This window comes from Lytechinus variegatus, chromosome 1 (genome assembly GCF_018143015.1).
Source record: "Lytechinus variegatus isolate NC3 chromosome 1, Lvar_3.0, whole genome shotgun sequence".
NCBI lineage: Eukaryota > Metazoa > Echinodermata > Echinoidea > Temnopleuroida > Toxopneustidae > Lytechinus > Lytechinus variegatus.
This window is the reverse complement of record NC_054740.1, coordinates 42,513,323-42,801,680: the sequence shown is the minus strand read 5'-3', so window position 1 is coordinate 42,801,680 and position 288,358 is coordinate 42,513,323. Positions and strand designations below refer to the sequence as shown.

Here is a 288,358-nt window from a genome sequence, read left to right as displayed (position 1 = left end):
ATGACCATATGATTGTGATTTTTAGCATGGTCATCCCCCCCCCGCTTTGAAAACCACTCCTCGGTCCCTGGCATATCATTACATAACGAAATAAATAAATGATCTTTTATATATATTTTTATTAAGTAGAAATACATGATATACCCTCCGAAATGCAAGATGTAAATAATCATTCGAAAGCAACAATGGTTTCGCCTATGCGAGGTTTCAAAGGTCATTGTCACAATAGGCAAGGGCATTTTGTTATATGCTATTTTTCCGTCGACATCTATATTTCGCATCACACCATTAAAGCATTTAATTGATGATGATAACTTTGTGAGGATGACCAGGGGTTGCATCACAGTCGGCAAACGCCCCCACCCCCCTCCCTTGATTGGTCAATGATTGAAAATATAAAATAAATGGATAAAAAGAAATGGGAAAATGGAAAAAGACAAGAGTTGAAAAAAAAAGAGTTCGCGGGGCCGTGTAACCTCATAATTCGGTTGAGAAAAAAAATAATGACGTCATATGTAGTTCGTCTTACCCATCCCCCTACCCGCCCTCCCATCAAAATATCCTTACACCTGTCCTGACCGTGACTTCAAAAACATTAGCCCGCTCCCCTTATATTTTGTGAAGCCTTGTAAACAATGTCACGGTGTATTACATGTGCGTTATAGATACGTAGGACATGTGTGTTACATGTGTGTCATGTGTATAACATATGTTACAAGTATGTGTGGTGCATTAGTTATTTCATCATCTATGTCTCTCCCCGCATTGGCGGCGGAAGCAAAATATTTTAGGAGGGGACAACAAAAAAAAAAGGTTCTCAACCCAAAAAATTTAGGGGGGACGTACGAAAATAAATTGACAAGCAAAAAAAAAAAAAAAAAAAAAAAAAAAAAAAAAAAAAAAAGGTCATCAACAAAAAAATTAGGGGGGGAACGTCCCCCCCCTCCTCAAATTTAGGGGGGACACGTCCCCCCCGCTTCCGCCGCCTATGTCTCCCCGTAGTACTCTTTTGTGTATGGACCGTGTACATACTTACACTATATGGTCTGCAAACACAGACCCTGATTGAAACTTTGATCACCAAGTGGGTCTTCACACAAAGACTATTTTAATTCAGCGAGGGGGCCTTCAGTTGTAGGTTTTTCATTCATACCCCTTAACTCGAGTAAAGGGTTTACAGGGCAGACTACACCCTCTCGCAGTTTTGGGCAAAAGCAGATTGCAGACCGATCACGGCTGTTTCAAGGCTGACTTTTTGGTCACAATTTTTGTCGCGGCAAGTCGTGCCATTCTGTGGCACGAACTGGGAGCCTCTCAGTTTGTGCTAAAACATGACACAGGATCGTGCAAGTGTCTGATCAGCATAGCTTATTTCGTTAATTTCATTGGCCAATAGTATACGGTCGATTTGTTGGCACGGTGAATTTTGCAAGGAAGTTGAGATCCTTGTACCAGCCTGCGCGCTGCGTATATTTATTCTCATAAATTTACGAGCCCCAGATGGCGTTATAAACCAGTCAACGACCACATCTCATGAATATTCATTGACACGACGAACATATCAAACAAAACAGACCTGTCATTGGTGACTGATTTGCGTTTATGCATGAATTTATTAATTATTTTAGGTTTATATTTACATCTTTGTGGGGGCGTCGTGATCTAGTGGTTCTGACTCTCGCCTTCCAAACAGAGGGTCGTGAGTTCGAGTCCCAGCCGTGTTGTGTTTTCCTTCAGCAAGAATTTTATCCACACTGTGTTGCACTCAACCCAGGTGAGGTGAATAGGTACCGGCAGGAAGTAATGCCTCAAATTGTTGTGCACACCAGAATCGGTAGACTAGCTTACCCGGGGTAATATAGGAGCGCCTTGAGCACCTAGCAAGGTGGATACGTGCGCTATTATATACTAAATGAAAATAAAGAAGTAAACTAAAACCATAAGTATAGGCATCAGATAAATTAATTGGAAGAGCGCCATCTTTTTTCCAGCCGTAGCTGCACATTTGAGTAAAAATTTATTGCATTTCAATATTTTAAAAGTTGACAAACATAAGAATAATGAATCATTTAATAAATGGTTATTGTTTGTCCCGACATGACTGTTTTTATTTTATCACATCAAGGATTACTCACACCTGTTTATATAACCCTATCCTAGATCATATAGACCGAGTATAAGAACGGCAATAACAAATTACGGAAGACTATGCAAACACTTGTGAGTGGAATATCATGTTTATTAAACATTCGCAGAACAAACTGGTGTTTACTGAATTTGGACTTTCTTTATTTATTGTATATTTTATTCATAGAGATTTATTACTAGTTATATCTCTATGATTTTATTTGAACTCTTCGGAATTGAGTGAGTGAAACTTTGTGTCGTAGGTGGCGCTATTGCAGACCTGTGCCAATGTTTAGAGAGTTTGTCCAACTGTCTGGTCCTATGTCTGTTCCAGTTGGTATCCAATACGAACAGAACACCCATAATATGTGCAGAGGCTTAGTGGTCTAGGGTACCCGACTACACCATAGCAGCCACGGGTTCGATTCCCGGCACGGATACATTGCTCTTTTATCATGCATCAAAATGATTGAAAATGCTTTATGCATTAGGGTGCACACGTGGTCCAGTGTCGGTTCGTCGACTGTGTCTGCTACATCATACAGCCTCGCAGACACCAGGGATAATATTATTTTCCTCATGTTTGAAATGAACTTGGATTTTACATTAATAGTAATTATGATAATAATAACAATGATAATGATAATAATAATGATAATAATAGCATAATGATCATGTTAATAGTAATAATAATAGTGATATTGCGTTCTTTTAATACATATTCCAATGCATGTGCTCATGCACTTATAGAAAATCAAGAAATGACATAGGAAACTGAAGTATAGTGTTGGCCAGTGAATTTATCCAAACAAATACTTTATTAGATAAGTCTTCAATTTATCTGAATCATGGAAATTTCTCATATTGTTGAGTGCATCCCACTGGATGGACGAGCGTGTGCTTCAAAATACGTGAGCGACATTTATCACCTCGCCACGTTCACAGATTGAAGATATGGGCCCCGTCTTCCAAAAGAGTTACGTTGATCCGATCAGCCTCAGCTCCCACTAGTATATGGAAATCCATCAATGTCATAATTTCTACTACAAGAAATGTGTGCAATGTCCTATGTGAATAAAGAGAAGCACACTGAATTTTCAAGATAATTATATACATCATATTATCTGAAAAATATTTTGAATAAACATGCGCTTTAGAAGCTGACGGTACTGGCTTTCCATAGTTGAAGTTGATCGGATCAAAAGCAATTCTCTGGATGACGGGGCCATATGATATTATTTCATTTGAATAATGTCATTTGGAAGGTGGAGTGCGGTAGCATCCTCGCGCGCGCAGATCAGGAATGGCGAAATAACTCATTTGCCGTTAATCTCCGAACACGAATTCCAGGCTTCCATCAATCATGATTTATAGCGTACACAATAAGCTCGAAGTGGAACCAATAATAAAATGTCGGCCGATTTTTTTTTCGACATGGATAATTTGTAAAGATTACGTGAGGGAAAGTGGACATTACGATTGATCAATGTATTTTGTTGTAGCCCTTTAAAGATAAAATTGACCAGATATTTGATGGAATTTCGACAAAAATTATGGTGTTGGATTATTATAAAAATTTGCACAATTTTTTTTTTACAAATGCCATTATCGTTTTATTTCTTTGCCTTTTTTGTGTGTGCATAACAAATTCTTCTAAGGATTGCTACGAATTATGGGCAATATGGATCACGAACCATACACAAATTAAAATAAAGAAAAGCACACCTAACAGAAAAGGTGTTGTTGTTGATATATCCGTAAAGCAAGCATTTTTAATCCAAATTGCAGTTTTGACCGAAATGTGCAAAGAAAAATGGAAAGAGTTAGCAAGGTCATTCCTACCAAAACAAAATGCTACTTATAGTGCGGCGATTTGAGTAACTTGATATATAGGAATTCAGAATTAAAGGATAAATGGAACATAAAATTGATTTGAATAAAACGAGAAACATCCAAAACTAAATGTTCATAAAATCGGATGTGAAATAAGAAAGTTATGACATTTTAAAGTTTCGATTAATTTTGCAAACCAGGTACATGCACATCATGGTCGGTATGCAAATGAGGAGACTGATGTCATCACTCACTCATTCTTAGATTTTTTTCCTCATTGCAATGTGAAACAAAGTTTTATTCCTCCCTGAACATGTGGAACTACAATTGTTTAAAAAATGTTGGTTCGGTTAAGATGGTCATTCAAACAGTAAAATACAAAAGAAATAATGAGTGATGGACATCATCGACTCTCTCATTTACATGTCACTGACTTATGCATATAACTGATTTGTGAAAAATAAGCGAAACTTTAAAATGTCATAACTTTCTTATTTTACCTCTGATTTTGATGAAATTATCAGCATTATGCTAGTTTGATTTTTTTCTTTTGATTCAAATCGTCATTTCTGGGATGCGGACTTGACCTTTCAGATATTAAACGGAATGTATATGGATCCTAGATGGAGGTTGCGGCTTTTCACGAATTAAGCATAAAAATTAGAAAAAAAACAAATCAATGAAGGTTTTACCACAATCTAGAAAAAAAGTTTTTTTGTGACGTCCCATACAGGTGGTTGCCCAAAGAGGCTATGCCTTATAATTAAAATTACCGATACTTTAATTATTATACCATGGTCTACGATAACGTGCACGAAATTACGTGTCTGAATTTGATTACGTGTATCCATTTCTTGGCAAAAGTAATTTCAAGAAATTAGTATCACATGGAAAAGGGGTTGCTCACATGTGACATCATAAAATCAAAGCTTTAAAATTCGTTTTTCTATTTCATTTTTGGTAGTTCATTTCTTCAAACCTTCCTCGAATATTTCTCATCTTTTTTTTTTCTTCTTACATCAAATCCAATCTGACGTCATGGTTAATTTTCCTTCAAGGGATAAGGTTTAAAGTACTCTTGACTGTGAAATATTCTCTAGCAGGTGTGATCCCGGGGATAAAGGGGCCACCACCGAACATTTTGTATTATAATTATTGTTTGCATGTCACTTTTTAAGCGGGTCACAATCATTCTTTAGAAGGAACCAGAATAGATGAAGGGTCAGCTTGGTCCAAATGATATTTTAGTCATATTTCACTAAATAATTATAGTCATTTATTACTAGATCACCGTCATCTCTGACGACTGGAAGCAGAAGTTGCTCCCAACTGTCCATAGATCTAGTAAATAGTTTGAATCTTCTGGTTTTAGAGTATTTGTAAATACCGAGTCTGTTCCTAACAAGCAACAGGGATTTTCCGCTCCGCGACGTACGGAGGATTCAATAACGCAGTAAATGTATTGAAAATGCCCTTCAATGACATATAACAGCTGGGAGGTCTTTGTCGAAAATTGGTGAACCGCAACAGTGATTTTTTTTTCGGGGCTGACGAATAATTGCAAATATGCCGTTTGACCACAAAAAAGGACTAAACTGCTTTTGGGATTCACCAATTATCGACACAAAGTCTCCTAAGTTGTTCTATATCTTGAAAGACATTTTGACGATACGTTTTCTCCTATTCTTGAATCCTCCATAAGTCAATGTGTGAAAACTCCCTAATATTTCTTCAGAAAAAATGATTTTTTTTTAAACTGAAAATACCGTAATCAGACGAAAGATTTCGAGAAGAAAAATGTTAAGTCGACGTGAATATGAGCATCACGAAACTGGTTTCTCAATCCTCACTAGAAAAAGATCCAATTATATTTTTTTCTAGGTGAATCATGTCCCAGATGAGTGAAACAGATTTCCACTGCCTTAGTCACTATAATTCGAAAAATGAATTTTCTCACTAGCAGATTTCCAATTATGAGTACTTCTTACCAAGAAATGTGTCCGGCTTTATTTTGTTTTCATGCATGCAGCAGAAAATTTTGTTTTAAAGCCTAATTATTGAAATGAGAGTTGCATTGATCATGCTAATTCCTTTTGATAATTAGCATAATGGATCTCAGAAAAATGAGGAAGTCAGGCATGATAATGTCATGCCTGACCTCCTTATCATATACACGTATGTCATGTGTGACAAACTTTTGAAAAAGCTGCGAGCAAATTTTTGACCTTTTCAACACAAAAATCTGATTCTGTGATGGATTTTGACACGATATTCAGAAAAGACATGTAAAAGCATACTTTATCCCTTTTGCTTTTGCTTTTCTTTTATTTTCCTTTTCTATGTCATTTTTTGGGGTGGGGGGGGGGTCGTGAAGATTTGTTGGGGGCCCATGGCTCCCAATTAACCCCTCCCCCTTTTTACGCTAGTGGCAGATAGTATTTTTCTGAAGCGCATCGACGTGGGAGTTCCATTGAACATGTCCATTCCCTGATATTAGCCTTGTTCAGACGTGGGATTATCGTCAGAGTATAATTATATTATATGCATGGATTAAATCAAATTCTAAATACATTAACGCTATCACGACCCACACGTAAGCTGTTTTATTCGGAGGAAGCCCAGTCGGAGGAAAGGTCAGAGTAGTGCCGTGCGGACAAAGTTACTCCGACCTTACCCCGACCAAGATACTGCTACTTGTTTCCAGGAGTGCATGTAGTTGGAGGAAGATCGTAGTAAATATCTTTGGAATTTTAATCTATTCATGATAGAATTTTACTACGACTAGGATCTGACGTCTGAACGAGGCTATTGAGGAGAGAGCAGTTGGATCGAACCTTACTCCAGACGTTAATCCCATTCAGCAAGATATTTATCCATAAAGTGCTGCTCTCAACCCAGGTCAGGTAAATGGGTATACCATGGCAGGGGCTTAGCGCGTAATGGCAGCTCCACTAAAGCCAGGACAATTGTAGACCAACGATATAGATTCATTAAAGGTGTAATTCACCCGACGATATTTTTTTTTCAATTAACAAACAAGTTTGAGAAATAAATATTTGTGAAGGTTTGGTGAAAATCAATAAAAAAATAAAAGGTCTTTAGAGTTTAGAAATTTCAAATTTGTGACGTCATATTGGAACAGCTCCCCATATTTGTAAATACATGAAATATTAAAGAATTTCACTTCGTATTATTTATAATGCCTTATAAGATATCTTGTACGTACATGTTATTACCCCCCCCTCCCCCACCCTTGCATAAAACAGCTTTTGCTCTTCGAGGGCCAATTGGGGCAAATGAAGACACTTATTGTTTTCCGCCCCCATGACAAACGCTGGTTCCTCCCCTGAAATCGAATCCCCCTTATTGAAAAGGTGGAAGGTAAGTTGCGATAGAATCTTTGTTTTTATTACTCAAACCTCTCGATGATATTATGCTGACTACAGACATGACACAAATGGAAATCGTCCTCATTCATGAGAGCATTATGGGGGCATGATTCATGATGAGTTAGGAGATTGTTAAAGCGAAGAAATATTACATATTTTTTGTCTTCTTCCAAACAGGAATGACGAATATTTCAAATGAAACAGGAGGCCCATGAGATCATGAGAAAGATTATTTGAAAGTTCGATCACAAGACAGCCATTTGAAATAATTTAATTTATTGCCCGGTTTATTGCCTGCCACTTGTCCCAAATATGTTTTAGTGAATTTTAATGGAACTACCCTGAAAAATGAAATAACTCTCTCTACGGCGAAGGATTATTGTATAAATTATCCTTCTCTCTTCACGCTCACCGAATTAACATCCACTGTGAAACCATGGTGGTTCCGGACAGGAACGCCGCCAAGGGAGGGGGATGAGGCAACCTCCCCCCCCATATGATGTTCCAATTAGTGAAAAAAGGGGGGAAAGAGGAAGATAGGAAAAGAGAGAAGAAAGAAGCGTATATACAAAGTAGGTGGTGTTACTCTTTATAACCCCTGTATTAATTCCATTTAGAAAAAAAAGTCTTGCTCCCACCCCACCGCCCCTTAATAAAAAGATGCTCTGGCCCCGCCCCTGTTATCAGAATATTTTCTAGAGGAGTTTTAAAATCTTTCTCTTCTTCATGATCAATCTATGATTATTTTGGTTGTTTACCAAACATAGTATACCTACTTCCCCCCTCCCCCTCCCTTGCCATGTCTGTTGTGCATTGAAACTTATTATATAGCATTCCGTTTTAAAGCCCCAAATCCATCGCAATTCTCGCAACGGGGCCCGATTCACAAAGGACTTGCAGTTGTTATGACTTTGCCATTATGACAACTACCATGGAAACCTTGAATGTGATTGGCTGCTGACCCCTATCACCATGGTAGTTGCCAATATGGCAAAGTTGCAATAGTTTCATGTCTATTATGAAACGGGCCCCAGATCTTGAATTTGCAACTGACTTTTGCAGGAATAATAATGTGCATTGATTTGCTATAGCTTAAATTAATTCATTTTATGCAGATACAGGATTGTCAAGCAGTCAAGTTACGCTTACAGTGCCAACCCTGAAACTTTAATCGATTTGTCACAGAAAAAAATAACTTTGTTCATAGTTTCATTATATACCACGTTCATTGCATTTTCTTTGTTAATTTGTTTACGAAAAGGTTACAGAAATCAGTAAATGAAATATGTGATTGACATATTCATTCGTTAATATTTTTTGTGTAAATAAGTTTTTATTTAATTATGGACATCATTATCGTAGACGGCTGCTCGATTTCAATAGTTATAGATATTGTATTCCCAAAATAACGAAATATTATCAGCATTAGAAATCGTTTATTGAGGCCAGAATGGCAAATAAGGCGTATTATGCTTTACTTACGCACTTTCAAATCTCAACGCCGTGCTTTTGAAACACAGCAATATTAGAAAACAGCCATTATGCCCATATTTTTTTAAATGTATTAATGTCCAGTAAATAAGCGGGTTTCACTTTATCTGCCTTCAAAAGACGCTGTTATGCTTGCACTATAAGCTGCGGTTATAAATATTTGTTTCGTTTAAATTGTTCCTTTCATAGCAGGGGCTGCGGAACGGTTTTTAAAGTGGAGGAGGGGGCGCTGACCATTCCAAAAAATCACACTATATGGTCATCTTTTACGTTTTTGTTCACAGTTTTGGAAAAAAAAAAGTGGGGGACTGAACCGACCCCCCCCCCCCCGCTTCCGCGGCCCCTGCATAGTATACCTCCAACAAATACCTCTGTCAACTAGCCTCTTTTGAGGGGAGTCCCCTCCGCTTTGCTGGGCCGCCCGTCTCGCCACATTTCTCTTCCAGATTTCGACATATTTGCACGATTTCAACCTTATTGGTTGCAGACATTGATTTTTTTAATGATCTCATCTTTTCCTTCTTAAAATGTGCGTTTGCAACAACCCGATGCCAGACACAAATATTTTGAAAGGAAATACGGGGAAAAGAAACTGAAAATAATTGTGTTTTAAAGGTATGATACATTTTTCGACAAAAAGATTTGTATAATCAAATTTCAAAAGACAGTAATGATGTTATATTCCGCAGGATACAAGTGAGTGTATTTTGTTGAGCAGGTTTTTATTTGGGAATTTTAAAGCACAAGAATAAAAAACAATATTTTCGCTGAAATCAAACAAATTGAAGGTAATTAGTGTATTACAGACTTTCGCATTCTCTACACTGTTAGAAAATTTATCCTTAAAGGACAAGTCCACCACAACAAAAACTTGATTTGAATAAAAAGAGGAAAATTTCAATACTGAAAATTTCATCAAAATCGGATGTAAAATAAAAAGTTATGGCATTTTAAAGTTCGCTTCATTTCACAAAACAGTTATATGCACATTTCGGTTGGTATGCAAGTGAGGAACTGACGACATCACTCACTATTTCTTTTGTATTTTATTATATGAAATACGAAATATTTTCATTTTCTCGTCATTGTCATGTGAAATGAAGTTTCATTCCTCCCTGAACACGTAGAATTCCATTATTTTAACATTTTGTGCTTCAGGCAAGGAGGTCCTAATCGTCAACTTCGTAAAAATTGAAATATTGTATAATTCAAACAAATTAAAAAACAAATGTAATAGAAGAAATAGTGAGTGAGTGACACTATCGACTCTCTCATTTGGATGTAACTGGCTCGTTCATATTACTATTTTGTTAAAAATAAGCAAAACTTTGAAATGTCATAACTTTCTTATTTTACATCCGATTTTGATGAAATTTTCAGCATTGTGCTTGTCTGATTTTTCTCTATAGATTCAAATCAATATTTTTCTGAGGTGGAAAAATCGATAAATTCGTTAATTGTTATCCGATTTTGATAAAATTTTCAGTATTTTGCTCTGTGAATTTTGCTCTATTTATTTATATATAATTATTTTCAGCGCGGACCATCCCTTTAAATCTTTGTAAAACACCCGCCAGACCTAGATCTACCATCATGTCTGTGGTTAGGTGGCAATTAGCCTTGATTTTAAAGACTTTATCATGACATCATTCATTGCTAAAACACCTTTCCCTTAGCTTTTAAAGTACGCAGTTAAAAATGTTGGGGATTCCCCTGTATCTTCTTTTTTTTATTCGGCAAAGTGTTCCAATATGGTCCCGAGAAAGCCTAATGAGAATTTTCTGCATGGCTCTTAAGATCTTCAACATGCATGACAATACTTTCTTTGTATCCTGTGTGTGAGGGTGTGGGTGTGTGAGGGTAGGTTTGTGTGGGTGAGGGTAGGTTTGTGTGGATGACTGTGGGTTTGTGTGTGTGGGAGAGAGGGGGGGGGGAGGGGGAGTGTTAGTGGGTGTGAGGGTGTATTCTCGTGTGCATGTTTGAGTAGATCCAAAAAAGAGAGAATATTTTGCTTGGGGGTGTGGAAAAGGTTTTGTTTTGTTGATGTTGTGTTCTGTTTTGTTTTCGTGTGTGTTTTATATATAAAATCTTTATTCAGATTATTGTATACTTTCTAAGAATAAACAGAGAGACTTTTTTTTACATTGTCTTACAAAAGTTGGAGGCTGGGATATACATGTATAAGTACCTTTTTTCCTTATTATTATGGGATAACCTCTTCACTTATAAAGTCTTTACTTTTGATTTTTCATCATACAATACGGTATTATTATATAGTAAATACATGTGAAATTATGTGGGTTTTGTTATTGCTATCATGGGTTACATTCTATATCAAAATGTATATTTCATTTGTTATATTGCTGTATACGTGTTCTTCACTTCAATTTTTATACATGTATTTGATTTATTACCTTTGTATGTATGAAAAATGTGATAGTATCTGAATAAAGGCTTTAAAAAAAGCGAAAAAAAGTAGGGTCACTTGTGTGTGTGCGGGTGTGTACCCTTGAAAATAAAGTTTACTTGGCAATGATACCATATTTCGTGAACATGGACGACCGGTGTATACTGAATGTTTGGTCTCGGACATCTATTCCCCTATCCATGTTGCTGTATACCAGAATTTCATAATTCATAAGGGATTGATCATTCCTTTACACTTGGCCATGCCTATACAGTTTATTGAATAAACTATCCTTTCATCCATGAATAAATCGGTAACCTGTTTTTTTCATTATTTTCTAATTTCTTGTCCTTTTTTACACATTTGCACGTTATTATATTCCGTCATTAAATGAACATGAAGAACCCGCTTTTCACCTTCTATTTTCATCAAGGAAAGTAAAACACCCGAGCATTCCTCTTTTTGATCAAGAAAATACTAATTATTTTTGTCGCTCTGTTTTTATTCAATGGCCATTTAGACATTTCTGAACATAATCACGGGCTAAATTCAATATTTCGATTTCCTCATCCAGTCATTAATGTAATATCCATAAACATTAATACGTTTGTCGGTTTTGACTTGTTTTCATGTTGTTGTTTTTTCCAGGCAAGATATTCCGTACTTGAAGTGTGGCCCAGCACGCGGTCCGGCGAGATTCGCCATTTTTTTTGTGATTGTTGGTTGTGGTCTTGGCTTCAATTCGTCTTATCTATATCCGCAATACTGTGTTTTCCCATTCTTTTGCCCTCGACAGAGAACATTCCTGATGATGGAAATTTCTAAATTGAGGAAATGCCCTTCAGTTTGGTGAGTGTCTTTTTTATTTGACCTGATTTCCAATTTGACATGCTTTTGGAACAACGTGAAAGAATTACGCAAGGTATACACGCTATATGACAATGCGACCTTTTTTACCGGCTTTGTTTTGTACGGAAGCTTTACAAGGTGCCATCGACTTGCAGATTTGGCGGGAATATTCGTCTTGCTAGGTCAGGCGCGGATCCAGGAATTTTCCTTCTCGAAGTTAATTTCTATTTAAAGAAAATAAAACACATTTTCTGCATATTTTATTGATATTTGATTTAATTTATTAACATGGCTTTTTGATCGAGATAGGGGTCCTTTGAGTCATATGATTTTGCACACCAAAAAATATTCTTTTTGGGGGGGAGAGGGTCAGTGTAAAAAATGTGGTTACGTTTCCAAATACATATTGTAACATTTCAAACGATATCAGCCTACTTGATTATATCAATTCCTCTTTTTGCTTCGATGTCGTTATTTTATGATGGGGGTAGCTTAATACCCCAATCCCAGTGTGAACTTATATCAAAAGTCCGGGGGGGGGGGGCGATCCTGGGAAGCAACTTCAGTTCTGAAAACTTTTCTACCAGCGGGCCTACTTCACATCATGATGTTATTATTACCCCGGCTTTAGCACGGCTACCTTGATCAGACCTGTGCTCGAGCATTCGAGGAATTTCTTCCTATCGGGTAGCCATTCCTCACCTCACCTGGGTCGAGAGAAGCGCAGTGTGGATAAATTTCTTGCTGAAGGCAAATACGCAATTGCTAGGACTTGAACCAGCGACCCTCTGTTTGAAAGGCGAAAGGCAGATCATAACCACTAGACCACGAGGCGTCCATGACATATTTTATTTTTATTTTTTACAAAATTCACCAAACTTGTGCACAAAATTTTTCAATTTTACTTTAGAAAATGCAAAAATAAGAAGATCGGTCGCTTCACTCTCCCCGAGTTTCTTCGAAAAGCTTCATGCGTCCCGTCACCCCCCCCCCCGGAAAAAATCTGCTACGGCCATGTGCGTTTTGATATCAGTAATGCAATAATTTAAAGAATTCCTTGTCTTATTTCCTGTACGACAAGGGATCATTTCCCACTTTTTAAAAAATATCTTTGTGTATCAAATATTTGAATAAATATTTTGAATGTAAGCTAGCATTATTAGTCTTGAACCAGCACTCCATGAAAGTAAGTTTGGAGGTCAAAGAAAGTACACGTACAAAAAATAGTATTAGCGGATGATAATACGTTTTTTTTTTACAATACGCTTATCTGATTTGGAAGTTAAGTTAAGCTGAGCTCTTTTTGCGGAAACATCAAGGTTGAACATGAATAGATGAAAAATGTTGCGAAGATATTGGGACTCCTACAAGAATAGATTCAGAAACACCTTGCGATACTTGAATTTATTAAAATTATTTTATAGAAAGGAAATGAACTGTTGTCATGGTGGGAAAATTAACCTTGGTTGGTAAAATTCAGCCGTATTGGCCAAGCTAAAAGACGTGTTCAATTATACCCTTTCGCTGTCATGACCGTCAACCTAATCGCAGTTCCTACAAGTTGGCGAGCGTGGTGTATATGTTTTTGTGCTCGCGGGTGTGCATGTGTGTGTGTGAATTAAAGGGGAATAAAACATTTGAAATAAATAGGCTTGTCTCGAAACAGAAAAATCAAAGAATAAGACCAAAGAAAGTTTGATAAAAATCGGGCAAACAATGAGAAAGTTAAGAGCATTTGAATATTGGAATCACTAGATCCTTCCGTTGACAATGCAACAAGGATGTGTGATGTCACATGTGAAAAACTTTCCCTTTGATGGACTATAAAATACCCCCCCCCATGTCTCTTTTTGCATTTTCTTATGGTGATACAAACTCCTTATAAATGGTGAATTCTTTAAAATCTGTATTGATGCCCTCCTGTAGATAGAACACATGATCTTCTAAGAGATGTGATAACAAAAGGCAATTTAAGTGAAATATATACTAAAGTAACGGGGAGAGTTGATCACAAGTGACATCACACATCTTTGTCGCATTGCCAATGTGAGGATCTCCATAGCATTAGTGATCGCAATATTCAAATGCTCATAACCTTCTCATTATTTGTCCGATTTTTCTCAAACTTTCGTCGATCTGCTTTTATGATTTTTCTGTTCTCACACAAACTTTCTTGTTCTAAAGGTTTCATTCTCCTTTAAATAAAGATGTGATTTCTGGCTCTTGCGATTTGAAAATCAAACAGTAACCAACAATATAGGCCTATATATTGCGAGAATTCTTAAAAATCTGCAATATAAGAATATTGCGATTCAAGAATCAAGTCTCAGATTTCACCTCATTTATGGTGTGTGAACACCACTTAAAATTTTAGAAAATCGTAAAGGGATTTGTTTTACTTGTTCTTGGCCCTTCCTGCATTGTTCCAGCTCTCCAAAGTCACTCCCAGGAAACCAAGAACTCTTACATTATTCTTGACAGTCAGCCCGCTTTGTCATTTCCGTCTCGTTTTTTTCCCCAGCTGACAGATTCTACTGGATGCCGAAATGAATGCCAAGTTTCTGCCGTAAGACACAGGAAGCATGTTACAAACATTCAGCGAGTGTCATCTGCCTTAATTGTCAGAATATGTGAACCGGCAGATAGTTTTCATGGGATCAAAATATATCTTATTATGATCCTCAAATGGGCAACAACAATTAATTTTTCTATCCATTTTAATACTTTGAAAAAAATAAAATATGGATATAGCCTGAGTCAAAAGTAATGATAAAATAATGGATTAAATGCAAAATTTCCAATTTGCATTGTTAAACAGCGATTTTGTTGTTTTTGTGTTGACAATTTAAATTAGCTCAAGTTGAACAGTCCCACCTACCAGTGGCTTGTTTGAGTCAAAGATTTTGAGGCATATGGGACAAAATTATATTTAAAAAAACACCAGCGAAGGAGCGAAGCGAGCAAGCACACTCATTGCCTGTATTAATAACATTTTGGGGTAAATTTTGACTTATGTACAAGTAAATCACAAATATATGTATGTAAATCACAAATATATAAATATATATATATCATATTTCATCTTTTTCCTTCCTTGTTTTTCTGTTTCTTTTTTTTTCATTTAAAAAATTGATACGTAGAAACTTTCATAAATGTCATATCTTTTTTTAAATAAAATTCGAATATGAAGAAGAAAAAGGAGGAGACAGAGGAGGAGGAGAAGAAGAAAAGGATGATGAAGAAGAAAAAAGAGAAGGAGGGGGAGATGAAGAAGAAGAAGAAGAAGCAGAAGGAGGAAGAGGAGAAGAAGAAAAAGATGATGAAGAAGAAAACGAAGGGGAAGGAGGTGGAGAAGAAGAAGAAGAAGAGAAGAAGAAAAATATGAATGAGAAAAAGAAGAGAAAGAGGAGGAGAAGAAGAAAGTGATCATAGTGATGATAAGAAATAGAAAGAGGAGTAGCAGAGGAAGGAGAAAAAGGGGAAGAAGAGACAAAACAAGAGGAATAATTCTAAAAATGATGGAAACTGAAATTAAAAATCAACAGTCTTTAAATTCGCCAACATCTTTGGTAAAGAATGAATCGATAGCCCCACCTCAAGTCTCCAACTGTTCATATCTTGCCAGGTTCCTTTAACACCCACAATACCCACAATGCAATATTCTGAGAGTGTAGTCTTGTGATTTAGGCCCACTTGAATGGTAACACATAAGTTAACTCCTTAATACGTACATCACAATAATAACTGACAAGCAAAGCGGATACCTTTCCTCTCAAATACTACACAAATAATATTATTGGGGAATTTATCATCTGCAATGTCGAATAGCAAAAGTATATTTTAAGACGAGCCAATTTTTTTTAACACAGAGAGACGACACAAGGTTCCCTCCCCTTATAACATTCCAACCTTACAAATGTGTAGTGACTGTTGTGTTTTTTTCTTATCCATCGATTCTTTGTGAAAGTTTGAATTATCCGCATTTCAAAACAGTACTTTTCCACATCATCTGACGGTGACAATGACTTTTATAATTATCCAGACGCAATACATGCATGTTTTATACATATATCTGAATTGGACAAGACTTGGCTCATGTTTGCACTATTTTGCGATTTCAGCAATAACCATTTAAAAGGAAAATAAATCTATTTCAGTAACATTGCTTCATTTTCAATAGCAGGATATAATGAATGACCAATTCGTTGTTTAAATATCCTGTCTTTATTTGACAATGATTTCCTTCCTCAATAGTAGCTCTATATAGTTTACCCTTTACTGAATCACTTTCGGAGGGAGGTTTGCTTCTCAGGATCATGTCCTTTATGTGAAATTCATTAAATCCCAAATTTATCCCATTTTTGTTATACATTTTGATAACATAATTTATTGTAAAACATGTTATATAACTCATCCCTTCCAACCTAATATCGTCCATATCGACAGTTCCGAATATTATGGGTATCAATTGTGTGCCCGGCTTGGTCTAGTGGTTCTGACTCTCTCTCTCCTTTAATACAGAGGGTCATGGGTTCGAATCCTAGCCATGGCGCGTTATCCTTCAGCAAGAAAATTTTCCACACTTTGCTGCACTCGACCCAGGTGAGGTGAACAGGTGTATGGTAGGATGAATTCCCTTCAATGCACTGAGCGCCGACGAAAACTGGACTCTAAAAATATTGGTTCAAAGTGCTCAATGGGTCAATGTGTTCAACCAACATTGCGAATTTCTTTGGGGCATTTTTATCTATCCAGAGTGACTGAAATTTTGCCCATTCTACAATAATTGATGCTAATTTGTTTACCTTAATGGACAATTATGCTTCCCTCATTCGGTAAAATACTGCCCCATAATATTGGTTGGACACATAATTAGCCTCCTAGTGCAGTAAAATTTTTACTCAATATTTTTATTGTGGTAGCTCGAGCTAGAGCCGGGCTAATAATAACAGCGTTGTTTATCCTCTGGCAAAAACGCTATATAAATCCAACAACTTTTATAGGAGACACATTACTCACTAACTCACACATCTATGAAAAAAATGAATCAATTATGATTTCATGTAATAACATAAGTAGAAGGGAAGTGGGGATGTGACATCAACCCACCTAATAAATATTCATAATGACGTGCATTTAACTATTTCACAAAATGATGCTAAACTTTAAAATTCAATACTACGTTATCCGATTTTGATGAAATTTTCAGCACTATGCGCTGTGAATTTTCTGCCTTGAGTATCTGTAATTCTTACAAAGCAAAAAATGAGTTTGGTGCTGGCACTGAAGTTTGTGATTGTAAGTTATTGTTTAGCTATCAGGTATCTGCGGAGTTATTGATTATCGCTTCGGTTCTGTTTGTGTTGTTGCTTGAGACATTTTCGTTTTGTTATTCTCTTTAGATTTATTGCTTATTCACATGTTTTCCATATTGTATCCCACAATGCATCATCCAGATGAATCAGCAATAATTGCGAGAGGCATTTTCCAGGTGCAAAACTTTCTTGGCTGCTCTGTTGTTTTTGTCATCGAAACAGGTTCCGTCAGTTGTCGTAATTTTTCAGACATCAAGAGTCCCCTGTGATTGTTTTAAGGGAGGTGCAATGCAAGGCAAGAACGGATACAAGAACATCGGAAAATGAATCCTCAAATCAATGCCCATCATGATGACACTAAACAGCCAAGAAAAATGGTGAAAAACCAGCAGTTTCGTACCGGACTCTGGACTGGACAAACGACATATTTGCAATTTTTCTTCAGCTTCGAAACTCGGGACGAAACTGCTGTTCCGGTCCACCAAATATTGTCAAAGACCTCCTAGTTGTTGTTTGTTATTTGGCAGGCATTTTCAATACATTTCCTGTGTTCTTCATACTGTCGTGTGGTGCCGTGCGAAACTCCCTATTTTCTCAGACAGCAAGGGTCCCTTGTGTTCGCCAGAGTATTCTCACTACTTTCCCACTTTACAGGGGAAATCTCTTTTCGTGATTTCTATGTAATAGGCTTCTGTGCTCAATTACTAGTCTTGATACGCATACCTTTTGATAACACAGTTTACAATTATTGTATGAATGTCAATACAGTGATAACCAGATTTCATTCAATATTTTGCAGGCATATCTTACGTCTGTAATGAGTATGAATGTTGTTACAAAAATAGCTTGCGATTGGGAATAAATAATTATATGATATTATACTAGTACCCTGCTAAATGCTTTATTGTAAGTGCTTGTATAGTGAGTGACTGCACTACGAGTGCTGATTTTCTAGTTCAAATTTAAACTAAAAAAAAATCAGCAATCGTAGTGCAGTCACAATACAAGCACCGTAAGCATGGTAAGCGCTAAATTAGCACTTCAATTTTTACAGTATACATGTCCATCAGAACATTGCATAATTGGTAAGGGGTTAGGTGCGGTAACGTGCCAATTCCTCTATTGCCACCTCGTCCGCTCATCACAATGATGGTATACCACCATTTAGTCTATTGCCATTCTGTCCATCAACATTTCGTCTAACAGCCATTTGGTCCACTAACTACTTCGTCTAATCACCAGTTCTTCTAAGACTATTTCGTCTCATAACCATTGGTCTAATATCCGCATTCTTTTCATTCATTTCGCCCAATTAACAATTAGTCCAATGAGACCAAATAGTAAATGGACGAAATGGCTATTAATTGGACCAACAGTTTTTGAAACTACATGGTGAGTGGACGAAATGGCAATTAGACCGGATGGATAGTGGACGGACTGATGGTTGACCAAATGATAGTAGAAGAGTTTGTAATTGGACGAATTAGCATTAGACCAATTGAAAATAAACCGTGAGGGATAGCTGATTGTGCGTCGTCCAACACTAAACATGCTAAAACGAAGTCAATCTGTATCTTAGAAATAGTTAGTAATGTTGATAAAGGTTTAAATTTCTTCCGGGTGTTGTCTATGATATAATGAACTTTATGAGGAAAGCCAGAGACATGTCAGCCATTTTTGGGAAGGATATTTTTATTTTCAAAACATATACTGTATATAGAGGGAAAATAACCGTTGCCCAGTAGTGAGTTGAAATTATTGAGGTGGATGAAGATTTTATAGGAAACTAAATTTTGGAAAATGTGCAAGCGAGCAAGCGAAGCGAGTTATCTAATCCAACCATGGCGCCTAATTGATATTAATGGAGGAGCCATTTTTTTAAGCGATCACACAGTTTAGAAAAAAGAAACATGGCCGTATAGACTTTTTCCGGAGGCAAAACGAGTAAAAATTTCGAAGAAAGTCGAATGCACACTTGGTAAATTTTGTGAAAATTTTCAGTAATAAAATGGAAATCTTCAAAGTTTCGGGAAGGGGGCACATGCCAACCTGCCTCCCCAGCTTTGTAAGTCCATGTACCAATAGATAAACCACGTGTTTGAAAACTCTTTAAAGGACAAGTCCACCCCAACAAAAACTTGATTTGAATAAAAAGAGAAAAATCCAACAAGCATAACACTGAACATTTCATCAAAATCGGATGTAAAATAAGAAAGTTATGGCATTTTAAAGTTTCGCTTATTTTCAACAAAATAGTTAAATGAACGAGCCAGTTACATCCAAATGATAGAGTTGATGACATCACTCACTCACTATTCCTTTTGTATTTTATTATATGAAATATGAAATATTTTTATTTTCTCGTCATTGTCATGTGAAATTAAGTTTCATTCCTCCCTGAACACATGGAATTCCATTATTTTAACATTTTGTGCTTAGGCAAGGAGGTGCTAATCGTCAAATTCATAAAAATTGAAATATTGTATAATTCAAACAATAAAAAACAAAAGAAAAAGTGAGTGAGTGACATCATCGACTCTCTCATTTGAATGTAACTGACTCATTCATATAACTATTTTGTTGAAAATAAGCGAAAGTTTGAAATGTCCTAACTTTCTTATTTTACATCCGATTTTGATGAAATTTTCAGCATTGTGCTTGTCTGATTTTTCTCTATTGATTCAAATCAACATTTTTCTGAGGTGGACTTGACCTTTAAGAAACTTCCGATCAGTTCAGATCAAATCGTGGACCCGAAATCAGTTTTTGTCTCACCTGCGAAGCAAAGTGAGACTATAGGCGCCGCTTTTCCGACGGCGGCGGCGGCGGCGTCAACATCAAATCTTAACCTGAGGTTAAGTTTTTGAAATGACGTCATAACTTAGAAAGTATATGGACCTAGTTAATAAAACTTGGCCATAAGGTTAATCAAGTATTACTGAACATCCTATGAGAGTTTCATGCCACATGATCAAGGTCAAAGGTCATTTAGGGTCAATGAACATAGACCATGTTGGAGGAATCAACATCGAAATCTTAACCTGAGGTTAAGTTTTTGAAATGTCATCATAACTTAGAAAATATATGGACCTAGTTCATGAAACTTGGACATAAGGTTAATCAAGTATCACTGAACATCCTGCATGAGTTTCACGTCACATGACCAAGGTCAAAGGTCATTTAGGGTCAATGAACTTTGGCCGAATTGGGGATATCTGTTGAATTCCCATCATAACTTTGAAAGTTTATGGATCTGATTCATGAAACTTGGACATAATAGTAAACAAGCATCACTGAAAATTTTGTGCAAGTTTCAGGTCTCATGATTAAGGTCAAAGGTCATTTAGGGTCAATGAACTTTGGCCGAATCGGGGTATTTGTTGAATTACCATCATAACTTTGAAAGTTTATTGGTCTAGTTCATTAAACTTGGACATTAGAGTAATCAAGTATCACTGAACATCCTGGGCGCGTTTCAGGTCACATGTCCAAGGTCAAAGGTCAATGAACTTTGGCCGAATTGGGTGTATCTGTTGAATTACCATCATAAATTTGAAAGTTTATGGATCTGATTCATGAAACTTGTACATAAGAGTAATCAAGTATCACTGAACATCCTGTTCGAGTTTCAGGTCACATGATCGAGGTCAAAGGTCATGTAAGGTCAATGAACTTTGGCCATGTTGGGTTTTTTTGTTGAATAACCATCATATCTCTGTAAGTTTATTGGTCTAGTTCATAAAAAGTGGACATAAGAGTAACCATGTATCACTGAACATCTTGTGCGAGTTAGAGTAGTATTCAAAGTCAGCACTGCTGCTATATTGAACCGCGTGATGCAGGTGAGACGGCCAGAGGCATTCCACTTGTTAAGTCTTTAGTTTCAGAAACATTGCATTTGATTGCTGGCTTGATTCTTAGTGTAGAATATATATATTTTGTTGTCATTGTTTCCCATTAACTGCCTATTTGCAATTGAAATTTGCAAACATTCGCAAACAAATTTCGTGCAGCATCCCTTATCCGGCCTTAGCTTTACGATATATATCATCATGATTTGTCATGTCTCCCTTGGCTTTCGCAAGTAATGAGCAAAATATTTTGAGGGTGCCAGGCATATGACCGATGCGGGGGAAAACTTTCTACAGAGCTGTGAGCGAACTAGCAAAATGTTGACCTTTTTGACAAATATTTAATCAATGTTAGATAGATTTTGAGTACTATTATCTATTTCACCCTTTTCCATCTCTTTCCTCTCCTTTCTAATTCTATAGATCGTGAACAATTTGGGGTAATTGGCCGCTAAACCCCCTCAATCCTTCTGCAAGTGGTTTCACAGAACAATAGCATATTGTGTTAAACATGTCCCCCCCCCCATTTCGTGCATTATCTAATGCGATGGGTTATCATTAACTGAAATTTATATATATTATTTATCCTACGAGTGGAGATAGTCAAGCTCTATTTCCGTCGTCACTTCTAATTGCCTTATTTGGCATGGGCATGAAAAAGTGCTGGTTTTATCGACTTATCTCCTGCATGCGGATGTCACTTTTAAGGTCAGAGTAGATAAAAAGTGAAAATTGCTTAGTGTAAAATTTTTGGCCATTCCCCTTTTAGTCAAAATTCATTCAGGTAGCTTTATTTTGTTTAATTCATTTTCATGATGAAATCTCGTACTCGTTGATGATTAACTCTTTGCATGCTGAATTAATTTAGGTGGAATAATAATGACCATTTTTTCAGGTTATTTACTTTACTTCAGAATATCCACATTACATCATTGTTACTTATCATTATATAGATGTTATCCAAGAGCTATTGCCTTTATCAACTCATCTAATTTGAAAGTAGGGGAGAAACTTATTATTACCATTGTCATGATTGTTGAATTTAATTGGATGAATGTGCAAAATTGCAACATGAGCGCGCAAAGGGCTAATTTGTCGACTAACTCACCAAACGCAAGACCCCTCTTCCCTCCTATTATTTCTAAATTAGAAAGATTTGGAACAATTCCATGTGGGTGTTTCATAAATCTGTTCGTGAGTTACGAACGACTGATGAACCTTTCTCGTGGTAAATGCTATGAAGCAAATGTCAATTGGTGACGCATTAACGCGTAAGAAAGGATAAACAGTCTTTCTTGCAGTCGCTTGTAACATACGAACAACTTTTTTGAAACACCCACCAGATAGGCTGTGGTTGATAAACAGTCATATAATCTGGACTTAATATGGACTCTTAGGATTTGTTTACATCTTAAATGAGTTCAAATCAATAAAAAATCTACAGGCCTAATCTTTTGTGTTTAGCTCGAGTAAAAAAAATTCCATAAATCATTTGTTAATTAAGCGCTATTCTATTAATGTCACTCCACCACGGGCCTGTTGCCCCCAAAGTTTCAAGCAAACGTAACTCCTAATCAAACCTAAGTATTAATCTCATCCAATCAGAAGCGCTCGTTTGTAACTTGCGTTTGATTGTTTCCATTTACGTTTAAACACAATTTTTTGTGTGTAACCGGCCCCGTGTACTCTATTCAATGTCAGGGTCAGCTGTCAAAGTGTTAACAGGTTCATGGAGTTTTATTGGTAGGGGAAAACCCCGGTATTTTTCCCAGGGGTTCAAGAGCTCATCATGATTACCAGGGCATTATGTTTGACAGGAACTGTGGCTTGGAAAACAATGCAGTAAAATGGTTAGGTATCTTGTGAAAGGAAACGAGAGACAGTTGCCAATAAATGAATAGACCTATCGCTCTTGAACACTTGAAACTTTGAGACATTACTCCCATTAAATTCTCGAATTTCCCACCCTCTTGCCATCATCGCCCAACTAAGATTATCAACAGAAATTGAAGGGGGAGTCGTCCCCAAACCTCAATTTTGTTTGGGGGACAGGACCCCCCCCCCCCCCCCGCTTCCGCCACCTATGGTGGGGGAGGGATAATGATACATTCATGGCCCTGAGGAGCGGGAGAAGTTTGACAAAAATCCAGTTTTGGGAGTGAAATAATGGCCCTGGGACGCGGGGGTGCTGACCCCCCACACCCCCAGATTTTTCACCATATAGGCAGCATCACTTGGACCTACTGCAAATGGTATACTTAATAGCATGCGGAAAGTTAACCAAAATCACCTTCATTTTGTAGTCGATTTCTGTTCTCTCTATCACTCTCGTCATATTTTTCGTAACCATTTGAAATGCCCTTAATTATGTAGTGAAATCCCTTTTTTTTACTCGTCAAATTCAAACCAATACCCCCTTTTGAACCCCTTTTTCTTTGGGGGAATTTGGTTCAAATTTGACGAAAACTACCCTCCGTCGGGAGTTTTTTTTTCGACGGGGGGTAAATTTTTTCTTAACAAACCAGGGCCAATTCTGAGAAAATGGTTCCCTTGCCCTTGAGCAAACGGAAAAAGTTTAACATGCAATTAAAAGAAAAACTTTTTCAGATTACGATTCAGCCGAAACATATTTATTTTTCGTAGGCCTTCTTGAATATAATCACCAATATATATTATAATATGATGAATGGACAAACACATAATTTGCGCGTGGGAAAAGTATACTTTACCAGATGTCCACACACACACAAATAAAAAAAATGAGGCATATGAAGCCAAACTTATTGTAAAACATTTGCCCCCACCCTCATAAAGTCATCTTGTAACATTGGTAAAAAAAAAAAGTATTCCTAATTTTGTTGGCCTATGTAGAATATGTATGTATATAAACAGAACATAAAACATAAGTTTTTAAACAGAAGTCGAAGAGAAAACACAAAGAGTGAGAGAGTGAGACGGAGAAAAAGAGAGAAAAGGTCTAAGATTCGTTTACGTATATCAAAACCGGGTGATTTCAATGAAGAAAAAAATAGTATCTCATATTCAGGTTGTAGTGCCCCCTCCCCTCACCCACTCTCTTCCTATATTCCCTTGTACCATCCTTGGGGAAGAGGAGTGAACATACAGAAGGAAGGGAAAGATAATACCATGGAGAGATCGGAAAGGTGATGATAAGATGATTCCGATGATTGATGAGACTTCGTTGATATAAACTTATTATAGTCACAAGAACGATATACATAAAATCACCTGTATACAATGCTCCTATTGATAAAACCAAGATTCATTTTACCAAAAGAATAAAAAAGTTTCAGTCGTCATGTGACATTCAGTATCTCCCACGTAATGCACAAAAACATCAGTATTCCTGACAAGACCCTTGCACTATTTTGATAGTTAAACGCAAGAATACAAGTGAAACTGACATTTCGGTACAAGACCATAAATCCACGAACACCATCGATTTTACCAATCGTTGAGGTTTATATTTTAAACTTTGATGAAGTGTAAGATTAACCCTCATTACCGTCCGGAACACTTGCCCTCCGTCTACCTGCGTAATGAGTGGAATCGTCCTGATGCGACCAATAACATCAAACCAATCACAGCTCAGCAGCTATGACTACTGCATATCCATGAATCGAAGCTAGTCTTGGAGATGATAAGTGCTTTAAAGGTAGTGGCCAATTAAAAAAAACTCCAGGAGAAAGATAGAAAGAGAAAAAGGGGGAAAAGAGACATGAAAAAAATGAGAGGCCCAAGTTGTCAAGTTGTGTGACTGTATGATACCCTGTGATTCACGCGAAAAGAACAAATGCCATCAGCCTTTCTTCGTCATGCCCCCACCCCCCTCACACCCCACCCCGCTAAGTCCTATTAAATACCCAGTCATCGCCTGTGCTGCTCTATTTATTGACACAATTGTTGACATTATGGTAGAATTAGCTTTTTCTGCAAATGTTCGTGATATTTTGTGAGCTTTGGTAAATGGTTAAATTAGGGTCTGCACACAAAGACTTCGATCTCTGCCCCGATACCACTACTGACCAATCACGGCATAGCATTGTAGTTATGCATTATTCATGAGCATGTATGTGGCAACTGCGACTGCGTAGTACCGCACTTCGTAGGGCTGTGTGGATCAAACATCAGGATATTTCTCACAGTGAAATATTCTCGCACAGGTCAGGTTATAAATATCGATGAAATTCCCGAAGAATCTCGTTTCAAAGAGACTAAAAATCCTTCTCCTTTACCTGTTTCGTTCATTCGTGATAATGAATCCATGCAAGTCACTGCCGTTGCAGTGCTCCGCGCTGTAAAACCAACACAGTGGCTATTGGAATAATTGGACTGAATTCTTCGTGGATTCTTCTTTAGTGCTTCCAAAAGAGAATAATTGTTCTTGTGGGGGTATTTCTAAATTCGTTTTGATTTCCAAACCAACAAGGAGTTTTTGTTTCTGTACATTAGCATTGAACAATTAACAAGGACAAAATGATGAAATTGCTACGAATTTTACTTCTTCTTCTCTTTCTTAGCTTCGAAAGTACACTTAGAAGCAATGCAGAAGTCACTCAGGAAGGAGAGCGATTCAGGGTGAAACTGAAGGAGGAGTTCGACAACCGCCCTGTGAGCGAGCTAGTGTTCGTGCTTGACTCATCAGGAAGCGTCAGTGAAAGTGACTTCTATGTTGCCGTCGACTTCGTCAAAATCGCGTCTACGCTTATAAGTGTGTCAGAGAGTACGACTCGCGTCGCAGTCATCTCGTATTCGGGCTGCGGTCAGATATATACTCGTGTTGACTACATCAGTTTGTCTGTAAACAAAAACAAATGCACGTTTGGTCGAGATTTGGAAAGCGTTGTGTACGATGCTGGCGGGACGTGTACTGCAGGAGCTCTACAGCGTGGCCGTGAGGTCCTCGCCAATGCGCGTCCTGGTGCCCATAAGTACGCACACTCTAAAGCCCGTCTCACACTATGCAATTCGTTGCAAATTAATCATGATAACATTTGATATGGATTTTCCAACTAATAAAACATTACGGATCAGAGTTCCAAATAGTGGTAGGGCTACTGAAAACGAAATTCAGTCCAGTTAGAGCCTCCCTTAATGAAAAATATCAATTCCAAATCAAAATGAAGTCATCATTGGCTGCGATTTGAAGCCGATCTGGACTTTACTCCAACCATAGGGTTTGACACAAGGAAAAATATGATTTCAATTTTCCTAACAATATGCCAATTTTTAAATAAGATAAGTTAATTCTTGGAACTTTCACATTTAATGCACTGAATGCGATTTCTTGAAAAAATCGCGTCGCACCGGATTGCATAGTGTGAGACGGGCTTCAAGGTCACATTTATGTTATTTATGTAACATTGACTGGCTCTTCTTTCGGGGGAAAATCATCATTCCCGCAAAAGTGTCATATTGGTCCGCGTCTTTAGGCGAGGGCAATGTATGGTTATTTTAACTGCAATATATTTGATGTCCCGAAAGAAGAGCCAGTCAATAATTTCTATCATAATCCAAATCAGACATCTTGAGAAAAATAAGAATGGGATCCTATTTTGTCATGTTGAGCAGGCCCTCTGAGCTTTACTATTGTGACAATATTGTGACGTAATGAACCGTCACGTCCTGGCCTGTGGACGCACTTTCATCCAGCATTGTCTCAACCACAGGTCTCACCCACTCTCAACCGCCTCAACTTGCTGCGCGGATACGATTCGTATCTCTTTTTACACAACAACCAGAGGCGTCGATCGGGGGGGGGGGGCGATCGCCCCACCAATGAAAATATTGGGCCAGGGGCAAACATATCGCTTTGCCCCCCCCCCCAATAATTCCGGATATGCCAAAAAAAAAAACAAGATTGTAATGTTCAGCAAGCGAGATTGAGATATACAACTCGTTCTTTATTTAAAATCGTGCTCAAAATGTCCGCTTTTCAGATTGGAATTTAAAAATTTTCAGCGCGCGCTTCGCGCTCGCATCATTTCTGTAGCAAAACCCCTTACTCTTCATGATTATATATGTGAATATAAATGTCCCGTTTTCAGTTCTAAGCCTAAAAAAACAACTCCTGCTTCGATTTTCAATAATCTTTGGTTGGATATATATCTTGTTCTTTATAAGAACGTCCATTAAACTGTCATTTTTTTTCAGATTGAAATGTCAAAATTTCAGCCCGCGCTTCGCGCTCGCATCTATTTTCTTTTAGATACCAATCTTAATCATTGATACAAATAATGCTTAGAATATCAAACTTTCAGGTGAGAATATAAAGAAATTTCAGCTTGACACTCTCGGCACTTGTATCATCTGTGTAGTGAGATATGTATGCTCCTCATGAGTTACTACAAACAGTCCTAAACAGGCACGCTTTTCCTGTCAGTAAACTGAAAAAAAATTAGCTCGCGCTTCGCGCTCACATTAATTTGTTGGTGAGAATACGTGTCTGTGTCTCATGAGTCATATGTAAATATATATATATACACACACAAACATATAATATATATTTATGTGTATGTGTGTGGGTGTTTTTAGCGCCTTTGGAACGTTGCCCCCCCCCATCTGAAAAATTGATCGACGCCCCTGACAACATCAGATGCACGGAAATGAGACCAGGGAAAATACAAAAGTCCGGTATTCGTTTCTGCATGCAAAGGAAGTATGCGCGTAGGGACCAAGAAAATACAAATAATACAGCAACCCCCTCTCGATATTCATAAAATCTAGGAAATTACGGTTTTGTGAATTACCAGCTTAGATGTCTGATATGGAAATTAATATCAATATATCACATTGTGAAGGTCTTTTCTTACACCAGCATGGACTTAGTGAAAAATTCATTTGCAAGATGTTAGATTTCGTAATTTAAAAAATATCCCTCTGATATACGGCTGAAATAATTAAAAATTTTAAAATCATTCTCATCTTAAGCCCTAACTTCATTAAAATTCATTGGTGTTGTTTCAGCGGTTTTGAATACACAGTCTGTTATGAAATAATGATGCTTCTCAGCCCATTCGAAGTACTGCTACCACTGCCGGTTCTGCACTGCTATAGCATATAAAACCCCTTTGCACTACCAAGCATATAAAACCCCTATGAATCTGATCATGGAATTCCCTTAGCTTACCAGGAAATCTCCATGGTCTAACCAGGCTCATCAAATCACAATCTTGTGCAAATAAAAGAAAGCAACAAGAGTACTTGACAATTCATTTCAAGTTTGATAATGGGAGATGCACAATGATAGAGACAAAATATTGTGTGTTTCATGCCTTATTCCAACAATAATGCAATCTTGATTTCATTCCTTCTTTATCATTAAGTTAATGGGCTCATATTATTTCACTGTACCTTTTCGAACGAAAAAAAAAAAAATTTCACAAGTAATGTTCGCTTTCGCAAAGTGTGATACACATGTGTTTTGCTCTTCATTGTTCAGCTTATTGTACTTATCCATCATTCATATTTTCTTTCAAGTTGGTGCACTGATCCCCTATCAATTTCATTCTTGATCGTTATCACCCTTCTGCTTCCGTACAAGTTAATGATTTGATGAGCCTGAATTGATCAGGGAAATGTCCCTGCTCAGATCCTGGATGGTAGAACGCCGGGGTTAACATGTTAAAAACAATGCAGAAATACAGCAGTGCTGCCAACTTGGAATGGCTTGAAATGCACCACTGTTGCGTAACAGGGTGTGTATTCAAAACCGCTGAAGCGAGACTAATGAAATTTTCATAGAAGATAGATTATGAAATAAGCTTTCTTTCCATGTACATTTGATTGAAAATACTACTACACTGGGATTGTTTTAGCCCTATGTCAGAGGTACTTTGGGGGGGGGGGGCGCACTGTAGGCCTACTACAAAGAGAGACGAACAGGATCTCGTGAACATCTCGTGTGAAAATTTGAGGAGGTACTTCACTCTGCAAGTTTTTCCCTAATTTGTTGTAACTACAATACCACATAAACTTACTCAATTACCATATAATAACTTTCAGATTTCCCCATAGTTCAAAATGTAATGTTGCCGTGAAAATGCTATTATCATTGTCCAAATTGTGCAGGCAAGTCATATTTTAATACCACATTTTAGATCCCGTCAGGTATAGGTGATATACCGGCAATTAGGGTTACAAAGTTCTTAAAGCAAAATGTGCAAAGGTGCGTAATCACCGTAATAAAATTGCGAGCGAACCAGTCGAAAAACGATGTTAACATCCAGGAAATTCTTTGAAAAAAAACTAATGCTGTACCATTGGTTAATCTTTGAATACACTTTCTTTATTTAGAATGTTAAACAATCGAATTGGTCAGATATTCCAGGAAATTCTTTGAAAAAAAACTAATGCTGTACCATTGGTTAATCTTTGAATACACTTTCTTTATTTAGAATGTTAAACAATCGAATTGGTCAGATATTCCAGGAAATTCTTTGAAAAAAAACTAATGCTGTACCATTGGTTAATCTTTGAATACACTTTCTTTATTTAGAATGTTAAACAATCGAATTGGTCAGATATTCCAGGAAATTCTTTGAAAAAAAACTAATGCTGTACCATTGGTTAATCTTTGAATACACTTTCTTTATTTAGAATGTTAAACAATCGAATTGGTCAGATAATCCAGGAAATTCTTTGAAAAAAAACTAATGCTGTACCATTGGTTAATCTTTGAATACACTTTCTTTATTTAGAATGTTAAACAATCGAATTGGTCAGATATTCCAGGAAATTCTTTGAAAAAAAACTAATGCTGTACCATTGGTTAATCTTTGAATACACTTTCTTTATTTAGAATGTTAAACAATCGAATTGGTCAGATATTCCAGGAAATTCTTTGAAAAAAAACTAATGCTGTACCATTGGTTAATCTTTGAATATACTTTCTAGGATCGAAAATGGAGATGTGTATGCCTATTTTTTTTTCTAGAGTTCTGATGCTTTTAACTGACGGTTCATCTAATGATGGTGGTTCTCCTACTCCCAACGCCAATCTTCTTAAAGGTGACAATGTTCTTATATTCACAATCGGCATTGGTAATATCAATCTAGCTGAGCTGAACTCTGTCGCAACCAATGAGAATGAGTACGTGTACATCCTAGCCGACTTTGGAGATATTACGAAGCTAGGGGCGGTGACGAAGCAAGGTAAGAACGCACTTGTAAACAGGCTCAGTGATATGAGAGAAAAAAGGGGAATTTTAATTCTCCCGATTTTCATTAAACTTTCAGCAAACGTTGCAATAATCTGTCCACCGAAATCTATGATCTAGGCATCTTTGAATCGTTGGAATAAATGTGTTGTTTTTAATTCTTCCCTATGAATCATAAAAAAATGTAAAACACATATTTTTGCATTACTTGCCCTACTTGGTGAAAGATACTAATAAAGGGAAAATAATTTAGGAAACAATGTCAGGAGCATGTTAGTAACTCTACGATCATTAAATTCCTTTTGTCCACTTTGGTATCTACTCAGGGGGCCTATGTGGAGGAAACTGGTGATACCTGTTGTCGACCTATGAAATCAGTCCCTGAATTAATGTTTGGGTCCATCATTTTTAGAATAACTATGAATGTTTTCAGTTTCACAAAAAAGGTTGAGCTATAAACAACACGTAACAACCATTTGAATATTTGCTTCATGATCCATCAGAGCTTCACTGAGTCAATAACCCTCCCATAAAACAATCACCAGTACTACAACGAATCTTCCATTGTTTGGGTTCTTTACAATGATAAAAAACTATTTCAGAAAAAAAAATCAAATCTAGGGTTCTACGAACGAGACAACACACTTTTGATTGGGATTTGCATTTTGATACATTCATGTAAAATGACACCAAATCTCCCTTGTGCATTATTATTTTTTTGTTTGTCCTCAACAGACATCAAGGATTTCGATGCATACTTCGACATAGTGCAAGATGCCCAATGTGACCGTCCGTGTGACGACCGTGCTGTGTGCGCGTGCGCTACCCGTAGCGGTTCAACTGGCTGCGCATGTGAAGCTGGCTTCACGGGGGATGAAAATTCGTGCCAAGGTAATTCATGATGCTTATATTATTTTTCAATAAAGGATATTTTTACACACTTTTACAAAATCAATGACCTTATTCAATAACAGAGTCACTATAAACTTAAACAAAAAAACATCTCAAACAAGAAATCATGCCGGTCAAAACCATCGATGTCAATAGGTGAATGTAGCTTCTACATGGTCTTTTGAGACCATCAGATACAATAAATATATTGAAAAGGTCAAGCGCGTACAGACTACCGGATTTCGTTCTATTTCGTGTGCGTGTGCGGTCGTGGAGTACTTTACGCGTTCGTAAAGTACCCCAATATACTGTTTATAATGACATGAAGTACTTTTCCTCGGCCTCAAGGTCGTCCTTGCGTACGTAGGAGTTCCATCCAACTTTTGGATATCGATGGTTTTGCCCGATATACCGGTACTGTTTATCATGGAGTACTTGTCATTGGCCTCGAGGTGCGTGCGTATCAAAAATGCGAGCTCAATTCAGTGTACCGTATGTATACCGATGGCAGTAGGCCATCTCATTTTTTTTTCAAATTCAAAAGTTTGTTGATCTGATGCTAGGAGCTCACTAGGCGGCGCCAGGCGGCTGTTGCGCTTAGTGTAGCCACTAGCTAAGGTGCCTCGTGGCGGCTCAAACTGGCTACCAAGTGGCGTGTGACCGACGACGCCAAATTTTGAGCAGTTTGAGCCACTGCATGCCACTATAATGGCAACACCATGCGCCACAGCCTCGAATATATATAATTTTTTTTCTATAGCCGCTTTGCATTGGCGCAAACTGGTGCCGCCCTTTGGACTCCTAGCATAAAGTTTTAGCATAATGGAGGATATCATCATGAAAACAAAACAATGGTTTGACAGCTTTTGATTCAATAAACAGGAATAGAGTAGCAGAATCCGGGAGCAGAATATATCGTACATGGTGATTTCTTCCCCTTTTTTTTGCTAGATGTGTATGAAAAAGTTAATTTTCTATGCCCACCCTCTGGAAAAACATCCCACTCGGGTAAACACCCCTATGATAATTATATGATCACCTCCTCACCCTCCCCCCCCCAAAAAAAAAAAATTCTCTCGGCATGCTTATATATATATATGGCAATCACACTCCAGAACAAATCTCCACTAACCACAGACGAACTACCCCCAGGACCATGAGGACATTTAAAGCACGGTTCTGGATTAATACTCCATTCAACATTTTCAAGTAGGATTACCCCCACCCCCTCTCCAGACAAAATTGTGTACTTGACAATACCGATAATCATAGCGATAATCATATTTGTGACAATGATACCAGTTTCAGGAAATGTAATTTGCATGTGTTATTACTTTATCAGTGGCATATGGCGGCGTCAGAATTTACATGTCTCAGGCTGGACTGTTCGGGGCGCGATGTTTTTCCGTACCCCTTTTGCGTCAGATCGGCAAATTCTACTTTTAGTAGAGCGACTTTATAGAGGTTATTGACCATGCACACGAAGTACGCACGTGCGTAGATTTAAAGTCTATTGCCCGTATTCTGAACTTGGGTTTAAATTAAACAATGGGTTAAAGTTTTGGGTAAGCTAAGCCTATGGAGAGCCAATTGGGGCACAAATCCCTAACAGTACACCCATATTGTCTGGGAATGATAACTGAAGTATTTTGAAGTTTTTATCATCATTATGAAAGCAAAAGGAAACAAAATAGGAAACATAAGTAATATACAATATAAACAGAATGTTAGAATCTTTGGCTACCTATAATTTTAGTACAGACTTAGACCATGGTCTAAGTTAAACCCGACTTTAGAATACTGGTCTATGCATTTCGTCCGGACGAGCTTTTCTTGGAAAGGTGGTTGTCCTTTATGGAGTAGCTATCTGGAATTAGTCCCTATTGAGTCCAAATCGACCGTTCCATCGAGCATGTTAATGATAAATATAGATCAGCGAATTAGAGAATAAGTTGGTATCAAAGTGGTCAAGAAATCAAACATTCAAATCGTTCTGTTAATCAATTAATCATCCCATTACAGAATGTCCCATTGGAACATACAAGACAGGCTACGGGAACGGCCCTTGCGATGACTGTCCTATGCATTCTACGACTACATCTACGAGGAGTCATAGTAGATCGGACTGTCATTGTGACTATGGGTATGAGGGCAACCCAGGCGAAGTTGGAGGCACCTGCGAATGTAAGTGACAAATATTAATTCGTTCTTGTCGTTGTTTTTAGTGAGGGTGGGTACGTGCAACAGGGCTCAGGGAGTAATTACTTAACAGAGGAGGGTGCTGGTTTAAATTTGACAAGCCAAAAAAAGGGAGTATTTTGTAACAGAAACCAATTGAAAAGCAAAAAAAAAAAGATGGTTCACAACAAACTTAAGGTAATTTGGTCACGAGAAATTTGACAAGCAAAAAATATTTAAAAAAAACAGAAAAAAGGTTTGTTACATGTTGGTTATATATCTGCTAAATGGGTGCTGCCTTTGGAGAATAATACGCGCAACACCTCCCAGACATTGGGAGTGCTTCAACATCCCCGCCTCTCAATAGGCTGCAGGCACAGACCTTGATTGAAACTTTGATCATCAAGTGTGTCTCCACACAAAGACTAGCATATACAAAACTTGCCTTCAGTACACAAGGCATGAGTAGGCTGCACATTCAGACCCTTAACTGGAGTGAAGGGTTTGCACAGCAGAATAGCTTCACAGGGCCATGATGTGTGTGTGTGTGTGTGTGCGTCCGATAATTGTCCGAGGACAGAGCACAAAACGATGGATACCTAATTTGTGGGTGCGAGTGTGTGTGTGTGCGATTGTGTGCGATTGGGTGTGGTAGCTCGCGTGTGATTTCATTGTTTCTCCTTTAAGTTATATGATTTATGCTTGTATTAAGTTAGTGAAAAAAGTCAAAATATGAAATGTAAAATATTATTTTATGTGTTTTGAAATGTTAAATTGAAATGTTATATTTTTGTTCATGGAATCAGAATAAAACAGTATGAAAAAAAAGTGTGAGGGTGCTTGAAAAATGAGAATATTCTTTTGTCGTACTTAACACTGCGTTTGTTTTTGTTCGTTTATTGACGATCAGCCATGCACAAAGTCTTTTGTTTTTCTTGTAATATTTTAGTACAGTTGACTGGGTGAAAAAAAACCATTTAGTTTTACTACATAATGGAAATAAAGCATTGGTTCAAAGGAAAAGAGTTTTGATATGTTATGACGATTAACTGTGATTGAGGTATCTTTAAAAGAAAGGAGCAGATTTGGAATTTCTGAGACATTTGACCTTCTTAACCTCTGCAAAGTGACCCTTTGACTCATGCGTGCATGATGATAACGAACGGAGAGTCTAGGCTTTACAAAGACAAGTCATTGTTGTTAAGTTATGATAAATCATCGATAATTCATTGTTTCGTTTTCTTTGGGACGTACTCTATGCTAATCTAAAATCTACCACCGAGAAAATACGATAATAAACTTGTCAGATCATTACCAAGAGCTAATGTATAAGAAGTTTAAAATATGGTCTTTCTTTTGAAATCTCAAATCACAAAAACATATTTCTAAAATATATATCTTAGTCTTGTTAGTTCTGGGGAGTCTTTTGAATGACACATGTACTTTTATAATATTACTTTTTTTCTTCAATACATGGTATTGATATGCAATACCAATTTTCAAGAAAAAAATCTTATTCTCTGTGAAAATCATAAGTTTGTTTGAAATATTTATTTCATTTTTTCTCAAGAGTAAACCTCTTTACCAACCTTTAAAGAACCTCTAAAATCACTAAAATTCTGTGTATGGGTAAGAAAGAATCACCTGAACAAATATTGTATAGGTACAGTTTATTATTTAACTATTTCCGGTTGTGTTACGTAAGGAAGTGTCGTATGTGCAATATTTGGATAAGTCTATCGAGCTAGGACATCGCATATCAATTCTACTAAAAAATGTTTAATCATGACATTCAGTAAAGTAGTATGGTTTTGTGAAAACACTCATATTTACCTTTACGGTAGACCTATCCTTTCAATCTATGTGTTTTTACAACAGGCCAATAAAACATTTCATTGCTTAAAATTATGAGAATGTTTTCAAATATTTTTCTAAGATCTTTTGACAAAGTTATGACAATATCATTTGCTAAGTATGCTAACTGCATGGGGTGTCTTATAAACCAAAGAACTTAGTGTTGTTTGTGAGGTCTTCCGTACTTTGGACTATACTTCATCTGACATAATGTTTGTCACCTTTTAGCCATTTCTTGTCACTATCATAGAACTCCACCTATTGAACTAATTCTTCCGATTAACAAACATCCAACTACAGTGACTGACATTCCTTCTCATAAAACTCTTATTCCTGATAACACTACTGTTGGCCATTATTAGCCAATCACACACTGCAAAAAAAAAAAATCCGCTGTTGATTTAACACCAGCCCGGAATATATACGTCCACACCAGAGAAATATTGAAACAATACCAGTTTGGAATCAAACCGATCTTGTTTTAATACAACTGGTGTTGTATAACATCTTTCTGATGTTAGACCAAAACGAAACTGGTGTTGTTTAACACTTCTCTGGCGTGAACATATATGAATTCCGGGCTGGTGTTAAATCAACACCGGAGTTTTTGCAGTACATACAGGTTGTTTAAACAGGTTCTAGTCTTTCCTATTCGAATTTTAATTCATGTTCCTTAATCTGAATATACACTATTTTTATTTGTATTTTCCCTATACAAAGTGTAATTGAATCCTGTTTCAAATAGATCTACACCCTTGATATTGAAATGACAGTTTTGCTCAACATCAATAGCCTATTTTGGTTGGAGGTCACCATGAAAAATGTTCATGTCAAAAACTTGGCTTGCCCTGTGACTCCCCAAATGCCAAATGCAAATGACTTGTTATTTTCCCCCAACATTGTTCATAGTACACGGAAAACCCCCTATTATTGAATTCCCTCTGTATTTCGTATCTGGTATTATTTTTCTCCTCAGAAATGTATGTTTTCGATGTTGAATCGTAGCTCTAGAGAGCTTACCCTCAATTTGTGACTCAAAATCATAAAATAATCCTTTGTGTTTGGTCTATGCGTAACATCCTGAATGACAGAGCAGGGGGAATTCCATCTTTTGTTTTGAAGAAATTATTTGGCAATGCCCCAAAAGATACATGTTCCTTATTATATCCTAAGCAGGCTCATTCATTTATCAGTCATTGTCATTCGAAAATCACTTTGGGCGAAGGCATTTCTCTGGTTCCTTAAATTGTTGCACAGTTTAAAACTTTAATTGGCGAAGTTATAGGGCGACTAATGTTGTGAAAACTGACAATAGTGATAATCAGCTTTACTTTATTCATTATTTCATTTCTTTATTAATCAATTAATTAATCCAACTTTTTACGTCTTCTATTGTTAAATACTTTAAGTGATACGATGTCCAGATTTGAATAATGCAAACGGAAATGGTGTGATCATGGATGAGTGCGATGTGACATTTTATTCGACCTGCCAGTTTCAATGTCGAGATGAGTACCGACCAATAGCAGGCGACCAACAGATCACGTGCTTTGCATCAAAAGAATGGTCGGGAACACCACTACAGTGCGAAAGTATGTAATCCGAATGTGTATGATTCTTGTTTTATCATTATACTTTTATTCAAGTAGATTAGAAAATATGGAGTTGATATTGCACATCACGAGTCCCCATATAATGATAAATATCAGTTGACGTATTAAGAAGGCCAACTTTAATTAAATAGTTGCTGACTATATTACTGACCTCCATATTTAGACAGCATTTATATGTCTAGTTAAGAACTATTAGTATAAAGGTGCGAATTATATCATAGTTGGCTTCGAACCAGGTTTTTATAGAGCATTTGTGCATTGGCTAGTATGGCTCGAGAACTGTGGAAATTATTATAATCTGTAGGGTACAAGAACTATTTATTGGTATCCTTGTGAATTCTATTCATTTGATAATAACACTGAGATAATAAATGATACTCAATAATTCATCGTATTTTCAATAATTTCGCATCCTTTTGGTATTCTAAATTTCAAATTTCAAGGATTTGAAATAAATCTAGAGCGACAATGTACAGTCGAGTCATCAGCCGATAATTAGATTTATTGTAAATCCCAATTATTATGGGGGGTGTCATCTAAAAAAATGATTGAAAAGTTTAATGTTATTTTTAATGTTCTGCTAATCACTTTTCATAACCGTTCTGGATTGTTTTTCAGTCTTTGAAATGTTGAGTGCACGTAGGCGACTTACCAATGATTCCCCTACCAATTATTTGTCTGTGTTATAATCTCTGTCTCTCCGGTCAGAAATCACATGCCCTCCGCTGCCTGACCCAAACAACGCCATTCGTACCTGCACCACCGCTGACCGCAGCATCGGTACCGCTTGTGAGCTGCAATGCGAACCGGGGTATGAATTCAAACAGGATGCGGTAACCGAAGTCACATGTCAGAGGGATAGTGAAACTACCGCCCAGTGGTCTGCCGATGATACCGAACCGGACCCGTGCAAAAGTAAGGACCTAGGTGTATCGTATATCCATATTATGAATTTGTATTGAATATTCAAACGTTACATAAACACTGTATTTATATTGCATTTTATAAAATAATTGATTGATTTTATTCCAATATATTGTATTCTACCTTTAAGATCTTCGTTCAGTTTTGCGAAATCCTGCAATATTAGGAGATAATTTCAGTATTTTCCAAGATGGTGCTGGCGACCCTCCCCATTCCATTCCAGTGATGGGGGATGAAAATAGAATAAAAGAATAAAAGAAGATACGAAAAAGTGGGGGGAGACCTAACGAATACTTTGCCTGTATTCAAAATAGATCAATTTCGTTTTGGGGATCATCTTATACCGATGAAAATGGAAATTTCGTCGACTCCCTTTTCTACTGAAGAAAACCCCATAGTGTTACACAGTGTGTTCACATAAGTGGACATTGTGAAGATGTGATTCAGACTATTGAAATGCTCAAATATAAAAGTGTGGCAAGAGATTCCACACTGTGGGCATGGCCACTCGTTTTACTGAAAATTTTCACAAAACACACCAAAGTTTGCACGAAATCTTTCAAATTCACTTCAGAATATGCAAAAAGTACCTCCCGTGACAAGCCTGGTCGCTTCGCTCTCTTGCTTTCGAGCTTCAATTTTTTTAGTCTCCCCAAAAAATAAAAAATAAATAAAAAAATAAAATAATAATAATGATAATCTGAGGAGAGCCATGGCTGTGGGACACTGTTGTTTTCAACAGGGTTACGATGGGCTATTCACTCTATATCAAATACATAATTTTGTTTCTCTGCTTTAATTATCTTATTACCACGATGACACAGAGGTATCTTGTCCTCCCTTATCTGTCGTCAACCCTTTGCGTATGCAGCCAGCTGGCATCTGCTTGGAGATCCCCAGATTCGGCCAGAGGTGTACCTACGATTGTAAGCCTGGTTATCAAGCTGAAGGAACCATTGATACTGTCACCTGTCAGGCTGATGGGACTTGGGACCCTCCTGCTGCCAACGTAAGATGTCGAGGTGCGGATAGAAATCTTTAGACCTTCTAACTTTCGATGATTTGGATGATCTTATTTTCTGATTAGTTAGCAGATGTTATTGGATGAAACAACTAATTATCCTTTTAATTAGTGAACCTCTGGATTTGTTTCAATTTGTCATATATGTGACCGCAACTTATTTATATTAACCAATTAGTTCAACAGAGTTTCTTTGTGTTTTCATTGGCAACTCCTTTATCAAGCAGGATGAAGGAATATGGCTAGTCCAGATGCTGCCCCTTCGAGATTTGGTTTTCCCTCCACGCACTGCTCTTCTGGTGAAGGGTATACTTGGGGATATCGCGTGATCAGTAGGAAATGCAGGGTGGAGGAAAAGCGATCAGTGGGTGGAGCGCAGTGTGTGGATGGGGCAAAAGCTTCTGGACAAGATACAATCTTACGTCCGGACACCGTTACGTCTTGATTGAACAAGGGATTCCCTTTGAAAAAAAATACTTCCTTCCTCTTGCCTTCTCACTCTTGACCATCATTTTCTCATGTCTCCCCGTTCTTTCAACTTCTTTCAATTCTCTCTTTCTCTCCCACTCTTTTATTTTTCTCTTAATTTCCTATAAGTCGTTCTTTTTGTCTCCCCTCCCTCTATATTTATCTCTCTCTTTCTATAACTCTGAACTTAAAGAGTCTTAGTTTCTTTTTGCAATAAATAAAGGAAAATAAATAAAAAGGAGTATACATGTAGAACGAATTTCCATGAAAAAGTGAGGAATATGCTGCAACGAAACAGGAATATTGATGATTATCAATCGATTTGAGCGAAACTTAACACCTTTATTCTTCAAATTATTTCTTCGCTTTCTTTCTAATCCAGATAACACACCCCCCGTTTTAATCTGTCCCGATGACATTAGCAACCCAACAGACCCCTTCATGTCAACTTGCCAAATCAATTGGGAACTGCCTGAAGCCACTGATAATACCGGTGTCCCTGTCAAACTCAGATCAACACACTCGCCTCCGTATCGGTTTGACATCGGTACTACAACGGTGATGTACTCTGGTACCGACTTGGAGGGGAACATGGCGAACTGCAGTTTCACTATCACGGTCAGAGGTGCATAACGATTTAACCCCCCCCCCTTCTCTCTCTCTCTGTCCTCTTTCCTCTCTTCTCCTTTCAGGTATACATTCAATGTAAGGCCTACACAAGTTTGTTACAATTTCTTATTTGTCTGACAAACAACAACAAAGATAAAGTCGAATTTCGAATAAATCTGCTATCCCCTCTAAACTCAAGGTCGACAGTGGTAGTGAGCTATCGTCAAGTTCTGAGATCGAGGGTTTGGTCCCTTGCCGAGGTACCAATTACAGTCTTGCATATAAAATGGGGCCACCCGCCTTCTAGTCAGTCGATGAAGTATTAGAATGGAAAAAGTAATATTAAAAAAATTATGTTCTATAATACAAAATAAAATGTGTTTTTGAGTAAGATCTTCAAAGGACATTTTGTAATTATAGTTGTTATAAATATGTTGAAAAAAAAATAATTTACTAAGATTCCTGAGAGCACTACTTAGGTATATAGATGTTCATACTCCGAGAAGCAATGCGCGAACTGGCGAGGAGATTTTTAGTATTATTCTTGTACCATGTGCAATACATATACCTCATCAGCTAGGGAACTTAGTAACCCCATGGTTTCTCTTTCACAGATGGCAATGTGGAATTTTTATTCTGCTTGGCTGTTGGGGAAAGCTGTTATATTTATAGTTATTTCCAAGATTTCAGAAATTAAATGTTCAACCATCAGGACTGGGGTATGAACCAATGTTCACCATATTATTTTCTTCATTATTTTTGGTCATGTTAGACGGGGAACCTCCAAGAACCGGGAACTGCAACGGCGAATTCAACGCCTTTGAGCCAGGTCTGGATCCATCTGGAGGCCTTCACATCGACGATGAGGATTGGAATACGAGCGATTTTGACGATAACTCTGGGTCCGTATCTGTAGATATACTCGGTGTCCCACCGGGGTCCAATTTTCCTCTGGGAGAGTCAGAAGTTGTTGCCAGAGCAACGGATTCGTCTGGAAACTCACAAGACTGTAACACGACTATCATAGTGTCTAGTAAGTAAGAAATAAAGTGGTAACACTGCTCGAAATCCGAGTTAAAACGCAAGACCTTTGTTCAAACGTAACTCCAACATCTCATAGTGAGTTTAAGTCTCGGGCGAGGATCCAAGGGGGTCCGAGCCGCCTCCTCCCTTATTTTTTTGCAACCAAAATAAGTCTTTTTTTAACTTGAGATATACGCTGAAAATTTTACGGCCTCGTATTGGCCGGCCCGGCCATATTTCATATATTTCATGATAAAAGAAATGTATTTAGAATGCCCAGATTCTAGATCTAAATCTAAAAAACACGCGCACTCAAAGTTTGTACTTCATTCAAAAGTGCTTAAATTATCCTGTTTCATATCAGAATATCAAAAAATATATATATATATATATATTAATAAAAAATCTTCTCGCGCTTCGCGCTCGCATTATTAATGTAGTAAGATACCTACTTAGTCATCCTTTTCGTGATTTACAAAACATGAAGTGTGTCCCGTTTTTAGGTCTAAATTTCTTTTTTTTTTCTCACGCAAGAACTGTTTTTAGTTGTAGGCAAAATGTGCTTCGCGCTCACATTATTTGGCTTTATTCTCACAAAACATAAACAATAATAATAATAATTGAATATAGTACGAGCGCGAAGTACGAGCGCGAAGCGAGAGTTATTATTTTTTTTTTTTAGATTTCATGTATTTTGTCCTGAAAATTGCACATTCTGAGTAATGATTGTGATCGTGAACAAGATTTGTATGTAACCATACCATTACTGCGAGCGCGAATCACGGACAGAAATGTTTACTATACGTTTTTGCCTGATGGAAACAGAGGACTGTTTGCAGTTACCCATGAAAACGATACATATTTCAACAATCAAATAATGTGAGCGCGAAGCACATTTTGCCTACAACTAAAAACAGTTCTTGCGTGAGAAAAAAAAAAGAAATTTTATTGATTTCCTCTGATTTTGTATAATTTTGCACTCGATAACCCAAATTATGGGGATCGATCGTGCATCACAAGTGGTATGAAAGTCTTGCTCGAAAGTTTCAACTACTAGGATCGAAAGTTTCAACTACTAGGATCGAAAGCTTAGGCCCCTTTTGACTCTAAATTATTCGATTGTTAGAACTTACCCAAAATGTACACTCTTGAAGTGAGAAAATTGCACGCCGTATACAGTAGTTGAAACTTTCGAGCAAGACTTTCATACCACTTGTAATGCATATAGTCTTTGTACCAGTCGTACATGAATACACCAATCAGAGAATAATGAAAAAGACGAACACGATCGATCCCCATAATTTGGGTTATCGATTGCAAAATTATACAAAATCAGAGGAAATCAATAAAATATTAAGTTTGAAATATAGCCAAGTTTTTGTTTTCCTGTTTTCCCTTACTAATAAAACGATCATCAAAACTCAATTACAGATTAATAGATCATCAAACTTTTTCCCCATGTTTTTTTTTTTTTTTCTTATTTTTAATTGCTCCCACGCGCCACTCCGCAAGGCTCGATGCGCCACCATTTGAGAATTCCTGGATTAGATTATTGGGTGGTATCAGACATTTTTGTTGAAAAAGTATTAAAATGTGAAATAATACCGGCTTTGTCGCCAGATCATTCTGCAATTGAATTAAAAGTAATTTTGCCATTACTCATCCTTTTATAAAGACAGGATACTGGAAATTCAATAATAGCTTATGTTACGATTAAGAATATGTTAAAAGAATGAAAGAAGAAATAACTCGTCTAAAACTTCGGCTGTCTGAAGAAATTATGGATAATAGAATATTATGGGATTATGTTAAAATGGAAATTCGAAATTTCACAAGAAAACATTCTAAGAAAAAAGGTAAAGAAAGAAAAGAGAAGGTTGATAAGTTAGAAAAGAAAATTATGAAATTGGAAGAGGAGGTTCAATTACAGCAAACACCATCGAACACAAATGATATTTTGATTGATCTTTTGGCAAGAAAAAGAAGTGAGCTAAAAACAATTTATGCATACTTAAATGAAGGTATAAAAATCAGATCTCGAGCCCCATGGTTTGAAAGTGGAGAACGAGAAACTGCATATTTTAAACAACTGGCAAATTATAATGGTCGGAAGGGTTTTATTAAACTTAAAGTTAGTGGAAATGTAATTGATGACGAAACTAGTATTTTAAAAGAATTGTTTGTATACTGTCTAATTGTTTTGTGTCTCACCTGTGTGTGTGTTTGTGGGGGGGAGTGTGCACTCAAACCCTTTTCCGGTTTTTTTTTGTAAATTTCATTCAGTTTAATCAATGTTGAGCAATCAATATTCTGCATAACTATTGTATGATTTTGTGAATTTATATTGGTTATAAATGTTTTTTTTCACTGAATTTATCCACTGTATATGAATATGTTAATACCATGACATTTTGTACGATTATTTGTATTATGGATCATTATTTGTCTTTTGTGAACAGTGTTATGTTGATATTGAATTGTAATATTTTACAATGTACCATCACTTTGATTTTGAGCTGAATGATTGATAAATATTATTTTTAAAAAAATGATTCTATACGATTTTTCCTCTTTCACCCAGATTACATCTGTCCGTTCTACCCCCCGCCACTGAATGGTGCGTTGGCTTGCGCTGACGTAGCAGGCGAGCAACTCTGCAGGGTGTCTTGTAAGACGAGGTTCCACTTCACTGGAGAGGTGGAAAATCTCTATGCTTGTGTTGAAGATGCGAATGGTGAACACTTCTGGAGTCTACCGGATGGCAGTAACACGCGATTGGAAATGCCCTGGCCAGACTGCGCACGTAAGAATTCCGTAGGAAAATGTCCGAGACCTATTATTGCTATGAAGCCATTCTCATTCTATCCAAATATTTGTAGGTTGATTGCAACCTCTCTATATTAACTGTATTCTATGCCAGTCATTTCGAGGGCTACTTTTGCAAATTTAGTCCAGTCTAGTTTTCCATGAATTTTCTTTTTCAACGTCTCTAGTCCAAGTTGCTTCTCTTATACAACATCCCATTGTATTCCGAAATATGTGAAATAATTGAGATCTATAACCAAACTGACCTTCATTTTGTACTGATACCCTTTTTTGTTTTTTTTGTAAATTTGGGGGGTTTTCAAATTTCTTCGGACCAATTTGATCTCTAATTTGTAGTAAATTTTTTTTTCTTGTTTTTACTTTTCAAATTTACATCAGCACCCTCAGTAAAAATATTGTCCCCAATGTCCTCTAAATTATAGGGGTGGATGATTTGAATGGACAATATGCTGAACTCGTAAGAAGAATAGGGGTTAAAAGAATGAGGAGAGTTATTCATATACAACTACAAGGCTAAGAGCAGGGCGAGGAAGGTGAAACACAATACTTGCCTTAGTTAAATGATATGACCGCTGTAGCGGTGGATCCGGTGCCATATAGGCAGATACGGTTCTAGAAACACTATCTGCTGGTGGAGAGTGTTCCAACTCCGGCAGATTCGGAACTAATTTCTCTTCGGCAGATATAGTTCTTGCTATTGTTTTGGGATCTGTATGCACTAGTTACTCATTACCTTCAAAATTATTATACACGACCTACAATTTTTATTCATCTATTTTAATAGGAAAATTGATAATATGAAATTCAAACCGCGACAACCTGGCAGAAATGGTTCCGAGTAAAGAACAATATCTGCCGTATAGAACCATGCCTGCCGACGAAAAGCGTATCCGCCTGTGGAACCGGATCTGCCGTTTGCACTCAATAGAGGAGACATGGGGTGGGAGAGAGAGAGGAATCTTTATTCATATTTTCTTCCATTCTCTATGTCCATTGCTCTCACTTCATAAGGCCCACGTCCTGCCAATGGTGTCCTCATCAGAACAGGATTTCGCTTCACAGGACCTTGCCTTGACAGTGATGCACAGAACCAGACAAGGATGAACTTCATATCGGCTTTCGAGCATCTAAGAGACAAAGGAGCTCTAGGTCCGTGTTCCCAACCAAGCGTCCAGTGTACGTTTGCTGATGTCGTTCTACAGTGTGGACAGACCCAACGACGAAACAAACGACAGGCAATAGATGGACGCGGTGGGACAGACGTTGTCGAGATAACGTTCACATTGCGTCTGGAGATGATGGTAATGCAATTGGAAACCTTGCGGAAACCCATCTTGGTCCATATCTATAATATCTTGTTTGCTTAATCCAAAACATATCATTGTGAAAGAGCAATTAACTTTAGTAAAAACCACATGCAGCGTCTTTATAAAAGCTAGTTGAGAAGTTGAGAAGACCAACATTTCATCCTGAAGTTTGTGAAAACGTGCTTTCTGACTATACAAAAATTCTTTCAAACACTTAAATGCGCTTCACCCACCCTGCAGATGATATCCCCTATAATAAATCAAAATTATCATTTTACCTTTGCCTCTTAATTATCTGCTTTCTCCCCCCCCCTCCCTCCCCCACTTTTCTCTATCGCACTCCTTCTTCCGTAGGAAACCGTTGGGCCAGATTTCAATATTTTGGAATACATCGAAGCAGCTACTAACTCCGCACAAGACAGTATTGCCAGTGGTAACGTGACATTACGCGTGGGTGGAGTCGACTTGGTTCTGAGCGATGTTCCTTTTCTCCCACCGGAATATTCAGTCATATGTGAGACAGGCCATGTTCCGTCATCAAACGGAAGCTGTGGTAATTATTTCTTGTTAACGAATGGCCTAGGGAATGATAAAATACATTGCCAGTACGATACACATGTGAAATTTACCAACTGGGGAAATATATAAGCTGCATACAACTATGTAACTTTTTATTCATATTCACCGCTTGCCAGCCGAGTATTATTTTTTTTACATGTTTGTGACCCGGTTACAAAAGCTTTGCAATCAATCGTGGAAAATATATATTGCCTAACAATTTTGTTATATGCGCAATTTTTCATGAAATGACCAGTAGGGCCATGGATCCTACTAGAACAGGATCCATGGTAGGGCCAAGGCATTCAAAATCGTTTCAGTAATGCGATGATCGCGAGTATATTCTTTAGAATGGAGGGTTTATGGGATGATCCTTATGATGTGGTTATTTTTCCAATCTAGTTCCTTGTGCCCCTGGAACTTTCGAGAACATGGGTGTTTGTGAGAGATGCCCGGTAGGAACCTTCCAAGACCAATACGGCAATACCACCTGCCGGAACTGCCCTGCGGACACATCTACTGCCAACCCTGGAGCCAAATCTGCCTTCAAATGCAAATGTAAGTATTGGTGTCCTGTTCAATTTCCGTCGATGATGAGCGGTATACAGTAGTAACTGGATGCACTTTCCCAGCAGACACAGTGATGGATGAGACAAGAAATAGTGTCTTAATTTCCTTCCGCTCCAATCCTTTCACTGTCCTAAGATGTCCTCCTGCCGAAATACCTGGTGGGTGTTTCAGAAAGCTGTTCGTAACTTACGAGTGACTTTATGAACTGGTTATCCGAACTTTGAATTATTTAATTGAAGTGGATTTAGCTTTTCAGAAACGATCAACAATCGTTGGTTAAGTTGATCGTAATTTATTAACACTTTACGAAACACCCACCAGGCATTAATTCCTTCAAAGTAAAAAAAAGAAAGCATATCTGCTAAAGAATGTAGAGCAAAGGTTATTACGCTGCATTACTGTGTAAAGTGCTATTAATGAACAATTATAAGTATTATTATTGGAATTATAAGCTTGATTTCGACTGAGCATTTAAAATGCTGATATATACCATAAAAATTGCATTCTTTTGATTAACAAGATGCCCCCAAATGATGGAGAGTTTCTAGTTTACTTCAGATTTTCAAATCCAATGGATAACGCGTGTAACATGAAACTTTTGCTAATGCATCCAGCAGAGAGAGAACTTACAAAGAGGATTTTGGTGATTTTCTCAGGGTTTGGTATTATGTACTTTGTTTAAGGTCAAGATGTTAGCAGTTTACCTTTAATCATACCATAAAGCCCGAAGCAACCGACTCTTACCAGTTAAAGGGGAATGAAACCTTTGGAACAAATAGGCTTGTGTAGAAACAGAAAAATCAAAGAATAAGAATAAAGAAAGTTTGAGAAAAATCGGACAATAAATGAGAAAGTTATGAGCATTTAAATATTGCAATCACTAATGCTATGGAGATCCTCCCATTGGCAATGCGACAAGGATGTGTGATGTCACTGATGGACAACTTTCCTTTTGGTGGACTATAAAATACCCTCAAAATGTCTCTTTTTGCTTTTTCTTATGATGGTACAAACTCTTTATCCATGACGTATTTTTGAAAAATATGTATCACATGGCCTCATGTAGAAAGAACATATGATCTATGGATAGATGTGATAAAAGAGGCAATTCAAGTGAAATATATACTAAAGTAATGGGGAGAGTTGTTCATCAGTGACATCACACATCCTTGTCGCATTGCCAATGGGAAGATCTCCATAGCATTAGTGATTGCAATATTTGAATGCTCATAACTTTCTCATTTATTGTCCGATTTTTCTCAAACCTTTGTTAATCTGTTTCTTTGATTTTTCTGTTTTCACACAAGCTATCTTGTTCCGATGGTTTCATTCTCCTTTAATGTTGATTTCTTGTATCCAACACATTAGCTCGTTGTCGGCCAGGAACCTATTCCATGAGTGGTCTTGAGTCGTGTAGCGCGTGTCCGATTGGTACCTACGAGCCTGACCGTGGTTCAACAGAGTGTAACGCATGTCCTGATGGGTTGACAACATGGACGAATGGCAACACTGACGTCGAGTACTGTACAAGTAAGTCGCTTTCTGAAAACTGTCGCGAACCATTATTCAATCTTGACAAAATGAATGACGGCAATGAGAGTGGTGAGAGAGAGAGAGAGAGAGGCGTTATACTTCCCTTAGTAAAATAGTTTGCTACTGCAATTATCGTTAAGAGTTATTTAACTTTCCATGCAAGAGAAAGTTATTACTTTCTCAGAAAAATTTCAATGGAAATCTCTTTTCTTACATACTGCTCATGCACGTATGAGGCTGCAATTATATACTCTCCCGCAGTTAAGTATTTCTATATGCTTGTGTATGAAAGCTAAATCTCTTAAGCATTTCCTTAAAAGGAATTATCAGATATAAAATATTATTCAGAAGTATCAAACTATTGTTCTTTCATCCGACAGATATTTGTCCTCGAGGTACATTTTCCCCGACAGGGTTTGCTCCTTGCCAAGATTGTCCTAAGGGAACGTACCAACCGCTAGCTCGTCAGACCTCGTGTACGCCGTGTCCTGGGGATAAGTACACCCACCGTGAGAGGGCGCATGCCATACAGTATTGTCAGAGTAAGATGGAGTACATTCTTTGCTCCGTAACACAACGGTTTGCAATCAATCGCTAAATGCCAATGACCAATCAAGATCAATTGTTACATGCACTCTCTGTTTAAAATACTGACCGGGAACAAATCAGGGCGGTTCTTTCATATTTGCTATTCATCGCAAACCTTTGTGTTATGCAGCCCAGGGGGGCGTTTCATCAACATTTTCGTCTGACAAGTTGTCAGATCTGTCATCTTTCCTTGATTCTGATTGGCTGAGAAGCACTGTTACTATGGTAACTGTCGGATAAAACAGGACTTGTCGGATAAAACGTCCGACAAGTCCTTTCATGAAACGCTCCCCTGGATATCTTTAATACGTAGTAGTTTGAAAATTTATCGTGGTACCGAGGATGTCACAAAGCAAAAGTTAGCTTGGTCATAGATACGCCTGATATAAATGGGGCCATGGTGTACTCACAATTTCCCACCAGTTTGATCAAATTCTTCTCCTCACTTTTGAGTGACCACCGACCACTCTTATCTTTCTAGCTTCCTTTATCTTCCGAAGTTACTCCCCTCCATGATATTCTAGTAGCCCGACACTCTTATTGTCTATCGTTTCTTGTTTAACATCTCTGGATATTGTTTCATTCTTCCCCAATCGTCTTCACTTTTTCTTTTTAACAATCAAATTCTTTTCATGCTATTCCTTTTCTAATTTACAGGTTAAGCATATTTCTTACACTGATCTGTCGTAAGTACATCGGCCCATGTTTTCCCCGAATCAACCTTTAGAAGATTTTGATGTCTTTTCTAGTTGTCAGAATTTTTTTTTCTTTTGTTCCTCTTTATAAGGTATTCTAGACATGCCATTGCTGATATATGTGATGTATTAATACATAAAATAATAGTTGGATGAATCCTGAAATCTAGACAAAATACGACACTTTATTAAAACTGGATTAAACCCCTTTTCCCTGCCAGTTATCAACGAATGTGAGTCGAATCCCTGTGCGGATGGAGCAACTTGTATGGACATCACACGTGGCTACGAGTGCGTCTGCCCTCCCGGTTTTACGGGCGATAACTGCGAATTGGACATCGACGAGTGCTACGGGAATGACGTCTGCCTGAACAACGGTACCTGCATCAACCTAGTCAATGCCTACATTTGCGAGTGTGCAAATGGTTTCATGGGGGAGAACTGCCACATTAACATAAATGATTGTCTTGATGGTGAGTGTTACCAAAAAGCCACCATCTTTCAAAGAGGGGCCCACAAAGAAGGTTTTTGTACTTATTCTTTTTTTACAATGACTACCTCAATGAATGCAAGTAATATATTTTTTTTCAAAATGTGATTTTTGAAATAATTTATGAGATTGGAGAAAACAAATTCTGCGAAATATTCCTCAAATATTCTAGAATTTGGCATCAATGAGCTGTAGAAATTCATCGATAAGTAGCAAATTTGCATGGACTCCGTTTTTCTCCTTTATGTTTCTCTCTAGTTTAAAATAATCAAAAGGGATGCAAAGATCACATCACAAGTTTATGTACTTAAAAGTAATTGGATGTATTTATGTATGATCACTGTCATAGGTGCTCAATGTTCAGTATTTTTCTCATTTTAAAATCTTATTCAGATTTCTTGCCTGTTTATTCTTGCTGATTTTTAAGACAAATCTTTGACAGAACAATTAAAACGTGAACATTATTTCATTTTATGATAATCTTTTTCTTTGGATACACAGTTATTATTTTGAGGAGAGCTCAGTCTCTTATAACTTTCAGAAAAGGCAATATGAGTTTGGTGTTAATTTGTTTTTGTAGGTTTTTGTGTTTGTTAGTTTGCTTGTTATTTTTTTTCTTATTTCATACCCAACTTTACCATCGATACAAATACTTCAGTAAAACTTGTTCTAAAATAATAAAATGGAATTCCACATTTAATTTCAGCCCCATATTTCCATTTTTATAGGAGTTTTAAATGCACTTTATTTTTTCTAGCTGACTGCCGTTATGGCTCCACTTGTGTAGATGGGATAGCTTCTTACACCTGCGCATGCGCCGAAGGTTTTGCGGGAGAACACTGCGAGATTAACCTTTATGACTGCGCTTCGGATCCGTGCCAAAATAGAGGATCTTGCATCGATCTCAAGTCTGTGAGTAAACTACCAAATAAGTTTGAAATAATGACCCTTTTACTACGTTCATTACTATCATTATTATTATTACTGATAGTAATTTCATTAAAATTTTCATCAGTATGATCATTATGATCATAAATTTTTATTACAATTTTATTTCATTTATAATAATAATACATATGATATATTATATAGCGTCTTTTCCATTTTGATTAAATGCTCAAGGCGCTTAGAAGAGAGCAAAACATATAAGTAAAGAGAACTTAGAGAAGTACAAGAAAAGGTCATTATAAATTAGGAAAAATTATTATCAATATTAACAATAATATTGTTATTAATACAATGATGATATTGTTATTGATAATGAAATTATCATTATTATTAATATTCTAACAATGATATTGTTGTTATTGTTATTGTTACAACTTATACTATTATTGTCATTGATATCATCTTCCTCATCATTATCATCATCGTCGTCAGTATTATTAATAACATTGTTACAAGTATGGGTACATTGCCAATTCGTCTACTGCCAACTCGTCCACTCACAACTTGGTCTACTTTCATTTAGTCTAATGCCATTCCGTCCATCAACATTTCATTTAACAACCATTTGATCCATTAACCATGTGGTCCAATCATCACTTCGTCTAATCGCCATTTCGTCTCATAACCAATTGGTGTAATATCCATTTCATTTTCATTCACTTTGCACAGTTTAATACTAAGTCCAATTAGACCAAGTGGTATATGGATTTAATGACTATTGGACCAACTGGTAACTAGACGGAATGACATTAGACTAAATGAAAGTAGACCATGTGGTGAGTGGACGAACTGATGTCAGACCAGATGTTAGTAGACGAGCCGGCAATTGCACGAACTTGCATTATTTGCAATTTGTTGCGTGATGTTGCTTCCTACAAGTTATTTGAATGATGTGGTGCTTCATACCAAATGATATATAAATGTAGGATTAATGATGCCTGGTAATGCCTTTTTAACAAAAGGTATCAATGTCTAAAAGAAATGTGAAAGTGAGCACAGCAGAGTTTGTGAGCGGGACTGCCCTGACATATTTCTAGCCCCCCCCCCCATGGTCAAACCTGGATCTATCCAAGACACATCCTGTTATTTCATGCCAATGTTATAGGCCTATTCATTTACTACTATTTATTTATTCGGTTTAAAACATAGATGAATGAAACAAAGGTCCAAGGACCAAACTGAATATATTTACAATAATACAACATAATCCTAGATAAAAACATTAGATCATCACCTACTCCATCAAAACATTTAACGTTAATAACATACACATTGGCGTACCGTGGGTCACGGCATTGGGGGGCACCAGCAAGAATTTCGAGTCACTTCGTGAGCGCGCAAAGCGCGCTCAGGTTCCAGGTATACTGACCTAATAGAGATATTTTAAAGACAATGCCATTAAACGGATATGTATCTCACTAATCAAATAATGCGAGCGCGAAGCGCGAGCTGAAAAATTTGATATTCAGACATAAAAAGGGACATTATAATCAAATTTTTGTAATCACGACAATACGTACCTGTCTCGTTAAACAATGTGAGCGCGAAGCGCGAGCTGAAATTTTTGTATAAATTGACCCCAAACAAGGAGATTTTAAGGACTATATTTTAGGAATCCATTAAGAGTATACATATCTAACCATAGTCATCTAATGCGAGTGCCAAGCGCTTGTTGATTTTGCTAGAATTACATCTAAACACATGAAGCACTTGTAGTCATTGTAATCATGAATTTCATACGCATCTCACTAATCAAACATTGCGAGCGCGAAGCGCGAGCTAAAAAATTTAGATAATTCAGACCTGAAGAGGGGCATTTTAAGACTTGTTTGTAGGAATTCACGAATACCATACGTATTTCACTAAGCAAGTGGTGTGAGCGCGAAGCGCGAGCTGAAATTTTTTGATATTCACATCAGAAAAAAAGGGACATTTCATGGACTGATCCGTATTCATGGAAAGCAGACATATCTCACCAATCCACTAATGCGAACGTAATCACGGATAGGAACTGTTTTATGTTAAGACCTTAACATGGGGCAATCACTTTAAGTAGTCATGAAAAACAAGCATATGTCTCTACATAAAACAATAATAACTCGAAGTGCGAGGAAATACATTTGGTATATATTGACGTGAAAACGGGAGGTTTTAGTACAACAGTATTATATATCTCATTAAACAGAAAATTCAAGCACCAAGAACAGTGAAGACATGTGATCTGAGAAAATTCTGTTTCATAAAGTTATGATAAAAATGTTTATTATGTAATGTAACATAACATAATATAAAATTATAATGAATAAGAAGTTCTTCTTTTCCACTTCGTTTATCTTCCTTTCCCTTTTTTTCTCCTTTTCCTCGTTTTTTTGTGGGGGGTCAGCCGATTGGGGGCACGTGCCCCCCTATGCCCCCCCCCTTATTTACGCCACTGAACAGACAAATACTCACTGGCCCTTATCATAAAAGAGACCTACATTTTCGCATTTTGTTTAAAAGCAAAAGAAAATGCCTTTTTTTGTCAACCTGTGATATTTGTCATTTTCAGAACTTCAGCTGCTGCTGCGCTCCTGGCTACACGGGACGGTTGTGCGAGCTGACCAGTGACCACTGCCGATCCTCCCCGTGCCATGGAGACGCAACCTGTACAACGTCCAGGAACAGTTACACCTGCACTTGTCCTCCAGGGTTCCGGGGACGGGATTGTGAGATCAACATTGATGAATGCCAAGAACTAGGCATCACTTGTCAAAATGGAGGGACCTGTGAGGATGCTATCGATGGCTACAATTGTATCTGTCCTCTTGGCTTCAATGGACGCCATTGCCAAACAGGTGCCTCTTATTTTCCCCCTCCTTTTTTTCATTCATCTCATTATTCTTCTCCGTTTTTGTCTCACCTGCGAAGCAAAGTGAGACTATAGGCGCCGCTTTTCCGACGGCGGCGGCGGCGGCGGAGTCAACATCAAATCTTAACCTGAGGTTAAGTTTTTGAAATGACGTCATAACTTAGAAAGTATATAGACCTAGTTAATAAAACTTGGCCATAAGGTTAATCAAGTATTACTGAACATCCTATTAGAGTTTCATGTCACATGACCAAGGTCAAAGGTCATTTAGGGTCAATGAACTTAGACCATGTTGGAGGAATCAACATCGAAATCTTAACCTGAGGTTAAGTTTTTGAAATGTCATCATAACTTAGAAAATATATGGACCTAGTTCATGAAACTTGGACATAAGGTTAATAAAGTATCACTGAACATCCTGCATGAGTTTCACGTCACATGACCAAGGTCATTTAGGGTCAATGAACTTTGGCCGAATTGGGGATATCTGTTGAATTCCCATCATAACTTTGAAAGTTTATGGATCTGATTCGTGAAACTTGGACATAATAGTAATCAAGCATCGCTGAACATTTTGTGCAAGTTTCAGGTCTCATGATTAAGGTCAAAGGTCATTTAGGGTCAATGAACTTTGGCCGAATCGGGGGTATCTGTTGAATTACCATCATAACTTTGAAAGTTTATTGGTCTAGTTCATTAAACTTGGACATTAGAGTAATTAAGTATCACTGAACATCCTGTGCGCGTTTCAGGTCACATGACCAAGGTCAAAGGTCAATGAACTTTGGCCGAATTGGGTGTATCTGTTGAATTACCATCATAACTTTGAAAGTTTATGGATCTCATTCATGAAACTTGTACATAAGAGTAATCAAGTATCACTGAACATCCTGTGCGAGTTTCAGGTCACATGATCAAGGTCAAAGGTCATGTAAGGTCAATGAACTTTGGCCATGTTGGGTTTTTTGTTGAATAACCATCATATCTCTGTAAGTTTATTGGTCTAGTTCATAAAAAGTGGACATAAGAGTAACCATGTATCACTGAACATCTTGTGCGAGTTAGAGTAGTATTCAAAGTCAGCACTGCTGCTATATTGAACCGCGTGATGCAGGTGAGACGGCCAGAGGCATTCCACTTGTTCTTCTTCTTTTCTACTTCTTCTTTTTCTTCGTCTTCTTTGTGTTCTTTCCCTTGTACTTCTCTCTTTTTCCTTCTTTTTTTATAATCGGAATATTTGATGTCTTCAGGCGTTTGTAAAGATACATCATAAGTTGATTGCAAGTTTAAGAATTATCTAACAGATACTTTCTGATAAGGTTCTGAAACTTTCAAACAAGTGTGTTTCAAAAGGTTTGTTTCATTCAGGTGAATAGATCGTTAAGGCTAAGACAAATCTAAATCTTGGATGATCTTTTTTTTCTTTTAGTTGAATCAACTGAAGTGGTAACGATTTAGCGTGGTATTACGTAGACAACACTTTTCGAAGTTGCTATTTAACGAGCTTGTAATTAGCTGAATTTTATTACACCAGTAGAATATTTAGATGGTAATTTCATATGGAAACGTGTCCAAGTTTGCTTCTTTATTCCCATCTTTAGAACTGCCGAAAGACTACGACCTGTCTTTCCCAGCCGCACGAACGGCTGACAGGGTTGCTTTAGAGGGGGTATTACCCGACCTCTATGAATTCACCCTAGCTTTCTGGATGAAGACTTCTGATCAAGATAACTTTGGAACTCCCATCTCATATGCGACCAGAGGGCCAAATGGCGCCAGCGACATGGATAACACCATAACACTTTTAGACTACAATAGCTTTGTTTTCTTCGTGAATGGTCAGTCGGCGTTTACGTACCAGCAGGCTAACAGGTGGGTACACAGAAAATGTTGGTTTTTTTAGGTCGGTCTCAACAATGCTTTTCACATACATGACATAAAAGGGAATCTTCATCCAGGCATTATTAAAACCAAATTAGATTTTTAAATCATTGATTACTCACGGCCCTCCGATCCTTACTACCCTAATCCTCGGATAACATCATACCCCATTACAGCGACGCCAACTGGCACTTCATCGCAGTAACTTGGACCAGTGAAACTGGGGCCTGGGCGTACTATCGGGACGGTTCAGAAGCAGCATCGGGAACGGGTCTATCTACTGGTACCTTTGTGAAAGGAAGAGGAATATTTATTCTAGGCCAAGATCAAGACACCTACAACGGTTCATACGTCGCCAAGGAAACATTCATTGGGAGTTTATCACAAGTGAGATTCATTTATTTACCTCTTTGTCTCATGTTGAAATTATTGTCATCGTAATTGTGTCCTTCAACATGAAACAGAACCTATTGTTGAAAGATTATGTATATTTCCTTATGCTTGGAATGGCCCATTTGATATCTAACAAACGATTTTCTGGTAAGTGTTCCTATCTTATATGAACCAAATAATTAAGGGGAAGTTCCGTTGAATGTATACCCTTCTGCTTAAAATAACTTTCTATCAAACAGAACAACAACTGTTGAAAGAAATACAATGCTATAATCAAGGGTACACGAATATGATTTGTAATTTTAAATGCCGTAGACAAGTAGGGGGAAAACCTATTTACTTTCTTCGATAATGATAGATTTGAGAAGTTCTTAATTATACTTATTTACTCATTTGATTTGAGGTGAAGGGAAGAAAGTTTACACAGAAATGAAAGGGTAATGGGGGAATGGAAATTGCCATTGAGAATAAGATGATAAAACACAATCATTCATTCGTTAAAAAAAATCTTTGACAAAAAGATACTGTAAAATGCCTAACAAATAAAAACGTTCTTACATTTAGGTTAATATATGGGACTATGCAATGACGGGAGAGGAGATACGGTTGCTGAGAACCTGCTGCTCTCAGTCTGGTAACGCACTATCTTGGGCCCAGCTGTCGACTGGTCTACGAGGAGCTCTGCGAAGAAGTGATAGGTCGGAGATCTGCAATGGTGAGAGAACTAAAAAAGAATGATCATGTTGATAATGATAATGATTACAGTACAAATAACAATAAGCAAAATATTAATATTGATAACAGAAAAAATAACAATAATGACGATGATTATGATGATATAAAATGATAAGAATGATAAATAGTGATGATAATAATAGTGCAATAATGATAAAAAATAATAATAATGATGATAATGAATGAACATGATGGTAAAAGGCAATTGTAATCGTGACCATCATAATAACGTTGATGATGATACAAACAATAACCATAATTATATTGTTCTAATAATAAACAAGGCTGTTAATAACGATTTCTTAAAATCCTACAAAAATAAACCATTAAAATGTCATACCAAAAACACAATTACATATCAGTCATTGCGGTGCGTTGAGGATGAAACATTTTGTTACAAATGTGATATTTTACGAATTTGGCTATAATCCTATATTGTTACCAATGAAACCTGGGGAGAGTTTTCTGATTTGCAGACTGGCAAGCTTAAATTTTTTATACGCACGAACCTGCGGGGCCCGGCGCGCCGCTCGCAGATAGCTACATACATCTTATGTTGATATAATGCTCCCTGACTCTTTTCATCACTTCCAAAGAAGAAGAAGAAGATTTATAATAAAGCTGTATTTTAAACGGGTATTGTAGTCTATGATGGCCTATAATTGAAATCTGATGCTTTTGTCCACCACTTTTCCTATTTTCTTTTGTCATTTCTGTTTATCACAGTTGGATCATGTGGACATCGAGGTGATTGTCGTGGTCAGCAATGCCAACAAGGGGGAGAATGTACCATTCAAAATGGACAACCAATCTGTCAGTGCCCTGACGGTTTCACTGGACGACGTTGCCAATTTGGTGAGTGTATTAATCCTCAACGTCATCATTACCATCGTCATCACCCCAATCATCATCATCATCATTATCATCATCATCATTGTCATCATCATTATCGTTATGCCATCATCATTACCACAGTCATCATCACCATCATCATCCCCACCATCATTGTCATTATCATGATCATCATCACTACCATACACCATCATCATCACTAATCATCATCACCATCATCATCACCGTAGTCATCATCACCCATCATCATCACCGTAGTCATCATCACCATCACTAGTATCACTATCATCACCACAATCATCACCCCATCATCAATTTGTTTTTACTGGTAATCTTGATATGTTACCCCAAACTTTTTTTTCTTTCATAGAAAGATTTTATTCAAAATCAAACACGAAAGCAATTCATTAAAAGCAAAGGTTTTTGGTCCTTGAGGTGAATGAGGTGAATAATTCCTCTCCTCTGATCCAATGACAATTTACCTTGTATAAAGGAATAATTAAAACTATTGATTAAAGCATCTCCTAATTCTTTAAAGAAAAATTTATAGAATTCACAAGGGAACCCATCCGTTCCCGGAGTATTGTTGTTATTCATTGATTTCAGAGCATTAACACATTCTTGCATTGTTATAACACCTTCACATTTCTCTTGTTACTCTGGTGATAAAATATTGCATTTATCATCCTGAGGTAAAATATGGTAAAGATCAATTTGAGATGGATGAGATGATGTGAATATGGATTGATAATAGTCTTTGAGAGCAATTAGTATTTGTTTTTGTGAAGTCACAATTATATGATTATCAATTTGTAATTTAGTTATGAGTTTCTGTCGTTGATTCCTTTTTTCAAGATTTATAAAATAACGTGTTTCTTTCACCATTTTCGATCCAATTAGCACTTGCTCTTATAATTGCACCTGCTGTCTTTCTCATATAACATCTCAGGATCCTCTTTACAAGATATTATCTCATTTTGATCCACTTCAGATTGTTACCCCAAATCCCAAAGCCCCTTGCTCGTACTTTCTCTCTCATCAATAGCCACATCATGCGCTTTCCAAGACTTGCAAACCTACTGGAATGGATTTTGACGTCTTATACTTTTTAGGGAAGTTCCTTAACAATTTAGAAAAACTGAAAGCAAGCTATGATGGCTCTACACTGATGCAAACTGGTCATTCAGATGTACACTATTTCATTTTCCCAATCATGTAATAATCTTACCATTGACGAATTGGATTTTTTCTCAAGAATCAATCTAAAATGGACCGTTCTTCTGTTATGCTGCTCTCTTATCTGCCATCTTTGTTTTGTTTTGTTTTATTCCAAAATTTATTATGCATGTTTTTGCAGTTCAATCATGAATAACTTCGATCAGAACATTTTGGGAATTGTATAGAAATAAATCTACAATTTTTTTGTGAGACATGAGAAACAAGAAGTGGCATTTCAAATAGCTTTTGTTTAGAATAGCTCAATGACTATTTAGTCATTTTCTTGATTCGAGAATTGATTGAAGAATTTGGTTAATCAATGTTCAACTTAAGAGATAGAGGAAGAATTCCATGATATACATGTACCTAGTGATAGTCTCAGAAATTTAAAACAGAGGGTCGTTGGTTCAAATCCCAGCCATAGCGTAATTTCCTTCTGCAAGGAATTCATCCACAGTCTGCTGCACTCGACCCAGGTGAGGTAAATGGGTACCGGCAGGAAGTAATTCCTCAAAAGCTGTGTGCACCGAATAGGTAGCCTAGCTTAGACGGGAGAACAGTTTCCGGAACTGAAGTGGCTACCCTATCATCATTATGATTATGATTATTATTATTATTGTTATTATTACCGAAATCTTTATATTCGTTGGCTGCAGACCAAATAATGAAAAGCGCTGACTATTCAAATGTTTATGAAATAATTTGTTAATCTTTTTACAGGAGTCTGCAAAATAAGTTATTTTGGGTGATTAGAGGCATTAAGCGACGATTGGGGAATTCATATTCAATTATTAAGATCATTAAATATAACATCTTTTTTTCTCTCTCTTTCTCTCAGTTGAACATATGGGGTATCAAGCTACACTACCAAGATCCTTATTTTATATTTTCTTCCTTGTGAAATTTTTTTTCTTTGTGTAACTTCTTACAATATCGCAATGATTGTACAAACAAATTGCCTAATGAATACCTCTATTTTTTCCCAAACAATACAGATATCAACGAGTGTTCGGTTAACAATGGAGGGTGTACTCATCAATGTCAGAACACCATCGGATCATTTGTTTGCTCTTGTCGTCAAGGTTACGCCCTTCAACCCGATCAGAAAACTTGTAACTGTAAGAAAATCAACATTTCTAATATATTTCTCATCTTGAGGGTGTCTTATCAATTTTAAATTCGATTGAAGATCCCCACATCTTCCCATTCATGAAATGTATCATTTACATTATTGCGCAATTAATCTGTAGAATTACTTTCTTTGATTCATATGTCTCTAGAATTATTCAGAACATGTCATATGGTAATATGTATATTGTTTATGTCAAGAATTATGCTAGTTGTTTTTTTTAATTAAAAACCAGTTCAAGCTTTCCTTTTGATGGTTATTTCCTTCGAAGAACAATATAATTATTTTTGTCCACGAGTTCCTTCAAAGATTATAATATTCAGTTTGTTACATTGATATTAATATTTTAACCATCTTTTAAAATTTGATGTTGCATTTTTTTTTCTACATTGGTCTGACAATTTTGTACCAAAAGAACCCAGTTTTATTTTATCTTATTTTAATATTATTTAGTTTATTATTCATTCAATCACATTGTACTGTAGCTAGATTCAATATTTACGGTTATGGATCTTTAAAATCCACTTAAAGGGTATTTTGTAAAACTCATAACATTTTCTCTTTTGATTTTGTTTTTAGCTGTAAGCTTCTGCAAACACTATGGAAAATTTCATTCAGTAAGTAAGAATGAAATGATACTATACTAATAATCAAAAGTAGAATATTCCAGTATATAAACATAATCGCAATGATACTGGTATGGAGGTGCCGTGGCCGAGTGGACTAAGGCGCCTGGCTTTACATGAAAGAGTCAAGGGTTCGATCCCCGGCCGCGGCACCTATGCCCGTGAGCAAGGCATTTAATCTACAATGCTCTTTTATCCTGCTTTCAAATAAATGGAAATGCTATATGCATTATTGGTAACAAAGTGTAAAATTGTTTTTTAAAAAAATTTTAAAAAATAAAAAAATAAAGAAATATAGTGATGATGGTCACTGGATCTATTGTGAATTAGTGAATGTTTGGAGGCATACTGTACTTCTGTTTCTCCTTGGGAACTTATTCAGATATGGATATTACAACCCGATACCAGCAATAACATGAATTAGTCGCCAGGGGAATTCTCTATGAATAGTCAAAATATTAATTTGATCTTCAAAAACCTGAAGGACAAATTAACGAATTTAGTCTAGCATCTGGAATAATAATTTTCCTTCAAACTGTCAAAATCTCAAATAACGTGCAGTTGATTAGAAAACGAGATACAGTAAAAGAGTTTCTTTGACACTAGTTTTTGCGGACTGCTTGGAAGTATCACTGATAATTGCAAAGTGTTCACAAGTCTTTCTTGAGTGAACCCCCGAACGGCAAAGTTCGTTTTCTCCATGTTTTTGAAGCTCTCGCTGAATTCCTTCTGCATTCAAAGTGTATGCCCTTTCATAGGTTATTGTTTGTCAATGGTGACTAGTTAGATATCATCTTAAAGCTAAGGATGTGCTATTCAGGGCTGTGACCGATCGTTGGTTTGTTGGTGGCTGGTCACAAATATATCTGTAATCATTATTTTTACTGGACATAATTGGGGTATGAAATCGAGTACAATCTACACGCTAAAACTAAAATTTTGAAGGAGTTAACAAGCTTTCCCCAAATGTTCTATCTACCACTTTAAGTTGTTTGATCAAACAATTATTTTGTTTGATTCAGATGTTACGTTTGAAAAAGGTGTCACTCCTCCAACATTGAAATTGCTTATTTCACATTTCAGTTTTAGCTTGTGGCGGTGGTGTTTTTTTTTTCATCAATTAAAACTTTCTTTGCATTTCGTTTCAGGCTGAGGACACATGGGAAGAAGACTGTAGCCAATGTTCTTGCCAAAATGGAAGATCTGAGTGTGTACCGAAACAATGTCCTAGAGTACTCTGCCAAGAGGTTGGTACAACCCATAAAAAAAATTAAAAACAAAAAAAAGGGTCTCAATACAAAATGAAGGTCATTTGGTTACATATCTGCTTTTTAACATACCTACGAGATTTCCATGCAGGGGCCAGGGATGCTGTATAATTATGGTAAATAACACACGCAGCATCCCCCAGATAAATCTTCAGCACCTCGCTTCCCAGGACCATGCTACAACTCGTGGAATCTTGAAAGATATTGTACTTACATGGGTATCCCTTACACATTCTTCTTTAGTGAGACGAAGGACCAGTCATTTTGGAGTGAAAAAATTGCATCGTTTGAGAGTGGTATTATTTCTACCAACTTTAAAAGTAATAAGGTCTAAAAGGAATGTTCAGTTCACTCCAGTAGGAGCTATAATGCACTCTATAAGGATTTACAGTTTACTCCAAAGGAATCGGTCCCTCATAGTTTCACCCCGAGATTGTGACGATTAGCTTTGAATTTAGAGAGTGGGAAAGAAAGTTAGAACTTTCTTAGATTGTCTCATAAAACTGTTCTTTAATTGGCTTTTCCTCCTTTAATATAGAAAGATTGAATAAAATATCAAACACGAAAATATCACATTTTACATAGACATGATTGAAGTCAAACATGTTCACAAGAGCTGTATGCATATCTAATTAATAAAACAAATGATTTTTTTGGGGGGTATTCTCTTTCGGTTCCATCTTAATGCCATTCATCGGCGGGAAAAATATTTATTAAAAATGGATAAGTTTGGCTTGCCGATTTGCTAGCGATTATGGGGTTGGTTTGTTTTGAGTTTTCAATTCAATTAAATTTTATTTATTTCACTTCCATCAAACAAAAACAAATTGTATACCATATATATAAAAAATAAGTATTTGTATCCATTGCAAAGAAACAAAAATAATAATACATATGTTGTGAAAAAAAACTTACACGATTTGGGCAACACATTGGAGGTTTTAAATAAGTATACTATTTTTCAATAGAAATTAAATTAAGATGGAAATGGAGGGACCCACTAAAAAGCAATGCTTGTACAATGTGGGCCCCTCAAAAATAGATAACAAAACCATTAACAGAGTACAAATACAGACATATGTAATCAAATGAGAAAAAAAAATAAATGAGAGAGAAATAATACTCACAAAATATAAAATACGAAGATATCAAAAAATATAGTTTGTATAGGACAAAACAAACCGTCCTAAAATATATCCAAAAATATATCCACCCTTCCCACCCCTCCCCCCCAAAAAAAAAGAAAAGAGAAAGGGGAGAATGCCCTGAGAAGATGGATGGGTGCTGCTAAACGTAGGTAGAACACATGCCATCGTTAAACTTTCTCCAGCATTCACACTTAGTTCTGTTTTGTTTACGTCTACTCCTTCTCATCCGTTGTGTAAGCATGATTTGTTTTATTTCTCAATAACTCTTTACTGTGTGAGTAGTTCAGTATTTGTAATAATGTTACCGTTTTTATCGATGTATTTGAGATACTGTTCATATTTTAACCTGTTTTTATGTTACATTTGTGTAGCAATGTCTATGCCTTTACATAATAATTTCCTCCTGGAAAACAACTTTTTGAAATGGCTCATGGCCTAATCTTTGATACATCGCAATTAATGAATTAAGGACGATATTAAATTTCTTCAATTTGTTTTTTTTTTAATCTGCAGATGGAAACAGAGGTCATTTTGCCTGGTGACTGCTGCCCCATCTGTTTGCCAGGTAAGGCGAATAATAGTTCAAAATGACAAGTAACATATCCATCTTTCAACATTTCCGCAGATTCATACTTGAAGCTTAATAGCCGCATTTGACTCAGCAATATAAATTTTAGAAACATTAGAAGCATCAGTTTTGTATACTATTTACTCTGTAATGCGCGGTTGAGTATATGAGTCATAGAGATTGCGCAAAAATTCATGTACAAAATATTGTTGTTATTGTCACCTTAACAATGATTGTTGGATACTATTGTCATTAAAAGATTACAGTCTTGATTTTTTGCTAAGATGAAAGGACTCTTCAAAGTAGTTAAATAAATTAGTTGCCACCCTCATGCCTTACGCTTGGCTAGATTTCAAATATTGTTTGTAGTCATATATGTTTTATTTCTCAATAATGGTTTACTGTGTGTGCAGCGTCTTTGATATTGTTCCTTTTTCAGAAAGTAATAAAATTTGTTTGATACTGTTGCATAGGCCTGATGCTGGTTAATATAACCCTCTATTGTAGAGTCATATTTTCATATTTTGTGAATGTAGTTGTTATTTAGGGGGAGGGGAATAGTAGCTAGGATTAGATTTAACAAAGAATCAAAAGCTTTTTTTCAAAACTTCCTTACTGACACCATCTTATATCTATCTTGCTTTCTGGCAAGGTCAACACTCTAAAAAATAGGAGGAATATAATGTTGATGACAATGACTAGACAGAACACTTGATACACAGTAACGAGAAAAACCAATTTGTAATCAAAGTTGTTTAATGGAAAGGTTTTCTGCAATTTTATCACTTGTTTTGCAGAGATGAAAACATGTTTCATGAGCAACAGTGGCAACTACGAAACATTTGATCAATACATATTTGACCAGCACGGGGAATGCCGATACTTACTCACCCGAGACTACAGCGGTACTTCCAATTTCGAAGTCCACGTGGAGCACCAATTCATCAACACCGATCAAACTCGGCTCGGCATAGCCGTTTTCGTGTACATCGACTGTGTCGAAGTCAAGATCAACTCCAGTGGCGAGGTGTTCGTTCAAGACGAAGTCGTCCCGCTACCGTACGCGCACCGCAAGCCGGCGAACGTTCGCATTGCGCACGTCCGGGACGGAGATATCGAGGTTTTCTCAAACAAGGGATTGACCGTGACGTGGTCGCAGTCTGATGGGGTCCGCCTGGATCTGACCGTGACGCATAGGTCTGGCATCCAAGGATTGTGCGGGAATATGAATGGGAACAAGAAAGATGATAAGATGACGAGGCAAGGTATCTCAACATCCAAGAACAAGGAATTGCTCCACAGCTGGAAAGTTGAAGGATACAAGTAAGCTAGACTCTATGCCCCCCCCCCCCCCCAAAAAAAGCAGAATTCATATTTATTTGTTTTCCTGTTCTAAATTTCTTTACCAAACATATGATTAATTGTATTTAAGAAGAGATGCTCTTAAGTAAATAAGCCATATGCCACTCCAAATGTGCGCATATTCTAATAGTCCTCTCTATACTGGGTGTACATAAGCAATTTGATCCTATACTCTTCCTCACTGCATTTATACTATTTAAAACATGTTGAAAGTGATTCGTGTGTGAGATCTTATTATCCAAAGTTCAGTTTAGAAATTATTGAATGAACCACCATATAACTTCTCGACATTGCCACTTTAATGCAGGTACTGCAAGCAAAGGAACACCCGTCCTTTGACTTTCGGCTATCTGAAAATTGGAAGCTGTTCCTCGGTCAGCTACAAAGACTTTGGCCATGCGTTTAAGAAATGCCGCGTTCTCCTCAAGAAAGCCTTCAAGGACTGCAACAAGGTGGTGGATCCGAAGCCATACATCACTAATTGCATTGAGGATGCCTGTACGTGTGGCGTTCGTCAGCCGTGCCATTGCGAGGCTGTTTCATCTTACCATAACGAGTGCCTTCGCCAGATTGGTCAGGAGATTCGAGGCTGGAGAAAGTTATCTAATTGTGGTAATTATGACTTCGTACCAACACAGTGGGTTAAAGGGATGGTCCGGGCTGAAAATATTTATATCCAAATAAATACAGAAAAATCTACAGAGCAAAATGTTGAAAATTTCATCAAAGTGGGAAATACAGAACATTTTTTTAAATCAAATTCGTATACTTTTCTGGCTCTATCCTCCATCTCATCCAATTTAGATTTAAATGTATTTTTTTATCTAACCTGTTATTTAAAGTTTTTGTACCTATATTTGTACCTATTCTCTTTCGTTCTTTCTTTCTTCTCTCACTGCGCCTTGGGCATTCTGCCGAGTGGATTTGACGCAATATAAATTACATATATTATTATTATTATTATTATTTTGATATTTTAATGTAAAAGTACTTACTGTACTTACTGTATATATACATAAATAATTATCATTATTATTATTATTATTATTATTATTGTCATTCATAATTATCTTCGCAATTAAGTACTTTGTTGTTATGGATTTACCTCATACAAGTACCCCCCCCTTCTTTGGTCGTTATCTTCCTCACTTTCTTTAATTCATTGAAGTGCATTGTTATCCATTGTCTCTTACATATATGTTTATATCTCTTGGGGAGAAATAAGTGAAACCTTTAATGAAGCTTTATTTGTTTGTTATACTTTGATTGCACTTATACAGCATTAGAATGTCCTCCCTCGATGATATATGACGAATGCGGCCCGCCGTGCCAACCTACCTGTTCAGACCCCGATGGACAACGGTGCGCGGCCCCCACGACCTCCTGCGTGGCTGGGTGCCAGTGCTTGGCGGGCCAGGTGCTGCTTAATGGCGTCTGCATCAGTAGAAGACAGTGCTGAAGGTCACACACCTGAAGTTATACATATTAAAAAAAAGTTCCCAGCTAATTATATATAATTATGATATAAATATTTCACGGTGTTATGTTACTTCCACTCGAATCCGGCGAGAAGCCTCAGAATATAGTTATTAAATTATTAAGAAGAAAGATTGGAGAACAGAAATGTCTTAAGGCCAACGCACACGTCTGTTCGTGATCCGATTTAGGAATAGATCGCATTTTGCTTATTTTCTGAAATTGTGAATGGAAAATATCATTCTATTTGAGGTTAATTAAAATTGATTGAAAGAACATTAATATAACCATTATGAAAGATTGCAAGTCTTTATTTTGGAGTAAAGGCCGAATTGAATTCAAATCGTAGCCAATCGTACAACTGCTATGACGCCATTACTTTATTCCGCTTTTATTCTAAGAAGGATGACAGCATAGTCACATATTTGAACACAGGTATTTGTACGATGATTTAGAACATTGATTACACAGTAAGATATTCCATGTTTCAATAAAAGCATCACATTCTACCACGTTGCATTCCAAAATCGGATCTCATGCGATCATATTTCAGAGGGTGTCTACCACTATATTATATACAAAAAATAGTAATGTATCTCTATGGTATCTACTTACATGTATAATGTAGCACTGATTCGTTGGTACGAATTAATAGTAATTATCCACCACTGATCTATTCACTATACACGATGATATTATTCAGATCAGTGTTATCCACTCTCTAGATAAATCTCAGTTCTTATGCGTCTACTTCTTAATTGTGTGGTGCTAACTGAAAATAATGTAATAATCGGTATCATGTACACGTACATTTATATTCTCTATCCAAAGTATTACTCAGAAAGTATCTGCAATGATTGTACGTGTTTTATTGATATATGCCTATACAATGTTATGTTTAATATTGTTCAATTTGATCTCAGAAAATAGACATATGTTGTAGATGTTGTATTTGAAGAAGATTTAAGATAATGCTTTAACTACAAAAAATGTATATTCCAACAGAATTTACATTGTGAATATTTCTATTCGTATTGTTTCATTAGATTATTCCATTTTTCTGATTACAACCTGTTGTAATTGTATCGTGGGGGTAGATGTCCCTTTTTAGTGTAAAATATTCTCTATCCAACCAGAATTAAATCGTCAACAATATTCACACCACAATGGATATTAAGGCATGTAATTAGATCTTCGTATATACTTTACTTATATAAATACTTTATGAATACCATAGCATTACGACACACAGCCCCAATGACAGAAAGAACACAGTAAGGCAAGTATTGATCACAGTGTGTTCACAGTTTGTTCATAATGTGTTCTTTATGTTTTCATAATGTGTTCATGGTGTGTTCACTGCAGTTTGTTCTCAGTATGTCCACAGTTTGTTCATATTGTGTTCACAGTGTGTTCACAATTTGTTCATAGCGTGTTTAAAGTATGTTCACAGTGAGTTAGTATATGTTCACAACATGTTAACAGTGTATTCACAATGCGTTCACAGTAAGTTCGCTGTGTGTTCACAGTGTGTTCATAATGCTTCTTTGGCATAGTATATTCAAAGTATCTCCACAGTATGTCCTCAGTATATTCCCAATATGTTCATATTTCGTTCTCATTATGTTTACAGTGGCTTCATATGTAAGTTCATAGTGTGTTCCCAATGTGTTCATGGTGTATTCTATGTCAAGATGTCATTCACACTGTTGGTTGAATTGCCCGAACTGAATTTAACAGTGTGAAAAGAATCCCATGCTTCGTTACACATATTTAAAACATGCACTTTGGATATACTGTGTGAGGTGAAGGACTTTCCTACACAACCCTGTATGTGGATAATCCTGGCCCATTATAGAAAAAGGCATAATTATAAAAGTTATTGAAATTCAGTTTGTATTTTTATATGTTTTATTATTGTTTTATTTTTTCTGCTCTTTACACATCTATCAGCATTAGTTTCTGTTTCCATAATGCCAGCGGACTTTGAAATGGTACAAGAATCTGTTGGCTATTAATCGATCCCAATGATTTCTTCTTCATAATTATCAAATAATCGTCCAAAGTGGACCGTCCTAATTCATCTTCCATTATATGGGAGTTTGTGTGTCATTATACTCAAGTCATGATTAATGAGTAATAACGGTACAGCACTCAAAATCATTTAATTTGTACCGTGGCCTTGCCGACAAACGATCAAAAGTCCCAAGGGAAAAAGATGCAGAACAATTTTATGTACGATATTTTTATGTAAGACACCGATGATCCATGTATCAATTTATTCAAGATAACGGATGTTTTGTAAATTTTGATTGTTTTCCTATGACAATGGCGGTCTTTTGCATTCCTTTAAATCATCATGAAATACAGAATACATTTTATTATGTATTTTCATTGCTTATATTACGATAATTGCATTATTGATAATTTTGTTATATGTACCATTGTATGAGTTTGTTTTATACACGTCTCTAATGTGAATGAAGAAATAAGATCAATCTAAAATAGTCATATATTTGCATGATACTAAACCCTTACTAAATTCATATATCTATTCAATATTTGAAGTTATGTGCCATATAAAAATGCCTGCAGCTTATACAGTTTTGTACTGACAATTTGTAAATAAATAAACATTTTTTTAACTTCGGTGGTATCTTTTTATGATTCTTGTAAATATTGAAATCATTTTGTAAGAGACCTGGAGAACGTTTCATATTTTTTTCCGACAAGTTGTCATATTTGACAACAATCCTGATTCTGATTGGACGATATTCACTGTTACCAGGGGCAGCGAGTCCGAGGGGTGCCCTTTTTAAGCAAAAAATGCTCCCTCACGACATGTTCTGTGCCCCTTTCATACCTGAGAATGACCCGTTTACGCCGTTAACAAGTGCCCTTTGCCTTCTAATATGCGCCATTTCTCGTATCAGTGCCCCCTTTTACCCAAGAAAAATGCCCCTTACCATGGACCTACTTGTAGGTCCATGGCCCTAGGTCCATAGGCCCTCAAGAACGTTTTCTGTACCCCTTTCACCTAATAAGGACCCTTTTTTATGTGTTGACGAGTTCCCTTTTTAAAAAAAAAAAACATTTTTCAATTTTGTAATATATGTTACGACTTATGAAGGGAAAATAATGTAATAATAAGATAGGTGAAATAATATTTTCTGAATATTATGTCAAAATCTTTCACCAAATTAGAATTTCGTTATAAAAATGTCTAAAGTTTTGCACACTCTCTCGCTTCATTCACTCGCAACTTTTTATAGATTTAACGTGATACAACATATCTAGCCGACCGAAAAATTTTGGCACATTACGCCACTGTGAATAAGTCGTTTGTTTTCATTGGTTCAAGATGGTGCCCCTTTCGAAAAAATAATATGTCTTTGTTTCCCTGTGCGACCCCCCCCCCCCACACTTTCAAATTCCCCCGCCGCGCCGTCCCCGACTGTTACTATGGTAAATCGGATAAAACAGGGCTTGTCGGATAAGTTTTTCATGAAACGCTCCCCAGCTAGGTGGGGAAGGAAATATACACTGTAAAAGTTGTGGTGTTAAAACTGACACCAATTGGTGTTAATAGAGGACCACACCCTGAGGTGTTAAAATAACATCCTAGAGATTGAACATAACACCAAAGAGTGTAAATGTAACAACCATAGGTGTTGTAATAACACCTATAGGTGTAAAACTAACACCACCAATTTAACACCGGTGTAAAATAACTGGTGTGGTCCTCTATACACCGGTTAACACCACAGTTTTTGCTGTGTAATGTGTGTGGGATCGGAAAATAGATAGCATAGACAGAGGGAGAGGGGGGGGGGGGGCGGAGAAAAAGATAATTTCCATTCTGCGCGACTAAACCCTAATCGGTGACACGACATTTGCTCCTACGATCTAGGTTTAGGGTTGCAATGGGGTTATATATTAGGTTGAAGTTGGTCATTCGATTAGTATGTGGAATTTAGAGCGGAGCAATTGTCGCCGGAGCAAATGTCATGGAACCGACCTATTTAAATCATAATCTAGACAAAATTTGATGAGCAGGTGTGCAGAACCAGAGTCGGACTTTAAAGCAGTGCGGATTTGTCTGAAAAAGTTTGACAAGCAAACGATTGTATAAGTCCAAATTGGGTGACATTTCGTCTCCAAAAAATGGACAGGCAAAATATTGATTTAGATAGGTCATCGTTCATTTTACAAGGTTTGGAAATAACATGAATAATGCACCATTAGATTTTCAATTTCTACGGAAATATGCAGACCATTGCCTGGTGAATATGTTGAGCAAACTGCAAATCAAACATCATAAATCATCATCCGATCGCACGTACGGCATCTTATTTAAGATTCAAACGCAAGACGCCAGTGGCGTTATTAGCCAACAAGTTTAAGGGGGCTCCATAATGGTGTATTGCGTAAAATTAGTAAAAAAAAAGTTGCGAGCGGAGCAAGCGAGCAAAATTGTCGACATGTTTATTACAAAAATTCATGCTTGTGATAGAAAAAATATTAATAAAATGATATCATACTTTACCATTACCCCTTTCTTTTTCTTTCCTTTTTTTTTGATTGGGCCGTTGCAAGACACTTTATTATATATTTTTTTTAATTTTTTAAAATGGTTGAAGCTAGACGAGTTCCTCGACAAATAGTGCAAGCCTAATTTTGTATATAAAACAATGATGATTAATGTCCCTTTACAAATACTGAAAATATGGGATCCGGGTGGGTGTTTCATAAAGCTGTTCGAGCGACTTCAAGAACGACTGGTGAACTTTCTTACGCGCTTAAATAATAATCACCAATGAACATATAATGGTGTTAACCGCAAGAAAGGAACACCAGTCGTTCTTAATATGAAACAGATTAATGAATCACATACCAGAGAGGATAAACATTCGTGCAAAGGAAGCAAAGCGGTCGCGTTCCCATAAAAATTGTGGTATTTTAAATATTCTAAGCATCATTTCTAATGTATTTATCTTTCTCTATTTTCGTTTAAATTTATTTCAAATTATGGTTTTACCTTTTTAAAGTACTGCAAATTTTGGATCCAATCATGCTTTGAATATATAAAGAGGTAGATTTAAAAATATAGTAGGGGCGCGAAATTGAGCAATCCTGAGAAGAAACACGTGAAGAAAAAAAAGCAAAGCGCCCCTTTAAAATCTCTTTAAAAGACAAGTTCTTATGCATTCATCATCAAAGGGGCACATACTCTAAATATACCAATATCTTCACTTTCCTCCATTTTTCTTCATTTATTCTCCTTTTTCTTTTACTTTTTGGCGCCCCCATTAAATTGCCGCGAGAGACCTGTGCACCACTATGTTATTCTTCATCAGTTTTTTGATGAAATTCGTAGTGTTTTAGTAGAGCGTTGTGGCCCAGTGGATTAGTCTTCGGACTTTGAAACAGAGGGTAGTGGGTTCGAATCCCAGCCATGGCGTAATTTCCTTCGGCAAGAAATTTATCCACATTGCTGCACTCAACCCAGGTGAGGTGAATGGGTACCTGGCAGGGATTTGTTCCTTGAAATGCGTGTGCGCTGTAATCTTAGAAATTACGGCTGCCAAGCTACAGCTGGGTAATAATATCCAAGTCATTTGGAAGCGCATAGAGACATTATTCATAATTGTGATATGCGCTATACAAGAACTGTTTATTATTATTTATTATCATTTTGCTTGTTTGATTTTACATTCATACTACTTTCAGTCTGGAGTACCCTTATGCTGACCACATGGCTTGGAATAACGGTATTGTCTGGGGGGGGGGGGGGGTGAATAAGGGCTATCCATCCATTTCTTCTCTCAGAGTAAGTGCTGCTTCAATGATGAAGATAAACGCATTGGTGTATGTATGTGTGGAACTTTTCACATAGTATCATTACATCGTATAAAAGCATTATACGGAAAATATTTTTTACAAACCTAAATTATGCTATTCTACAGGGTTTTGTCAAGGATACTTTTACTAGGGGCCATTGCATAAATGAAATACATACATATGAGATATGTATTTGCTAAGATGATTATGTAACATCAGTACAAATATTCGCATACATTCGTAATTCCGAAGCTTCATTATTCCGAACGTTCGATTATTCCAAAGGTTTGAATTTCCGAAGGTTCGTAAGTCCGAAAACGAAATGAGGTTCGTAATTCCGAAGGCTCGTTAGTCCGAAAACAAAAAATTCCGAAGGTTCGTTAATCCGAAAACGAAATGAGGTTCGTAATTCCGACGGTTCGTTAGTCCGAAAACGTAATGATTAACGAACCTTATTTCGTTTTCGGACTAACGAACCTTCGGAACAACGAACCTTATTTCGTTTTCGGACTTACGAACCTTCGGGACATCGAACCTTATTTCGTTTTCGGATTATTGAACCTTCGGAATAACGCCACAAATGTTCGGATTAACGATTCCTTTTACGTTTTCGGATTAACGAACAAATTTACGTGTTTCGTAATTACGAACCTTCGGAATTACGAAGTGTAACCCAATATTAGAATGGATTAGAAGCTGGCTCTCTTGAATTAGCTGGCATTGTGTTTTACTGAACTATATCACATGCTTTATGTATAATTTAATTGTCAGTCTTTTCCAGTATTATTTATCTTTTCGATTGTCACATTTAAATGTATTCATATCTTTGTCATTACGTGATCATGTTAATTCATTATTGATTTATAGATGAAATGCAGAATCTCCTGCAAAAAAAGTATCAGAGCAAATGTTAAAAAACATATATCAACGTTTTTATTTCTTATCAAATTATGATATGAAATAAAAATGTCGCAGAAACTCATCATAAATGAGCCTGATAGCGAATGAAATTGGGTAATATTTTTTTCTAATGGAAAAGGAACAACCTGACGAAAATTGAGATTCAACAATATGCGCGCGAAATGAAGAGTCAAGAAAAATTGGCCAAAGCTAAAAAGCGGGCAGAAAGCTAGCCGCAAGTTATTGCAATGTGTGTACACACAGCCCGAGGTTAGAGCCCTCTTTATCATAACAAAGCGAACAACAAAAGAAACCATAAAGCGGCTTGTTGCCTAGAGCCCGTACGCGATTCACCGCACCTGTATAGTTTTATACCAACCGAGTGGGTTGGTTCTGACGGAAGTTGTACCGGTATAATTTCCGCCTGGCGAAGAATCCTTCGTTGAAAATGTGAATTCGTTGATTAATTTGTGATTATCCTGTCTAATAGTCTATATATTTGATCATTTGAGATTGGATTCTTTTCGAACGAGATTGTGAGCATGGCAACTGGACACATTCTACCGGGTTATGGGAACCCCGTATCACGATTCCGGTCGAAATCAGCCGACCCAACCATGACGGGGTACCGGTACCGTACTCCGGGAGGTACCGCGCTGGACGCCCCGGAGTATCAGGCGATCAAAGCCGATGCGAGGGATGCGTGGACTGAAGATCAAATTGATTGGAATAAAACACCTCATAAGAAGCCCACGACCTACGCACATAGTTTTTACAGGAAGGAGAATGTGACGGAAGAAAAACTGGCCGAAATGAGACCAACCTCTCCTCTTAGAAGAAATAAACCCCATCCCAAAAAGTAAGTATTTTTCAGAAGTCACATGCTTAATCAAGGAGTTTGGAGTCTTACTCTCAACTCCCTAGCATATACAAATTTCAGTTACATGCATGTATAATTATTTTAAAGATTGATATCTAGATCTAGATGCTTAATATGCTACATCTTGCTTTTTTCTTCTAAGTACTGTATCATATGTTTGTAATTGAAAAAAATTGTACAGTTTTCCTTTCATAGTAGGGCTACGTACCTAGTTGCTGTGTACGTCCGGACAGTCAATGTTAAACAGTCATTTGGAAAAGTTAACATGCAAAGTTGCATCACTACTTGGTGCAAAATCTTAGGCAATATTATAGAGAACAAAACTGAAAAAAGTTACCACTATTGAATTCATTTTTTTTGCAATCCAAAGACAAACCTCCATCCTACCGTGTAAAGCCTATATAGTAGTTCCATGGAAGAAAAGTGTAAACTATACACATCTGTGGAATTGTCGCCCTACTATGATCGATTTAGCAAAAGTGAATTGTCTTGCTATTTTATTTGGGGGCAATAAATTGTTAATGGTATAGATAACAAAAACGTAAGGAATATGTTAACAAATGTGACGTTATTGGTTGGAGGTAAATCCAGTTTGTGCCCATCTTTGAAGACCTTGTGGTTAATGTTTCAATAATAAAAAATACTTGATGATAGTAATCCACTAATACCGTGTTTACACATTGACTCGGCTCGGGGGTTGAACACGAGAGCCGTGCTCAACACGGCAATTTTATGCTGTGTAAACGCGATCAGAGTGATCTGCGAGCCGTGTCCAACACGGCTTTATCGATCCTACAAAATCGAAGGTTTCAACCCGCGACCCGAGTCAGACTTGGCAATTTTTTCGTGTGTAAACAGAAAGCCGTGTCGAACTCTCTTGACCTAGGTCACTGCGCGCGCTTTCACTTTTGGCATTGTTGTTGTTCGCACGGACAAGATTCGATTCAGGCGGTGAATTTCCCGCGTTTAATTTGCGACGTCCTTCTTCCGTTCGAGATCCGCGAGCCGTGTTGAACTCGCCTTTTTATATCTACGTATGAACGCGATCTCTGATCGCTTCTTCGCAGTGTTCAACCCGGCTCGCAGATTCAACACGCGAGACAAGTCAATGTGTAAACACGGTAACATTGACTCGGCTCGCGTGTTGAATCCACGAGCCAGGTTGAACACTGCGAAGAAGGGATCAGAGATCGCGTTCATACGTACATATAAAAAGGCGAGTTCAACACGGCTCGCGGATCTCGAACGGAAGAAGAATTATGACGTTGCAAATTAAACGCGGGAAATTCACCGCTGGAATCGAATCTTGTCCGCGTCCATACCAATATGTCAAGTCGTGGTATGACTCGGCCTCCACTAGGGATCAAAACCATGTAACCCCCATTTCACAAAACAGGCACCCACTGAGCCACCATGCCCACTTTTGTTGTACTGTTTTTTCAGTCATACAGTAATTAAAAAAAAATGTGTCTTTAAGTTACAAGTGAAATTTCAAAGATGTCATATTGATCAGTATGTATATATGTAGGTCAATGGGTCTAGATACTGTATGAGGCCGTTCTCATTACGCTTTCTAAAACTAGTTTACTGGAAACCGATTCAGGAAATCACTTTGGAAGATCGCTTTGCTAGCGTTCTCACTTGATCACACGAAAGTGGTTTTCAATTTCACTTCACGTAAAGCACTCTTGTTGCTATGGAAACGCTCTCAGTGGGGTGACACGTTTCGCGCGAAATTCGAAACCGCAGTATAGGCATTCTAAACCTGTCGTGTGGAGTAGCGCGCTCAAAATGTGTGAAGATCGCTTCCCGAAGAACGGTTGTGTCCTCAATTATGCTAAAACCAGTTTAACGAGGCAAGCGATCTTGAAAACGACATCGCGAGGTGGTTTTCCAAACTTGTTTGGAAGATTGCTTCCAAGACAGCTTTGACCGTTCTCACTCCACGTTAAACTAGTTTCCACTAAACTAGTTTCCAGTAAACTAGTTTTAGGAACGTAGTGAGAACAGCCTCTATGTGTGCATATCAGAATTTTCCGGGTGACAATAATGAGATACCCATGATGTGGTTGCATATATCGATCACTATGATTTTTTTATAAATTTTTTTGTAGAAGTCTATAATTGTTCTGATCAGAGTATTGAAATGATAAAGTATTTTTGTTGCATGAATGTAATAGCCAAATAACATGCCAATACAACTGAAAAATTGTTATCTTGAAAATGACTGTTTCAATTGTTGTATCCCCCAACCCTCTTCATAAAATGCATCCTGGACTGGTATTTCATTGTCTTGAATGTTATTCATCACATTAACCCCTTTATCATTGCACTTTTCCAAAAGTGGTTCCCTAGCTCAGCCCCCCCCCCCCCTTGATCGTTGTTCATCAGATTGACCCCTTTATCATCTCACTTCTCCAAAAGTGGTTCCCTAGCTCAGCCCCCCCCCCCCTTGATTGTTATTCATCAGATTAACCCCTTGGTCATCACAATTTTCCAAGTGGTGCCCTAACCCAGCCCCCCCCCCTTGATCTTTATTCATCAGATATATACTTCTTTATCATTCCACTTCTCAAACGTGGTGCCCTAGCCCCCCATGCCACTGTCTGTCTTCCCACATTTATAAGTTTTTAAGTCTAAGCGCTTTATACCAGGCAGGAGAATCGGCTTAGCCCTCAATCTAATTCACTTGAAGCACTATACCTTCTTTCATTGGATCTGTTACCTAAGAAGCCATATTCAACTTTTCTTGATCTCTTGGCTTGATGAATCCTACTCAATATCTGATCCATTGTTATGTAGTTCAGCTGTGTGAATCTGTAAATCGAAAATCCAAATGCATGGACTCTGTACTTCCTTGTAATACTGAGAAGCCTTTGTAAGTCCTTATTACATTTAATGCTGTCTGTGAATCATACATCATTATTTTTCTGCTGAATGGGCGTTTTCAGGTTGCAATTGTGGTTTTTCAAACCTGCTTCTATAAAAAAATATTTTCAGTTATCATGAACAGTTAATTGTGAATTTCCAAAATATTTTACACCATATATGATGGAGCTGGTCGCATAGATGATGTCACATTGTATAAAAACAAATAACTTTCTTATTCTTTGAATTTGAAGGATTTTCATCAAACCTTTACCAATATTTTTTCAAATATTCTATTTTTCTGAAAACTAAGCCATCAGGATGAATTTCTGCATTTAAAAAAGTATTGTTTTACTCTTGGACTTACCAGATAGACCCAGGTACTAATAAGCATGATATGGGATGAAAATGTACTTCATGTTGTAGGTCCCAAGAAAATTTAGAATAAATTTGAATAATAAACCCTCCAAATTTGTGATTATATTAAAGTTTATTAAACATCTCTTTGTTTGATGTAATATGAAAGGTGACTATGTCATCTTTTTTTTTTTTTATTATTCAGAAGGAATGTTTTTAGTTTTATGAAGATATCTTTATCTTGTAGAATAGCCTAAAAAACGGACATACTGAAGCCTTTCGACATGCACTCATCGGAGTAAAATATTTTTATCTGTTTGATTACTGACTGTACTGGTGGAAGGGTCATGACCAGGTCCACCAGTAAAATGGGACAGTTTTCCCCAGTACATTCTTATCCCACTCGCAAGATTGCAAACTTGGAGATTCAGAAATATAGCAGTTTAAGTTCAGTGATCTTATCTTAAACAAATTATCTCAAGATTGGATGTGAATCTTAAGTATTCAATCACTAACTTACTCCTAAAAAACTAAAACTCTCTAGTTGTATACATGTATGTAAATAGTGTTCAGGGATTTAACATTTGAAAAAGAAAAATGTTTGAATTTGAATTTATATTTTATATCACCAAGATGCTTATATTCACATGTTTACAGTATTGTATCTGTTATTTACATGTTTTTATGAGAGATCTGAAATAAATGAAACTGAAACCTATTTTTGACTACCGCCCCAAACCTTTCTTCTTATTTGTTACCTTATTGCACCATATAATGCCAGTGAAGTCAATGTTGTGATTATGTTTTGCCCTTATTTTTTATCAACAACTTTACGTAGCATGGTTTAATCAAGGTTTGAAGAAGTATAGCCTTAAGGAATGAATTTATTGATTACCTCATAGGGGGTAATAATAAGGATGGATTTGAACAATAGATCCAGAAAATCTCATTTAAAGCGAGGACTATTTGTACCACCTTCATCAGGAAAATACTAAGTACCTTCTGATCAGGTATTTTCACACAACCTATGTATATATCACACTAGCATGTTTTTAATCATCATTATACCATACTTCTTGCTGCATTCCGTGTGAAAAATCAATTGCCTGAATCCAATTAATCAAGCCTGTTAGATCCAGCTGAACAGCAATAAATAAAGATATCAATTGATGCCTGACTGCATGTACTGCAAAGCCTGAATAATTCATTTTATACTAGAGTACTTTATGAATCATTGAAGATGAACGGCACTACAAATCAATTTATATTTTCATGACTAAAATTATTTGCTCTGAACAGTGTCTGCATTATCTGTTTGGTATTTTGCCACTTGGTCTAACACTGCAACCACTCCATATACACTTCAACAGACAATGCTCTCAATAAAGAGGGGGTGTATGTCCATTGCGCACCTGCATAGATTAGTACTCAGTACATGTAGCATGATAGAGAGCATGGCTTGTGGAGCTCAATTTCTAACAATGTGCGAGCAAGGCAAGGTTCCCTTTTTTCCATTTTTTGTCTTTGTTTATAAAAAATGAGGAGCGGGGGGTCCATTGCCCTTATCTGTACTCTGTTGGTATGGGTCCACTATTCTCCATTTAAAGCTTGTGTATAGTTTTGGTAAATCCACCAAAATGCACCTATCACTATTCCAATTCATTGCTAGCTAATATGAATAGATATGCCCTATAACAGTAATGATGTGGATATGAAATGAAAATGTGTTTTACAGGATAAATTTTGCGATTTTACATGGAAATTTAACTTGATCGGGTCACCCGATCAAATTAAAATATCTGTGTGTTTTTGTCTTTCAATTAAATCCTATTCCAAATCATGGAATGGGCTGAAACTTTCAAGATATGTTCTTTGTCTGTAACCTTTGGATATCTAATCACTAAATTTGTAAGATAAGTGCTTGAATGCCCATTTTTTTAATTTAAAACAAGCATCGCTGAGAGAGGGCGCTATATATCCAAGATTTGAATATTTGAAATTTTCTCAGAAAAGTGCAGTTGGAAAAATATCTAACGGTCTCTACGCTTCAGTAAGACTGTCATATTAGATGATATTCGATTATCAATCACATTATTGATCCTTTACCAAAGCTATACACAGGCTTTAAGGGCGGATAATATTATGAGTTGGAAATTCATCTGAAATTGATTCACTTTTATTTATTTAGGCCTAGTATTCTTCTTTAGCATCAGTTGGCTTCTATGTACAATAGGCCCATCAATAATGTCTCTTGTTCTTAGATTTTGGCAATTTGCTGGGCTAATTATTCCCTATCTAATCATATCTACTCTATGCCAACACCATATAATGTGGGTTACTAATGGTTATATTTACAGCCTGAAGGGAATTAGTACAAATATCAAGGGGTTGTAAATGGAATTTAAAGGGGAAGTTCACCCTGACAAAATGTTTCTTGTCAAAATATCAGAAAAAAATAATGAAAATATTGGTGAAGGTTTGAGGAATATCCATTAATTATTTTATAAAATTATTATAAATCCTGTTCTGTTCTTATAATATCATTGCAAGCTGCTTCCTCATACATTGTGTAATAAAAAAAACAATAAATGTAATTTTCTCCAAAAGAAGTGAAAATGTTTTTTATTGTACATAGCCTACCTTCAGTATATCAATAGACAAATCGTTTCACACCCGTTCCTGGAAGAAACAAATATTTTAGTCATCATGAACCAATAAAAATTTGTAATTCATGCATTTCATACAGTATAACATAACATACATAACTTTCTTAATCTCTGATGAATTTCTTTCAAACCATCAATATATATTTTTTTTCTGATATTTTTACAATAAACTTTTCATCAGGGTGAACTTCCCCTTTGAGGGGCTGTCATACTTAAATAGGGGTAGTGTGCATATGGCAAGCAATTTTATAGGCTATCATCTTATATCAAAAAATTCAATTCTTGATAACAAGAAAATAGTAATAGGACAAAATGATTTTCTTGGTTTCTTGACATCGGGAATTTGATTATTGATATTGAGAGTTTGATACATTTTATCAAGAATTTAATTCTACTCTCTTTCCTTGATTAATGTAATATCACCTTTTTATTTCTATAATTCATTCCTTTCCTTTGTTTGTTTATTTTTCAACCATCTTAATTTATTTACAATTACCATACTTGTAAATATTGGGATTAAGTGTGATTGAAAATTAATGTTTACATACTGTATTGATGCAAAAATTCAAATACATGTAATAATAATATAGTGTTAAAATGGTTTGTTACACCATGGACCCTGGTTACACTGGCTAAAATATCCCTGCAGTGTAACAACCCTGGAATTTAAATCAGAAACAAAACCAGCACTAAGACTGCCTAGCAACCATTGTTGTCCTTCACAACCAATTGGTTATACATCTTGCATGCGGTTTGATATCACTAAATTGATTGTCTTTCGGATGCATGTAAAAGTCATGTGTTCTATAAATTATATTGATTTTCTTCAAGCCACAATAATAGATTATCAAGGTCAACTTGTCTGTGTGTATTTTTGAATAATTGCTTTAACAAATTAAATTTCTATCAGTGGCAGCATGTGAAAATGAGTTCTACACTCATTTTCACAATAATGCACCTAAAGAATACATTATTTCTAATTTGACTGAAATATAACTGCCTATTATAATTATTTTATTATTATAAAAATAACTCTTATTTTCTCTCTATCCAGTGTGTTCCTGACTTGCAATCTCCAGAAGGTACCCGGTTACCATGACGCCCATGCAGCGATGGGGAAAGAACTGGGCACGGTTCATGGCTTTCAGAATCCTGATACCACAATCAGAGAAGATGTTTACCAAGGTGGGTTCAGATAACTGCACCCAGGGTTCGTCAGTTATATCATATATTTTGGAAAAAAACATTTGAAATTCCAATTCTTATTTTCAGCAATATTTCTTTTAAAATAACCTGCTTGTATAAAACAATGTTTTGAATTGATAGATCTCATCTCATTGATGAGAACAAGAACATCCACTTCACTATAAGAAAATAAAAAGGAAACAAACTATCCATTCTAAAATGCCTGTATAATATTTAAAGAGGGATATTTTTTTATAAAAAAGCAACACACAGTCATGTACATATGCATTTTCAAAATAGCAAGTGAAATACACATTTTTCAAAACCATACAAAACCATATAAATATGGTCCCAGTAAATTCATTGTCATTGAATGACTTCTACTTTATTTTTTCTTGATTATTCCAGTTGATTCCTTATGTTCACCAGCTGAGCAGAGGGATAGATCTCATCTCAGGCACAAGTACATGGCAAGACCACGCACTGCAGGTGTGCTTGCATATCACACAGACTCGGTAAGTTGCAGCTTTTACTTTCATTTTTTACGATGATAATTATTATGTATCCTGCAAACGAAGAGAATGCATTTATAGTGAAATATTTTTGAAGGGGGCACTAATCATACCAAAAAATTATGAAAAAATGGTAATTTTTATCTCACCTGCATAACAGAGTGAGACTTAGGCGCCGCTTTTCCGATGGCGGCGGCGTCAACACCAAATCTTAACCGAAGGTTAAGTTTTTGAAATGACAGCATAACTTAGAAAGTATATTGACCTAGTTCACGAAACTTGGCCATAAGGTTAATCAAATATTACTGAACATTCTGCATAAGTTTTATGTCCCATGACCAAGGTCAAAGGTCATGTGTTTGTGTTTCTAGGGTTAACTCTGCGTTTCAGAATATTTTTTTAGTGAATGATCTATTAATTTTCATTTTTCCTTCTTGCATTTTATCTTTAATAAATCAATTAATCAATTATACCATTCAAAATGTTCCTGAAGTTAGGCACATCTTTTCGGTGAATACAAAATGATAAAACAGAAAACAATTGTGATAATTGAAATCGAGATGAGACCAGACATAGAGTACAACCACAGTACCTTGTAAACAAAAAGTGTTATTTCTGTATCTGCAATATCTGACTTTCTTGACAATTTCCAGGACACACCTTCCTTAAATCTTTGATTCCTCAAAGAAGCTACCTCTGGCTTTTATGATGGCATGGAAATTTATATTTTAGTAAAATATGCAATTTGATTTTGATGTATGTACTTGTGTACACTGAAGGGGAAAACAAGCTATTTTAATAATCTTTTTTTTTAAATACTGGGATTTTCTGGGATTTTCAATGACAGGCACCCAGGTGGTGCAATGTTTTCCCATGGTTAAAAATCCCAATGCAATAAAAAATTATATTTTCTGCAATTTAAAGATTATGTAAAATGGGGAAAGTACAGTGTTTTTTTCTACTCTTCATAGAATATGGAAAATAAGTTTTAGGAAAACATATGTAATTGTTGTAGGGTATTATATACATCCGAAGGTGTCTTAAACTGACCAAAACAACATCCAGTCTTCATGAAAGTTGAATTGATGCCAAAATTGGAAATTGATTGTGCCAGGTTAATTGCAAGCAACAGTGCTGAAGACATTATCAAGTCAATAATAGCCCGTTCCTTTCAAACACTCCCGTACCCCGAGGCCTGGAGGAGGATCCTAGACAAAGGCCTCCTTCAGGAGGTGCAAGAAGACATCCCTTTCTGAATGCTCAATCAATATACTTTCTCTGATAGCATCATTGTGTCAGTGTTTGCTAAGAGTTGGCGTGTGGCTGTAAATAGTCCTCAAGTTTGCCTCTAATCAATGTTGCTAAGCACTGCTCTCCAAAAAATAGCTTTTGGGAATGGGGTGGCAGTTGGGAATAGATTTGATAGGGAATAGCAAGTTGATATGTTAGCATTTTGAAGAAAGTTGCTGGAGAGGGTTGAGTTCTGTGAGGAAAGATGTGTGATGGTCGTAGATCCGTAGAAAAAGATTATGAGAACTATTTGTCGGATACACAGGTAAGGTTTATCCATGGGAAATTTTTATGGAACTGAAAAAATATATGTATCTGTGTGCTATCAGTGATCTGTTCCGTTGTGATTAACAGTTGGCATTTGGAGGTCGTGAAGTTCAACCACCTCTGAGCTATCAATTCTTTTCCCTGTTACTGGATGAATTGCCTGTAAGTTTGCGCTGTGGGATGGTTGTTAACTCACTTATTTCATGGACGAATGAGCTAAGGAACAATTTTATGCCTACCCAGTAATGACCATATTCATCTTTGCACGAGTTTGTTATTTATTTAAACAGCTAATTTTGATATTCTAAGTTAAGATGAAGTGTTATCAAGTAGACCTATGTTATTCTATTATAATTGATCTTAAACCTTTTGTTCATAATCACTCTTTTATCCGCTTCTGTTTTATGTAAGCACCCACTGGATAGGGTCAAATGGTCTTTATTGACTACAGTAATTCAGTTAACTTTATTTGGCCCTGGCAGTCCAGTGGGTGCTCAATCTATACTCTGTTATGTTTATTATGTGTTGTACTACATTGTACCAATATCTTACACTTTTCATCACCGAAATAAATAATAATAATGATAATTTTGTTTTCAGTATTTGGGGCAAGAATTAATCTGTATTTTATCCTGAGAAGACTTTGAGATACATCAGTGGATTTAAATTATTGAATTATTTGTCTTTATTGTAAAATGCTTAAATTAACCAACAAAACATTGGAAGTTTTAAAAGAAAAAGGGTCATGATTATATTATGTTTCATTTTTTTTGCAAAACAGTGATATTCTCATTAATGCAAATGGCCGAGTAAAGTAATAGCAAAACTATTACATTTGAATTTCAATTCTGGAGATGTGCATGCAAATACTCTCAAATCATTAGAGCATAAATATGATTTTAATTTTAACGATAAAAATTCCAGCCATTTTAGATGAACAAGGCATAACTCCTGTAAAAGAAAATATCCATTTACGATGAAATTATCGTAATTTTGATTGAGTTGTGTCATGTTTTCATAGAAATCGACTTAATCTCTGTGCATGGAAGTCTACTCTTACTCATGAAAAAAAAGGAATGCAGATTTGTTGTCATCTCTTCTAAGGGTTTGTAGGAGAATTTTGTTTTAATTATCACTGAACCACCATAAAGGAAAATTATTATACTTTGTTTTCTCCATCCCAGAGTACAAGAAGAGTCATCAATGATCCTTGGTCTGCACAGGCAGCTGAAGCCTGGATGAAGCTAGCTAATGAGAGAGGTAATAATAATAATGATTTCAATGATAATGATAGTAATAATGATTAAAGGACAAGTCCACTTCAATAAAAAGTTGACTTGAATAAAGGGGAAAAAGCACCCCCCCCCCCAAAAAAAACACTGAAAATTTCATCAAATCAGATGTAAAATAAGAAAGTTATGACATTTAAAGTTTCACTTAATTTCACTAAACAGTTATATGCACATCCTAGTCAGTATGCAAATTGGCACACTGATGATGTCACCAATTCCCTTTTTCGTTTGTATTTGATTATATGAAATATGAAAAATTCAAATTTTCTCCTCATTGTCATGTGAAACAAAAAATTTTCCTCCCTGAATATGTAGAATTACCATTATTTAAGAGTGTATGGTTCAGTCAAGTTGGTCCTTATTGTCAAATCTGTAAAAATTGAAGTATTGTATAATTCATACAATAAAAAACAAAAGAAATAGTGGGTGAAGGACATCAAAGACTCTTTCATTTGCAGATCGCTGAGATGAGCATTTAACTGTTTTGTGAAAAATAAGCAAAATTTAAAAATGTCATAACTTTCTTATTTTACATCCAATTTCAATGAAATTTGCATCATCGTGTTTGTTTGATTTTTCTCTACTGATTCAAATCAACTATTTTCTGGGGTGGACTTGACCTTTTATAATAATTATGATGAGGAGGAGGAAGAGGCGCAATAGCTCAGTCGGTAGAGCGGGGGTTTCAAATTCCGGTGATCCGGGTTTGATTCCCAATTAGTACACTAGTGTCCTTTGGTAAGGCATTTAAATCGTCAATACCAGGTCCCTCCGAGAGGACCTTAAGCATTCTTGCTTTCTTGGTAGTCAGGTAAAAAATCACTACCATTTACCATAAATGATAATAATATAATAATGATAATAGTAATAATCATAATGACAACATTGCAGTGAGTGGGTATTTTGAGCATATGGGGACAAAATTGCCCTCAAATCCCATGTAAATTTTCCCCTGGTTGATATGTAGCCTGATGATTTCTTTTTTGTTTTCTCAGATCGTAAGGCTGTGCGTAACATGATAGAGAGGGCAAGTGTAAGGGGGCTCCAGATCAGCCATAGAGACCACCGGGAACCTGTCCCTCACAAGGCCTCGTCGCATCGTTTCCTGAAGGCAGCAGGAGCAGGGGGTAAGTCATCAATGTCTGTGGTGTTAGTGGGCGGTATTCTGGTAATTAAACCTAGGTTTACTTTAACCCTAGTCTGAACCAGAAATTAATGTACCAATTCATTACATTTCATATTTTTGTGTTTTTCTATATTCTTCCCTTTTTCATGACCCAATTAATTTCTAACACCTTTTTGCAGCAGAATAAGAATAATTTTCAATCGGTGAATGAGTTGACAACTGGCACTCCATAAAAGTGTGGTCTAAGTTAATGCCAGTTTAACTAAACCATGGCAGTTTATAAAGTTGTTTGCAACTATGACCAGCAAAACAAGAGTCCTTTTTTCTGTATTTTCTAACATTATTTCAATAACTAAAATTTGAAAAATACAGAAACATTTACTATAGCCAGTTGAAATACTTGATGACACAAATAGTCACACCAACAAAACCAAATGGTGGTATGTCATTGGTAATAATGTACTAGCATTTTTCAACTTGGAGTTGATTTTGCTGCTTTATTGTAGCATAAAGTTGAAATCTAATTGCTTCTTGAAGCTTGATGTCTGCCAAGTCATACCCAAGATTTATATAAAAATGGGACCTTTTGCCATCTTGCTTGGTGATCAGCATTTAGATTGGAGAAGGGTAGTAATAACATGTAGGGGAAGGCGGGTAAGTTGAGCATAGGGGCAAGTTGAGCCACCAGCCCCAGGCCAATAATGAATGAGTCAGACATTGTGGTGGTTTCATGTATTGATGACCCATAGCATAACCCCTAACCCCACCATATTGTTTTCAACTTTGAAACAAAAAGTAGTTTTTTAGAGGGAAAAATGTGAATTTCAGCCAAAAAAGTAAAAAAGAGTGTGAAATAGGTAAGTGCTTTATAAACACACACGTCTTTAAATATAATAAAGACATGATAACAACATTATTAGTCCAGGTATGGATCTTCATTCCTGTCATAGTTATATAATATTGGATGGCCTTGAGGTTAATACAAGGAAATATTGGACGAGCTTTGCATAAATATTGGACGAGTCGAAGACGAGTCCAATATTTTGCAAAGCGAGTCCTATATTTCCTTGTATTGACCGAAAAATGGGACATCCAGTATTATGATTATTATTCATACAGAGAATTTTAGCAAATAATTTTTAACTTACCCTCCCGCCCTGAGACTCTGCTGTATGATGGGGGGACCTAAAGCTACGCACTTTGTTTTCAAACAATAAAAACTGTCCCAATTTTAATATTTCAACAAATTATATTTCACTAATTTGTGGCAAACATTCTAAAGATCATTAACCAAGTAGAAAATATCACAAAACTCACTAATACGAAAATCCCGTCGTGTTTTTCGAAAACCTCTTAATTTCGCCGCCCGATGTAGAAGGGGTCCTAAAGCTACGCACTCGATTTATCATGCAAAAAAATAGTATTTCCTGTGCCTCAATTTCTAAAATATATTCAAATTATTATAGCATAAAATGAAATTAAAGCGAATATAACTCCAAACTTCCTAACAGTTGTTGGTTTTCTCTGCATTTAGAGATTTACTGCAGCCTCTGTAGAAAAAATTTAATAGGAATTGTTCATCACTCACTCTGCAGTCACAGTTCCACACACAGTGCGCATTTGCCATTGAAAACTGCATGCGCGCGCGATGAGTGGTGCGTACACTTCGGGAATTCCCCTTCTAGTCGTCCAATATTTTCAATATTGTGTCACCTCGGAAAAAATATTAGGCGAGTTCAACAAACTTTTTAAGTGGGTCGAGTGCACCAACAAAATAACACCTGTATTTGGGCTCTGAAATTGTCTGTATGAATAATAATCTTTTATATGATGGATGCATAATAAATGTGTGGATACAAAATTATCGCACTAAGTTTGGACTGGGGTAAGTTGAGCCAAACAGCATGGGGCAAGTTGAGCCATGGTAATTCCTATGGTAATGTATCTTAAGAAACAAACAAACCATAAAAATCGATTGAAATACAGGCTGAAAGGAGCAAATTAACATGATTGCTCTTTTCCTTTTACAGGATGTTAGTATTTATAGAGAATTAGCAAGTGAAAAGACTTTAAACAAAACATTGACATGCTGGTTCTCCCCCATGCATTTTGTACATAGTTTTTGTGGCTCAACTTACCCCAGAAGGTGGCTCAAACTTACCCCATATATGGGGCAAGTTGAGCCATTTGACATCGGTTTTTTCAAAGGTCACGATGACTTTCAGTGTTGGGGTAGAAAGTTATATATAGGTGGAAAATATTTCAGAAGAATGAAATTTCAAAGCAAGGTACTTATTTCGACAAGATTATTAATCATATCAATTCTAACATGCAAAAAGCAAAAACTGACACAACTTACCCCGCCTTCCCATAATGTTACGCAGGGCCCACTGGTAGAGCAGTTTCCTAACAAAAGTGGCTAGTACTGGCTACCCTTGGTAAATAAAAGATCATCATTATGTCACAGTAGACAATTTTAATGTTATTTATCACTCTTGCATTATTAATTTTGTTTTGTTTTAATCTTATTTCATTGCTACAGAAGCAAAATCCGTGGATAGGCTCATGCAGACCCTGAACAGCAAACCAAAATCTGTCCCGATGAGCGGCCCTCATTATCACATCACCGACTACAGCAATCTCACGGAGCCAAACTACATCCGGGTCAACCCCAAACATGTGCGCACAGATTATGTAATACACCCAGGCTTTCATCCTTGAGGGCACGTGCAAACACACACTGATTTCTATACAAACATCCTGGATACCTCATTGCATGACTCTATGGGGGGCCATATTGGTACTCCCAACCTACATGTACTTGTGTATTGTAGAATTACATATGTACAGTTAAACCTGTCTATTAAGGATACCCATTGGAAATGGAAAAGTGGTCACTGGAGACGGATAGCAGTTATAGACAGCTTCTATAACACATTACATAACTTTATGGCGACCATCTTGGTACCCCCACCCTTCTTGTTTTTGTGTGATACAGTCAAACCTGTCTATTCAGAACACACTTAGGAAACAGATAAATTGGCCACTTGAAATCGATGACAGTTTTAGACAGGCTCTGTAACACATTCCATTCAAATGGGAGACAATATTAATGGCCACTAAAGACAGGTTCTTACTACAGACAGTTGGCCTGTCTGTACCTTGTCTTTTACATGTATTCTTTTTGAATGGAAGATGATTTAGGTGGCCACTAAAGACAGCTAGGTTCTTATATCCTACGAACTGGTAGCTGCTAATTCAGTTTTGACTATATCTTCATATGCTTCTACATGTAGGTGAAATTGCTCATGTACAGTTTGTGAACTGATGATGTTTGAGGTTTCAGGCTCTTGATGCTCGTCATTAATTTGCAGGCATTTTCTTTTGTCTTTCGCACAAATGCGTGAAAAATGTGCATTCATCGTACAAATAATTTTGGTGTCTTGCTTATAGTCTGTGCTGCGCCGAAAGCTGCTGTGTTTTTCATAAATGGTTAGTGTATGGATTAGAGTGATTGAATGTGGGCGCCATGGTTTGGTGGTTCTGACTCTTGTCTTTAAATCAGAGGGACATGGGTTTGGATCCCAGCCATGGCGTGTTTCCTTCACAGCAAACATTTACCCACCTATTCTGCGGCACGTCACCCAGGTGAGGTGAATGGGTACCTGACAGGAGTAATTCCTTGAATGCAACAGCTCAAGCTAAACCCGAGGCACCTTGGAAAAGATTATTCATAAATAGATGGCACTCTATAAATGCCTATGTATTGATGCATGGACGTTAAAACCCTATAGCACAAAATGTATGAATTTTGACGGCAGCTCAGAAAAAGCTGTATTTTTAAATTATGGCATTGGTGGGTCCTCAGGGTGTCTAAAGGCTACCACACACCTTACGACTGGTCTACTACCCATTTGAGGAACAAAATTATGGCATTTTAAATCATTTCTAAGCATATCAACATACAAAATCTTTCGAGAGGTGCAGGATAACAATAAGAACCCTTTTATCAACATTTTTAATAATTGCAATGAACTCTTCAGATAAATTTGCTAACCATCGTAGATAATTGTATGATTGCTGTGATATCATTGCAATTCTCAATTCAATTTGCCTTAATAACTATGAAGAGAAATGAAATAGCAATTAGTATTTGATGATTCAGAAATTTTTGTATCTTGTTTGTTCATGATTTAATCTTCTCATTGAAAAATTTGGTCGAAGGTCAATTGAAAGGTGTGTGGTGACCTTCATAATGGTCTCTCAATTCATGTAGATACCCCCTCCTTGGCAAAAAGGCTAACTTCTAATGTCGGAAGTCTGGCAAACTCCTGGGTTGCCCTCTAAGTGTCTTCTTATTGATAAACTTGAACATCGCTTGTAGATGCAGCAGTACAATTATCTGAAGTGGTTTTATGCAATATGGCAATCTTATTCCGTGAAGCTTATTAAGTGATGCATATCGTGCAAAGGATATCATTTTGTATGAAAGTATAATATTTGGATGTTTATATATGCATATTTATATATATATTTGCAGATAGTTTGTAAATAATATGGATTGGCTTTGAGAGAGATGACCAATTAAGACTTCAGTCTCAATATTTTTCTTTAGAAAAATACCATTGTTGAACAAGTTACTTGTATATTAAAGTCGAGGCAATTTCTTTAGACAATTCTATGCAAAATTTGTATTTAATATTTTCAAACACACGTGGCACGTTGAGAATTTTGTGTAGGTGTTAATATGTGTATGATCTATTGAAAAGATTAGCGTAGTGTTGTGTAGACTGTCATGTGAGCAGATAATCATATTATGTCTGACATGAAATTTCATCACTGGCTTGCTTGGGTAGGTAGTGAGATACATGTACATGTATAGCCATTGTCAGCATCAACATCAAATCAAAGTTAAGTTTTTGTTATGTCATCTTAATTATTGAGGATCATGTCAGGGCAATGTGTTACAATAATTGAGACACATGGACAAATAATTAGTCATTATTATGAACAATTTTTTATTAATAAGGTGAAAGAAATCAGAAATGGCTTGCATAGGAGATATACTACGTCAGTTCTTCAATATTTCAAACGATTAGTCCACAATGCTGACGATGATGTTGAAGATTGATCGTAGTCTCTGAAATGTGATAAAATGTACATTAAGACAAAGTGAATGGCGACAAACAGTTGGGTTTCAGCAATCACTGGGTTAAAATTGTTCTCCCCAACAGGTTGACCTTATTTACTGAGAATAACTGTGTTTTTGTATACTACAATAAATCACATGTATCTACTTATTCATGCTAAGTCGCCCCTGAATTCACCTCATTCGAACCAATGCAAGTTGTCCAAAGTGCACACATTAGTCCATCCTTGAAACTTTGCATATTAATTTCATGAACTGGCTTCAAATTAAGTTGAAATGCATATAGATATTCAGTAATTTCTAGAGAGCAGAGCTATTAACTGTTGTCACGTATGTGTTGTGTTATACCACAAAAATTTGCAAAGGAAACAGGACACATGTTTCATCAAACAACTGGATTTGAGTATTTATGAAGTATATCTTTCTTGTCAACTGAAGTGGAATTAAGTAGAATAATTATGTCAGTCATCTGAACAAATTAAAATAAAAGATGTATGTTTATAAATCATGGCAATCAGTCTTTTTGTCTTTTATTATTTCATATTTTGTTTTTTTATCAATGAAATGATAAATAGTTTGATTATTTTGTGTGTTTGTATGAAATTAAATGGTAACATATAAAAGGTGGTCCTGGTTTAGATAAAATGGTTAAAATGAAACGAAAAATAGAAAGGAATGTGTCAGTAAAGTTTTGAGCAAATTGTTAGAAAATGTTGCATTTTTGTATTACACCATCTTTTAATTTTTCACCTTTTCTCTGGGCAGAAGATACAATATATTGGTATAACTGTTGGCTTATGATGTCAGTAACCAAGGTATTGTTTGTTCTATGTATACTTGAGGATCAATAATGATTATTATAATGATGGATGGTGGTGATGGTGATGATGAAGGTAGTGATGATGATGACGATGATGGTGATGATGGTGATGATGGTGATGGTGATGGTGGTGGTGGTGGCAATGATGATGGTGATGATGATGGTGGTGGCGATGATGGTGATGATGATGATGATGAAGGTAGTGATAGTGGTACTGGCAATGATTGTGGTGGTGGTGGTGAAAGTTATAGACAGATGATGGGGGTGATGAAGGTTATGATGAAAACTGATATAGACCAGTGCTGCTGGAGATGAAAAGGATTAACATTTTTACTGATAGGCATAAAGTTTGTTTTGGGGAGGGTACTGAAATAAAACTTGAAGCTAAAGTTAGCTTAATTCTTACAAGATATAAGATAATTTCATAAAAACCGTAGGGGAAGGCCGGGTAAGTTGAGCATAGGGGCAAGTTGAGCCACCAGCCCCAGGCCAATAATGAATGAGTCAGACATTGTGGTGGTGTCATGTATTGATGACCCATAGTATAACCCCACCACATTGTTTTCAACTTTGAAACAAAAAGTAGTTTTTTTAGAGGGAAAAATATGAATTTCAGCCAAAAAAGTAAAAAAGAGTGTGAAATAGATAAGTGCATTATAAACACACACGTCTTTAAATATAATAAAGACATGATAACAACATTATTAGTCCAGGTATGGATCTTCATTCTTGTCATAGTCTTTTATATAATGGATGCATAATAAATGTGTGGATACAAAATTATCGCACTAAGTTCGGACTGGGGTTAGTTGAGCCAAACAGCATGGGGCAAGTTGAGCCATGGTAATTCCTATGGTAATGTATCTTAAAAAACAAACAAACCATAAAAATCGATTGAAATGCTGGCTGAAAGGAGCAAATTTACATGACTGCTCTTTTCCTTTTAAAGGATGTTAGTATTTATAGAGAATTAGCAAGTGAAAAGACTTTAAACAAAAAATTGACATGCTGGTTCTCCCCTCATACATTTTGTACATATTTTTTGTGGCTCAACTTACCCCAGAAGGTGGCTCAAACTTACCCCATACATGGGGCAAGTTGAGCCATTTGACATCGTTTTTTTCAAAGGTCACGATGACTTTCAGTGTGGGGATAGAAAGTTATATGTAGGTGGAAAATATTTCAGAAGAATTAAATTTCAAGGCAAGGTACTTATTTCGACAAGATTATTAATCATATCAATTCTAACATGCAAAAAGCAAAAACTGTCACAACTTACCCCGCCTTCCCCTATAAAATAAAAAATGTAAGCGCAAAGCTATAAGGCGCGAACTGATTTTGTTCCTATTATCCATCAACTGCATTTAGACGGTGTGTTTTGGAAGAAAAATAATGGAAAACTTAGGAAACGAAATATTTTTGTTTTATAAATAAATCATTACTGATTCGCTCAATTCACACAGCAATAGACCATATAAACTGATTTAACTTAAGGCCCTATAATGAGAAACCCACCCATCTGATTACGAGCCAATGACTTCGGAATATTGCATGGAAATTAAAAAAATATGCCAGTTGTATGCCAGTTAACTGTTTTCAAACTTTAGGAAAATCATATTGCTTTTTCACTAGCTGAAATAAGTTGACACAGCTAGTCAGCATCCCCCTTATTGTGTCGGTATTTCTGCGCTCCCGCGAGGAAAATAAAGAAAGGGCAAGACTAGAGGAAAAGAGAAGTGGGGAGAGGAAAGATGAAAGTGGAAACAAGGAGATGACATTGATGAAGAACGAAAAGGGAGGAATGATGCAGAGAGGAAGAGGAATATGAGGGAAAAACGAGAACAGGGGCCCGTTGCAGAAAGAGTTGCGTTTGAACGTAAGTCAAAAAATCAATCGCAAGTCCCATATGCGCGCTGTTGATTGGTCGAAAATCAAGTTGCGCATGATTTTTAGAGTTGCAATCGATTGCAACTCTTTCTGCAACGGCCCCCAGGACAGGGTTTTTCGTACCCATGAACAGGAAGGATAGTTTCAGTATAAATGACATGAAAATGGGGTCTTATACAGTGCGTATCAAAAAAAAGTTTACACTTTGTAAAAGCCCTGGGATTTAAAAATATACAACATGTGGGTAATTTTTTCACATATAATCTTAGGTTTGGGTCTCATCTATCCAATGAAAGTAAAAGCTTTGACAGAATGTTACACTTGAGTGAGCCGCACTGCCCATTTTTGCAGAGCTCGCAGAAATCTGTTTTCGCAGAAATGCGAGTTCTCACGCTGTGTCGAGGGGAAAGGGCGAAATCAAATTTCTCATATATACATTTCCCTTGCACTTTTAGTCAATTGAAATAAAACAGATACATTCAAGCATTTTGTAACAATTTTGCCACCCACCCAAATTGAAATTTCAACATTTAGTAAGCACAACCTTTACCCTTTTTGTGCCAGGTGGATCTGAGGACAAAAGTTTATATCAGACATTCTTAGCACTTTTTCACTAAGTTTTCATCATTTAAAGTGGGTTTACACCCGGGTTTACATTTCATTTTTTACTTAATACTTGTTTCTCCACACCTTTTCCAAGCTTACCAATGATTAACACATTGAAAATCAAGCCTAAGCCATTTCATGTAAATCACACAAGTTAAAAAGGTAGAAGACATCTTCAGATCAATTTTACTAGCTAAATTTAACGTGTTCTTCATGTTTAAGGTCTACTTTTATTCGCATAACTATTTCAAAGTTCTGCGCAAATCATTTTCACTAACTTTTAGTGGTGCTCACTCAAGCGGAAATATTTTTCGACAGTTATATCGTCATTTGCTTAAATGGATCTGTACCAATTTTAAAATGTGGAAATATCTTCAGGATACATGTATTACAAATGTATTATTTTACAGGATTTTTTTTCTAAGTGTAAACTTATTTTGAAACGCACTGTACACAGCAAAAACTGTGGTGTTATCCCGTGTACATAGAGGCCCACACCAGTTATTTTAATTAATGCTACTGGAAGATTATTGGTGTGTTAAATACCGCCTGAAAACAAATAATTATATATAAAGATTTTGCGAATAATTGAGATATTTTTTTCTTGTAGATAGTGTAAATATGTTCACTAAAAATGATCGCAATTTTATGCAATAGTAATAAGTAGAATAAGTACTGAATTTGAATATTGAGATTTAGTTAAAATTGTTTACACTATGATAATGATATTATTTTGGGCTAACCTCGATTAGCATCTTGCTATTATGTTAGCTCCAGTAACCAAACGTTTTGTTTATATGTGATGTACTATTCCACAGTAATTGTACCTGACAGTGATATATTTGGTAATAAATTCAATTCAAATTCACTTCATTTGTTTTCATATACCCTTTTTCGGCACTGCAAAAGGGGTAAACTAGGAGATAGGGGATTGTATTATATTGTATTGTATTTATTTTCCGTCAATTAAAAATTACAACAACGATAGATATATTTACAGTTACAAAGAAACGATCATTAAAAAGACGGAGGGATTGCCCTACTCAGCGTTGATAACATATCAACGCTGTTTTACAGAGGGTCCCTTACATAGATGTAAATACATACATGTAAATATAACACAGGAAAAGAAAAACTAATCGACTTACGATAAAGACGTTGACAAAATGTGAAAAGGTAAGAAAAAAAAACGTATTTACAACATATATATACAAGATAACAAAGTAAGAAAGAGGGATCTTGAATCAAATTTACATTGAGATGCACCTCTGTATCGGATAGTGCGACGAGAGTATTCTGTTTTGGGTTTGGGTAAAGCAAAGTTATGACGATTACGTCGTAGCTTTTTTTCATAAAGAGGGGATGCAGGGACGTCTAGGCAGTTTCTTAATTCCTTCCCATCATTTTTCACCGCCACTTTTTTTCATTATGATTATGTGTTCCTTATTTTGGCGGGGGCGGGGGCTCCCTATCGGATCCACGCGCGCCGAAGGCGAGGTCCTCTCAAAGGCTCACACATGGACATTATCCCTTTCTCCTTCTTTTTGTTATCGTCCATCCCTTTATGGTAAAATAGGATATTTCACGGCCATAAGCAGCAAGTTCACTTTACAAAATACAAAAGTGTCCCATGCAGTGATAAGCTCGGTCACTTCGCTCCCTCGTTTGAGTTTTTCAGGAAAATATTACGCGTGCAGCGGCGTGCTACCCCCAGCGAAAAATATCTGTGTACGGCGCCATATATTTTTTGTGAAAAAAAACTCAACGCGCTCTGTCATTCATGTTAATCCGAGAGGCTGTCCCTTTTCAGCTTCACTTTCCCCCGTTTTCCCCCCTCTCCGTATCCCTTATTTTGCTTCTCCTTCTCTTCCTTTCATTTAGGCCTATTTCCTCATTTCCCTTTCTATTCATCCAGGTCATCTAAACTTCCCTTCTCTCCCTATAGCTCCCTTCCTCGTTTTTTCCTTTCTCGTTTCTCTTTCCTCAATCCCTTTCCCTAACTTTTCTTCCTTTTATTAACACTATTTACCTCTCTCGGCTCCCTCGATCTTCACACCTTCCTTCTTTCACATCTCCCTATCACTTCTTTACCTTATCTTTGTCAATCTTTCCATTTCCAATTTTCCACCCTCTTCCTCTCTCTTTCCCATCTTCCTTTCCCTTTCTTTAACATCTCACTCTCCCTTCTTTTCTTTATTTTTCTTTCTATTTTCTTCTTCATTTCCTTTGTCTTTCTTCTATCTTTCTCCTCCTCCCCTCTCACTTTCCCCTTCTTTTTCTTGAAGAAAACGTCCTTTCTTTGTTCTAAATTGTAATAAATCCTAGACACTGTACGTGCAATAACATAAACATTATAAAATGACAGAAATATAAGCAAATTTATCATGTTTAAAAATACTACAAAAATCAATTTTGGTAGCTACGGATATATTACATCTACCACAACCTGCTATGTAAAGCAAGCTTCAGTTTGTCAAAAGCAGCCTTTATTTATACATTGTCTTCAAGGGTATCCTTATTTTCTTTGAAAACTAGATGGATTCTTGATTGCATAAAGCAAAAGAATTAGGTGTACAACACTGCCATAGCAAGAATATGTTCTACATCCAACTGAAAATTGACCGTTTTATACCCCAAAAGTCAGATCAAGTCACTGCTACCCCATATGCAATGAAGCTAATCTCCAAAATTTGTAGAAAGAACTAGCCATTTTTCAGGAATATTACCTCTAAAATACAAAGTGTACTCATATTGATTGTCTGTTAAATGCACTTGAAGAAAGAAAGACATGACATATAAGTTTCGCTTAATAAAAAATAACAAACAACCGTTATATGCACATCCTGGTCGGTATGCCAATGAGAAACCAATGGCCTAACCCATTCACCATTTCTTTTGTATCTAATAAAAAGAAATAATTCGATTTTCTCATTATAATGTGATTTCGTTCCATCTGCAAAAAGAGAGAAATAAGTGTGTAATTCTAACACTAAACAAAAGAAATATGGAAAGAGTGACATCAATTCTCATTTGTATATTGTGCATATAACTGTTTGGTGTCAAAACAAAATTTCAAAATGTCGTTATGTTCTTATTTTACATCAAATTTTGATGAATTTCCAGCATTATTCTCAGATTTTTTTTCTACATTCAGCTTCTTATTAGGGAAGTAGGCATGCAGACTAGGAATATATACAGTGCGTCTCACAAAAGAGGAAACACATTTTCAGAGATAGATTTCATAATTATTTTTTTTTTTGTATAAATTTGTTACTCATGGCAAGAGTGGAATCTCATCTCTACTTTGAAACCAACAGCTTAGCAAATCATTCACACATGGCAGATTACAAATAATCAATACTGAGACATATCAGAAATAGGTGAATCTGAAGTCGTTCTTATTTCAAGGATCAATGACAGAAACGTAACAAAGAATACAAAAGAAATGCTAATGAGCAAATCGTCGATTAAGCACGATTGTCATATCACGAACCAATCTTGCCCAATTTTTCTGTGCAATCTGGGCCCTGTTGCATAAAAATTTATGTATTGATTCATGTCAACGACATAAGCTATGCATGATTTTATGTCATGATCGAAATCTATGTCATTATGACATAAATTTTTTTCAACAGGGCCCTGGGTTCCCTGGTTTCTTACATTAAACTTTCAAAACTTGTTTCGCTCATTAACATGTGTGAACTGTTTGTCGCATATTAGGTATCAAAAGAAAGAGGAATACTAGTTATTGAATTATATGATTATGTAAATTTATGTAAATTAAATACAATTCATTTGTCTTTGAAGAAATAAGACATGGGACTCACAGTTTCCTTTTTTTCTGGGACACACTGTATCGGTATAAATGCAAATTAAAGAATAAAAACATACGAATTGAGATTTCTTGTATCATCCTCTTTTATTTGATTTATATACAATGTTTTTTAAACAACTAAATTAGCTTAGAGATGCATTATCATCAAGTACTGTTTTAAAACAAAATCTACTTACCAAGTACTGTTAGTCTCCATGGCAAGCTTTTAAAGAAAATTAATTCTTAAATTACAGAATGATTTTAAGCCTCTGTTACAGAAAACAGGTTATATATGTTTATTATATTTTCAATCATATCAAATAAGATAGTAATAAGTCTGTACATGAATGTTGTCTTGATAAAAGTAATGTAATGTTTATTTACCTCTTGAGTAACAAAAAAAAAGAAACATATTTTCAACCAATGTATTTGTGGGACCTTCACTTTTGATTTAAAGGATTTAAAATAAATCGAGATCAGCTGTGAATAGTGACCAGTTGAATATTGGCTTTATTTTCAATCTTAACTTTTAAATCTCAAAAAAAAAGATTTAAACTCGATTCTTTAAAAACTTTACATGTACATCCACAAGATATAAATCTTAATCTAATAATCGGTTGGTCACTATTTACAGCCAATCTGGATTTGCTTTAAATCCTTTGAATTTTTCTAGTTCATATTGTATTGCTCTAAAATAATTATACAGAAAAATATGGGTTTGGAAAATGAAAAAAGTTTATTATTTGGAAAAACTGCCCAAATTCATTTGGTCTACAACCACTTTGCCTACTTCAGTGTTTGGTCACATGATCCCATTGTCATTTTGCAACTTCATCCATTCACGCTTTACTCATTTAGTCGAAAGAAAGTTTCACTGATAAAGTGCAATTATACCACTATTATGGAGCACTGGCTTTATGTTCCCTTCACTCGGGGTGGGGGGGGGGTAAAAACTGCCCAAATTCATTTGGTCTACAACCACTTTGCCTACTTCAGTGTTTGGTCACATGATCCCATTGTCATTTTGCAACTTCATCCATTCATGCTTTACTCATTTGGTTGAAAGAAAGTTTCACTGATAAAGTGCAATTATACCACTATTATGGAGTACTAGCTTTATGTTCCCTTCACTCAGGGGTGGAGGGAGGGGAATTTCACAAAGATTTAAGTGTAACAAACAATTACGATGAAATTCCCAATTGCGCTGGGTATATAACGCATCACGCATGGGTCGGATTAGGCTTAAAGGACCTGTATTACCTCAAATTGATCGAAAGGTTACAAAATAGATACCATATGCATGTTGGCGTTACAACATGACTCTTATTGGGTGTTGCAGGAAACTTTGGATTGCCAGTCAATTTTAGGTCCCAACATCAATTCAAATCATGCATTCCATTGCAAATTTGCGATTGCTAGATGGTCTGCTTCTTGCATCAACAAGTATAAATTTATCTTCTTTCGTGAAAATTGATCTTTTACACGGAAATTTGCATCCCAAAATTGCAATCGACTACACATTATTCTTGTATTATGATATTACACTAAACTCTGTGTAAAACTGCACCTGTGATTGCTGGAAGGAAACTATAAAAAAAATTGGTCCAAAAGTGTAATTAACGTGGAAAAAATAACATACTTTTCATTTCTAAATCAAAGTTGTCTCTATAGGCTTATATGTGTAAATTCTGAAATCAATTTATACCGAAAAAACAAATCTTTCATAAATTTATACCAAAAAAGAAAAATCTTTTATAATCTACACAGCCTGCTGTATACATATATGTTATTACTATTTACAGCACTCATTTCATATATATACGACCTTGGTGTGATTGCTGAACAACCCATGCAATATAATATACAGTACTACAAAATATACAATACAAAGGTCAATTAGAAAATGCTTATGACTTATTCTATTGACCAGTCATGATTTTTTTTAGATGAGGATGGTTCATCTAAATCACTTTCTTATAAAACATATCACAACATTACACACATCATTTTGCTCAGGCATTGAAATAAAATACACACACTTGTTACCTCTGAAAAAGTGCTCCCTGTGCGTATAATTCTTACTTATTTCCTCAATGATGTGTATTTGTGTACAATTAACAAGCCCAATAAAAACCTATATTGCATGATCGATATAATATATTTGGTCCTTCCTAATGTATTAAAAAAAAAATCATTAAAACAAAATGGAATGGTTTATCTCTGGTTGTAAAATTTACAACTCCCTCTATGAATGAGATGATTACACACTTGTATCATTAAATAACCCAGCAAATGGGCCAGAATATATTGTATACAGAATATATAAAGAGTCATAATGTATATATCCATTAGTTAATTCTATAACCACATCTGATTAATTTGTGCAATTTTCAAATTGTCCGAAATTAAAAAAGTCTGGGTAGTTTGCTATCAACAGCATAGGTTATACAAGAGAGCCAAAATTACCCCTAAAATTTGGAAAACGGAATGCTTTGAGGCGACAACCTTGTCTAAAGTTGCCCCAATATCTTCCACAGACAATAATTCAAGAACATCAATAATATAACTATTCTACCCCCAAATTCAGCAATCGCACCAAATAAATGTGACCCCAAAACAACTCCTAAGAATTACAATCATTTCCTACCCTGGAAATGAACATGTCATTTCTACTGCATGGAATTATATATTGTGAATTATACATATTTCAATTTCTACATGATACAAAAGCATTACAGAATTTATAAAAAGTTAATCAGAGGCACCTTTATCATTATTGCTTGCAATGGACTATACAATGATATAAAGCCACATTAATAACATATCAAATGGAATACAAAAATATTCAAAGTATTAAAATGCATCATAACTCTCTGTGTATACATACATACATGTACATAACAAACAAAATATATCCTTCATTATTAAACTAGCTCAACAAGTGCATTATTATCATTGTGTACTATGTGAAGCTTTGAAACCTCTGCCATTCAAAGTCTGAGCTTTCGATATAAAAGTAGAAATGATAAGGAAAGGTATATTGCTTAATTCCGGTCGGATAACATTGGAATAATTTCAGCGAATTACTGAAGTGAAAGAGGACTTCAGAATTATTGGTCGTGTGATCATTTATTACCATTTCATTACAAAATTCAGTCACAAGATCAGTATAACCCTTGTTTTGTTCATTCTTAAAGAAAGAAAAGTGTCATCATTTCCTATCTGATTCTAAGATACGCTGTTCCATCTTCTTGGTATTCTTTGCCATTGCCATGCTAAAAAACAACCTATTATTAAACCCACAATAAGTTTCCAAAGATTATTTATTTATGTACAGTAATTCAGTAATTGGAACTTACAATGATATACTATCTGATCAATTCACCCACATAACTTCTATTAAAGAACACAAGTTCTGTTGAAACTAAATGAAGTAAAGTAGAAGATGACTATAATATTTCAGAAAAACCTTTGCTTTACAAGATCTTCGTTTTGAGTCGGGTGGTCAGCACCACAAATCTAGCATATTCCTTTATATTAAACAAGATTTTTTTTATTTCATATAAAATTTGCATCCACCATTTAAAGCAATATGCAAGCAAAAAATATTGGAAAAAATATATAAATATTCAAGGAAAGTAAAATATATCTAATATGAGGATAAAAGTCTTTCAAGTAACATGATAAATGCCTCCAAATATTAAGCAAGTGTTAAATGTTTTGTCTGAGTGTGTAAATAATACATGGTTTAAGTTTTTCTGCCTACCCAAGTTCGTCGACTTGCAGCATCTCAAATCACAATAGTTTCTTTGAATAACGCTATCATCATGAGTTGTTCATACGCGAGGGATGAGTTACATCTTACTTCATCACCATAACATACAATGAAAAGACTTTTCTCATTTTCTTATTACACATATTTTTAAATCTGCATAAATTGACCTTCTATTATAGTCAAATAATAGCCCAAAGTCAGAGCAATGTTTGAAACCAGGGAAGCACTGCATAAACATTTTGGTCCCATAAGTTGTTGATCTGATAACTTTCCTTGATTTAGATTAGCTGTGAATCACTGTTACTATGGTAACTGTCAGGTATAAACTGACAAGACCTTTCATGGAATGCTCCCTAGATTATGCAAGAAATGTGCAATTCACTTTCAGTTAGTTGAATTCCTCAGAAGTCAAACTTCTGCAGTCCAGACTTCGGCGGATCCCTGTATACACTAGGCATTCTCTCTTCGTTTATTTCAACTCTCCATGCATTATAAAAGCAAGCACAAAAAGATGCCTGATTTTGCATAAATAAACCTATAGTCCAGAGCTAAAGGATGTTTCAGACTGGCCATGTCCACTACATGATCATTGATTCATTTTTTCCCCAATAGCTTTCGTACATAAAAGCGATCTCCTTTGGACATGCAGCAACTCCTGTTAACCAGGTAGCGTCGCACAACGAAACGCTTTCCAACAAGAATTTTTCATGGAATGACAGCTTTCATAGATTCCGCAAAGTCTCCTTCCTCCAAGGCCTGGCTTTGTTGCCATGGCAACTAGACTGCATCCTTCAATTGCATGCGACGAGTTCAGGAGGATGCAGCCAAGGGTTCAGTCGGTGATCGAGTTATGCCGCTTCCAGGGGACCTTCAGCTTGATCTGTGCATCAGAGAACGTTTCAGGGTTCAATAAGAACGTTTCTCTTCATTAGCATTCACAAGTTATCATCATCATTATCATGCCAAAATGGGAGGACTGAAAACAGTTTCATTTAGGACCATGCATGTCTGTTATACTGTTAGAAGTATGAACCGGTGCTGCAATGTAGTTAGTATAAGCAGGTGGGAGGGTGGGGGTCATTCGTTGACCGAGTTGTTCGACGGTAGCCGATGCTTTATGGACTTTACGAAACCACGCCCTTTCTGCGTATCAGAAATATACGATGCAGGATAGAGGAAAATGACAAGGAAACATGAAAGGGTGAAAAAAGAAAATTGAAATAAAATAAAACAAAATCATATGGTGTGAGGATCAAATTAGAAACATCTAAAATAAAGTTTTTCCAAATTTAGAGGGCAAATATGATTATTAAACTGGTGAAGTGAAACTGATCCACAGTTTCTAAGGGAGTGTTCAATGTCGATATTCAAATTTAAACAGCAACATGAATCATGACTGAAAACTGAATTCCAAAACACTGGACACAAACACAATCAACGGTACACCATTCTGTTCTGGCACCTGTTTGTGTAGGCTTCCACTGCAAGAGCAAATTTAAAGACGTTTCAAAACGCAACTATGTTCAATGTCACATTCGCGATGCTCAAGGTGATCGCGTTTACAAACTGATCTCTTTCGACGTTAAAATTTTCCTACGAATCATGATTTGAAAGACGTTTACTTTTATGACCGGGCATAGTGGACATTGAACACACCCTTTGTTTCACATTATATTCATGTCTTGTAATCACGTTTTCAATCATGATTCATGTTGCCATTTAAATTTGGAAACTGACATTGAACACACCCTTAAGGCAACTTGTCAAAACTCTGTGCTGTGTCTATTAATAGGAATCCTGCTATAAAGCTGCTATGCATCTGTTCATTGCAGCCCTCCTGCATTCTCTCCCGAAGGGGGGGGGCGCTGGTACTCACATATATTGGTGTTACGGGGACGTGCCGCTTTGATGGACCCCTTTTTCAGACCTAATTTTTGGTTCCCTAGATACTCCAAATGACAAAAGTTCTGTTCAGAAGCCACACACCCTGCTCTCAAGACCTGTGTTACACCCCCATCATAATATACATGTGTAATTCGAGTGCCCCCCCCCCCCGGCATTCTGTATTGTTTTGTCTACAATAAAGTGTGCCAGAGGATTGATAATTAAATGCTGCTTGCAGGATTCCTACTAGAAATACACAGATCTGACTATTGACAAAGTACCTAAGAGTCCTTAGTGGAACATGGCCCTGGAAAGTGGGGGGTGCTGAAGCACCATCCAAGATTTTCCTAGGGGGTGCGTGCATGTGTTATTCTCCATAGGCAGCTGCACCCCTGGAATTCTGGTAGGTGTGGCAAAATGAAGAAAATATAACCAATATGACCTACATTTTGTAGTAAAACACTTTTTTTTATTGTCAAATTTCTCGGTAACAAAATGACCTATATTTTGTAGTATAACCTTTTTTTTTCGCTTGTCAAATTTCTCAGGAACAAGTGACATCGATTTTGTAGTGAACCCCCCGTCCTTTTTTTTTTTGCTTGATAAATTTTCATCAGCACCCCCTGAAAAAAATTGTTCCCCGGGCTCTGTGGTGGGAATGGTTTAGAAGGGGAGGTGGAGAAACAAAATGGAATAAATGAGGAATGGTCAGGATTACCCTTGCCAAGAGGGGAGTACGTGCTGGGGGGGTAGATTACATGTATGCCCATATGGCCCTGGGAGTTAAGGATAAGGGTTGAGTAGTTATATGACAATGGAAACATGACAAGTTAAATTTGATAACATTAAATAATCATAATACAGTAATAATAACATGTCATATTTGTTTACTGCTTCATACAGATATTTCATGGAAAAAATATTCTAACAGCATGTTTGGATACAATAAAAATTCATAAATTTGTGCAAAAATCACAACTAGCAATGTATATGCTAATGAATACATCAATGAATCAAAAGTCCCAGAAAAGGGAACTTATCTTACATCAATACATACAATGTATTCATACTGAAGAATTATTGAAACATGGCCTTCCTGCAAAGTGAAAATTGGCTATGTACAAGTGAAATGTCCACATATATTTTTTTTAAAGATCAATACTTTCAACAAAATAAACATTAAAAAAATGCTTTTTGTTTTTAATAATGGGATCAGCTTTGTGTTATCTTGCATGAAAAGTAAATGTGTTTGTGTGTGATGTTTGATTTTTGTCAAGGTAAAACATTTTATTGCAAGTAGGTTGCAATACATGAATGAAGATTGAAAGTGAATTTCAAAATACAGGGGCAGTAATACTAAATAAAAATATTTCATCAGGAATGGATTTAATGGTACATGACTATTGCAAGCATGAAAAGAGCAAAATGTACATCATTTGAAAAATTGGCTTAACACAAAGGGGTATTCAGTTTGCAATTATCGCCCAAGTCAGAGACTAGTGCAGTAGTCCTGCAAGCTGAATGCAATACAGATATACCCTGAAGAGAACATGTGACCCCATTGAGAGTGTTCACAATAGCAAAAAAAAAAACACTATCAAAGTAAAGCTGTTCTGGAAACCAGTTCAGGTGTTGGTGATGAGGACCTTTAATAGGGAAGTAAACTGGTTTCCTCACTGGTTTAACCCTAAGAAGACGGGGGGGGGGGGGGGGGGGGGGGGAGCTGATTCATCCCCCCTCGTCATTTTTCGCGATAAATCCGCTGCGCGAATTTTCTTGACCTCGTCACTCGCTGAATTTTACTTTCAAGTCTCCCGCAACTTTTGAGACCAAAATTGTGATCCCGGGTATGCGGTTCCAAAATTACACAACATTTCGTAAGTGCATGCAGACCCAAAATTACTCAAAAACATGAATTTGTGTACAAATCCAATGCAGCAAATAGTGTTTTTAGCCAAAATTCATTAATTTATCATTATTTTTCCTTTTACTGCTTAAAATCAATTATTTTCATCTTTTTTATGGTCAAAATAAAGTCCCTGACGATTTCCATTGAAAAAAAAGAAAATAACAAGTCGAAAAACAAGGAAATACATAAGAAATTTAGAATACATAAGAAAATAAATATGATGTTTAAATTTTTGAAAAATAAATTTGATCAGATGCCTATCTGAAACAAAAATTAGCATTTTAGGGGCATTATGTTATTGATTAAAGCAAACTTATGATTTTATGCATGAATTAGCATAATATATGAGCAATGAGATTTTTCGCAGAATTTGATATTATAGTTTTGTAGATAATGCAATGGGTAACGCGCATGCCAATTTTTGTTGCAATCGCGCGATTGACAGCCGAGATCATAAGGGGGCTGAATCAGCCCCCCCAGTCTTCTTAGGCGTCGAAATAGCCCAGTCTACTTAGGGCTAAGGAAAACCAGTTTAATAAAGTAGATAAGTACTGGGTCTAAAAGTTGAAATACTGACTCTCTGTTGAAAGGATTACTACGATATCATCCAACTTTGCATGTTTAATGGTATTAGGGTTTCTGCAAATACTGCATAATTTAGTGATATGATTGTGGGTGACAATTTCATTCAAAATTGCCTAAAATTTGACCCAAAAATACATGAAATGTGTAGCAAAGCATGTGGCAGTATAGCACTCTTTTAATGTGAGGAATATATATTTCATAAAGAAAAACAAAGATGTTGATAAGATGGATTTGATTGACAGAAAGGGCATAATACATGTATCTTACATTTCTTTCACTGAAATGAATAGAGTTTATCCAATTCAAAATCAAAAGCTTGCCTGAGGCTTTCCAAACCTAGCAACATTAAAGCTCAGAATGGACTCCAAGGTAAAATCATTTTGAAACGTTAAAATATCATGGAAAATTCATAATTTGTGAGAAAAAAATAGTCAAGCAGATGCACAGTTTTGTCAGGTTTTTCAATAAATGTGAGGATTTGTGATAAAAATACTAAGCAGGAATCCTGCTGAAGCATTAAGGTGACATAATCCTAATTCCAAAAACACCTGTGGGAATTCATGATTGTGAAAATGAAGATGTTATAATCCATCTGTTTCTGGATAATTTGTGCTGTAGCAAGCAAATTTGTCAATTTAGGAGATTTTACTCACGCCTGGTTGCATAATCATAGAAAGTCTAGCTCCGGGGCGCAAGGTAAAAATCTGAAGAAAATTTAACAAAATACAAATTTCTCTGCTCAAATGCAGAAATCAACTGTACCGTGACCTTTTCTTATGGCTTTTAAATGCAATAAATGTGCCCAAACATATACTTCAAGATACACGGCAGTTGTGGTAAACGATTTCAAAATTAGTTCGTACAGAATTGCAAAAAATGACTACCAAAATGTCTGCATGCATAGATCGAAAAGTTGTGACAAAGTATTCCAGAAGAAACTATGTCGTTCTGCGTCATTGCTAAGAAATTAACAAAATAAGCATGGAACTCAATCCAAATGTCTGATATTTTCCAAGCTCAAAACTTATTTACTGTCCCACATGTGCTAATCTGTGTTGGCGACCAATAGTGTGATCATTTCTCAAAGTTCAGTTTATGTACATGTAGCTTTATTATTGTTGGTTTTACAGTTTTTTTTTCATGAAATCAGACTTTATTGCACCTACTTTCATTGATCTTATACCTACATTGTAGTTCCCACTGCCACGATTCACATCATACGATTAAAACCATGGTTTCAATCGTGGTGTAATCATAGTGATCGTATCGGGTCATATCAGATCGTGTCAGATCATTTTAGATCAGTCGTGGCAATCCTAATGATCGTAGAAAAAATTTGAATGGTCAAAAACATTTTGTGATCAGTTACAAAAGTCCAATTGTGGAGTTCATAAGGGATCGCATGGCAGTGGTAATGATGCATTAAACCATTTGGTACTGGGCAATTCCACAGGTTGGTCCAAATCATGTAACGTGAGTAACCGACACATTCCAAAGATTTGCCAGGAGCATAATAGAATTTCCCAAGTTTTGTTTTTATACAAAGGATAGTCAGACTGTGTACTTTGTTGTGATAAGGAGATGTTTAGTTCCTATCAATAATAATGGAGTTACAGCTCCAAGTATGAGTCAAGGTGTCTCCAAATGTAACGTGAGTAACCGTGGAATAGCCCTACTATGAATGTTTGAGCTCGCAATTGAAGGTCTAAACATTTTAATAAGCAAAATGGGCTGTATTAGAGATGAAAGAAGCATTGTTTTTGTTCACGAAATCACTTAACATGCAAGTTAGAAAAATAGGATTTGGTATTAAAATGATTTTTAACCCTCTAATGCAGCGACTTAACACATTAATTTATTCTAGAGGTATATTTAAAGCACATGTAGGTTGTTAATGAAAGTCTTACACATGAAAGATCACTTACATTGTCTCGCAATACACCAAACTAATTAAAAAGTGAAAGAAATTTGAAGGAAATATGTCAGAGCAAATAGTTATTTATGAGGAGAATGTCTAATTGCTTTGAAAGATGAGGAGAGCATTTGCAAGAAAAAGATTTTTTTCAATTTTTTTCCTTATAAGAATCAAATTTCAAGGTCAAAAATAACTATTGTGATATCCTTGACAGTACAATGGTTCAGCAACTCAAACTTAATGATGTAATTCATTCACTTTAAGCTGTTTCAAATATCATAATGAGTGTTTAATGATATAATACTCAAGAAGAGTGATGAAACATACTGAGCAGCTTGATGAGGATTCTTTTTTTCACACAAATGGATCTTAAAGGGTAAACATCACTTACACCGCTCTCTCCTAAAGAACCAAACTCTTGGAAAGCTACAGAAAAGCGACGGAAACCTTTAGCCTATTCAAACCAGATAAGTAGATTAAAGGACATAGACCTATTAGCAATTTATAAGTCCCCCATTGAACTTCTCGGCTGATCCTCATTCATGCACTGATTTATTGACTTTATTTACATTGTTTATTTGATGTAAATATTGTCTTAATTATTGACATAATTTATATTGTTTACTTGATGTAAACATCTTAGTGTTATTTACTGTACCTGAATGAAATAGATTTGAATTGAATTGAAAAAAAGTCAAACACATGTTAGCCAGTTGAACTCAATGAGCCTCAAATGTACTTTTATATAAAAAGTCAGAAGAATGAATAACAACTTTTATAGCTCTATATGCTCTTGGTGATTTAAATTTTCTTAAAATTCCTAAAGTCACTATATCACACATATATACATACAATAATTCATTTTCTATTCAAAGAATTTTTTAGACAAAGAAAGAGCCTAGACAATTTTAAAGGAACACCCTGGCCACAACTAGTGCATTCCATCTATCTTTTTTAATACACCACATCAAATATCTTGTCTGCCATATGAGTGAAGAGCATTAAAAGTATTAACATTTGTAGTTTTGAAAGTTGTCAGATACCATAATTTTTCTTTAAAGGGCATGTCCACCCCAACAAAAAATTTGATTTAAATAATGAGAGAAAAATCCAACAAGCATATCACTGAAAATTTCATCAAAATCGGATGTAAAATAAGAAAGTTATGACATTCTAAAATTTCACTTAATTTCACAAAACAGTTATATGCACATCTCGCTTGGTATGCAAATGAGGGAAGTGATGACATCACTCACTCACTATTTCTTTCGAATTCTATTTGAAATATTAAATATTCTAATTTTCTCCTCACTATCCTGTGAAACAAAGTTTTATTTTTCCCTGAAAATGTGGAATTACCATTGTTTAACATTTTATGGTTCAGTCAAGTTCGTCCTTATTGTTATATCTGCAAAAATTGAAATATCATACATGTATAATTCAAACAATAAAATAAATCGAAAGAAATAGTGAGTGGGTGACCTCATCGATTCTCTCATTTCCATGGGACTAAATTTTGAATTCAATATTTTGCGAAAAATAAGCAAAATTATGAAAATGTCATAACTTTCTTGTTTTACATCCGATTTTGATAAAATTTTCAGCATTATGCTTGTCTGATAATTCTATATTGATTCAAATCAACATTTTTCTGAGGTGGACTTGACCCTCCAAAACATTGGGCAGAGAGGTATGGGTTAGTGACTGTTATTATGGTATCTGTCAGATGACACAGACTTTGTCAATAATATCCCACGAGTCCTTTCATGACATGCTCCACAGTAACATAAATGGGCACATTGGGTTATTGAGGTGGTGATATCTAATGGAAAAGAACTGAATTATGTTCCACTCATTGTTATTTTACTTTGATTGACTGTGAATTTAAAGTTCTGAACCAGGCACAGATCCAGGGGGGCACTGGGGGGCAAGTAAAATTGCCATTAAAACAGAGGTGTGCCCCTTCATTTGAAATTGAAGACTTTTTTTTTTTGCATGTCAAATTTTTTTCGGGTATAAAATATCCTTAATTTGTGGATGAAAACCTTTTATGAGGGGGCTTGTCAAAATTTTCCACCAATAAAATTGCATTCCCCTTTTGAAAATCCTGGATCCGCCCGTGTGCAAAATTGTGACATTACTCTGAAGGTTTGATAGTCTGAAAAGAAAGGTGACTTATTCTAAAGATTCAATCATCTACATGTATGAAACTATATTTCTAGCTTCTGATTTCATAACTGCTTCACTTGTTGGAAACTTCAAACAAAATATGTCTACATAAAACTGGTAACAAAGTGTAATCTTGAATTGAATTGCAGGTAATATGCATGTGGAGCTCTATACAAAATGCAACTAGGTTCTAATTTTTAAGTAAAAATAAAACAAAAGGATAATAAAAAAGAGGTGTTTTTGTACATCTTAATGTGAAAAAGGTTAAAATTTCATTCTATTCTTTTCTACTGCTATTTCTAAAGCCAGCATGACACTTGCACGATTTTGTGTCACGCATTGGCACGACTCGTCGTGCCAGTGCGCAAACTAGTCGTGAAGTGTGCGTAAACATGTCGTGACACGTCGTGACTGTGTGCCATGTCGGGACGAGAATTTTGAAATGTTCAAAATTTTGGTCATGACAAAATTTAGCGCCCGGGTCGTGAACTATGCGCAAACTGTTCGTGAACTCGTCGGGACGATGCGTGCCAGTGCGCGCCATGCCACAACTGTCACGAATAGTTCACGAACAGCTCACGTTGAGTTCACGAATAGTTCAGCACGACACCGTCCGAATTGCACAAACTCGTCGTGCCAATGCAGGAAGTGCGTAAACTATGTATAAACTATACGTGAACTCGACGTGCCAGTTCGTGTCAATGTGGACACTGACGGGCACGCATTCGTGAATTATTCGTGAACTCATCGTGAACTTGTCGTGAACTATGCATGAACAAGTCATAAACAGTGCGGGAGCCTCCCAGTTCGTGCCCTAAAATGGCACGACTTGCCACAACAAAATCATGGCCAAAAGTCGTGCAAGTGTCAGCCTGGCTTAAGTTTTGTGTATACTACATGTATATGGTTAACTACACAAAGCTCCTATGTGACATCTATTTATTGTTCCTAAACAATCACATGAATTGCAATTAAATGCAAATTGGTGATTAACTGCTAACCTACTTCTTGAAACAAAGAGAATGATCTAATTTGCTACAGTTAAAATTGATCCATCAATTGTAAAATTGCAACAGAATATTTGCAATTGATTGCAAAAATTTTCTTGCAACACCACATAAATTGTATGATCATTGTCTTTTACATAGTGGGTTTGTATGTTCAATGGATACTTGCTCTTGAAAATAAATGCAATCGAAGAGTAAAACTTGTTTTCAAATCATTTTTATTTGCAGGAGGCCTAATGCTTCATTTTATTTCTCTCAAATATCTAAAATTGTTATGACCTGTCAGAGCAAGATTATCAATAATTTGGAGGAACGTGTAGAAATAACAAGTGGAATGCTTCTGGCCGTCTCACCTGCATCACGCAGTTCAATACAGCAGCAGTGCTGACTTTGAAAACTACTCTAACTCGCACAAGATGTTCAGTGATACATGGTTACTCTTATGTCCACTTTTTATGAACTAGACCAATAAACTTACAGAGATATGATGGTTATTCAACAAAAAACCCCAACATGGCCAAAGTTCACTGACCTTATATGACCTTTGACCTTGATCATGTGACCTGAAACTCGCACAGGATGTTCAGTGATACTTGATTACTCTTATGTTCAAGTTTAACGAACTAGACCAATAAACTTTCAAAGTTATGATAGTAATTCAACAGATACCCCCAATTCGGCCAAAGTTCATTGACCCTAAATGACCTTTGACCTTAATCATGAGACCTGGAACTTGCACAAAATGTTCAGTGATGCTTGATTGCTATTATGTCCAAGTTTCATGAATCAGATCCATAAACTTTCAAAGTTACGATGGGAATTCAACAGATACCCCCATTCGGCCAAAGTTCATTGACCCTAAATGACCTTTGACCTTGGTCATGTGACATAAAACTCATGCAGGATGTTCAGTGATACTTGATTAATCTTATGTCCAAGTTTCATGAACTAGGTCCATATATTTTTTAAGTTATGATGACATTTCAAACACTTAACCTCAGGTTAAGATTTTGATGTTGATTCCTCCAACATGGTTTAAGTTCATTGACCCTAAATGACCTTTGACCTTGGTCATGTGACATGAAACTCTAATAGGATATTTAGTAATACTTGATTAACCTTATGGCCAAGTTTCATGAACTAGGTCCATATACTTTCTAAGTTATGATGTCATTTCAAAAACTTAACCTCAGGTTAAGATTTGATGTTGACGCCGCCGCCACCGGAAAAGCGGCGCCTATAGTCTCACTCTGCTATGCAGGTGAGACAAAAATGAAAGCATACTTAAAGATCATTTTTGCTAATAGCAAACAACATGCTCTTAATTATGATATACAAATATTACCATTCTCAGTTTATTTTTTTTTTACTTTCTATTTTTTTCTGAATTACAAATGATATCCTTCACCCCATTATGGAAAAACACAATACTTTACCCATTTGCTAATTCATTTATTACTAATTTATCGGTATATGCACATAGAAATATTGAACAGAAGACAGGCTGACCAAGGATAATTTACAATATCATTACAATGTAAAAAAAAAGTTGCAAGTACATTAAATACAAGTTTTGGCTCAATGATTCAATAATAACAAAGACTGCTAAAATAGAAGAAAAAATTGATCAATAAATATATTCCATAAATATTGAAAGCTTGTTTTTTCTTATTTTTTTCTTGTCAATTTCATCCTCATACCATATATACACAAAGTCCTAGTCTTCTCGTTAAGTAAGCTGCTTAGAATGTATCAGTATCTGTCCATTTTGTTTATGTGTGCTACATGCACCTAATAAAAACTTTTATCTGTCATGAATAATCGATCCTGAAAAATTTGGGCTTTGTACATGTTCTTCTGATTTCTACTTTTTAATAAACATATTGTGCTTTAATATAATCATGTAAACATTAATACTCCAGCTATGGCTGTTTTTGTGCACTTGTCAATGTTTGCATCATGTTTGTAGATCAATAAAGACCATATTTGAATGAATTTGAATTTGGTGGATTCACAATACGGTGCGCTGCCTATTGTTTGCAGCAGACAGGCTAAAATTTTCAATGCCTCATGGGAAAAAGTTGACATCTGTTGCACGCTTCAGTGCATGCATGCGATATGCTGCACTCTGGTTGCACTGTCCAATGCCGGTCAGCCGGCTTGCATATAAAAAGTGATGCTGTTTACCAGGGTCCGGGAGGAGGGAAAGAAATTTTCCGCATGTTCATTTGCAAAATTTAGACCCGTTTTTGGTGAATTCTTCCTCCGCTTTTGCTACATGGTTTTCATTTTTTGAAGCATAACAGTTACATAACAGTATACTACATGCGATGTTGACCGTGAAGTTAGAAATTGGCCTGTACGCTGCAACCGGTAGATGGGGGACCGTACTGTCAATCCACCGAATTGAATATTCGTATACTCACACTTGACGTCCTATCTCTTACAGACGGAGCATGCTCAAATTGAGAGAGGGGAGATCCTTTGAGTTCTTGCAACTGTATGGTAAAAATAATTGGCAAATTACAAGAAAGGCTTAAAGCTACACAGAACATCAGAGTATGAATTTAAAAAAAAGAAAATGATTGCATTTGTATTAGATTTTTTCTTCTTCTTTTTGCATGCATAATGATAAGAAGATACATGTATACATTGCATATCAAAAAAAGGGACAGATTTGAAAACTCTATAAAATTTTTGTTTAAAATTATGATCTCTATATTTTGGTGTCAATAGGTGCTCTGAAGTCTTATCCTTCAAATACCATTAAAATGATTAAGTTTCGTTCATGCTTGAGCGAACATGGAATGTTTTTGTCTGGTGTTAAAAAGGAGGCTTGCGCCAGAATGGCATAAAATGATGATGATAATCAGACTTCTTGCTTATCAGCAGACTTCCTCTTAACCTTTTCATTATCTTTGCAATAATTTTCGAATTATGTGGTCAAAATTCATTTCCAAATTTACTTATTTGCTTGAATATTTCTGTTGTCGTTCCTTTTCAATAATTATAATATGTCCATTTATATAGCGCAGTTACTATGTGCATATACTCAACTGCGCTTTGTTACTTGGTATCATACTATTACCCCGGCTGTAGCTAAGCTACCATATTAATAGGCGCTAAAGCGTTCAAGGAATAACTCCTACCGGGTACCCATTCACCTCACCTGGGTCAAGTGCAGCACAATGTGATAAATTTCTTGCCGAAGGAAATTACGCCATGGCTAATATGTTATCTGTAAGCTTTGAATATTCCTTCTTTAGGCAAGTACAATTTTTTTTAAACCGAAGTATGGGAGAGCGTGTTTTTTTTTTCAAATCCTTTCATTGCATGCTACAAAGGTTATGGTGCCTTTGAACAGTGGCATACTGATAGTTGGGGGCTCGGGGTGCTCCCCCTAAACAAAGAATATAGATAGATAAAGAGAAATAAAAAAAAATCATGGCCAAGAAAAAAAAAAGGAGAGAAATAAAAGAAAACACAGGAAATGAAATTTGATATCATTTTCTGAATATTATGTAAAATCCACAAAATTTGATATTTTAATGAAAAAGTGGATCAAATTTCTCATTTCTGCCATTTTGGCACAAGCCTCTTTTTGAACCCCCGAAAAAACATCCCGTGTTCAATCAAGCATGAATAAAATTCCTTTTTTTAAAATAACATTTCAAAGATAAGATCTCAGAGCATCTATTAACATCAAAATATAGATATAATAATTTGAAGCAAAATTTTTTGTAGACTTTTCAAAACTCCCTTTTTTTATACGCACTGTATAGTAAAAGGCACTGTGAATATATAAAAAATAATTCAATTAACAAATATGAATACATGTAAGACCACCAATAATCATCTTGAAGACTGGGATCTATTAGTTTCAACCTACACCCTCCATAAATGAATACCAATTCTTGGTGACCCATTACACATTACATTAAAAAATATTTGTAGCTTTAAACATGCAAGACATGCAGATCCTAAACTAAAGGTTTTTGTATAAGCACACATTTAATTTTTACTACTTTGATTTGAATCTTTTCTACATGAAACCTTAAAAATAAGGGGGAGAAGGGAAGAGGAAGAGAGAGGAAGAGAAGGAGGAAGAGGAGGAGGATAAAGAAGAGGAGGAGGAAGAGGAGGAAGAGGAGGAGGAAGAGGAGGAGGACAAGAAGAAGGAGAGGAGGAGGAAGAGGAAGAAGAAGAAGGAGGAAGAAGAAGAGGAAGAAGAAGAAGGAGAAGGAGGAAGAAGAAGAGGAAGAAGAAGGAGGAGGAGTAGAAGAAGGAGAGGAAGAAGCAAAAGGAGAGTTGGAATATAATGTAGCGCATTTTGCAAGATGATACAAAGTGCAACTATTATCCCAGAACTAACTCGCGCTATCAATTTGTCAGCAGCGTTCAGTGCATTTACGGAATTAATCCTACCAGGTCCCCATCCACATCACCTGGGTCGAGTGCAGCACAATTTCTTGCTGAAGGAAAACATGCCATGTCTAGAATTAAAACTAACAAACCTCTCTACAAAAGACAAGTCAGAACCAATAGACCACAACGCACTCATTCAGACTGGTTTTGTAATCAGAAATTACGATTCAGATTTAGTTGAATAGATCCCTCGTGTACTTAAAATTCTACCGGTATTTTTTTTCTGTCAATTTCAATTTCATAAATTTTATCACAGGAGCCATTTCAAGATAAAAAGGAGTTTCTTTTTATGAAAATTTCAAATGAATCTACATCTACCATTAAGCTAGCAATGTTTAGAATCAACAAAATTGCACCAAACATCATGTTTCTTCATTATTGTTCACATTAAACAAAAATTGTTAGTAGATCTAATTACTAACAATGACAGTACAATTTCATAAGAAAATTTATATTTCACAGGAACTTAAACATAAAAAGAATAGCTATGCAAAACTTACAAAAAAATGAAATACAACAAGGCAGTTGGATTCATCAATCACAAAACAATTGGATCAATTTAAGTCTAAACTATACAGATGGAGATTAATATTTGTACTAAATACACATCAAGTTAGAACAAGTGTAAGTTTCCCAAAATGTCAATAACCAGTCTTGTTAAGTGATTTAAAAAGAATTGACCTCACTGTCTGACACTCAAATTCTTGTTAAAGTCATGTTACACGTATGTTCCAAAATGTTTTATGACACCCCTCCCCCTTAGTTCTCACCAACATACTAATTATCTATTGATTCTTTTCTGTGTTTCATAATTTAATAAACAAATTGTTTTGATTGCACAATTCATAGGCTTAGTGTGGTCTGTAATAACATTATACAATGGGTGATTTCAAGTACGGTGTTGAAATCTGGTGTTAGTGTTGTGACAACACCAACACCAGCCACAACACCATACTTGAAATCAGGCTGGTGTTGGGATTGACTTCGAAAAATATGACGTATTTCCGGCAGTTTGTGTTGAAGAATGGTGTTGAAAGTCATCTGCTAAACCCAGCATTGCGGCTGGTGTTGACGATCTACATGCAATTTCCCCACTCACCAACACCAACCCCCAGGGATTTGGAAAATCATGATTTCAAGTTCGGTATTGGTGTTGGCAATCTCAAGCTCGTGAACAGGAGGCAAACACGATGAAACATCCCTGTAAAATTAGCTTTTACAGTTAAGATGAGTTCAAATTATTTGAGCTTTATATATTTTGATGAAGAATAATATTCACTCTTTCGAATTCTTGAATTAATCAAAGCATTGATATTCTGTACAATGAGAATTTAATTAATTTAATTAATGCATTTCTCTACGATTTCATTTTAGTCGTTGAGACTTTTCGCGTGAAGTTGAGATGATTTAGCAGCGCAGAGGGGTGACGTCATGTGCTATCTATAAACGCAACTGGTATCGTTCCTCTGGACCCAGCTCGGTGCTGGAGCTCGGTTCAGCGGACTTTTTACACTCTCAACACCAACACCGAATACCGTACTTGAAATCACCCATTATGTTGACCTCAAACAGTTAACAAGGCAATCATTAAATATCCCTCAAGAAAAGAAATATTCTGCATGCTTCTGAAGCACAAACGGTCAAATCTGTACCAGAACTCAATAGCAACATTCAAGTCCCAGATTCCAATTCAATTTCTATGATTGTGAATGAGATACAATTTGTGAAGGCTTTATAGTATCTGAAACTATGCTGGGGGGTCATAAAAAAAATGGTGTACATATTTCCGCATTTATGTACTTGGTGACATGACATTTGCTACTACGACATTTGCTCCTATGACATTTGCTCCTATGACATTTGCTCCTGCGACAATTACTTTGGGCTTGATTTAGGATAAGATGTAGGGTTAGGGTTTCAATAGGGTTTTATATTAGGTTTAGGGTAGGGTATAGTGTTAAACCCAGGGTTGAAGTTGGTCATTCGATCAGTGTGTGGAATTTAGAGTGGAGCGATTGTCACAGGAGCGAATGTCGTGGACCCCTGTATTCATCATACAGACGAGCCAAGGAAAGTTTGGGGTTAAATCAAGCATGCGATGTGCACAATGTGCAATTTTTGTGAAAATTCCAAGCAGCCAGGAAAAATTGGTGCAAAATTAACTCTCATACTGTATCGTGTCTTTCATTTAACTCTACAACTTCAAAGTTTTGGACAGTATCGAAAAGAAGAATCATTCTTTAAGGTTAGCTTATCACCTATTTTTACTTTTCGAAGACCAAATCATATTTTCAACTACTCACCGGGAACTTTCCATTGCGACTTGCTGGTTTTGGGTTGACAAGTCACATACGATAATACCAATGATGACAAAAATAGTAGCTTCATAACATATACAGTGCGTCCCAGAATAAACGAAACCGAGATTTAGCGATCATTTATCATAACTTAATCATAAATAGAATAGATAAATGACCTACCAATTTAAAGCTTAGAATCTCCTTTTTCATCTGATATTACTTAGCTTATTTCTTATTCACGCATGAGTGAGTAAAAACAATTTGAAGAAAGGATACCAAAACTCATTTGGCGGGGGTATCTGGGTTTCAAAAAGAAAACCACATTTCTGAAAAGTTCAATATCTGCTCTTTAATTTGTTACCTCAATAACAGAAAATGGTCAAGAAATAAAAAGTTCTGTTCATTTGAAATAAGGCTTGTATTTCCATAATTTCATGAGATAAACGTGTTTTCACCGGTTTCCCACAGAAGCTTTCGCATGGTGAACAAAAGATTTAACGCATGGCTGATCGTCAACAAAACGGAGTGTTGAGTGAGTTTGAAAGCCAGCCTTGAGAACCTCTTCATTTTATGAAATTATTGAAATTCAAGCCTTATTTCAAATGACCAGAACTTTGTTATTTCTTGACCATTTTCTGTAATTTAGGTATCAAATTAAAGAGGAGATATTGAACTTTTCAAAATGTGGTTTTCTTTTTGAAACCCAGATAACCCCCGCCAAATGAGTTTTTGATATCCTTTCTTCAAATTGTATTTGCTCACTCATGCGTGAATTAGAAATAATCTAAGTAATATCAGATGAAAGAGGAGATTCTAAGCTTTAAATTGGTAGGTCATTTGTCTATTTTATATATGATTAAGTAATGATAAATGATCGCTAAATCTCGGTTTCGTTTATTCTGGGACGCACTGTATAATGTTCAGAACTGTCTGATATGACATTCAGAAAGGGGGGGGGGGGGGGGTTTACAAAGGTACACTGTACATGTAACTAAATCTTACACTAAGTAATGCATCTCTGGTCAGACGAAGGAAGTATGAGTTATCACTCAGGGGTTGCATGAATTTTACAATTAATTACAAGTCTAATTTGGTTTCCAAAATCAATCATAAGCCTTGCATCTCATTGAAATCACTTGATTGCTTCACTTCAGTGCTTCTTGCACCAATTAGTACAATTTGATGTGCTATCAACTGTAAAATTTCAATAAATTTCAATAGAAATTTGCAATATTATCTTGCAAAACCAGGTTAGACTTCTTAATCAGGGTCCCCTGACACAAAGGTTAGCGATTAATCGTACGATTGATTTTCATGATTGTGTATTGTAGTCAACTGAATCAATCGTGGAAATGTATTTCTACGATCATTTCTAAGCTTTGTGTTACGGGCCTCTGATCATGCTCAACTGCATATTAATCAATAATATGATGCATTCAATATCATATTTATATTGGCACCTACAGTAAGCATGATATTTAGTAACGTTTACTCTTTGAGAAACAGACGCCAGGTGCCAAAATGGTGCTCACTAAAAATAAATATGTGCATCCCGCTTATTTGTTACTAAAATGATTTGCACAAATGTCAAACTTAACATGCAAAAAAAGTTTTTTTTTCCCTCATTACATCGACCATGCCATTTTGCAGTCAAATAAACCTGTAACATTTTCAAAACACCAAACCGCTGAAATTAAGCAAAATATTGCTTTTACACTGAATTATATACAGGGTGTAATAACAGTTTGTGTTTACCACACAGCACATTATGATATAATGGCCCTATGCACTTCCAAAGGTCTTGGATACTATTGCTCTGGCTTAAGCCCTGCAGCCTTAAACAGCACAGAAGGATTTCAAGGAATAAATTCCCGCCAGGTACCCATTCTCCTTGGCTCCGTAACACAAAGATTAGCGATTGATCGTCCGATAGATTTTCATGATTGATTGTGCATTGTACATGTAGTCAATGCAATCCATTGTAGAAAAACGTTCTACGATCATTGTCAAGCTTTGTGTTATGGAACCCTGGGTTGAGTGCAGCATAATATAAAATAATAACTTGCTCAAGAAACTGCCATGGCTAAATTATGAACCTAGGACTCTCTTGTTTCAGTCATAAGACTAATCCACTGGGCCACAACATTCAACAACTTTCCTATTGAAATACATGTAGGTATACATTAGAATGCAGCTTTGCATATTAATTGAAAATAGGGCTTTTTGCATATTTAGAGTCGTCATCAAATGCAGCTCCAGAAATCAAACACATCTTGATTGTCAACCAATCAGAAGAGCATATATATTGGACTTGCGATTCATGGTTAGATGCAAATCAATCTGTAACAGGGCCCACAATGTTACTAGAATTACTTTCACCTGTGGAAACATTTAAACATCTACATGTAGGTATTGTATTCTATTCCCCATGCTGCAAAAGTATTAAAAATCTAAAAAAATATCCCCCTATGCTAAAAAAAAAAAAACGCTACTGGTTGGTGTCTCATAAAGCTGTTCATAAGTTGCGAGCGACTTAACGCCCAAATAGTGAATCTTTCTTCGGGTAAATAATTTTACACCAACTTTTCACTAATGTTGTTTTAGTGCCAAAGAAAGGATCACCAGTCTCTTGTAAATTCACTCAAAATTTATGAACAGCTTTGTGAAACACACATGTATGAAATTTTTTTAGAATGTTAGACTGATTTGTTTACACATTAGTATACTGAGGTTAATGGAACAATCCACACTTACGTTTTGCGAAACTGAGCACAGAATATGGATAGACAATTAATAGATGCAAGGGAGAAGAATACAAAAACGAACAAAATTAGGTTAGACATGCCTTGCCAAGCATAGAATATGTGAAAAAGGAAATGAAACATCAAACATTAAGTAATAAAGTTATTGACAGCACTCAAAGCCTATGACAAGGAAACATGAAGCATACTGGTTAGTACATGTACGTGTAGGATAATACAAACATGCATGCCTGGGACACTTTCAAAGCAAGTTCCTGAGCAAGATATGTGTACGCATACATGCGGTCAATCCACTGTTAAAATGTCTGTGCTTTTGTAATTATTCCTCATGAGAGATAGTCAAATGTAACTTCCCATGAGCTCAACTTATACCAATATTCATTAATTGATTTAAATCCTACTTAGTCAACCCTTATCATTCAAATTAGCAAAAATTACTATTTTTCATTCATTTATGTATTCAAAATAAATAAATCCTCAAGGGAAGAGTTTACAGTATTTAAAGTTGAACTTGATTTTAAAAATCTGTATATTTCCTTGAAATTGCATGATGAATTTGAATGCATTCCTTGTCAATTAAGAGATACTGATGATATTTTGTCCTGGCCAATTCCTTCACTGTTGTACATGTATCAATATCTACATGTATACATCACAAAAAAAAAGGCTATTAAAGTGAATTGAATCTAAATCCACATTAGCATAACAAACAGTTATTGAAGAATGCTGTCCTTAGATGCAGAGCCTAGTATAATAGAATATTACATGTACATGTACTTTTAATAGTGTTTTGTATCAATACTCAAATGTCAAAAACCCAGCTTTTAAATAATGTATTCTTAGATGCAGGTTCCTCCGTGATAAAAATGACTGATACTGTTTATATAAATGAAAGTTCCAAATATTGAATAAAAGTGTTGACATGGTATGTAATGAATTTAATGGTGTACACTGTGGAAAGCAGTAACCATGTGATCAAAAAGCAAATAATACATGGTAAGTGTTGGATTCATAAGGCACACAAGACAATAGCCTTCTCATAATGCAAAGCATGAAGTGGACGTGTGGTGTACCCTAAGGATCTCTCTTGTCTCGAACAGTGCTCAAAGATTACAAAGCCTAAAATATCAAGGCTGGAATTTGGAAGCAATAGAGGCAGAAGAGGAAGGGCTGAGGAGTTTAGGCCTTTGCTCACTTTGTAAAATATTGTTGCAGTTCGACACTATTGGGAGATATCTTTCTTTAAAAATTCTTGATAATTGTTTTACATTTTGTTTTTAGCTATGAAGAATAAAAGGAACTACAAAGACACCAAGTGAATATTTTTTCTATATAGGAGATGAAAAAGAATACCAGAAATTGACATCATATCTGATGACAAGCCATTGTATCTCAAATATTTGGGAACATCACTTTTTCCTTTCTGACAAGATAATTTATCAAAGATATCCTATCCAAATACTAGCTTTATACACATAATCCCCCAAATGATGCCTTTACATACACTGTATACACAATGTCACATGGAAGGCTATCCCAATGGAGATGTTACATGGACATGTATAATGACAGCCATCCTAAATTACAATTCTGAATATTTGATTTCTTTGAGATACAATGTTTTGTCGCCCAAGTAGAAATTTGAATTTATTCTGAGAATAAAGCTAATACTATCGTTAGAAGGAGAGCAATGTTGGGACAGAGAGTGTGTTTGCTTTGAAAGTGATGGCATATGACAGTAAACAAAGAGGGCGGTATATAAACAATCACAAGCAGTGAAGAATCCATTGATGACCTCAGATACCTACTCTTAAATTAGAAGTGTACGCTGCAGCACCGGCAAGCTAATGAAGAGGAAAAGCACAATGGTTGTACAACAGTTTTCTTTGGTACATGTAGTCAGGTAAATGTGGTATTATACACAATATGTCCATGTACTACTCATTCACACAAATCTGATAGTGAATTTATTATCAATTCAGCTATGTTATTACTACCACTGCGCACCTTCTTACCAATGATAAAATACACTGTATGATATGAATAATGAAAAATGCAAAGTCAAAACCTCTGAATTGTCAAATAAAAATTAGTTGAAAGTCACTGATACTCTAACAACAAATTTAATTCCTAATCATAGAGGCATCATAGCTGCGGTATGCCATGTTTCAAAGAAAATTTTGACCTCTACTCCAACCAAAAGGCTCACAATTAACAACAAATTCATTTTTTAAAAATCTTTTAGTTCTTTGTATAAATATTTCAAAATGCAAGAACATTTTTCATTGTTCCTAAAATTGGATTACAGACCAGTCATAAAGGAATATTTTTCATTTGTTCCAAAATTGGGTCAAAGACCAGCTGTAAAGTAGTGTGCTGGCCTGTAGAAACTGAAATAAAAACATCAATGAATAAATTATAAGACATAAAAATATGAATTCTCCTCCTAATATTTGAAATACATGTATGTGTTTATACGTGTAGATGAAAGCACTGCTATAATGATGATGGTTTCTAATTTGTGTTACGTATTCCTCCAACTATTGTATTTCAAATAAATGAATACCCTACCCAACTGGGTCTACAGTGTATCCTATTCCATGAATTTAATTCTTATTATTTTTTTAATGAGAACTAAAAATGATTAAATGGCTTAAGATATGGAGTTAGCAGTGCTTTTTAGCATTTTATGAAAACTAGTACTTTACATTGAAATTGGACGCAAATTCCTATAAAACGCCAGCTTCAGAGTCAACACACAACTATGGAATGCATGGCGACCCATGGCACCTTGCTTGATTCTCACAAACTTTGTACAAAAAGATACTTGGATGGCTTGTTATAAAGTAAAACCGATGCATAGCAATCACAAATTTGATGATTATAAAGAGGCAAGGAGTTTGAATGTCTGGGACCTACATGTACCTTTCAGGAGGCCATATTTACATAGTACATGTAGGTAGTTGGCTTTCAAGGGACAATAATGCTTTATCCAAATAGTGCAAAGACATAATCATCGGGTTTCACATAATTGATGGATAATGTTCAGTTGAATAATAATTTTGTCATCAATACATGTAGTATAACCTTTCTGTTTAGAATAAAGAAAACAACAACAACAAAACTTTCTAACACCATATAAAATTCAAGCACACATACAGTACATGATCCAGATGGTGACTTCTATCAGTCGTTTCAAATCTTTGCCATACACTGAAAAACATTATCGGACAACTGAAACAGGTTTGGAAACAGTATCACTTACCTTACACCTGAAGAGTCCCGCCAACCACATTGTCCTAACACTCTCTTGATCAAAACATAAACACCTGGAATACAAAAACAAATCAACACATTCAGTTTTTATTTTGAGATGACTTGTATTTTCATGAGGAACATGTATCTGCAAATGAAAACGGATCAAAGATGGGAGGATGAATATAGTTTTTAAAAATATCTATCATTCATTTTATGCAACCAAAGGAATATTGTTGAGTAATTCTTTTTCTATTGACATAATTACCATTGGTGAAGGTGGTGGGCAAACTATGACTTTTTAGGTGAGCTAGATTTAGCTATCTTTTCAAAATAATATTCATAAAAGCAGAGATTACGGTTAACTGAATATGATCATTCTAACTTAAAATTCATGGCAAAAGTTCACTAGACCATTTACAAGACCTAGCTTCAAATATCATACTATCACTTACAAAAATTGAAAAAGAAAATATTTTAAAGTTTGTGATAACATAAAAGAAAAATAAAATCCATCAGAGAAAATTGTGACCACTGATATTTTTGCACATCAAAATAATCATTTTTTATATATCATACTCCTATCCATCTTCTACAGAGTTCCAGTTTTTCAATGTCATAAAATATATTCACAGAATCATTCACTATTACTTACTTGTAATCTTTTTCTCCTGGTGAATGGAATGTAATACCCCATCTATAGATAGAAAGAAGAATAAATGAATTATTCACAAAAATGTAGCAGTAATAGGGAAAGACCGAAGTGCTCGTAAAACTAAACTTGCATTTAAATCATTATTAGAACAAGTTAACTTTATAGCGATATTTGTTTCATTAGGCATCGTTTGATAAGAAATCAAAAGAACATTTACTGTATGTGCCTGCATATACATGTAATTGTAAAATCAGCTTTATTTTGGGCCTCAGTCATTTCCATTTATGATTTGATAAGGTGTGGTATTGCTGGCTCTGCTCTGGCTAAATATTTTTTTACAATATCCACAAGGCGTGTGCCTGGGCAGTTCTCCTTCATGTTTAAGTCATTTTGAAAATGTATCCTCTAAAAATCATTGCAATCTACTGAAAGCCCCTTGCATTTGATTGGCTGCAGGCTATTAAATTAGACAGTGAAAATCATCCAAATTCATAGTTCTTGGTCTGTGACTGATGTATAGATTAGTCACAACTCTGACAAAAACCAGAAAATACTTTTCAAAACAATCAATGATTTGTGATGAGTAGTCTGTCACTATCTTCTACGAAGGCACATGAAGAAGCACTGATCACAAAAATATGATAAACAAAAGGTGTAAACATTCGCATCTAAATGCTATATGCCTTAAACCCCAAATAAAAAACAGCAAAAAACATAAAAAAATATCTTGAATAGACTACAATGGCCTCTACTGACCTTGTAGGAGCAGTCTTCTTGTACTTGGTTCCGATGCCCATATAGATCTTGAGAGGAATGATGTCCCAGTAGCTGATGGGGCTTCCGCCACTCTTGTTGTTCACCTTGGAGAAGCGCATGATGTTCGCCGAGATCTCAAAGTAGTACTCCTTGAACTTCTTGGAGCTGTCGGCGTACTTGATGGACGAACTGGAAGTGACGTTCTTCAAGAACTATCAATGCATAATGGGAAGGAGTTATAAGAGGTAACAGGGTTCACATGATTTCTAGAGCTTCAGAACTATTATTCAATCCTATTCTTCTTTTTTGCATACTGGAGAGAAGCCAAAATAAGGGTAAAAATAACAAAATAAGGGTAAAACTCGTCCACTCATCACATGATATAACACCATTCAGTCTAATGCCATTCTGCCCATAAACACTTCGTCTACCAACCATTTGGTCTAATAACCATTTGGTCCAATCATCACTTTGTCTAATCACCAGATTGTCTACGACCATTTCGTCTCATAACCATTTGGTCTAATATCCATTTAATTTTCGTTTATTTCGCCCAATTAACACTTATTCCAATTAGACCAAATGGTACATGGACTAAATGGCTATTGGACCACTGGTTATCAGACGAAGTGGAGAGTGGACAAAATGCCAATTGGACCATGTGGATAGTGGACGATCTGATGGTAGACCATATGATAGCAGACGAGTTGGTAATTTGACGAATTGGCATTGGACCAATGGATAATAAACCAAAATAAGAACAATTCATGACCTGAGAATATATACAGAGTTATTGTTCCACATTATTTACAATGTACAACATCTGATTTCAATCAATTAATACAATACATGTACATGTAGCAAGGCTAATTGTAAATTGAGGAGAGATGAAAGAGATCAAATTATGGGAAGGGGGATGAAGCAGAAAGAGGAGAAATAGGAGGAGAAGAAATAGATAAAGAACAAGGGGAAGAAGTTAAGGAGATGAGAGAAGAAGAACACAAAGAACAAAATAAAAATAAAGAGGGAGAGAAGAAGTTATTATAAAAAGAATACATACCACTTCCATGTTGTGTAACAAGCTATTCTGTTTGATGCATAGATAGTTACTTGCTGCTGCAGACGGATCCCATGCCCCTACCTCTGATAGAACAACCTCATAATCAAACAACATTCGCTCTGTAAGAAACAGAATGAGCATTAAAAAACAATTATGTTCAATACGATTAAACCCATACTAAGGGCATTTCACAAAGCTGTTCATTTAACCGGTGTGTTGGCTCATTTGGTAGGGTGTCTGTCTCATAACCAGGAGGTCGGGAGTTCCAACCCCGGCTGCGTCAGACCAAATGATGTCCTAATAGATGGGAATTGCTAGGAACCTGTTTGGCGTTCAACAATGGAAAGGACAGAGTTACATTGACCTGGCACTGCACATTACCTGCCAGGCTCAAGATCATTTGGAAAACATGAATTTAAGTATTTCTATTTCAGATTTCTATTTCAAACAATACAATATTGATTTCCATTTTCATATGTTATGGGCAACTTTACACATTGACATGAACATAATCTCGGATGTTAAATAAGGTAAATCCTGTATTTCATGAAAAACATAGCCAGTGATGTATAAGCTACTGAATTCCTTGCATCCCAATGGTCTTATATCTCTGATGTTTGCAAAAAAAGCTCTTGTTGTTGACAATTATCTGATTGCAAAGTCTATGACAAGTCAAAATTTGAATAGGGTATAGGAAATTGAACCACACTTTGTTGATATGAAGTTATTAAATCTGAGTTGCCATATAATAAGTTTATGACCAGTTGGACCAGTAGAATTAAGGGGTTGGTGTGAAGCCCTGCCTTGGGTGGTCACTATAAGGTTTCACTGTACTTGTGTACTTACCTAACTGTTCATTATCGATCACCTCAAACAGTCCCCATGGCTTGCCATCAAGGGTTGGTAAATTGTGTTTCTTCACTACACTTTCCACCACTTCCTTGGCTGTTGTATTCTCTTGCAGCTTCATGGAGAATTAAGAAGAACAAAAATGATCAAATTTTGTTTTAGGAGAAGACCAACCACAAACATCATACTTTGACCAAGGTTCCTCAACATGCATCAAATAGCACTAATACATGTACATGTAATTGTGAAGGATCAAGATTTCTAATATAGTCTGATATCACTTTCTAACAGTAATAATCACAATAATCATAATAACGGAATATTCCCAGGGTAGCCACTTCAGTTCCAAAAAATATTCTAAATAATAGCTCCAAATATTGCTTGCATAACTTTTAAAAATGTTGTCCTGGGAAACAACACGTCCAGACGTACAAAAACTGTGCCCCATTGCATAAAGGTTAAAATATTATAATGGTAACTTTGCAATGTACTGGAAACTTGCAAGGAATCCTTGATTTTGATTGGCTGTTGATCAGCGTTACTATGGTAGCTACGATTGGATGGCAAAAGGCCCCAGGATATGTACTATGACATCCGTGTTTAAAGGAAATAAATTCAATTCAAAGCGGTTTCGTGAGTTAAAAACTTACATACCAGTATGTAGCTGAATTACCAAATTTTTTACAATAAAAAAGATATAAAAATCAATAAGACATAAACTAGTATATAGGTAGGAGTACTTACATGTAGGAGTGCACAATACAACATAACGTCAATGACAGTTATCACAGAGCATAACATTGACAAATTGTCATATAGCATAACATAACAATACAACCTAACATCAATGATAATTATCACAGCATAACACAAAAACAAAATCTGCTGAAACATAAAATACAAAGTTTCATAATCAATATAATGAGATAAAGTTTAATGAAAATAACAAATTATACTACATAATTAAAAGAACAAGTAAAAGTAAATACAGAAGATTTAAAGACTTACCGGTAGAGTTATGCTATTGCCTTCATTCTTATGCCTGATGTAGAAGGGCATGACGATTGCATTTGATTGCTGAATGAGAAATAAATTAATGCTAAGTAGAAATTTATCTCAAGGCAAATATGAGTAGACTCAATGGCCAGTATTCTGAACTCAGGTTTAAAGGACAAGTCCACACCAACAAAAAGTTGATTTGAGTAAAAAGAGAAAAATCCAACAAGCATAACACTGAAAATTTCATCAAAATCGGATGTAAAATAAGAAAGCTATGACATTTTAAGTTTCGCTTAATTTCACAAAACAGTTACATGCAAATCCTGGTCGGTATGCAAATGAGGAGACCACACGTCATCCACTCACTATTTCTTTTGTATTTTATTACATGTGGAGTTAGCATTGTTTAATACAATACGATTCAGTTATCTTGGTCCTCATTGTCAAATCTGTAAAAAATAAAATATTTTATAATTCAAACAATAAAAAACAAAAGAAATAATGAGTGATGGACATCATCAACTGACTCATTTGCATGACGTAGAGTTGTGCATGTCACAGTTTTGTGAAAAATAAGTGAAAATTTAAAATGCCAAATCTTTCTCATTTTACATCCGATTTTGATTACATTTTCAGCGGTATGCTAGTTTGATTTTTCTCTATTTATTCAAATCAACATTTTCTAGGGTGGACTTGACCTTTAAATTAAACTCTGGTTTAAAGTTTGTGGTTAAACTATGGATAGCCAATTGTGGCATAAGTCTCATTTAGTATAAATTTAATTTATTTGGCTCTCAAATCATTCTGTTTCTGTTGTGGTAACTCCCATAGGAACTCAGCAGGACAGCATTTTTTGCTGGTAAACGCCAAGCTGGTATATATCCAATTACCTTGGAAACATTCATAACTGTCTGGGAATGATAACTTAGATAGCTTTCTTCATCATGCATAAAAGAGGGAACAAAAAAGAAAACACATAAAATATATGATATAAACAAAATTGTTAACTTTACAGCTTCACATAATTTTAGAATAGAGTTATACCGTGATCTAACTTAAAGTGGACTTCAGATACAGACCATTGATTACTGAGAAAAGTGTTTTCAAATCAGGTCAGTGAGTCAGCTAGTAGACTAGTTTCTAAAACCACATTTAGATCGAGATCTACATGGAATAAGTTTTAAGTTTAATAGTTTAAGCAAGCCAATATCAAAATTATATTTAACGGCAAATCAGAGTTTATAATAATACTAATAATCCGCTTTTATATAGCGCTTAATACATGTACAACGAAACGACGTGTCTAAGCGCTTTACAGATATATTATTACCCCGGTCATCGGATTCAATCAGTCATTCCCGCACACAATGTGTACACATCCTCCACTCCCTGGAGAGCATTCCAGTTAGTCGCCGATGAGGCGCACACAGTACTGGACAAGCTACAATGACTTTCACATCCTACCTGGGCACCTGGGTCGAGAGTGGCAAAGTGTGGATTAACGCTTTGCCAAAGGACGCCAGACTGCGGTGGGATTTGAACACACTACCCTGTTTACAAGGCGAGAGTCAGAACCACTACACCATGTTGTCAGTGTCGGAACTCCTCTGCCTCAGCGGGAGAGTGCACGTGAACCCAGTGCACCCCCCCCCCCTACCTCTGCCCTTGGAATTCTAACCCTTTAAACTCACCTTTGGTGGTCCTTTAATAAGTCGATGCATCTCTGTGAGTTTCTTGATTTTTTTCTCCTCATCGGCCCACTCCTTATCGTCCACGTCAAACAGCCACATGAAGTAGGTCATGAGGTCACCAATAACGGCGATCTCCTTCTCGGCATTGCCGTAGGAAGACTGAATAAAAAAGATAGGACCATAAAAATTCAAATTTTTGAGGATTTTCTTATAAATCTGGGGCCCATTGCAGAAAGAGTTGCAATGAAATGCACCGCTAAAAATCAATCGCATTTAGACTTTCAACCAAAACTTATGCTTGATATGTGTAGTTGAGTTTTGAACACATCACTTTTTGCAACAATCCCTTTAAGTATTTGCAACATCATAGCAGCTTCGAACATACAAATGAAAACATGGGATTGTCTTTGCAAGGAGGCAATCTTTCCCCCTCAACTGCACTCCCCCCCCTCCCCCATCAGCATTATCTAAGTACATGTACAAATACATTACAAAAGATCATATACTGCCTAAACAACATTCTCATTTTCAAATTAAGATTCAATGATTGACAGTCACAATATATATCAAACTTCAGAATATATTAAACTTTACAACCTCTTGAATTGTTTCATCAAATGTATACAGTTTTGGTGATAAATATATAACCAGTTTCCTCATAAGCTCTTACACATGATGGTCTAATAATTGTTCCCCAAGCTCTATGTATCGATACAAATCTACAGCACAGGGTTACACTACAGCACCAGCCCTCCCCCCACCACTGTGCAAATAAGATCTTACATCTGGAAGGGCCATGAGGGTGGGTCCAAAGACTGATGCAAGATTCTTCTCTGTCATCTTGTTTATCCGCTCTTTCTCTTTTACCCTGTTGATATCAAGATAAATAGAAACAGAAAGAAGTTAAAGAGAAATGCCAGTAGTTGCAGTAAACACTGATTTCATGAGAAAGTCTGTAAAACAAGGCTTAATTGTCAGTATATCATCGAGGATCTAGATCTGGTACAGTTACATTAACTGAACTTTGTGAACTCTTGAAATCTACGCTGAAAAATGTTCACACTGAAGATCCCCAACACAGATAAGCGCACGTATGACAATGTATAATTATTACTTAGAGCATCGGGCCCGACGCTCTACCCGAATCCTGTGCTTATTTGCTGATTCCTCAGCAATTACACAATTTCTTCCAGAATCCTTTGGCACATGCATTTCATTTATACAGACACTTTGGTGGTCATTTCATTGGATTCTGTACGAACTCATTTTGATATCGTTACCAAAACTAGCATTTACCTTTAAACTGTACTGTAGGTCTTTATCCTTAAGTCTGATCTAACTCTGTGCTTAATTCAAGGGAAGCTGAAAATTTCATAATTTTGTTAACGTTGCTTTTTTCTTCTGTTTTGTATTTTATTTTGTCCTTTCCTACTGCTTAAATGATGAAAAAAAAACTCATTTACTTTTCCGTGCCGACATATGAGATTTGTTTCACAGTTGGCTATCCATATTTAAACCATGATATTATTACCCGAGTTTAAATCAAAACTTAATATACAAATTGAATCTCCATGGTTAGAGATTATGTTTCACAACCAGCTATCCATGATTAAAGCACAATGCTAGAACTTTGAGCTTACATTAAAAATGAAAATAAACCTATGAAAGACTGTTACCTTATGAGATGTGCTATGATGGCTTTGAGTGTGTAGTAGTGAACCTTAGGCAGGCAACCAAGAAGGTGCTTGTACCATTCCAGCTTTATAGCATGGTCCGTGTAATCTGTAAAAAAATAATAATAAAACATGATCATTTTGACAGATAAGGAGATATTATGTAGATGAATCAATTTGTTTTTGTATTTTGGTGGTGACCTTTTTTAAAAACTTATTTCTTTAGAAAGCAGGGATGCTTGTGAGCAAGTAACCGAAGAGAAGGCTCAAGGTCCTCTCCAAGAGACCTAGTGATGAGGAAAATGTGATCAGCAAAGGGCAACGAAGTTGGAATCAGCCTGGGTTACCAGACTGCATAAACACCGCTATGCCGAGATCGGTGGAACTATCAATATTCTTTTTTAATGATGATGGCAATGATGATGACGATGATTATGATGATGATGATGACGATGGTGATGATAATGATGGTGATGCTACGCTGATGATAATGGTGATGATGATGATGGGAAGATGACGATAATGACGATGGTGGTGGTGGTGATGATGATCATCATCATGACGATCATGGTGATGATGATGATGGTACTGGTGGTGGTGATGATGATCATCATCATGACGATCATGGTGATGATGATGATGGTATTGGTGGTGGTGATGATAATGGTGATACATGTGGGGACTGAGAAAAATGACAATGATGACAATCATCATCATAATAAGGGCCTATTTTTTTTTTTAATGCCACCTCAACTCCAGTAAAACTTTGTGATTCCTCACCCGACACCTCAATCCATTTGCTGTAGTACTCCTTGGTGAGCACTGGATCTGGGAGCTCTCGGAAGTATTTCTTGAGTGCCCCCGTTACGTCGTTCACCTCAAAATCGTCCCTGCTTATCCTGACCGACTTAGGGTTCATCCTGAACATCTCACGAACCTTCTGAATCTTGGAGGCTGTTCCGCTCAGTCTGTAGATGCCTTGCTGCTCAAGACCTGTTTCGGAGGTGGTGATAGAGACAATGATATGCAGATGCTTCAATGCTAAGTTCAAGTTATGGTATACAAATCTAATTTTGAGAGGAAATGGTTGGAAGCAATCCTAAAGTGTATATCATAAGCCAGAATGCTTATTTAGAACAACAAAGTTCAATTTAAATAATACAGGCTTGCTTGAAATTATACTCATTTCATTACCACATGCTTTCCCTGGTGTAGCTAACACAGGATACAGCATGTGGGACCACACTATAAATAGTATTTTCCTGATCTCATTTGTTTATTACTCTGTAATTATACATTTTCATGAAAAATGGAGTGGCAGATATCCTTTACAAATATTTATACGAGTTTCATACAATTCTGAGGAAATTTTGTTCAATTCTGTGAACATTTTATTTACATTTTGTTACCAATACCAAAAGTCTATGCTTTAAATAAACATATCTAATGAAGTGCTCAATATGAGATCGACCTCTTACCTTCATGGATATAAACAAATTCAATACACTCCTTAATGATGTGTGGTATATGCCCTTCCGTTAAAAGCTGATCCTCTAATTCTGGACCGATTTGCTGTAGCAACAAAAGCACAAAAGTGAAGACTGGTCAAGGTCGGGTTTCATATTAAGCACATGGTAAGAAATAATTTCTATTTTAGGGGCTATACTATTCCAAATGAGGCAATTGCTGAATTGTTGGGGCTAAATCTTTCATTTCACTTTTTGCGCAACAAGTAGTTATTACACTGCAAGCCTTTGCTTTTAACACTCTAATGAAACATGTAAAAAAAAATTACATAAACAAGTGGAACGCCTCTGGCAGTCTCGCCTGCATCACGCGATGGGATATACATGTACATACTTGCCAACTTTAGAAGAAAAAAAAAGAGGAATCCATTTTTCACGCAGAGTATCGAGCGTGTGACATTTTGCGCGGGAAAGGTGTGGGGGACTGGGGGTACCCCCCTGCCACGGTTAGAAATTTTTGGAATTTTAGAACATGAAATGGGGGGCTTTCCTTCACTTTTAAAGTGCCTTTTACCTGTCCACAAAGAAGAAAAATATCTTAATTTTGTCCCAGTGTAATGAAACAGGAAAATCAACAGGATTCATTCCATGAATTTTGAAATTATACCAAATTTTTTGACTTAGTTTAACTTTAAACACATGTATTTCCATTACAATAATAACTGGATATTTCTCAGAATACTCCTTGTATTTCTAAATAATTTTGGCTTTATTTCACGAAAACAGACTAAATGCATATGTAACTTACATATGAACTTAGAAGTTTAATTATGCAATTGCAAATGCACCGGTATGGTACTCACTAAACCCAGGGAGCTCCGACCCGCGAAGCGGGTGGGCCGCGACTGGGCTAGGTAGCGGTACTCAGTCACTGCCACTGCACTCATGCACTGTCTGCATAACGATCGGAATCACAGTCACAACTCAAATTCACAATCCAATCGACGCATTGGCGACGGTATCCAGTTTCCACACACTAAATTTGTAATTTTGGCTTAAAATTTCATGGAAAACTATATCCTTTGGCCATAAATCCGACGATCGTTGAGCTGGATCTTACGTTTGCAGACGTATGCACTTGCAGCGCAGTAACCCACGGAGCTCCAGCCCGTCGGTAACCCGGCACAGGCCGAAGATCCCTGGGTTAGCAGCGAGGTATACTCGCGCTCGCGACGTCGCAGCATGCATTGTATTTGCATGTGTTGTCGCTCTAGCTGTGTTTGCACGCGCTTCTGCAATGTGCGCGCCATGTGAGATAGGCAAAGTGAAAAACTGTGTTCAGTTAGTGGAAAAATAATGCTATTTGGGATATCGCGATATCCAGGTGTCCGCAAGCTTCAGATTGGTCTAACCTTCGCTCCAGCCGTTTTTTCAATATTATCAATGTAAAAATTAATGAAAATCAGAATTCTGGGGTTGATATTCGTAATGCGGAATTGGTAATAAAAAATCAGGATGATTCCGCCAAAATCGGAACGGTTGGCAAGTATGCATGTAGCAGCAGTGCTGACTTTGAAAACAGCTATATTGAATATTTATTCACAAAACAAAACTTTCATCTAATAATAAAATACTATGTCCATTGGCCCAAAATGACCATTAACCATGATCATGTGCTACATGTACAAGATAGAGTGCAAAACAATCACCATAGTTCATTGACCCTACATGGCCTTTGACCTTGGTCATGTGACCTGAAACCAAGGCAGGATATTCAACTTGATTACCCTTATGTCCAAGTTTCATGAACTAGGTCCATATACTTTCTAAGTTACGCTGTCATTTCAAAAGCTTAACCTTTAGTTAAGATTTGATGTTGATGCCGACGCCACCATCACCATTGAAAAAAGCGCCACCTATACATGAAGTCTCGCTCTGCTATGCAGGCAAGACAAAAAAAACCCAAACAAATGCACCCTGATTATGAATCACTTACCGATGAATTCTTTTGTAGAGCTAACATCCAGGCATCACTTATCTGCTGCTTGTCTGCTCGGAGATAGATCGTCCTGAGAAAGAAAGAAAGATATGAAGTCAGCAAGTTGATAAAGGAAATATATCAAAGATGAGGTACAGTGATGTACCCATCCTCAGAATGAACAAAGGTTACAAGCTTCTTTGTTTACATCTTGCTTGATGTTTAAAAAAAACAACTTTCCTGTACTTCCCCTCCTTTTCCTTCTCTTTCCTCCCCTCACCTCCCTTTCCTGTTTCCCCCTCCTCCCATCCTCCACCTTCTCCTCTTTCCTCCTCCTTCTCTACTCCCCTCCCCCTCCTCTTCTTATTCTCTGCAAAAGTCTGCTGCCATCAGTCATGAAGATTCCGAATAACTATCTAGGTCCATTGTCTTGGTGTAGTGGTTATGAATCCCGCCTCTCATAACCAACCACTTTATAATTAGCCTCTTTTGCTTCAACGATTACATTCCATTACTACAAGGAACAAGAATATACACACTCACCTTCCCTCAATGACAATGGCAATGTCCTTGACTTGTTCACTACTCTCTTCCTCATGGTCTTGACCTATACACAAATAAAAAACAAAAAGATGAAAAAAATCATTACATACAATTATTACTTGTGTCCGGCTGTATCAACATTGCAAATACAGCTGTAATAAAAAAAACACACAAATGTCATCAATGCCGACATTAATGAGACAAATTCTGAAGAAATTGTATTTGATTTTAGAGTGATTTGGACAAAACATATTAACCCATGAAAATGTTGTATTTATTTAGTTTTTGTAATATCTTTAATAGGCATATACATTATTCATACAATGCTAGCATCTTGCCCCAAAAATAATGATGATACTGTTATAAAACTAAGAATAAATTGAAATGAAATAAAGAATAATTTGAATACATAAGAGAACAAAATTTTACTGATTTTTTTGTGGGGGGGGGTAAAAACCTGTAACTTTCTGACAACTAAATCCAAATTTTATAAGCAAAAACAATGAAATCTCCAAGTGCACACACAATCTAGACTTGTCATGTACATGTACATGAATAAAGAAGGCCAACCTAAAGGTCAAAGGTCAATGAACTTACTGATCTCCTTCGCTTTCCTTAGATCAATGATCTCCATGCCATCTTTTTCAGCCGAGTAGAAAGAGAGAAGCTTTCCTTTCAGTAGGAACCATAACCTGTGCCACGTTGTCTGAAAACAAAACGGAACATAAACCATCGTAAATGAGTCCAAACACATGAAAGCAACTTCATATTCCATGGCATATCCAGCCGGGGAGCATGAGGCACATGCCTCCTCTATAAATTGAGAACTGACCATTGAAAATACATATACATCTCCTAATAATAAAGCTAAAATCATTTGTCATTTGTGCCCCCTCCATGTATAACTTTTAACAAACATTGTCTACATTACATGCATGTATAAAGCAAGTGTGACAAAAATGGCCCGCGATGCAATATGTTGTACATAGCGATTTTTTAGGGGTTGTATATCATCACTTTTTGTCAATCAAATATCTTACCATAAGCTTTTCTCTTTAGGTATATGAAAATCATTAATTCTTTCCTAGAATTTAAAACCAGAAAATTGAAAGAACTAAACTTCAAATAAGATGAGGTAGGAATTATATCATCACTTTTTGTCAATCAATTATCTTACCATAAGCTTTTCTCTTTAAGTATTAATATGAAAAGCAATAATTCTTTCCCAAACTTTTGAACAAGAAAGTTGTAAGAATTGTAAGATGAGAGGCAGAGTCTTCTGGTGGGTGTAAAGCTGTTCGTAAAGATGCGCACAATTTTACACACGACTGGATCATGATCTTACGTGTAGGTCCTAACTCAATTACATAGGAATAACACTTGGCATGAGAAAGGGTCGTGCATTAAGTCATTTGTATCTTACGAACAGCTTTATGAAACACAGGAAAGACAAAAGATTAGATGGAGCAAACCATTGAGTGCAGAGAAGGGGAAGCTTTCGCCTCTCCAAACGTTTGTCTGACTATCATGTTCTGTACAATACTAACAAAGCTCAAATAGGAGCCGATACCGGCAAAGGGATTCATAAAATAGGTAACATACCGATGATCTTCCGATCTTCTTCCTCAAAAAGCCGGCATATTCATAATCCTCACAGTCCCGCCACATGCATTCTGGGGTATGGAACTGAAAATGAAAAATTGAAAAGGAAAAATATAATAATCTCTTATAACATATCATAACTGATCTCACTACAATTATTTGGCATCAAAGCAAAAAAATATTAATAGCATTACTTCTGCATATTTTTCATTTGATTTTCATATGTACACTGTATTTTACCTAATTTTACTGGAAGCTACAACTAAAAAGTCTTTATGTCATTTTCATTCTTGTACATATTGTGGAGAGTTGTGGCCCAGTGGATTGAAACAGAGGGTCATGGGTTCGAATCCCAGCTATGGCGTAATTCCCTTTGGCAAGAAATTTATCCACATTGTGATTTACTCAACCAAGGTGAGGTGAGTGGGTACCCGGTAGGAAGAAATTCTTTGAATGCTCGAGCGCCCGATCAAGGTAGCCATGCTACAGCCTTTGTACATGTACATTAATAATAATAATGGGAGAATGGTTTTCGGAACTGAAGTGGGTACCTGGGTAAATATGCTGTTATTATTATTATTATTATCATTGTATGCTATTATGTATATTGGTGAGAAAATAAATAAATTGAACAAAATTTCAATACGATATAATGTTACATGTATATTGAACCTTTAGGTAAGCAATATCTGTGTACTATTTACCTTGACAAGAGAATGCATCCAGTTCTTCCTGTCGGCTTCATCTTCAGCTGCAAAGAGGAAGAGCCTTCCAGTCGTTGTTCCGATCTCAAAGCAATAATCATGACTGTTGGAATAAAAATTTTAAAATGTGATTGATCATTTCTGCTTACCAGTATTAACAATCAGAGGCCACAAAGCTTAACAATCAATCATAAAACATTTTTCTACAATGGATTGCATTGACTACAATGTATAATCAATTGTATAAATCAAGCATATTGCTAACCTTGATATGGACCCTTTGATGTGGACCTTTCATTCTGTCCTTCATTAATAATGAGTAAAGTAAAATAGCCGAAAAGTGGAGCTTTTTTCTCTCATTTCAATGCCCTCTTGTAGCTGTTCTGTAAACCCTTCTGAAATATGGCCAGAAAACAGCAGCAAAGTTGGTCCATTTTGTGTGCAACATACCAAAAAGCCACTTTTACGATAATTAGAATTGTAGTAACAAACGTTAATTAGATGTTGTGATTAAAAAATATAGAAAGAAATATAATGGCTAAAACTCACAAAAGGTATAAGTACTAGTATCATGAATCTTTTTAATAACTTACCCTTGCTTTGAGGCAGATTTGGCGACAAACACGATCTCAGTTCCTTCTATTGTATTCTTAGCAGCCTGGTTAGCCTGTCAGGAAAAAAAAATAATAACAACATATAATCAGTTCTTTTATCATATCATTATCCAACGTATCTATGCACTCCCAAAGGATTTGAGATATTAAAATGTATTACTCTGGCTATAACCCTAGTATTTTTACAGCACACAGGACTAGCTGGCAGGGGGATTTATTTCCAATTCGTCAAATCACCAATTCGTCTACTATCACTTGGTCTATCATCAATTCAATCACTATTCACATGGTCTAATTGCCATTTTGTTCACTCACCATTTTGCCTAATAACCAGTTGGTCTAATAACCAGTTAGTCAATAACCGGATATACATTTGGTCAAATTGGTCTAAGTGTTACATGTAATTGGCGAAATGAATGAAGAAAAAATGGGTATTAGACCTACTGGTTATTAGACGAAATGGTCATAGACGAACTGGTGATTAGAAGAAAAGATTATTGGACCAAATGGTTGTTAGATGAAACGTTGATGGAGGGAATGTCATTAGACTTAATGAAGGTAGACCATGTGATAAGTAGATGAGTTGGAAATACATGTAGATGAATCAGCAGTTTACCGGCAGGGAGACGGATCAGATATTTCTTGCATACAGTACTTTTGTTTATAACTTTATCATTCATTATTATATTCATTTCAATTAATTTATAAATTCATTCAATCATTTAGTTATTATTTTATTCATTCATTAATTCATTGGGGTTGATTAGGGCAACAGTGAGGGACAAATGCCCTCAACCCTGATTGTTCTGTTGCTACCTACTAGTACAAGCGTGTAGCAAACATACATGTAGTGTTAAACATTCAATTCAATGTTTTATTCAATTCCAATAAAAATCAATACAAAGTATTGAATACAGTACCGGTAATAAGAAATAGAATGTACAATAATATGGCAAGAAAGTGTAAGATACATGTACATATATTAAGAGAGAATTAAACAGAATGACATAAAATGACATACAATATTGGAATTGGGTGGTCATAAAAAAACAATCAAGGTTTGTCGAGATAACCACCCTTAGATAAATGGAATAAGTCACATTGAAATTACAAATGTAGTAAAAATGCTAATTTGAAATAAAATTCAATTAAAATCATTTGATATTTCATGTAATACTATTGATATATAAGTTAAAACACATTTAACTGGACATGGGATCCTACAAAACGTATAAATAGAATATGAAGAGTTTGGTTTCTTATGAGAACTAAATGTTCTTGATACTCTACCATGAGATTGAGAACATAAAATTGGGAATAAAAGGAATCTACCTGCCTTCATATTTTTAACGATATTCTTTTCCAAAAAAAAATTGTGTGGACCTAACCCCTTTTAGCAACCAAACTGAAATGGACCAAACCCTTTCTGGAAAAAAAGTTATTTTTCTTTGCCATTTTAGTTCACTTTTTAATGGGAATTTCAACTTTTCATTGTTATCATCTTACAGAGCTTTTAAAAACATATACATTGAGATCAAACAAAAAAATTTAATTTGATAAAAAATGGACCTAACCCCTTTTGTAAGTGAGCTCTTTATATACACATATGCATGCACATTAAAATCATGATTCCACAGCAAACTAGCAATTTCAGTTGGGTCACATGACATAATCATGATGAAATATATCAATATGTTGATAAATACAAACCATAATAACCAAATATATTGCATTAGCCATTAAAAACCCATTAAACCCATATAGTCTATGGAAATTCTCCTGCTATTCTAAAAAGTCTATATTTAAGAAAGAATGGGATATACTTCAGTTAGTCTTATTTTAAAATATGTACATATGTATAGGCCTATACTGCATACTTGCCAACCTTAGAAGAAAAAAAAGAGGAATCCATTTTTCACGCAGAGTAACGAGCGTGTGACATTTTGCGCGGGAAGGGTGTGGGGGTACCCCCCTGCCACGGTTAGAAATTTTTTGAATTTTAGAACATGAAATGGGGGGCTTTCCTTCACTTTTGAAGTGCCTTTTACCTGTCCACAAAGAAGAAAAATATATTAATTTTGTCCCAAAGTAATGAAATATGAAACAGGAAAATCAACAGGATTCATTTCATGAAATTGTACCATATTTTTTTACTTCAAAAACATGTATTTCCATTACAATAATAACTGGATATTTCTCAGAATATTCCTTGTATTTCTAAATAATTTTGACTTTATTTCACGAAAACAGACTAACAGTCTAAATGCATATGTAACTTACACATGAACTTATTATGCAATTGCAAATGCACCGGTACGGTACTCACTAACCCAGGGAGCTCCGACCCGGGAAGCGGGCGGGCCGCGACTGGGCTCGGTACCGGTATTCAGTCACTGCCCACTGCACTCATGCACTGTCTGTATAACGATCGGAATCACAGTCACAACTCACATTCACAATCCAAACGACGCATTGGCGACGGTATCCAGTTTCCACACACTAAATTTGTAATTTTGGCTTCAAAATTTCACGGAAAACTATATCCTTTGGCCATTAATCCGACGATCGTTGAGCTGGATCTTACGTTTGCACACGTATGCACTTGCAGTGCGGTAACCCACGGAGCTCCGGCCCGTCGGTAATCCGGCACAGGCCGAAGCTCCCTGGGTTAGCAGCGAGGTATACTCGCGCTCGCGACGTCGCAGCCTGCATTGTATTTGCATGTGTTGTCGCTCTAGCTGTGTTTGCACGCGCTTCTGCAATGTGCGCGCCATGTGAGATAGGCAAAGTGAAAAACTACGTACAAGAGTGTGTTCAGTTAGTGGAAAAATATTGCTATTTGGGATATCGCGATATCCAGGGGAGCGTTTCATGAAAGGACTTGTCAGACGTTTTATCCGACAAGTCCCATTTTATCCGACAGTTACTATAGTAACAGAGCCTCTCAGCCAATCAGAATCAAGGAAAGATGTCAGATCTGACAACTTGTCAGACAAAAATGTTGATGAAACGGTCCCCAGGTGTCCGCAAGCTTCAGATTGGTCTAACCTTCGCTCCAGCCGTTTTTTCAATATTATTCAATGTAAAAATTAATGAAAATCGGAATTATGGAGTTGATATTCGTAATGCGGAATTGGCAATAAAAAATCGGGATGATTCCGCCAAAATCGGAATGGTTGGCAAGTATGAATACTGTAAGCTTAGTGTATGAGGAATTAGGTTACAAATTTACATGTAGAATACAAACAAACTGAATAAACAAATAAACATCCACCTTTTTATAACAAGAGGAAATAAAAGAATGGATACAAATGTGTATCTATACAAACTTTAATGCAATATGAAGAGTAAGACCAATTAAAATATGAATGGAATGTAGAAAAAACCCAAACATACCCATAACCTGTCAATGATTTTGAGGTCAATGAAATGTGACTTTCCCACACCACATAAAGTTTGAGATTAATAACAGGAAATATAATTAAAATATTGCGCATACAGTACCATCACTCTGAGCTATGGTGGATTGAACAATGTAGGAGAATAAAACACAGAAAACAGAAGGAAAAAGGAAACAGAAGAAAGCATGACAACGCAAGAAAGAGGAAGAAAAAATGGAATGATGAGAAGCAGAACAAAAGAGCGAGGAGGAGAAGATGATGAAGAGGAGGAAGAGGAAAAGGAGGAGGAAGAATAAGGAGTAGGAAAAGATGAAAAGGAGGAGGACAAGGAGGAGGAGCAAGAAGAAGAAGGAGGAGGAGGAGGAGATGGAGAAGGAGAAGAAGAAGGAGAAGAAGAAGGAGAAGAAGAAGAAGAAGAAGGAGAAGAAGAAGGAGAAGGAGGAGGAGAAGGAGGAAAAGAATGACAAGAAGAACATTACATATTGAAGTGGATATACAACTACACGTCATGTACATGTATGTTCATAGTATACCCAATCAAACAGATTGTAGTGATTAGTGAGCAATAACTTCCTCACTGTTCATTGATGGTCTGTTTACATACAGGTATTTACAATGACAACAACAAATGCCTATAGCAAGGTCAACTGATCTAAATCAATGACTTTGTATACTTTTGTTTATTTTTTTAACCTTTCTTTTCATTAAGCTCAAAGTACAAATACATAAACTTTGTACCCAGTGTGTCATACATTTACACTTTAAAAAGTTCTACATACTTTAATGTCAATTTGTAAACTCCTCTAAACCGTTTAATTTCATAAAACACACACCAACCGCTAAAATTGCAATTCACAAATCAATTTGCATGTCATACATGTACTTAGTATTTAATAATACATCATTGTGTTATAATAAGAAAAAACAAATACCTTGTCATCCTGATAATAACTGAATGTTCCATGCTCCAAAACACAGTATCGTCGTAAGAAATCTGAAAGAGAGGTGATATATATGTGGTAAAAAAAATTAAAACAAGTTTCAGGAAAACTTTGGAGCTTACCTCTTTCTCAGTTGCTGATACCAGTAATCATTATCATCATCACTAACTAATATTATTATCATCTCACAATTATCATCATAAAATCTTGGCCGTAATAACCAACATCAAAATAGGCGTTACCATCATCACCATTTTCATTTCATTTTCATTAAAATAAAGATCATCACTATTACCTCTACTGGCTTAATCAGTATCATATCTGCCATCACCATCAAAACTACCACCATCACTATCACCATCATCGCTATTCCCACCACCACACTAATACTACCACCACCACCACTACCACTTTCATCAACAGCATCATCGCCATCACCATCCCTGATACCAGCATCACAATCACCCATCACAATTACCACTACCACTATCATCTTCAACAGCATCATCAGCATCATCATCCTCACTACAAGTATCAAGATCACCATCATCACCATTACCATTATGACTATCACAAACACCACATTCACCACCATACATGTAATTGTCACCAGCACCACCAACACAACCACTATCACGACCATAATCATGTTTCATCCTCATTACCAACATTACAATCACCATGACCTTGCCATCATCATCATCATCATCCATTACCTCCACCATCACCACCACCCCTCTCACCAAAGCACCACCAACACCCCTACCAAGACCAGCCCCTCACCTCTTCTATTGCTACCAGTCTTGTAGAGATACCCCGCTTTCCGGATCTGCTCCTGTATACTCCCAACACTGCTCAGCAGTTCCTCGGAGGGCGGGGCTGCCTGCGTGGGGGGCGGCGGCGCCCTCCTGGCGGGCAGGGTAGGGGACCCATTCCTACCTCCCTGTTCGAGGGTTTTCCTCCTTGGTAAGGGAACCGGTGATCCTTGAGGATCTTCCCCCTTCTGTTGTTGCTGACCTTGCAGTTGCTGTGGACTGGATTCACTATCCACCGTGGAGTAGGCTTCCTGTGTCATGACTTCTTGCTGGTGCTGAGAATAGGGTTTGTTCTGCTCCAGGAGCTCCTGAGGATTACAAGATTTTTAAAATGACAATATTCAACTATTACATGTATATAGACCTTAACCCATTGACCACAGGAACCAGTTGGTCACTGTACAAAAACTACATGTACATGTGTGGGAATTGGAAGTATTCAGTAGTGAATGGATTAATACATCATCATCTCTCTCAGCGCATGCCTGGTACCAAGTCCAGCATGCTCACACACAATGAATGTTCCTTCTCCACTTCCTTGGAACATTCCAGCAAGTTTCCAATCTTAATTGCTAAATACTCATTATGTGGCTTTGACTGAGTACCCATTTAAAACCTGGATGGAGAATGGCAAAATGTGGACTGATAGTGATGCCTTGCCAAAAGAAGCTAGGAAACTGACTAACACAACCTTTTGATTGCAAAGCAAGAATGAAAAATACTACGCTGCAAGAATAATTTTGAGAACTTGATAAATTGCTTCAGTATTTTGACTTTTATTATGACAATGAATTCCTTTAGCATTCATAATTTTTAAATTTGAAGAAATTCATCCATTTTGTGCTGCAATCAACCCACATGAGGTAGAGACCTGGTGGATGTTTCATAAAACTGTTCGTAAGTTAAGAGCGACTTTAAGAACGACTGGTGATCCTTTCTTGTGGTAAATGGTACATTAAATTGGCGATGGTTTAGAACGTGAGAAGGGTTTACCAGTCGTTCTTAAAGTCGCTCTTAACTTACGAACAGCTTTATGAAAGGGCCCCCAGAAAAGAATTTATTCCTTGTAATGTAAAGCAGGTACACGTACATGTAACAGCTGCTATTGTAAAGCAATGGTTATTTTGCTGAATTGTCATAGAGCACTTGGGACGTCTGATAAAGAAAAAGGTACAACGCTATACTGTATAAGGGACAATCATGATCGTAGAGTAGAATGTAAACATAATAACGAAAATGGGTTACAGTATAATGGCCAGTCCAAAAGAAAATACAAAATTAACATTAAAATTATCAAAAGTGTGAATTGAGTGACTTCTACAATTATAGTTACACAGCCATCTGCATTAAAAAGAGACAAAACATTGTATCAAAATGTTATACCTCACTCATTTGAAATGATGTGCTGTACACAACAATGTATACATCCTGGCTAGCACTGTAATGTTGAATTGAATTTCTATACAGTCCCACTCATAGAGATAAAATGCATGTACACAATGGACAATCCATCCATAAGTACAGGTATCTATGTGTGAATGTCAGAGTTTTAGTCCAGGAAATATCTTTCTCGATCCAACCTTCAATGAATATCATATACGTGTATGATCATACACTGTGTATAGGCTTTGCTCCTGGTCACAGCCAGAAAATAAACAATTGATGTTTATCATCCAAATACGAGGAAGTCAGGTCTAAAAAAAAGATCAAAAGGTCAACATGGTTCCTAGTCCTAACAGATAATTCTGAGTATTTACATAGTAGATCCAAATAATAGGCAGGGAGGAAACAGACTTACACGTGTACATGTACATGTGTCAACAATTCAGTGTAAACAAAAAAAATCACAACCATTCATTAAAACCCATATAAAGTGTTATATGACTATACAATAATTATTAACAATACTAGCCCAAATATAAATACACCTACTTGTACATCATTTGCTTACCAGTACAGAGAATTTGTAGTTATTGTGTTTTAAATGGGCTTCATTTCATATACTTGATGTAAGTATTCAATATGTTATACCTATGTTGAATAACTTTAATCCTCCTAGTTAAAATAAGTGTGAGAGTGAGAGTGAAAGAACTGTAGACTATTGAGATAAAAAGTGATAAACTATTCCAGTTTCATTCACTTTCCAAGTAATTTATATATATACATTTTTTTAGGAAAGAAAGTCTTGTTTTTCAAAGAAAATGGATGCCGCAGAACATATATTTCCTGTTATCCTTCCAGTCATTCACTGTTAGGTATTTACAAATTCCCCCTGTGATATCCAAGAACTCTGAATCCCTCCCTGTACCATGCATTTAACACCATGAGAGACTAGCCCTCAGCTAACTTCACGGAACAAGAGTTCTAAGAAATACTACCAGCCCCAGACACCCACGCTGAGCATCACTACACCCTTTATAGCAGAGAGATGCTGATAGACAGTTGTAGACCAATCAGAGCATGTTTAGATCACTCATACCTTATATCTTTATATCCACAAAACTATTGATGTAAATAAAACTTCTTGATTATGAAAAACTTAGAGAGAGACCAAGAGACACCCAGATAATACAGATAGACCAACCAACTTCAAAACGTAATATCAACATCCACTGAATATTTGACAACTTCTTCAGAAAATACAGTTTTTAACACTACAGAATTATCAGATTCAAGGCTTCCTGTATTATTTGATATCTACATGCACTTCGACCGAAATAAGAAGCGTGCTACTGTTGTTGATTTTCGACTTAAATAAATGCTTTCTGATTTAGACAGAATACATGTAACTTCAAGAGTTTCTTTACTCTGATATCTTGTTTTACTCCGCCCCCAACTAAAATACATTAAGATCCCGAACATAGCATTTGGGCTTGTTACTTTCACACAATATTCAAAAGAAACTTTATAAGTTTGGATAGTATAAACCTATGAATCTTTCAAACACAGGGGGAGAGAGAGAGAGATGAAGTGCAAAGTACTTGATTTTTCAATCACTATGTTTACATGTACATTGTAGCATAGTGAGTTACATGTACACCTTGAAATGTATCGCTTGCTTTGATCGTAGAGGGAGATATACATGTATGTTGTTGAAACTTGTAGAAGTTTTTAATTCAATGAGAGCTGCAGTAGTGTGTGATTTTTAGATGTTATCTCGGAATGAATCTAGTTAACTTTATACTGAATATCTCCCAAATTGCTTCATTGGCCATGATTTGAGGCGAGTGAGAAGGTAATTTGGTATGATTTCAGATGAATGAGAGTGTATCACATGACACAATAGTCTATATGAGGGAATCTGCCTAGAAACATATATCTCAAGGCGACCGCACACCTTACGATTGGTCTGCGACCCGATTTCAGAATAAAATGTAGTAGAATTTGATGCTAATATTGAGACTTGAAATACCTTACTGCGTAATGTTCTAAATCATGGTACGAATACCTATGTTCAAATCTGTGACTATGCTATCATCCTTCTTAGAATACAACCAAATTTAATATCTAGTCTTAATGACGTCATAGCAGTCATACGATTGGCTACGATTTGAAACTAATTTGGAGTTTACTCCAAAACAAAGGCTTGCAATCTTTCAACAAGTGGAATGCCTCTGGCCGTCTCACCTGCATCACACGATTCAACATAGCAGCAGTGCTGACTTGGAAAACTACTATAACTCGCACAAGATGTTCAGTGATACTTGGTTACTCTTATTTCCACGTTTTATGAACTAGACCAATACACTTACAGAGATAGGATGGTAATTCAACAAATACCCCCAATGTTGCCAAAATTCATTGACCTCACATGACCTTTGACCTTGACATGTGACCTGAAACTTGCATAGGATATTTGGTGATACTTGATTACTTTTATGTCCAAGTTTCAAAAGTCAGATCAATAAACTTGCAAAGTTATGATGGTAATTCAACAGATACCCCCATTATGGCCAAAGTTCATTGACCTTTGACCTTGGTCATGTGACCTAAAATGCGCACAGGATGTTCAGTGATACTTGATTACTCTTATGTCCAAGTTTTATGAACTAGACCAACATACTTTCAAAGTTATGATGGTAATTCAACAAATACCCCCAATTCGGCCAAAGTTTATTGACCCAAAATGACCTTTGACCTTGATCATGTGACCTGAAACTTGCACAGGATGTTGAGTGATACTTGATTACTATTATGTCCAAGTTTCATGAATCAGATCCAAAAACTTTTAAAGTTTTGATTGTAATTCAATAGATACCCCCAAATCGGCCAAAGTTCATTGACCCCAAATGACCTTTGACCTTGGTCATGTGACGTGAAACTCATGCAGGATGTTTGGTGATACTTGATCAACCTTATGTCTAAGTTTAATGACCTAGGTCCATATATTTCCTAAGTTATGATGACATTTCAAAAACTTAACCTCAGGTTAAGATTTTGATGTTGATTCCCAACATGGTCTAAGTTCATTGACCCTAAATGACCTTTGACCTTGGTCATGTGACATGAAACTCTGATAGGATGTTCAGTAATACTTGATTAACCTTATGGCCAAGTTTCATGAACTAGGTCCATATACTTTCTAAGTTATGATGTCATTTCAAAAACTTAACCTCAGGTTAAGATTTGATGTTGACGCCGCCGCCGCCGCCATCGCCGTCGGAAAATCGCCGTCGGAAAAGCGGCGCCTATAGTCTCACTCTGCTATGCAGGTGAGACAAAAATGGTTATATATGTATTCTTTCAATTAATTTCAACCTCAAATAAGATGATATGTTTCATTCACATTTTCAGGAAAGGAGCAAAATGCGATTTGTTCCAAAATCGGATCGCGAACAGTCGTAAGGCGCACGGTGGCCTTAACTGAAGAGAATCGTGAGCCAGGGTCTGAAGACTAAAAGACAGCAGAATGCTACACCGGCAGGGCCTGGTTACGCCACAATATCAAGGTTTACTCCACAGCCAATATTTAAACATAATGTGTATGCTTCTTTTATCACTTACCCTAATTACAAGTGAATTATCATGTCCGTAGCATATTTCTTTTGCTGTAAGAAAAAAAGAAAAAGAAAAAACGTTTCAATACGGGAATAACACACATTGGTTGAATAGATATATCTGAGCACATAGAAACATTACTCTAAAATTTATTTGTTTGTAATAATTGAACTACATGTATATACTGAATGAAGTATGAACTTGACCACCCCTCCTTTTTTTTCCTGAGCATGAAATTGAAAAAAAAGTGAGGTAAAAACTTGTTGGAGGACGATCCTATTGTAAATGAGCCTTTACAGAAGTTGATTTATTATCTTTCTAAAAAAACAAAACAACATAAGTATAAAGTGAATGCAAGGTGTGGTCTAAAAATTGGTTCTAACAGAATTCAATAAAAGTGACCACCAAGTGTCTGTGAAGTATGAATAAATATGAAAATATTGTGGTAAATGGTTCTAGTAGAAAATGTTTTTTTGCTGGGGGCATGCAACCTCCCCAATGACAGCTACCGGTTGAGCTTTCACTTAGTCAAAATATCATTTACAAAGGGCGCTGTACATGTAAGCAAACACTCTGATTTGTTGTACAAAGTCTATTCACTCTACTAAAAGTTATTTGGAAAAAAATTACAATAAGTATGAAAAATAAAGAGAAAGTTGTCACATACCAGTTTTTCCATTTTCATGCACAGCATCAACCTGAAATGAAAATAGATAACAAACTGCACATTAATTTCATACAAACATTAGATCATTTCTTTAGGCTTATACCATATTTGCCCTGCTGTGCAAACCATTCCCTTAAGGAAAGTGGTCTGAGCAGGCAGCCTAAAGTACACGTACCTGTGCCGACCACAAAGAAACATTTAAGCTGTCGATTGTCTGCGACTGCAACGTAGTCCTAGTTTACCGAAGTGGTGACAGCGCTCGTTCAGTATCACGTTCATACATCGATGAAAACAGTTTCGATTTAAGTCGACATACCCGTACCAGGCCACAGCATATACCAGCGTGATAGCGAGCGGGCCGTGGGCCGATGCTCGCCCGGAGAATCAGGCGTAGCATCAGGCTACGTGGGTGCAACATTTGCACTCTTGCGCAAAAAGCCGAAAAAACACAGTTGTTTGGAAATAGAACATCAATTACCTATCGGATATGTAGTGTCTGAAAACAGGACACACTAAATGTAATGGAAAAACTGGTAACAAGCAGTAATTTGCAGTTTACGTGCCCTGCTGAATCAACGAAACTCGAACGTTGATGCGGCTTCATTCATGTTTGCTAAGCTTGGATGACGTCATCATGTACGAACTAGCGCTCGTTCGAGCACTATGACACCGAACGTCGAAACCCTCAAATACGAGTCACAGATTTTGACAGTGAACAAGAAGGCTCATCACAGATTACTTCGCGCATGCGCAGCTCTCACAAAATTCCTTAATCTTGTACGTCCACATGGCTCATCACAGAAAACGAAAGGTCTCTATTGTTAGCCTAACAGAGCGCTAACAGTAAGTTCAGTCACATCTTTCAGATCGCTTAGGCAACACATTTATTTCAATGTTAAGCAATGCATTGTTGGAATATTAGGCAACGCCACCACAATACCGGTTGTAACAGGGCCTCTGTTAGTGCACTGTCAGTGCTAACAACATTTCTGCGCGGTCAGTACAGGCTTGTGACTTGTGCACAGAAAGTCCCTCTCAAAATGTATTTGTGTGAGTCTTGTGTCAAGGCCTACATGTACTTGAATATCAAAGTTTCAATCAGGGTCTGAGCCTCCAGACTAAGCCAATACAGCCTCTTTCCAGTAACTATACTACTACAGGTAGTGCCTTTTCCACAAGGTACAAAGCACTTTGAGGTGCCATCCTTGGTCACCATAAAAAAAAATATATGCAAACTACAATGTAGTAACAGTATCATTCTATCATTCCAACATAAACATGGTCAGGACATCAGAAAAGGTGGGTCTTCAAGTTTTGCTTGAATTGATCTTTTGTTTATTCTGAGTGTAGTAAATGAAAACCCTTAATTTGTGGGGTAGTTTTTAAGGTTTAGTGAGAACAGTGCCCCAAAGGTGCTATAATCCAATCAGAGCTCGAACTGAACAATACAGGAACCTGTTCTTCCCATCCACTATCATTGAGTGGAATTACCCGAGTGACGCTGTCATCAACTCAACATCGACAAGCTCATTCAAGAAGGCCATTGACAGAACCTTCTAATCCTCACTGCGCCCTCTCTTACCCAATTCGTTTATGCCCAGGAGGGCCCTGCATCATACACATCCAGATCCAGAATTTGGAATAGGGTTGTTTTCTATTCATACCAATTCATATATCCTTGAACACTGTGGAAAACTTATAAGGGCTTGTAATTACCCTGTCCCATACCAACCCACTTTACCCCATATGGGACCACTTCCAGGCCTTTGACCTGCACTAGTATCATTCTACTCACATTCGCTCCAGAGAAGATAAACCTCAGACAATCCATTAATTCACCATTCTCGACTGCCCTCAAGAACTCCTGCAAAAATGCAAATAAAACATCCATTTTACTATCATCAAAATACCAAAATATATTTTGAATATTGCAGATTTCTGTTGCAACTACTTGAAAACAAATATCATTTTATCATTACTTTGTAGTCACATAACATTTGTTCATGCAAAAATTGCTCTGGGCTAAATGAAGTGGAGCTACATACCCCCCCCCACACATTTCTGAAATATAGACCTTTTTAAGGCAAGTACCTATATATTTTTTTAATTCTTAAAGAATTTTATTCTACAGTTCCTTTCTTTTATCATGGGATGGTAGAAATGTCACAAAACCTTTTTTTTGCAAGCCGAAAGTGACATTGTTCCTGAAACCTCCATATTTAAGTTTTGAAAAGGCCAAGGTAAAACTTGCTGATGTGGTTTAAAACCACATCAGGTAAAACTTTTATGAAAGCCTTAAGTGATGTTTTTCAGAATGATTTTCATATCAACCTATTCAGTGATACAAGTACAGTATCAACAGCTGAGATCATAGGGGGGGGGGGGGGCTGAATCAGCCTCCCCTAAGTCTTCTTAGGCGTCGAAATAGCCCAGTCTACATGTATTTAGGGTTAACCCCCAAAAATCGGTGAGGCTAAGACCCCCCCTTCAGCCCCACCAATTTCCAGGGGTTAAGGAACACAGTGCAGTGTGAAAGGCATATAAGTTTACCAAGGCAACTACATACATTGTACATACCATGGCATAAAAATTACAGATTGTATACAAAAAAATTTCACCTTATTAAGTGTTTCTTTCTCCCACAGAATCTGCTCACAGTATTGTCTGTCTCTGTATTTCTTCTCTATGAACAGCTTACGCTGTGCTCTGTGAAAATGAACAAGTAAAAAGCAACCATGAAAGAATGTTTATGTGAAAGCTAGAACTTTAATAGAGGAATTGATCTTATTGTCATCAAAGGCATTGTCTTCTCCTTCATCTTTATTATTATTACCATATTTAAAGTACATCATTAGTAGTACCATGACCATGACCATCATCATCACTCTCACAATCATTATCATCATCGTCAACGTCATCTCCATCTTCACGATCATCATCAACATCATCATAATCACTATCTTTATCATCAGCATTATCATCATCATTATCATCATCATCATCATCACTACCTTCATCATCATCACCATCATCATCATCCACCTTCATCATCATCATCACCTTCATCATCATCATCATTATCGTCATCATCATCATTATCATCATCATCATCATCATCACCATCAACATTATCATCATCATCATTTTTGTCATCATCATCACCATCATCATCATCAACATCACCATCATCATCATCAACATCATCAACATCATCATCATCATTATCACCACCTTCATCATCATCATCATCATCACCATCATCACCATCATCATCATCAACATCATTAGTGTCATCATCATCATCCTCCTCACCATCTTCACCATTACCACCACCACAACCATCATCAACAATCATTATCATCACCATTATCAAACTCATCATTGCCATCACTGACATATCACTGTATTATTAACTCACATGCTATCGTCCGGCATGGGTTTCACACCATCCGCACGGTCCAGTTTCTCCTCCCAGAAGCCGTTACTCATCCTATTTCCCACAGCAAGGAAAACCTCCAAGGCAGAGTCTGTGAAGGCTTTGACATCCATCTTCAGAGATCTGACCTTTGACACGTGAACTCCGAGGTCACGATGGATGCCTAGTCAAAGGAAGATACAAACATATTTCAGAATCATCATTTGTAGTCTCTTATCAGAGTGATCTGTGAAACCAATTTGTGCATTTCATAACACACTCACAAGTTGGTTCGTAGTAGTATTATTAGTATTTTCAAAACTACTAACATGTACATTGTAAGTCATTATAATTGTCACTATAATTCTCATTTACATCTTGCACCACAACAAGTATAACTCAATACATCGAATTCTATCTTCTTTTGTTAAGTATTTCTTTATTCAATTCAATTAATTCATTTTCCTCTTTCAATCTCTTCATATTTTCAATGATACATGCAGTTCAATTTACATATTTACAACATAAACCATTTTAATCACTTCGTACAATACAATAACAGGAAATCGGAAGGGAAGGAAGGACATCACACGTAGGTCTATATAAATATAAATCATGGTAGTAATAAAATTAGAATTAAATCTAACATTTTATATAGATTTTGCTGAACCTGTTGCTTAAAGGGATTCCCTGTATAAAGCCTATAGGAATTACAGATTTCAGTAGTCATTAGGTTAACCCATTGCCTAAATGGAACTGGATGGTCACTGCACGAAGCATATGGGAATAACAGAATCTAGTAGTCAATGTCTACTGGAACCGGACTATCCCTGTACAAAGCCAATATGAATCACACAATTCAGTAGTTAAATGGTTTATAGTGAGTACGATGACATCCAACTATATCCCCTCATATCTTTCCTGGTCAATGCAGAGACAAATTTCTTTAAAGGTAAAAGCTTATTCTGGGATACAAATTCCTGTTAACAACTTTTCCATTATAAGAGACAACTTATTTAGCAGGAGAGTATCATTCAACCATGCAGCTAAATCGGAATTCAGTAGTTGTATATTCTGTGGTTATCAAGCCCTTTATGCATGCCCGTATCACACCCAAGGGCTTTCTGCGGTCTGGGGACAGATAAGGTTTCTTGGGGTGCTGCAGAGAAGTCAATGTTTCAATTCAGAGTTTGCCAGGGCTAACTCGGAGAGATTTAAACGGGAGATTTTCGTAATGATTTCATGAGAAATTTTTTTAAATTCAAGGTGAATTGTCACCCTATTATCACACATGTAGATCTAGATCTAGATCTGGTACAAAAACGTAAACTTATCTTTGTAAAATCATTAAATCTTAGCTGAAAACAGATAATTCTGATGATCACCAACACAGAAAAAGCCATGTGGGACAGTGTATTAAAATTCTGTGCTTACTTTACTTATTTCACAGTCATTACTTATTTTTTTCCAGAGCCACTTGCACATATTCTTTATTTATACATACTATTCACTTGCGTGGTAATTTCATTGGATTTTGTTTGAACTAATTTTGAGATTGCTACCACAACCGCCATTTACCTTTCATAATGATTTTCTTGTAAACCTACCTGAGCAATTCTTGCATATAACTATTCCAAAGTTCAGTGAGCACCAGTCAGGATCTACAGAAATGAAAAAAAGTATCAAATCAATATGCAATAATATCATTATAATTATAACAACAATAATGATAAGAAGAAAAAGGAGGAGAAATTCTTGAAGCCCTGAATATTTTAAATGTTTCCAAAACCCATTCTTAAAGGGGAAGTTGATAAATATTTATTCATAAATTGTCCTTCTTTCTCAACAATTTTTCTGTAACTTCGATTTCGATTTCTAAAAACATTTGCTGTTGGCGGTACTCATGCATTCTTGACATGCTTTTCTCATTTTGAAATAGACAAGTATAAATTTCACAAATTTTACTTTATGTTATCATAAGCCATGGAACCTATTAAATCTAATATAATGGTAATTACATATAAATGGATACATAATACATCAACCTTTTTTTTAATGTGCCCAGCTGCCATTATATCAGCTAGACCTCACAGGAATATTTAGTCAATTTTCTTTTTTTTTTATTTGCTATTGTCAGGTGTAATTTCAATAGAATAAACAAGCTTGTTGTCATTTATATGTAACAGAAAAAACACTATTAATATTAACCATCAAGAGCAGGATATGAACCCATGCCATTACAACAGTGTAGCGTTAGCCCCACGACCACAATCAATTGATGGCAGAATAGAGTGTTTAAAGGCATTATGGGAATTCTATGCCTCTGCATTGCTCTATCTATTTTCAGATAAATGTATCCTACATGTACATGTACATGTCAGTAGGATTCTTGATAATTTGATCATTGCTGGGAAATGATACTTTTTCTTTTGAAATTTTGTCTGTAAATTAAACAGTATCAGACTGTGAGTTGCCTCTTTGTTGTTGTTTTTAATAAACCGATTCAATTCAATGCCTGCTCCTTATATTGCCATTTTGTTTATCTTTGTATACGAGGCTTCCGTTTCATAAAGACTTGTTATAACAAATGCACAATTGCTATGACAAATTTACCATCAACCAATCAGATTGAAACATTTCAGTTACTTTTAACTGTTATTGTAAATTTGTTAATATCACAATTTTTTTATGAAACTGGTCCCCGTACTGTATGGGATTGCACATGTATCAGAGAAACCAAAGAGAGGTAAAGGTCAAAGGTCACGTACCTGGCATACTACAGTCCGCACAGTATTTATTGCTCTCATTCTCCCAAGCTTTGTGTAGATACTGCAAGCAAAATTAAGGTATACATGTTAATGTATAATACAAGTTGGTTTGGATACTGTATTTCATTTTTATTTATTTGTATTTGTAGTTTTATTTATACAGGGTGGCATTGTCAGTTTCGAGACTGCTTTCCACAATGGCCGTCATATAATATAACTGAATCAGTAATATTTACATAATCAATAGCACAAATTACATATTAACTTATATACATATCTGAATATAGAACCCAAAAGAATTGAAAAAAAATAATAATATACATTAAAATCTAAACAATGAATCAATTGGTTTCAAAATAAACAAAACCCTCTAAAACCAAAAAAACATAATTTCTTTCTTTCTGTCTTTAGCAAAGGTACATTATTATAAAAACTACACATTAGTTATTAGGAAATATTGTGGAGGTTAATTACCAATTTATCAGAAAGTCCCTCGGATACAGCATTCATCATGGCATTGACCCATTCCTTGGCTTCCTCCGGAGATTCTGCAGTGAAACTGGATTTAGAAGAAAAAATAGTAAGTTACATATGAGAATACACTGCAGCTGGAATAATTTCATGGTTGTTGTGGTATGCAGTGCTTCAAGTATATGGTGCAGTGAGGACTGAACAGCGGTGGGGTTCTATTTCCGGTGGTGAATGATGAACATGTATATGAAGTAGATGTCTAGTGGTGGTAATATTGGTGGTTGCTATATTGAAGGTAGGAGAGGTGTATGCACCTTCTCCACTCCCTGGGGGGCATTCCAACAAGAGTTCAAAGACTCAATTGCTTGGCATACTACACAGGCTTTCACATCCTACTGGGTACCCATTTAACACCTGGATGGAGAGTGGCAAATAGTGGATTGACGCCTTGCCAAAGGCCATGGTGGGATTCGAACACACGTTCCTCTGATTACAAGGCGAGATTAAGAACCACTACACACATGATGATAATGATGATGATGATTATAATGATGATAGTGATGATGATGGTGATGATGATGATGATGGTGATGATGGTGATGATGATGATGATGATGATAATGATGATGTTCATGATACTGGCAAGATGACAATGATGAGGAGGACAAAAATGACAAATGTGAAAATGATGATGGTGATAATAACATTGATGATGGAAGGAATGATCATGGCGAGGATGATAATGAGGATGATACATGTAGCTATGAGGATGATGAGCATGATTATATGGTGGCAATAGTAATGACAAAGTTGACCATGACGATTACATGGATGCAAGTGATTGTGATGATGATAGCTTAAGGACAATGATTATGATTATATACTGACAACTGAGATGATAAAGATGATCACGATGATTACATTGACGCCAAAGATGACAATGACAATGATGATGATAATGATGTTAATGAAAAATGATGTTGCTGATGATAATGGTGATAATGATGATGATGATGATGATAATGATGATGATGATGATGATGATGATAATGATGATGACGATGATGATAACGATGATAATGACGACGACGACGATGACGACGACAAAGAAATTTATAATAAGAGAAATTATGAGGATCACAGTCACTATCACGGCGATGATGATAGTAAAAGCAAGTACATGTAGGAGGTGATGACATTGAAATTGGTAACAAGCATGTTTTAGAGACAGTACTAGCTTTAAGGTTGATTATTTGATTTGATTTGATTTATTAATTTACCAACAATATTCACATGTTTACAGGTGATGAAACAAATTGCATAACAGCTACACACCTATAAAAATATGATGGTAAATGGAAAACAAATAGAATTAATAAATTCACTCGAATGTACTCACTTGTGAGTTGTACTAGGTGTGGTTAATACTATCTTATCAGGCTTTTGTGGGTTAACTCTTGCATTGGCCAGCATCATCTGTATATCAGAAACTGGTACGGCTGCCTCAAAATCCTGCAGAAAGAAAAATGAACTGGACATCAAATACATGACTCCTGACTAAAATGAATGGGATAGTCACTTTGAATATGAATTCTTATATCCAGTGCTTGCCATGAAACTTGTTCAAATAAACAATACAAATGGAATTAAGAATATATGTTCATACATGTATATGAGCAATTCATGTGGAATGAAAATACATAATTGAATGAATACCTTTATGAAAATTGTGCGAATCTACACTTACCCTTTCTGATGCGTAATAACACAGCATCTCTCCTTTAATTGCGACGTATCTGAAATATACAAATTTGGGGAAAATATGACATATAAAGTATGAAAGTAATTGAATCTCAAAGTTTTCCTTTTAGTAGCTCATTTATGTTACCAAAACTTTGTCTGCACATTGCTGTCAGTATAAACATGTAAAAACAAGTGTTTTTCACTCTTTGGTAGCATTTGGTAGCACAACACTTTGGTAGCATTTCATGACACAAATTGAAAAAGATGTGACAGTCAAATAATAGAAACCGTCCATCACTGTGTGTGCCTAATAGGTGACTGGCTTGAATACTCCCCAAAGAGCGGAAAATGTGCATACATTGTGTGTGGGAATGACCAACTGAATCTGATGACCATAAATCTGTAAGCTCTTACTTTTAGATATGTACAATGTATATCTTATTAAAGTACATAATAAGTAATCAGATTATTATTATTATTATCATCATCATTAATAAAGACAAGATAAGAAAAGACAATAAGGCATATTGAAGGAAAAGAAAAGGGCAAGATCAATATACATGTATGCAAGCGTGAGTTAAAACCTGCCAAACCAAAATCAGCAACTAGTAGTTACTGCACCGATTTTAAACCTGGATTATTCTACTCATTTATCTTTTATTATTTGAACTTACCTTTTATGATTGCACCCTTCCATTTTCAGATATCCCTATCAGAGTAAAGAAAAATAATTGAATTATTAATCACATCACAGAGAGAAAAAAAATATACAAAAATAATCAAGAATTGCAATCTGAAATGAAAGTAGACATTGTCAGCTAAATTTCATAAAAAAGTCCTTAGTGAATTTATCAATATGCAATCGAATATCGAATAGTTTACCAATTACAAATGGAAACAATCATTCATCTATCTTCAAATTATGTAGATATAATGTGCATGCTTGATCCAGAGCAGTACATGTACATGTACTTCCACTTTCTCCTCTGCTAAAATGCAACTGCATTATTTTTAATGTTGCAATCACAATTAAAATCAAACAAGCAATACATAAATTGTGCAAATCATCCTTTTTTATAGTCTTCCTTTTATATGGTGCATATATTTTTAAAAATGAAATCAAAACTTGGGTCACAAAGTGTATGATATAAACAAACATACTTGTTTATCAGGACAGCTCATATCACCGCCCTTTGGGAAACCACCAGGAGGGGGCTAAAAGAGAGAAGACAAAAAATAAGAAAACATTAATTTTCTGGGAGAAGTTTCTTCATAAAGCTGTTTGTAAGATTTGCAAGGCTTTACGAGTAGTTGGCTGAACGTGTTCCTGATATATACATGTAAACTGACCTGGGTCCCATTTCATAAAAAACTTATCACAATAACAAATGCACATTGCCTATAACAAATTTACAATCAGCCAATCAAATTGAAGGATTTCAGTAGCTTTTAATGGTATGATTTATTTGTTTTCATATCATGCTTCATGAAACAGGTTTGTACATGTGAACATGCCCTTGGCATATCAGGAGAGCAGTTCATCAACATTATTTGTCTGACAGGTTGTCAGGGGCCTGTTTGATAAAAGTTACTAACTCTGCCATCCGATGGTAACTACGGTGGTCATGCTGATCAACAGCCAATCAAAAAATCAAGGATTCCATGCAAGTTACCATTACATGGCAAGTCAAAGTTACCATAATGGTGACTTTTATGCAACGGGACCCTGATCTGACAACCTCCTAGATTTTGATTGGCTGAGCACTGTTACTATGGAAAATCTTGGATAAAACCATTAGATTACTATCAAATAAAACTGATATTTGATATTTTTAGATTGAAATTCTTGTCATTAACAAGCATCTTTAAATATAATTACTACTACAAATTACACTTGACTTGAAGCACATGCCATGCAGAAATGGATTAAAGAGAGAAACATGGTCAGTAGATTTGTAAGTGAATCATCAGTAGCGACTTTTCTTCATTTTCTCCTCGCTCTGGTAGACAGCAGATGCTTTCAGACCGACTCAAAAGCCCACAATACCACATATTGCTCTGATCTACCCTTCAGACAACACCAGGTATTTCTCCCAATGTGAAAGCAAGATATTGGTAATATTCTAAAAAAATATCTGCTAAATACTAGGTACTTGACAAAGATTAAGAGAAGTTATGCAGAAAATATTCTGAGGTCATGGGTATTTTGGCAGCGTGAAAGCAAAGTACAAGTCAAACTTATATCCTATCAATCACTGTGATATGAATTAGCGAGTATTAGGTGGCTGAGTTAGCGATTTCGAATCATAGTAAACAGTGTAAATCCATACATGACCATACTATTATGTTCATGAAGTTCTTCAAGAACTTAGCCCTGAAAATCTCTGGTTTGGGTGGGAAAGAATACTAGAAATGATCCCCCAGTACTTAGAGCCCTATATAAGATTTCATAAATTTTTGAGTATTTTTGTAATCAAGCCAGTCTGAATACACCTTGTATCCCCCCCCCCCCTCTCTCTCTCTCTATGAATGGTAGATGTTGGAAGGAGTATCTGCAATCTGTATTAATCCTCACCAAGCCTGTTCTACCAATCCAATAACATGAGAAATAACTATCAATTCGCATCCCTGATATGGAATGAATTCTCCAGACACATATGAATCCAATGTTAGGCTTTAAGTCTGGATGCACTGTCAGTAATACAGCAGGCACCCCCCCAAAAAAAGAAGTTTTCAATTAATAAACCCTGTCCAATTTAAGTTTTAATTTGTATTACAGTCAAAATATTAGAAAATAATCTACACATTCCCAACTTGCAAAATTATAGAGACTGTCAAATCTCTTTTACATCCACTACAATATTGAATTCTAATTTTATGATATTTTGAGCCCTCTTATTTTTTTTTCATTAAGGCCTTATTTTTTTTTATTAATGATTGGCCTTCTGCTGAATGAAAGTGAATTTATTCCTCCTTATATGCCAAGTAAGCCCAAAACATGTTGATTTGAATGATCAGAGGGAAAGGGAACAAATATTTTGTAGATAATTTCATTAAAATTGGATTAAAAAAAGAGGAAACTTATAAATAACATATTAGAATTTCAGATATTCTCTGTGATACACATATCCCGGCATTATCTCCTACAAATAATTGATTCTTTTTTCTCTCAGATAAAGAAAAACATGGTTTGAATACTCATGGTAAATATAAAATCATGATTATCATAATTTCAAGTGATTAATGAAGAGTTCTTAATAAAATCAAATGTATAAAATCAGACAATTCAATATTTCAAATAAGAAAAATAAAAAGAGACATGGTGGATGTGTGACTTAAAGGTCAAGTCCACCCCAGAAAATTGTTGATTTAAATAAATAGAGAAAAATCAACTTGCAGAACAAAAATCGGAATAACCGATGTAAAATAAGAAAGATATGACATTTTAAAGTTTTGCTTATTTTTTCACAAAACAGTGGTATGTACAATTCAGTGACATGCAGATGAGATTTGATCATGTCCTTCACTCACTATTTCTTTTGTTTTTATTGTTTGAATTATACAATATTTCAATTTTTACAAATTTGACAATAAGGACCAACTTGATTGAACCATATACACGTAGTATTAAACAATGCTAATTCCACTTGTTCTGGGAGGAGTTAATCGTTGTTTCACTTGGCAATGAAGAGAAAATAAGAATATTTTATATTTTATATGATAAAATACAAATAAAATAGTGAGTGGATGACATCATCAGTCTCCTCATTTGCACACCAACCAGGATGTGCATACAACTGTGAAATTAAGCAAAACTTTAAAATATCATACCTTTCTTATTTTACATCCGATTTTGATGAACTTTTCCATTTTCAGTATTATGCTTGTTGGATTTTTCTCTTTGTATTCAAATCAAATTTTTGTTGGGGGTGGACTTGTACTTTAATCAGCTCTCACAATTGCATACCAACTAGAATATGCATATTAGAAATAAAGTTTTAAATATCATAACTTCCTTATTTTCAATTTACATGTAGATGTAAGTTAATTTCCAATGTTAAGCTCATTTGATGTTTTTCTTTTAATTCTTCGCAGTTTTGAAGGGAGATAGAGAATTTTCAATAAATACCTTAACAAGTAATAAGTAGAGACTATAATTTATCATCTTTAATTCTTACCAACATGATGACAAAATGTCTAATAGACCATAGACCTATTACTATTGTGATAGGTCCATGAATAGACTAACTGTACAATCTGTAAAAATAATATATTTCTCAATATGCACATAATCTCATGCTCCATCACATAAAGGGAAATAATATAAGTTCAGGGGCTTATGACCTTTCTGGAAGTGTAATTCCTTTCACTTCATCAAGCTCAAAATTATACACAAAATAACACTGTATACTATTAATGAATGCAAGAGGAAGTAGAGATCATATAATCAAATATGACTTATAATAATAGGAAGATGTGAATGTAAAATGGTGTTTAAAAAAAGAGGAAAATTAAGGGCACTATCTGAACTTATTTGAAAGCACTATCTGACAAACTTGAATCTGGTTTTCTAAATAAATTCCAAATATAGATGAGTTGAAAAAAGTACCAAATAAGTGAAAATTTTGTTCAGTTAAAGTTTTTACAGTAGTTAAAACCAAGTGACTACTTGTCTAGATTCATTTGGTAATGACATATTGCATGGATAAATTACAGCCACTTACAAAATGAAAATATAGGAATCTTAATTATTTAATATCTAAAAAGGCACATTGCCCTTTGATTTCCAGTAACCATATTCCACAATATTTAATGGTTACTTTTTAAAAGTAAACACAAAAGCCCATATTATAAAGTTAGGTTTAATTGAAACCAATTTAGCAGTTCAATTCATAATTGTCTTTATAACTAAAGTTGTTTTATTTACCATTAAAACATGGGAAAAATGTAGCGTAATAAAAAAAAAATATTTCGAGTAAACAAAATTTTGACATTTTTTGCTTACCATAATTTTAGTATATTAGACCGTGTCCAAATTAAACTGGATTTTAGAATATGGACCACAGTCATTTGCAAATCATTTCAACAACTTAAATAAGGGCTATCTAACTGAAGTGAAATAAAACAGAAACAAATATATCATGGATTTCTGCGACATAAAACAAAATTTAGAAATTTTTGGTTTCCCATATTTGGCACAAATTTAGATCATAGCCTTAAACTGGACTTTAGAACTTGTGTTATATAGATGTAGTATCCTGGATGTGAGTTTCTTTTCCTCATTTCCATATTTAGACAAGTGCATATTTCATCGCCAATATCTCCATGCTCTAGTTGTTTAATGGACCTATATGCTGATCAAAGTCCACACACTCTATTGTGGGAATGGATCTGGAAAAAAATAGACGCACATGACTTTCAATATAGAATACTAATTTTAGAAAGGGATGCACATCATTTTCAAAAATGTCTAACCAAAATGCAATGCACTTGGAAAGGAATGAATACCAGACTTGCTGTCCCTTTGATGACCACAAAAATGTTATTTGCAAATTTCTGAAATTTCATTGAACCAAATCACATTACACATAATATGATATGGCAACAGACGTATTCCAGAATCAATATGGCCAGAATCTGGGGCCTGTCTTACAAAGAGTTGCGATTGATCAGATCAATACCAACTATGGAAAGCCAGCAAAATCAACATATAAAATGCATGTTTGTTAAAAAGATTTTTGAGATATGAATGTGTATACATGAATTCATTGATTTCTTGACGATTTGTGTTCTCCTTTGTTTACAAAGGACATTTTGCAAATTTCCTGCGGAAGAAAATTGAAAATTGATTGACTGGATCAATCGTAACGCTTTGTAAGATGACGCCTTGCTCTGTGTCTACTATGGCCTTCCTGATTCCCATTGTTTTATTATCTGTGTTGACAATGATAAAATGATGCAGCTCAAGGAGAATTTCTGCCCCAATGATATATAATAATAATCCACTTTTATATAGCGCTAAAAGGGATGCTCCAGGCTGAAAATATGTATATCTAAACGAATAGAGTAAAATTTATGTAGCAAAATGCCAAAAATTTCATCAAAATCGGTTGACAAATAACAAAGTTATTGAATTTTAAACTTTCGCAATATCTTGTGAAAACAGTGGTATGCACGTCGTCATGAATATTCATTTGGTGGGCTGATGATGTCACATCCCTGCTTTCCTTTTTCTCATGTTACAATTACATAAACTCTTAATTGTTTCATTATGTCTCTCTTACATGTATGGTTGCAGCAATGAATATCTAAAGTACTAAATCAGTTGTCAATCCATTTTTTTTAGTTCTTGGAGGAAAAAATTTAAATCAACCTAATTTAATATAAGAAGAAAGGGGAATATGACATCATCAATTTGCTTATTGAATATTTATGAAGACATGCCTAGAACCTTTCACCGAAAAATGCACAATTTTAAAATGTCATAACTTTGTCAAATTTCCGAGTCCGATTTTGATCAAATTTTCAGTGTTTTGTTTGTCTGATTTTTTTTACTGTTCGACTCATATTTACTTCAGCCTGGAGTACCCCTAATACATCAAAACAACATCTGTAAGCACTATACAGATATATTTTGTAGTCATAGGATCCTGGCATACCCACACACAATGCATGCACTTTCTCCATTCTCTGGGGAGCATTCCAACAAGAGTTTCAAGACTTGATTGCAAAGCATACTACATAGGCTTTCGCATTCTACCGGGTACCCATTTAACACCTGGGTGGAGAGTGGCAAAGTGTGGATTGACGCCTTGCCAAAGGCCATGGTGGGATTCGAACACATGACCCTCTGATTGCAAGGTGAGAGTCAGAACCTCTACACAAAATTACTTACACTTCAAAGATTAAAGAAAAATATCATATTGTGCGTGTACAAGTACATAATTGTATTACTATGATTATATCTCCCTTCCATGAAACTGGAAGCTTTTTTTTTATTACAGATTTCCGAGAAAATTGTTCTTGTACATACAGTATTTTCCTCTAACAGTAAGACTCCGGACAATGAAGTTGGTATTTATGTCTATGCTTTCTGATGAGAGAATTTCAGCTTTTAAATAGTAATGAATTTAAGCTCCTTTTCAAGGTCTCCAGATTCTATATTAATCTGACTTTAATAGGCTAACAATATTGGCCCACGACCATAAAACATAACACTAATACATGTACACATACTGAATACATACATAAGGAAAATGCAATGCAATAAGACCACATTTAACAGAAAAAGAAAAAAAATCAACAAATACAAATAAATCATACAACATTCCCATAACAAAATGTTCCAATCACAACTATTTAGTATCCCATGCATGCAAAACATATATCTGATGGGTGCTTCATGAAGCTGTTCGGACTTTACGAGTGACTTTATGAACGACCTGTGATCCTTTGTTATGAACTAAATCAAAACTCCATGGATACCTGGGCCCTGTCTTACAAAGAGTTACGATTGATCCAATCAATCGTAACTCTATGGAAATCCATTAGTATCATAATTTTTTCTACAGGAAATTTGAAAACTGTCCTTTGTAAACAAAGGAAAACACACAAAATTGTCAAGAATTTAATGACTATATCGATATACATTCATATCTAGAATTTTTTTGAACCAACATGCATTTCATACATGTATATTGACTTTGCTGGCTTTCCATAGTTGCAATTGATCGGATCAATCGCAAATCTTTGTATCCCGGGCCCCTGGAGTATATCATTTAGCACAAGAAAGATAAACCAACAGTCTTTTTCAGGACTAACCTACATATACATGGTGTTACCACAAAAATCATTCTTTTTATTGTTTCTAGATCTTTTCATTAAAAAAAAATGAATTATGTACTTCTCAGAGAATACAAACAATCTTAAAAACTAAAAGGATTATATTTACAAGCACAATGTAAACTCAAAACCAGACAGAACTACAAGTCCATGTACCAAATCAAAAACAAAACCCCTGTACAAAATAAAAGTCTGTCTATTACTCGTGCAACAGTTACTTGACATTAATCATCCCAGCTCCTCTTGCAGAAAAATTTGCGTTCAAATGCAACTCTTGACATCAAATGCAATTCCTGAATGCTGGCTTCTGATTGGCTCAATATCAGGTTGTGATTGATTTTAAGGAGTTGTATTCAATTGCAATTTTTCCTGCAATAGGCCCAATTACAACTTTCCTCAAAAGATAACTTTGAGATACGGAAGCAAAATAACTTTCTATCATTTTTGCTAATGCTGCGTGCTGACAATATTATGATAATCATTCTGAGCAGATAAATCAGAGAATTCTACAAAAACGATATAAAGAAATTTAAAACAAATAATCACTTTTGACAAAAAGGATGGGCATAAATCACTATTAACTGTAAGTATTATCAACCCTTGTTAAGGTTTTATTGCAATAAACATAATTATTTTATGTTAATTTTTCTCTTTTGTTATTTGCTTTGGTTTATTACTTTGCTCAACACCAACCACAAAAATAATAATTTCTTCTCTTTTCTTGTCCTGCCAGTCAAAACATACTGTAATTTGTGAAGCACTGAATACTTCTCATGATCTAGTTTGTTTGTTTTTTCTTTTGCCAAATAAAACTGCAAATGAAATTATCTTTTGAGGTAAGTACAAAATGTGCAAGCAATCTATGTTGTGCTATACACGTGCATTCCCCTACAACTCACCATGCCACCATAGCTATTGTTGTTTGCAGACTTCAGGTTTTAGTGAAATGGGGAAAATTAAAGGAAGGGATGGATCAGTGGGGGTATAACTATAGATCCAAACGTTTGCCATGCATCGGATATGTTTGATATCAAAAGGATGTTGCAACAGTACAACAGATATCTATGTACATGTAACATGAGCTTGAAATAATGTAATGAGATCAAATGTGAGAGGTTATTTTATGTATTTGTTGGAAATTATTATTCACTGCTGCTGATTTTTGTGCCATCTATCTTCATATTAATTCAAAATTGTGGTTCAAGTAATTCTAGAATTGATAGGTCCATAACCACAACCCTCCTGTATATATTCAAGTTTGAGTTAGAAATCAAATAAACTTGAATCTGTATTTATTTTAAATCCATGAAATTAACATGTATTTTTTGTGAGTCCAACAATATTCTATTTGCACAGAATGCCACATACAGTTCATTCCAGGGAAAAAATACATGTAAGAGGAAAAAAAGGAGTATCAATTAAATATTACAGTACAGATCTCAATGGTATACTCCGTGCTGAAAATATTTATATCTAAATAAATAGAGTATAATTCACACATAAAATGCTGAAAATATCATCACAATCTGATAAAAGTGAAGTTATCAAATGTTAAAATTTAGCAATATATTGTGAAAACAGTCATATGTTTGTTGAATATTCATTAGGTGGGCAGATGTCACATCCCCACTTTCCTTTTTCTTATGTTATTACATGAAATCATAATTGTTTCATTTTTTGTATATATGTGAATGAATTAATGAAATGTCTCCCTTTTGATTAAATAAGTTGCAGCAATGGACATCTAATGCACTAAACCAGTTGTCAATCCAATTTTTTTAGTTGTTGAGGAAAATTTTTAAATAAAACTAATTTCTTATAATAACAAAAAAAAACAAGTGGGGATATGACATCATCAGTTTGCTCATTGAATATTCATGAAGAGATGCCTAGATCTGTTTCAATTGAATAATGCTAATCTTTAAAATTCCATATCTTTGTTTTCCTTTGTAAGATTTTTTTTATTCATTTTCATTGTCTGATCTGTTCAAATCATATTCTTTTCAGCCTGGAGTATCCCTTTAAGACCATGCACATGAATTAGAGGACATGCATCCTTCTACAATATCAAATCTCTTAAAGGGAATCCTTAACTCTTAGCAATGGAACTGTTCTAGGAAAAGTCACTCAAATATTGGATATTTTTGTTGCCCTTTTTAGTGTTTCACATTTGTGCTGTAATAAAGAAATGTATCCTTTAGAATAATAATAATTTGACTTATATCGCGCCAAATCCACTCAAGTGCTCAAGGCGCTTTTTAGGAAATTATAAAGGAAATTAAGAAGAATTGAAGAGAAACGTTCGAAGGTAATGTTTGAAAGTTTCAGATGTCAAGCACTGTTTGATGTTTTCAGGGAGGCTATTCCATAACTTAAGAGGATGAGTAAAGAAATAATCTTTCCCCCCAGGTTTTGGAAACTTTGGGGGTAACAAGAGAATTGGAAAAGGAGGAACGTAAGGATTTTGAAGGGGTATAACTTCTTGAAAAGGTATAACAGAATACATGTAGTGACAATGCCCTAAAAATCAAAACATAAAGGCTGGTTTTATTATTTTGCTTGCTTGCTTACATACATGTACCAAGATGTAGATTTTGTTTTTTTTTAATGGGTGGTATTCTGACAATTAAAGTTAAACCTAGGTTTTACCCTAGACTAAACTAAGATTTTAGGCCCCACTTCTATGGAATGCTGAGTTTGATAATTCATCTTGCCAAAGATATCATACTGTGATAATATACCAATTAATTCATCAAAATTCATCAAATTTGGGTAGTTTCCTTTTCTTTTCATTTCATGACACAATTTAACTTTTTGACACAGGATTAGAATAATTTTCAGTTGTTTATGGAGTGGACAAATGGCACTCCATAAAAGGGTGGTCTACACTAACCAAGGTAAACTGAACCGTGGCTATCAGAGAATACAAGCCGATTGGTTTACACTCTTACCTGGAAGGCAATGATTGCTTGCATCAAAATGTTGGCCCATATTGTACCCTCATCTGAATAACAAGAGAGAGAGAAAAAAAATGCAAAATAAGCTTCAAAACAACAATTGATAGATTTATGTAAATGATGGTTACTCAAAGTCTACATTTGTCTTTAAACAAGCGCATATTATACTACTTGCTATGATGTTATTGTTTACAGTACTTCAAATTTCTTCTTATTATTATTACATTGTGCATAAATAATTACAAAAAAAAATTGATTTCGTTTCGATAGTAGTAAGGGCGGAATGTGTTGTTTAAGGAGAGCAGAATTGATATGGGGTTTTTAGGAACGAATTGTTCAACCAGTTTGCATGAAGGATTTTCAAAAGCTAGCAGCTCCTCCACATATCATGTGATCTAAATTTAAAAGAAATTAAATCTTCTCAGAAAAGATGAAAAGATGCATTTATCTGTGCATTTAAGAACACAATCAATCACACACATCGTTTCAAACAAACTACTATGAGAAAATAGCCATTGTAAACCAATAAATATGGAAATTTAAGGAACTTAACATTTCATGAAGACATATGGGGTAGGTGTTTGCATATGACACCTCAAATTCAAAACTTTGAATTTTATTTTTAACCTCTCATTTTCTGATGGATTTCTATTTGATCTTCACTAATATTTCTTCTCTTATACTAAATAGGTTCATTATTGCGGATTGAAATAATCACGAATTTCCTTGTTGACCATAGTAGATTGCGAGACAAATGATTACCCTCTAGTGATTATTTCTTCTCTTGTTTAAATCTCTATTTTTGTTGAAAAATCAACTTTAAAGGTATAAGAGAAAGTAGTTGCAGCAAACAATTATTTCATGAGAAAGTCTTTAAAATCAAGTTTTAGACCTAGATCTATTACATTGAAATAAATTATCTTTGTGAAATTCTCATGATCACTAACACAAGGAGGGGTATGTAGGATAGTGTATTAATATTGCTTGGAAAAATACCCGACATTTTATGGAATTCTGTGCTTACATGTATTTTGCTCATTCTCAGCAATTACAAAGTCTTTTCCCAGAGCCATATTTTATAATTTATAAAACAAACACTTATGTGGTCATTTTATTGGATTCTGTTCAAACTCAATTTGAGATCACTACCACAACGGGCATTCATCTTTAATGTCAGGATGAATTTCCATTTCATTGAAATTCATTTCTTTTCTCTCTCCCCTAATAGAAGTAATGGATAAAATGTGTGGGGGTAACAGGACATCACAAACAAGGAAATAAAAGGCTGTTTTTGGATTTCTAATTAGGAATATCCTTTTCAAGAGAAAAAAAGAAACGAGACCACTTTCTGAATATTCACAGCTAATCAACATCTGCATTTTGAACCATAAAAAACATTTTGTTTCCTCAGAAATGTGGAAAACTCTGTTAAATCCAACTACAAATATGTCTTACCTTCGTTCTTTATTAAATTCACATGTAAATTATGAGGATTAGACAAGATCATGATTCATTCATAATTCATGAAAAGCTATGATTGGGACTGATAGGAAAATAAACTATTCAATGAAAAGAAAAGAGGATGAAAAGATACAATAAAAAGAGGAGTGCATTTGACCAAGCAATTATAGCAATGTGCATGACTTTCTATTTTTAATAAATTTAAATGCATTCTTCACAAAAATGTGATTTTGAGTATGTTATTTAGTAAAATTCAAAATAAAATTCCATTATTTTCTTTTAATAAACATACACCTTACCAAAAAAGTACCTCTGGTAAAAGTATTCAGGACAAATACAATTTAAGTTTAAAAAAAAAGGTAATAAATACATCAACTTTACTTTAGAAAAAAAATCGTATTCTGAATTTTCTTGAATTTTCTTTGTCGGTCTATGTATAGTAGGCCTATTAATCTTGTAATATTTTATTTATTTATTTGTCAATGATTATTTCAAATCAAATCTGAAATTCAGGATGACTTTCAGTTGGCTTTTCTCAAAATTTATAATCAGGAACTATTGACAAAATCTAGATACATATAAAATCAAACTTTAAAGTCCTTATGGCAGATAGATAACAGTAGTTAAGTGCAACATTATACCAATACTTCAGTTATAAAAGGCATTTCATTCATAATCATTACTTTAGAGAAAATGCATTCGTATCCCATATTTGTGCAAGTGTCTTTTAATAAAAAAAAAGAAGGGCATTTCTTATCATGGATACTCACAAATATTGGGGTTATAATTATGATTTAATGCAGAGATTCCCTACCTGAGTAACAAACAGACGAGCTCAATTTTCATTAAAAGTGGATATGTTACCTTTTGCAACTGAGCACTTCAAATGTAAGTACATGTATTTTTGAATATACATTTATTATTTTGTCAAGTATAGCTTACCACCATTGTCAGTAGCCAAGTAGTACGTCTTAGCATTGGTGTCTAATTCAATACGGCTCTTCTTGTCAACAATCTATGGATAAAAAGATGGAGAAAGAAAGTGATTTTTAAGAAGAATGCTGAATTAATTATAAGGTTATCAAATCAGCTTTGATTCCGGGGGGCCACTTACATTGACGAGTGGATACCATGCACGATCCCCCAAAAACACGTAAAAAGGATGTCTTTTTAAAGATAGAGCACGTTACGTACGTCACATAATAAGGGTGTCAAAAACACTAAAATAATGAAAAAAAGGTTATCTATTTTTGCTAGGAAAGCTACGTGTTTAGGGTCAAATTCCAAGGGTGAAAAAAAGGAAGACTAAAATTTTTTATAAAGGACATACTTTTTGCCCCAAAAGTCAACGCTATACGTGTTTAGAGTACGATTTGCGTGAGATGTGGGAGATGGTACTAACCCAAATGATGTAGGTACCGCAACCGACGTCCGTGACATAACAATTAGACTATCGCTGTAATTGTTTAGGGGGTCAATTCAGGGAATACATGTACTTGCCAAGATATCGTTTGTTTCCAATACTTGTTAAGGGGTGAATTTTCAGAATATTAAAATACATGTTTAGGGTGCTTTTTGTGACCCCATAGTCACGCATGGTATCCACTCGTCAATGGAAGTGCCCCCCCCCCCCCCCGGCTTTGATTTCTCAAAGTTTAAACTGTGTGTGTTTTTATCATTGCTACATTTTGCCTGTTAACCTGTTGGATAATTTTACACATATTTCAATAGACACTCCACTCCTCATATATGCGAGCTCAGTCTTCATCAAACAGGTTTATGATCATGTAGGAAAATAATTTTTTACTCTTCTGTGCTCAGAAAATCAAATTCTGTGTTCTTTTGTGGCATGCACAAAACATACGATAAAGCAATTATAAATACTGACAATCTTTCATCGAAAAGCAATTTACAAAACTTGTTTCACACACTAGAAAATAGAGATAAACTTGGCTCACAAAATGTTTGATGGGTGGAATTTTCACTAATGTATAGTATAATTTGAATTAATTTCATTGAATTTTCATTAATTTTCATTTTTTTGTAAAACAAAAATTCTGGCCTCAAAAACTAACCCTGGAAATTATGGGAATTCCGCTTGTCATTTTGAAAATTTTTAATTCTTTTTCATTATCCATCAAACTATTTTATCTACATGCAATTATGTATGACAATGAGAATTACCAACTGCAATCATACATGTATTTCCAACTACTACATGTATATGCAGTTTCAGAGTGCCAATGCAGATACTAGTACTTTATAAACATGATACGAAGCACGAGTGCAGGGGCTAATTTATCAGAGTGGTGATGAGGCCTCCATTGATGTATTAATATCTGGAAATATCATCTTCATAATTTGATTTCATTGACTGAGAAGAAGTATAAGATTAAAAACGTGTCTCATGAGCAAGTGTGAACACATGGAACTCATCATCATTCATTAAATAGTTAAGTCACTGCTGAAGTGATAAAGGACATTCGCCATCGCGCTACTGAGAAAACAGGTTATGATGTACATTGTAAAGGAGAAGGATGTGACGGTGAATCAGTAAGTTCTAAATTTAAATCACAAATTAAGTGAAAAAACACAGACCCTGAACACAGGCTTGTACGTCTGTTTATGTTCGTGTCTGTCTGTATGTCTGTTTGTCTATTAAAGATCCACTTTATTGTCTACGTACACCTTTTACCTCTCTCTGTCTCTCTCTATCTATCTCTGAAAGAAAGCAGTAATTATTACAGAATGAACAAATGAAAATCAAGCTGCATGACAAAATGAATGACCATCGTAATATATTGTGTCGGATGATATGAATGAATGAATGAATGAATCAATCAATCAGTCAATGGATGGTATTGGGTTGCAAATATAACACCTGTAATGATATCCACAACAAAATTTGAAGTTTCAATATCTTCAAGACAAGAAAACTGTCTCAAAAAAACAACTTTTATAAATCATTGGTACAGTCATAAAAAAAAACCTAGACAATAGAGGGTTTTAGGAGCAGTGAACGAGAATGATGTACATGTAGCAGTCATCTGATCATTTGAGTCAATTCAAAATGACAGAAAATCACCTAAAAATCAATACCCATACTAACAATGTTTTGTGTGATGCTTGTCTTCAGAAACGAAAATCACTTATGCTCAAATGAAAAGTCATAGTTAATAGAAGTGTTTGATATCTGTAAAGCCCTTTGTAAAAATTATGCATAATATATGAAGGGCTAGAATACAACAAACCAAATGTGTAGGCCCCATCTGATGATTTATAATCACATAGCCAGGTTGAAATATGCTGATGTTGATTTTAAAGATGTTAAAACTTGTTTTCTGGACAAAAATGTCTCAATTTCATTTCATTTGGTATGCAGTCAAATATATTTGTTTTGCTGGATGATACTTTCTAGTTCCAACTTGCATTTTAGCACTTATCATATATATATGTCTTCCAGTCATTTGCTAAGTTACAATAAGCTTTGTGAAATAGCCATGGTATGATCGACTGAAACTTTCAGTCGTCTATACTGTCTTCAAGATATCACTTGCATCTGCAAATATCAAAGCAGACATCGACTCATATTCTCAAATCGATAGAATCATATTTCCCTAATCCCCAATTATCCCCTCAATCCCATCCCCTCTGGTGATCCCCTAAACAAGGTGATAGTCATGCGGATGATCTCTGTACAAGCCCTTCAGGTGTCTTTCCTGAGGAACAGCTGCCATTGCAACGTCACTCCATACTACTTCCTCCATTGTGACAGGGAATAGGGTTCAATGGGAGTACCAGGGCATTCCCGATCCCTCCCGAGCCCCTGCTCACAATTATCAGGCTTCCTTCAGTTCCTTCAACTACTTGTAAAATGTCTACAGGACAAATTCTTCCTGGTACTTCAGCTCCTAAACTATTTTCCTTCAACTACTTGTCATCGTCATTTGTCTAGAGGACAATCTCATTCTACAGCTAGAGTTCCTAAACTCTTTTCCCTTGAAAGACAGCAAGTTTTCTGACAACTTTCCTTTCTAGAAAAGTGCTATTAAACTATTCCTCATTCAATGTTTTCAGGGCTTGTGATCTGAAAGTTGGGATCCATCAAAAAGTTGTTCAAAACTTTAATTTATACAAATCCACATTCCACCATGGAAACATTTCCGTGTGTATGCATTTTTTTTATTATGACTTATGAGTTATCATTATTCCTTTGAAATTAAGAATGAACACGTCCCATATATCATTGAGGAAAACACAATTTCTGAGTAGTCAGCTGGAAGCACTTTCTCAAGCCTATTTCAAGAGTTAATCATAAACAGGAACCTCTCCATGCATGGTCTTCATCACGTAGCTACATTTTAAAGCGATACATGCTTTTTACTTTTAAACTCAACCATGAACATACCATTTACTGGCAGATGTTGAGATAAAACATGAACGCAATTCCCTATCTAACTAGACAGCCGTGAGTCACCAAAATGACTCTTCCTCGATGCCCCCCTTTATTCATTGCATCATTCATGTATTCTTGGCTGTCTGCTTCAGCTCAGATGCTAAGAAAAGTACATTTAAAGGAAGGTAACATCATGTGTGTAGAGAGTTCTTGTATCAACTTGAGTTCATGTAATTCTCTATATCTTAAACACGAAGTAACATTTGTGCTTGAAGAGAGTAAGATGCATTTTAAGCCTAAGAAAACCTCTCTAGTAGCAGGAAAGGAAAACAATAATAGTTATGGGTGATTTGTCACAAAAGAATGGTAATAATCACTTTTATTGTATAATTGCTTGTTTCAAACAAAATGTAGCCCTTAAAATGAAAGTAATATCCCTCCTAAGATCAATAATTGCCCCACGTGCAGAAGAAAAAAATACAAAGTCCCTTAATTTCATTTTGTTGTTGATATTTTCTACCCTGATTTAAAGGGTTTCTGGCAATAGACATTGCATGTTTGCATGTTTTCCTTATCTCAATCATGTAGCCTACTCTTTAAAAATAAAGCAAGTGTCTGAAAAATCTCTTTTGAAAATTAAATTTCCTCGGTGGTGCTAAATGTGGGATCAAGCTGTGCCAAACATCATTACATTACACTTTTTCTTTATCACCAGGTTCTGTGAAATTGTGCAATGTAAAGAAATGTGTCTTCAGAGTTTGAGGGGGGGGGTAGTCTGCAAACACAGACTCACATTTGACACTTTAACCAATGTTATACCGTGTGTCTAAAAAAAAACGTAACACTTTTGAAATGGTTGCCAAATTGAGCATATGTAATTTTATGAAGAAATGTCGATATGTATAGAAAGCTGAAGGACCAACCTTTCATATGACATGAAAAATTGGAAAAAAAATCATGCTTCGATGAACAGTGTTCACTTTAAAGTAGACAACCGAAGAATCAAAAGTATTTTATAATGACTTTTTTTGGTCATCATTGTAAAGGGGAAGTATTACTAATCAGATATATAACTTAACCTTTTAAAATAGTGATTAGAGTTTGCAGAAATCAGCTCTCAAAAATGACTTATTTTCATGGCATATTTCTGCCTTCGTCCGTCCTCTGGCGAGCTCAAGCTGAGTGACGTCACACCACGAGCAGTGAGCAGCTGAGCTGACAGCAGCCCATTGAAGACGATCTTTCCAATCAGCGTTTTTTGCTCTTAGAATAGTTTATTCCTCTCAAGATTGGTCTTATTACATAGATAAAATTTTGAATTTTCTGAACAGTAAAATGAAATGCGCATTTAACATATTTTGGTAACCGATATTTAGCTTAGAAAAAATTATTTGTTTTCAAGAAATATACGTGAATAAACAAAGCATATTTTCACTTAGAAATCATGCTTGCACCACATTGATATTATTATCAATATAAAGCATAGACATTCGTCTTCACAACTGAATAAAAATTATGAAATTTAATTACGTAGCAAGTTCAGGAACCACAAAAAAACACGGCAATATATGATCGCGAAATGATTGGAATTGCACTTGGATTGCCGAAGCATTGCGAGGCAACTGCAGCGAACGCACTTTGTTCATATATCGTTATGAACACAGTCCATATAAAAACATGGTCTGTGGACAAATCTGTACGCACGAAGTTTTTTTATGAGTGCGGGGATCCTGGTTCGAAACTCTGATTTTTTTTTGGTTCTGGATTTTTTTTTAATTATGTTCCTTCCCCATTCCTATCAGCTCTTTTTTCTCTTTTTATTTTCATGTGAGATTCTATTCAGTCCTGTATTTATTAAATCTTACTTCTTAATTGCTGCTTTTGATTTTCAAGTTCTTGATTAGATTCTCTACTTATATTATTTGGGCAGCGACTCACTCACTCACTGACTGGAGTGGAGCAACACGATGACGACTGCAGTGGACAAAATTGGTCTTTACAGTCCACAATTCAATAAAAACGGGCAAAGGAACACAGTTCTGAATCACGTTTGGTCTGAAGTTGTCGAAAACAGAAATTGAATATCACATTACATGAAGAAAACGGTAAATTCGGAAGATATTGAACAGGTCAGTAAGGTGATTCAGTGCATGATGCACAGAGAGATGATGAGCACGTCGATTGTGTGACGTCATAATTCTCGACCGTTTTCGGCTGCGTGATTGTCGGTCTGGGGGGCTGAGAAGGGTGTCTAATAATTTCATTTCTTGCATTTCCACGGCATCTATAAGACCTTTTAGTGACATATTTGTGTATGAAAAGACAATACCTTTCCATCCATATATAATTTGTCTATAATCATCACTTTCGTGAAATTTTCTTTGTGTGTCTCCTTTAATAAGTTAGAGATATGAAAATGTGCCTGCGCAGGATTTTTCCTTCCAATTTTGGACAGGTAAGTTACTTGTAGCTTACAAAATAAGGTCGATATGAGATATTCATGATCGATGGATCAACAGGATATTTTGAATACCTTGAATACCATTCCTTTTTCTCTGTTATTTATCAATCCCGAAACACCCCCGCCCACCCCCCCCCTCCACACACACACGCACACACACTTCCACTCCCATCTCATTGTATCATTGATCTGGTAGATGTGAACGGGATTAAGGATGAATGGGAATTGGCTAAATTGAAATATTCCAAATCATAATTAACATTACGCAACCCACTGTCCTCCCCCTCCCACACACACACACACACATACAACCTTCTTCCTATCCTCTCACCTACTCCTTCCTTTTTTATCACTTTTCTTCTGAAAGTTTGGTGGATCATTTTTTTCCATTAATAATCAAATTATTAACCAGTCACTCATTTTGATCAATGAAATCAATCGATAAATCACTGAAACATTAATTCCATCAAGCAATTGCTCAAACCAATTATCACACGCACACAAACCACACACACACGCACGTACACACACACACACACGCGCGCGCGCACACACCCTCACACACACACACATTAGGGCAGACATGACAAAAACAAGTTAAATCATGTCGATTATGATTTTGAATATTCCAATTAAACATTTTCCAATTCTTCCTTCATCCTGTTCACATCTACCAGATCAATGATACATTAAGATGGGAGTGGAAGTTGGTGTGTGTGTGTGGCATGGGTGGTGTTTGGGGATTGATAAATGACAGAGAGAAAGGACTGGTATTCAAAACATCCTTTTAACTCTTAATCCATCGATCATGAATATCTCATATCAAATTTATTTTGTATGCTATACCTGTCCAAAATTGGAAGGAAAAATCCTGCGCAGGCCCATTTTCATACTTTTAACTTACATGTAAGTGAACCCTGTTCATCGAAGCATGATTTTTTTTTCAATTTTTTCATTTCATATGAAAGGTTGGTCCTTTAGCTTTCCATACATATTGACATTTTTTCATGAAATAATATATGCTCAATTTGGCAACCATTTCAAAAGTGTTACGTTTTTTTTGAGACACACGGTAGAGTTAAGACTAGATGCCAGGGGGGGGGGGGATTCATAAAAAAATGATCTAAAATTGTATGATCTGAAATTGTTAAATCTATTCAATAAAACACATTTTTAGTTTAATTTATCCTTCACATCATAATTGTCTTGGGGCACACGCTATTAAAGTAATGAAGTGAAATAGTGACATGCATGTACATGTATGTAAATGAATGATATACCAACAGAAGTATGTACTGTATGTTTATTTCATATTACAAAGTTTGCCTACATTCTTCCCGAATTCATATTTGAATAGGCCTACTATTATTTTAGGGATGATAAATGAAGCTATAAAATTCATCCTTATCTGTAAAACCTGAATATGTAAATATACATGTATATGAACTTTGCCTTTCGTGTGATACACCTGAACATGTAAGGAAATGAGAAGAACTTTGCTATCATACATTGTGTACAATTTTATATCATAAAAGGGTGTCATACTTCACTATGCCTACACTGTAAACACGACACAGTGGGGATGTCCCTAAAATTACCACTGCAATAATTTTGTTTAAATGAATGCTATCCTTATCATTCCATGTTCAACCCTTTATACATTAGGTTCCCCAAATAAGGTAGTACTATAAGGACAATAAATTGGGGTATGCTCTACGACCTGGACATATATGTAGGGGATATTTTCTTATTTTGTGGGGAAAATCAGTAGAATTTCTGTAAAAATTTCGAAATATCACATTTGCAGATGGAAACAAGGAATCTGTTTCTTTGCTCTTAGAGTCTTAAACTTGAATTAAATGGTTACATGTACCTGTACTGTACATGTACACATTTATAATGCAAGGTAAATAGAAAATAAAATTATCTATGTAATGTTCAGTTTAGGAACTTGAAAATTAGTTACAGTTTATATGAAATGAGAAAAAAAGGTTTATTCAGGATTTATTACAAAAATAAGCGATCACAAACTGTAAGAATGTGCTTATCTTTTGTTCTAATCAATAAGCCTATTCTCCAAAATAAAAACTTCACTGGTTTCAAAACAAAACACTACTTATTAGACTAATGATAAAAAACCTGTTGATTTTAAATGTATATCAGTGTTGAACAATGATCAGTAAATATTCATGCTCAGTTAGGGCCATTCTAAATATCACCATCCAAGCAAGAAAATTAATACTTTTCCTTTTGGTTTTGCTCCATTAAATCACCCATAACTTTATCAGATTACCGAGCAATATCCTGTACATTGACGTATCCTCCAGGAAATTCACCTTTATAGTATTCTTGAACCTCACCTTCATCAGCCCAAGATGTCAAATAATTACAAGACCGATAACATAAAGCTTAGTAATTGATTGCAGGCTGCTTTTTTTATGAAAGATCATGTACAATAGTCAATGCAAACAATCGTAGAAATCAGTCCATTGATCAATCGTAATGAGACTGAGAATAATTTTTGTAACAAAGAATATTGGGGAACTGGAGGAAGCTTGTGATAGAAAATCAATCATATCATGTATGGAAATCAATTTAAAAACTGAACTTTGCAGATCTGCTTCTTGCATTAAAAATGAAAATCCATATTTCATTGTTCGTGATGGACATGAAATGAAATACTATGAAAATTTGCTTTGCCCAATTAATCGTGGGCCCGGCGGCCACCGTGGAGTGCCAGATTGACGAGGCTCTATCCCTTTAGTCGTTGAACGAAAAACAGGGTAGCAGCAACTCCCATAATTTAACGTCTTTTGGTCCGACACGGCCGGGGTTTGATCCCCTGACCTCCCAGTTGTGAGACGGACGCTCTACCAACTTAGCCAACACACCGGTTAGCAGTATGAACTGCATAAGTTGCATAAGGCAAGAAGTATGAACTGATTTGCAATTGTTTTACAGAATACCGAACCCCTAGTAATTAAAACTATTTGCTACTTGCTAGCCTGCTCGAAAATGAAGAAACTTGGTCTGATGGAGAATTACCTTCCTTCTCAGCATTTGGAAACCTGAAGGATTAGGATGCATTGCATGAAACAAATAGGCAATGATTTTCAATGACTATTGTTATAAGCTACTGAAAGTCTTTCACCTGATTTGCTCAGAGCAATTTGTCAACTACCCCGGACGATTAGGAAAAGACCTTCACCTCTGATCAAATTTAATTGCATCATATCCCAATCTGTCATCAGATTCTATTTCTTCCTCTTTCTTTTGATTTCTTGGTCTTGAAAGAAGACTGACTAGTTGCTGCAGAAGGTTGTTGTCTTGTCATCCCATTTCATATCCAGCTAATTCATTGAAAATAATGATAACGTATCACATTGTATTAAGCATTATATCCTTTTTATAGATATTGATAAATTTCTGTTATCTTTTCTTGTCTGTTCAATAATGACAAAATACATAAAAACTAAATTAACCTTTATCATTTGATCAATTATGTTGTATATTTGTATGATAAAAATATTGTTAATGAAAAATTTATGCATTAATTCCTATAATATTAGGGAGGAAAAAAAGCTAGTACGCATATGAATGCATGATAATGAGAAAGAGAAACAAGAACAGAAAAATGATTTTGTACAATGACAGAAAGAAACATGTCATGCACCAATTTTTTGCTCCATAGATACATGTATATACTCATCATAGCAATCTGAATATTTGTATTATGAGTAAGTTAACTTTGTATTTTCTATTTTAATCACTATCAAAACAAAATATTTATCAATACATGTATATAAATTAGGGCTGATTATTAGCTATATGTACATCATCTCAAAATGGCTATTTGTATATTAAATCTATATTGTATCATAAGAGAAAAAGAACTACATAATTGTCAATCACTAAAAAATGTAAATAATAAATGTACATGTAAATGAATCAGCGTTGATCATTTTAGCTATGTGTATTTTTCCATTGCACTTTGTACGTATAGCATGTTGCTGAACTATTTAGAGAAGGAAGCAGGAGTGGTTCATGGTACTAAAAATCATTCATCAATAAATGAACAGATAAGGGATCAGAAAATATCATGTGATTTCAATTTTGTGGGAAAGGAATTCATTCCGACAGATTCATTCTGGAAAAATATAGACTCAAGTTCACATGACACAATTAATTTAACTCCCCAGATTGAATATATAAAATCAAATATGGCAAAAGAAAATTTTTTTATGTTTCTCACTTTAAAAGAGAAATGAGAGAGACAGAGAGAGGCACAGAGAGAGAGAGACAAACAGACAGGCAGAGATGGAGAAAGAAAAGAAAGAAAAAGAGGAGAGAGAGAGAATAAAAGAGAAAAAGCAAGAAAGATAAAGAGAGTAAGAAAGAAAATGAGAGTCAGAAAGAGATGAAGAGAGAGGGAGAGACGGAGAAGGGGTAGATCTATTTTGACATCATATCACATGATAAGATACCAATTCTTGAGAAGAAAAAAACACATTTTTCCCCCCTAAAACTGTAATTTCATTTAATAAAGTCAATCAAAACAGGTGTTGAAACCATAAGTAGGAAGTGTATAAAATAGACAGCAAATAGTCTAATTATTTTAGAAACCACCTGAGCCTAATATAGCTTTAACCATGTACAAGCAAATAAAATTAAAATAATGGCAAATTAGCATCATTCTACTATGAAAAATGCATGATGGCAAGTTGTCAACCACATGTTGCTATGGCAACTACAGCAGCAGCAATGGCTCGTAATGAATACAAATATTTTGAAATGGTTACATCCCCCTCATCAAAAACAGATATCAACGTGATGTGTATATAAATAATTGTTGCAGCTTAAACAAATATCTGCTGTTTTCGGCATGAATAATGCTGTTTCATAATCCTCTGTTTTCCGTCACTATTAAAACGTTTTCCATGAATAGACCGCAGATGATCGCTGTGTAATATTGGCAGGATGTTTCCATTGTAATTTCCTATTTCCTCTCCTAAAACAGCTTGACAGCTTCAGTTGTGGATTAACAGATCACAGAATTCCTCTCTTACTAAGTACTTTGTCAGCGACAAAAAAAAATGCCAAATCATATCGATTTCTAAAGGTGATATGTATGTATATGTGTGGCAATCATTGTCTGGATAGTATACAGTGAAAGGTATATATGGATCTCAATTTAAAGGTTCATTATTTGAATCACAGCACCACATTTATGTATTAGGGTGAAGGTGCAAACTTAAATTTCTATCTACCCTCTATCCATATGAGAAGAAAATCTCCCAGGGGGGAGCACTTCTATTGACGAGTGGATACCATGCGTGACCAAAAGAAACATGTAAAAAGGATCTCTTTTTCAAAATAGGACATGTTACGTACTTAACGTAACAAGGGTGTCAAAAACACTAAAATAATGAAAAAAGGGTATACATATATTTCGCTAGGAATGTTTATAGTTCAATTTGCAAGGGTATAAAAAGACTAAAATACTTTGTACTTTTTCTTCCAACACTATGTGTTTAGGGTGTGATTTGAGCAAGGTGTGGGGTGGTACTAAACCCAATGAAAGTTCAGGTAAAGCCGACATCCATGACAATTTATGTTTAGGGGGTCAATTCAGGGAATACTTGTCAAGGGTACTGTTTTGTTTCCAATACTTGTTAAGGGTAGGGTTTTAAATGCCAATGCTTGTAAAGGGGTGCATTTTCAGAACATGGAAAATACTTGTTTAGGGTGCTATTTAAAACCCCATCTTCATGCATGGTATCCACTCGCCAATGGAAGTTCCCCCCCCCCTGAATATCTACAAATTCTTTGTATAGAAGAGGCGTACAACAATGAAAGCAATGCGATGTGCAGCATAGAGCACGATTACGCTCAATGACGTCATAATGAACTACATGTAAGTCACAGGTCAACAACCAAATTTGATCCTATGTGATGATGCCATAATAGGGTAAGTGATGTGACTTCTTCAATCAAATTTCGCCCTCATTTTTTTTTGGGGGGGAAGGGTGGGTCAGATGATATTACATTGGATGGCGTTATTTCATGGATCTGTGATTCAAGGAACATTTGCCCAAACTCTTGGAATATTTCTGGTATTCCATTCTGAGCCATCCAATATAATATAAATATTTTTATGTATTGGATTCAAGGTACAGTACTAGAATACATGAAAGTAAAAACGCAAACTAGGAGTATATATATATTCATCCTCAACATCTGGGAAAATTGAATGCATAATTAACCTTTAGCATTTGATCAATTATGTTGTATACATAGGCGGATCCAGGGGGGGGGGCGAGGGGCCCGGCCCCCCCCCCCCTATAATAATTGAGCTAGTTGGACATGCAGACAATCAGTCCTGAGAAATTTCATCAAGCCACAAAACAGGTGAATATATAAAGAAAAATGAATTTAACTTACACTTGGCTTGTAGATATGTTTTACATTCAGCATTGTTCCAACCGGTATTATACCTTTACAGGTCGTCATCTGGAAATTTTAGAAAAACAAAACAAAACAAATAAACAGTGAGTGTGTGACCTTCATCAAATCAATGTCAGACACCATTCAACAAAGCAAACAACAAGTAACCACATTTACAGACCACAACACATGTTCATTTTTAAAGGAGGGGATTTTTCTAAAACAACATATTTATGTTTGTTTTATTATAGGGAAAACTATACATATGGCATTATATCAAAGGAAAGGTAATGATGTGTTGTTTATCATGTCATTTGTTTTGCATCACTTTATTGTGCGAAAAGCAATAAAGGAACAGTGTAAGAATGACAACAATACATATACATTTACAGAATAAAAGAGAGCCCAGGACATGGTCACATTACTGACGCAAGCAGGGCAGATTAACATAATGTTACAGTTATATATAGTTAAACTACCAAATAAGATGGAACATTCGGTGAAAGTATAATAAACTGTTAATCATCAAATTAATTTGTAATTAAAGTAATTATAGGCCTGTAGATAAAATCATTTTAGATAAACATTGAGAAAAAAAAGACCATGACGTACATGTATGTGGACTCATGCATTTTTAGCATGAATTACACTGTGAATTGATGTGTACAACTTTACACTATGTATGCAGAGGAATCTGATTTTCCCATTGGACATTATTTTTTTAGTAGTATATTACGAAAGATGATGCAAACAATTGCAGTGTCAGATCCAGGTAGGGGGCACGTCCGGCCCGGGGGGGCCACTTCCATTCACGAGTGGATACCATGCGCGACCATGGGGTCTCGAAAAGCACCCTAAACACGTAATTTCCATATTCTGAAAATGCACCCCTTAACAAGTATTGGCGTGTGAAACCCTACCCTTAACAAGTATTGGAAACAAAACGATACTCTTGGCAAATATTCCCTGAAATGAACCCCTAAACAAGTACAGGAATGTTTTATTGTTACGGGTCCTTTGGTTGTCGACTTGTCGGCTTTACCTTATTTGGTTTAGTACGACCCCACCTTCTACACCTCACGCAAATAGGACTCTAAACACGTAGTGTTGGGGCAAAAAGGACATCCTTTATAAAACATTTTAATTTTGTTTTATCATCCCCGCAAATTCGACCCTAAACACGTAATTTTACTATCGAAATAGATACCCTTTTTTCATTATTTTTGTGTTTTTGACACCCTTTTCACGTTACGTACGTAACGTGCCCTATCGTGAAAAGGACATCCTTTTTACGTGTTTTTTGGGTCGCGCATGGTATCCACTCGTCAATGTAAGTGGCCCCCCGGGACATCCGGCCAGTGCCCCACCCCCCACTTTGTGAGTAAAAATCAGTACTTGTTTGGGGAACAGGCAATCAGAAGTGAGGACCTTCTTGTTTTTTCTTGCATGTAAAATTTTTCCAGCATACGCAAGTGAGGACTTTTTATGTTTTTGTTTTTGTTTTTTACTTGTTAAAGGGGAATCCAACCCAAATAAAAACTTGTTCTTAGGGGAATAAGAAAAATCAGACAAGTTGATAGGTGAAAGTTTGAACACTATCTGACAAATAATAAGAAAGTTATGATTTTTTTTAAGTTGTGAATATTGGTAATCCCTAGATCCATGGAGACTGCAAATTGGCCACATATGTGATGTCACGGTGATGTAAGGCAAGGACTACTCTTCCATGTACTCCAATACATAAAATGGCTAATATGTCATTTTTTCAAATGTTTTACTTCAAATTTTATTTTTCTTTCATGAGGACATAAAACAATATACTACCAGGGTTATATTTAGATTACTGCCCCAGGGGAATGGGCAGTTAGGAGAAAACCACAAATCCCTGATAATTAAGTACATGGCCTATGGGAAAGTTGTCCTTGCCTCTTGTCATAATTTACTTACCCAGTTGCCAATTTGAAATCTACATAATCATAGGGATTTCAATTTTAAAGCAGCCATAACTTTCTTATTGCTGGTCCGATTTCTTTCAAACTTTCACCATTCTGTTTTATCTATTTTTCTCCTTTCCAACACTACATTTTATGACCAAGGCTGGATTCCCCTTTAAGATTGTCATGACATAAATCGTCTTTAATTGGGGGTGAAGGCTTTCCTAAGGTTTTTTTTTTTTTTTTTAGTTCCTACTAAAAGCTCTATTCTCCAGCAAAAAACAAAAATTATACTGATTTGTTAGACTTTTATTCAGCAAGTGGAGAAAAGTCAACTTATTTACGAGAGTAAAGGTGGGAGTGGGTGAGGGTGTTTTGGATTTTCAATGAATATACCTATACTTAGAATTTTCCACTGCAAGAGCATGCGGCCTAAAAATCATTTTAAATTTCATTAGAGATATTTACAAAATTGTTTTAACAATATAGCCAAACAGAAAAAATCTATGATATATTTTATTTTTATTTATTGTGTTTTAGGAATTACATGATCATATTTTAAGAATTCTTTGAGGCATGATAGTAAAAATGTATGATAAGTCCAAAGTCAAAGGTCGCACTATTTAATAAACGCTTTCTCTGTTCACATCCTGTTTCTTTGTTTATTTCTCAAAATTGTCTGTTAAAAAAAAGCATTACATCATGGTCTGTCATTCTATGTGATATCTATTCTTCCCCATTCAAAATGAAGTTCTATCATAAAAGGGAAAAGTTCACTAAGATATTCATAATGGTGAAGTTTATTGAAATTGGAGCGTTGTGGCCCAGTGGATTAGTCTTCGGACTTTGAAACAGAGGGTCGTGGGTTCGAATCCCAGCCATGGCGTAATTTCCTTCAGCAAGAAACTGATCCACAATGTGCTGCACTCAACCCAGGTGAGGTAAATGGGTACCGGTAGGAAGTAATTCCTTAAGAAGCTGTGTGCGCTATGAACGCCTAGCTTAGCCGGGTAATATAGGAGCGCCTTGAGCACCTAACAAGGTGGATATGTGCGCAATATAAATATCCTATATTATTATTATTAATTCTACAGCCCATGAGGAACAGTTTATTATTCAAATATATTATACAATATGGTAAGCTTGATTATAAAAATGCCTTAAATCCACTCTGCAGAGTGCCTGAGGTGCAATAGGGAAAAGAAGAGGGGGGGGGGGGTAAAAGAGTAGATTGAGGAGGCATGATGTTGGTGGTGGTCTCATAACTCCGGCGGCCCAGGTTCAAAAACAAGTCTGTGCACTAGAGCCCTTTATCCTCATAAACAGGGCCCATATTCATAAAACCTGACATAAGCTTAGTCATCATCTAATTACATAGGCCAGTAAAGATCATACAATTTCACAATGGTGAAATAGATTTATCTAGGTTCTATGAGTATATGGACCATAGTTCCTCTGGTTGTTATATACTTACAAATGAAGCATTCATGCTTTCTGAAAAGTCATCAAATTTGCAATTTAATTTCCACGAAACTCACTTGATCAATCTTCTTCTATGTCACTCTATTTTTTTCCTAGAAATACTACAGTGTACAATAAGTTTTAGTTGCAAACTTTACGCAAAGTACATTTTCAGCCCAGCTATGGAAACTATTTGGAAAGTTATGTAGCAGTAGTTCCACAACTCAATGGCCCGAATTCACAAAGGTGGTTTTGAAAACCCACGGTTGAATCCATGGTTTATGCAGATTTCTTGAATAAATTATGCTTAATTTACCGCGTATCGGGCACGTGTATAAGAAATGTCCAATGCTGATGCACGCTTTTGTCACATTCCCCCAAATTGATGCCTGTTACCATTGTTAGATATGCTATTTTATTCATGAGTCCACTGTTTGAAGAGTGGACTCATTACTTCAAAACAGTGGACTTGTGAATAAAATAGCATGGATAACCACAGCAACAGGCGTCAATTTGGCGCACTGTGACAAAAGTGTGCATCAGCATTGGACAATGTTTAAGAAATGCTGTAAAATAAGCGTAATTCATACAGGAAATCTGCATAAACCATGGACTCAACAGTGAGTTTTCAAAACCACTTTTGCGAATTCAGGCCAATGTACATGTATCTTTGTAAATATCATTTTCAGTAATGAGACATGTACTTCAGAAGTAGAAAAGGCCCTGGATCAAAAAGCACAAATACAATTAAAGGGGGGGCATACTGCGGGGTCATTTTACTGACACCTGTGCTGTCATCTAGTCTTGCCACAAAGACATTTTGATGATTCATGAAAATATAGCATGAACACAATTTGATCTTTACCAAAAAATTTGAATGTTTGGAGGCAATTTGTGATCCTTTCATTTCCTAAGCAACAAATTTGTGAATGATATGAACATTGAAAATGGGGGAAATGGCAAATACATGCATGCTATCATTCTACTGGGTTCGTACTAGAAGACTACATGAGCTGAATATTGCATTCTAGATAAGAAATGAGGAAACATTTGAACAGTTGAGGAATTTTCAATGTGACCATGGCAAGTGGGAAGGTGCCTTTAAACTACGCTTTAGCGTTAGTCCAACAATAGAAAGTAAATTTGAGCCCCTGTATCGGTCACAAAAACAAAACTGAAACTAGACTATCAAATCAACATGGAAGATGTCATGATATACATACATGTACACACATAAATAGACAAGCTACATGTATTTCCATGTATATACATGTACTTGCTGTACTTGTGTATCCGTTTTCAATCTAGCTTGGTATTAATGCATTTGTATGCTAGAACAATACAACCCAACTAATTATTCATTGAAGTGTATTATGCTATGTTTTGTGACTTATAGTTGAATATAAAGCTCTTGAATCGTTCTGTTTGAACCTATCTCTGCATCTGTCTCTCTCACTCTCTCTCTTTCTTTCTTTCTTCATCTATGTGCATCTCTTTCTTTTTCACTAATTTCTCAATATATTTCTTTTGCTGTCTTTCTTTTTTCTCTTTTAAATGATTAATAATAGAGGCACATACTGTACATGTACTTGAATGCATCTGTTATTTCCCTATTAAGTCATTAATTCACTCATTTTAGTACTTTCAATCACATTGGGCAGCCCTTTCAATTATAGGAAGGATTGACAAAGGGGTCCTGCATATTGTTTTGTTTGTTAAATGCACATTTTCTTTGTAAATTGCATGTATGTAGAGGCATTGAAAGTTAAAGTAATAACCATTATGAATATTGCATAGATTTATTTTGTAGATTTGTGTACAATATTTAAAGTTCAGGCCATTATCAATCAGATCAAACTGTATACATGTATCAATACTTGGAAAAGGCATAGACATACATGTACATGTACATACTGTACTGAGGACAATGGGGTATTTCAAACCTCACTTAAATTCTACATTCTTCACATAATCACATGGAAAATTTCAAAATGTATCTTATTTAAAAACCAATTAAATAACCCATGTACTTTGATTCAAATGTTCAGAGAAATCTGGATGTATACACTGCTGGACCAATTGGTATGAATTCAATAATTGTAAAACATTGTTGAAATCATAAAAATTGACAACTGATTATCATTCAAACATTTTGTTCCATTTTCACAGATTGATTATTTTTCTTCTGACATTTTTCTGGTAAACTGACTTACCGTTCTCTCATTCTCATAGTATCGTAGTTCCTTCCCGTTGAAGACAAACCACCTCTTACGGAACCCTCCTTTCCCCTGTCTCCTGAAAAAAAATCAAATACAGAAAAAAAGAAAGATTAGAAAAAATGAGAAAAAATAGGTGTGAATAAGGGAAATAATTATCTGGTCAAGAAATTTAAACTCATGTTATGCTGATGATAATGACGAAGATGATGACAAAGATGATGATGATGATAATAATGATGATGATGATGATGGTGATGATGATGATGGTGATGATGGTGATGATGATGATCACCATCATCATCATCATAGGTCTAGTTCTGGTACATTGAAACAAAATTATCTATATGAAATTATGAAATCTTAGCTAAAATCTGAAAATACTGATGATCACTAACACACAAAGGCAATATGTGGAAAAATGTCTTAATATTGTTTGGAAAAATACCCAACCTTTTCTGGAATTCTGTGCTTATTTCGCTTATTTCTCAGCAATTACACATTTAATTCCAGAGTCATTTGGCACATATTTTGTGTACATACAAACACTTGGGTGGTAATTTTATTGGATTCTGTTTGAACTCATTTTGAGATCGTTACCACATATGGCATTTATCTTTAATTACTTCACTTCTACACAAAAAATCCTCTCCAAACCACAAGAAAACATCTGTCATACATGTAATACTATTATGTACATGTATTATCAAAGCTATACTGCTATACATTAATGTACAATGCTCCCTTGTGGTATATATGCACTTTCTCTTGCCACAATCAAAATATGAACCATATTCTGCTTATCAAAACAAGTTAGCCACAAATACATCCCATGATTAAATTACACAGGGGGAGGTTAACCACTCAACAAGCAATGGTATGTGCTAATCCACATTACACCATAGCTGCCAATAAAATTTACCAACATTTGGCGATATATGTTGGTCTGTCACAGAATTTTTTTTATTATTTTCAGTATTCTTTTGTTGTTATTTATTCATTCATATTTTCTATTTTTTCTAAGGTTGATTCATTTTTTTCATTTACTCTCTTATCATCTTTAATTCATTATTTTTCCAATATTTTTTCTTTACTTTTATTTTTTCCAATATCATTCTAAGGGGGAGGGGTTAGCACTTATATGGATTTTCAACAAAATATTGTGTTGAAGATCACTATCAAACATTAGTATTTCCAATTAAAAAAACAAGGTCAATTCTTCACGTTTCTCTTGCAAGACTTTGCAAAAAAGTAGGTTATTAAGAATGATTGGTAAGAAGAAAAAAAAATAAAAACAGCTTAATTCCATTATCATTTGCATATGAGATATTTAGAGTATTTTCAATATAAAGCCCCCAGTCAAAATTCCAAACATGGGAAATAAACCCTAATTCTAACTATTAATATCCATGAAAACCTGTCCAAAATTGATGTTAAATGAATGCTTTCCCAGCCCCATCAGCAGTTATTAATGGAGAGAATGAATTAATTCCTATTGCATTATTAGTTTATCAGATCAATCAATTAGCTGAGCCACTAACATATACCCGTACCCAAATGAGACCCATTCATAAATGGTATTCATAGGGGTAATTGGTTCGATTAGGCGCTAACAGGTGAACAGTTATTAGTTCCTGGGTTTTTTCCTTTGTAAATTACTGGTTGTCCAATTCAGTTAGCCAGTGGTTCTTAATAAAACAACATTGTTACCCTGGATTTTTTTTGGACAGGTAAGGGTAGTTCAAGATAAACTTTTCAGTCACAATCAGAACATCAAAATATCTGAGATGATAACATTATTTTTTGAGATTACAATACTCAGTATCCCTTGGGTGGCCTTGTGTGACTGTCATCACAATATTGTTTAAAGGCCAGCTTTGGATTTTTTTTTTAAATCATTATTTTGGAATAAAAAAAATGAATTGACATGGATGTTGAGATCTTTTTTATAGAACTTTATAGTTTGCAGTAAACAGCGATACAAAATAAAATTGACGCGATTCCTCCTCCCCCAGCAAGTACTAGAGAAACTTCTTTATAAAGTTGGAAGTACATCCAGAGAGGTCTAATCGCTTCTGGCTGCACAAATTGACACCATTCTTGAATGAGATACTGTCCAGCCAACTTACCCTTGACCACACTTCCATAGATAGCCACTTTTCTCAAGCTTTGCCTGAAATGAAGAAAAAAAAACCAAGATATTATGGTTCCGTTCTTGGAGATTATTGTCACTATATTCCGCCACCTTTTCACACATTATCCTTTGGAGAAAACTTAAAGATATACTCTAAACAGAACACAGCAAAATAATGAATCTGTACGACTATAAGCCTACAGCTATTAAACATTGTGCTGAAAAATTATATCACTGGACTTTCTTTTGCGAAAGAGCGACAGAAATAATACCCTATAAGATCCTGACTAACATAATTTCAATAATAATACCTGCAGAACAAATGTTTTCAGTGCAAAACTACCTACTTTATAGCAGTAGCACACCTGGACAACCTTGGGGGGCACTGCAAAGATTTTCTGAACCACCCCCCCCCCCCAAATAAAAAAAGGAGAGGGGTGAAGGGTCAACACCATTTTGGACGCCAAAAAAGGTTCACCTCATCCCGCCCCCCCCCCCCCCCAAGGTACACAAGTGTTTCAGAAATCTTCCCATAAAATTAATAACATACCGACACAAAAATTATGATACCACACAGGCACACACCACAATGACAGATTTAAATTTACAATATCTTTTATTTTCTGCACTTTAACGTTTCTCATATTTCATGGAATATATTTGATATGCATATTCTTGTAATGTCATTTCATTTGTATTCCACCTTTGTGAAATGGATTGTTAGCCTTAGAATGTGATGATCTTCCATAATAAAGATATTTGAAGACAGACATCTTACTGAGTTTAAACTTGTGAAAACAAGACCTAAAGAAAGGGTTAAAAATGGACGAAAAAATTGCCATTTGGCCTACACCCACTTCAACTAATACTGGTCTCTATGAGGCTCTGTTTGTACAAAATCAGATAGACCAATTATTTGTTATAAAATCATTATTTATTCAATGATATAAAGCTATTAACATATAATTTACATGTTATTTATAAATAATAGAATGTTGAACTATTATTCATAAATAATGAAAAATTTAAAATTATAGAAAAGTGTTATGAATAAAATATAAATTTTATGTAAGTAATTGTTATTACTCAATAAATAATGATTAGGTACTGTATATAACAGATAATTGGTCTATATACTTGTTATTTTGTTACATATGGTGCCTCATATGTCTCATCCCACATGGTCTACATGTAATAACTAATTCTACTTCATCTACTATTGGTCTAACTGTCATTAAGCCCATTTCCATTCAGGCTATACCCATTTTGTCTAATATTACCATGTTTACACTAAATTGGCTTTTGCTTCGGCTTTTTCATAGCGTGAAAACGCGATTAACTTGCATTAACTCGCGGTTCAGAACCGCGAGACGATGCAGAATCGGCTTTTTTACTACGTGTACAAACAGAAAGCCATTTCTGCATCGGCAATTGGTGCGCATTTATACCATTGTGACGTAATTGTAAGCGCACGGATCCAGCGTTGTCTTTATTATGAAGTATATTGTTGGTGTGCGTATCATTTCAGGTTTTTGACACGCGAGCCGATTTTGCACCGCGAGCTGTAACAACGTGTAAACGCGGTGCAAGATAAACAAAAAGCCGATTCTGCATCGATCACATATTAACACGCTAATTATGGGTCTACTGTACTACGTCCATGATAATATCCACTTGGTCTCACACTCTGATTAGATGAACTGCTTTAATAGTAATAAAAAGATTAATTTGACAAATTGTAAGATTAGTAGACAAAGTGAAAATTAGAACATCTAAATAAGAATTTGACTGTGTATTAGATCAAGTGCAGTGTAGACCAAATTGATATTAGACCAAACAGGTTTAGCCCAAGTGGTATTAGACTATCTGTAAAGTAGACCAACTAAATGTACTTATACAATGTTGTAGACCATGAATAGACCAAGTGAATATGAAAAGTCATGATTCCACTCAATCTGTGTGTTCTGTGAAGGTTACCATAACATTATGACAGAATCAAAATTTTGACTACCATAAATAGGCCTACACCTCAACTAAAAATCTACATCAAATTTAAATAAAATTCACTCAGTTACAATTCATCATGATGCACTTGTGTTTAAAAATTCGCACGTACTTGACTGCTATGAAATTCATGGCTGTAGGAGATTCTACATGTAATTTCAATATTCAATATAACTGCTGTAATAAATGAAACAAAGTTGGTATGAGAATGGAAGCACTGTGACGGGCCTTTCAATGGTCAAATGACACCAAATGATATATATTGCATTTTCTGTTTTGGGGTTCTATTTTTTTTTCTTGGGGAGAGGGTGTGTGCACAGGGTGAGGGATTCTACCATGACATGAAATACTGCTGCTCAGAGGAATCCCATGAAAAGGTGATACAATCTAATGATAACATGATACATGGCTGACATGATAATCTTCAAATACACAGAGCTGACAAATTCAATAAACTTTTTTTGAGAATTAAAATACTACATGATGCATAAAACGGGGGTCGTTCTGAATACATGCCCTCGTGATTTTTCCATCGCAATACATCACATGATGGAATACTAGTATGGAAATAGCGTGATCATTGAAAAAATGCAAAAATCAACACATTTTTCTAACCTTGATTTGATGAAACACCCAATTTCATTTGACTATATAACATTGCCTTTTGAAAGATTTTTTTTCAGTTTCTCTACCTTGAATATATGAGTAGAATGCTATCAAGAGCTGAGTCCATTGTACACTTCAATTCAGTTTATTAAAGTCACAATACACTGGATATACGCTTTACAAATTTCATTCAAACTCTGTAATTACAGAAAATATTACATTAAATTCAAACTTTCTTGCTAAGCAAAGAGTTTGAAAATAGTGAACTTAAAAGAAGATGAAATGAAAGTCACTATACAATGAAAATGGCAATTTATGCTATACATCTCAATTGCGACTTTAACTTGCATGCATAAAAAAAAATTGGCAAGTTTTGAATTACATGTACATATTATGTATTGACTTTGCCAGTCAATTATTCATGTAACTTTCACAATATCTTTTATAATAATAATGTGAATATGGTACACTATTAAAGTGCATACAATATGTAATTATGATGCCTTTCACAAATGAATCTATTCAATGAGAAATTATCCTTTTCTTTTTCATGAATCATTAATTCAAATTTCATCTCTAATATAACATCCTTATTTTCACTTCAAGATATTTTTCCCATTTTATATCATGCTGACTTTCATATCAGAGTTTAGTTCCTAAAATCAACCATTGCGATTATATACACCTCATACTGAAGAAAATATAATAACAAATAAATGATTTGAGTCAATAAGTACACCATACACGTAGTATTAAGACCAATAATACAATTTGATTTGATTAGACAAAGTGATAATTGATTTGACAGAATCATCATTATTCCTGGTATAGGGTGTAAATCAAATTAATACCATTCTCTGTAAAGTACCTCATGCCTTAATGAACAGCCATTTAAAGGAGAAAGAAGTTGACAGGGAAAGCTGATCGCATATGACGTCACAAATTTAAAAAAAATAAATGTCTAACAACTTTTTTATTTTTCTCAACTCTTTGCCAATATTATTATTATTTTCTCTGCTTTTATCATAATAAACTTTTTGTCAGGGTGAACTTCCCCTTTAACGCGAGCTACTCATTACATTCTCTGAATAGGCAATGCCATGAAACTTGAAACAACAAAATCATTGTTCAAAATGCTAATCGGCAACTATTCAGTATATCATTTCTGTAGTGTAAATCATTGATTTTTTACTCATAATCATTTTTCAAAGTCTGAAAATGAATAGACAGTTAATGATTGTTGCCAATTTGATGAGCAAAAAATATTTATTTAATCCTTACATGTAAAGAAAACTGTGTATACAAATACCTTGTTATGGAATACGTGCAAATGAAACTTGTGCATTACTCACAGAAGGAAATTAGAGAAGAAATAGAGAAAAATCAGATACTAGGAATTTAGATATTTGATTTTGAAAATGTGTGTGGAGTAAATGGATGACATCTATGTAGGTGACACATTATGATTAGTACAATATTGGATGAATATCATGAATTATGGAATGACGTTGATTTGAATAAAATTTGATTAGATCCCAAGTCAACCCCATAAAGCTCTCATCTATATACATGTAGTTTTATCAAATTCAAGTGACATTTTACCATAATGCTTTTCCGTCGAAGGCCATTGGAATCATAAACCTATTTGAATATGAAACATTTGAGATATGATACGATACACAGCAAGAAACTGATCCACCATCGTGCTGCACTCAACCCAGGTGAGATAAATTATGGGTACCTGGCGGGATTCCTAGAAAATCTTGTGTTTGTATTAAAATCTTGTAGGGCTAAAGACAGGGTAATAATAACCAAAGTCCCATTTAAAACACAGAGAAAATTACACAAGGGCTTGGGGCAAATTGCCCCCCCCCCCCACAATAAAAAAAATGATAAAATAGCCTGTCAAAATAAAAATATAGACCTTGACATTCCCCATTCACTGTAGAGCTAATCCAATGCAATGATGCTGCAGTTTTAAGCAATCAGTTGAGGCAAGGGGCCCTCCTCCCCACCCCCACCCCCCAAAAAAAAATTGCCTGCTTTGGCAGCACAAGGAGACATCAGATGAAAATATTCCCATTAAATATGTGCTATACAAGAAATGAATATCATTATCATCAATCTGTCTGGAAGATAGTGGAAGTGGATAGACAATTCACAAAGGAAGTCTCTATTACATTATATTTTGATGGAAAAGATAACTAAAATGGAATCAAAGGAGGAACTTCTAAATGTTACACTACAGGGGAACAACAATTCAACAGAGGCCATTCCTATACAACTACATGATAAAAGGCAGATGTAAGCATGCAGACAATAAGATGTTCATTAAATAATTCTTAAATTTACATTTTATTTTATTGTCTTTAATATACTGATTACATATGAATTTGATTGCCAAATATCGAACATCTGGTTTATTCACAAATCGGTATAAACCATATACATGTATGTACATTTATGTAACACCTCAATTATGTATTTTCCTTCTTACTTTAAGGAATTTTCTAATTTTATCCATAAATGTGTTGAAACATTTGAAAATTTTAATTATTCATTCTTTCAAAAAAACTTTGGGGTTGTTCTAACATGCACATCAGATGACATGAACAAATGCAGTGTTAAGTGGTTCAAACTGCTCACAATGTATTTCATTGCATTTCAAAAGAGTTTTAAAAAGTACTTTAGGTTATTCACCTTATACATTGTAAAAAATGTGAAATTTTTGCCAAGTAAATTTAAAAAAACCTGGTGCAAATTTTGCTAACCTTATCTCTTTGTACGTCTGGGAGAAACCAACTTTTGAAAAAAACAACTCTTGGCAAAGATGTTGCATGATATTTCATATCGATGCCAGTTTTTAGTGTTTTTGCCAGAATTATTGAGGGGAAAACCTTACTCATGTACAAGTAGTTTTTCAGCTTTTAATGTACATGTAAAATAATCTGAAGAACCTGCTGACGTAATATTGCACTCTCATATCAAAGGCTGCCAGGAGAGAGAGAGAGAGAGAGCAAGAGGACACCAGATCTAAACTTTTCTATGATAAAATTATATGTGTTGCAAGAAAAAAAAAATAAGTTCAATATATTAAAAAGCACAAGTTCCAAAATCAAGTGAAAGTCCTTTGATTAAATGCCAATTTGTAGCTGATGATTTAATAGTGTTCCAACTGCAACTCAACTTTCTTGCAGAAATAGCTAGTAATCAGACTTCACTTGATAAATCTGGGATATTTTCATTATTTTGTAAATACATGTTATAAGGGCTGCATCACAGGGGGTGGGCAGGGAGCAACTGCCCTTCATGTAACTTGTCAAGTAGAGAAGAAAGGAGGGAAAGGGGAAGAAAGAAAGAAAGAACTGTGTGAAAATATTGGAGGTCTGGGTCGTGTAACTCTATATTACCACTGTTATTCCATTGTGATATTAAAAAAAAAACTATAATTTAATTGGTCTAAAGTTTGTGACACAAGTACATGTACATGTATATGAAAGTATATCCCATTGACTTTAAACACCAAAACATTGCTGAGCATTGTGTGCTGAATTTGACCCTGAACAAGACTGAAATGTCCTATTAAGATCCATTGGATTTCATCCAAATAAAAACAATCTGAAATATCTAAATATTGGAAAGTGTTTATAAAATTAATTCTATAATTTCATCTTTATACAACTCATTTGTATACAAGTATTGTTGGAAAATTCTGAAACTCTCTACATGTATCATTCATGAACTACTCACGCCACAAAGTTCTGCTGCTTTTCAATGTTAGAGCTATGATATTTATTGTAATTTTTACATGCAATGTAATGTACATATACAAGGATATTTACCCTGACTATATATTATTCTTTTGTAATGATAATAAGCATATTCATATACATGTACCCTACATCTATTGAATATTTGTTTATCACCCCCATGCAGAGCATGAAAGTTAAAAGAATAGGTAATACAAAGCAAAATAAATAGACACTATTTGATGCCATATCCTGGTCAAGACAAAACAAACAGGATTCTGGACCCTGTCGAATAAAGCTTAGTGATTGATCACTTTGCTCATTTCTAAGATTGATTGCATGATTTATTGTGTATGATCAATTGTAAAAATAGGCTATACGATTAATTGCTAGGCTTTGTGTCATTGGGTCAAGAATGGACAAAAAACATTGCACATGACTCCATTTCCTTCCTTCTCTCTATCCAAACAAGGATATATAAGCCCGCTACATGTACATGTATATAGGTTGGGCTCATGCAATGTTTTACCCTAGAATGTTTTTCGAAGACTTATTGTTCAGATCATATGTGGATGTGGTCAGGCCATTAATTCATACACGTCGAGTTAAGGGATCATTTACCCTAGAATTCACATTTTTCAAAGATGTTATGTTTCAATAATATAGATGTGTTAAAGTACTTTTCCTTGACAATTTGTGTTCAAGTGTTCATTTTCTCAACCTCAAATCACTTTTTAGAGATGCATTCAGGCAATTTCTCCCAAGTCATAAGAATGAACACTTTTAATATCAATATGCAAAAATTTATGCTCAGTCACATGATATTGCTGAACTTATGTCACAAACAATCGCTTTAGATAGTGTTAAATCAAACGTTATAGACTGGAAGCATAAATTTAGAGCAGCCAATCTTAATTGTGAAATTGTTTCAAGGCTAAGATCATTTTTTTTCTTCAAAATTTTGAATAAAAAAATTAAAAATCATCATTCTTACAATTTTCAAAAATTCCATATCTAGGAGATAATTATATTAATGGCCTTTTCACATGTGAATCTTGAATCATCATTGTAATAATGATTGTAATTCATCTTTAGAATCATCAGACCTTTCACACGCTCACTCGAAAACTGGTTTGGATTCGAATTCCCGAGTGAAGGCTGTATGTGTCATTGGTGACTTGTCAATCAGAGCACTGCATTGCAAATAAAAACTATGATGAGTGTGCGTGACAATTATCTACGGAAGTGCTTGAAAGGTAAAGTGAGCTCCAAAAGATGTTTTGGAGGTCAAGCCTTTCACACGCACAATTGGTACAATTTGAGTGAAACTTAACTGGAATTCACCTCCAGAGTAGAATTTGAATTCATGATTGTGATTAGCGTTCGTGATTCTTATCAAGTTCTAGTTTGGTTTCACTTTCACAGGTGCTCAATATTTGTCATAAGCCTTATTTTTCACTGGAATCATTCAGATTATGATTTTTTTTTACCTTGTTAAAGGGCAGTTAGTGTCACTTTTTCTTAAAATCCTACTACTTGTCAGCTTTGCAAATTGAAATGCCAACTCAATACACGGGTATTTCGGGAGAGCATTTACCCGAACTGTAGTCTCCTCTTTTCAAGATGACCTCTTGAAAAGCAGTGAGTTTGACCCGGAAGTAAAGGTCAAATTTAAAGGAAACTGAGTCCCCAATGGAATGATAATTGGGAGTTTTCTTGGGCACTGTTTTGTTACCAGAAATTTTTGTTTAAGTAAAAAAGATATCCTGTTTATTGATTTATATTCATGACGAAGCATACAGTCCTTATAATGTACATTCTGTTGTCATATAAAACAAACCCCCAAAAAGAATAGATATACATAGAGTTCATATAAAGGTATGCCATTATCTGTAAATCTCTAAAACTCACTTAATAGTACATACATGTACATTGTACAGTGTATGTCTTCATTGAAATCATTGAACAATCACTGAACAAATGAGTAAATATAGTAAGCAACTGAATCACTGAACAAATGCATAAATAAGCAACATAGACATACATTCACAAACATGCATTGCTATATAAGTACATGGTCGAACAGGCGCGGATCTAGCCAGATTGGACACAGTAGTTTTGGGAGGCTGACTATTGTGTAAAAACAATATGACCCCTGAAATGGTATTGCTTTCAACCTAGCTAGATCCGCCACTGGTTTCACATACACGATCATGAATGACAAATGCAGTATATGGATTAACAATTTTGAATTTTAGTAACTTGTAGTCATTGACATTGGAGAATCATTAAACTTACCGGAATATTCCCCCTAGTTGATAATCTCATGGACAGCCTTCTACGAGCTTCCTCCTATGACAAAATAATCCAAAACATCAATTATTACAAGTAAGTTTACCAAGGAGACAAAATTGTTCATAAAAGTCAGAGGCTCTGTGCAATATCAAAATTTGTTATTCTATTTTGAACTCACAGACTAATGAACTTTCAAATATTCATTGGCAGGTGGCCGACAAATAGCTGGGATTTTATGTAAATCAAAATTTTGACTTGTCTATTAGAGAATCTGACTCACTAATTCACATGCATCATTATATTATTACATCATTTCACTGACATCTTGATCCATTTGTTTTTTTTTCTAGTATCATCTTGATTTGTTGACCACTCAGGGTTCAATTTTCAATTGTGTCTATTGAAGAGTTTTATATAAACAGGTACCAAAATTTATCGCCCAATGACATAATTCAAGAAAATTAGTTACAAATTCAATGAAAAGAAAGAATGAAAGGTGTTAAGAGATCTGGATAACCCATAACACGATGGGTAGGAATTAATCGCTGTAGGAAAGAACAATTCTGATTGGTCCCTAGTCAGTCTCCTAAACAAAATGCCCATAGAACGATGATCTTGATAGGCCATTTCATTTAATAGCGATAAATCGCTAACCTTTGTGTTTAACAGATCCCTGGTTCAGGGAATAACACAATTCTAAACATTCAAATGTATAAAAATGTTCACAATTAATTTTCAACAATTAACGTAGGGACATTGAAATTTTGAATGATACATATGTACATCAATCCAACTTACAGGAACTTTCCTCTGGTATGGTCTGTCCGATTGCCGAATACTTGCGTAATAAGAGCTCTTCCTGTCGAAGGTATCGTCCACAGCTCCGGTGGAGGATATCCCCTGCAAGTTGGGGGGCAAAGCACAGCTTATTACAGACATGGATCAACTGGACAATTCTTTATAGGAAAGAGAGAGGTGTCAATCCCTCAATGGGTGGAATGGAGGAAACTTTGAGGAAAATTTTGGTGTTCCTGACAGAAAGGAGAGACCTAATATTGCAAACTAATGATCCTGATAAAATAGAGTAAGCTTTGAAAAAAGGAGAATAATGTTCAAGAGATTGTTATTGTTGATGATTTGGCCCTACAAATTTGTCCTTAAGTTTGGATTTTAGAGCCACTTCAACTCAATTCACTCTCATTTTATAGAGATTCTGGAGTTCTGTAAGTCAGGCTAGCAGAGGTTCCTTGATAAACAGTTCCTGAAGATGACCAAATTGTCCTTTAAGGTCTCTACTTACAGAAGTATTTCCCAAACTAAACAATTTGCACAGGTATGATTCTAATCTTCTGAAGGATCAATCCAGATCATCCATCACTAATCTCCGAGAAAGAAGTCCCAAACACAGTAGGCAAGAACTTCACTTAAACTTAACTTGTTGTAGCATGAGCAATGTAAAACTATGATGTACAGTACAAGTAATTCCAAGAAATTTCCAAGGGACATTAACAGATTAACATCACTTTCTCCTCTGCAATCGCAAGCACATGAATGCGTTGGGTACAGTATTGTCCAAAAAAGGAAGCTTTCCCACCCAAATACTAAGACGTGTGTCTGTAACAAGCAACATAACCATTGTGCTCATCAACTGATCATGTACATGTAGTTCTCTGAAAGTAAAGTAGTCAAAACACATTCAATTTTGAGCAAGCGAGACAGCTTTTTAGATAATGAATCCCATGTTTTTGCGCCAACTGCTAATTAAGTTACCCAGCTAAGGTCAGATAGTATCCAAAGCTACTCAGTGATTGTTTAGCTCAAAAGCTCCGACAGGCAGGGTTTTAATTAGTTTCTAGATCTCTAAGTTGATTGAGTCACAGAAATAATCATCCAAATTTTGTTGTTCAGATTGCAAATTAAAGGATCACTTGGATACGCCAATGAGAACATTCATTTGCTTGCCAATTTTAACTCTTTCGACTTCAATAGTTGACGTAATGCAACTTGCATTTGTTTCACCTCAGATATAAATCAATGAAATTAAAACAAACTTAGTCATGTCAGGTTTATTAAAATCGATACCAAGCAGGGCCCTCGGCCTGCGGGTCTAACTTTCAACTTGAAAGATTTCAATTTTTAAATAACTTTATGTATTTCAGTAGTGGGATGATTGGGGGTATCTTCAATATCTTTTGTATTTCCCTAAAACTATTAAACAATTCAGATTTAGTTCCAATGAGGTAATTGATAAATGATTTTAATTTCATGCAACTGTTTTTTTTATATTCCAAGGGGTATTGTCATCCTGAAGCTACATGTACAAACAAGTTTATATTGTATTCACATACAATGCATTCCCATGTAGCAAATACATTATACAAGGATATCAGGAGAGGAATCTACATGTTTGTTTAAAACAGTGTGTATGTCAGTGGCAGTGAAGGAGTTAAATGGCACTGGTCCTAGTTGGTTTCCCTGGGGTGTGGCCTCTAGCCAAAGCCTACACTTCAATCTGATATCAAAATCTGCCCAAAGCCATAAACCCATAACTGATTAAACTGATGAAACTACTTGATCATTTTTATATTCTGAATCTCATTTGGTTATACTATGAAGCTAGCTAAAGTTTAATATGCCACAGTTTCCACTACTAGTATTAAATTTAAATGCGTGCCAATGGTAAACCTGATTTTTGCAGTCCCATGACAAAAGGAAGTAACTATATGGAAAGAGTTTCTTATTTTCTTAAATATGGAAATTATGTCATGATTTTATATGGAAATATATAGAGTAATTTCCTTTTGAAACTATCACTACTTCAGTAATAAGCCAGTTCGTAGTTCCATCCTGCCCATGATCAAAAGATTCTGCGCATGATCAGAAGAAGGTCATTTGACCAACATTTTCCATGAAGTAACTATGAACTGGTCTATTGGGGCTACAGTGTGTGACTCAAAGTCCTTGAGCATCATGTAGAGAAAAATGTTAAGAATATATCCCAAATCAAGAAATAAGTCAATTTTGAAAAATTTTGTTTCCTTGGGTCATGGATTTTGCACATTAAGGGAAAACCTAGGGGTAGAATTATGGGACTAAATAGGGGTTCCAAACCAAAATTTGATTTCATTATTGTTTTAAGGTTAGAATTCAATCACAATACAAGTGGAATGCCTCTGGCAGTCTCGCCTGCATTAGGCAGACCTGCCAACCTCTGGGAATGAAAGTGTATTCTGTGATAAAAAAGTGTATTCTTTTAAAAAAAAAGTGTAGTTCATAATAAAATGCGTGGCGCACTCACTCATCGCGGCGCTCAAGCTGCATGCCAGCTAAAATGCGGACTGCTCTTGCAGATGATTTTTTTTTATATTTGTATATCTCACCCTGGTTTTACAACAAAATGAATGAAAACAGACAAGTTACCTGAAATTACATTGATCTAATTACCATATTTTTGTAAGTTTTATGAAATAGAGACATAGAGAAAGAGATTATTTTCCTCAATAAATTAAGATTTTGTAAAAAAAAAGATTTTTAAAGAAAAAACGTACTGCCGTAATTCGGTTGCAAAAACATACTAAATACATGTATGCCAAAAACGTACTGGTTAGCAGATCTGACACAATTCGATATAGCAGCAGTGCTGACTTTGAAAACAGCTATTAAATAATTATTCACAAAAGAAAACAGTCATATGATAATAAAATACTATGTCCATTCTCCCTTGACCCAACATGACCTTTTACCATGATCATGTGACCTACGACAGGTGCAAAAGCAATCATTCATACATGTACTTGATTACCCTTATGTCTATGTTTCATGAATTAGATCCATAAACTTTGAAGTTATGATGCCATTTCAACAAATACCAGGACATGGCCAAAGTTCATTGACCCTAAATGACCTTTGATTTGTGTTACATGTATGTGACATGAAACTCATGCAGGATGTTCAATAATACTTGATCACCCTTATGTCCAAGTTTCATGAACTACATGTAGGTTCATATACTTTCTAAGTTATGATGACATTTCAAAAACTTAACCTTGGTTAAGATTTCAATGTTGATGACGCTGCTGTCGTCGCCACCGCCGTCGCCTATACTAGTCTCGCTCTGCTATGCAGGCGAGAGAAAAATGGAGAATGAAATACATTTAGCTCAAGTTATATAACAAAATATGTACCCCAAAGAAAAAAATTCATAATTTCTCTTAATTCAAACACATGGCTGCAAGATAAACAATAAACTAGAAATCATAAATTTCAAAATTGATAGATGAAATAACTCAATAATTACATGCAAATGATGTTGATTTCTTACACTAAATACAAAGCTCCATAAAGGATTTTCATCCAAATTAATAGAATTCCAGTACTCCTCTTCATCTGCATAGTCCCCTATACATCTTAACTTGTACTGACTACTAGATAGACGTCTACGCCTACACTGACCTCTACTTTTGTCCATGAAGAAATGCATGTCTAACAGTCTTACATGACAATCTAAAGTGTATCTTAACTTACAGGCAGCTACCAAAGAGAAAATAAATCAAATAAACCAACCTATTAGTATTACTCAAATTTTTTTACTCTTTCTGTTTTTTACAGTCCTTTTAATAAGGACTGACACTAATTTCCAAAAAGATATTATATTGTATAAAGAATAAAGTACTGTAGCTTACAGGCAGCAACCAGAAAGGAAAAACACTGACCTATTCCTCTTTGTTTTTCTCTTTCTGGCTTCATCCTTTCAAGCACAACGTAAACTAATTTCCCAAAAAGATCGCATAAAAATTCAAGTACTTTAATAGCTTACAGGCAGCAACCAGACATCTGCAGGAAATAAAATGAACTATTCCTCAAACTTCTCTACTCTTTCGGGTCTACAGTCCTTTTCAGGACTACACTCATTTCCAAAAGATACTCAAATTCAAAACCCCCCATTTCTTGCCTATTTTACTTCTTCCCTAACCACTTTTTCTCAGTCCTTTCCTGGACTTTACACATGATGTACCTATACCACCTTCATAAAAAGTAATAAAACCCTGCCCAAACCCCAAATCACATCCACAATAATAAATCTGATTAATATTGATTCCTTGATCTTTTGTATTTACTACATGTACAGTAGTCTACATGTATGTGACAATCAATAAATCATAGATAAGTACGTCATTGGTGTGTAAACAGAGGTCGTTTATCAATAGAATTTGATCCTTGGCCTATCATGGAGGAAATATGGAGGATCTGAAACAGGAAGTAGAAGAAGCATCAAAGACTCCAATCTTCACCTCAAATTATCAAGGAAACCATTGGTATTCAAGCCTTGTCATACATATACATATATGTACAGTATAATTCTGAGAATCAGTCAAGTAAGAATTTATGATAAGTGTTCTGAATGTACGCACAAGGTTTACTGAACAATAATTTTAATATATAATATACAGTCAACTCTGCATATAAAGTCAACCATCCGTATTAAAGCCAAATAATTGCCTTACATGAAACATTACTTCAAACTAGAATATGCATGATATTAACATATTTTTTTCATCAAATTTCTAATCCTTTCATCGTGTTTCTGTGGTCTGAAGAGATTCAACTATTGAAACAAGTGGAATGCCTCTGGCCGTCTCACCTGCATCACGCGGTTCAATATAGCAGTAGTGCTCACTTTGAATACTACTCTAACTCGCACAAGATGTTCAGTGATACATGGTTACTCTTATTTCCCTTTTTTATGAACTAGACCAATAAACTTACAGAGATATGATGGTTATTCAACAAAAAACCCAAACATGGCCAAAGTTCATTGACCTTACATGACCTATGACCTTGATCATGTGACCTGAAACTCGAACAGGATGTTCAGTGATACTTGATTACTCTTATGTACAAGTTTCATGAATCAGATCCATAAACTTTCAAAGTTATGATGGTAATTCAACAGATACACCCAATTCGGCCAAAGTTCATTGACCTTTGACCTTGGTCATGTGACCTGAAACGCACACAGGATGTTCAGTGATACTTGATTACTCTAATGTCCAAGTTAAATGAACTAGACCAATAAACTTTCAAAGTTATGATGGTAATTCAACAGATACCCCCGATTCGGCCAAAGTTCATTGACCCTAAATGACCTTTGACCTTAATCATGAGACCTGAAACTTGCACAAAATTTTCAGTGATGCTTGATTACTATTATGTCCAAGTTTCATGAATCACATCCATAAACTTTCAAAGTTATGATGGGAATTCAACAGATATCCCCAATTCGGCCAAAGTTCATTGACCCTAAATGACCTTTGACCTTGGTCATGTGACGTGAAACTCATGCAGGATGTTCAGTGATACTTGATTAACCTTATGTCCAAGTTTCATGAACTAGGTCCATATATTTTCTAAGTTATGATGACATTTCAAAAACTTAACCTCAGGTTAAGATTTCGATGTTGATTCCTCCAACATGGTCTAAGTTCATTGACCCTAAATGACCTTTGACCTTGGTCATGTGACATGAAACTCTAATAGGATGTTCAGTAATACTTGATTAATCTTATGGCCAAGTTTTATTAACTAGGTCCATATCCTTTCTAAGTTATGACGTCATTTCAAAAACTTAACCTCAGGTTAAGATTTGATGTTGACGCCGCCGCCGCCATCGGAAAAGCGGCGCCTATAGTCTCACTTTGCTTCGCAGGTGAGACAAAAAGAGACTCCAGTGTTGATCAGTTCCACACACAGTATACATGTATTCTCATGTCAGACTAAAGTTATCTAAAATTTGATCATATTCACCAAGGGTACCATCCTCAAACAAACAAGAATGAGGCAATATCATGGGGAAAGGGCAGTTTAAAGACTGGGAACACAGGTTCGTGCAGGGGAATAGGTACAAGTAATGAAATAGAAGTAGAAAAGGTGTCATCAATAGCTTACCGAGTCGATTGACCTTGCTCCATCTGGAATAGTAATATGAAAGTTATCTTCCTCATCCGTGTCAATATCATCTTCTTGGAAGTCAATGACAATCACATCATCCTCTTCAGGCAAAGAGCTTTGTGAAGATGACTTTGGAAAGTGTTCTAGGAAGTCATACCCATCTTCAGCCTCTTTCATATGGTCATCCCCAAGCTGCATGAGGATGTCTTCTGAAGAATGGGATGGGGAAGGCTTGTCAAACTTCTGAGAGTCTATCCTGACGGGAGGGGCAGGAGGAGCCCTACGTACTGGTAAAGGTGGTGGAGAACTGCTTGGAGGCAAGGGGATATTGGTGCCAGGCAAAGGGGGTGCAGGACGGGCTACAGAGGAAGGTAATGGAGGTGGGGAATATTCAGGCATGCCCTGATCAACAGAGATTGATGGTCCAGCTGGGACGCCGAGAGCTTGCGGAAGAGCGCGAGCAGCCAAGGTTGGAACAGGAGGAGGCGGACCTACAGGCATATCATTGTCAATGCTGCTTGATATTCCAGGTTGTGCTGCTGAGGCTGGCAGGACAGGACGAGCTGACGTTGGTACCGGTGGTGGGGGACCTTCTGGCATGTCTGGATCAGTGGTGCCTTGCGAATGCCTCTCCGGAGTTGGTGGTAGAGGACGGGCTGCTGAGGTTGGTATTGGTGGTGGAGGGCCTTCAGGCATGCCCCCTTCAATAGTGCTCAAAGGTCTTGCATCACCTGTGACACATTGCATCAATGGTAGATATGTAGCATCTTCAGAGGACTCACCAGCAGGAGGGGGATTCCTGTACTGAACAGAATGGACCTGAGGTAGTGGTCGCGATTCCGGTTCCCAGATAGCCCCATAGAGGCTCTCATTGTCGACGGATGTATTCAAATTTGTGGAATCTTCAGTAGAGTCTTCCTGGTTCAAAGATGTATCAGGGCTGGGGACACTCTCTTGACTCTGGGTCATGTCTCCCGACTGTCTGTAATCATCAAGAATAGAGATAATCTTTTCACTGTCAGTTGAGGCAATACTTGATAAGGTGCTATTTGGGTTTAATGACACACCATTGAAGGGTACATCACTATGATCAGAGTCAGGCCAATGTGTAGCTGATACCATGTGGGTGTCATCTTGGCTGCTCCTGCTCGAATGATCACTTTTTCTATTGGAATCTATTGAAGGTGATGAACCATCTCTGCTAGTGTTTGACTTAACAAGACTGTTATCAACTGACATGCTTTCATTAAGGTCCTTGCTGTCAATATTTGCATTCACTTCTGTAGTGTCATTCATCCATTGATCTAACATTTCCAGATCGGCTATTGAAGATATTGTATCATCCATAAGAGATATTGCAGGCACAGATGGTGCAACTTCAGAAGTAGGAATAGGTCGGGGAGGAAGGGGAGGGAGTTGGACAGAACCCTCTTCAGCTATCCCAGGAGGAAGTGGTGGTGGAGGGTTTCTTGTTTTGAGGAATTCATTCAAATTCTTTGGTTCTGATACTGATCTTGGATGTCGCAACTTCTTGCCAGGAAGAGGTGGTGGTGGTGAAAATTCCCCCTGAGCATCACTATCTTTCACCTTGGAGGAGGTAACTTCGGGTGGCTGTGGCACTGGTCTCTGATCTCCTCCCTTAAAGCTAGTAACATCAGGTGTCCGTGACACTGGCCTCTGTTCTTCCCCTTTGATAGAAATAACTTCAGAGGGTTGCGGCACTGGCCTCTGATCTTCCCCCTTGAAAGATGTAACTTCAGGAGGCTGTGGCACTGACCTCAGATCACCCCCCTTGAAAGAAGAAACTTCAGGTGGTTGAGGCACTGGCCTGTGAAGTAAATCATCCACAGGAAAATTGGGAGGATCACTTCTAACTGGTGGAGGAGGAGGAACAGGTCTTGTACTGAGATCAAGTCCTAGTTTGCTTTCAGGACCATCATGAGTAACAGTCGCAGCGGAGGGTAAGGGAACATCAGAAGTCACCAGTTTACTATCATTAAAAGGATTAAACGGGCTGGTAATAAGGGGATCAAACTGATCTAGATCATCAGGTTCATCTATTGCGCTAAAAGGATTTGTACTGACTGTCGAAACCACCTCCACACCATGTATGGCCTTTGCTTCTTCTTGAGGTTGACTAGCGATTGCAGCATCAGGATCAACTTGACTTGATGAGAGGGAAGACACTTGTGGAGGAAGAGGACCTTGTGGAAGCACTTGAGGTGGAACCGGAGGTGGTGCTCTTGGTTGAGGAACTGGTTTCCCCCTCTCTGGTAATGGTGGAGGGTTATTTCTCTTGCCTGTTCCTTGTTTAACCCTTGGCTTAGGAACTGGCTTTTGTGACCTAGGTCCAAGCAGTTCATTGTCACTTTTGCTCCTGAAAGAATCATTTAACATACATGTAGGTGTGCTCTTCTTAGGAATATCCTCACTTGACAGGCCCATCTGAGGTGTCAGCTCCATGTACTCTGTTTTATCAATACTAGGTTTCATGATGACTGGTTTCTTTTCCTTGCGAGGTGACGGTTTAGGCTGTCCAAGGACTGACCCATTGGTATTTGAATTCTGGCCAGAGAACTCCATGACAATGAGATTAGCCTCACTAGGCAACCTGCTCAAGATGCGCTTCTGATACCCCACTTGCGTGATTCCAAGTCGCACAAGGTCTGCCTCTGTGATGTGGCAGCACTTGGACAGGTCAGTATAGCCAGAGAAGAGGAAGTCATTGAGGAACTGGTTGAGATGGAGTGATTGGAGCCACTCTTGTACTGATGCTGGGCCGTTGCCAGACCCCGCCATCAATGCTCTTCAAGGGACCTTCTAAACGTTGGCTCTTAGTATACAGTATGGCAAACGAGGTGGAATTTTAAACCAGACTGGATTTCTGCTACATATTCGCTGTCCCCATTTTGATTAGCTTCATACACAGATCCACCCTGTAAAATGGAAGAGAAAGAAAATATCTGTTAAGTGGTAGCTCTAAAAAAAGTCATCAATATCATCTGCTGAGAACCAGGTAATTTATCAATTGAACCAAAGATCAAATATCACTGAATACTGATAGATTATTCATGTACTCAGCCTGTAAAAAACTTTCTGTTTCCATCAATAATCACTCTATTCATGCAATAAAAAAATATCAAATTCAAAATTGATTGCATATTGATTGGTCTTTTAGTGCAATGCAATATGCATGCAACACAAAATGTGTAAGAACTTCCACATGAGGGTATTCCATGTTTACAGTTCCTTTCTGGCTCTTAGCAGATGATATCCTGAGAATGATAGTGTAACATGGCAAAAACATAAATTATATATACAATCTATGCATGTACATGAATGTACATCAATTGTTGAAGTAGAGTGAACCTTAAAGGACAAGTCCACCCCAACAAAACCTTGATTTGAATAAAAAGAGAAAAATTCAACAAGCATAACACTGAAAATTTCATCAAAATCGGATGTAAAATAAGAAAGTTATGACATTAAAAAATTTCGCTTCATCTCACAAAAACAGTTACATGAACGAGCCAGCTACATCCAAATGAGAGAGTCGATGATGTCATTCACTCACTATTTCTTTTGTTTTTTATTGTTTGAAATATGAAATATTTTTATTTTCTTGTCATTGTCATGTGAAATGAAGTTTCATTCCTCCCTAAACACGTGGAATTCCATTATTTTTAACATTTTGTGCTTCAGGCAATGAGGTCCTAATCATCAAATTCGTAAAAATTGAAATATTGTATAATTCAAACAATAAAAAACAAAAGAAATAGTGAGTGAGTGACATCATCAACTCTCCCATTTGGATGTAACTGGCTCGTTCATATAACTATTTTGTTACAAATAAGAGAAACTTTGAAATGTCATAACTTTCTTATTTTACATCCGATTTTGATGAAATCTTCAGCATTGTGCTTGTCTGATTAGATTGATTCAAATCAACATTTTTCTGAGGTGGACTTGACCTTTAAGCACCTGTGTCCAGAGGCCACCTAGGCCAATCACTTTTACACTTGCCCAAAAGGCAACAATTTTTGTGTCCCTCAAGGCTATTTATCAATACAAGTTTCACTAGACAGGCTTGTGTACATACATGCACAGTACATGCTGGGAAGAAGTCACTGTACAGTGTGCATTCAAACTTTAGCAAAGACGACTTGTCTCTACTTCGTTCTCATATCCTTTTCCCAGGGGGGCCACTTCTATTGAAGAGTGGATACCATGCGCGACCATGGGGTCTCGAAAAGCACCCTAAACACGTAAATTCCATATTCTGAAAATGCACCCCTTAACAAGTATTGCCATGTGAAACCCTACCCTTAACAAGTATTGGAAACAAAACAATACTCTTGGCAAATATTTCCTGAAATGAACCCCTAAACAAGTACAGGAATGTTTTATTGTTATGTCACGGGTCCTTCGGTCGTCGGTTTTACCTTCATTTGGTTTAGGGTGCGTTTATTCGACACTTTTTTACCCTAGAATCATGATTAGAATCATGATTCAAATCACGATTCTGCAGAATCACGATTGCGTTTAGTCGAAAGTGGAAATAAACGTCTTTCAAATCACAAACATGAAACACGGAAAAAGGGGCGTTTGGAAAGACGTTTCTGTAGAATCACGAACGAAAAAGCTCGTATAAACGATATCGTGATTTGAATCATGATTCTATGACGTCATTGTGTCGTGCTTCTTCCGGGTTCGACTCAAAGGCGCGCGCTGTGTTTCGTGCAGGTTAATTAAAATTTTTGTGTAGCAGTATTGCCAGTATGTACTAGTACCGGTATATGCCAATTGTCACGTGCATTTAGGAATTATCATTCTGTGTATTGTACCCCGGGGTTGTACTGTAGCGTCATTTGTATATTTCATTGTTTTCATCAATCATATCTTCAAGTTCCAAAGGCACAAATTGGACTGACGACGAACTCAGGGCTCTGCTTGTGCTTTGGCCTGAAGCAAAAGCATCCCTTACCGGGATTCACAGAAATAAGACGAAACGAATCCCTTTCAGCGGCGCTTGCGAGGGAGGGATTTCTACTATTTCTACGGAGATGTGGCACCGCCTGTCGAGACAAAATTAACAGAATTCGTGCCCAGTACTACGGCTACTGAACACCATTTTCGATGAACCGACAAGATTTAATACAAGTAAACAAAAACAATACGAGGTACAATACACGGAATTCTGGAAGTAAAAGATTTATTTTTCGGAAGCCGAGTAAACGTTGCACAAACGATCGCGCGTTAGCTCGGGCGGCAGCAAAAATCTAGCAGCCGACTTGAAGTTAGAAACACGCGCGAAAATGTTGACCTATACTTCCTGGGTCAAACTGCGCACTGTGATGCGCACTGGATCGGCCCGAATTCAGGGAGAAACAGCGTTAGAAAGATGGTCGTATAAACGCTGATTCTGTCAGATCGTGATTCATGTTGCTGTTTTGAATTATGATTCAAATCGTCATTCAAATCATGATTCTGGGTTGAGGTCGCATAAACGCAGCCTAAGTATGACCGCACCTTCTACACTTCGTGCAAATCGGACTCTAATCAAGTAGTGTTGGGGCAAAAACCCGGGCAAAAAGGACATCCTTTATAAAACATTTTAATTTTGTTTTATCATCCCTGTAAATTTGACCCCACGTAATTTTCATAGCGAAATAGATACCCTTTTTTTATTATTTTTGTGTCTTTGACACCCTTATCACGTTACCTACGTAACATGCCCTATCTTGAAAAAGACATCCTTTTTACGTGTTTTTGGGGTCGCGCATGGTATCCACTCGTCTATGTAAGTGGCCCCCCCCCCCGATCCTTTTGTACTTTGTCCTCATAATATCATCAAGCATTTACAATAAACAAATGCTTCAATATCATATTAAATCCTCTGGACCTCTACTACATGTTCATTGTAGGCCTTCATGTCAAGTGTAGTCACACCAATAAAAATGACCCAAGACCAATCAAATTCATTCTATTGGCATATCACTGATTAGTTTCTGTTTCATATGATAAAGACAGAATCAACACAGACCTTCTATAAAGTAACACATAACATGCACATACATGTATCATTCAATTCTAAATTAGAATAGCTGCCATATTTATTATGACACACCTCTCACCAAATCAAATGCTCAGAGCAAAATATAAACCATGCTTCATAACAACAAATTCCCTTAATCAAATACACTGTATTGGCTTTCAATAGCAAGTTAAATCCTACAATAGGCCTACTGGCTTCTGCACCTGTATTCTAATGTAGAGACTTTGTACGTTAAGTTCTAGACTCATTTTCAAGAATTTATGGAAGTGGGAAATCCCAAAGTTCAAGAGGTTACCATGAATTACAGTGAATTCAAAAAGAAAGAAAAGAATGAATATCAAAGTCCTATTTTTCAGTGTTCTGTTCGGAAGCAAAACTATTGGAAATCTGTGAAGCATAGGAAAAACATTCTTTCATAATCAAGTCATGCTGGTCTATGCAGGTGTTAGGGGTTATTAGAAGACCTTTCACATAATGATATTTATAATAATATGCAATTTCCACCTTTAACTTCACCCCAGGGGGGGCACTCAGTATATAATGCATAGTGGGTATGTGCCGCGGAGGGGACCCCCATTTTCACACTCAAATTTCCGTTCCAAGGCATAGCATTTTTGCCTTGTTGAGAAAAAGAACAAAGAAATCCGCTCCAAAGCTTCGCATATTTTTCGTTACGCCGCTCCGATCGCATTGAATGAGTCGAATTTTGGTGAAAAGCGGCCGCAGAGCTCCCCCGGCGGAGGCCGCGCTAGTTCCATAGGGATGCATACGCGCTCACACGCTGGCGATCCGTTCCAAGGACCCCCGTTTTCACAAACATTTGTCGTCCGAAGCACGTTCCGAGGACCCTCCTTTTTACAATAAGCCCGCTCCAAGGCCCCCGTTTTTTGTCTCGCCCGCGGCACACCCCCACCACATTTTTGGTCGAGTGCCCCCCCCCCCCCCCGGGAACTTCACACACAAGCCCAAGGCAAATGGAAAAATTCTCAATCTGTATTCACATTGTAGGTGTAGTTCAAAATGGTTTATAGGCCTCCCTCCTTTACTTTATTAAAATGTGGCTACCAAGCTTAAAACCTGGTCTTCTTATCAAAATAAACACATCCTATGCATAAGTTTTTAAGTGTTATTTATTAAAACTTGATGAAATCAATCAACTAAATTCCAACTCACTGATTGAGTCAATAAAGTAGAATTTCAAAGGCGACATTCAAAGAAGAAAGAGTAAAGAAATTCTTGTACAGATCTGATAGAACTTTAGTTAAATCTTCATGACTTCATTTTTATAGAAAGTACTAAAGGAAGAGGCAGGACTTTTTTTCAGATGAATTTGTAAATATTGAATTTTAAAGATGGAATAACTATTTCTTCTTTAATATAAACTGAGAAACTTTCCTAATCCTAGTGACTTGTGTGGGTTTTGACCGACTAACACAGATATCCATGTACATGTACATGTACTTGATAATATGACCAATGGATTCTGACAAACAGAATGCCCATGTTTTGATTGGTACAGTACAATGCAACCTTTCCTGACCTCCAACATTCCAATCAAACCAATAATTCTACCTACTCAATTTCCATCTATTTGATGTTAAAGGGGAAGTTCACGCTGAAGAGAACTTTGTTGTAAAAATAGTAGAAAATATTGGTGAAGGTTTGAGGAAAATCCGTTATAGAGTAAGAAAGTTATTAGAGTTCAAAGTTTTGGATTTGTGACATCATAAACGAGCAGCTGCCCCATGTGTTAGGTACAATGTAATATAAATGCATGAATTTCAAATTTTGTATGGTTCCTGATGACCTAATTTTGTTTTCTATTCATGATCGGGTGTGAAATGATTTGTAAATTGATATACAAAAGGTACAGTGAAAACCATTTTCAATTTTTTGAGAAAATGACATTTCATTGATTTTTTCCCAATCGCTATGTACATTAGGAATGCTGCTCCCATACATGTATGACGTCAAAAATCAAATAATTGAAATTCTAATAACTTTTTAATTGTTTAATGAATTTTTGTCAAACCTTCAGCAATATTTTTTATTATTCTTTCTGCTATTTTTACAATAAACTTTTTGTCAGGGTGAACTTCCCCTTTAACTTTGTAACTCACTTCAGCCCCATTCAGAAAACCCAAATGTACAGGTATTTCATATGCATTGAAGTTCTGAATGTCTTTGGATCTAATATGTAGGCCACTGGGGACGTTTCACAAGGCTGCTCTGATGTTGTGAATGATTTTATGAACTATTCAATTATGGAAAGCCAAATGGGGATTCTTAATCATTTTCCAAAAATCTCCTTTTGTGTAAATTTGATTTTGAGTCCGTATCAATCAGGCAAAACAATTCTTTCTTTTCCTTTAAGGGCTACTTTTCACAATTTACTGTCTAAATCTGCAACATTGGGGATTTCCTTCTTTTTTTAGTTTCCAGGGCTCTTGATATTGAGCCTTTCAGGATTAAATCGCCCTTAGCCCCCATTTACTTTTTTTCCTGGTACCAATACATGTACCTCATTGTACAGACCTACTGTAGCCTACATACATGTACGATACATCCAGTACAGTGGCAATGATCAGTTATTCTTTCAGGCCTCCAGATAACAAAAATGAATGAATAAACTTTTTAAATTGTGTTCACTAATCGATATTGAATGCATTATGGCCTGACTGGGCTCCATCAGGTTCCATGCCACAAATTTTGTAAAACACAATTGTAAACATTCCCAGTTCTTGTTCATAAATTACCTCTCGTGTGAACTTGTGAAGAGGCTTGCTGAAGGCCAGACAATGTCTACCATTTTTATACCAAGCTATTCTCTATCTCGACTCTACCCAGCTGGAGCTACCAGGAGGCAGTCATATGACTCATCTTTTAGAATCAAAACTAGTCATAAAGGAGGTCTCCAACCTGTCCAAAGTTCTGAACACACACAAAAAAGATAACTTTGGTACTAAATGACAAGAACTATTTCAAGTCTAAAAGGATGATTACTTTTCATGTTTTCACCTTCATGAACTGAATAAAAATGTATCCTTCACCAAAGAATTTTAAAGACAAAAGGCCTACATGTTCCTGTGGCTGAGCACTTTCAAAATCTCCACTCTATCCTAGATCATCTATAGACATTTTAAAGTTGCCTACATTGTGATGTAGTATGCACTTGGGAAAGCAAGATTTGATTCAAGTATAAATCATACAACATGAGAGAACTTCTGCCAGTTGCCATTCAGTCACATTTACAAAACAAAAAAAGTGTGTATCGAATTACAGGCTACCATTATTAAAATAAGCTTCAATAATTTGGGATGCTCCGGGCTGAAAATATTTATATAAATACATGTAGAGTAGAATCACAGAGCAAAATGCAGAAAATTTCATCAAAATCGGATAATGACAAAGTTATTGAATTTTAAACTCTAGCAATATTTTGTGAAATATACACATTGTCATTAATATTCATTAGATGGGCTGATGATGTCAAATCCCCATTTCCTTTTTCTTATTACATGAAATCACAATTGTTTCATTATTTCATGTGTATAATGAAATAAAGTTGCAGCAATGATGCACTATACATGTATCAGTTTTCAATCTTTTTTTTAGTTCATGGAGGAAAAAATTTGAGTATAAAACCTAATTTCATATCATAAAATACGGTACAAAAGGACAAGTATATGAAATCATCATTTTGCTCACTGAATATTCATAAAGAACTAGAACTATTTCAGCAAAAATGGAAAACTTTGAAATGTCAGAACTTTGTTATTCCTTGTGCGATTTTGATCAAATTTCCAGTGTTTTGTTTAGTCTGATTTTCCTTTATCTGTTCAAATCATATATATTTCAACCTGGAGTACCCCTTCTAATCATTCAGGCTACAAAATTCTGAATCACAACACATTCCCCTCAATGCTGGCTAATACAAAGAAAGAGATCGTGAAGGGACAGTACTTACTGTACACTGTACAGGTATGTTCAGACAATCTGTAATGTGCTTTCACTGAGCTACATGTACATGTACATATCCCACATTTTATAATATACATTCAAAAGAGGAAGTGAAGTACATGTATGCAATACTTTTACAATGTTAAAGTTATGTTACATTATACATGTGTATAATGTAAAGCTTTAAAGGCCAGGTCCATCACAATACTACGAAACTAATTTGAAGAGAAATCAAACCAGCATACATGTAACACTCTAGATGTCATCAAAGTCAGCTGAAATATATAACCAAGAAAGTTCTATACTACATTCATCTATCCTGTTAAAATCACGCTCTTTGGACAACAAATTTCACAACACAAGTGATATCATAAAATCAATGAAATCTAAAATGTTGTTATCTTCGTCTTCTTTTCTTTTCATTCCATTTTTGTAAATTGGGTACAGTCACAGTGTGTACAGAAGCCCTTGACTGAATCTTTAATACTTCAAAACAGGAGAAAATGTGAAACATGAAAACTGTAATTGCCTCTCTCATTTGCATACTATTGATTTGAAATGGTTTGATTTGATTAATAGTGGATTTGATATGATTGTTTGATTTTATTTGACTCTATTCTAAGATTGGATTGGAGTGGGGTTTTTTCCTTCTGCATTTTAATACACTTTTTCACACACATTTTAAATCAGATGTTACAAAATGTTCTTTTTTCATCTTAAATGTTTACCACTTCATTGAGCACTATATTACACTTTCAGAATAAATTCCATAATGAACACATTTGAAGGGGAAGTTCAACCTGAAAAAAAGTTTATTGTAAAAATAGCGGAAAAATAAAAAAATATTGCTGAAGGTTTGAGAAAAATCCATCAACTGACGACGGACGCCACAGCAGCTCATTTGGCCCTTCGGGCCGGATGAGCTAAAAATTGAAATTTATGCATTTTATATGACATACATGTAAAATGGGGCAGCTGCTCGTTTATGAGGTCACAAATCAAAAACTTAAAATTCTAACAACTTACATGTACTTTACTAATCCAAAATGAATTTTCCTAAAACCTTCACCAATATTTTTATTATTTTTTCTGCTATATTTACAACAAAGTATTTTTTCCACTAAATGACTCAAACCAGACAGGGAAAACACCAATTCAACCCAGAGACAGATACTCACCCATGCATAACATTCAAAATGCGGAGTTAACATTTTCTTTAAAGAGGTGATTGACATCACTACTTTAAAAGGGAAAACCCCATACATTGTACATTGTCCAGGAGTAGAAACTTGGACATTAAATGTACATGTAGGCTATATATGAGAAGTTTGATTGAGGAGATATAGGTGACATCTCCTTGGTTTAATTACTCCTTGACCCTGCCCAAGCCTATTTGTAAATTTTTTTGTTCAAAATCTATCTTTCATTCTCTACCATGTTTGATTTCTTGATGCACATTATTTACATTTAATACAATCAAACCCTGATTGTATTCCAGCAAAGGGTGGTACATCTACAATTCCTGGTTTTAAATAAAATCAACTTCAATCAAAATAAATCAAGGAAAATCACACAATTCAGCTGATTTATACACATGTAACTGTAAGTACAATAACACAGGAACACTTTTTCCCTGGAGTTTCACAAAATTATCTAAATCTATAGATAAAAGTGTTACAGTAAAATATCAGACATTGCCATGTTTTAGAGATTCTGCATGGTATTATCATAGAGATTATGTACATGTAGGTCTATAGTATTTACAGGACAATCAGATACACCCCCCCCCCCTTGTATCCATTCATCCTGAAACATAATAAAGGGAATGTCTAGAATTAAACTCAAATTACAAATGTATGCAAGAGCAAAAACTACAAACATGTATCCCTCAAAAATAATGTCACAACATAAAAAGTTTTTAAAGTTATTACCGGTAGTCTGTTGTCCTTTGATGGATTTTCACCAAACTTTTTATGTCAGGGTGGACTTCCCCTTTTAAAAAATTTAGCAGAATACATGTATGTACAGTACATTAAAAAGGAATGTACTGTCATGATAAAAATGTAGGACAAAGATCCTGATCCACCCTTCCACCAAAAGTTTTAGACTATTAATCCTATTTAAGTATACCTGTCAGACCTCCTAACAGTTCGCCAATCAATGTACACCACTCAGGCTGCGTTTATGCGACCTCAAGCCAGAATCATGATTTGAATCATGATTCAAAACACAAACATGAATCACAATATCACAGAATCAGCGTTAAGACGACCTTCATTCCAATGCTGTTTCTCATTAGATTTGGGCCAATCCAGTGCGCATCACTAGTGCGCAGTTTGGCACAGGAAGTTTTTCGCACGTGTTTCGGCTCTCGTAAAATCTTTTTGCTTCCAGAATTTAGTCTATACCTCATTTTGTTTACTTCTATCATATAGGGTCCATATCTATTCATCTTGTTAGTTTATCCAAAATGTTCGGAAGTGAATTTCAGCGTAGATCCAATTTAATATTGATACTGTATACTCAACAACAACTGAGATCATTGTCTGCCCAGTTAATTCATTTACTAGGACTTGAAGTTGAAGACATGACCAAAAAATGAAAAGTAGTGGACGATGCGATGACCGACACAGAACTTGAACATGACAAGAAATGCACGCATAGTACATAATCATGTACACTGTACATACAATAAGCATATTGAGCACCTTGAGCTTGGCAAGAGTCAAACCGAAAGTAGCCTGACGCAGTGAGGTCATACATGTAGAATCATGATTCAAATCACGATATCGTTTATTCGAACATTATCGTACGTGATTCTGCAGAAACGTCTTTCCAAACGCCCCTTTTTTCGTGTTTCATGTTTGTGATTCTAATCATGATTTTATTCAATTTCGACTAAACGCAATCGTGATTCTGCAGAATCATGATTTGAAACATGATTCAGATCATGATTCTAGGGTAAAAAAGTGGCAGATAAACGCACCCTTAGTCATCATCACATATCCCTCTTCACATCCCCAGACATTCAAATCAGTAGGGGATAGGTCATTTTCTGCATTTGCCCCAAAATATTGGATTACATGTAGATTACCCAATGAACTTTAATATTCTATTGATGAGTTTATCAAAGAAGATGCTTACATGTTTATCTTATTTGTTTCAATATCAAATCATATTGCAAGTTGTGTTTCATTTTGTGTATTTTTGTGACTTTTGTCTGTTTTTACAGATTGTACTGGTTTTGTCATTTGTACAGCGCTTTGCAACTTTTGAAAAAAGGCGCTTAATAAGTTATTGAACATATAGGATAGGTGCCCAGCCTTATGTGCCCACATCATCCCCCCCCCCCATCCACTAGCACCACCTTCCAAGGAAGTTCCAACCAAAGAACCCTCAATTCTATCAATACTTGAATAAATGAAAATTATGTAAACCTTATTAAAGCAGGTCATTGACAGCCACATCGGCAATCGCTCAATAAAATATTTCAAATGCCAGTCCACCCCAACAAAGAGTTGACTTGAATAAAAAGAGAAAAATCAAACGAGTACAACACTGGATATTTCATCAAAAAGATCGGTTGTAGAATAAGAAAGTTCTACCCCTTTCATTAACCCATCCTCCAATTATCCGCCTAAGAGTAATGCGGATAATTCAATAAAAATTGCATTCACAAACTCAGAAAATAATCTGTACTATTTTTCTACAAGCGCCCGACCTGAAAAAAGGCGGATAATTGTCATGGCAACTGCACACGCCCCCTCTAATGGAGTTGCATTGCAAAAGGTTGACCTTGTGACCGCACCATGGCAATTATCCGCATTACTTTGGAAATGCGTTCATAAAGTCAAAATGCTGCTATTATGCAGATAATAGCAGCATCGAAATAATGCGGATAACTCTGGTCACCGTCCTCCTCCGAATTTTAGGACCAAATTATGCTGCTATTATCCACATAATTGGGTTTATGAAAGGGGTATTCGGACATTTTTAAGTTTCACTTAATTTCACATAAGTTATATGAACATCCTGGTCTGTATGCAAATGAGGGGACTGATGACATCACTCACACACTATTTCTTTTGTATTTCATTATATGAAATATGATTTATTACTCAATGTCGGTTGAAACTATTAAAGTTTCATTCCTCTCTGAACACATGGAATTACCATCCCCTGTAACATTTATATGGTTCAGTCAAGTTGGGGCCACGTCCATTCACGAGTGGATACCATGCGCGACCATGGGGTCTCGAAAAGGACTCTAAACACGTAATTTCCATATTCTGAAAATGCACCCCTTAACAAGCACAACGAACAATTGTCCATAGACTGTGTACAACGGATAGATCGTCTCCGCACAGCGATTCGAAGACCGCTGATTGGTCAATCGCGCAGATCACGTCATGACCACGTGGTCCCAAAAATAATTCCTTCGGACTGCGTGCGGAAGTATCGATAGCGATAACGATATCCGGTCACGTTGTGTACGCCGTAAATAGTTTTGGTTCGTGATCGGATCGCTCCGGTATCGATCGAAAATTATCGAAACTCTGCAATTTCATGCATATTCAGGCGACGCTCCGAAACCCGGAAGCCAATTGACTTTGTGCACGTTGCGATAGACTCTACAAATTCCAACGAACACGATGGCATATAGACGCTAATTCGTAAGATTTTGACGGAAAAGCAAGAAGTAATCGAAATTCGCTTACCTGTGCAGTATCGGTGAGAAAATAGATCCTCCGAGAATACCTTTCATAATTCATATAAAATACGGGAAAGTGAAATTCTAGGTCGATTTTGGTACGAGGTGATAGAGAATTGCACACTTGTTTTGGTGGAATTCTGTGTGGGGAAATAAAAGGCTTGCACTGCGCATGCTTACTATATTTTCATTCATAAATTGGTTCTCGGCAGGGGCTGGATGACGTCATGTAATAAGCAAAACTGTACACGACCGCTACGTTCACGCTCCGCTATCCGTTGTACACAATTGTTCGTTGTGACAAGTATGGGCGTGTGAAACCCTATACCCTTAATAAGTATTGGAAACAAAACGATACTCTTGGCAAATATTCCCTGAAATGAACCCCTAAACAAGTACAGGAATGTTTTATTGTTACGGGTCCTTCGGTCGTCGGCTTTGCCTTATTTGGTTTAGTACGACCCCACCGTCTACCCCTCGCGCAAATAGGACTCTAAACACGTAGTGTTGGGGCAAAAAGGACATCCTTTACAAAACATTTTAATTTCGTTTTATCATCCCCGCAAATTCGACCCTAAACACGTAATTTTCCTAGCGAAATAGATACCCTTTTTTCATTATTTTTGTGTTTTTGACACCCTTATCACGTTACGTACGTAACGTGCCCTATCGTGAAAAGGACATCCTTTTTACGTGTTTTTTTGGTCGCGCATGGTATCCACTCGTCAATGTAAGTGGCCCCCCCGGGGGTTCAGTCAAGTTGGTCTTTAATATTGTCAAATCTATAAAAATTGAAATAGTGTGTGTATTTCAAACAATAAAAAACAACAGAAATGGTGAGGGGCATCATCGACTCTCATTTGCATGTCACACTATCTAGTCTATGCACCACCACAGAACTCTGGAACTGAATGCAATTTAACGTGCATTACACTATTGAATGATAGTGACACATATCTTAGCTCAGCCTCACTCAGCTCTGACACTGGTCATGCTGGTAATCACCGTAAATTGGTATTCATCACAAACATACCACTACCACCCGAGCGGTGGCCAGCTGCGAGATACGCCGAAACGCTCCCGAGAACAAAACTTGAAATTACCGATGCACTGACGGGCGTGGTGAGAAAACAACATAACTAGTAAATAACATTAGAATCACTTACCCATTTGTCATATTCCACGTCTTGAAATAAAAGAGAGAAAATCCACCGACTATTTATTCCACAACTAGCTGAAGTTACTAATTGCTAGGGCCGTTTACAATTATTGGGTAAACTTTACTTCCGTATTTTTCTTTTTTTTTATTCCGTATTGCTCGTAGGTACCGGTAGTCTTCGTTAAAGGATTCGAGTTTGATCGAGGAAAATATTCTCCAGCTAAGATATTATTGACATAATTTCCAATGGACATATTCACGCGGCGCATGACGCCATATCACCATCTCATTCATCGGGACGAAATAAAATGACTTAAATATCGATTTTTACAAAGTATGAATATTTGAAAGTCAAGAAGTGATTTATATAACATCGAAACAATTACAAATTTCGAATAACAACTTGATTTGCCTTTTTTCTGGCTCAATCGGGAGAGCATATTGTGAAAATTATAAAAATTGCCACAACAATATAGATACAAATCGGACAGATTGGATTGGGTCAGTTAAATGTTTCTCAGGCCACATGCCATATACATATGCATGCCTTAAGGACCCTGTAACTTTTCTCAAGGGCACATTTCTATAATACTGACAGCATGCACCAATGGGAAGTGAGGCTGAAAATAAGATATGATTTGAACGGATAAAGTGAAATCATACAAAAAACGGTCTGACAATTTCATCAAAATCGGACGAGAAATAACTATTGTGACATTTTAAAGCTTTTCATTTTTTTTTGGCGATAAAACACTTAGTCCTCGCGAATTTGCAGTGAGTAGGCCTAAAGTGAAGCTGATGATGATCAAATTCACAGTTCCCGGTCACAGTTATTCTTTTGTAAAGTTTATCATGCCCCCGGGATCATGCCTTAGGCTATTCAAATTTTGTCCAAAAAGAGATTTGAAAAATTGACTAACAATAATTGATTATAATGCATAAACTACGGCATTGCTGCAACTTATTTTGTTAGACAAAGGCTCCTGTCAAAAATATTAATAATAACTAATGCAATAACATCGTTTTTTAATCAGATTTTGATGGAATTATCGGCGTTTTATTGCTTTTATACATTTTTCAGCCCAGAATACCCCTTTGAAAAATGACAATCATAATGAAAGAGGCCGTGCAATAAAAAAAATCAAACAAGCAAACAAACAATAATACACCCGTCCCCCCCAAAAAAAAAAAAAAAAATTCTTGGAACTGGAACGGGCCGAAAATTGAATTGAAAAACTTAATTGTCCATCATTCTTTTTTCCGCTGGCTTACACACAATATGAAGATACAATACAAACAAATGGTAATAACATGTCAACATATATTTGTTTTGACTTAGGTATACAAGATTAAAATTACAATACACAAGACTTTGAATTACAGTTAGTCCAACGGTTAGGGTCTGGTTAAATTAAGAATCATTCATATTTTATAATAATTATGGTTATAGTTATCGGCAAAAGATTAGTAAAGCCTTTCGAAAGCTGGTTTATTGCAAATACTATTACAATATTGTATTAGAGAGTAATAGGAGTGCGTACATATGTGTCTGTTTCCAAAAGATAACCTCTAATTAATATAAGTAAAGTCAGAATTTATCTATTGTGATTATTGAACTATCAACTAAAAAGAGTAGGGTATTGATTACGGGCGACTTCATATTTCCTCAAAGAATCCCCACTACACTATCCCCCTAGGCTTTTCCTGACATAGCATCTCATCAGCACCTCCTCCGATTACCCTTTTGGTCGAGGGGCTCGTCTCTTCACGGGCCCCAGATTATATATATATATAGTTATGTAAATAGGAAAAATATGAAGAGATAATAAAAAAAAGAGAAGGAGAAAAAGCAATTTATAAAGCACTGTAAAAATGTTCTTCAAAATTTGAAGCATGATGTTTATGTCCCTCGCTCTCAGAATATTGTTTATAACCTTAAAAAAATGTTTAGACAACTTTTTTAAAAACGTGCTTAAAACTTTAAGCATTTCATTTTTCTTACTACTTTGAAAAGGGTCGTGTATGTGTTCAATTGTCTTGCCCCAAAATTTATCGAAAGCTGGCCCTGGCACCCCTGTTTACACGTAGTTTCCTTGTACTTACCTAAAGAAATTTTATTAGATTAGATTTGACTTGGTTTGGATCGAACTTGACTTGACTTGGCTTGATTTGCTTTGTTTGCTTTATTTATTTTTATTTTATTTTATATTATTTTATTTTATTTTATTTAATTCCATTTCATTTTATTTTATCTTATTTTATTTTATTTTACTTATTTCATTTTATTTTTTAAAACTTTATTTCAATATTCAGCGTCACAAATTATGTTGACACTCATATCAAGAGCCCTATTATTACCAGGAACAATTAAATAGTAAGGCCATTGGGAGAGTAAACAGGGGGACTTTTGGCAACTTTGTTACAAAACAGGTCATATAATTGTGGTGTTTTCGATATACAGATTGGAAAAATGAGGGCTAAACAAAGAACTGAGAACTGATGCCTATCATGGAATTTAAGTGCTTCTCTGCCTCCTTATATGACTATAATTTTCCCCATTCATGAAACAAAATATCACATAAAGTGGTAATAATGTATCCCAAAAAGGAGATTTGGAATTATATTCTTTGAAGTTTTCAAAAGAAAGAAATTTAAATATTCTCTATATGATGTCATTTTCTAACGATTGATTCTATGTTAAAATATGAATTTAACAGATTGTGAATTTAGTGACTTGTCTTGATAATGTTATCGATATCATAATAAAAGACCTTTAAACATGTGCATCTTAAGATTTTTTTCGAAGAATATCAATAATTTACACGAAATGATAACCATGCAAGGCTTCTATATTTATTTATTATATATATATTTGATATATGCATACTTATATATCTAATCTGAAATTTTACTCGTATAAGAAACTGGATATGAATCCATTATAATCCCAATTTTGTTTCATAATAATTATGGCAAGAAAAGACGATGTATTTTTTTTTAAGGTTCTACATAAATTATACCGTAAGAATTTGAATAGATCAGCTGGCACGTAATAGAAATTCAATTCAAAATTGTTTTGTTCTCGATAATATGAAGATATTCTATTTTTTTTAAACTGAAAAGATGCTTTTCTTTTTGACAATAAATCTTATTAATCAAAAAATATATTCAACTACTGCTTTGATATTGGAAACTGCAACACATACAGACAATATCAAACCCAAATTCTATTCTCAGCAACAGAGGGCGTTTTTGCATTTACAAAGTCTGTCACATGAATCGTATTGTTCAAATCATTAATTTGACTAGAATAACTAGCATAACTTTGTTGAGTTTTATATACCATAAAAGCATAAGACATATCAAACATGAATGAATGTATTACAAATGAAAAAATAATAGAGGTTAAAATGTTTAAAGTTTGCACCCTTGGTATCCAACCCTTTCCTAATTCTTCATTATTCTTGTATTTTAAATATGATTAATAAAAGAAACAGGTTAGTGTCTCTGATCATCTCATGATTTGGATAAGTTTTTATTATCATTTTTGTTTAAAATTATTTTAAGAAATAAACATTCCTAGTCATTTGCTAGAAATTAAATTGTCAATACTAGATATTTGGGTCGAGTTATTGTTTTTGTGCAATATTATGCAAACAAATCTCCATCTCTCTCTTATTTTTTTGCACCTCCCTTTCCCCCTTCTCTCTCCCTCTTTTTGAAATTTCCCCTCTCTCACTTTCCCTATCACCATCTCGAGTTATCCACTCTCCTCTTCTTCTCCTTCTACTATTCCTCTTTCCTCTTCACCTTTTTCTTCTCCTCACCCTTCTTCTTCTCCTCCTTCTTCTCTATCTTCTTCTATTCCTTCTTCTTCGTCTTCCTCTCCTCCTCCTTTCATCTTCTTCCTCTTCCCCTCCTCCTCCCTTTTCTCCACCTTCTCTTTGTGCTTTCTCCTCCTCCACTTCTTCTTCTCAAAAAAGTGATAAGATGACTTAGACAAAAAACACAAGATGATGAAGCAACATATTTTAGTGTGCTTTCTCAACTTTATTTTAAAAATACCAAGAAGTCTGTACAGTGTGGAAGCTAGCCATTCAGGTTTTACATATACATGTACTGTACAAAAAGTACTTCACATATAAAAATCGACATTTTGCTTTTCATGTTTAAATATTCCATTTCAAAATTTCCTTTCCACATCGAGCGACAAAAATAATAACAATCTGATAAAAATAGTCATAAAAGAATTGCCTAGATCATATTAAATCACAGGAAAATGCCCCATTTATAGTCTATTTAATGTATCCTTTTCGGGAAGAAGTGAAAATGAGCAGACGCGAGTAGCAGATCCATTGCATATATGCAAATGTTCACATCTGATTAGAAAACATGCTTCCCAAATGCAGCGGTCACTTGTTCCATAGTATCTGGAAATTGGTAGCAACTGCTCGGGCAATATTTTACTCCAGCCTAAATGCTCCTTAGTGTATTCTCATTTACAGGAAGTCTGAGTTCATTAGTAGCAGAAACTGCACTTTAGTCTGACATTGATAACGATGATAACTCAAATATTCTTTGTAGTATGATATATTTTGAAAAGCCTTGTTAATGCTGTGTACAAGGCTCCACCTAATGTACAATTCATGCAAACTGGTCTTGTGTCCGTTGAGATACATGCACAGAAGCATACGTTTCTTCCCCGACATAAGACATGAAACTTACAGGGTTATACGAAACAGCCACAATAGTGAAATTTGATCGATCTTTCGTTGATATAGAGTATACAATGTACTGCATATTGCAAACATGAAAGTGAAAAGTAAAATAAGACAATATTTCAGCAAAACTCATACGTAGGCCTGTATTCTGAATGACGTCCAGTTTAACAGCTAAGGCCATGGCCTAAGTCTGTATTAAGTTATGGGGAGCCAAACATTTCAACACTTGCTTTTTTTTTCTTTCCTATGTTTACTTATGCTCCACCCTCATGCTTTAGATGGTGAAGAAAACTTTTGGTTGCCATATTTTCAACTTTTAACAAGAGCTGATAAATTCAACTTGTACTGTAAATTATTTGTGTCATGGTTGGTTTTCCAAAGTAGACCCCAACTTTAGACCAGAGGTTACATTAAAGCAGTTCAGAATACGGACCATCGAGTACACAGGCAGATACACTCTCATTGCTTTTGATCATTGCAAGGCCTAATATAAAAAGAATGATCAGGAAGAAAAAATTGTTCATTTTGACATTATCTTTTACAGAAATGCATACACCATAGGCACAAATAAGGGCCGCCGTACCCACCTGACATAGCGGTATCAGTAACAAAAGATCAGTGATGGCTAAATTATACATTTTTTCCAGAAAACACATAAAAGGATGTCATTAAAAATCTAAAAATTATTGTCTCTGCAAATGAAAGTTAAGAAGGCCATTAATATCAATAATGCTATACATCGGATATCTGCTGACATTTCACGAAGAAATTGTAATTATTTTTTCATTATTTCATACTTTGTTGTCATGGCAACTACCATGGTAACAGGGCTTAGCAGCCAATCACAATCAAGGTTTCCATTACTCAAAAATGTCAACCGCACAAAGTTCTATATTTTTTCTATTGTCCATGCGCGTGCACATGTAGAATACATGTACTTTCCACGTTGGTATGGCCCAATATACTATTTATTGTGTCATGGAGAATATGTACTTTTCTTATGACTCAAGGTTGTGCGTATGAGCTCCATTTGTGTACTGGGAATATGGGGGTAATGCTGTTACAAGACATTTGCAGTATATCAAAAGAAAATGGATGAAAGTGAATCTGCCTTGTCTAGTAGCACAAAACTTGATGATTAATCATGCTTTGACTTTTTACAACTGATTGTACACTGTAATCAATACAATAAATCGTAATTATTTTTCTACAATCAATTATCATTGATATGCTTTGTGTTACAGACATCCGTTTCGATGATCAAGACAAAACATATACACCAACAGACTTACCGGTAATTTAGATTCACAGAACACACATTTAGGGCCTACTTTTGACAGAAAAAGGGGATTGATTTTCTTCCAATATTTTTTTTTTCACAAAAATACGTATATTTGATAAGAAATGTAAAAATGAAAGCCACATGATCAGCTCTCTCCCTGATAAGAATGAATGCGAATGTACATGAAAAAAAATTAAGATTTCTAGGTTTTTCATTAAAAAAGGCAATCTTATTAAATTCGGGAGAAGAATGTACCATTCCAATTGATTTTCCCCATCCAACCATGCCCCAGTCACACCAATGAAACTGAATCCAAATTGACTGATGATTTCTCATTTAGCTGCAATGCAATAGATTGGTCAGTTTGGAGTCGTTTATGCTGGTGTGACTAAGGTCATATATCCACACCAATGCTAGGGTTGTATTCCTCTGCAGACACAGACCCTGGGACTGTAAAATCGCAGTAAGGTGTGAAATGAAGACTAAGTCAATGGGGACCGTCTATTGCAGCGCCTACATGTACAGACACGGCAAAATAAAAGCAGCCATGTTGGGCTTATCTCCAGACACCCTAAGTAATTCAGAGCATACTAGTACAAATTTTCAGACCAGGGCTCCGTAACACAAAGGTTTGCAATCAATTGCTAAATACCAATGACCAATCTAGATCGTCGTTGCACGCGCACTGTTTAAGATAATGACTGGGAAGCAATCAGTGCGGTTCTTTCATACTTGCAATTCATCGCAAACCTTTGTCTTATGGAGCCCAGGTGGGTGTTTCATAAAGTTGTTCGTGAGTTATGAGCGACTTCAAGAACGACCGGTGATCCTTTTTTTGGGGGTGATAAATGGTTTATTCATTGGTGATGGTTTAGCAAGTAAGAAAGGTTCACCAGTTGTTCTTGAAGTCGCTATTAACTTACAAACAGCTTTATGATACGGTCCCTGGAGGGTGTTTCATAAAGTTGTTCTTAAGTTACGAGCGACTTAACAACTTCACCCCAGATTTCAAATGGCATTGATTCAGTTCCCAAGAGAGGGTCACCAGTCATTCATAAAGTCGCTTGTAACTGTTTTATGAAACACCAACTGGAGGCCTGCATGCTAAAGAGTTCGGGCCCCTTTCAAAAAGGGTTTCAAGTATAATTATTTTAACTACCATGGAAACCTTGATTGTGACTGGCTGCTGAGCACTGCTACAAAGGTAGTTGTCATTATGGCAAAGTTGTCATAGTTTAAGAAGAGGGCCCCAGGAGGCCATTTCATAAAGCTGTTTGTAAGATAAGAACGACTGGTGAACCTTTCTTACGCGCTAAACCATCGCCAATGAATATACCATTTACCACAAGAAAGTATCACCAGTTGTTCTTAAAGTAACTCTTAACTTACGAACAGCTTCATGAAACACCCACCAGATGGTTATAGTAATTTTACCATTATGGTAAATACAATACAGAGCTTAGCAGCCAATCAAAATCAAGCTTCAATGGTAGTTACCATAACAGCAAAGATATCATAATCATGGTCTTAATAAACAGGCTTTAGGAACACGAAGCTGTGGCAATGAAAGTAAATGAAAAAGGAACCCTATATCATTTAAAAAATCATTGAATATAAAGAATATAGATTAGCGGTAACGAAAGTCAATCAGAAACTCATGATCAGATAAAATTGTTCAATCGTTTAAAAGGAAAAAAATTCATTAAAGAGGTGCATAATATTTTCACTTTGGATATTAAAAATATCACAAAAACGTATCATTCCACGTGAAAACAAAATGTGAATGATTATATACTTTTTGGTTTTTCTTCAGCTTGGGCTGAGCATAGAGAATTGATATGGGACTAGTTACTCAAAGCTTATCAACATATTGTAAAGTTGATCGTATCTTGCGCAATCAATCTTAAACATTAGTTCTATCAGCTTTGTGTTAAGGAGGCTAAGTACATTGGAATAGGAATCGCACTGGTCACAAATACATGTAGTCACACAACCAATTCTGAAACCCTGCATACGGTGACATAGTTACAGAGATATCTGGGTCCCGTCTTACATAGTGTTGAAATTGATCCAATCAACCACAACTATGGAAAGCCAGCAACGTCAACATCTAAAAGGCATGTTTGTTCAAAATATTTTTTTAGATGTGATGTATAACCATACATTTATTATTCTTTTGAAACTTCAGTGTGCTTTTCTCTGTTTACAAAAGACATCATGCAAATTTACTGGAGAAAAAATTATGACATCATTGGATTTCCATATAGTTGTAAGATGATCGGATATACAAAACTCTTTGTATAAAGACAGTCCCTGGATTGTATGGCAACATGTATACATGTGGTACTGATCATCGGCGATTTGAGGCAATTTTGTTGTCTCAAACAAATTAAAAGATCACTTTTGTAAAATATATTGTAACAAGAGTTGCATAGAATATAAATCAAAACATTAAATGCCAGTCCTACATATGTAAATGCATGCTCCTGATTGCTTAGAATTGGAGTTGTGAATATATATATATATTTTTTTTTTGATGTGTATGATTAAAATCGTTATGTAAATCATTTATGGACCTTCCAAATGCCTTATCTCTTACAAACACACATAAATCAGAATTTTCTACATAATTAAATGAAATATTTCATTTGCACTCTCATAGGAAAATATTAAAAGCTAATAACTGTGGTCGGTGGATACAACATGGCTACTTACTTACACTTTAAGGTAACAGTTTTGATAGCGAATAAGAATTTTTGATTATTCACATGTCAAATTGCTGTGCCTTCTGTCATTTCACATCCGATTTCAATGAAATTTCCATATTTTGCAAGTTTCTTTTTTTACAATTTTTCTTCAAACCAGCTTGATTTCAGGGTATCATATCCTGTTAAATGGTAAATAAGCATAGAATTAGAAGTGCCAAAAAGCAGAGACTACTCCCAATAGCCCGACATAAAGTAAGAAAGTTCATATTATACATCATGTATGGAGTTATTTTCATTGTAATACAGGATCATTGGTTGGCATCGCTATTGAAACTGGGGGATGGCACTGATGAAATTTGACACTAACCCACAGGGGAATGGCCTACATGTATGTAGGCTTAGTATAGCGACCAACTGGCTCTAGTAGGTAATGGATTAACCAGTTGACCACCAAATTCTACGATTACTATAGACTTTGAACAGGGATCACCCGATTCCAGTAGACACCGAGTTAACCAGTTGACTACAGAATTATGTTTTTTCATTCAGGGGACCACCCGAATCCAGTAGGCAATGGGTTAAGATGTTGACTACCGGTACTGAATTCTTAAAATAAATTTATTTTTAAAAATATCATTAGCTTTGTAACATTCCAGGGACCATACGTTCCAGTAGACAACGGGTTAACCTGTTGAATTCTAATAGTCCAGTATAAGTAGGCAATGGGTTAACTTATGACTACTGAAATTCCCTAATTATCAAAGGCTTTGTACAGTAGGCAATCGGTTAAAAGTAGAGAAAGCTCACGACAATCAGCCCTCATCGAGTCTGCTTCGCTGAGTGGAATGCTTCAACAACAACAACAAAAATTACATCGACAAAAATAAAGTGATCCTTGACAAGAAAATGATCAGTATTACACTCCCTGCAAATTTGAAATGATACGACAATGACTTAATCATCCGTTCTATGTACACTTACGTCCTTCCATTCCACTCTAAGACTGTACAAGATAGCATCTCGGTATGTACAACAGTTGTCTTTCTACAGTCATCTATGTACACCTAACAAGAAAGCGATTCGCTCATAGAGCTCATTGATCAATACTGTTTCAAACTTCTGTTCATCAATGCAGGTTAGGTTTCCTCGACATATATAAAAAAGTTCATGAATTTCATTCAACGACATTGTCAGGCACTGTACTGATAAAACAGGGACATCTATTTACAACAAAATTTGATCATTAAAAGTGGAAAGTTCATGACTTATAATATATATTTAAAAAAAATCGCGCGGGACCACGTCAAAATGATGATTATGCGGCATGAATACCACTTCTCTATCTTTTCTCTATTCGTCATATGACACAATAGTATGATTTCATGTTTGTCCTGCTCTCAATACTTGGCAATATATTAATAAGGTAAGGGGGAGGATGACACTGTTTGTCATTACTAGATTACCACCGGTGCTCAACTCAAAGAGATCATTCAAGTTCAGTGTTTGTATTGGTGTTGACAGCATGTTTCAGGTGGCCTAACTTAACACTGAGACTTGCAGTGTTCAGTGTCAATATTGGTGTTGAGAGCTGGTTTCAGACTGCCTAGCCTAACACTGGCACCTTATGAAGTATTGGTGTTGAGATCAGGTTTCAGGCAGCCTAACCAAACACCATTGCTTTATGTACTATGGTAATGGTGTTGAATGCATGTTTCAGGCAGCATAACCTAACACCAACACCTTACACTAAGAGTGAAAATAGTGTTGGTGTTGTGAACATGTTTCAGGCAGTCTAAACAAACTAACACCAACACCTACCTCACTTTGCTCTAACACTGAATGTTAGTGTACAAAACCAATACCTTCAATACTATAGAAAACTCAATACCCCGTGACACCTGAAATTTTAAACAGAGAATGCCAACACTGAATTCAAAATCACTACCACAAAATATGACTTCATCTGAAATTTAAAAAAAAGTTGCAAAAATACTGCTCTCTAGTAACCTATCTAATTCCTTGTTCATTGTACAACAAAGATTTAAAGATTTTATTCATTACTTTAGTAAATCAATAACAGTGCTAAAAGGCAGTTCATAATCATTGTAACGGAAGTTTACCTTAAATGCAGATTCACTAAATGACACTGATCATGATTTATTGATTTAAAAAACAAAAATATAAGAAAATCTATAGTAAGCGATTACAATTATCAATAAAATTTCTCATTAATTGAAATATGGACAGTTCTGTCAGTTCTTAGTACATTTTAAAATGAATACAATGGAAAAAATGTAGGCCGGAGTAAAAAACAATGAAAATTTAAAAATAAAAATTTAGTCATGTGACATAAGAAATATATTGTTGAATTAGAATGCCATCAATGATCGAATATATAAAAAGAGAGTAAATAGTAATTGGGATACAAAAAATTCAAGACAGCATATTTTGGGATATATTTGGTGAATTTCAGCGGTGTCTCTGATATAATGTACCAGAATGGTGCTTCTGAGTTATTCTTGGCATTTTTCTTGTTAAAACGATTTCACAGTTCAAACTGACAAGAGTCAATTTCTCTCAAAATCCTGTAGCAGTAGAAAACTAATGGTTGCCTTAAACATGCGCTCACAAGTTTTAGGTCCAAAGTTTGAAGAAGCAATCAGAGGCAAGGTCAGTGACATTGAGATACCGATGGGTATAGGCCAAATACCACTGATCGTGGTTTGTACTGGCACAATAAAGACTTTTACAGTGAAGGAAAGGAAAGCTGATGTCAGAACTTCTCATCTTTTAGAGGTCTAAAGAGAGCAGCAGCCATAGTTATCAATGGCCAATATTTTCCAGGAGATTCTATCAATATCTGCACATGGTTATCCAATAGCAATATCTGACAATAAGGAGAACAGCAGTCAGAATGCATAGTTATTGGTGGCCAAGATTTCTGGAGATGCAGTTAGAGTTATCCATTGGTAGAGTTTACAATGAAACAGAACAGTGTATTGGATGATAAATCTGATGATGGTGCTGACATTTCATCACAGAGGAGTGTTTGAGATTCATCATTACAGTTGGATTTGCTATCAGTGACCCATATTTTCTGACGACGGTGCTAAGATATCGTTAGAAAGCAGCATTTGAGATTGATCAAAATGGTCAGAGCTGCTACCAGTGACCGACATTTTCTGGAGATGCTTGAAATGCCTCAAAACTTTACTGAAAGTATTTTAAAAGCAGTGTTTGAGATCAAGCAGAATGACGGTTGAATGCATTATCAGTGACCGATATTTTCTGGAGATGCTTGCGACGCCTGAAACACTTCACTAAAGGTGGTCTGAAAGCAGTGTTTGAGATCCGAATACGAGACCACCAAGATGTTCTGTTCGTCACGCGACATCAGGCAGACCTTCTCTGGAATACCAGCATCAAGCTGCAAGAAAAATGAAAGAGTGGGCAAAACTGAGTTAGGATAAGTTTCACCAAAAACCCCACGAAAAGTAAAATGTACAAATTGTGGGTGATAGAGAGAAGGTATAAAAAACACAAAAGCACTGATTTGAGAAAAAGATAATGATTCATAATTTTATCTCAAGCAGAACGATTAATATTTGATTGTGAACATTTTCATTTTGAGGCAAAAAAAAGGTTGAACTGGGTTAAAAATAGACTCAAGTAGTTACAGTTTTAATAATAATTCCATCAGAACTTCTTTACAACGGAAAAATTTGCTACCCAATCATCAGAAGTCCAGATCTAGATCCATCTTTGGGTGTTACTGACTTTTTTTCGTGTACCAAAATCTAAATATCCCCCAAAAGTAAGTGCATTCTTCTGTCCGTGTTTATGATTACTTTGGTACAAACTCTTAAATAGCCCAAAAGTGGATCATGTCCATCCGTGTGTTGCTGATTTATTCATTTGTTTATCAATTTTTTTTTTGAAGGGCCAGAAATCTCAAAATCTCAAAAAGTGAGTTACATCCTTCTGTACGTACATGTAGGTGATAATTAATTTCATAACAATCAAGATGCCCGAAAATTGAGCAACGTCCTTCTGTAGGTGTGACTGATCATTTAGGTACCAGGGGCGGTATTCTGGAACACTGTCATAATTTTTGGCATTTCTCTCTGAGATGTGACACCACTATGATTGTCACAAATCAGTATTCTGAACTTTGCCTTTTCCCTGCCATATCTCTTTATTATAGTTCCTGCCCATCTTTTCAGAGGCAAACCAATCAAAATCACTATTGTTACCAGAGGGAGCCCTTCTAACCAATAGGAAGGCCTGGTGGCACGTGAGGTGTATCCTCAATACAGCAGCTGGCATCGTGCAACTGTGCATATAATGATGCCCTTAATTACAATGAGTAATGTCCTTCTGTGGGTGTGTTCGATCACTTATGCAACAAAATACAGTTACCGGTATGTAGTTATGTCCTTCTTTTATAGGTACATGTATTAATTAGGTACTGTACCAAGATCTCAAAATAGCCAAAAAAGTGAGTTACATCCTTTTGTTTGTGACCCCTAGAGAAAGTGACATACCTTGTTGAGGCACTGAACAATGTGAGAGAGATCAAGCCATGGGGAACCATTCTCTTTGACCTGATGGAATAAGTGATCTCTAAAGAGCTTGAGAAGGTAACGGTCACCAGTCTCCGCCCACTGCACATCACCATGGAATCTACAGGAATGAAAGAGAATGGTATGATGGTAAAACAGGGACTTGATTGAATAAGTGATCTCTAAAGAGCTTGAGAAGGTATCGGTCACCAGTCTCCGCCCACTGCACATCACCATGGAATCTACAGGAATGAAAGAGAATGGTATGATGGTAAAACAGGGACTTGATGGAATAAGTGATCTCTAAAGAGCTTGAGAAGGTAACGGTCACCAGTCTCAGCCCACTGCACATCACCATGGAATCTACAGGAATAAATGAGAATGGTATGATGGTAAAACAGGGACTTGATGGAATAAGTGATCTCTAAAGAGCTTGAGAAGGTAACGGTCACCAGTCTCCGCCCACTGCACATCACCATGGAATCTACAGGAATGAAAGAGAATGGTATGATGGTAAAACAGGGACTTGATGGAATAAGTGATCTCTAAAGAGCTTGAGAAGGTAACGGTCACCAGTCTCCGCCCACTGCACATCACCATGGAATCTACAGGAATAAATGAGAATGGTATGATGGTAAAACAGGGACTTGATGGAATAAGTGATCTCTAAAGAGCTTGAGAAGGTATCGGTCACCAGTCTCCGCCCACTGCACATCACCATGGAATCTACAGGAATGAAAGAGAATGGTATGATGGTAAAACAGGGACTTGATGGAATAAGTGATCTCTAAAGAGCTTGAGAAGGTAACGGTCACCAGTCTCCGCCCACTGCACATCACCATGGAATCTACAGGAATAAATGAGAATGGTATGATGGTAAAACAGGGACTTGATGGAATAAGTGATCTCTAAAGAGCTTGAGAAGGTAACGGTCACCAGTCTCCGCCCACTGCACATCACCATGGAATCTACAGGAATGAATGAGAACGGTTTTCAGTAATTTATTTATTTTTCATTCATGTTCACATTCACAAACATATATATGAGATGCATTCATGCATAGAGTGATATATGATTAAGGCATACATGTGAATATTAAAAAAAATATGCTTATTTATAGAACACAGAGGTCTTGCAACATAAGGTTGAACTTGAAGATTGAGTTATTTTATAACCATTAATGACTGTAAAAATAGGAGAGTAATGGAGAAGTTGGAGCAAAACGATATATCTTGTGTATAACAATTTATGTAATGAATATTTATTCTGTTACACAATTTTTTGCTCAAAGTAACAACCTATATGGGAGCCTAATGTTCTACAAGCTCTGCTTTTTTTATTTATGCTCCTTACTTTTGTGACATTCTGTAGTGTACCTTGTGTTAAATATAGGAATGCCAATTGGAATCGACCAGAGGGCCTGAAAATCACCTAGAATACAATATTTTGTACACAAAATGATAAAACTATGGCCTAAACAATAAATTGCCAGAGCCTGAATTCAGGCTTTTGCCTGAAGACTGGCATGACCTGGTTGAATACTTATGTTAAGTTGTTGATTTGATCTTGATACGCTAAGTTTATGAATACATTTTGTTATGCGTATTATGCTATTTGTTTTAAAAATGAAATAAATAAACAACGAAAATATGCGAAGGAAAAGAGGAGAGGAAGGCAGAAGGAGAGAGACATGGGTGGACGACAGCAAAATAGAGAAAGACTAGAACCAGGAACAACAAGCGAGGTAAAAACAGATAAGGTGACAGACAGCAAGAGAATCAGATGAATAAAGGGGAGAAAAATCAAGAGAAAGAAACAAGACAGAAAGACTCATTTATAAACATGTATCACCTCAAAAGAAAAAAAAGCAAAAGTAGAGGTAATAGTATAATAGAGTGCTTAGAATATTATTTACCTGCGTTACGGTTGTGTAACAGGTAAATGTTGTTTGTTTCATTAATGTTCGTAAACCTTGCAGGAATGCATAGTCAATGCGGTTCAAAGCCTCCGTGGAATGTAATTACAAGTGCATTGGTGCAGTGGAGCGCGGAAAGAATGGATAACGCGCGTTAAGGATACGTTGGGTGTATCATTCTAGCTTGTTCTCTTCGTTACGACAAACTTACAGAATTAAAAATCTGCAAAGTGAAAGTATTCAAATCATTACAGTTCATAATAATCTTATAATCAAATCAAGGGGGGGTTTTGCAAAAGTCTTTCACAGTTTTTCCAGAGTCTTTTGCTCATCGAGTTTTATCTCTGGTTTTTCAACTGGTCTGACTTGTCGCATAATATAGGGTAAGAGGTCGGTTCATGTGTCACTATTACTCTTCAAGAAACGGTGTATATGTAATGTCATAGATTCATAATATCTATCAAGAACGGAAAAGGCAGGTGGCACGCTTATAGTGCCTTTCTGGAAGTCAGCTTGTTTTTGGCCTAAGATTTGGGATGGTGAAAGATTTCGAGTCTTTATTAAAGATTACGAGATTATCTCTTCAAATTCAGTTACCAAAGGCAAAGGCAAAAATGGTATTTTTGGAAATGCTAAGAGTAATTTTAATCTAATTGCTTTTAAGGTACGATTCTAGATCAGACGCATGTTTTTTCTTTTACACGAATACAGGTCTAAATGTCAAGGAGACTATCTCTGGTTTGCTGCATGATACCGGCGTGAAATCCCCGAATCTTGAGAAGCTGACGGGCGTTATTTCAAGCCAACTTATCGGAGCGAGGAGCGAAGGTACGTCTTCAAAATACATGGCAGCATTTCAGATATTGTTTTCAACAAATCTTTTGTTTCTGTAAATATTCATAAGAGTAAAACCTATCAATATAGAAGAGGTAATGAAGTTTTTATTAGAAGAGGGAATTCTAGTGCTTATCCTATCAAGGTTCTAAGAAAATACATTGATTTAGCTGGTATTGCGGAATGTTCTGATCATTATCTGTTCAAGCCTGGATATTGTAATAAAGGGAAGAGATTTCTTGTGAAGAAAAATAAGAAAATCAGTTACACTAGAGCTCGGGAAACGGTGGTAGAAAGGATGAGGGAAGTTCGTGGCCAAGCAAACTTAGGTTTGCATTCTCGAAGAGCTGGTGGGGCTACAGCAGCCGCCAGGGCATCTGTGCCAGATAGATTGTGGAAAAGACATGGACGATGGAGGAGTGAGAATGGAAAAGATGGATACGTTGACGAAAGTATCAGCCACAAATTATTGGTTACAAAATCGTTGAATTTGTGATTCTTTACATATCAATAGTAATTGAAAGCTAGTAGAGGTAATATTCATAAATAAAAAAAAAAAAAAAATTACTAGTATTTTACCATCCCTAACATAAATGTGGAGGTATGCTTATGGTTTTTATATTTTCAGAAAGAAAGGCCACTAGGCATTGTTAATTGAGATTCGTTACTTTAATGCCTCGATAGCCACTGTCAATCACCTAGAAACATTAACAAAATGGATTCAGTTTCATTTCAGTATTTTGAATGTCATGTGCTTTACAATTCAAAAGTCCAGTTCGACAAGATTGGTATCCTAATCAAGATCGATATTATTGGGGAATATTGGGGAATATTGGGGAAGAAGATTTATATAAAGAGTGTTTGCCAAATATGATCCATTTTTAATCTGGCTTTAAGGATTCAATTCAGTGCTAATGGTAATTCAAATTCAAACAAATAAGTTATAGTAAAACTAAATATTTTACTTATAAGATTTAGATAAAATTTTTGATACATGATCGATGCTATAATAATAATATTTATATACATGCATATTGTAACGCTTTTTATGTTGCTCGGTTACCAATTCAATTAACTGCCTACTATCTGTTTTTCCTCCCCGCTTTGCCCCCGTTCTTTGAAATCTAGTCGTCGGGCAAGCTATATCCATATATTGTGGTTAGAAAGAGTCTCTTTTATGTATTACTAAATGAATGAATGAATAAATGAAAGAATGAATGGATTTAGGATGTGAGGATTTTACAGAAATTATAGAACAGACTATTATTTACCTGCGTTACGGTTGTATAGCAGGTATATGCTGTTTGTTTCGTTAATGTTCGTAAACCTTGCAGGAATGCATAGTCAATGGGGTTCGAAGCCTCCGTGGAATGTAATTACAAGTGCATTGGTGCATTGGTGCATTGGAGCGCGGAAAGAATGGATAACGCGCGGTAAGGATACGTTGGGTGTATCATTCTAGCTTGTTCTCTTCGTTACGACAAACTTACAGAATTAAAAATCTGCAAAGTGAAAGTATTCAAATCATTACAGTTCATAATAATCTTATAATCAAACTTAAAGGGGGGTTTTGCAAGTCTTTCACAGTTTTTCCAGAGTCTTTTGCTCATCGAGTTTTATCTCTGGTTTTTCAACTGGTCTGACTTGTCGCATAATATAGGGTAAGAGGTCGGTTCATGTGTCACTATTACTCTTCAAGAAACGGTGTATATGTAATGTCATAGATTCATAATATCTATCAAGAACGGAGATCTGCAAGTTTGATATTTGTTTTGTCATATATAATAAAAACGGTCGGTCGGCTCCTTGTCGTCGGGCAAGCTTTATCCATATATTGTGGTTAGAAAGAGTGTCTTTTATGTATTACTAAATGAATGAATGAATGAATGAATAAATGAAAGAATGAATGGATTTAGGATGTGAGGATTTTACAGAAATTATAGAACAGACACATTGTATCAAGCATTATAAAAATGATGCACTTTATCATTATTATTATTCCCATTGTCCACAACTTGATGTTCTGTTGGTATGTTAGACAGCAACCGGACTTCTTCCAATCACCTTTAAAAACGAAGAGATTAAATGAGGAATTTGAAAACTTATCCCATACTTACCTGCACAAAGTGGGTTTCTCATATTGAATAAACACAACATCACCTGCATAATCACCTAATTCTTCCAAGACCCAAATAACAATACTATCCCATAATACTTACTCAGGCCTTTCGTTTATGACGCCAAGTTTACAGAGGAGTCTAAAGAGGCGGCTATTTTGGATCTCCCGCGACAACTGTTCCTCTAGAACGTCATTGCACATGAGAGCGGCATCCAACTGCGTGTAGAACCTTGCTCCAATCATAGGCATGATGTCGTTCACAGACCGTGGACGGGGCTGGCTGGTCAGGAGATATCTGGTTTTGTTATGAAAAAAGTTGTATTCAAGAAAATGCAACAGATTTCAAAATATTCATATAGACTTATAAAATGTTACAATAACAATTTCATAGGATATTCACATAGTGCACATTGTTATCCTGAACCTTCAATGCTTTAAAGGGTATTGGCTAACATTATAAACATCTTGTTAAACAAAATATGATCTTTAATCCATATTGTTCATATGGATGACAAAACACCATGGAAGAAAAAAAAATAGTGCACACTCTTTTCAGATATCTGCGACTGAAAAATTATCACTCATTGAGAAAATAAATAGAACACAATCTAGTGTATTTGAGATAAAATTAATACATCACACATTTGCTGTTAGTGGTCTGGCCTGGGTTTAAACATGAGAATACTACTCTATTAAAATAGGAGTCAGTGGGATTTATTAGAATCAGTGCTAATACACTAATCCCCTCTTGATCTTCACTCCAAGCTGATTTAATTGTTTCCTAAAAATAGGCTCCTCAATATGAACAGGAGACCTAGGAGGGATTAAAGAGGCTATTACTAGAAGTTAATCCCCCTATCCCTCACACCTGCCAGTGAAAAGAGGGAGATAACAAAGTGTGTTTTTGTTCCATATTGATTAGTACTTAATGTACATGGCACTACTGGGGCATTGCCTTTCTTCATGCACAAACTGAATATCAACATCACACCCTACATGTAACGAGGCAATCATGCCAGCTAAAAGGAGTGAAATTTTGAACGATCAACAATTTCAAAGTTATTACTGAATATTTTCCGATACCTCATATCCCATTGACTTCAGACCTAAAACATGTTGATGATCTTTGTCTCATAAAGGAAGAACAAACCCAAAGAAAGATGAATTTGACTACTCACAAAACCAGATTCTTGAGGTCGCCCGAATACTGGTGAGCCACAAGGTCAACAGAGGCAGATAACCTTTGACGCTGGATGCTCTGAACTGAATTGCAAGCTAGCGCTAAGATGACCTTCCCGAGAGAGATCAGGTCTTCTTGCTGTAAAAGGACAGGACAAAATGGCTTTCATTAAAGATAAATGCTAGTTGTGGTAATGATTTAAAAATATGTTCAATCAAATCACCACCCTGGTGTCTGTATGTAAAATTTACAAAATATTTGCCTAAGGATTCTAGAAGAAATTGAGTAATTCTTGCGAAATTAGCAAAACAAGCATGGAATTCGAGCAGTGCCAGGTCTTTTCCCAAGCAATAATACACTGTCCCACATGTGCTGATCTGCCTTGATGATTTTCAGTGCAATCGTCTTTTCAGCTAAGATGTCAGATTTCACAAAGTTTATTTTATGTTACTATACCACATCTAGATCTACGATAAATTAGGGACAATTTGGTCTCATCCCAAATGATCAAAAACTGAATCATCTACAACCTGATCATCTTCATATCAATCCTGACATCCAAGAAATAGGAACAAATTACTAAAAAAATTCCATTAAAAGGAACATTATCAAATTTTGTAATCTATTCTAACAAGGGCAAAACTCAGCTGGACGATGTACGTACAGATCAAACTCTCAGGCAGGAGCCTGTTAAGACATCCGCTGCTCCCTGTGGAGGAAGACACAGGTTAAATGGCAATCCCCCCCTAAGAAAAGGGATTATCATCTATACAGTGCGAATCAAGAAAAGTTCACACTTTGAAAAAGCCCTGGGAATGAAAAATATACAACATGTGGGTAATTTTTTCACATACAATCTTGGGTTTGGGTCTCATCTATCCAATGAAAGTAAAAGTTTTGACAGAATGTTACATTTGAGTGAGCACTGTCCACTTTTGTAAAGCTCGCAGAAATCTGTTTGCGCAGAAAAGCTCGTTACCCTGCAAAACATTTCTCATACATTTCCCTTGCCCTTTTAGTCAATTGAAATCAAACAAATACATTCAAGCATTTTGTAACAATTTTGCCACGGTGACCCAAACCAAAATTTTAACACTTAGTAAGCACAACCTTTACCCTTTTTGTGCCAGCTGGATCTGGGAATCTGAACAAAAGTTTAAATCAGACATCTCCAGCATCTTTTCACTAAGTTTTTATCATTTAAAGTGTTTTTTTTTCCCATTTTTCATTTAATACTCGTTTCTCCACTCTTTTCCCAAGTTGACAATGATTAACAAAATGAAAATTAAGCCTAAGCCATTTCATGTAAATCACAGCTCATTGTAATGCAAATATCATCACGATGGCCTTGGTGTGTGGGGGAGTGGGGTGGTGCGCAATGCACTTTTCAAAGTGTTTTGGACAAGGAAACAAGTTAAAAAGGGTAAAAGATATCTTCAAATCAATTTTAATAGCTAAATTCAACGTGTTCTTCATGATTAAGGTATACTTTTATCACATAACTATATCAAAGTTCTGTGCAAATCATTTTTCACCAACTTTTCAAAAGTAAGTGGTGCTCACTCAAGCGGAAATTTTTTTCAACAGTTATATCGTCATTTGCTTAAATGGATCTGTACCAATGTTAAAATGTGGAAAAATCTTCAGGATATTACAAATATATCATTTTACAGGATTTTTTTCTAAGTGTAAACTTTTTTTTGATACGCACTGTATAGAATGTTCTAGGGATGCATTAAAACGCATATGTTGGTCTGCATCAATTGCCCGTGCAGTATCAGAGCGTATCTCTAAAAAGGACCGAAATCCGACGAATATCACATAGGCATCTGTACAAAATTTGCTATTGAATATGAGAGCATATTCAACAGTTTGTGCACGAATGAGTGAAATATACAACACGTACAACAATGAAAGCAATGTGATGCGCAGCATAGATCACAATTATGCTAAAATTATGTCATAATGAACTACATGTAAGTCGCATGTCAATGACCAAAATTGATCCTAAAGTAATGATGCCATAATGTAATAAGTGATATGACTTATTAAATCAAATTTCTCCTTTTTTTGGGGGGGTGTATAGATGATAATTATATTGGATGGCTTTATCTCATGAAATACCAGAAATATTCCACTCATTAGGGCCAATATTTTCCAAAACTCTAAATTATTTCTGGAATTCCATTCTGAGCTATCCAATATAGTATAAATATGCTAAATATTGTGGAGCGTTGTGGCCCAGTGGATTAGTCTTCTGACTTTAAAACAGAGAGTCGTGGGTTCGAATCCCTGCCATGGCGTAATTTCCTTCCGCAAGAAATATTCATCCGCAATGAGCTGCACTCAACCCAGGTGAGATGAATGGGTAACTGATAGGAATTTATTCCTTGAAATGCCACCGTGCTGTAAAAGGCTGCGGGGCTAAAGTCAGGGTAATAATATCCAAGTCCTTTGGAAGCGCATAGGGACGTTATGACATGATGCGACATGCGCTATACAAGAACTGCATTATTATTATTATTATTATGCTATTTAATAGGAACACTTGGCAGGCAAATTGGTCTAATATCCACCTGGGGACAGTTTCATGTACATTTTTGTCCGACAAGCTGTTAAGTCTGACATTTCTCCTTGATTCTGATTGGCTGAGAAGCACTGTTCCTATGGTAACTGTCGGATAAAATGCCTGACAAGTTCTTAATGAAACACTCCCCTGGTCTTACACGACATAGTCTATATGATGTGATGAACTGTTGAACCAAATGTCACTTTCACAAAGTGCACAATAATGTGCAGACAAAGTTGAAATAGATCATAGGGCATTAGACTATCAATCAGGGGTGTGAGTGAGTGGTCACAAATAAAAAGATCTGAAAAAGCAGAAGAGTGTTGAAAATGTCTGAAATAGAAAAAGCTCCCACACTTTTTGTACTGAGGAAAGCCAAAATAAGCTGAAATTCAGCTGGAAATCAAAACCAAAAAATTGGCAAAAAATCTGAACTCTCACACCCTGATCAATGACCATTAAGTGGGAATTATACCAAGTGTAGTGTAGACCAAATGTCAATTGGACCAAAGATAGCACATGTAGTCCAAATGTGTTTTAGACTATCCAAGAAAGAGATCAAATACTTCTAGACCAAGTGAATATCAACCCATTATTCCTTTACTCTGAGATTACAAGTGAGATTACAAGATACAGTTAACAATCACAACTTAAACCTGACAGTTGATTTCAGTCAGCTTCATGAAACTATTAGTAAGTTATGCATATCTCTAAGCATGGCTACCAACCTCTTTGCATTTTATTTTTCCTGTTTTAATACGAAGGGAGGTCATGTCCCATGTCCGATAACAAATATCAACTTCTGACCCAATTGAGGACAATTTTGCTTCTGCACATTTTCCCCATCATCGTCATTGTTGGTGTCTCCATCATTGCTATCTTCAGCTGGTAGAGGCGATGGGCAAATTATCACTTACAAGGCAATATCATCATCACCATTATTTTCACCATCACATCTATCAAAGAGCTTTGGCATTGAGATTGACTGTAAACTGGTCTTGACAAGATGACGATACAATTGCTTAAATTTAAGCTTCCCTATACTTTATGCTCACCTGATAATGCGAGATCATGGCAAGAGGGTTTGACTGGCTGGGGTCAAAGGTCAACACATCAAAGATACCCACGCAGTTGACCCTTAACCTTGACTTGGACAGGATGAGGATCTTGGTGGGGTCCATGACCCGGCAAGCCAGGCCAGCGGTGTGAATGGCACGTAGGGCGGAGCTCAGCTGGACGATGTACGTCCAGATCAAACCCTCGGGCAGGAGGCCAGCACTGTGCCCTCGCGGCCCGTTGAGCCCTCCGCTGCTCCCGCCTCCTCCTCCGCCCCCTGTGGAGTACAGTACACAGACAGAAGCAAGTTAGTTTCAAATGCTAAATCTACACTAAATCAATCAAATTAGCTTGAGTCATCTTTTAACACTGATGCCACAGTCGAAACAAACTCCAGAATGACCAAATCTATTTTGGTATTTTTCAAATAACAAGCCTACCATTGGTCGGTTTGGAGTTAGCTTCATTGGTGTGAATGAGGCTATACAAACTTTGCAGGTGTATTCAGACCGCCTCAAAGTTCGTAATTTCCAGGTATTCTCTGATCGTGAAATCTGCCCTGATCTACCCCATCAGAAAATACCAGGAATTTTCGGCAATGTGAAAGCAAATTACTTGTAATATCCCGAATAGTAGGTACTTGCCAAAATTACAAGAACTTTCACAGGAATTTTTCAAGGTTGTGGGGATTTTGGCAGATGTGAAAGCAAATTATGAGAACTTTCTCAGCTGTGCGAAAAGTTGGGTGCGAAAGCCGTGGCCTCGCCTGCTAATTAGACCACAATGCGCATGCTCGTAATTGTGAGAACTTACCCCAAAAGGGTCAGCTACAGGTAAGGGTGTATGCAAAAAATCATTATTGATTGTTTTGAGGCCTGAACAAGTTCTCGTAATTTAACAGGTATTCTGGAGATCGAGGTGGTCTGAATACATCTTACGAAGTTGATTACATATATGACAGTCCAACTTGAAACTAACAAAACCATTGTTTCAAGTGTTTGTGGACCTTTGTTTTTAATAATATTCTTGACAATAATCATTCAACATTCCCACAATGAGACCTTTGAAAGACAACCTAGAATACTCCTACCTCGAGATCCAGGGAAAGGACTACTGTGGCCTTTGCGGAATGAGCTTAGACCGCCGGAATGACCGAAATGCCTTGACATGAGTGTGGTAGCACCAGGGTGGTAGTCATGTACAAAAACAATGGCTGAAAAAAAGAGAGACGACAGTTTCAAACCGACATGCATTTACCTGTAAAATTAAAATTACTTGACTATGAATTTAAGTTCAGGGGTTTGTTTCAAAAAGATGAAAGTGTGACAACTCCCAGTTGTGTGTGGCATATTATAGAAATGATACTTAAGAGCACAAGCTTGGGCCGAGAGCTTTTGAATAATATTGTGGATACTCAAGATGTCTGCATCATCACTATCACCAAAGAAAAAAATATGTGCTTTATTTGTTTTATAAATGGGTCAGCAGAATGAATTTAAAGTGAAAGTTTTTTTTCAATCCCCTCCAAAGTTTCTAAGATCGCACAGACTACATGTAAGTATCTGCAGGCATATCTACTGGTATTTTAATATGGATAGCTCATGGATAGGACTTGTTCTTTGTTTTAAACTTACAATGCTCTCCAAAAGCTTTAGTTGAGAAGACTTCTCTTAAGGATACAATGTTTGAGTGCTGAAGCTTCTTCCATTTATCTACTAGCACCATCCACTGTGTGACTCCAACTCGAAAACCTGGAAAATAAGGGAGGTTAAGTGTCAGCAAGCATGTTGGAATATCATTTGCATCCCATACACCAAATCATCATCTTCATCATTGCCATCATCGTCAATGTCAATGTTTTTATCATATTTATCATCAACATGATATTTATCATTACCTTGACCATCATCATCATTGATATCATCATCACCATCAATATCATCATCATCTATTCAATATCTTTACGGCCATAATCGTCATCACCATTAAGGTTATCATGTTCACCATCATCAGAATCATGATCATTGCCATCATCAACATCGTCGTTATCATCATCATCATGACCATCACCATCGCCATCACATTCATCATAATCATCAACGTCATCATGGCATGTTGATGATGATCACCACCACCACCACCATCATCATTTTCATCATCATCATCTTCATCAATATCATTATCATCATCATCTCCATCAATATCATCACCATCATCATCTCCATCAATATCATCTTCATCATCTTCATCATCATCATCATCTCCATCAATATCATCACCATCATCATCATCTCCATCAATATCATCATCATCATCATCATCATCATCATCATCATCATCATCATCATCATCATCATCCCACTACCATCACCATCATCACAATTACCATGTATTCTCCTAAGGCAGTAGAGTTTGCTGTCCTTCTTGTTGACAGCCTTGTAACATGTGGTGGTGTAGCCAAAGGTACTTGACTTGTCCATAGGTGTCTTGGGTGAAGGTTCCAGAGGAAACAGAGAGTGGTAGTTGTCCACTTCTTGTGGGATATCTGGAAGAGATCAAAGCAAACAAAGATCTTCTACGATGGCAGTCTTTTTGTCAAAGATGTTTTCTGTATGTGGGCAATTCTCCTCATCATATATTAACTGATCCTCAGTGATATTAACGATCTATATCAACAATTTCCTTCAAAGTACCTGCACATGCTGCGAGGGGTACTTTTTGTGTGAGTAGCTGATCATTGCTTCCCAGCACTCAGCACTCAAAATCCCTCTCAGCTGTCCACCTGCTAACCATTGAAATCGATCCATGCTTTGTAAAAACAATTTTTAGAACTTGGTAGAGCTAGAGAAACGATAAAATTCACACTTTCACAATCGGCTAAGTTACAAAGCCTTAAAAGTAGCGTTTAACCCTAGCAAATTTCCTCACTGGGCTTGAACTCTGAGACAGACATATCACATCCTCATATGTGCTTCAAAATATTAGGCTTGAAAAAATTCTGAAATGAAATGGGTAGCTTTCGGGGACTGAAAACACTGGATTTAAAATAACCTTGTAGTGTGACCGCTAGCACTCTTTCTTATTGCCAGGGGAAAACTACGCATTGATAACACAGCAAAGTGCAATATATGGTAAGGTGCAATGGTCACATCAGCATGCGTACCTGGGTGTTCTGTGAGGTCCAGCTGAGTAAGGGCTTGGGCCTGCTTGTTCAGGACATCAATCTTGAACTCTTCGTCCATGAAGAAAGATGGTCCATTCACATTCCTCTTCATGTAGTCCACATGGGCAGGTGTCGACGGATAGACATGGTATGTTGGCAGCACCTGCACATTTAACGTGTGAAATGAATAGAGTACAGATACCATGAGGACACCCCTTCATAATGTGCCGTTCAGCTTGGTGATTATCAAAGATGATGGGGCTGCTATAGAATGCTTCCTCATTAATAATGATAATAACATTGATACACTGCTATCTATTTACAAATCTGTCTATCTACATGTATCTATCTATAAATCTATCTATCTATCAATCTATCTAACTATCTGTCCGTCCATCCATCTGTCTGTCTGTCTGTCTATCTATCTGTCTGTCTGTCTATCTATCTATCTATCTATCTATCTATTCTGAGGCTCACTATTATCATTAACTTGCTTTTAGATAGAGCTGCACCCAAATGCCTGAAAGCGCCCTGGAAAACTAAAAAGAAAGAGCCCAGCAAAGTCCCAGAGTCCAGTGGAGACTGTGATCTGGTGAGCTCAAACAGGAGTTTTATTTTTTCATTTTTCACTGAATAGGAATATTCTAAAGGGGTTAACCAAACTATTCTTTAATGATTTTGATTAAAACATTTTGTGGTATATTTTGACTCTGAAGTATTAAGTTATTTTTTTGTATTTTGTGAACAGAAAAATGAATGTCATATATTTGTAACTCTACATTATAACTTACAATGCCAGCATTGGGTTGAGCCTGTGACATGTTCGACATCTGGTCGTCCGTATAGAAGTAGGTGGTACCCCCGATGTTCTCTTGAGTCACCCCGGGGTATTGGGCAGACCCCTTGGACTTTGCTGCACCGTCCATCTCGATTGGCGTGGGGGCAGGGGCTCGCCGGAACTCCTTTCGGCTGGTGTTGGGTGAGCCACCGGGAGAGTGGAGGGGTGAGGCACCGGCTGACAAAGAACCTGAAGGTTGAATGGCAAAGGTCAAGTAGGTGCAGTCCTTCACGTTTATAAATTTGTGGAGCTCAATAAATCACTCTCCTTATTTTTTGAGGAGCTCAATTGAGCTCCTCAGAATCGCTCTCTGTGAGGAGCTCAAATCAATTCATTACAATACATGTATGATAAATAGCAGTTTTTCTTAACATTGTATATATGCAATAGCTGTGTCAGCTTAATATTAATTAATCTGGTGAAACTAGGCCTGGGACACGTCAGTACGTTTACAAGATGTCGTAAGTGCTCCTGCTCAAAAAAAAAAAATGAAAAAAAAGGAAAAATTTTCATATTTTACATCTTTAAATCCATGAAATTGTCTTCTTCTTTCCATAATTCCTTGAAATTACTTTGATTTAGTTGAAAAATATCAGAAAAATAAAGAATGTTCACCTCTTTCCCGACTCTGATTTGAACTTACCTCGGTAAATAGTGTAGTCCCACATGTAGACTTCCATGGTGTTGCCATGAAAATCTACATATGGGACTACATGGGACTGCAATATTTACCGAGTTTCAATTAAAATCAGAGTCGGGAAAGAGATGAATATTCTTCCTTTTTCTGATAGTTTTCAACTAAATCAAAGTTATTTCAAGGAATTATGGAAAAGAGAAGGCAATTTCATGGATTTAAAGATGTGAAATTTGAAATTTTTTCAATTTTTTGGAGCGCGATTTTTTGCTCTCCTTATTTTTTTTAAGGAGCGCGGTAGGAGCGCCGGCGTAATCGCGCTCCTCAAAAATGAAGGTCTGTAGGTGATGTAGCAATGCTCAATGTCAAAAGAATAGTCAAGTTCTGACTGATATTAACAAAATGCTTATTCTGGCAAGGAATGTGTCTACTGCCAACCAACACAAAAAACATATATAGTTCATGAATATTCAATCCATCAATTAAGCTAGAATCAATGATCAACAGAACTTAGGAGAGTTCAATAGAAATTTTGGTTACTCTCACCCAATCTTGATTGCAGATGGTTCTATTAAAAGTCAGGAGTTGATTACAGTACAGCACATTTTGAAGGAAAATGTTGACAAACACACTCACAAGAACATTGAAGGCCATTGATGTGAATGCCCGTTGTACCCTTTTTTATTTTTTCCATTTGTGTTTGTAATATACGTAGAGAACATGCCCCATAAAGACATAGCCTTGCCCTAAAAATTTCAAATCTTAAGGCCTATCTGTACTCACCAGACACAAAATCACTGCTCATTAATCCTCCTGCAGTCGTTCTGGGTATTGCGCTGGCTACATGGGCTTGACTGACGGTCGTCGGTAACATCGAGCTTCCCTGGCTCAATGGCCTAGGGACAAACTCCGGCACTCCTGGAGTAAGGCTCTTCAGCTTGGACTGTGGCTTGAACTCGTTCAGGGAGAGAGGCCCGGTGTCTTTCGTCGGTGTGACGGGAAGCGGGGGAGGGGGAATAGACATGGATGAATGAGGCGGCTGCTGCGGGGGAGGCTGGAAGTCACCCCGGCTGTTCCTCGGTTGGAACTCTGATTTGGGCGTGTTCTGGGCTCCAGGTACAAACTCCATCCCCTATGGAAAACAAGAGAGAGAGAGAGAAGATGCATAAAAATTCGGTTTTACTATAAATGGGCTTAAAGGTGACAGAATGTACATTTAACTCTCAAATGCAATTCGGGAAGATTCATTTAAAGAATTCCTTTAAGATCTATAGAAAAAAAATCCAAAAGAAATTCCTTTTTTGAAATAAAGTCCACTTGAAACGTGGGTCATATATGTATTTCCAGTGTCTCACTTACCTCTAGAGCCATGTTGAGATGCATGTTGGCGAAATTGGAGCTCAAGTCATTTGAACTTAATGTGCTACCACCTGCAAAAAAAAAATCATTGAAAGACAGGATATCTTGTTATCACAGGATAAATTAAACAGAATACTAGCACCAGCAAGCTAGCCTCAATAATGATGCCCCCCCTCCCTCCCCATGGCATACATTGGGTGATTGAATATGGAGAGGGGCAGGGCTCGAATTAGGGATTCAAGAGGGCAAGGATACTTTTAATAGGGCACTTTATATAAAGGAGAGGGAGGCAGTGTTCTCTTCAAGGGTCATCCAAGGCTATTAATACTGGGCATCAATAGTATGTACTTTTCAATGGGACACGTGCACTGGATTACCATAGGGCACCAAGGCTTCAGGCAAAAGGGTACTTTGGGGCCTTAAGTCTACAAATATTTGCAAGGGCAACAAGGCCATTCTGAGGGAATCGGAAGTCATGGCCTTGGGCTAATTTGAGATGGGGAAGGGGGACACCCATCAACCTTTCCCCTTTTTTCAGTACTAAGAAAAGACAACTCAGAGCAAGAGCATACTATTCACTTAAAATCATAATGCTGGCTCATCCAGTATAAGATTGGAACTTGATTGCCCATTTAGACTTAGTACGAGCATAGAAAGCAAACACCAAATGAGCAGACTCATGTACATGTAACATTTGACCCTGAAAAACCATCTGAATATAAACTATAGAAAACAAAGACTCAACCAAGAAAATGAACATCTCTAATATATTGTACGACTGCTCAATAAATGTATACCAAGTGGTACCATAAGTGTAGTACAAAGCAGAAGATTTAAGACAACATATATATATTTTCATCATAACATACAGGTACAACATGTACATGTACAGTAGTAATTTTTTTTTTCAAACAACTTTTTGATGATGCACATTAGTACATGTAGTTAAAGTTGAGCCGGTAAAGAACAGTACAAAACTTTTTATAAAACTAGGACTAACACACTTGGAGTATTATTCTAGGATAGTTCAAACAAGTTTTGGATTGCAACAACTATCTGTACATGTAAATGTTACAATGTGCAACTCGAATTGGACAATCTCACCATTTTCCATGAACTTCTTAGAAATCAGAAGTCTGTTTAAACACAAATATTGCAACATTGACTGGTTTGACTCAGATGCCCGTATCTGAACTAAATGTAAGCATGCAGATAGATGAGATGCAATACAAGACTTTTCCCCAGTGTATTCTACATGTACAGACCCAATTGCACAAAGCTTTATAAATGATAAGTACAGTGATTTGCACAATTGATTGCGCATATTATTGATAATCAATAATCACACGCTAAGCTTTGTGATACATACAAGCTGAGTACTGTTAAATACCCTTTTCTCAAACCATTTTTTTAAACCTGGATTATCATAATCCTCATACTATCCTTAAACCTGTACCATAATTTTTCTTATTTGCACAAGCCAAATTTTCTTCCTAACCCTGGCTACAGAAATGCTCGCTCTTCTCACGCACAATTCAGTAATCCCAGACTAGTATTAAACAACATTGCCAACTCTTTTGCTCCTTGGGCATACACATGGAGCACCGCCCTTGGCTTGGTCTGTTTTTTTTTCACAGCGACTGCAGTTGCCCGGCTAGCCGTGCAATTTTGCAGGGCCAAATAACCACATACTAGTATACATGTAGATGGGGTTAGCCCAATTTGCAACAAAGTTGTGGAAAAAAAGTGAGCCAAAAGCTTGACCCCAGACTTTAGGTGTGGCTTACATGTTGTTATGCCATTTAGCCAAACCTATACATGTAGTAAATCTGCCTGTGAGAAAAGGGTAGAAGGAATCAACATGAAATAATGGCAACCAACCTGGTTGGAAGATGGGTGTTTCGTCTCTCTTTTGCCCGCTTGGTGCCGAGGATGCCGGTGATCCCGTATATGTTGACAGGCTCGATCCCACTGAATGTGATCGCTTTAATACAATAAAAATTCTAACAATGTAAAGTATACTCAAGAAGAAAACATTATTTTTTGTGAACTTTTGGGGCTGAATATCTCTCTGATTATTGCTTCCCATTTTTCAATTCTATTCTTCTATTACATTTGCCTTCCAAAGGCAGCACAAGTTAGAAATAAAAATGTGACAAATGCATGTATGAACTGATTAACATGAAAGTTTACCATTCTATTAATTTTCTCATGAAAGAGAGAAAAAAAAAATGGGCATAATAATCATACCTGATTGATACACTTCTGACAAAACTCAAATACAAACACACAGAAAAAGAAGCAAAAAAAAAAAAAATGCATTAACCTGTAGCTGAACATCAACAACGATTAATCAAAGTGATGTATTTGTTCACATTTCATGCACTCTATTCAAAATAACTAAAGAAACCACCACAAACGAACAATATTTGCAATAAACATTTTCATGAATTAGTATAGATAAGAATCCTTTTAATTGTCTTTGGATTGTTTATTATACCTGCATAAGATGCTGGAGTTTGCTGGTTTGTGGACCATAGTTGTCACTGTCAAACGGAGCAGTGAAGAAATGATCCGGTGCCATATGAGGGTCTGCCACTAAAAAAGAAACAAAAACAAATGAAAATATAAAACTGCAAGGGTGAAATTTCATCACTCATCTCTCTATCAACACATTCAGGAACTAATTTTTAGATTTAAATTTTTTTTTTTGGGGGGGGGGGGAAGGGGTATCAATTTTCAGATTAGGGTAATTGCTTGATTTTTTTGTGATTTCTTTTTTTTTTGGAGGGGGCCAGCTAGTTTTTTTCTCAAGCAACAAGTATTTATAAAATGCACAGCAGTAACACAAATACATGTATCTTCATCAATACTAATTTTTCTGTGTACGGGCCTACTGAAAATTATTTTCAATATATTCTTGATATTGTTTGTGGCAGATTTGGGGGCAAATCTGGAAGATTGCCCTTAAGCATTCAATTATGGAATTTTAGAATCAAAGGGGCTGTGATGAGGGCGAATTTTGCTTCATGTACAGATACAAATGAAAATATGAAGGTTGTAGTGTAAAGGTCAAAATTCACAAAAAGAAAATGTTTAAGAATTTGCCTTGCCAGGGATACATTTACATGTAGGCCTACACTAAAATCTTTTATCATGCCTCCTAATTCAAATATTGAACACGACTTTGTTTATACTTTAGGCTGTATTCCTGTAGCACAATTTCCAATGGCCAGCTAATCGCAATACCACCCTATTGAATATTTTCTTTAAGTAGTTTAAATGTATATGAATATTTCATCCATAATTACTGACACTGGGAAAAATACTAATTTCTTTTATTCCAGTGCTACTTTTGAGCTCACCGGGACAATTTCGCTACATTGTCTGACGTTTGCATTGGATCCTATGGAAATTTCTGTGACTCTTTTTATTACTTTTCCAGACTCTGTACACTGCAGGGTATTTCAAGGGCAAATTTACCCCGAGCCAAGCAGCCCCCATATAATTTTTGATAATTGATAAAAATATTCAATGGATATCTGAAAAAGAAAATTGTTAAGGAAATCATAAGTACATGTAGGTGACGATGAAGAATATAAATGTATCAAAAATTAAAAATAAAGAGACAAAACTTCATAACAGAACAGTATACTCTTGAAATGATCCAATTCTGAGGACAATCATCATCAGCTTGAAAGCATTTCATGAAGCAAATAATGATTTTCACTGACAACTGATAAGCCCCCGAATTCCTTTTCAGATTTGCTTTGATAATTGGTTAGTAAAAATGGAAAGTACAAATATTCTATTTCTAGACAACACTAATATAAATATTTTACATGTAGGCCCATATCATTATCAATATATGAAAGTAAATTATATGGTACATTAGTACAATATTATAAAATGAAAAATATTGTTGGATTATTTTGAATCCTTACTAGACATTCCAAGCTTATAATACATGTTGCAAACATTTTTATTTAAAATTATGAAATAAGATTGATAAATTTTGCATGAGCCACAAGATATAGAATGGGTACCGGTAAATATTTTGTTGGCACTATCAAGAAATTGGGAACCGTGCACCATTTTTGTACAGTGCTTTAATCCACTCATTCAATGAACAAGGTTATGATATAACCTTGTTCTCAGTTATATCTCCATGTGTGGCAAAATAAGGGTGGCAATGTTTGGCTTATTTTCTTTTTCTTTGGGGCAAATGCTTGATTTTTTTACACTGACAGTTTCCATTACACCTATTATTCATACAACTTGGCTCTTATTTTTGATTCTTGGAATATTTTTTTTTTTAATTAAAAATAGAGATCAAAAATGAAAATTTTCTTGCCATATCACTTTCCATCAATAGAGGGCGTACACAAAAATATGCCCAAAATTCAAGTTTTTGAGTGCTCTGGTGAATAAAAAATTATTCCCAAGTTACTAATGAAAAATAAATTGCATCTGTATGGAAATTAGTAATTTTGGTCACAAAAGTGATATTTTAATGAATTTTTAAAGTGTGTGCTCTGTACAACATGTCCTACCTGTAGCACAGGCAGGGTGGTAGCAGTGAACAAGTGCTTTAATCAGTCACGCACATGGTTTCCTGTTTCTGCCACCATTCCCTTTAAACCCAAATGAGTGCGTACAAATCAACCACACAATTCGGCCAAAGACAAGTTTTGCCTTAATTTATTGAGCAAGGCATGCATAGGCCATAGCTACCTAAACTTAAGTAAGAAGTGCCATACTAATATACTTTAAACTTACGATCCATCTCGAGTTTTTTTTACTGTGACTGTGTCAGTGGTCAGTGTGAGTTTTCTGTTTAAAAGATGAGTTTTCAGTTAGTTTCAGATGAACAAGCCTAATTTAGAATAAAGTCGATGCATGAATGACTGTGCTGTGGCTGCAATCTGACTTAGATCTTTCACATTAACAGAAGATACTCAAATTCAAAAATGCACATCATCATGTCTGTCAATGCTAATTACAGAAATAGCTAGTGCAGTGTGAATTTGACACCTGTCAAGCCCTTCTGAAGAGATCCAGTTCTGTAAATCTTAATTTATCCTGTCCTTGGAGTGTACTCTCACCAACTGCAACACAAATGCACGGGCACAGCCAGTAACACTTGCTCAGCTCAGCTCAAGTCAATGCTGCATGCTGTTTACATTCGCTCCAACACGATTGACTTATGCACTGATGGGGATGGGGGTTGACGCCGCTCGGATCGAAGCCGGTGAGATGCGACACTTTTCCACCGCCTAAATTCTGGATGTTATCTTTCTTGGATTTACAAAATCACAACATTTCACCACTTATCTTGGTACTATGTAGTCCTGAATGGTGGTGAAGTCAACATGGCATTTCCCGAAAGCGATGAATTTAACCTGAAATTTTCCATATGTGTAGATGTATTACGGAGGAGGAGCGTCCATTCATACATGTAGTTCTATATATTACACATAAAAATGCATTGACGATCTCGTAAAAAAATAATAATAAATTTAGTCTACCGTAGATGGGGTACGTAAACGAGAAGGGGGGGGGGGGAGTGGAAGGGGCACTTATGTTCCGCTGAATGGTGACGGGGCGGGATATTGTCCTAAATTTTATCATGTCTTGTGTTTCTGCTGGCTCGAAAAGAGAGACGGGGCGGAAATTGGCGACCAACATACTTTTTTCAAGTAATGAAAAAAAAGGTACTTATATGATAAAATGAATGGATCGAGGGAAAAATGGTATAAAAGAGGCAAGATTATGATTAAAAAAAGATATTTTATGTCATTCAATAAATGAGACAAATTCACACCACGATGAACTCAGGGGCGGATCCAGGATTTTTAAGGGGGCACATTTTCCCGAGGATTTGACAAGCAAAAAAAAAAAAAAACCCGTCTTCACTTTCAAGGGGGAGGGGGTAAACTTCTTTTTTTAAACAGTATTTTACATTACAAATTTGAATTGTGCCTCTCAAGGGGGGGGGGGGCAAGGGCCGGCTTTGCCCCCTCACCGGGTCCGCCAGTGCCTGTACTAAAACCTCAAATGGTGAATTTTACCATACGATTAGGGTGAATATTCCTTTTACTGCCCCGGCTTTATAATCTTCCAATGTCACGAGTGGTTTTCCATTATGAATAAAATCTAAAATATTTTATTTCAAATGTTTCAAAATTCTCAGGATCTAGATCAAGAAGATGAGTGTCACCATGCCCTGGGCGCCATGCAGGGTAGTTTGAAGTGATCTTTAAAATTGACTTCATTTATTTCTCTTCCAGAGATGCGGGGATGCGGCCCAGAAAACTGGCTGTTTTTATGATCATTTTTTTTCAGTGATCCTTTTATCTCTCTTTTATTTTCAACATTTTGTTTCATCAATATAACTTTCCAGGAGCCACCGCGACGCGCCGTCCCCGTATCCTAGGTGATGCCGCCCTTGTATTTTAATAGTAGTACAAGCAACGATCAGTCGAAAGTAAGATTTGAACTCACAAATTAATTTAGACTTCCATAATTTGACTCGTCATCACATCAGATTTTTTGTTGAAAGTAGTATTCATCCCAATATCAATGGAGTCATGAAAACCTTTTGAAGGATTATACGTTTTGTAGGCCAGTAGCCTAGCCGGTGATTTTTTTTTTTTTTTGGGGGGGGGGATTTGTGAAGCGAGCGAGCCCATTTCCCTGCCACAATATAGTTGCTTTCACACAAAATTTAATAATAAAAACTGAAGTGAAATCGAGCAAATATTAATGAAATCTCAAATATTAATTAAATGTTGAGAAAATTCGAGTAAACAGTAAAAACTTTATTGCCAATGAAAGCATTATCTTCAGCATATTTTGTTTTGTTACCTTACCGAAGCCAATATATATATACATATATATATATATATTATCATCGCTTATCATCGAAATTGCTGTAGTGCTATTATAGGCCTGCAATAAACATTATGGAAGAAATAATATTGAAATATTATATATAAAAAAATATTTGCCTCTGAATTGATTATTCATTTCTTCATAATGCATCTTCAAAATTTGATGGGTTTAATCATTCACGAGGGGAACTTTTATCCCCCCTTCCTCACCGGCCCCAATCTTTCTCATTCCCTTCAATCCCCCGGACCCCCCGGCCGGGCCCTCATCCCATCTCCTTCTCAATTACCTTTCACTCACGTACTATTAATTCAGAGGCGGAGTCGGGATATTTTATTAAGGGATGGGGGAGAAGACGAACCTTTTTGGAATTAATGGAGTAACAGGGGTAACACAGATTTTCACGACCAATCATTTTTTTTCTTTTCTTTCACTTTTTATCCCCCCTTGAAAAATATGGGGACCGGTTGTCACTGCCCCTCATAGCTTCATCCCTAAGTTAATTGTTTGAGTTCAATCATGGAAAATCTAATTATACGCAAAATTAGGGGTTTCGGTTTTTAAGAAACGTGTCAGATTGGTAAAATAATGCCTGGAAATCGGAAATAACATTTTGGCCCTAAAAGTTCTAATGCCAGAAATATGGTTAATTTTGGGAAGATAACAAATTTAATAAAAAAAATCTTGCAGTTTTGACACTACAGAGTAGATTCCGATCATAGATTTGAGATTGTAGCACACATGTTTCTTTAATGATGTACAGAAAGCACTTTTGGAAATAATTCAAACCATTTCAAACCAAACCCGACGGAAAAAAAAAATCATTATCGTGTGTGTATTTGAGTTTTGTCAGACGTGTGTCAATCAAATACGATTATTTACGTCTGGGACAGACCTCTAATGTCACCATCGGAAGAACGTGACCAGGGCTCGAACCCCGAACCTCTGTATCAATTTGTAACTTCCCCACAGCTTGGATTACAGGCGCACGCCACAACGCCCAGTTATAATATAATATACACGAAATATGATGAGAGATGGCGCTATTGATGATCCATGAACGAGACATGTGCCTTTCAGGACAATGGAGGAGAAGGAGGGAGAGGGGAGGGGGTGGAGGAGGAGGAGATGATCGATGATCGCTGTAGAATACAGGCATTCATTTTCTGGACCATTTAGAGGTCCATGCTGGAAATATTTATATCTCAATAAATAAAGTAAAATTCACAAAGCAAAATGCTGAAAATTTGATCAAAATCGGATAACAAGTAACAAAGTTATTGAATTTTAAATATTTGCATTATTTCGTTGAAACAGTTCTAGGCATGTCTTTATGAATATTCATTAGGTGGGCTAATGTCATATCCCCACTTGTTCTTTTGTATTTTATCATATGAAATTAGGTTTATTCAAAAATTTTCTACCAAGAACTAAAACAATTGGATTGTCAACTGATTAAGTGCATTAGTTATTTGTCACAACTTTTTTCATCATAATAGAGACACATCATTTACATAATCATGTATGAAAAAATGACACATTTATGATTTCATGTAATAACTTAAGAAAAGGGACAGTGGGGATGTGACATCATCAGCCCACCTAATGAATATTCATGACGATGTGCATATAAATGTTTTCACAAAACATTGATAAACTTTAAAATCCAATAACTTAGTTATCCGATTTTGATGAAATTCTCAGCATTTTCTTCTGTGAATTTTACTCTATTTATTTAGATATGACTATTTTCAGCCCGGAGCATCCCTTTAATGTTATATGGAAAAACAAATAGTTACAACTCCAATACCCCCACGCACTGATACAAACACAATTATTACTATTTTATTTCACTGTTACTGGAATACTTGAAAGAATCTAACAACCGTGTCCATCAGACCACCTAAATCTCCAAAACTTTTGTACAGGTAAATGATCGCTATACATACTCTCACAGCCTTACCACAACAATAAAATAACCAATACAGTTGGAAACTTGGAATGAGTTATAAAACATGACTTTTATTAGAATTAGCTTTCTATGGCACAAATGAAAAGAAATTGATTACACAAAGGAAATATTTCCATTACCTAACTTCTAGAACATTGAAATACCGTACTTTACAATTGTCCTTAGTATTGCTGTAACAATTTTCTAAATTTTGAAAAATAGATTTGTTCTTAATGCTCAGTTTTTTATATTATTCTTATGATTTATACATTGTATGGTGATTCTTGCTCATATCCAAATTGAATACTTTTCTATCTATAGAATCTTACATGTCTTATGGCACAAATGGAAAAATATATATTATAAGCAATCACCTTCATTTTCCAACATTAAGATAAATTCTACTTTTCTATCTATAGAATCTTACATGTCTTATGGCACAAATGAAAAAAATATATATTATCACGCAATCACCTTCATTTTCCAACATTAAGATAAATTCTACTTTTCTATCTATAGAATCTTACATGTCTTATGGCACAAATGAAAAAAAATATATATTATAAGCAATCAACTTCATTTTCTAACAACATTAAGATAAATTCTACTTTTCTAATATCTATAGAATCTTACATTTCTTTTGGCACAAATGGAACAAAATATATTATAAGCAATCACCTTCATTGTCTAACAACATTTAGATAAATTCTACTTTTCTAATATCTATAAAATCTTACATGTCTTATGGCACAAATGGAAAAAAGATATTACACAATCACCTTTCTTTTCGAACAACATTAAGAAAAATTACATTTATCTTAATGTTGTTCGAAAAGAAAAATATTAAGATAAATTACATTTATCTTAAAAAAAAATTGTTTTTATAATTTCAAATTGAATGTTTATCAACACAAGTGGTGTGTTGTATGTCACCTCAGTTGATGGTTTAATCTAAAAAGATAAAATATTCAATCAGCAATTGAAAGGTTGGAGTGAAACCTTTCAAAATGCTTTATTTACCACTTAACCACAATAGATGGTTTCAAACTGCCTCGATCGCAAGAATCCCTGTTAAATTACGAGAACCTTTTTAGGCTGAAAAATACCCATTAATCCTGCATTCACAAAGCCCTGAAACGTACCCTTCGGGATAAATTCCTGAAGTTAGAAGCATGAGCAGTATGGTCTGATAAGCAGGCAAGGCGCGAGATTCAAAATCACCAGCCACCCACGGCGCAGCGCCCAACGACACGCTGGGCTAAAAGTTCCTGTAATTTGCTTTAACATCGCCAAAATACCTGCGACCTTGGGAAAATCCCCGCGAAAGTTCTCGTAATTTCGCCAAGTACCTACTATTTAGCGGGTATTTTCTTTCGGGGAAATTACTCGTAGTTTGCTTTCACATTACCAAAATACCTGGTATTTTCTGATCAGAGAATACCTGGAACTTCGAGGCGGTCTGAAACCACCTAATAATGGTTAGTTTCCAACACTTAAAATGTTGGATTCAGCTTAAAGCAAGGTTAGATTATAACAATTTAGAAAAGGTTCTGTTCTCACTCCTCCAACAGTTCAAATGTTGATTTAACAAATTCATTTGTTTAGAATGTTCTCTTAATAATCAGACCTTGACATACATATAAAACATTTTTGGAATGTTACTTTGGAAATGTAATTAATAGCTCAGAATGTTGAGAGCATATATGCAATGTATAATAGAAAAGGCATGATAATTCAAACAATTGGAAATTCTAATTAAATAAGCCAACATAAATATCCTGCAATGCATACTAAGAAAAGGTTTCATTGTGCAAAAAGGTGTCTTATTGTTAAAAACTTGCACCCCCCCCCCTTCAAAAAGAAGAAAAATGTTTGAACTTTTGAAGGACTAATCCTACAAACTTCACCAGTAAACAATTGAATACAAAAAGAGTAATCAAATTATGATAAGATAAACAAAGTTTGTTTGATGTAATAATATTACATTCTGATAATGACTAAATTGCGTTATACAATACATGTACCAACTGAAAAAAAATGTATAATAGTGAATAGTAAAAGTAAATTGTAATGGAAATCAATAAATCAAAACATCTGCTCATCATTAATGATTCAAGATTTTTAAGATAAATTGGCATCAATTTTGGAGCAAAGTATTAACTAATGTAAATTAATCTTAATAGAGGAGAAATGAATGATTGATGACCATAATCAAAATGTTCTGTCATCTAATCATTAATGATAGTAATATTCAGTTTCTGTGAAAATATTAATATTCAGTTGCTGTAAAGCACATATCATGTACCATTTATCTGTATATGCTTCCACATGGATTTGGATTTCATTACACTGGTTTTAGTAAAGAAGCCTTTATATATCGCAAAAGCATTTCTAGGAATATATTTCTGCCAGGTACCCATTTACCCCACTTGGGAAGAGTGCAATACATGTACAATACGGATCAATATCTTGCTGAAAAAAATTACACCAATGCATGGATTTGAAGCGATAATCCTTTGTTTCAGAGTTCTGATACTAATCCACTGGAGCTACATTACATGTTAACATATATATTTGTTTTATTTGAAACAATTTACCTGCACCTGCCGGTACATCTTTTGGATTGTGAAGTCAAAACATTTAGTTCAATGTGTAATGCAATGTTGTTACATTAAGCATCGCTGCCACATTACCTGTTGTAACATGGCCTCTGTTAGCGCTAACAACATTTCTGTGCGGCCTGTCCTAGGATATACACATTTGTAGATATTCTTGATATACAATATGCAACACAGTCACACAAGCAAATTCATGTCTTCACAAGTTTCACGGTAAAAAATAACCAAAGTAATGGAATTCATAATGATAATTTGTGCAAAGTCTATACGAGAGGTATAAGATAACAATGAACTACCGTAACAATACGTACAACTTTCCTTTAAAAGACTGAGTAATGTTAATAATGAATCAAATCAACATATGTAGTTTGCAATGTAAATGTAAGCTTCATTCATAGAATCATTTGTCCCATTATAATTAGCAATTCTTATCACTCTTGCAGTGTACTCTGACAACAAAATTTGAAAATCTCTACCATTTTTAATGCAAGATTTGCTCGATTTATTTCTAAAAGCAGCAACATAGTTTTAAAAAGTAGAAAGAGGACTGTGTATAAAGTAGATTTATGAAGGTTAAGGAAGCCATCGTGAAAAATCTACTTGGCTTACCTTACAAATGAATGGAATTATGGAGTTCCAAATGATATGTGGGGGTGCTTCAAAAAGCCATTCCTGAACTTACAAATGAGTTTAACAAACGACTTGAATATGGAGTGCCAAATGTGGTAAAGAATATGGACCAATTTCTTGTTAAAGGGGAAGTTCACCCTGAAGAAAAGTTTGTTGTAAAAATAATAAAATATATTGGTGAAGATTTTAGGAGAATCGATTAAAGATTTAGTTATTAGAATGTTAAGTTTTGGATTTTAGACGTTTTAAAAAGAGCAGCTGCCCCATATGTTACGATATATAACATGCATAAATGTCAGTTTATTAATGGTTTGTGATGATTCATTATTGTTTTCTTTGTAGGAACGTGTGTGAAATTATTTGCCCATTGACATAGTGAAGGTACAGTAAAAACCATATTCAATTTTCAGATAAAATTACATTTCATTGATTTTTCAGCATACCATATGTAAGAAAGCTGCTCATATATGACGTCACAAATCAAAAAAAAAGTATAATAACTTAATTCTTTGATGGATTTTTCTTGAAACTTTGGCAATATTTTTTATCATTTTACCTTCTTTTGTTACAATATTTTTTTTCAGAGTGAACTTCTCCTTGAAGGATATTAGAGGCTGTTCTCATTACGCTTTCTAAAACTAGTTTACTGGAAACCGATTCAGGAAACCACTTTGGAAGATCGCTTTGCTAGCGTTCCCACTTGATCACACGAAAGTGGATTTCAAAATCACTTCACGTAAAGCGCTCTTGTTGCTATGGAAATGCTCTCAGTGGGGTGACACGTTTCATGCGAAATTCGAAACCGCAGCATAGGCATTCTACACCTGTCATGTGGAGTAGCGCGCTCAAAATGTGTGAAGATCGCTTCCTGAAGAACGGTTGTGTCCTCACTTACGCTAAAACCAGTTTAGCGAGGCAAAGCGATCTTGAAAACTACATCGCGAGGTGGTTTTCCAAACTGGTTTGGAAGATCGCTTCCAAGACCGCTTTGACCGTTCTCACTACGCGTTAAACTAGTTTCCAGTAAACTAGTTTTAGGAACGTAGTGAGAACAGCCTCTATGGCTACATGTGGCTGGTATATGAATGCATGACCCTCAGATTGCAAGTCAGGAAACTGGTCCTCTGGGTCAAAATGCTCCACAATACCTATAAATGTACATCTCTATGACAACATTTTCAAGACCAATGGAATTTTCTCCCTGAAAATCATGTTCCTTCCTCCATATTTGAGGCCAAATAAGAAAAGGATATTTGCATTCAAGATCATCAAATTACAATCCATTTCATGATTTTTAGTTATTTATATATAGTTGTCATGTTTTCAAGCAAATTGCATTTATATATTACAGTTTTTCATTTCTCATAAGGAAAATACAATAAATATATGGTCAATATTTACTTCACAAACTTCTGCATTTGTGCTAAAACATTGAACTTATATACAGATATGATTAACCTTGAAAATATATCACACCTCATATATTCCGTACATTTTAAGAAAATAGCTAAAACGAAACAAATATACTCGACTTCCAGAATCGTGTCTTTCCTACGGTTTTGAGTAACTTTACACACATCTTTTTGATTTAGCGAGTTTCATTGTATGTCCTATTGGCTACTGGCAAAAACGAAATTCACAGTGCACCAACATTTTTATTACCATAGCTCCACTTCCCCCTCTTTAGAATGATATTACATACAATATCTGAACAGTATTGAAATGCTATGAAAAAAAATGTGATCATCCCCCATAAACACACTTCATAGGAATACATAAATATGACCTCTTTGAACAAATTACTGCATTTGACAACACATACAAGTCCATCTCTCAAATTTTCACTGTGCACTTCCATGGCAGAATGGAGGAAGGTTTTTAAGAGGAATGTTGATTTTGTCTGCACCAATTCATCAAATAAAAGCAAATACTGACATGGTACATTGATTACAATGTGCACATAACCCAACCCAGATGGTTTAACATGGATTCTACTGCAACGTGTAGATTGAATACAATGTATAAACTAGTGGAGCAATTTTGGTAGATGCAGGATTTTTGTAAAAGTGTCGGGGCACAGAAATCTCACCAACACAAACAGGTTTTTCAATTCTTCATAATTTTCTGACTTGTGGGCAAACTAATGCATTGGGATGCAACTGCTTAAATATCTACAAACAGAATCTTTGTACTCAGGTGGTGGTGAGGGGGGGGGGGGGCGTCTCGTAGAAGAGGATACCCCAAGACAAATTGTGCATTTGACTCGGACATGCATGAAAGTTGTGTCACACTATCTTAATTCCCAGATGTTGGTCCAACAAATTTATATCCACCAACAAATTGCAACCAAGCAATCATCACATTCAAAGTGGCTACAGACTTACATGTACTGCACTTTTCCTGATAGATCACTTATAGTCTTATTGATTAATTCCAATTCTTCCCTGCACGTTAAAGGATCACCATTCAGTTAAATACTGCTTGATTTTTTTTTTCAATTTTCCTTGTGGCCCGAGCTACATGTACATGTATTTAAAAGTGAACTAGCAAGCCTCTTATTAAGCACAATGGAGGTGCATGATATGAAGAACACAGATTAATTCATACCACTACCAGTACACCATAAAGTACCAGCATTTCAGGTAATACAGACATTAATTGCAGGGCTGTGTCATCAAGTGCAGACTTAATATGTCAATTGACAATACCGAACTCTTCAAATTGTCTCTCAAAACTCAATCATTTCAACAGATGTGTAGAGTAATTAGCTCAATTGGATGAGCCTGTGCCTATTGAAAAAGAAATTGACCAGGGCAGGGGGGGGATGTCAAATATATTGCTGTACACATGTGTGACAAAAAAAAGGGTTCAAAGGGTGTTTTTTCAGTTTTGGACAGGCTGCTCATGCACTCGTTAAAGGTATCAAAAACACAGTTTTTCAAAGAAAAGGGTGTTTTTTTCAATGGTCAATCGCGGGGTCAAACGTATTTAGGGTATGTTTATTTTTCCAATGCTTTTTTTTTTAGACCAGCCAAACGTGTTGTTCAGGGTATGTTTTTTCACCGGGATTCCTATTCTTGTGACAACTTGTTTAGGGGCCAAAATGTGTAAATAAAGACTACGAAAAGCTTATTTAGGGGTTGTTTGGAAAAATAATTTGGTCACGCATATGTACAGCAATGCATTTGACAGGCCCCCGGGGAAATTGAGTAAACCACAGACAAAAGGTTGTATTTTATCAAGGAGATATAACCTCTCTCCATGATTTTATATTATCATGGCTATGGTAGTAAGATCATTCCTAAATTTCAAGCTAACAGATGGTGGTCAGGGACCAATCTAAAATTGGGTAAAAATTTTCAAGCGAATAAGGTTGAATTCAAATCTATTAGACTGAAAAATTAAATCTAGCTATAGACTGGTCCCTGATCGGATTCTTTTTCAATCTGGGGAATTAAGGGAGGATATTGTCCAAAAACAGTCACCTAATTCCCAAAGGGATTCTATTTCTACTAGGCACAAGAGAAGGCTGCTGCTTATGTCAAGAATGATAAAATAGAGATTTATCTGAGGCTGTCCTCTACATTTCTAGAGTTTCAGGTACAGAATGGTCAAGTTTGGCCAACAAGCCTTTGCAACTGAAGTGACTTGGTCCTTGCCGGGAAGGAGGGGGTCATGCGACTTTTGTGAGTACCCCTTGCTCTACATGATGTATGGCTTTGAGGGAAATTAGATTCCCTCCCACACAAAGGCCAAATTGGACTAGATACCGAAAACTTCAACCATATAAACTGTATGTACAAAATGCAGGAGCAAAATTAATAAATAAGCTCTAGCTTACAGTCCAATGAGAGTTTGGCAGAGCTTGGGACTCCCCCCCCCTTCTCCAATCCCGAATTTCATGCTGAATAGTTCCGTAAGTGAAATTTATGATCACTGACTGCACGTGTTTAAAGCATCAAAATTTACATCATAATTATTTCCCCTTGAATATTCCCCTGATATATATGCATTTCATGCAGGTACCAGCTCCTTTGGAAAGAATGGGAATTATACCTTTAACTACTTACCCAACATAATTTTGATAGAGTTACATTTACTTTTTAATACCATACATGTACATTACTGTGATGGCTTGCTAGAAATTTGTCAGAAATGCTGCAAATGTCAAATCAAGCCATCTTTGCACACTTGGCCCATATAAAGGAAGAGTAATAATGATGATGATGATGATAATAATAATATTAAAGGACAAGTCCACCCCAACAGAAACTTAATTTGAATAAAAAGAGAAAAATTCAACAAGCATAACACTGAAAATTTCATCAAAATCGGATGTAAAATAAGTTATGACATTTTAAAGTTTCCCTTCATTTCACAAAACAGTTACATGTATATGCACATCTCGGTCGGTATGCAAATGAGGGAACTGATGACATCACTCACTCACTATTTCTTTTGTATCTAATTATATGAAATGTGAAATATTTCTCATCATTGTCATGTGAAATGAAGTTTCATTCCTCCCTGAATACGTGGAATTCTATTATTTCAACATTTTGTGCTTCAGGCAAGGAGGAGGTCCTAATCATCAAATTCATAAAAATTGAAATATTGTATAATTCAAACAATAAAAAACATAAAAATAGTGAGTGCCATCATCGACTCTCTCATTTGGATGTAACAGGCTCGTTTATACATGTATAACTATTTTGTTAAAAATAAGCAAAACTTTCTTATTTTACATCTGATTTTGATGAAATTTTCAGCATTGTGCTTGTCTGATTTTTCTCTATTGATTCAAATCAACACTTTTCTGAGGTGGACTTGACCTTTAACAATAATATCAATACTGTATTCTGCTTTTACAACTTAAACATCAGAATGTCTCTTGCCTGTAGGTATATAAACATTCTCCCCTCCCTGGGGAGCATTCAAACTCAATTTCATAAATGCAGAACATTGGCTTTCTTTTCCATACACAGTACATGAAGGTTACCGATTTGACACCTGGGTATAGAGTGGTAGTGTGTGCACTCGCGCTTGGCCCCAACCCCCAAAATAAATAGAATATCAATGATTGCTGCCAATTTTCAAAACAAAAGAAGATTAAATTTCAACTTTAGCAACTTTTAAGGCAAGTTCTATGGATTAACGCTCCTCATTAGAAACACTGATGTATGACGCTTCGCAATACACAATGCATATTATCTATGGTGACCGTGATGTATACATCATAATGCAATGTTCTGAATTTACAATGTAAAGCTCAAAAACATCATTCAGATTAAGTCCACAATCAGATGAATGATATATCACGACTGGTGATTGACAACATGTATGATTCATCCCCAATGGAATTAGGCATGAAAGAGGGGTTAAATCTGGAGAGATTCCAATTAATTATTCATATGGTTAGCTTATACAGTTTGTCCCATAAAAAAAGATAACCCATTTCAGGGATATACATAAAAATCAAACATAATTAGGTTTGAAATTACTAATATTACGAGTGCAATCTTCTCCTTAATTAGAGACCAAATACAATAGTTGATCGGTCAAGCATAGCAGATTAAAACATAAAAAAAAGCAGAGACATGAAAGAAATGAATTGCGCAGAAATTGATGAACACATGTATTTGAATCTTGGCGTTTTTTCTGCACAACTCAGTTTTGGCAATCAAAAGTATCAAACTCTTCTTGCTCATTGATGCATAATATCATAATAGCATATTTTGTTTCAAAATTTATCTTCATTATGTATATAGAATATTGTATCAAAATCATTTGACCATGCCAAAAAAAAAACAACTTCTGTTTCCTTTTTTGCCCGGGACACTCTGTAAAGTACTGTATTCTAAACTATGTTTCAAAACATGGAACATCGATGCTATGGTCTAGAAAACAATGCTCAACAACAAATGCCGGGGGGGGGGGGCAGTCAAATATTTTGCTGTACACATGAGAGACCAAATTATTTCCAAACACCACCTAAACAAGTTGTCGCCAGACTACGACCCCAGGAAAAAAGCTTTGGGAAAAACATACCCTAAACACATTTGGCTAGTCTTTATAAAGAAAAAGAAAAACCTAGACACATTTGACCCCGTGACTGACACTCGACCCAGGTGAGGTGAATGGGTACCCGGTAGGATTTTTCCTTGAACGCTTTAGCGCCTTATTAATATGGCGGCTCAGCTACAGCCGGGGTAATAATATGATACCAATTATCAAAGCGCAGTAGAGTATATGCACATAGTAGCTGCGCTATATAAATGGACCTATTATTATTATTATTAATTGACCAGTCTTTCAAAACCACCCTTTTCTAAAAATAAGTGTTTTTGATAACCCAAGTGCAGGCGCGGCCCTTGTCCAAAACTGAAAAAAAAACACCCCTTTAAACACGTTTTTGGTCATGTATGTGTACAGCAATCTATTTAACTGCCCCCCCCTTGGAAGAAATAGTGGTTATTTGCATTTCAAATGCAATAGGATTCCATGCAGCTGTTACCTTTAAAATACAATAATTTTGAGCTACCATAATACTAGACTATTATTCAGAGGAAATCAATTATTATTTCCAAGGTTACTAGTACATGTAGGTCAGTCGTACATGTAGTAGACTGCAAGAATGAATCAGTAAAATCTGTTATACCCTTCTGTAGATATTAGAAAAATGGAGCTCAGATCCATTGTGCATGATATCTCTAAACTTTCCTCAGAACTATCCCTCTATACCATCCTAGGGTACATGTTGCTCTATTAAACTCCTTTACAATTTTTCTGTTATTGATTGAATGATTTTATTTTATTTTATTTCTGCATTCAAGATAAATATGCAACACAACATCTCAGTGATACAATTAAGTTTTACAAAACAATAAAGCAATGAAAAACAAATATCAACAAGAAGCAATATTCAATTAAAAGAAAATAGCAGTTTAAACGAATGCAAGAGACCTCCATCGTGAGCGGTTAAGCTCTAAAATGATGGCGGCCTCGTTAAATGGTACATTTTACGAGATGCTATTAATCTGAAAATGCCATCTGGTGTTTTATATGAGTATGTATTTCCCATTTAGATTGTGTCAATGCTTGTATTTAAAAAAATATATATATACATGAGTGATATATATATCATACAGTACCCCAAGTTAAACAATATCTTACTACTGATGAGGTTACCATGTTAAAAGAATACAAAATAAAATAAATGAATATAATTGGGTATCAAATGGCAGAATCTCTTGCTATCAAATTTCAGAGACTTGATTTTACTGCTTACTACTTTTCACAAAACAATGCTATTAAAGTAAAAACAGAAAACAGTGCATTTAAATAATCTGAAAGGACATTTAGTGCTGGCAATTGTTCTACATTTCATTTCAGTATTTCAAACTAGTGTACCACTTGTACATTTCTATTCAGCCATTCTTTTGTAGGAAGTAACTTCAAATTGGTGAGAGAAAGATGGGGAAAAAGAAAGAGAGAGATCAGAGGGTTGTCCCTACCATTTGCCAAAGCCAACTAACACAATTTATAAATGTTAGATTTTCACAAATTTCATGATTTCATTTTTCAAACATCTACTACAAGTACATTCTTATTCCTTGTCTCATTCACTTAGAACTTCAAAACTTTCAAACTTCCATTCTCATTTTTGCCTATTTTTTTGTGGTTTCAGCTTCATTTGGTCATTTATTATCTGACTGATTGGAAATGGAATTACTCCCTCATGATCAACTTGAGATTCTGTATTCATGTAAAATGACATAAATTGACACACATACTGTACTAGTTACATGTAGTATAAAATACATGTACATAATAAGTATAAAAATATACTCTTGAATACATGTAATTCCATGTAATTACATCATATATCCATTTACAATACCCATGACTACATAAATTTGGAAATGCTCAAATATAGAATGTCTCAAGTTAAAATTTTCTTTATACAGTTATGTCATTGGTATTTACTACCAGATTGTGTATAACCTTTTGTTTTCATAAATGATAATGGAGTGGTGAAAATCACCCTGGAGCTCGCTAAAGATCCATATTTAAAATAAAATATTAAGCTTGAACTACATATTTGGATCTACAATGTAGTATGCCTATTTTATACCCCTACATGTCACTAGAGTCAATGTTTTATTTACTCTATTTCCATCATCTGAGGTCTAAATTGAGTACTTGTGTGCATGCATATAACTGGTCATTTATTTGTCCTACTGTGTACTACTGATCGGTGATGAGTGGTCCTGAGATGAGGATGGTTTATATTATTATTATTTGTTTGGCATCACCTGTGTCTGGGTGGTGAAAAGCGAACTGAACCACTCTGACCAGCAAGTCTCTCCTCCTGATATATCTGACTGGGGGAGTGCAGGGGGACCACTACACTGGGGTTTCCCCCAACTCTTATGTACACATAGTACAAATAGTGCAGTAGGTTCTTGACGTGCAAATGTGGTGTCTCTCCTCTACACGGGGCCTCCATTTAACATCCTATCCAAAGGATGGATAGTATATATCATAATGTTTATCAAATGAAAAGAATTCACACATCACTGTCATATAAAACAAATAATACACCACATTCTTCTCACCATTGTACAATGTACTTGCCCCCAAACTCTTTACAGTATTACCGTCCAAACACCCTCAGTGCATGTGAGAACCATTCAAAACATGACATGAACATGAACCTCACGCAATCCCATTCTTACCCATAATGCACTTGATGATAAATATTAATATCACATATAGTAAGAATAATCATTATCATTATTATTATTATTATCATCACTATTGTGTACATTATGCAGAATCCACTAGTAGTATGACAGTATGGGGCTTCTAATTTTGATAAAAAGAAACATGAAAGAAACATGCTTTTTTAACATAACAAAAAGTTTTGTTAATGAATTAGAATACAATGGTTAATGGAAAGACTATGTTAATAGTAGGCTTTATTGAACATTTACAACAATACAAGTAACAAGTTGTCCAATATTGGCCTACAATTCTATGAAAAATATATCAGCTTGGGAAATAAAGCTGATTTGCAAGTACAATTATCATCCAGTGCAATTGAGAAACCTCTGACCTATCAACCCATAAAGCCATAACTCTACTGGCCAAACTGTCAGAAGCATTTTAAGCAATACAATGAAAATTGATAGGTTGATACCGAGATACCCCACGACGCTGTAATGTATCAAAACTTGCGGAAATTTTTACTTCACAGGTATTCAAAGTAAAAATCAAAGTCCCAATTCTTTTGACCTTTAGCCAAAGCTTGTTTTTCTAACTTGGCTTCGTGCATCTTCACAGCACTGAAACACTTGATGAAATCCTCACCAAATGCATTTCTTATCACCTCATCATTGACAAGAGCCTCCAGAGCAGCTTCCATGTTGTTCGGCAGATCAGCTGTCTTTGGTGGGACATCTTCCGGATTGTTGGCACAGCCTGTAGTTTCTGCAGGAAGCCTGTACTTGTTGATGATGCCATCCATTCCTGCAGCAACGGTTGCAGCCAGCACCAGGTAGCAGTTAGCACCAGCGGCTCCGGCACGGTTCTCCATGTAGGTGCCCTTGTCGCCATTGACCTTGATGCGAAGCATTGTGGTGCGATTGTCCATTCCCCAGGTGGCATTTTCTGGACAAAAATTACCTCCGACTCTCTTCAGGCAATTTACTGTTGGAGCCATGAGAACCTCGATTGCAGGAGCATGGGCAAGTATTCCTGCAGCCCAGTTCTGGCCAACCTCCGAAAGACCAATGGGACTGTTGGCATCGTAAAAAACTGGTGTTTTCTCATCCGCTTGGTAAAGGGAGTGGCAGAAGTGGGTACAAGATCCACTCTGATTAAGAAAAGGCTTGGACATAAAGGAAGCTTGAAAGCCATGGAGAAGTGCAATCTCTTTGATACCCGTCTTGAAAGTGAAAGCATTGTCTGCAGATCTGATCCCAAAGGCTGGTTTGTAGGATATCTCAACCTGTCCTGGACCGTATTCAGATTCAACTTGTTCAATATCAACACCAGCAACGGGCATGTCCTCCATAACCTGTTTGACGAACCTCCGCAAAGGAAACATTCTCAGAGTGGATCGAATATTGATGTCGTTGTTGATGGGCTTCTTGGTGACCTTATCCACAACATAGAACTCATGTTCATGAGCAGAAAACAGGGAATACCCCAAGTCCTTCAGCTTCTCCAGTTGTCTGCGGGCCGCAACCCTTGGATGGGCAGCTACATACTCGCCCTTATAAGTCGGCTCAACCAAAATACGGGCTGTTTTCTCTGCCCATGGAAGTTCTTTGAATGAACTGTAATCAGGAAACATGACAGCATCGCAGTATCCGACTTCCTCAGCAAATCCAGTTCCTGGAATAACCCCTGCTTGGACATCCATTCCTATGTGCCCCAAATAAAAGTTCACCCCTCCAGTTGCTTTGTCCTTGAAGTGGCGGGAAGGGATCAGCTTAGACCGGGCCACGCCATTTAAGTCAGTCTGCTCAAATCTCACGCCGGTGATCCCCTTCTCTTCAATTTCCTCAAGTACTTGGTTCAGACTCATCTTGGTGATCTGCAAAATAGGTGAAGAAATGAGTTCTATTCCAGGGTTGTCATTTTTAACTCATCCAGCCCGAAGGGCCAAATGAGCTACATGTATGCCATGGCGTGGCGTCTGTCGTCTGAAAAGAAAAGGTATCGTATTACCGAACGTGTGTTTTCTATGGGAAAAGTCGGGAAAACAACAAAGTCACTGATGAGCTATTTTGACGATATTTCATTGTTCTGAGGATATAAAGACTTCGAAATTGTGTTTTTGATCATTTTTCTATTCAAGTTCCCTTTGAAAGGATGTTGAAAAGGTTTGAGCGTATTTGATTATTTTCTGACATATCTGATGCGCGCGTTCGGTAATACAAGGCCGGTCGGTAATACAATCACTCACTATACCTTTTCTTCTCTAATTTGTTTTTTCCTGTATTTTATTATGAAAAAGCGTACTGCCTTATTTTAAATTGATTTCCGTATGAAATACCATACGGAAAAATCGTACTACTTGGCAGCTCTATTTTCCCAACTTGAGTCATCAAACAAAATATTCATACATGAATGGAACTAAATACAACATTTAATTATTTCAATTAACAATATGTTAAAATGACTTGGATATACATGTACTCAAGCCTGCATGTACTATGTGAATCTTTAGGTCTTTCTTACGAAGGATACCAAAGCTTTTTGATGCGAGTACTCTGCTGAATTGAGAGATCTCTTTATATTCAATTCACTTTTATTTGTTTCAAGCAAGAGCTTTTCCCTTTCTTGTGAGTATTCAGGACATTTTGTGAGATAGTATAGAGAGTTGTTTCCGGCACAGCACAGAATAAGCATAGACCTGTTTCATGGTTGTTGACAAGCCGTCTATTCTTGTTAAGATCAATATTATTCTTTTGGAGACAATGTAAAATAGATGTGCTATATCTCTGGTTTAAAACACATTTGAAACTTGAAAGTTTTCGAAACTAAAATTTTGGAATGTCCTTCAAAGTGGATAGTGTTTCATCCCATTTTCTTTGCCACATTTGTGTAAAGTACGTTTTAAGAATGCAGTTTGATTCATGCTTACTAATTTTGTTATTTACATCAATTTGGCTGTACCGTAAACCTTGTTTGGCTGCAATATCCACCACCTCATTGTTCCAGATATCCCAATGACCTGGGATCCATTAAAAATACACTGTTATTCTTTTATTATACAATTGTGTATACATTACATGTAACAGGATTTCATTTACAAAGTAAGTTTCTTTTTTAGTTTTGATTGCCTCTAGTGCGCCGAGTGAATCACAAAATATGACCGCTCCTGTATACATATAAAAGACCGGGTAATTGGTTCAACCAATTTAATGCTACAATAAGAACATCGCTGCAAGCTCTGATCTATTAGACAATGTTGAATGTACATGTAGGCCCTAGGCTATATATTTGTAATAGGGTACATGAAATGCTGCTGCTGCTTTTCCTGTTTCAGGAGACTTCGAACCATCACTAAAGATTTGTAAGAATTTATACCACTTCTTGTGTATTAATTCAAGACTTGTTTCTGGAATGTCACATTGTCACTTTTCATGGAGTCCTCAAGGCTAGTCTCACACTACGCGATCAGGTGCGACTAGATTTCTTAAGATATCGCATTTTGCATTGGAATATGAAAGTTTAAGAACTAAAATCATTTCATTTAAAGTTTGACATATTGTTAGGAAAACTAATATTTTTACTTCACAGCAAGCCCTATCTTCAGAGTATAGTCCAAATCCAAATCGGATTGTTGCAGCTGATGATGTCGATTCGATTTTGGAACTGAATTTGTTAGGCATACGGTACCATATTGAATTTTTTCATTTCTCAGTACCTAGACTAGTACTAGTGTCAGTATTCCTAATCCTACTTCTAGTACTAGGCCTACTAAAAAATCCTACCACTGGCACTATTCTGAACTCTGATCTGTAATACATAGATCTATCCATATCATAATAAATTTGAAATTCGGATCGCAACGAGCATGACGAGTCGCATACCCTAGTGTGAAACGGGCTGTGAAAAGTTTTTAGGCAGCTCCCTGGTCTGACTCTGAGTTAGGAACACACTGGGGAACACAGTGCACTGTGTTCAGGCTGCCGCAGCCTTGTTCATTGAATGAGTGGGGCACCCATTCAATGAACAAAGTTATGATGGGCATGGGGAACTCCAATGCTGCGTTTGTCCCTGGATTTTTAATAGAAGAAGCTCCGCCTCGTTTTCGGCGGCAGAGCTCCGACTCAAGTTTGTTACCAATTTTCATACTTACAGAAATCTATAAACTCAAGCTGAAACTAAAATCTGTTCACAATCGACACACAAGATCGGAGGCCCAAGCTAAATCCGCAGCTGGAAAATGGACAATAAGAAAAGAATCTCAAACTTTCCAAGCCAGGATGGGATGGGAGTGACCCGTGTGAAACTAGCTGTTCGATCGATGATGCTGATACAAAGCGATATGCAAGCAGATATACCGTGTACGGTATACGGGTTGCTGTACTATTCACCAGCAGCAGAGGCGTCGATCTTGGGGGTGGGGGGGGGGGGCGATCGCCCCACCAATGAAAATATGGGGGGGGGGGGAGGGCCGTGGGCAAACGTATTGTTTTGCCCACCCCCCCAATAATTCCGGATGTGCAAAAATAAAATAAGATTGTAATGTTCAGCTAGCGAGATTGAGATACACAATTAATAATCGTGATCAAAATGACGTCGATCCGCTTTTCAGATTTAAATATCAAAATTTTCAGCTCGTGCTTCGCGCTCGCATCATTTTTGTAGCAAAAACCATACTTTTCATGATTAAATAGGTGAATAAAAGTCCCGTTTTCAGTTTGCATGCTTCAAGCTTGGTCAGAATATAAAGAAATTTCAGCTCGCTCTCGGCACTCGCATTATTATATGCCTCCTCATGAGTTACTACAAACAGTAAACAGGTACCCTTTTCCTATTTTAAAATCAGTATAATAAAAAATTTCAGATCGCGCTTCGCGCTCGCATTAATTTGTTGGTGAGATACGTGTCTGTATCTCATGAATCATATATAGGCCTAATATATATACATATAATGTGCCTATGTGTGTGTTTGTGTGTGTGTGTGTGTGTGTGTGGGTGAGGTTGTTTGTTTTGTACGATCGAGCGCCTTTGGAACGTTGATTCCTGATTTTGCCCCCCCATCTGAAAAATGGATCGACGCCCCTGCTAGGCAGCACCCCTGGAATTGCAGATTTTTTTAACGCCCCCAACTCTACCGCTTAATATCACATCACATTTTCACCTGCTATTACCGCTTCTACTCTCCAAACAACATAATCTATACCGCTTTTTCAAAAATCTAATAGGCAGCCGAATTTTTTCATCAGGTTACCACAAATTCTACGCGATTCAATGGACCACGATAATGCTCCAAGTCCCAAACTCTTTTGAGATCTAGAGATATACTTTGGATCGGGGATTTTCTTTTGAAGTATCGATCATTTCGTTATGAGTTTAGTACGTCGTACTCTTTATAGAATATCATTAGCAAGGGCGGCGATCTTGAGAGAGGTGGCGTGGGGGGGGGGGGGTCGGTACAATCCCCCCACACACACTTTTTGAAGCACTGAAAAATTGCCCCTTTTACGCAAGAAAATGCCCCCCCCCTCACGAACCGTACGTGCCTCAATCCTCCTGTTTTAGGTGTTACCAAGTGCCCTAATTCTCGTATAATTTTTCCCCAAAGTCCCCTCATGAACGTGTAATGTGTGCCACTTTTATAGGAAGAGGAACCGTTTTTATACCAATTAGTGCCCTTTCCCATTCCCCCCCCCAAAAAAAAATGCCTCCTCAACGTATTCTGTGTCCCTTTCACTTGAGAAGGATCCGTTTTTCGAAAGAAAAGATGCCCTTTCCCCAGTCCCCCCCCCCCACTTTCAACTTTGCTCCGCCGCCTGAAACAATTTCTTAAAAGGCACAAATTCAAATATGGGGGAGGGGCCTATAATCGGGGGAGCCACCAACATTTTCAAATTTTAATTTGACCTAACAACTGTTGTAGAGGATACTACCTCTATGATGATATGTCACAATACAGGGGCCGCGGAACGGTTTTCAAAATGTGGGGGAGGGGCTGAGTCAAAAGTGGGGGGGGGTTACCATGCAAAAAATCAAAATCGTATGGTCATTTTTACATTTTTGTACATGCTTTTGAAAAAAGTGGGGCCCGCAGCCCCCTCCCCTCCCCCACCCCGCTTCCGCTGCCCCTGCAATATTGTGCTCACTCAACCATGAACGTACGATATCAAAATTGTGTGTGGAGTGGCTAATTGATGGATGGGAAAATAGCATTAACACCATAAAATTCACCTAAAAACAATTTTTGCCCAACTTTGTATTTGCACAATCTGAAAAACGACTCTTGTGACTTTAAAAGTGCTCATTTTTAATTCAATCTTTAATTACTCATGCATGACTCAACCGATCAATCTCATTTTTCCCCAGCAGTTGCTTAATGAGGTAGAAAACCACCTACGAAATATCATATCTCAAAATGATTCCGTTCAAAAGTTACAGCAATTTGATTTAGGGGGACTTACTTACTTTTTGTTGTGTATATATATATATATACATATATATGACTCATGAGATTCGGACACGTATCTCACCGACAAATTAATGCGAGCGCGAGCTGAATTTTTTTTCAAATACTGACCTTAAAACAGGAAAGGCGTACCTGTTAAGGATTGTTTGTAGTAACTCATCAGGAGGATACATATCGCACTAAACAGATAATGCGAGTGCCGAGAGCGAGATGAAATTTCTTTATATTCTGACCTGAAAGCTTGATATTCTAAGCAATTTTGGTACAGATGAGTAAGATTTGTATTTAAATTAACGATACATGCGAGCGCGAAGCGCGAGCTGAAAATTTTGATATTTCGATCTGAAAAAAAAATGAGTTTAATGGACGATTTTGATAAAAAAACAAACAAGATATATATCCAACAAAAGATTATTGGAAATCGAAGCGGGAGTTCTTTTGAGGTTTAGAACTGAAAACGGAACATTCTATTCACTTATTTAATCATGAAAAGTACGAGTTTTTGCTACAGAAATGATGCGAGCGCGAAGCGAAGCTGAAAATTTGTATATTCCAATCTGAAAAGCGGACATTTTGAGCACGATTTGAAATAAAGAACGATTTGTGTATCTCAATCTCGCTTGCTGAACATTACGATCTTATTTTATTTTTGCACATCCGGAATTATTGGGGGGGGGGGCAAAACGATATGTTTGCCCCCCAATATTTTCATTGGTGGGGCGATCACCCCCTGCCCCCCAGAAATGTATGAGAAATGTTTCGCAGGGTAAGTTTGATTTCTCCCTTTTCCATTGACACAGCGTGAAAACGAGCCTTTCTGCGCAAACAGATTTCTGCGAGCTTAACAAAAATGGACAAAGCTCACTCAAGTGTAACATTCTGTCAAAACTTTTACTTTCATTGGATAGATGATACCCAAACCCAAGATTATATGTGAAAAAATACCCACATGTTGTATATTTTTTAATTCCTAGGGCTTTTTCAAAGTGTAAACCTTTTTTTGATCGTACTGTAGAATAACTAGTTTTGAAGTCAATAAACAAAACACATTTCAGCTCGGACATCGAGTTTTCATTATTATTTTAAATTACAAATTGATTTGAAAAAAGTGCAATGTGAAATATATCGTTTATGGTCTGAATAACAATTTTTTCAGTTCGCGCTGCGCGCTCGATTTTGATATATTAAGTACCTATTCTCCTCGTGTATTCCATAAAGTTATATAGTTTCCCTTTTCAGGTTATAATATTAAAACCTATCAGCTAGCGCTACGCTCTCACCAGTGGCGCAACTACGGGGGCATGGGGGTTATGTGCCCCCCCCAAATCGGCTGGCCCAAAAAAAAAGCGGGGAAAAGGAGAAAAAGAGGGAAAAAGGAAGAAAAATGTAGTGGGGAAAGAAGAAATTATTGTTCATTATAATGTTATATTATATTATGTTATATTACATAAGAAGCATTTTTTCGTAACTCTATGAAACATTATTTGCTTCATTGTGACTTCATTGTTCCTGGTGCTCGCATAGACTGTTTAACGAGATATATAATCCTGTTGTACTAGAACATCCCGTTTTCAAATCAATATACAACAAATATATTTCCTCGCAATTCGAGTAATTAGTGTTTTTATGTAGTGACATATTCTCCTTTTTCATGACTTAAAATGATTGCCCTATTTTAAGGTCTTGATATAAAACATTTCCTGTCCGTGCTACCGTTCGCATTAGTGGATTGGGTCCTTAAAATATCCATGTTTGGGGTCAATATATACAAAAATTTCAGCTCGCGCTTCGCGCTCGCATCATTTGGTTAGTGAAACACGTACAAACAAGCCTTAGAATGCCCCTCTTCAGGTCTGAATTTTCTAGATTTTCAGTTCGCGCTTCGCACTTGCAGTATTTGATTAGTAAGATGCGTATGATAATTACAATGACTTCAAAAAGTTCTTCATGACTATGTTTAGATGAAATTCTAACAAAATCAGCATGGATGGCACTAGCATTAGATGACTATGGTGAGATATTTATACTCTTAATGGATTCTATAGTCCTTAAAATTTCCCTTGTCAATATATACAAAAATTTTAGCTCGCGCTTCGCAGTCGCATTGTTTGTTGAGCGGGACAGTTACGTATCATGATTCCCAAAATTTGCTTATATTGGCACTGCACGTCCTTAAAATATCTCTATTAGGTCAGTATACCTGACAAAAGAGCGCGCTTCGCGCGCTCCCTAAGTGACTCGAAATTTTGCTGGTGCCGTGACCCAAGGTACGCCACTGGCTCTCACATTTTCGTTTAGTGTTTGGATATGTGTACTTACGTGAATTCTTACAACCTATTTAAAATCCCTTTAGCTGTTAAAAAATGATCGAGCTTCGCGCACTCATTATTTAATCATGACCTATGATATTAGTGATAAAGCTAATGATCTTGTAGACCCTACTCAGATCATAAAAGATATATTTTACAGTGCACTTTTTTTCAAACATGATAATGAAAACTCGATGTCCGAGCTGAAATGTGTTTTGTTTATTAAGGGAACCCTCTGTAAAATAGTGTTGATATATCAACGCTGAGTGGGCAATCCCTCCGTCTTTTTAATGATAATTTCTTTGAAATTGTAAATATATCTATCATTGTTATTAGTTTTAATTGACGGAAAATAAAGACAAAATAATATAACGCAATACAATACAATACGGTACCCCTACACAGAAAGCAACAAAAATCAGCTTTGAGCGACTGATCAGGGAAAATGTGTATAACAATATTTTCGCCCCCTCCCACCTCCCATAATAAATAGTAAATAACCATTATTTCATTTTCATTTGTTTGCCAGAAATGTACACGTCCTTGATTAGTGGCGGTTAGGTTATCATCACGGTTATACTTTCACAGTGATTTTAAGAATTGAAAGCGCTTTAAAATTGTCAAATTTATTTCATTATCTGCAATGTCTCTAGCCCTGAGAGGGGGAGGAGGGGCAGACCCCCGACCCCTCGGTCGCTCCGCTCCCTCGCAGAGTCTACCGCTTTTTAATGCACTCTTTCATGTTGGCAAGTATGCACCCCTTGCATGCCCTGTGAAAAAATCGTTCCGAGGGCCCTGTTTTGCATAGAGCCCACCTACGTATTCAAAATAACAACTACAAAAATATAAAACAAAAATGCGTCCATTTGCTTGATATTTAGCTGTCGAGCTTTGAAGTTCACCCATGTACATACGGGCCAAATACGTTTGCGGCGTGCATCACACCTTCAATTCTGGAAAAAAATATGTGAAGGATGATGAAAACATATATCTCAAAATTTTGAAATTTCTTTAAAACAATCCAAGAAGTACAATGAATGTGACAATTAAAAAAAAATCGCAAAATTTTCAAAATTGTAGGGGAATTCGAGAACACAAAAGAGGTGTCAAACATGAGGTTCGTGTTCTTGGTTTTAAACTATCTACAATTTTTGTTGGAATATTAATTGTCACAAGCAAATATGTCTAAAAGCAAATTGAAGATAAGCAAAAAAGGAAAATAATAGACCATAGGCGGATCCAGGGGCCGAGGGGCCCGCCCCCCCCCCCCCTATTGGCGGAGCAAAAAAATAAAAAGGGGGAAAGAAAGAAAAAAAAGGGAAAAGAGAGAAGAAAAAAGAAGGGGAAACATGAAAGGAGGATCGAGGAAGAAGAGTGAATAAAATAAGATGAGGGGAAGACTTGGAAAATAATTTTTAAAATATTCATGTCACTATACAGTATAAAATTTTCGCTCGCACTTCGTGCTCGCATTGCCTTTTAAGTTATTTACATAACTTGCTCAAAAAGGAGCTTAGAAATCAAATTTTGAAGTCAATATATAAAAAACGTAACACGTAATAAAACGTAATAGCAAGCGCTGCACGCTCGCATTTTGATTGGTGATTTGATATGTATATCCCAATATTAATTCTATAACAAACTACTAAAAATCCCCATTTCATGACAGGTAATCAAAAATTTCGGCTCGCGATTTGTGCTCGCATTGATTGTTGAAAATATATTAACTCATGTATCTTATTCTGAATAAGTAATTCATAATAAGTTATACAAAAGTGTATCTTATTATGAATATGTTATTCATAATTACAAAAGTGCTTTAAATGTCCATTTTTCAGGCCTTAATATATTTTTCGCTCTCATTGGGCTTATCAAATTAATAAGATATTAATTAAATAATCAAATTGGCCCTTTTTCAGAATGGAATGTCGACAAGTTTCATCTCCCGCTTAGGAAGAAAAATATGAAGATAGTCATCATTTTCATATGGTGACATAATGTTCTTAGAATGTCCCTGTCCTATGTTAAAGCTCAAAGTAATAATGAAACATATCAGGGGCCTGTTGCATAAAACTTTTTACCTGAGAAAACTCTGGTAAAAACTAAAAACTAAGGTTAGTCTGATTTCTGCCATGACTTTAAAGAGAAATGCCAGTGGTTGCAGTAAACACTGATTTCATGAGAAAGTCTGTAAAACCAGGCTTAATTGTCAGAATATCATCGAGGATCTAGATCTGGTACAGTTACATAAGCTGAACTTTGTGAAATCTTGAACTCTACGCTGAAAAATGTTCACACTGAAGATCACCAACACAGATAGGCACACGTGGGACAGTATTACTGGAATAAAGACCCGACGTAAGTGACCGAATCCGCGCTTATTGTGCTTATTTCTCAGCAATTACACAGTTTCTTCCAGAATCATTTGGCACATATTTTTATTCATACAAACAGATACTTGGGTGGTCATATTAGATTCTGTCAAAAGTCATTTTGAGATCGTTACCAAAACTGGAATTTATCTTTAACACAGGGCAAAAACTCCGGTAAAAAAAACTCTTGAGTTTTCTCAGGTAAAAAGTTTTATGCAACGGGCCCCACATCTTTTTTCAACCGTGATTCATATCCACCTCCCAATTTTCCTATAGTGCTTGAAATACATAGCTAAATTGACCTTTTTTTCAGATCAGAATATCAAATATTTTAAGCTCGCGCTTCGCGCTCGCTTTATTTTCTTGATGAAAAAAGGTATTTATAATATGCCCAGATTCTAGGTCAAAATCTTAAAGACCTTGACCGGTGTAAAAACAATCATAATTAAATTAAAAGAAAGGCAATGATTCATACAATACAAATATACCAAAAATATTCTATACATCTCCTTCCATTTTTTAGAAATATTAGATAAAAATCAAAGAAACTGCTCCTCCAAAGTACGCTTCGATTGAGCAACCCACAGCGCCTGGAAAGGATGACGTCATGTATTGTCTGGAGGGTTGCGATTCCATAGGTTTGTGTACAAAAGCATTGGGTATTTTCTTCCATTTCTATATTATGAATCCAATTTTTTTTTCGTTTTCAGATGAAAATGGCACTCACAATTATTCACTGTTGAAATTGATGGAAACCTACAACTATTCACTGCCTTTTTGTGACTTCTTTGTTTGGCTCTTATTGGGCCTAAATTGCTATGTCAGGAAAAGTTGTGATACATAATGTGAATGCAGATAGATTTGAAATCTACGCCAAATAAGCAGGAAATAGAATATGGCAAAAACTAGTTCAAAACTGTAGATTTCATAATTCAAGCATGTAGGAAAAAATATATGTGATATCACTCTGTGATGGAAGTGACGAAAATGAAATGCGTAATCTGGAAAGCAAAAAAATAACACAGTTTTTCTGTGTACAAACCTATGGAATCGCGACGCTTCTTACACAACGTGACGTCACGGTCTCGAGGCATTTGAAAAGCACAATAAAGCCTATTTTCTAAGCCGGGTTCGAAGCCCGATAATTGGAATATTCTTAAGCAAAATACTCATCAGCTGGGAAGAGTGAAAATGAATAAAGCTCACAATGCTGTATTTAGTAGCTTATAAGCTTTCGATTGGTATATAAATTGTCAATTTCATTTTTGGGTCCGGTCTGGGTCTTTAAAAACGCGCACGCATGTTTATAGATACGCAGCTTTTAAATCATTAAGAGCCTATATATATCCAGTTTCAGATCAGAATATCAAATATTTCTGATCACGCTTTGCACTGGCATTATTAATGTAAGCCTTCGAAGATACCAAATTATACCCAAATTTTTAATGATTCACAAAAGAAGAAGAGAGTGTCCCGTTTTTAGGTTTGAAATCTCATTTTTTCTGCTCGCCCTTCGCGCTCGTATCAATTATTTGGTTATATATTTATACCGTTCATGATTACAAAAAGTGCATAGAACGTTAATCTTTTAGGCTGGAACGTCAAAAAAATTCAGCTCGCGCTCGCATCATGTAATCATTGAAATACGTATCGTCTTATGGCTAACTGCAAAACGTTCTTAACAGGTCCCTTTTTGACAAAGGCCAGAACGTATTATAAAAATTTCTGCTCACGCTTCGCGCTCACAGTGTTTATCTAGTTGCATACGCATTTGTTCAGGTTCACAAACATTGTCCAGAATGTTCAATTTTTCAGGACAAAATACATGAAATTTCAGAATTGTTTTGCTCGCACTTCGCGCTCATACTATTTCAATAGGGGTTATAAAATTACACATTTATGTTGTTTATGAGAATAAAGCTAAGAAATTACTGTTAGGACATGGGTGTTTTGCCCCCCCCCCCCTCAAAAAAAAATCACGATCAAGAAAGAAAAGGGATAAGGGTAAAGTACAATTTAATTTTCCAAATATTATGTCAAAATCTATCACAAACTTGGATTTTTGTAATAAAAATGTCAAAATTTTGCTCGCTCGTAACTTATTATTAATCAATTTTTATGTTATACGCCATATTGAGCCCCTCAATCTTTTTTGGCTCATTACGCCACTGGGACAACCCTTTTAAAGAAACAAACAAAAATCAACTTTGAGCGGCCGATCGGGAAAATGTGGGTGAATAAAATCGGCCCCCCTATTGGCGGAGGCTGGATCCGCCCCTGTAGACTCTTATACATTCTATATTATTTCATAATCAGAATACATTACGACCTTTAGTGGGTGTTCCAGGCTGAAAATATAGATTATCTGAATAAATGGAGTAAAACTTAACAAGCATTTAACGCTGATTTTTTTTAATCTGGTTTTTTGAATTACAAAAAAAGATATTATGCGCATGATATCATGAATAAGCAAAGTGTGCTGATGTTGTCATATCTCCATCACTGTCTATGAAATCATACTCGGGATCATACTTATTTCATATTTTATGCATGTGTCTTAATATGGTTCCTTTGTGACGTTTCAGCATTGGCGGGGGAAGCACAAAGATTCAGGGGAGACATGTAGCCTACCCCGCCCCACTCAATTCCGCCGCATATATGCATTTCATCTTGCGCTATAGATCAAAGCACTAGTTCTTAATTCCTAGTTTCCTATTTTAAAATCTTGAAGGACACAATTTGAATAAATATTCATAAAATTGATGTACAAAAAAGAGGGGATGAACATCAGTTTTCTTACTGCATATTCATGAAGTCATGCTTTGCAAAGTTAAGAACAAGCAATAATAAACTAATGATAGAACAAGGCAGATATAATAGGATTGCTGTAAACATGGTAAACGATAGAACATACCCTGTTTGTTCGGCTCGGTGTAAAAATGGCAGAGGTAAAAATGGCAGAGGTAATAATGGCAGAGGTAAAAATGGCAGAGGTAATAATGGCAGAGGTAAAAATGGCAGAGGTAAAAATGTCAAAGGTAAAAATGGCAGAGGTGAAAATGGCAGAGGTAATAATGGCAGAGGTAGGCCTAATAATGGCAGAGGTAAAAATGGCAGAGGTAATAATGGCAGAGGTAAAAATGGCAGAGGTCATAATGGTATAGGTAAAATGAGTCTTCAACCCCCATGAAAAAAAATCATAAAGCCCCCGCATGTAAGCCCTACATAGATTAACTAAGAAAGGTTCTAAAAAAAATAAAAATAATGGAAAGGGTGACATTCTTAAAATCATAGATAGATCGTCTGCACCAAATTGATAATCTTTTGGCTAGAATATCTTATTTTATTTCTGTACTCTCATGGACAGCCTTCTCATGTCAAATCGCTGTATTAGTATTCAAATTTGAAGCACACTCTTGATCGCAATTGTACTTAATTCATTACAGGAGAAGTTCAACCTCGGTTAAAAGTCATTGTAGAATAGCAGAAAAAATAAAATGATAATGGTGAGGGTTTTAGGAAATCAATCAAAGATTTAAAAAGCTATACTTTTATATTTCAATGATGACGTCATTTGCGAGCAGCCTTCCCATATTTGGTGTATAGAAAATATTAATGAAATATAATTTTCTAGAAAAATCCAAATGTTTTTTTTTTATCTTCAGTATATATCAAGAGACAAATCATTTCACTGACGCTCCTGAAATATTTTTAAAGCAATTATGAACCATTTTTAGTGCATAAAATGTCATGGGGCAGCTTCCCATATATGACGTCAAACCCTTTGGTAACCTGGCATCCACTTGGACTAGCTGCATTGAGGTATTGCTCTATAAAGACTGAACAATAATTGTATCATTTACATTTAACCTATCACATTAATCAGGGGCAGATCCAGGATTTTCCAAGGGGAGGGCACATTTTCCTGAAAAATGACATGCAAAAAAGTTTTCCGCCTACTAACTCGTAAACAAAATAAATAGCAAGCAGAAAAGGGTCTCGCTTTAAAAAGGGGGCACACTTGAGTTAGCATATTTGCTAAGATTTTAATTGTACCTGTCAGGGGGGGGGCACGGGCCAGCTGTGCCCCATGGATCCGCCAGTGACATCACTGGCGGATCTATTCATCATGATCCATCATGATATGGAAATTAAAAAAAATACTTTTATTACAGAATGTTCAGTTATTTTTTTATCCAGTTTAAATTAATATGAAAGTAGTTCGACGTAGACCCGAACTTGTTCGTTTCAGAGGGTTAGTGGCTGCACACATTGGTGTTTACATTTTAAAAATCGTTGGGTTTGTATGTAAAGCGTTGTTCTGCTTACGAGCTTAAGATCCTTTCATCATGCAGTCACTAATTGAAATCATTTTGGCAAGAAAATGCTAGAGTTTAGTCATATAAATGACAGAGTGTAGATCTTAAATGACGAAAAACAACATATTTAATCAGTTTTTATAGCCCATTTCGTCGACAAGAGTCCGGTCATGGATGATAATCATAATGTATAGCCTATCTTTATCATCTTTACCTCTGCCATTTTTACCTCTGCCAATTTTACCTTTGCCATTTTTACCTCTGCCAATTTTACCTCTGCCATTTTTAGTTTTACCTCTGCCATTTTTACCTCTGCCATTTTTACCTTTGCCATTTTTACCTCTGCCATTATTACCTCTGCCATTATTACCTCTGCAATTTTTACCTTTGCCATTATTACCTCTGCCATTATTACCTCTGCCATTTTTACCTCTGCCATTTTTGCCTCTGCCATTATTACCTCTGCCATTATTACCTCTGCCATTATTACCTCTGCCATTTTTACCTCTGCCATTTTTACCTGGCACCGTTTGTTCGACTTATGTAGAGGATGAACACCATTTCAGTGTACACTGTAAGGCCCTCGAAGAACCCCGAAATGATTATCAAAGGAGGTGCTGCCGGATTTTATGAGAATAACTAACAAAAATAAATTCCAGTTGATATTAAGGAGAAATGACATGGATATCAGCAAAACATGTACGGTATTATAGAAAAAAGTTATGTGTACGTGGAGAGACTGAGGATGCTTGAAAAAAAGAAGCTAATATTATGTTAATTGTATAGGTATGGGTGTATTATGTTTAGGTATATCTGTGCGTATATCTATGCAGTGATATGTATCTCGAATTTAACATGTTATCCAAGATTGGTAATTTTTTTAATCCCTCGTTGTTACTATGTTATGCTTATGTTATATTATTCTTTTTCTTATGTTTCTTTGTTTTTGATGATGATCCTTCAATGTCAGGATTTTATATCAATAAACTTTTGAATTTGAATTTGCTTAGAACGATAACACGTGCGGAAACCAGGGGCGGATCCAGGATTTT

At 35.9% G+C, this 288,358-nt stretch overlaps 5 protein-coding genes across 16 annotated transcripts; 2 read left to right on the top strand and 3 right to left on the bottom strand.

The window, feature by feature from the left end:
- Positions 1-25,449: 25,449 nt before the first annotated feature.
- On the top strand, positions 25,450-68,686 carry LOC121414544 (sushi, von Willebrand factor type A, EGF and pentraxin domain-containing protein 1-like). 3 transcript variants are annotated; one of them, XM_041607756.1, is made up of 29 exons: positions 25,450-26,214; positions 30,219-30,436; positions 31,177-31,332; positions 33,355-33,516; positions 36,774-36,956; positions 37,686-37,892; positions 38,726-38,923; positions 39,773-40,015; positions 40,772-41,032; positions 43,604-43,825; positions 44,860-45,149; positions 45,510-45,708; positions 46,116-46,271; positions 47,652-47,813; positions 48,197-48,358; positions 49,321-49,572; positions 50,347-50,501; positions 53,086-53,371; positions 54,987-55,257; positions 55,443-55,653; positions 56,224-56,374; positions 57,121-57,249; positions 59,460-59,582; positions 60,173-60,210; positions 61,368-61,466; positions 63,149-63,200; positions 64,001-64,526; positions 64,873-65,177; positions 65,846-68,686. In XM_041607756.1, the coding sequence occupies exons 1-29, from the start codon at positions 25,760-25,762 to the stop codon at positions 66,022-66,024; spliced, it is 6,051 nt and encodes a 2,016-aa protein (XP_041463690.1). In that variant the 5' UTR covers positions 25,450-25,759; the 3' UTR covers positions 66,025-68,686. The 3 variants fall into 3 exon arrangements, with proteins under 3 accessions (XP_041463690.1, XP_041463699.1, XP_041463705.1); XM_041607765.1 differs by lacking the exons at positions 25,450-26,214; positions 30,219-30,436; positions 31,177-31,332 and adding an exon at positions 31,748-31,819; XM_041607771.1 differs by lacking the exons at positions 25,450-26,214; positions 30,219-30,436; positions 31,177-31,332 and adding an exon at positions 31,868-32,256.
- A 4,442-nt stretch (positions 68,687-73,128) lies between these two features.
- On the top strand, positions 73,129-90,882 carry LOC121414534. Its single transcript, XM_041607746.1, has 6 exons — positions 73,129-73,641; positions 80,608-80,738; positions 81,147-81,253; positions 83,992-84,067; positions 85,095-85,226; positions 87,768-90,882. Exons 1-6 carry the CDS (start codon positions 73,325-73,327, stop codon positions 87,944-87,946), a joined length of 942 nt encoding a protein of 313 aa, XP_041463680.1. The 5' UTR covers positions 73,129-73,324; the 3' UTR covers positions 87,947-90,882.
- A 7,638-nt stretch (positions 90,883-98,520) lies between these two features.
- LOC121414489 (arf-GAP with Rho-GAP domain, ANK repeat and PH domain-containing protein 1-like) lies at positions 98,521-222,292 on the bottom strand. 7 transcript variants are annotated; one of them, XM_041607688.1, is made up of 47 exons: positions 222,097-222,292; positions 206,202-209,140; positions 200,055-200,156; positions 199,260-199,313; positions 194,815-194,853; positions 190,598-190,641; positions 188,466-188,547; positions 182,855-182,923; positions 170,499-170,571; positions 168,090-168,142; positions 166,038-166,067; positions 158,458-158,511; positions 157,971-158,005; positions 157,301-157,349; positions 156,953-157,065; positions 155,557-155,641; positions 155,083-155,143; positions 153,922-153,975; positions 152,318-152,498; positions 151,518-151,605; positions 150,695-150,763; positions 148,900-148,930; positions 148,239-148,282; positions 143,203-143,542; positions 142,411-142,472; positions 141,582-141,593; positions 138,057-138,130; positions 137,464-137,566; positions 136,760-136,843; positions 135,755-135,863; positions 135,158-135,221; positions 134,633-134,705; positions 132,649-132,742; positions 131,951-132,163; positions 131,174-131,279; positions 130,281-130,365; positions 129,498-129,656; positions 127,816-127,884; positions 126,805-126,922; positions 125,959-126,077; positions 124,899-125,110; positions 124,143-124,184; positions 123,498-123,561; positions 122,041-122,076; positions 113,172-113,243; positions 107,961-108,023; positions 98,521-102,419 (listed from the first exon to the last, which is right to left on the bottom strand). In XM_041607688.1, the coding sequence occupies exons 2-47, from the start codon at positions 209,001-209,003 to the stop codon at positions 102,354-102,356; spliced, it is 6,651 nt and encodes a 2,216-aa protein (XP_041463622.1). In that variant the 5' UTR covers positions 209,004-209,140; positions 222,097-222,292; the 3' UTR covers positions 98,521-102,353. The 7 variants fall into 7 exon arrangements, with proteins under 7 accessions (XP_041463622.1, XP_041463629.1, XP_041463639.1 ...); XM_041607695.1 differs by lacking the exon at positions 107,961-108,023 and adding an exon at positions 107,580-107,600 and having other exon boundaries at positions 98,521-102,156; XM_041607705.1 differs by lacking the exon at positions 107,961-108,023.
- Positions 222,293-226,118: 3,826 nt separating this feature from the next.
- Positions 226,119-256,516, bottom strand: LOC121414465 (PAN2-PAN3 deadenylation complex subunit Pan3-like). 4 transcript variants are annotated; one of them, XM_041607676.1, is made up of 15 exons: positions 255,809-256,516; positions 253,530-253,627; positions 252,911-253,013; positions 251,030-251,100; positions 250,454-250,802; positions 248,990-249,225; positions 248,199-248,361; positions 247,422-247,580; positions 246,670-246,786; positions 246,123-246,248; positions 245,035-245,312; positions 241,409-241,548; positions 240,331-240,525; positions 235,345-235,483; positions 226,119-234,227 (listed from the first exon to the last, which is right to left on the bottom strand). In XM_041607676.1, exons 1-15 carry the CDS (start codon positions 255,813-255,815, stop codon positions 234,072-234,074), a joined length of 2,337 nt encoding a protein of 778 aa, XP_041463610.1. In that variant the 5' UTR covers positions 255,816-256,516; the 3' UTR covers positions 226,119-234,071. The 4 variants fall into 4 exon arrangements, with proteins under 4 accessions (XP_041463610.1, XP_041463593.1, XP_041463601.1 ...); XM_041607659.1 differs by lacking the exons at positions 226,119-234,227; positions 235,345-235,483 and adding an exon at positions 235,928-236,088; XM_041607667.1 differs by lacking the exons at positions 226,119-234,227; positions 235,345-235,483 and adding an exon at positions 236,180-236,330 and having other exon boundaries at positions 246,126-246,248.
- A 15,162-nt stretch (positions 256,517-271,678) lies between these two features.
- On the bottom strand, positions 271,679-276,180 carry LOC121414455 (lengsin-like). Its single transcript, XM_041607639.1, has 2 exons — positions 275,997-276,180; positions 271,679-273,722 (listed from the first exon to the last, which is right to left on the bottom strand). The coding sequence occupies exon 2, from the start codon at positions 273,711-273,713 to the stop codon at positions 272,373-272,375; it is 1,341 nt and encodes a 446-aa protein (XP_041463573.1). The 5' UTR covers positions 273,714-273,722; positions 275,997-276,180; the 3' UTR covers positions 271,679-272,372.
- Positions 276,181-288,358: the final 12,178 nt, after the last annotated feature.

Excerpts from the sequence above, each read along its gene's own strand:
- LOC121414489 (XM_041607688.1), bottom strand. The coding sequence starts at position 209,003 with ATGGCGGGGTCTGGCAACGGCCCAGCATCAGTACAAGAGTGGCTCCAA. Across the intron at positions 158,006-158,457 it reads TGAGCTGTCCTGATAAACAA|GGATATCTGAAAATGGAAGG; the intron begins GTATGTTTGTTT and ends TTACTCTGATAG. Across the intron at positions 152,499-153,921 it reads TATATGCAAGAATTGCTCAG|GCATCCATCGTGACCTCGGA; the intron begins GTAGGTTTACAA and ends TCCTTTGACTAG.
- LOC121414534 (XM_041607746.1), top strand. The coding sequence starts at position 73,325 with ATGGCAACTGGACACATTCTACCGGGTTATGGGAACCCCGTATCACGA. Across the intron at positions 73,642-80,607 it reads AATAAACCCCATCCCAAAAA|TGTGTTCCTGACTTGCAATC; the intron begins GTAAGTATTTTT and ends CTCTCTATCCAG. Across the intron at positions 85,227-87,767 it reads GAAGGCAGCAGGAGCAGGGG|AAGCAAAATCCGTGGATAGG; the intron begins GTAAGTCATCAA and ends TCATTGCTACAG.
- LOC121414455 (XM_041607639.1), bottom strand. The coding sequence starts at position 273,713 with ATGAGTCTGAACCAAGTACTTGAGGAAATTGAAGAGAAGGGGATCACC.
- LOC121414465 (XM_041607676.1), bottom strand. Across the intron at positions 253,014-253,529 it reads AACTCCAGCATCTTATGCAG|CGATCACATTCAGTGGGATC; the intron begins GTATAATAAACA and ends ATTGTATTAAAG. Across the intron at positions 248,362-248,989 it reads CTCAACCCAATGCTGGCATT|GTGCTGCCAACATACCATGT; the intron begins GTAAGTTATAAT and ends TTAAATGTGCAG.
- LOC121414544 (XM_041607756.1), top strand. The coding sequence starts at position 25,760 with ATGATGAAATTGCTACGAATTTTACTTCTTCTTCTCTTTCTTAGCTTC. Across the intron at positions 26,215-30,218 it reads GCGCGTCCTGGTGCCCATAA|AGTTCTGATGCTTTTAACTG; the intron begins GTACGCACACTC and ends TTTTTTTTCTAG. Across the intron at positions 61,467-63,148 it reads CTAGAGTACTCTGCCAAGAG|ATGGAAACAGAGGTCATTTT; the intron begins GTTGGTACAACC and ends TTTAATCTGCAG.